At 38.6% G+C, this 288358-nt stretch overlaps 2 protein-coding genes across 2 annotated transcripts; both read left to right on the forward strand.

Moving 5' to 3' along the window:
* Positions 1 to 22523: 22523 nt before the first annotated feature.
* Positions 22524 to 232311, forward strand: LOC134136117 (ubiquitin-conjugating enzyme E2 E2). The gene is made up of 6 exons (XM_062567832.1): positions 22524 to 22829; positions 26490 to 26672; positions 34667 to 34717; positions 192138 to 192270; positions 206788 to 206935; positions 231554 to 232311. The coding sequence occupies exons 2-6, from the start codon at positions 26497 to 26499 to the stop codon at positions 231649 to 231651; spliced, it is 606 nt and encodes a 201-aa protein (XP_062423816.1). The 5' UTR covers positions 22524 to 22829; positions 26490 to 26496; the 3' UTR covers positions 231652 to 232311.
* Positions 232312 to 240350: 8039 nt separating this feature from the next.
* LOC134135933 (uncharacterized) lies at positions 240351 to 269914 on the forward strand. The gene is made up of 6 exons (XM_062567620.1): positions 240351 to 240465; positions 249074 to 249143; positions 250531 to 250642; positions 256365 to 256607; positions 268067 to 268232; positions 269838 to 269914. Exons 1-6 carry the CDS (start codon positions 240351 to 240353, stop codon positions 269912 to 269914), a joined length of 783 nt encoding a protein of 260 aa, XP_062423604.1.
* The last annotated feature ends 18444 nt before the right edge of the window (positions 269915 to 288358 follow it).

Here is a 288358-nt window from a genome sequence, read left to right on the forward strand (position 1 = left end):
TCATCACAGCAGAAAGTTCAAGCTGCTCTACTAATATCTATTAACTGCAACTCATACCAGAGGGGGCAATTCTAGTGCAAAATGAGCAGGCAAGTGTCCGTGTCCTTTTCTTCTCTTTGCAAACATGGCCTTAAGGTGGTACTTGCAGTTTCATCACCAGTATACCTATTTACTAGGAACTGATATGAGATCATAACTACATTTCTTTCAGAATAGCTGCCTGGCTGCAAGGCTTTCAGCAGAGCTGGGAAGATGGTGGCTGGGGGGAGGGAAATACTCTATGAATTATGGAGCTGGTCAAGCACCAGAAAAAGTGATGTGTCAAATAAATGATTTGAGGAAAAACAGCCATAGTCACTGAACAGTGAAGAGTTCTTCACATTAGAGAATATCCATCTAAATTTCAAAGCTGATTCTCATCCAAACATAATTTCCATGCCTTCATGTCTCTTTATGGCAGGCACTGATAATCTTTTCATAAATAGTTTTACACCAAGAATTATTATGTGAGGAAATGTATGAATAACTTTGAATTACAAATAAGTTCAAGAGTTTCAGTCTGCCCATCTATGTACTAGTGAGGAAAAGCAGCTATCTTTGCTGAATGGGTTGTTCAAAACTATTTGCTCAAACCCAACTTACAGAATTAGCAATTTGGTCTGGATTCAAACCAGTCATTAAATGAAAAACCGTTTTCTTAAACTTATCCAACAAAACAGTCAATTTTCATAAAACTTGTATGTTTTTAGTGGGTTTAGATAAAATATGATTTTTGTAAATAGCTCATCAGCACCATAGGTCTGAGCAGTGACATCTGCCTGCATCTGCAGACGGTCTGGATCATTAACTTCGGGAAATGTGAATTGCGCCATGAATCTCAATAGTGTGTTAACAAAGTGCTTTGGGGATCCTGTCAACAGCTCCTCAGGAGAAGAGTATGTATGTGATGAGGAATGTGGCAGGTCCAAGCTAGTGAGGGTAAAGACTGGGAGGCTTCCCTACAACCTTCCCTCTTTCTGTGTGCTTTTCTCCAGGGGAAAAGGCTACTCCTACAGTGAAGAGCCCTGCTATCACTCCCACAGGAGCAGTGAAAGGAACTTCTGATACTGCTGCCACTCTGAGCAAAGAGGGACCTCCTTGCCACTGCTAGTCCAGTTGGGAAGAAGGCTATGGTGTGGATAACGGACATGCTGTGCTGTTCCTAAAGGCCATTTCTTTTTGCAGCAATGCTAACTTAAGTAATTCCTGCCTCGTGTTCCTGTATCCATCCCTCAGTTGTGTTGGTATAAAGGTTTGTCCAGCTGCATGGTCAACAAGATAAGGTCAACAACTGATCAGAATTTAACGTTACCTGGTAAATAAAGTTTGTTTGTAGTCAAGTTCAGAGGGAAAGAGGCAAAATAGCTTTCAGTTACCAGTAGTCCACTTCCTGGCTTCTGGAGTTAGCTGGAAACAAGTGTACACAGCTTCCTCAGTACACATTTAAATGTGCTTCGGGGTGCACTAAGGCGAAGCCATCCTCAGAAGCATGGAGAGGTGCCATTCAGTCCTCCTCTGTCTACCTCCGCAACGCCCTGTGGGGCCTTTTAGCTGCATGGCAATCCAATACGTAGGCTGAGTTTCGCATAATGTGCTTGAATGACTTCCTATTTTTGATCCTCTATTTAGTTATAGGTTTGTTCAACAATCTAAGAAGGTTATTTAAAGTGTATTTTTATTTACACACGAACTGTAAAATATTCAATACCACTATATTTAAATAACTTTCGTAACAAAGTGATAAGGAAATCAAATACGAGGTTGACATCTGTGGAAAAGGGACAATGTTAGAGGTGCATTATAGCAAAAACAGCATTAATGTTTCATATCTTCATTATACCCTGTAAACACTTACACACTTGGTTAAACTTACTCCTATTTAAGTCAAGGAAGCTATTCACACGCATAAATAAAAGCATACATAAAGACATCGTGGATTAGACCTACATTGACACAGAATGTAATAACACATTACAGTTTAATAGATTTACCTGACCAAGGGCTCTAGATGGAAAAACAATATTATCTTCAGAATGATAAACATTCTACTAATTAACTCTAGTTTTAGATTATCCCTAGATATATCTCATAAAGAGGCAGTGAGATTTCCCCAGTCTTTCAGAAATATGAAGAGGCCTCTGTAGCATTTAAAAAAGAGATTATACTGTTTTTTTTTAAAAAAAATGCTGTACAACTAGCAAAGAGACCTGCTAATAATTATGCAAATTATTTGACTCAGTATGAACTTATTTGTTTAATATGTACCATGCTGTTATGCATACAATAAAGCTTAAAATTAAAGTGTTGAAACAATAGCAGAAAAGCAAAAGGCTTAATGATTCTGAATGCTACCATTCACTGATAATATCTATACATGAAAATATATACATATGAAAATATAACTAAGTTTGAGTGCCATCCTGAATAGGTAGTTGAGTTAAAAATATGGTTCACTGGCTCTGTATCAGCTTGACTTTAAATGGTTGTGTCAACACAAAATCTACAAGACTATCATGAATGAAACTACAGCATTTATATATGAAAAAAAGGATCAAGTTTCAGAAATATGCATTATGCCTAAGTGAGCTACCATCCAGTTCTGGTCAATAGAAGTTTGCATGAGGTATTTGGTGCCCTTATAGCCATCAGGAAGATTGTAACAGACACAGCGCAATTCCTTGCCATCTGCTGCTTAGATCACAGATGTGGTCATGGAGATGAGTCAGGATGGGACAGCAGAAGATAGTGATACTGTATAAACCAGTTGTAGGACAGAAAAAGAAACAGCAGATCATAGGAAAAATTCCAGTATAACCTCACTATGCAGAAAATGTTTTGCTACTGTTAGAAAACATGACAAATGAACAGAGTATTTTAAAGACTGCTCAACTGTTTCCTCAAACCATCAAAGCAGGATAGTAAAGACGGCTTTCCTCCAAGCCTCATCTCAGTCACAGGTGGTAGCCATTTCTACACAACACAGTTTCATTCCAGCAGTAACAACAGCATAGGACCCTGCCTGGTCCTTTTCCACAGTCTATAACTATGTTACCAGCTATTGACTTATGTCAGCTCTGAGCTATGTCTTAAGTTTATAGGCAGGAAATAAAAACCAGTCAATGAAAAACAAGCCTTTGCATGGCTCTACTTTTTTCATTTAAGAAATACGCATATTTTTTAAAGAACTAGAATAAAGCATGTCACCGAGGAAAATCTTTCAGCTTGGAATGCAGTTTTCAAGAGAATAGAAGGAGCATTATTGCAAAGCTTCTAGGTCTTCCTGGAAGGAAAGGTACACTACTGAACATAGGGAAGGTGAAAACTTCCAGACTTCCAGATGCACTGGGAATCTACAGTGAGCACCTGGAATTTGAAAGGTACTCCGAACTGCTAGCCAAATTCACATTTTCACGGATTTTTTTGTTGTGAATTGTTGTGTGGGAAAAGCAGCCTCCTCAAATGAAAGTGGTGAGTGGGATACTAAGTCTTACCTACAGCAGATTATGTCAGTGAAGTCCTGGCATCTTTCCAACATTTTTCCATGTTGTCGTAAAACAGACTCTAGTGAGAAGTCGCCCTAAATCATCTCTGCAATTACACGTCATCTTAACAGATGCAAACCAGAACTAAATAAAAGACATTGCACAAGAAGAAACTGTGTTTTTGTCTACAACTTTGATCTGACATAAGGCCCAATGCCTCAGACAGCAGCCATGGTAACACAAATTGCTATCCCTGAGCACTCAAAAATGGTGAGGCAAAAATCACTACTTTGACTTAAAAAAACAGAGATAGGGTGGAGGATGGAGGGAGAAAGGTCTTTTATTGATGGTTTTGAAACTATGGGATTCACTTCTTCAAGCTTTGCTTCATAGTTCATATAAATCAGGTTCTCCCTGCAGTCTCGGAACATCTGGAGCTGATGACTAAGGAAAGCACTAAACTTCACTGAAAATGTTAATACTCAGACTGTCAGCTTGGCTCTGCAGGGCTACCAGCAGAAATCTCCTTTGGGGGCTGCAGGGAACTTGGTTCAGCAGCAGAGCAGCAGGCTTGTCCTCCAGGCAGCACAAGCCGAGAAGTGGAGGGAGACGGAGCTCCTCTTAGCACCTTCTGGCAGGAGCACACACACCGCTGCTTGTGTGATGAGGAATGGTTATGCTATCCTGTGTCCTCTCTTCATGCATTTTGAATCAATAGTTGGTTCTGGCTTAAAAAGCTTCTGTGTTTCTAATATGGCTAAATTGTGTGCCCCATAAAATTTAGCTGGCAGCAACATTTCCTGTATGGTTTACTACCTAAATGGGTATCATCGGCCAAAGGTGACAAGAAGCTAAGGTAGATGAGAGAAAGATGGGCTGGGTAAAGTTTTCCAGTGGTAGATGTGACAGATTTTGATCAGGTTATATCTATAACCACAGTTCTGATGTGTTGTAATCAAATTTGAGTATATTCTCTGTCCTGGTTCTTATAAATGATTCCTATTTTAGTGTAGCATCTGCAGGAAGGGTATGTCCTGAGTTTGTCAACCTCAACTCTCTGATTTGTTCTGCTTTTAAAATGCACCTATCTGATAAAATTGTCGCCCATTTTTCAATTTCTAGTCTTACTTTATAACGTACTTCCCCAATACAGATTTCTTGTGTACTGCAAGTTAAAAATGACATGGCATTTAGTGAGGGTTAAAAAATTGTTTTAAATCTAGTTATTTCAGTCCCTGTGACTCCAGTGGTATGGGCTCTGCCATGCTCATTCCTGTAGGACATGCCTCGTGCCTGGGGAGTTGTTCTCTCCCACACAAGAGATGGAACAAAAGGCAGCAAGTGCGTGCACACTGGTCTCCCACTGGCCTCCTGTATTATTTTTAAATATTCTTTCTAGAGAACATTATTTCTAGAGAATAATTAAATATTCTTTCTATGGAAAAGACATAGCTTCTTTCTACATGTTTCCCTATCTCTCTGTGTCCTGAAATTGGGTCTGAAGTCAGGAGCTATTACGTAGCTGCTGGTTAAGTACGCAGTTCTAGAGAGTGATGAGAAAGTAAGAGCCAACATGCAGCTTTTGGGCAGAGGGGCTTCAGGTGCGTATGAGGAGACCTAAACAAACTGCTGCACTCAGCGCCTTCCACAGGGCAGGCCAATCTCCTTCCCTCCTGCGGTCAGTATAGAAGCACATAGGAGAACGACTCTCTATGCTGACAGAGCAGTCCTTTCCTGTGGGTTTTAGGACAAGGCAATCAGTCCCATTATTATTTTACTGCCATGAGAGAGCTCTCTTCTAATGTATGGTGATAGAGCAATAATCCACAATGTACATTCTTATCATCACTTGTAAGTGAATCATATAAAACTCCTCCATTATCATACACCATAAAAAGATTAAGCCACATGCACATTTTAAAAGGTAATTATTATATTTAAAGAAATGAAACTGTGTTCTGAATGATCTCTACTTTATTTAGCACAAGAGACTGCACCAATTTATTTTTTTCTATTAAAGCAGTTTTTCACAATTCCTTTTTGTTAGAAAATAAAAGCTTAAAGCCAAGCACAGCTGCTGAAAAGCATTAATGAAACCTGTGTCTGCCTAGCAGAATCAAAGCAGTAGGAGAGGTGGTAGATAGCCACAGAAAAGGGCAAAGGAGATAGGAAAAGCTGTAACAAGGGAGGCATGAGATAGTAGGAGATAGCAAAGATTTACAAATGGGTTACTTGCTACCATCCGTTACCATCTCTATCTGCATCTGGGCAAAATGTAGTTCAACAGATTTGCAGTTTTGAAAATGTTAGTGCATTATGATAACATCAAAATTGAACACCAAAACATTTAGACTGAATTACAGCCATATTACATTCGGTAGGGTACACAGGATCTAGTTAAATCTAAATAAACATGCATTTGGAAACGTATTTATAGGGTTGTGTGTTTTCTCAAAGGTGTATGTGTAGCCTGTTATTAATCTTTGGAAATCAACTGTTTCTTACAAACACAAATTAATATACTATTTTTTTTTATATTTCCAAATTAAGTTATGTAATAAAGTGCATATTTTAAATCAAGGTAATGCAAGCTGGCATGTGCTTTCCTTCATGAACCAGATATTTGAATTACTAGATAAGCTCCTAATAGTTTACTCTTTTTGAAAAGAAAACGAAAGTATATAAAAGACCTCTCCCTCCCCATGGCTTTTGAGCAGCTACTTTTCTTGAAGATTAGGAGTCTCTTGGACTCAAGCCCTCACTCCTCTTGTATCCACAAACTACAGTCTGAATTAGTTTTCTCCTTTAACAAAAACTCCTGCTGTGTTGGAGAATCTCTTAATTACTTTTCAAGCTTCTCATGTTATTGTGGAACTCTATGAAAATCTGATTACAGTGCTAATAAAATGAGTGAATAACATTTTTTTTTCTATTTAAGCTGAAGACTTCAAAATACAGAACTCAATGGTCACATTGCAAGATTATACATGAATATAAATATATAAATGGTGCTAAATGAGAACCTTATGTCATAAAAATGTAACTGTGGGAATTATTTAACTCACATCTAATAATCTGAAATATTAAGGACGAAAACTTCACAATTTAGGTATGTGGAATCCTTTGTCAAGGTAATTTATAAGACTGAATTTTCATCCCCTCTGAGAGCTAAGAAAAAATAGCACATATCCCACAAGCTTTACTAAATAAAGGTGGTGAGGGGGTGAATCTTAGGTCAAAGAATATCCAACCTGTTTGACCTTCTCCAGTTGATATTCCCGTTTCAAAGGCAGCCAGTGGCTTCCAGTCTGCCACCAGACATAAAGATTCATTGTCAGAGTAGCTATAGTGAGAACTGCTGTCTTTTTGATAGCAAATGTAGACTTAAAAATCTGCCCAATCAAAATTACGCAGTACAAGGCCTCAAAGGAAAACAGAGCTCTACAGCAGGGAATTGCAAATCTGCTATGGTTTAGCAGATGCTCAAGTAAATCTTTGTCTCTTCTGTCTTACACATCTTTATACTGGGCTAAAACTTTCTGTATGCCATATCTATGATAAAAAATATCCTAAGTCCCCAAACCAGGACTTAAGTAACCTGACTTGAACACTGAGGCTCAGGATAGAAGTGTTTCCTTTTTTAAAGACAGTGATGTGTTTTGGGGAGAGTTGAAGAAAGCTCCTGCTTTCTAATAGGTAAAAGGAGGCCCTATAACAGCCCCAGATGTTGAGAACTTTCCCTATCCCACTGCTGATTGTCTCCTCCATCATTTTCCTCTTAAACCCTGGCCCCTCGTGTCAATTTGGGATGGACATTCCTTCAAAATGTCTTGCATCCTCTGTAATTTACCCTTTGAGCTGAGTACCAGATATATGGCAACACTTACATTACCTCTTGGCAATTAGTGACAAGACCACAGAGGCTTGTTTAAAGAAACTTGCCTTAAAATCACACGTGCCCAGCAATCACACAAAGCCTAAGGACAAGAGGGTCTGCCAGATTTTGGAATCATCAGTGCAGGCAGAAATCTAGAGAGACACGGCTGAATTCTATATTCACTTTGACTTTATTTTTAGAGAAAATAAAAAGTGAAGATATGGTACTCGAGCAGGGATATGGTGCTGGACCTGCACAGTGACTGCCAAACCTGGCTCTTCAGCAGTGCCTGCAGGAATTTAGCAGGAGCTGAAGCCACCGCTTTGTTGGGAGCAGCTGATCAGCTGCATCCTGCCTCTGGGCTGAGTTCCTGGAGGCACTGTTTCGGAAACCAGACACCTGCCTTAAAAAGTGACACTTTGGTGTTACTCAAAATAAAGGAATAAAGGCAAAGCTTACTGCTCACTTCAAGCATCAGGCATGTATATGTTATATGTATATGGTGCTGGCAATCTCACACTGATCTTGTGAGTTTTATGCCAGCATTCAGCCACTGGTCCCCTGGTATTTAGAGATACCTAAATGCATAGGCTGCTATGTGCAAATTATTTCAACTTGGAAGAACAGTAGTTTCCTGTGCTTCCCCATGCAGAGCTGGGCAGCTTTTCAGGGGTATTACACTGAATTCAGCTTCTTGCATTTTTGTGCTGAGCACAAAGCCGTTCTTCAGGATGAGGGCACCAGCCCCCTTCTCGCAGGTGTCCCCACCTGCAAGGCTCAGGTAAAAGGAAGCCGTCTTGTCACACAGTGTGGTGTCATACCCCTCTCTCCTGGCACACGGCATTTGCAGGCACTTTTCATATGGAATCACTGCTGGTGCCACTCTCCAGTCCTCAGCACACAAGCCAAGGCAGCATGGGATTCCCAGTGATCGCTGTTTAGCTCTAAAGGTGAAGTGGAAAACATGTGTAAACGTTCATGTTTTGCTAACATTTAAATCTGTCTGCTAAAGCTGATGTGCCAGAGGTGGAGGGAAAAAGCAAAACAAAGGCTGGTTGCTGTGCTGGCGGTTTGCTCCCGGGAGACTGGTTTGCTGACGTCACCGACACCAGTCCTGGCAGAGCAGCGTGTTCCTCTTCGGGGTTCTCACTGCGGTTCCTATCGGCAACGCGCCGCTCAATGCGCCGCTGAAACAAACGGGAGGCAGAATGCTTTTTTTTTTTTTTTTTTTTTTTTTGGTGCCAAGAACAAAATACTGTCTGCTATTGTAAGTATTGTTATGGGCCAGATCTTCAAATCTTTACCACCGGCAAAGAGTCTTTGTCCCAGAACTTGCAAGTGAATACAGCCCATGTAATAGAAAAAAATAGGATAGGCTTAAGTAAGTAATTCAGGCTTCTGTGTTATAAATGTTCCTCACCTAGGCTGACTTGAGTTCTTTACTTTAAATTGCAATTAATTTATGTAATGCACAAATAGGAGCTCTGATGATCCCAGCATTACTTGTATGGGTGGAATAAAATGAATTCCAAGTGACCAGTCAAGAAGAGAATGGGGGTCTAAATAATGTAGTATCTACAGCCAAAATAATAAGTACCTTGTGGAAAATTGGAAATGACTTCTCTTTTCCTTGTTGCTTTTTCTAATGCTGGTAACTTTTCATCTCCAAAGCATCTTAGAGTTGGAGCAAAATGGTACTTGTAACATTTGTTAGAATTTCAAAGTGCATCTGTCCACAATTCTTTACACTGGTCTTCCATAAAGACTGCGTATTTCTAGCCAAAATCTTCCCTTTTGCATATCACAAAGGGGATGGAGCAGACAATTTAATCTAACCTAATTCTAGGCTAAGTTATTTTCTGATGAGTCTCACAAATAATTTTAAATCATTTCAAAACTGCTGAAATGTGTGATATATGTCCAGACATTTAAAAACCAACAAGGAGAATAATTCAGTAAACAAAAATTTCATTATAATTGATTTGCCTATCTCTGGCTCACAAAATTTTCCCAGTATTGTCTAGATGTGATGATGGTTGCTGTCAGGAATACGAATTACATGGTTTAATATCTATTCTTTGCTGTGAAAAAGTGATTAAAATAGAATTTTAAATGGATTCAGTTTATAAAAAGGTTACAAGTTATACAAAATGTATTTTTACTGTGGAATTATTTTTAAATGTCACAATATGGAATGCAAAGGCATTCTAGAAGGAGTGGAGAGCTACAGAGGAATTCTATTTATTGTTTTCATGTGAAAAAAAATGTGTTTCAGTAGTAGCCTTCTTCGAAAATGAGATTTTTTTTTAATTAATAGTCTGTTTAGCATGTGTGTTCCATTATCAGGAATCACTGCACTTCAGAGACCTCTTAGGGAAAGTAAAGACATGGTGGGGGGTGGTGCAAAGACGTTCAAGGTAGAGGTAGTCACACTGGTTCTGCAACTGGGAGGAGCGCATTCATGTCAGCATGATGCTGTGCACAGTAAGTTCAGCCAAGGAGCATTTTAGCTTCAGGCTCAAATCTCTACATGACTAAGATCTCTAAACCTCTGCCAGGTGATCATTAACCCATCACCCCAGGTGAACATCCTACATAAGGTATAGATAAACCCTAGGAGTAGAGTAGAAAACAGTCTAGAATTAAGTTACACCATAACATGTCCCCACCATATCCACAGTGGCCAGGGCAAGCTGGGTAGCAGGTAAGAATAAAAACTACCTTCCTCTTTCTCAGACCTTTTCTCCTCACATCAGTTCCAAACTCACACCATAAAACAGACAGACTAGACCAGTTTGCAGCCATTTCTACTCTCCTAATTTGTTTTCAAGAGACTTCAGATAAGAAATGGGCAAAAAGCTAAGCCTTAACCTACCTGAAGGAATAATCCCCTTTACAGTACTTTGAATATCTTTAGGCATTATCAGTAATCTAGAAATGTTTTACATTTCCAAAATCTATCATTAATGAGACTTCCACTATTGTACGTCAGAATTCTTCTATACTCTACTGAAGAAGGTTCTCGGGTATTTTAAAAGTATGAACCACAACCACCATGAGCTCTTCAGAGGAAAAAGGAAAACTACCTGGTCATACATGACATATTTTTAGGAGGGGAGGAAAGGAGGGACTTTATCACCACATTATGATATGTCTTAATATATAGAAGGCTGGAATTTCAGCTTCTGCCCTGGATTTCTAGGATCTCTGAGCATTAATGTGACTGTATCTTAGCAGAACTCATGCGTGGAGAGTATTTTTTTGTTCTTATTCGCAACTGCATGGACCTTCTCTCTCATGATTTTATAACATAACATATGCAGTTACGCAGGGAATACTAGAGAGGTAACTAATGTACTTTCTCTTTGAATGTAGGCAGTTCTCTGTGATCAGCAACCTTTCCACCAGTCATCACCCATGGCCCGTAAGTTATAGTTTGTGAACTGAGGGGCTAAGGCACTTAATATTACCACATCTGGAAGGAAAAAGTACACAACAGATTGGATTGGGGGAGGTAAGGGAGTCAAGGGACAAAGTCAAGAAAAAGAAAGTGTACAAAGAAAAAATGGGGAAAAATAAAGTGGCTGGAAAATTAAGGGGAAACAAGGATGAAGAAAAGTAAGACACAGGTACAAAGGGCACATTCAAAGAAAATAGGGGGGAAAAAGAAGAAGGAGAAAGAAAGGCCAGTAATAAAAAAAGTGAAAGGAAAGCAAAGACAAAGGTACAAAATGTGTGAAAAGACAATTGGAGGCTTACTCAAACAGAATTAGAGCCTGAGATGCTCTTAATACTCATCATAGCCTTCTTATCCCTAGTACTACTCTTCTCTGCATGCTGTAAGGGCTTTTTTTGGCTTTAGTTTTGAGGAGTTTAAATACGCAGCTCCATCAGTGTTCTCAAGGTAGTTAGTGAAAGAGAGCTTCATTCCAGATGCCAAAATCTGTCTGCTGCTAAATAAATAAATGGATAAGGCCATAAGCTGACAGACAAGTCAAATTTATAATACATTATCATCTGTTCTCTAGAAGGGTAGAACAGTTTATTCATGCAAAGACACATTTTGCCTTGGCTCTCAACCTTTTAAAGCGACATCATGTGCGAAACGGGCATTATGTGGAGTTCCTGGAACAGTCTGTTGCAGAAAGCCGGCTGTGAGGGCAACCTCTGTCTTCAAAAGCTGAAGAGCAAAGTCTCAGAAGGAAGCACAGAGGAATGAGGGCTGCAGCTTTGTGATCGGGGTCTCTGTGAGGAGTCCTCTGAAGCAGGCAACAGGCAACCCGGTGCTTGTGATTTACTGAGGAACCTGCCCTCCAAGGGTGCTCTCGGTACAGCGATGCTCTGCGGCAGTATGTGGCTTTAGGGCATGAACTGTGACAGACGTGAGGTTTGCATACAGACAGATCTCAAAAACTATTGGGTTGATATGAAAGACTGGCAAGAAAAAGGCCCTTCAACAGAAACAGGCCTCATTTGACACACTGAAACATCTGCTGTGCTCAAAGAGTTGACAGATCTGTACGTGGGACCTGCCAGGCACTTACGCAGCAGGGTAATATCAGGCAAGCAAAATATGTTTGCAGATTGGTTATTGCATCTTTTCAGTAACACTTTTGTCAAAAGTAAATAGTAAATTAAAACTGGTTGGTTGTTAATTAATTCTGTCATTGTCCCTGAGATTCAAGGCCAGATGCTGATCTAAACTGAGACCCTCTGGGATAATGCAGTGGAGCCTGCAGCTAGAATTCTCTGCCGTGAAAAGCAGGGAGCACAGGTCCTAGTCTTGATCCCACCTCAAGGAATGTGGTAGCTAAAGATCTAAAGCGGGTGGTAAGTGGTGGCAAATTAAAGTGGAGGTGTTGAAGCGTTGGCTGTTATGCTCTCAGGAATCCTTATAGAGGTTGCCAGACATCTCCCAGGGGTGGCCACCTCCGAGCAGGGGGAGCCCATGAATCAGCCACCACCGTTTACAGCCTGGCCTATTGAGGTAAACCAACATTGATTCTGGTTTGTGCTAAACTGTAAGATTCAGGAGCTGATTCATGAGCCATTCAGCCACCCTTGCCACATGGTAGATGCCTCTGGAAGACAGGGTTGGGGACATTAATTGTTTCAGCCACTGAATTTTAGATTTTAAACTGTCAAATATGTGTAAATACCTTTACAGGAGTTCCTTGTGGAGAAAAACATAAAACAAACAAACAAACAAAAAGTTACAACTTAGCCTGAAACAGTGATCACTATCTGGAGTTTACTCAGGATCTCTGCCTTCCCATAACATTTTTTAAACTGCATGTAGTGTCATTATCAAGAATACAGCTGTCATCTGAGATCTCAGATGTGTTTCCTTCTATACCTAGAATGAAAAAATGATATCACTATTCACCTTTACAGCTATACTGTGGAAAATAAAAGCTCTGATAGTGTTCACTAGTGTTTTCAAGAATTATTAATATTTTGTGTTTTGATCTAGAGCACTCAGAGTTCTTTAGTGATATCCTTTTCTTTAAAAGCTTTTCACATTCAACATGTGACTATCTATGTTTTGTGAAAAGAAACTGAGGAGAAGCACTCCATTTGTACAGTTACACAAGTCATCTTAGCTCTCTTCACTTTATATCCCCAGTTTTACCAGAAAAGACCATTCTTGCACAGGACACAGGGATGTCGTAGGGTTTTATTATAAATTTAAAACTTAGCCCATTTTTATCAAAGGGCTTATTATGACATTCATGAACTTTCCAATGAGTTTAGATACAGTTTTGAGCAAACTTGCCTATATATCTACTCTGGTGACCAAACTATGTAAAGTACATGAAATCAAATCACCCAAGCTTTGATGCTTCTTAGTCAGTTTTGGTTTGCGTTTGGGGGTTTCAGACCAAAGCGATACTTGAGGGACTGAACTGTTATGAATCAGAATAAAGAAAATGTTTATGTGAAGTCCTCCCTAAAGAAACCACAGAGTTTTGCACAGTTCTCTAATTTGCCTACAAAATCAAATAGTGCTTTAAGCTTTTTTCTCTTCAGAAAAAAAAAGAAAAACTGAATTCTCCTGTCAGATGGCTTACCCTTGTTATGGTTTCAAAAAAGATATCCATTTTAAGGAGTATATTCCCTACAGCACATTCAGGACTGCTTTATTAAAATACATACATGGCAAATAATGTATGGCATCAATAAAAGGTTTTATAGTGGCAATTAGGATTTGATCCAAAGTCCATTAACGTCAATGGGAGTCTTTCCATTGATTTCAAGGGAGTTTGAAGTTGGTGCATACTAAAAAACGTATATCAGTTTTTAGGCCTACCCCAGTCCACATGGGCGAGGGGAAATTTGTGTATGGTTCACATGTCCACCTTACCTTCTGGGCTCTGATCAATGGGATTTTAATTACCAGTAATGACCAGACCATTATATTTAAATTACCAGCCAATTTCTGGTCCATTGTTTCAGGTCTGTGGGCTCAGTAAGCAGACGTAGAGGCAGCTGTGAAACTCACAGCCTCTGTGGCATTTCACCTCTCGGGAGACGTAATATAGGAAACCATTTAGCTAGTCTGCCCCGCACAAGGGGACTCCAGCCTAGTAAAACAGTACAGTCCAAGCTGCAGACACCCAGGAGTGAAAAACTATCATTGAAACTCTTCCAACACCAAATTATATCTTTCATTGTCTCAAAGGAATAATAAATTCTGGCTGGCTGATTGTGGAATATAATAATCGTCTAGCTGAATTAGTGGGCATTCCTGGGAGTGACTGATTTCTGCGTTTTCCAAACAGTATTTTTTCAAGATAATAGTTCTTCTTATCAGCAAAACAGAATTTCTCCATATATAACATGACAACTAAAGCTAACAAATTCAGAAATGGTGGGATTCAGAATTATACTCCTTGTGTTTGTATAGTCAAAATAAAATACTTCTACACAAAAATATACGGATGCTGAAAGCCATTTCCACTGACACAGTGTCAGGGCCCCGAGGGCACTAGTAGCCCTCCCTGTCCCTGCCCACCCTGGCCGGGCAGGCCCCCATTGCAGCCCAGCTCGGGGCCATCCATCCCTGCCTCGCGAGGTTGCAGCAGAGCCAGCTCCCGCGCCTGCCCGACCAGGGCCCACCGATCCCCACCCGAGTTTAATCTGTGGGCACTTAGCCTCAGCCAGCTCTGTCCCTGTCCCCGCAGCAGTGCCCGATGCCTCCCAAACTGGGGCTGCCCCCGGTGCCCGGCTCCCTCGAGGAGGTGGGACGAGCCCCAGTGGCCGGGTCCCGAAGACAGCGGCTGCCAGCACACAGCCCTCGCGGTGCCCTGACACGCAGCACCCCAAGAATCGTTAAGCAATGCTATCTTCATTGAAACTGGCACTTTACCTTTACTAGCAGATCTATTAATCTCATTTGGTTTGATCTAGATACTTGAAAATATCAATACTGCATTAGTATACAGTTTCACAGAGTGTTTGAATCAGTAGTATGCATTTTCATTGATTTATCACCTGTTTTTCAAGGTAATGATGAATTGTGGTGTGTTTTCTGTTTTCAAGTAAGTAACGGCTTTGATCTTGTAAGTAAAAATACAAAATCTTGATGGCATTGAGCAATTTAACACCTATTTCCCCGCCCAATTACAATTCACAAACTAAGAATTCCTCTATTTCACCTGCAGACATTGGCCTAGTCTCTCACACCTGCTCTCATAAAAGCATGAGCATAAGTGTTTTATCTAATAGTTAAGAAATTAGAGCTTTCACCAAGGATACCAGAGACATGGGCACAAGCTACCAATTTTTCTGAAAAGGGACACGTTATCTCAGGTTGCTGCCTTGAAAATAGGCAATGGTGTGGAAAAGGGACAGGGGACTTCCTAATCTCTCTTGCTAATGCTGTTCCATTTTGAATGGGATCATTAAATATTAAAAGAGTGAAAGATCAAAAGACAGAGAATGACTTCTAGCCTCTTTGTTAGGCCACTCACATTTACAGTTCCAGTCCAGCGTAGACATAGATATTTTTTAGCGAGAGGAGCAGCTACAATGAGAGAGAACAAATAAGCCAAGCACCAAATGCTGTAGCAGTTAGGACATGCTTCTCAGAGCTGGAAACTGTGTAGTTTCATCCTTTAAGTCAGTGGAAGGAATTATATTTCCATTTCTCACATCCTCATTGATGCCACCACCAACAGAAGATGGAACGGGCAAGGATCTTCTGCTTATTTAATTCCAGGAGACAGATGTTAGCTAGGAACCACCACCAGAGACAGGCACTTGCATTTGTAGCAGAGATAGTGCTAGTGTCATCTCTCTCCTTGCCACTTCCTGATAACTAAGTTAAATGACTACTTGTCCAAACATTTGTGGATCTTCAGTGTCTAAATATACAGCTCTGCTAATTAATTTCACTTTAAATGTACAGCCCTAAATGAGAATTGTGAATTTCACTAGTTGGTACAGCATCCTCAGTTACAAATTGCAACAGTGATCCTAAATTGCCTTTTTAGCCCCTTCCTTGGCTGTGCCTTGGGTTCCAGTTCAAAAACTGTGCCTAACTTAGGAAGTCAAAACAAGGAGTATTTCAAAGAGAAACTGGACTGGATTCACTTTCTACTTTTCCAAATTAATTGTAAAATGCAACAAGTATCCACTTTGCACACTTAGAAATGGCTATATCCAATGCAGTAAACCTAAGGTTTACTTGGATTAAACACAATAATAGATACAGCTAGGTAGGATTTCAACTAAGTTATAAGGTTAAGCAAAATTCTTTAAAATACACTTCAGTAAGTTGATCTGTCTGATCAGCAGTTTGAATACATTCTTTCATTCATGCCTTGTGTCATCTTTAGCTAAGTTCTCCCTTTTGGAGTCACAGACTCAGCCAAATTCCACAAATACATATGTGAGTGGGATGAGTTATAAAATTTTAAAAAGCCAGGAATTTTTACCTGACTTTAAAAATAGGTGGTTTGATTTTCCCTAATTCCACATACTATATCCATGTGCCCTACAGAAACACTGTGATAGCTTTCCAACCGAATTTGCTGGAGCCAATGCGAAGTAAACGATCCCTCTTTTTATTTTAGGATCACAGTAAAGCAGCCAGGCTTAGACTCAAGCTTGATGATTGGCTCACATCTGTTTAAGCCTCCAGCAACAGAAAAGTATGAGCTACATTTGTGCAGCAGAGACAAGCTGAGTCTAACAACGGCCAATGACCTACTCGCACTGCTCAGGGTTCAGGGCTGAACCGTGGCAGTGATATTCACAGGAAAAGTCTATTTAATTACAAAGTAGGTGTGCATCCCTGTGTGTCCCTTGCAGGTTTTGTTTTAGATGAAGCGTGTGCCTCACCTCTATCCTCCCCACCACCTCCCTGTGACTTTGCACCCTCAGGAGCAGGTCCAGTGTGATTAGGAGCGCCTGCCCCTTCCCTGAAGTTGCTGCCTCCACTGTTTGCCTGCCTCATTATAGGGGAGAGAGGAAGATGAGCACTGGCTGCTCTGCTTCCTGCTCCCTGAGCATCTGCAGGAGGAGCTTAGGGAAGAGCGAACGGGAGTTTGTCAGGCTCTAGCTAGACCTATAGCCAAAAGATGTCATTTATTCCCCGTAACAGTTACTACTGAGGTAGGAAGAGACAGAAGTGCTGTGCTTCTCTCTGGACCTAGCAGCTGCTTATCTGGCCTGATTTGGGTAGTGCGCAACAGATCATAAGCCATCAGGAATAATTTAGGTTTATCAAACTGCAGAAATTCCCCTTTATTCCTTCACAGTACAGCCAGGCCCCTAGTTCAGGATCTTCAGAAAAGAAGTGTAAAACATGACTAGCCTGGCTTACCGCTGCAGGGGACTTCCATTTTCACCAGGGAATCCCCAGGAGAGAACATGCGGGTAATTTCCGCTCTCCACAAGGCAGGCAATCGGCTTCAGACTGACTGCGGTCCCTTGGGTTTCTGAAATATATGTGGTCACTGAGACTGAAAAGACTGAACAACCTTACTGTATGGGGTTTGTTTTGCTATGGTGGATGCGCTGGCCACCTTAAGGAGGCACTCTTGAAGTATGCGTTAATCATGTGTTAACCATAGAGGACATCAGGCCACATCTCCTGGAACCTTAACGTTATTAAAAGACGACATGAGTATCCATAGCTGTCTCTTTCTGTATAAATATGTATCTTTCTATACGGAATCACAAAGACATCCTCTGAATTTTACCCATTTTTATTCAGAAAACCAGGCCCTGATCCAGTGAATTCAGATGTTACAGAACCAAAAGAAAATAACAGGAGTGTGCAGGAGCTGAAGAGAGTGTGGAAATAACACCCAAAATAATTCCGGCTTTCTTTCCTAATTTACCTTCACTTTCTAACATTGTCTCCCACCTATGGTGATGAATTAAGACAGGCAATGCGGGGAATTCTTCCCGTTATGGGTCACTGCATTACAATAGCTTTGGAAATAAAGATTTTTCCCTTTAGCACATACAAGATAAGATTTTTAAAGTAGTGGCTCAGTCTAGTGTTCTATTGTTAGCAACTTCTCTCTAGAAACTATCAGGGAATTATCCTTTGCAATTATCTTAAGCTGGGCTCTAAACCAGCACATAAAAACAAACCTCTATTTCTGACACTAAGCAGTGATTTATTCTCTAACTTAAAGAAAAAGCTAGGCTTTCATTAAGAACACGGAAGCAAGTTATTACTTCCTCCCACCCATCCCTAATATGTTTTATCTTTATTCTTTAGAATAGTGAAGTGTCTGAGAATCATGAGGATCTCTGATGCCACATGGTTATTGTCCCAGTTGTTTCTTCCTGTTCCAGTTGAATGATAGTGGGAACTGTTCTGCTTCTGAGCAAAGGAGAGGAGGACAAGCTGCAGATTCTTCGGTTTTTAGGTGAAAGTAGAATGAAAAAGATCTTAAATTGTTTGCATCGAGTCTTACAGCTCTTTTCATATTTAATGGCTTGAAAAGATTAGGGTGAATGAATTTAATGATTCAGGGGTTTACGCTATTGCAGAGCAAATAAAAAAGTCAGGCTACTAATAACTTGTCTCTGTGCCTACACAATTATTTTACTTAGAATGCCATGAAAATGCTTTAAACAGATTTCTGTCAAGGTACTGTCTAAGTAATAGGCTTACTCAGTGCTCAGGATTCAATCAAGTTTTCCTTGACATAGTAATTTTTTTAAGTGATGAAGATACATGCAATTAACTGAAAAATCTAATGAAATTTCTGCTACAGCTACCTTCCCAAAATCTCTTCGTGCTACTCTGTTCCATACTACATGCTGATAGCTGGAAAACAAAGTGAACAAGAAGAATCCTGGTCTCTGAAATACTCAAATACTGTGTCTTGGTGCTTCGGAGAGCAGGGTTCTGTGAACTGCAGTTTACCTTTGCCAACATACAGACTGGGATTCAGCCAAGTGGCAACAAAATGAAAGCAAGATTGTAGAAAAAAAAGACAAATTAGATATGATGTGAGAATGAACTAACTGAAAACAAGAGAAAGAAAAGTAGTGGGGAGGTGGAAAACAGAATATAGTACAGGCCAGATCCTGTAGACCATCCTTGTGACTTTGTACTGTCACAGCAGTATGAAGAAAGCCAATTGTGGGAAAGGAATCCCTTAGTGGCATAAAGCTCCTGTAGAACTTGTGCTATTCTACCTTCCCACCTCAGTTTCTCAGGATAGAGGACAAGATTGGGAAAGAGAGCGCTATGCCTGGCTACTGGTTGCTCTCAAAACAGCCCAACAGGGTCCAGGAACGACCAGGAATATTGAGGGAAGAAATGGGGTGAGAGGCACAAGCTGGGATAGCCCCTGCTGAGCTGAAAAGTGGAACAAGGTAATTCTTTACATTTTCATCCCTATTCCTCCGCTGATAATAGCTTGGAAGGATAAGATAATGTGGATTAGGATTGGTTTGAAAGAGATGAATAGAACAACAATACTCCATGGACAACTGAGTATTTTCAATCTTTAATACAAAATATTTAACTTTTGAGAGTGAAGTATGCTATGACAAGAGAGCTACTGTTATGCTTTCAGCTGTATCATAATTGAGATACTTCTCAGTCTTTTCTCTACCTGAGAAAACTGATCCCCTCAATTTTTATGCCAAGTATATACAAAGTTGTTATCAGTTAGAACTTGATCACAATGCACTTTTAAAAACTTAAATAGCAATATTAAAAGGACCTGTCCTTTTAAATGTGAGTAGACAATAATTCATAAATAGAAATGCAGAAGAAACCTCAAAGTCTGGAACTTCAACTGATCCAATACGTATTTAAATTAAACATTCTTAAATGGAAACTTGCCTCAAATTTCTCCAACTTCATGGATTTTGATTGACCTACATGTCCTTATAGCAGACATACTGAATGAAGAGGCCTTAACGGCAGTGTCCTCAACTACAGTCATAAAGTGTGACTGTCTGTGCTGGGTGATCTTAACTCTGAGTGTCTCTCTGAGGAAGTTGTAAGCTTTTACGAGGGCAAAGAACTCAAATTGTTCTGGAGGTGCCCAGTATTGTAAATAAGTGTATCGTGTGGCTCAGCACACTAGCGTGGTTGAAATCTACCATTGGAGTATTTCCATTAAGTTTAAAAGCGCCAGGATTTCACCGTATGTGACCCAAACCTACAAGTCTTCAAAAGAATCTTGAATAACAAAGTATTATGCAACCTTTAACACCTGGGGGCTAAACACATTATTTCAGAAGACTGAAAGGATAAAACTGATACTTGAGAGCAGTCGGTTACCCTGACTCTCTTTACCCTGCGCAGGTAGGGCTCATTCAAAACCTTCCCTTTAAAAATCAGAAGGCACCCTTCAGCGTGCATGTTCAGGTAGTGCAATTATTAAGTACAAATACCGTACAAATATTAAGACAGTACAAATTTTCTCCCTAGCTTAGTTGTCCCCAATGTAAGCTACCAGTTAAAGCTCTGGGCCAGAGTTTAGGCACCAAAAGAAAAATCAAGGCCTGGCACCCAATGAGTCAAACCCTTCACTTGGTGCTGGAACACATCCGCACTCCCTTGATTTTTTGGCACCAGGAATTTATGACCCAGATTCTGGGGCATGGTATGGCCCTGTCCTACCCTTCTCTGAATTAGACTATTCACTGAGCTTCTCTCTCGTGGCTTCCAGTGGACTGTAGCAGGAAAGAAGCACTATAACGAAGCTCACGGAACTGTCACTGACGTGAAGTCCTGACAGGGGCCAAAGAGTTTCAATAGATGGGGAACTCTGGTGGGAAAATTCATGCCTCCTCTAAGGCACTCTAAGCAATCAGAGCAACATTAAGGAGCTATGGTGGGAGACTCATTCAGAAATGAATTTCGTAGCTTCCTGGATGGTTTTCAGGAGGTCTGTTTCTGAATGCCTGAAAGAAAGGCATGATTTAAGTGATTTTAGAAAAGGAGACTGTGATGTCAAGAGTGTGCAACACAGCTGGCAGCCTTTCAGCATGATAACAAAGCATCACTTGCAGGAGATTTGCATTCGTTAAAAGATTTTTATGGATCATATTCTGTTAATTACCTAGTTATTAGTCCTTGCAAGGAATCAGTGCATGCCAGCAGATAGAAACCCACCTAGCTGACATTAGGAGCTTTTCTTCATGAGTTCATTAGAAGAAGCAGGAAAAAATATCTTGTAAATGCATATGAAATAGGAAGAATTAGCTGACTGCAGCATTTTTAAGCCTAAGTGAAAATGTGACTGGGATTACTTTAATAATGGAATAGGAAATAAAACAAGTTATTTCAAAACAATTACTTAACAAAGAGAAAGATTAATTTTATGTAGATGGAAACTGTAAAAGTAACTTCTGTTGTGTGGATACAATATGAGGGACCAGTGCCAGTAGTGATTTTTAATCCTTAAACATTGCAGCAATGGTTCAAGTTCTTGATTTTCACATGTTTGGTAGTATGGACTTCATCTACATCATAACCATGAGTCAGAAAAAGTACAGTACTTCACAGCTCAAATAGGGAGAAACTTTTCCTCGTATTGTGGAATAGCATGAGCGTATTTTATTTTTTAATTCCCTTTAGTCATCAGTAAGGGGAAGATACTATGACTTGCCATTACTTCTTTGCCCATGGTTGGTGTACTTCCCTGTTAGCAGGAGGAATGTCTGAGTGGATGTATTTACATTAACTAGCTACGCATCAGTTGCATGTTATGTAAAGATTAAAGAAGTGATGCCGGCATCGCACTGCAAACAGAGCCACCAGTTCAATCGGCCCGATAGCGCTGGTTAACCCCCAGCCCGGCCCGTCAGAGCCCGGCTCCGGGCCGCGTTAACGGGATAAACACCGAACACGTAAGGCTTCCGCGCGGCTGCCCGCCGGCCTCTCCCGCTCCTCGTCGCGCAGCTTGCCACAGCCGCGATGCCCCGCCGCGTGGGAGGAGAGGCTCGCTCACCTGCCCGCGCGCGGCCACGCCACGCTCCGGGACGCGCCGCCCGCCCGGGGCCGCCCGCGCCGCCAGGCTGCGCCGGTGCCCAGCGGCAGCGGCCTGGCGACGGGAGCGGCCGCCGCCCGGCCCGGCCCGGCCCTGCCCGGCCCGGCCCGGCCCGCTCCGCGCCGCCGCCCCGGGGGACAAAGCGGCAGCCGAGGGCCGCCAGGAGCCGGGAAAGTTCATCCCGGTCCAGCCCCGCTCCGCGCTGCCACGCGCTGCCCTCTGCCGAGCCCCACGCGCTCCGCGAGCGCCGGGGGGCGCGGCCACGCGCAGCGCGACGCGGCCGCGCAGCGGGCCCCACGCGAGACGCAGGAATTGCGGGGGGTGGGGGAGCCCCTAAGCCCTCCCCCGCCCCATCCTGTCACTCCTCCTCCTCCTCCCCGCCCGGCTCCGCTCTCCCCGCCCCCCGCCCTTCCCTTTAACGCGCGCTCCCGCCGGCGGCTCCTTCCCGCCCCCCCCTTCCCGCGCGCCCCCGCTCTCCCCCCCGCCCCCCCCCCCCCCGCGCGTGTCACTTCCCCCCACCCCCACCCGGCCGCCGAACGCGCGCCCCCGCCCGCCCCTCCCTCCGCGCGCCGCCAGCGCTGGGGCTTAATTGGCTGCCGGGCGCGCGCGCGCGCGCGTGCTTGGCGCTGCCCGGGCGGCGGCGGCGGCGCGCGCGCGGCAGCGGCAGCGGCTTCACTTCTCTTCGGGCGGCGGGGGCAGGAGCGGCGGCGGCGCTGGGAGGAGAAGGAGCAGCAGCAGCCGCGGCCGCCGCCGCCGCCGAGGAGCGAGGGAAGAGGCGGCGGGATTAAAGGGAGAGGAGCAAGCAGGAAGGCGAGGGGGAGAGCGCGGGCGGGCTCATGACTCAGTGAGCGGCCGCAGCCCCTCGCCAGCCCCTCGCCCGGCCGGACGCGGGGCTCCCGCCTCGGATCGTCCCGCAGCCCGGCGCCGCCACAGACCCGCGCTCGCCCGCAGGTAGCGGCGGCCCCTCCTGCCCCCCCCCCCCACGGGCGCGACCCCCCCCCCTCCCCCACGCAGGTCCCACCCGCCTCCTCCTCCCCCCCCTCCCCGGTGTCCCCCCCCTCCCCCCCCCGCCCTGCCCGCCGCCATTAACCGCCCCCCGGAACAACTCCGCTGCCTGCCCCGTGCGGGCGCCCCGCCCCCCCCCCCCCGGCCCCACGGGGCACCCTGCCCACCCCCACGGGCCACCCCCCCCACGGCCCCGCGGGGCGGGTGTCGCGTTTGGTGCCGCCTCACGCCGTCCTCCAGGACCGCGCAGTTACTGCACATTGTGTCTCCGTGACATGCGCCTCCCCCTCCCCCGCCGGGCCGCGGGGAGACGGGCGAGTTGCGCGTGGGGGCGCGCGTGGGGGTGTGTGGGGGGGCGCCCCGCCGCCGCCGCCGCCGCGGCCCCCGGCCCGGCCGGGCACCGAGCGGGCCCCGCTCCGCTCCCCCTCGCCCCTCGCCCCGCTCCTCCTCTCCCCCCTGCAGTGTTGCGATCCTTTTGCCCTTTACGGTTTCTAATGAAGATGAAGTAAGGCGGCTGCTGCTGCTATTGCTGCCGCTCTTCGCGGACCCTGCAGAAATACTCAATTTGTCTTTGCTTATAGGAAATTAAGACCGCTTTAGAAAGACATCATCACTAGCTCTGCTGCCCTTGGGACCCATCCGCACGCTGCCAGGATCTCTCTTTGCCTGACTGCTGGCTTTCTTTTCCTTTTTTTTTTTTTATTATTATTTTTTCCCCTTTTGAGAAGGGAGGGGAAGGTGCCAGTGGATATATATGACAGAAGCAGGATCTCTTGGACATTCTTCACTTAAAATTTATAGTCATACTTACAGTTGTAGTCTATGTCGATGCTGAATCATCTCATGTTCAGAGGACTTTTAAGTCCCCTTCTACCCGCCACCCCCACCCGCCCAATTTTGTCAGCATGATGGCAGGAGGGTTAAAAACCCTTGTTCGAATGTAGAATAGTATGGCAGTCAAGGGACCTGGACATCATGTTTTTCTTTTACCCTATGTGACAGTTGCAAACAGGCTTACGGCTGTCTAGATTCAAGAAATATCTTGCATTTGTCTGTGTTGATTGCATGGAAATGTTTTCCTACAGTGTCATTCCCCGGCTGATATTTTTTTCCTTTCTTTTATTTGTTCATGTGCTTGTTTCCTAAGTTTGACCATGTCTGAAGTGTGTGGCTTCAGGACTTTTAAAACACACTTTTATGACAGTATTAAACATTCCTTTAACCATGAAAAATTTCTAAAATTGCAGGCATTAGGAGGGAAGGGCATGGAAAGAATTGTCCCTGGATGTCAGAAAGGGGAATAGAGAGAGATGGGGGGGAGAGAGACATGAAGCCGTGAGAGAGAAAGAATAAGAAACTAGCCAGACATCAAATGACAGATTTAAGCGTTTTCCTGCTGTAAATGCTGGCATTACATGTTACAGTAATTATATGCTCTGAGCTACTGTTACAGTGTTTATCTGCTGGATAGTAACCTGAACTTATGAAGTGAATACAGTTGTTTTTGGATAATAGTAATATTTATAGCCAAGATTATTCACAGCAGATGTCTATGTATATAGGTTTCATTAAATATGCTTTTAACTTTCTGGCCAGTAGTACTAAATCATAGGTACATTGTGAAGAGAATTTTTTTTGTTTAAAATTAGATGTACTAATCAGAATTAGAATCTGGAGTAAGTAAAGGCCTTCAGAAACATTATAAAAAAGATCAGATTGTATTTTGGCTGATACAGAAACAAATAAAGCAGGTGCCTAGTTTCCAGTTTGCATTATAGTTATTAAATTCATATTTTGACTTGTAGGAGTGTGGTAGTTTTGTCTTTCACTATCTCTAAGTGTTCTTTTTCTTTTATCTCAACATTTGACAACCAGGATGCAAATATGTAAAGATTTACCTGTGCGAATACTTGAATTATAATAAATATAATGTTGTAGCTATGTTACAGGGAAAACTGTTCTGCTAAGAATGAACAATTTTTATGTTTTTATTTTAGACCATGCATTATTTCAGGTCATACAACAGCCTGTTATGTTTTTGTGTATATGAGTCTATATTTATAAAATATTTTCTATGAAACCAAAATGTAGTGTAAGCTGATTAAGAGTAGCCTTGTTCCACATCCGTCACTTTTTTTTTTAAAAAAAAAAAAAAAAAAAAAAAAACTTTTTAAATATTTTGAATGCATTTCATACTTCCAGTTTTTCTTTTCCTTTCTGTATAGCCTCATAAATTAGGCAAAAAAGATTTAATTTATACTCAAGTCAGTTGGTTTGAGTTGTGTGAATACTGCCTGAAAAGATTGTTTCTTCCATTCCAGAGTGTATACTGTCTGATAGTATGAGATATTGGTAAGGCTTTTACAAGACAGGAGTAAATTTATTTTCTTACATGCAACTCTAATGAGAAAGCTTATGGCCTTTGTAAAAAGTGGCCCTTTTAACATAACCTTTTTGACACTGGTGGGACTTTCCTTTTCCTTTGCTGTCTCTTTCTGTAAATATGTAGAGAGAAATGAACTTATTTTTAATCCGCTAAATGAGTGTGGTTAAATTTGAGCCTGCAATCCTTTTATTCTCTCTTGAAAGAGGATTAAAATATGTTATAATTAAGGTGAATAGTTTTATTCTTAAATGTGATGGTCCCTGTACATGAAATAAAGGTAAAAGGATAAGTGAGTTGAAGTTAACAGCTATTTAAAAATCTTCATATATGAAAGAGTAAATTCTTGATTTGGACTGATTCTATCAGAAAACCACCTAGATGTGTGGAGATTGCGTGGTTGTAAGCAAGTAACATTTGGGCCTATGTGCTGTGAAGGTAGTTCTTTTAAAGTCTCTAGAGGAAGACATATAAAATATTTATATAAATTACAGATTTGGAGTTAAAAGATTTTCTGCTTTTCGTAAAATTTTCTAACGGTCATTGCTACTACATTTGCTAATTTACTAATTTTTCATAAATGCTTGTCTTTTCATTAGAATAGTTAGAGAAGTCATGGCAGCTGTAACAGTGGGTTTGTAATTCTTCATCTGTCAGCATATTATTTCTTCCTTTGTTTTAAGTAATAAAAATGAAGATAGCTAATTAGTATCAGAAGTGTGCAAAAATGCATCAGTTTGACTTATGAAATACACTGAAATGTCTTGTAGCTGGTGTTCTCTGACAGCTTTGTTACCTGATGTCGCTTGAGCAGAATTAATCGGAAGAGAATTTCCGTATATCCTCTACTAATGTGTTTACCATCCTAGATGTGTGCTGCTTTAGTAAATACAAACAGTTCTGTGTTAGTGCTTTTCGAGTCTATGAACATTTCCATTGAGCATGCCAAATAAGATGTGGATTTTGTAATATGAATAGTCACACTATAGAGTTGAAAAGAGCCCATAGATTTATTTCATATGGGATAACAGAGAGTCTTAAGATAGTAATAGCTCTTGGGTTTTAACAAACTGTGTTAGATTTGAACTGGTTGCATAGTGATGACATAGTTATATGTCTTAGTTTTGAGACCCAAATGTTTTGCTTTATTTCCTTAAGGCATATAAAAATACTATCAGGCTGTTTCTTCTGAAAAAGCTTTAACTTTTGTTGTTGTTTTTTAGTGCTGCCATGTCTACAGAGGGGCAGAGAGTTGATGATAGTCCAAGCACTAGTGGAGGCAGCTCTGATGGAGATCAGCGTGAAGGTGCTCAGCAGGAACAAGAAAGGGAACAAGTTCAACCCAAGAAAAAAGAGGGCAAAATATCAAGTAAAACAGCTGCTAAACTGTCAACTAGTGCTAAAAGGTACAATATTCTTTCCGGCTGCTTCTTTTCCTCTCTCTTTTTTTTTCTTTTTTTTTTTTTTTTTTTTTTTCTTCCCAGCTAGCCATAAGATGTGTGTATTGATTTACTATATTCATATTGTTTTACCATAACGTGGTTGTGTCGGTGTAATAGTGTTTGGAGGCTAGTCACAATAATGAGACCTGTGTACTTTTTCCCATTCTTTGACAGATTTGGCTCTCTCTCTCACGGTTTTAATAGTAGCTTGCATGATAAAAGCTGACATTTTTTTATTGCTAGTAAAACTGAGACAGTTTTGCAGCCATATAAAATATATCTCTGTATGTTTATGTATGACCGATGTTGAAACTTGTCAATGTAACTTACAGTTAATTAACCATAAACATCTTGGACAGTTCAGTAACTCAGCATGTTAGGAAACTACTGTAGTGCCCATTGATGTATGTAAAATACTGCATTTCTTTTTGCCAGATCGTAAAGTCAGAAATATTTGAGTGAACAAAAAAAAATATGTTGTTTTCCTTACTTTAAACTGTGGTCTGTTTTGATACCCATTTCCATTTTTTCCCTTCTCTTTTCTCCTGGAGAAAAAAGGTAGATTTGGAGAAAAGTTATTTAAATTATTATATACTATCATGTCAATCTCCAGATAATGATTGTCATACTCAGACTGGACAGATATGGCATATATGTTAGTTGTTGCTCTGTCAGTACAGACAGTGGTATTAATCTAGGCAGCAGAATTTAAATGCTACTATAGTGAATGTAGCTAAAATATACTTCTAAAGAATCTGACCAGAGCCCAGTTCTGCAGAATGTCCTGATGCAGAATTCCTAGATCCTGATTTTTTGCTAATTTAAGTTGGTGTAAACTACAAGAGAAACCACTGGAGTTGTGCAAGTATATTATTATGATAAAGAAGGATTAAGGCCTTATTGCTATAATTTATAACATATGCACTTGGTAGAAGGCCGTAAATACCAGTATAAGTATGCATGCAATCTTGTTATCTTGGCTTAATCCTACCATTTACATATTTTGTTTTTTTTTTTCCTGTCCTGAACTCTCCTCCATCTTTCCAGTGAGATGTTGTCATGCTTTTCTTTTGTCATAGGCAAGCTAAAAGGAAAGTATCTATGTAAATCTCTTTTTTTTTTTCCTTTTTTTTTTCTTTCTTCCCCAGTAAAATATTTTCCCGAGAACCATACCTACTATGACACTATTAGGAGAGTGTCTAGTCATTTCAGTTATGGGATGGCCAGCAGAGTTTGCCAATATTTCCTTTTATGACTAAAAAGAAAAAAAAAAGAAGAAAAAAAAAAACAAACAACTCCTTCAAACCATGAAGTTATTCGCGTAGTTAGTCCTTGTACCTATTATTGTTTCTGGCCTTGTTCTCTTTCCTCTGCTTTCTGATATATATGTACTTTAGTATTAGGAATATAGAACTAGACAGGATTTCTAAGATCATTAAATCCTGTTTTTAACATCTGTAGAAAAAAATACATGTATCTTTGTATGATGTCTAACATAATGATGCCACAATTTTGGCAAGGGCCTGTGGACACTATTCTATTAAAAAATTTATAATAGTATGTCAGAAATTAGTCTATTAATCTTAGTTTTGTATCTTCAAAGCTTAGAGCTTTTATCAACATGCATTTTATAGTGATAAAATTACTTAAATCTTTTAAAGTTTAATCATCTCTGCTTATGGTTCTACTGAAACTAATTATGCCAGTTGCTGACAATATTACATAAAAGCTTTTTATGCATTTTAAAAGTTGAGATGACTGAAATATTACAAGTTTGGTAGATATGTACACTATAAATAATATTTTTGAAAAATGTATTTTTAGGAGCACTGGTTGTCATAGTGTTATTCATAGAAGAATTGCAGTAGTATTTTTTTTATATATATTCCATCTAAACCTAGTGTTCAATAGAACTGGGATGACATTTCTATAAATGTTCATAATTCAACTAGTTTTTTTTTTTTACAATTGATTTTGGTTTTAATGTTTTTTAAAATTTTTAATTAGAAACAGTAATGCCTCAAGAAAAAAAAAATCTGAAATTATAGGATGAAAAGGAGGGGAGTAATACCAACGAAGAAAAATGTAGTGTATTGTTACATGCTGAGGACTGTGTGTCTGTGGAGATATTTTATAGAAAGTTTTTCTATAATGCTTCATGTTCGTTGGAAATGAGATCTGTTGCAGGAATAAGGCCCTTCAATAGGAGTGTTGTTGATCAGGTTAAAAAATGATCATTTTAATTGAAACAAATTGAAATAATTCAGGTTCTCTTAGTGAAAAACCTGAATATACACTTAGCGACTTTTTCCTATGTTAACTTTTGAATTTTATGGGTTTGTATGGCATTACTCTAAAATCCCAATAATCTTCACTTAACAAAGACAAATATTTCACTGTGCAATTGCTTCTAATAACTGTTTCAGTTAAAGGAGTCAACTCTGCTAAAATCAGTAACAATACAGTGTACTATATTTGAGGCTTTGGTCAACATGCCTTAATTTGTGTTTAGAACAGATAACACTAGTAAGTTGATGCAGTACTGAAGCTAAATCTTTCTTTGAGCATTTAGACTGAGGATTAGAATCAAATCTTGATTTGGATACCATGTTTTCACAACTGAAATCCCTTTTCATGCATGTGGAGTAGTGGTCCTAGTATTTTGGGGTTATATTAAGCTGCATAGTAGATATCTTGGATTAGAATTAAAATTTTTACATTTGTTGTTGGAATACCTGTGTTCTGTTTGTTTGTATGTTTATATAGTCAATTAGTAAGATTTACTTTTAAAGAATTTTCATTAATACTAATGATAAGCAAATCAGGATTTAACAGTGCATTTACTTTTGGTTGTGTGAAAGTATATTGCTACTGTATCTTGTTTGTATCATCAGTGGTGTGTATACTACTTCTGCAATTTAATGCTTTGCAAAATGATTTGCTTATGGAGGATATATGAAAACACTTGAAATCGTATGTTAGTAAGTAGGAGTGATTTTTCTTTTAAAATAGATCTTTTTTTCTGTTAGCATTGTTACAGGTGGCATCATGAAGGCAGAATGCCTTCGCATGCAGCTTCTCTGTGCTAATACTTTTAGGACTAGCCGCCTTACAGGTGTAATAGCTTACAGCGTATGTCATACAGTGTACCATCCTTCAATTTTCCTCACCCAGAGGGCATCACCTTAAATAGCAACCTTTCTTACCTAACATGTCAAGATTGAGAAACTCACTGCATATCACAATTACAGTTCAGACATGGAATTGAATTGCTGTCCTTGAAAACAGCAGGCATTTTGTTACTTTTTAAGTAGCAAATCTTAGCATGACCTTTGAATTGAGGGAAGAATAACTATTCTTGGCTAGCATAGGAGCTCAACAAATAAATGTATTGTTTTGCCAGGCTCCTGAAATTGGTAGTTTAAAATCTGTCAACCTTTGTGTCCATTTTGGCTTTTTTTCCTTTTCTTTCCTTTTTTTTTTTTTTTTTTTTTTTTTTTTTTTTTTTGTGTGTGTGTGTGACTTGTATCTGCACTCAATTGTGAATTTTAAAAATCTAGTCTCTTTTTTTTTTTTTATTGAATGGAATAATAACCTAAGGAATAGCAACTAAGCAGTAGATTTGATCTGTTAGAAATTCAGTAATATAAAAATGAGGTATTAAGTATTTTTTTTCCTCAGAGGAGGCTATCATAGCACTATTTTCAAGGAATCGGGGAATGATATTTAGCATGTTGTATATGACAGAAAAAAATATGGATTGTTTTTTCTTTTAAAAAGTCTTGTCATTTATATGTTCATCTAATATTAAAGGGGGAGCATTTATCTTCCTTCGGTATAAATCTAACCATCTTTAGATCTATTTCTTGCTCAGTCACAGTCTATGTAGATTTGAAATATATACCAGTGACTGTTTCTTAGTATTTTATAAAAAACATATTCTTCTGTCTGAATTATTGATTCACCTAACTTGTAGGGGTAAAGAAGCATATATTTTAGAAAAGTAGACGTAGTAAAATTAGCTTATTGTCAAAGAGTACTTTTTTGTTTCTTTTCTTACTATACTGGAAAATCTTCTAACATATTCAGTTCTCCCTTAGCTTTAGGGAACTTTAACTGTTTCATGAAGAAACAATAGACAGTACCCCTAGGCTTGGAGCAGTAGTAAACATGTGCCTGTGCGAATTAATAATGTTTGAAATCCACAGTGTACTTTCGTGCTTCAGAATTTAGGGATAGATTAACCTTTACACTTTTACTAGAAGGCAAGTATGTTTGTTCATTCCCATTAGTAAAATGGAGGGAGGGAGGGAGAGGGAGAGGTCAAATGACTTCCATAAGACTAAACAAAGAGCATCAGACCTGACATTGCAAATTAAATGTCTTGTGTGTACAGCCCAGGGCTTTGATTACTAGAGAATATTTCTCCATTCTCTCTCTCCCCAGTAATATAGTAACATACTAAGCCAACGTATCATTAGGTTAAGTATAAAATAGATACAAAAAATTCTAAATGAGTCCCTTTTGCTCTCTGATGTAACTGAAAGTGGCTGTACTGAGCCTGAAAATCCAAAGAGAGAAATCCAGAAAGGACCCTACAAAACATGTTTTGTTGCCAGAGGGCTTGTATTCTTCTCACGGTGAACCCTCTGTGGTCAATGAAGGAAATGAGGCACATCCTCTCCTGTGCCAGATTCTGAGGGCAGCTCAATGGAGATAGAGAACAAGCTCCACAGCAGTGGAATAACTCGTTCAAACAAAGGCTAACTTGCACATTGGAGGTATCTATTAGTGCAAGGCTCTCTGGATATTATTTGATGATTTAATTGTAACTTTGAATGCTGTGACATGTGAGCAAGCTATTGCATGTCAGCTGCTCTACAGAAACTGTTTCTGGATGTGCTCTCAGCATGAATACAGGTTAAATTAATGCAGCTTACCTCTTAACAAAAAAGGAGTAAGGTGTGTATATATTAGTTTGGGTTGCCACAGAGTAGGAGAATGAACAAGGCCAGCTTACTGAGGCACAATTGATGAGCAATATTATATTAATATGATGTAGATTGTTTGACTAAAAATAATCGTGAATGAAACATCCGTATCTTGGTGCTTGCAAGAGCACTTAGGACTTTTGAACGTAAATACAATGTAACATCTGATTAATTTGTATCACTTAAAGCAGCAAGTTGTTCTGCTTTCCTGTGTACTCAGTCACAGGAAAAGCTAAATCTAGGACCATTTTAATATTCTTGGCATTACAAATTAGAAATTTTAAGTTGAACTAAAACAGAGGCAGAAAATGGAAAAAATGTGTATTTTTTTATTCTGAAAAAGAAAGGGAGAGGGTTAGGATTTAGGAGGAAGAAAGGAGGGGTTTTGATCTAGGACTTAAGCTACATTTGTTGTCAGCCCATTCTTGATGTCTCTCAGGCTCATTGTAATGTAATAAAATATTAAGTGCTGTTGTTATTATATGTAGAGCTTAAAGCAAAAAAGTAATCCCTAACTCCGTAGAATTGTAATGTCGTCATTCTGTAACATCTTAAGAAGTGGAAAAAGCAAACTAACCAATCCATGAAATTGGAGGAGTGGATACTCCATGCTACTTAAGTTTTCTGTGATTTTAATTTGTGATAGTAAAAATTCCAAAATCACAGTATAACTTTGTCATGGACAGAAGATGTATTTTAAGTATCTGCCACACTCCAAAATCTACTGCTTTTAAAAAGATACAAATTTTTAGGCTAGTTTAAATGGAGTAATTTTTTAAAGGACTATAATGTTTGGTATGCTTAGACTTTGCTAATCATATTTTCCCTTTTAAAAAATGTGATGGATTTTTCAGTGCAACTACAATGAGATTTTGCAAATATTGATTAAGCAGCATGAACTTACAATTGTACAAGAAAGAAATAATGTTTATTGGGGCAATTCTTCTTACTAGAGATGTAAATATTTCAATGAATAAAATAAGCAGCTAAACATTGAATTTCTACCTCTCTCTAGGAATCACTAGTATGTGTATATAGGGTTGGAAGAAAAGATAAAGTATCTGAAAGATTTTTTTTTTTCTTTTCAGCCATATCAGTTGGACTAATAAAAGATTATTACCTCTCCTTACAAATTATTTTTCATGTATTTCAGAATAAAAATGATAAAGGAATGGAGTTTCTGGTTTGGGCCCGTTCCTGTTCTAACTTTGGTCCATTTATTCCTACAGCCATAAAATCAACTGATAGTGGCATAAGGAGAATTTTGATAGTGGCTATGAGACTCTTTAGTGGGTAAGATTGTATGTATTGTAACGTTTTTTTTCTGATATACCAGTTTCTGTGCCTGTATCTATAAGCAGAGTGGGTGGCAGTCATTTTTAGCAAGATCTGTGTGTGCATCAGACCAGGTCTGAGCTCTTGGGCTGTGGCTTTAGCATCTGTCCCAGGAATTTGAGCTCTATTATTATGCAGGTTTTCTTTCTTATTGTAGGGAATAAAACGAATAGTAATCTGTTCCCACACATGAAATCTTGTGCAGAAGAGGAGGAGAGGAGAAAATATTGAGGATATATTAAATTGTTTTTCTTTCCTCCCTGCTCCCAAATGTTTTTGCACTGAGGTAGCCTATAATAAAGCCTTGGACACAGTAAGATTTATAGGGAATGTGGCCACAATAGTCCTGCTTATGGCACCATATTCTGGCAAACCTTTGGGATTATTTCATTTGTAAACTCCTCTTCTACATGTTTAAATTTTTTTGAAGGGGGAGATGCTGACTTTTGTGCAGGTGCTTGTATGAAGGAAAAGAGCCTGTATTGCCAGATGTGACAGAGGCCAGGAATTCTGTGACTTGGCACAGGAGCCAAAAATACTTGAACAACTTTGTTATTCTGCCTGGATATCAGGATGCTGGTAACAAATGGAGCATTGCATGGATCTATAATGGACCTGTCCAGTTCAATGTCTTTATCAGTGACCTGGAGGATGTGATAGCATGCAGTCTTGTCATGTTTGCAGATGACAGCGGTTTTGGGGGAACAGTCTGTATGTGCAACGGAAGGGCTACCATTTAGAAGGACCTAGACAGGCTGGAAGAAGGAGTTGACAAGTGCTGCGTAAAATTCAACAAATGCCAAGTCCTGCACTTGGGAAGGAATAACTACTTGTAGCAATAAAGACTGAGGACTGCCTGGCTGCAGAGCAGATCTGCTGAAAAGGATAAGGGGGTCTTGGCAGACAGAAAGCTAAATGTGAGCCAGCAGTGTGCCCTGGCAGCAGTGAAGGCCAACTGCATCCTGAGCTGTATTAACAAGAGCATAGTCAGTAAACAGAGGAAAGCGATTATCTCCCTTTACTTGACACTCATTAGACCACATCTGGAATAACATATCTGGTTCTGGGGCCCTCTGTGCAAGAAAGACCTAAACTGGAGCAAGCCCAGTGGAGGGCCCCTGAGCTGGCCAGGGGGATGGGATGGTTACCCTTAGAGGAAAGGCAGAGGGAGCTGAGCCTGTCTAGCCTGGTGGAAAAGGCTTCAGGGAACATCTAATAGCAGCCCCCCTTCCCCAGTACCTTTGAGGAGGTTATTGAGAAGATGGAGCCAGATGCTTTATCTTGGTGCATGAGGGGGGAGGATGAGAGGCAACAAACATAAATTGAAATGAGAGGTTTTGACTGAATATAAGAAAAAGCCTTTTGCTGTGAGGACAGTCAGGGAGTGGAAGAGGCTGCCCAGAGAGGTAGTGCAGGCTCCGTCCTCGAAGATTTTCCAAACCTGACCGGATAAATCCGTGGGCAACCTGTTGTACAGTTGCATACAACTTTATAGCATCAGCTTTCCATTACAAATGAAAAGAATTATATTTTATTATTGTTGATTGCTGTAGAAATATTTCATAAAGTTCAAGGAAACATACTGTGAAAGAAAGAGTCCTGATGGTTTCTGTTTTTTTTTTTTCTCCTAAGAATTCAGAAAGAACTTGCAGAAATTACATTAGACCCTCCTCCAAACTGTAGGTAAGTTCATATGGATTTTTTTAATTTGGAATATTTATGGAAATTACGTAGAGGACCGGGGTAAATTTTAGCTATTCCTTTGCACTAATTAGTAAGTAATTTTGGAATAAAAGCTGATAGATAGCGTCTTTGCCTATAAACAAAGAATTGTATGATATACTTTTGGTAACAAAAGTAATGGTAAAAAACAGTACTGAAACATATGATGTGTTAATAGATACAGGGTAAAAATCGATTCATCCTTCAACTTGAGGTATTAAATCAATAGCATTTTGTTTGATTCTGTAAAATGTAATCCTGGTAGCAGTTACTGGTATGCTTGATTCCTTTTTCTTGCAAATTGTTAACATGCTGTTAATATAATGGAGAAAGAAAAATGTTAACAGGACAAACTGTTACTAATCTTCTGAGTGTATTTCTGGTGATCAATTATGACAATCAGTGGAAACTTATTGAAATAGAATGTACCATCCTATATCCTTTTGAAATAATTACTTTTGTGCTTGTTTTTTTGTCAGGTGAGTTTTACTTGCAATGTTTTTAAAACTTGCTTTGAAATGAGTAATGACGTAGACCTAGAAAACCTTGCTACCTTGTGGCCGAGGCCTTATACAGTTGTTTTCAGATGGCTGTCCCAGGATTCTGATCTGTCAGTTTGACATATGGTCGGTGTTGGAATTAGGCCAGGGTTGTGCAGCACTGCTTAAAGGAGCCCCTGCAATAGTACCTCTCACAGTGAGAGGTCAGACTAAATGCAGATGAATAGCTTCCATACAGTTCTGCCAACTGATTTCAACTGATGTGGTTAGTAGGATTCATTCTATTAGTGTACTAAAAAGAAAGATTGATAGAAATAGCTGATTGCATGCAGCTTTTATAATGAATCCCAGTACATTTCAGTATCAAATTAGCTAAGCAACTGGTAGTAAAAATGACAGTCAGCTTTATTCTTTTGGTCTCTTGACAAAAGTATGTGTGAGAAAATATTCTAACAAGATTTGATGTGGTTGTGCTGGATCTCAAGATAAGTCAAGTGGCTATGTACTAAAGCACTGTGTAGTGAAGTAGCCTTGCAATAATAGTGTTCAAAGAGTATTTCAGTCAATTAGGATGAACAGTTTCTTTGCTAGATAAAACATTTTAATAGCTAAGCTGTTCTGTCATACTTATGACTGTGTGTGAGTCTTCAATCACATCAAAGCTGTTTCACATGGCAGATCTTTACTTAGGTGTTGATGACTGATGCCTATTAGTGGATTGATTTGCTGAGATGAGTATAAAATTTCAGTGTGTTGTAGGAGAACGCATAAGTCTTTGAACTGAGTGTAAAAGGCTTCGTTTTTAAAAAGCAGTCATTTGTTTTAGTTTTCTGAATCCTTTGCTTTGTAACAAAGGAATTGTTCCACTGTACAAGATACTGTTGTTTGCTTTTCTTGTACTAGCAAGTGTAAAGTGAGCATTGGCTGGCTTAATGGAAAGCCCCTTGGTGACTTGCAATTAAAAAAAGAGTGAACTGGAGTTCTTCTATTTTCTGAACTATTTATTTACACCAATGAAAAAATAGCAATAAAACTGCACCACATGATGCTGTTTTGCAAAATCAAAAAATTACATTTAACTTCCTGTTTTTAGCACGGTTCTTAAGATACAGAATTATTTCATGTTGTGATCTTGATAGATAACCATTAGTAACTTTACTATTAGCAAATATATTTTTATAGTCAATAAGGAATCACTTCATTTAGTTTTATGCTCTGTTGACACAGCCTAAACAGTGTTTTCATTTGAACTTCATCTATTTTCTATTATAGTTAAACATTACAAAATAAATACATCAGCTAGACATGATTCTTCAGCATAATGAAGAAAGCTAACTTGTAATATAGTGTATATACCTATATCTTGCGCAAAAGTATTGATGCTTACTTTTTTGGTTTTAGTGAAATGTAGGTCATCCTTACAAAACATAATATGTTTTGTGTAAAAATAAATCTGATTTCATCAAGGTAAGTTCCTTACAAATATAGGCTACTTGAAATGATTGTAATCTCAGTCCACCTTCACTTTACATTTTCTATTATTTCAATGGGGGGTTGTATATATAAAATGATCACATTCCTATTGCCCAGTCACGATTTAATCTCAAATGTGAATGTCACAAGATGCAGAGGAAAACTGTGTAACTGTTAATACTCAGGAACACTCTCTTAAGTAGTTTTTTACTTTTGATAGGCAGTGTATTTAATAGAGTTGGAACTTGGGTGAAATATTGCAAAAATGTTGCAAGGCTTCTAGTTAGCTACAGCAGGCTGAAGTTCAAGTTTGTCTCATCCAGGGAAAAAAACAAAATGGAACAATATCTGTAGTACGGTAGCATCCCTTAAAGGCATGGTAGGCTGCAGAGTCAATACAAGTTCCAAGGAAGCTGCTGCTTTGACTTCTGCAGCAGCAGTGTTAACATTTACCCCAGTCCTCATCACAAAGAGAATAGGTTATATAATCTTCTTGTTTGTTTGAAAGACAGAAAAAGTCTTGCTGACATCTAATGCTTTGTAGCTATCAGATTATCAGTGTTGCAACTTGAAGCTTTTTTCCAGACTGTGGGAAGTTGTGGATTTCAGAGTTTCTTAACAAAAATAATAAAAAAAACCCTGTCACACTGGGGTGTAAAAGTGGATTTAATATTACAAGAAGCTAAGTTACCTGCTTTCCTAGGTATCATTGTATTTCATATTCTGTAGTTTGCATTCAGAGCAATGGAAAGACTTGTATTGACTTCAGAAACTTTGGATCTTAGGGGAATGTTAAGTGTCAAGAAGCCAATTTAGAAGGTGGATAAGAGATGAGCAGTGTAATTGCAGCTATTTTCAGAGGGATGTGTGTCATAAAAAATCTGTTATATTTCACTTTTAACAAATAATTGGATGTTTGGTATGTGTTCTCCCTTTTACCTTCATGCAGAGCTTCATTTACTATCAAGGCGAGTCATGAATACTGAACAGGTCCCTTTTGTATTTTAAATGTACAACATTGTGCAATCTTAGTATGTCAGGGGACAGTATAGCTAAATTGTAGAGTTACTCCACTTTTTTTTTTCTTCTCCCCTCCTTCATAGTGTTCATTGAAACACTAAAGCTTGATTGCTAGAAATGTTGCTGCACATAGTGTAACTGAATACTGGCTATATATTTTCTCAGGTGTGGTAAAATCTTAACTTTAATGATCCTTTTTTATATATTGCATTGCTGGAAAGTATGGGAATAGTCAGGAATTCTTGTAGATAAAGAATACCTTTTCAGACTTTTCCATGTTTTGGATTATATCTTTTCAAAGACAGTAGATTTCATAGAGTGCATCTCTTGTTGTCAAGTGTTGTATACTATTTCCTTATTTGCTGGCAAGAGAACAACATCTTTGTGGCAACTTATACCAGTTGTTTACATGGGAAAATAATATTTGGAAAGTACTTCATGTATTTTTAGCTGCTTTCAATGTGAACTTAGCAGCTGGAAGCAAGGAGAGCCAGCACAAAGTGAATAGCAGCTCTCTGTGGACACCACTTGGAACAGCTACTCAAAATTTTCCTATTAAGTCACTGTTCTCTCCTATCTTTTTTTTTTTTTTTTTTTTTTGTCTGTGTTCCTTTTTGATGTTCTCTAGCATATTTGTAACCATTCTTCTCTATTCTATGTGTTTACTGCAATTCCTTTTATGTGCATAAATTTTGTTTCTTTCTCCCTGTAGCAATATGGGTGATGCTTAAGGCTGAGAAACATACTTTTAAACTGTTGTGCAGCTTATTGGATAGATTGACGGATTCCTGTTCCAAAATATTTTTAAACCTTGAATGTAGTTTTCTCTTCTGTTAGTTTGGAATCATTATGCTAATTCTTTGCTTCTTCTACCATTTCCAAAATAGATAAGTATAAATGGCTAACACATCTAATCTTAGTATTTTGCTCGTGGAGAGTTATCACACTGAAAATACTCTTAAAGCCCAGTTCTTGGAGTGATGTAGGGAAAGGTCAAATTTGATGGAAAATCCTGCAACTCTCTTTAGGAGAGAGGACAGCATGCCTTATGGATGCCTCTTGCACTGTTAGTTGTTGCGTTAAGTCTAGCATTCCTGTTCAGTAATCTTGTGGCTCTGTTTTTGCTGAAGTGGTGGTGAAGCCATGATCTTCACAACTCTAAGAGGTTATGTAAATTCTATCAATTTAAATCATTTCTCTTGTGGTCACTTGTTTAAGTGTTGCCCAGTACCACTTCAGAGCTGAGGGTGGCTGAGTTCTAGGGAACTGGAGAAGCAAGCACAGCAAGCCTTGGGCTTACCCAAATCTCCTTCCTTTTTTCTCACTCAGGAAACTTGTAAGGAGATCTTCCCTTGTACACATATATGCATGCGCGCACATGAGTAGCTTTTCAATGTGAGTGAAGAGATGTCTTACTGTTCTCTGGGCATATGATTACTACATCTATTTGCCTTTGGGAAGGTTTATAAATAATCCTGGTTACATGTATTTCCTTAAAACATTTGAATAAATTTTTGGATTGAATAAAAAATCTGGAAAGACAAAGCTAATTTAAAAGCAATTCAATTTGGGAGCTGGAAGGATTCTTTTTAAAGCACTTTACTCAATTCACGTTTGCATCTATTTTGGTTGATCAGTTTTAGCTTGCACTGAGAGCTTACTTACCTAATGATTTTGGTAACTTTAAGCACTTGCTCAATAATACTACATCCTCTCAGGTTAATAACCACAGCCCAATTCACTACCTTTATATGCCTGTTGAATTATTTTAAGAGTGGGAAGGAAACCTAACATTCACTTCTGTTTGCAATGTACATGCTACTTCATTGAGGTGCTTCCTTCCTCTGTAACCAAAGAAGAAACCTTAAAGCAGCACAGTCACTGAAGAGTATGTCTTTATTTGCTAGTTCTCTTATTAAACTGCAGGCATAAAGGATGATCTGCATCATACTAATGACTGCCATGTCACTTGGAAGGAATGTAGGAGTATGGCTGCTTCTGTAGGTAATGAAAGATTTCATGCCAGTTCTGCTGATAGTGGTTTCACTGGCATACGAGCTGGGTGCCTGCTTCAAGTGTAGCAGCTCATGTCTTTATTTTGCAGTACCTCGTCAGTGATTCTGATTGGTTTATGTTAGGCATGCAGCTGTTTGTTGCTGTAGGCACATGGTTCTGCGCATGATGCTAATGCATGAGCAAGATGAAAACCAGAATAAGAAATGCTGTCTTTGATAACTTTTCACCACAAATATTTCCAGTCTCCTTGGTATTAAGTCTGGGCTGTCTTCCCATTATATTATATTACCTATAGTTTACCTTCTACTTGTATAGGCTTACTTTGATCTGCTACTTCTGTATAACTTCCTAGTGAAAGTGTGACATAGAAAACTGCATACAACTTCTGCCTAGGCCTCTTAAGAGTTTATTGCAAATACCGTTTTTGATTAATTCTTGCTGTGTGTAGGAGCTGTGATATTAAAGCATAGAATCCTTTTGTTTTGAAATCTATGATCTATCTACATTTATTTGAGGATAAAAGGAGAAATATAAAATCCACTTGTGTGTACATTACAACTGCTTTATTTCTCTAACTTTGATTCTCTTTCTGTTTCAAATGCAGTAAGGAATATATCCCCAAAACATACAAGTTAATGATTACACTGGGATTATATTTTATAATAGCAGCTATACTATTTATATCACTTCAGTTATCTTACTTGATTTTTATAACTGGTTGTTATTTCAGATTTATTACCTTGGAACTTTAAAGTATCTTGAGTGAAAAGTGTCAGATTACTTCTTAATATATAATCTTCTAATTCCTTTAGCTGTGTTTTTTTTTCTTTTTTGTTCTAAGTTTTTTTTTTAAGACAGTGCAGGACTATCATACATGTTTTAATGTCTGAAGCATATAAGATACTAGACATTTTTCAAGAATATGTGTTTATTTTCACTGTAAAAGTGACTCTAGGCCTTTTGATGACATTGTTCACAAAGCCTGTCTTTTAAAATAATTTGCAGATGTTTCTTTCTGTGGGTCTTGCATATGGCAAAATACACTGTGCACTAGACGGCCGTCTGAAACATAGCTGATGTTTCTGTAGTGATACGATATATTTGAAAAAGTGTGTGTGATATGAAAAATCACATGGCAGCTCTGAGCTGGCTATCCTTGCCTTTCATAGGTGTAGGAGAGCAAAGAACCAAACATACTGATTTTGAGTGAAATGAAATTTGAATCTCCACTTGTTTCTGTTTCTGCTTGCTGTAGTGGTGTGACTTTGGAACTGATTAGATGCAGCACTCAAAAGTTTCAGGATATATATTGTAGGCATCTGTGGTTATAAACATTGGTGACTATGACTAGGCAGGTCGGTAGGGATGGTGTGTGTTGGGGGGGGGGGGGGGGAGAGCAGCAGAAACTGCTGTTGGCTGCTTGGCAGAACCAGCAACTTCACTTGCTAATTATGAATTGAGGAACCTGCTGACAGCACTCATTAATGTCTCCCAGCATAGTAATACCTTCATATTATTTCTGCCAGTTCTCCCAGTTTTCAAATGATAACAGCTTCCCTTCCAGAAAGAAAAGAGCAAGTAGTTTTAGGGAAGAATAAGAGTACTTACTTTTGATGAGGACTGCGCTAGTGCGGACATGGAAGAATGGGGGGATGTCACAACTTATCCCATGGAACAGCTGAACTAGGGCTACGAGCAGAGATTTTGCCATAAGAAGGAGTCATGATGATCATACTTTCCTGGAAGAAGGGAAGGGTAGGAAAGTGCCCCACAAAGAGTTTGTGATGGATGTGGAAAAATCCAGGGATCTCTGATATTTGTAGTATGTATAAGGCTGCGGTTTAAACTGCAAGTAAGGGATTATAGCAAGGATAAAAATAAATAAATGCCTTGATATTTTGAGTGTAGGTAATTCTGGACAGAGAAATTTTCTTCCACTAGCTTTATATCTAGGTGCAACTGGTCTTTTGTAAGTCAGTCTCTTAAGAAATATAACAGAGACAGTCCCTAATACTTTCTGGTCCAGAGTTTTTTTTCAGAGTATCATCTGTAGACACTTTTTCTGGCCTATTCTATCTATCTAAAGAAAAACTTTCCCTCCCTATTTGCATGTGGTTTATACCATAGGACTAATGTTATATGTATATTTTTTTAATAATTTCCTCAGAACAGCCCTCATAAAAATAAAACACAAAAACCTAATCTACCCTAATCAAACCCTAGAATAAGTATGCTTAATAAACAGTTATTGCCTGTCAGCAAGGCAAACAAAGCTGTACTGGTGAAACTTTGCATTATTATTAGGACTTTACAAGGAAGTGATTAAATCTGTAGGTTTTAAATTTAATTAGCTATTTGTATGGGGGTATGTTTTTTTTTTTCCCAAAACGTAGACTAGTGATACATACCGAAACTACTTAGGGATCAAATTCTTTGCAGAAATCAAGAGAGCAGAGTTATTTGGAAGTGTGACCATAGAAGGTACTGTGACACTGAACATTCACTGCCATTTCATAATAATCATGTAAGAAACATGCTTCTATTAGCAACTCATTACCCTTTGGTAAATTACTCATTATTGAATAAATGGGGGAAATGGAAGCTACTTTGTCAGTTGGTTAAGACTGACAGCATAACGAAGTAACGAAGTATTTGCTTTTTTTAAATAAATGGTACAATCTCAGAGGTGCTTAATGATGTTGACTTGTGTACACCTACGTCTCATCAGAATCTGAATTCTGAACTTCAGTGTAATATTTGAAAATAATTCCTTTCTAAGAAAACTTCTTTAAAAAATCTGAAAAACTTATGTTGCTTCATGATTAGCATTGTGCATCTTCACTCCTGCCAAAGAAAAAGTACTTTTTTTCCTGTGTTCTTAGGAATCTAAACAATTTTTCTTCTCAGTTTGAATACCTCACTTCTACAGCTTTTTAACAGCTGTTAATTTATGTGCATTTTTTTGTTTGTATTTCTATTGGGTTTTTTTACATGAACGTGACAGTTGAAGGCAATGCTGTAATTTTTCTTTTATTATTGGTATATATGTGCAGGAATGTGCAGAAATTTACAATTAATAGCCTGAATTTAGCGGAATATTTTCCAAAATGTCCTGGAAAAGCTGCTGTTTAAGAATAAAGAGCCATGAACTAATAACAGAGCATGCTTTACAGCATTTTGCAAACCAACTATGAAATTGATCTGGTTGCTGTTTTCTTGGAGTGCAATAAAACTTGTTTATGCTGTAGTTACACATTTGCAGCTTTGTTACAAGCTTTTTGGGGTATCTAATTGGCTGCAGCTTTGAATCATATCATAACACATGCCAAATGTTGCTAATTACAATTAAGATATCTACTTGAAATAATCTTTGTTTTCATTTTCTCTGACAATTTATTTTTTCACTTATTCACATGCCTTTAATTTTTCATTTTAACAGTTCTTCCAGCACTTTAATTTATTTTTGTTTCAAAGCTGTGGAATTGGATTAAACAGTGTTTTTTTTTTTTTTTTTTTCTAAACTCTTCCATGTTGCTTGGAAAGCAGCCAGTTACTATGTATCGGCTTAATAGAAACCATGCCTAGCAGTGCCTCACATATGGCAGCTAGTGTTTGTGTGGTAGTGCATCATGTATTTTAAATATTACCTCTTACACCGTAGTCAAATTTATGCCAGAATCTGAAGTTTCCTCTGATTAACATTAACGAAAATAGCAGAGAGCCAACTGTTTCTGTTTTTAGGGAGAAGTATGTAATTAAATACATAATTTACTGTCTGTTACGCACAAAAGCCATATTTATGTGGCCTCTATTAATTTGAGATGCATACTGTGACTAGAGAAAGCTATAGGTGAATGATAATATGCTTTCTTGATACTTTTAGCCATAAATATTATGGAGACCTAAACTGACTCTGTAGCTAAATACTCGACTAAAATATGAGGTTTTGTGTTTAATTTGGGAGACTGAGCTATGCTTGAAGAATAGGGTATACACAATTACAGCAGTTACTCTTTGAGTAACACTTGACACAAATGACAACTTAAATCTGTCAAGATTTTGGGGTTGCTTTTTTGTATTTAGAGTTCAGTGTTGCCATTTTGGAGCTTTTAAAGGTGTTTCATTATGGATGGTCTGTATTTAGGCTTTTTGGTATGTAATTCAAAGGCAACTGTTGACTATACAGATGCAGAGTTTTTCTTGAAATGATTTAAAGTTAATCATGAATTTCACCATTTTTCTTAACAATTTCTTTATCAGAAAATTACAATGTTGAGTGGAAAAACAGTAAATAATTGCACTCTTTAGAAATGATTGCCTTCTCTTTAGTACAGGCTGTATTCTTTTGTTTGTTTTCAAGATTAGCTAATGTCACCCACTGTTCAGTTTAACTTTCATTTGGGAGATATTGACAGTACTGATCACTGGAAATGTACGTTGTAAATCTATGAAATCCAAACATTTGATTATCCTTCACATCATAAGAAGTTTAAAACTGCAAAAGGAAATCCTTTTCCTTCTATGACGCTACTGCAGTATTTTATGCATCATTCATAATTATATGGGTATTGCATCTATATATGAAGTGACAAAAATTTTTTTTATATATTTTAAGAGTTTTTATTTTAATACGACAAAATGATACAGGTGCTTCATTACACTACTTCGATTAGTGTATTGTCACATTTAAGAATTCCTATGTGTTTATAGCTCTGAGCTATATAGTTTGAACTTTTTTTGAGGTAACTACAGTATGCTTAGAATAACTATATGCTGTCAGCCTTAAGGCCATTTTACCATAGATTTGATTCAGGAAATTTAAAAATGCTATACACTGTCTCTGTTTGGTATCTTTACCATGCTAAATGTATATATTGCCTATAAAATTAGGCATGTTCTTAGGCATGAAGTGGATGGATGGAATGTGAGTAATGCATTTAATTTTCAGAGAAGTTTGAATGAAATATTAGATGTCCATCTACCATGCAGTTTCAGATTTCTTGATACAAATAATTGATTACCAAGCTCATAGCTGTGGCATTTAAACCAGGGTTGCAAACCTGAAAGAAATTCAGATGCAGAAATGGGGCTTGCAGCCAGAGTGTGATCACAGGGTAACTAGTTTAAGAACTACTAATATTAATGCAATGGTAGTTTGTGCAGTAACTGAAAGTAATAATGGATTGCATTTGTTAAATATTCTGTGTTAAACTGTTGGCTAGAGTTAATTGAGTTTGAATTTAGCTTTGGAAACTTGACTAGTGTGAGTTTAATACAAAAATGGCCTGTTCCTGTTTTTGCAGATTCTGTTGTATAGAAAAGAAAGACATTTTTGCCTGGATTTTCTGTTGAAGAGTGTCTGGCCTTCGAGTATTGGACGGGTGTTAGCCATGGTCTGTGCTATATTGATGTGAGATCATTCTTCTGCAGTAGGCACTATGGGAAGCATCCTGGATGGTTCACTGGAGATAATTTGAGATAGGAGCATGCACACTGCTCCTCTCCCATCCATGGAGACCAAGTCTGCTGGCTAATTCAGAAACTCAGCTGTGTCTTCTCACAGCTCTTGCATACAATCTGCCATGTTGCCTGCTGAAAACTATCTTCTGGAGTCATTCTGTGCCTAGGGTACAAAGAGCAGGTTCTCCATCTTGCCTCTCCCTTTCATGAGATACTTGTATACTATCAGCCGTCATCTGTCTCAGAAAATAGCCATCTCTAGGAAAACCAACCAAACAAAACCCCCACATAATTAGCTGTTTGTCTTATTTATTTGTGTTTTGTTACAAATAAAATAAGACCTGTCAGTCTGTAAAACAAAATATTTCTAAAAGAGGGTTTGCTTCACTGCTGTATCTTATTCACAGTAATGTCCTGTCGGTAGCAGCAAGAACAGTAAAACACTTTGACACACAGTGTGCGCATTACAAAAATGAAGTGTCATATCAAAAATGGCTGTAAACATTTTCACAGTCACTTGTCATTGCAAGTTTGAAGGTGGGAAATTTTTAGAGAAGATGACTCAATTTTCTTTCTTTGCCTGCATGCCTGACTGCCTAGAAGGGAGGAAACATCTATTTAATATGGCATTTCAATGGACTGTTTTGGACACAGCTACTGTAACCATGTTTGTCTGAGTGTATTTCTTAACAGCCTGTCAACACAGTGATTAGGCATTAATGCAAGAGGACTATTTTGAATTTTGATCCAGCATTAACTGAATTATAGGTTTTTGCTTTGTAAACCATAGCCTTCAAATAATGAGATCAGGTGATCACAAGTATCATTGGGATGGGAAACAGTCTAGCTGATAGGCATCACATAATCAACTCGAAAATCTCATTTGTGTCTGGAATTACTGTAGTGTAAATCAAATTTAAAATCATGATTCAAGTATAATGACCTCCTGCATTACTAGGCTTCCTGAGAGATATTTAATTAATTATAATATATAATAAAAAAATAAAAATGATATATATGAAGTATATTAATAGTGACTGTTTTGCCATATGTGTGTGGCATACATTTTTAGGTGGCCACAAATACGGCCTTAAAACCCTCAACATGACGGCCTTAGGATGATGCATTTGTAAGACATTCTGCCACAATCTGCTTTGCTTCTTACTGAATACAAATAGCTGAGGGATGACAGCCATCTCAGTTTCAGTAGAAGCTTTATGATTTAGATGATAATGATAATTTTATTCTGCTGCCAGTACAGAGCACTTTGCAGACTGATATCAAGGTTAATTGTCACTTTGAGAAGAAGTGAAGCACAGTCTGCCAACCTGATGCTCTGTTCAGCTGAGAAAGATAATTGCTATTCAAGTAGTATTTAAATGAGCTCAAATGCTGATAAATACACAACCAAAATATTTTTTCTCTCACATTCATTCACTGTACTGGAGAATGAGGTCATCACTGTGCATAAATACCACTAATGGACGCTGTAGTAAAAACATGCTGAGTATTTACAGAGCTACAGGGATTGAGATTCCCCCAGTGTGGGCTGTAGGGAAATACTTCAGACTTGAGTTTCTCTTGCGAACACGTCCTAGTTCTCTTATGTCTGTAGTTGCTTTTTTAGCTGTACTGTTAGCTTTTATAAGACTCCCTTATGCGCTGTGACCCAACCTTCCAGACATATCTCTGAGGTTTAGAATTTGTACTAAGCCTTGCAAGTTATTAGGGTTGTTTTGTGTTCCATGCATCTCACATTTATTCTGAAGATAACTTACATTACTCCAGATTCTGGGAATCCTAAGCAGCCCAGTGGCCAAGAAAATAGTGCAGAAGCATGCAAATATTACTGTAAATTAGTGAAATATTTTTTTCTGGTATCCTTGGTAACTGCACAACTTTTAAAGGGAGCTGTGTCAGCTGTATAAACCTGCGTAGTCCTGTGTCCCCAAGAGCTATTGTGCTATTCTGAATTCTCGGACTGGCTATGCTCAATCTACAAATCCTCTTTAACTTAAGGGTCTTCAGAATTAAGATTTTTACCATGTAGCTGTTTCTCTTTTCAAAATAATTCAATAGGATGTGTGAGCTTTGTTCCACCTGCTACCACCCCCAGAGGATTTTTTTTTTTTTCTGTGCAGTTTAAAATTTAACTGCAATGGTCTTTTAGCCTTGAGAACTGATAATTTATTTTGATGTAGCAGTAACTTTAATTAAATGCTTGTAATGCTGTTCCTTTTCACACTGCTAAACTGACTTTCTTTTCCTTATTCACATGACAACTTCTGTTGATATGCTCAGTGATTTATTTGTTGTTGCTAATATTTCACTGAAGTGAGTTTCGTTTGTTCTTTTGTTTTTTCTGTTTGTCTGTTTGTTTTAGGATGTTAATTTGGTGCTTTTTTGCAGCCAACTTGTAACTGGTATAACTCTACTAGATAAAATACGTTGTGAATATTTTTGAAATTTGCACAAAGCACATTGAGATAGTAGAACAGTTACTTTTAAGGCTTCAGGAAGATAAAGATCAAATAATCTTATATTAGTGTTTTATGTAAAGGAAATATTTTTTTTTTGCCATGACCATGCATGGATTCTCAACTAAAGTTTTTGCATATTTACTTTATAGGAGGACGGTTTATTACTTTCTTGTTAGAGACCACTTTCTTGATAATTTAATTTTGGTATTTGATATCCATTATGCTCCAGTGACTAAGAAACATGAATTCTTAAATGGTTTATTTTCACTCCTAAATGCATTCGTACGTTTTCATAACATTTTTAGATTCTGTATGGTTTTACCTTTCCACATGACTAGTGAAGTTTTAAACAAACAAAATAGAAAATAGCCAACTTGTAAGTATTAGTGCACTAGCATAATCAGCCATACGTGATTTGTTTATTATAGCTCAGCACTAGAACAGTGTTTCAAAGAGAAAACATGCAGAGATGATTAGTAAGTACCATGGTGATATGAGACTGCCCAGCTACAGAAGCGCTTTAGTTAGGTTATTCACATGAGTGCTTAAGTATATGCTTAACGTTTTCTTATCAAAATGGGCACTGGTAATGTCTAACTTCAGTAGCTGTTTATACTGAGATTCTGTAAAGAAACAATGAAAGTTTTGCTTGGATAAATGGATGTGTTGTACAGGTTTAATGAATATGTCTGTTAGTTTGTACAGCTACCAAACACTTCAAGTTTATTTTATGCAGATATGAAAAAGTGAATAGTATCTAGTGTATCTAGAGGATACTTATTTTCAAGTAATAAAATGTTTATCAGACACCAAGCAAAGATGCAGATAAGTAACTTCAGGGTTTATATTGTAGCAATTAAAATAGCTACAAAATGGACATCCTGCCTGACTGCATATTGATTGAAATGAAGAAGTGGAATCAGTAGCAACGCAGTACGATAAGTAATGGAGAGAAGACTCTGTTGCATGACAGTAGTTGTTATTGGTTTTCAGGCTATTTTGCAGAAATTGTTGCAAGCAAGCTTTTAGAAAAAACAAGTCAAGGAACTGAAACATGGCCAGAGGGAAGGGGAGAGAATGTTACTAATAGTTTACCATATGAATCCAAAAATATTTGATTTATAATGCTGTGCTACTGCTTGGTCAATTAAATTTTAAACTTCTCATATTTTACTTTTAGAACTTTTATTATCCTTAAATATCTGGGATAATATTCTGTGGCCTTCTATAGCAAGTTTGAAGATAGCATTGTGCTGTAAGTTCTTGCTTTCATCTCGATTATATTTTGTCACTTGAGAATTCATTATCAAATACAGACTGCTTGTATAATGAATAGGAAGAAGCTAGATTGTCTGCTTATCTTTTGAGAGACAATGTATTAGTTACCATTAGTCTTGTAAATGCCATTCAGTTCTAAAATTTTCACTGAGTTTATAGATTGATTTTGCTGAGTGTTCCATTTACTCTGCAGTAAAATAATTGACTTGCAAGTCTTGCACTATTTTCTTCTAGCTTCTGCTATCCGTTCTTTCATACCTCTTGGTATAGTGACTTGAATCATCAGCTTTATCTAAGTATGCAGGCTGCAGAAGCTGATGAATTTGTTAAATTAGTTTTAATTAAAAAGTGTCCAGATAGATTTTTCACATTCTTTAGTTTGTATCTTATTTAGGGTTATATTAAGCCTATTGATTTTTAACCAGAATCAGTGTAAACCTTGGTTTTGCAACAATGTTCATACAGCTTTTTGACTGGTTTAACTAAAAGTAGTCTTAAATCATGTATTTTGTTCAAACAATGCAAATCTGTATATAGGTAAGCCTTCAGCTAGATGTCCGTTATCCTACTTTCTGCTGACAAGAGAGATATGATCCAGAAACTAAGTAAGTGTACTGGAAAAGTATAAAGTAGCCATAGTGAACATCATTGTCTTAACAAATGTACTGTTTTCAATTATTTTATTTGATGGGAACTTTATTTTACCACAGAAGATGCTTTTTATGGGCAAGGTTAATGGAAATCATCCATCAATGTTTTTTGATGGAATTTGATGTACAATTTTCATTATAACATATTTTTTTCTTGTTGAAATGAGTGAATATTCCAGGATTTTGGAGATGACACATCATTTAAGTGTTTCTTGTTAGACCTGAAGTGTCTCTTGTGTTTCCAGATAGCTGATGGAAACTAAAGTTTGAACATAGAGAACTAGTGGAATGGATGTGCAAATCTTACCCTAATTGAACTGACTGTCAAGTTTGGCCTGATGTTTCGATCTAAGAGTTAGTGAACTTCAGATTTTGCAAAAGTATTTCATTGGAGCAACATGCAACTCTTCTTACTCTTCTGGGTTGTATTTTATTTTTCGACTTCTAAACAATAAAGTTAATAGCTGACTGTTATCTTTAACAGTAAAGTTAAATTCTGTGGAGCACTTTCACTTACTTGCTTCAGTTAAATAAAGTGATGAAGAACTGTTCTTTATTCTGAACAAATTTTTTTCCACACTTAGAAGTTACTGAATTCATCTGCATTTCCTGCATTTTCTTTTGTATGAGAAGCAAAGAGCCAGCCATTTCAATAAGGCTGTCTAAATCCATGCAGCTCAAATTTCTCTTAAACATGTAACCTACTTCATATAGTCAGATTCATCTAACCTCGGGTATAGGAAGTGATTGATCTACAAATAACATCAAAGCGATTAGAGATAGTTGCCAGCTGCATATTACCAGCAGTGGTGTGGATCCTAGTCTGCATGACTGAAGCTTCCTGCCTGCCCTAGCATTCTCTCACCAGCATGCTGGAATGGTAGTAAGCATTCAAAAAATTCTGTATTATTCAAAATTTTCTTTTACACCAGAACAGTAAATACTTCTTTAATCTTTTTTTTCTGCTCCTGAAAGCAGTAACTAAATAGCTCCACCAAAAAAAAAAAAAGTGCAGATGGTATGCTTAAACTTTAAATTCATCATTACGGTTTTCAACCAGGAAAAAAAAAAAAAACTCCAAAAACTCCTTGCTGATAGACATTTAGACATTGAACATGTTATAGGTAAGATGAAAAACTGGGATTGAAAAATAAAATGAAAAAAATCTGGACCTGTGCTGACTCTGTACAGACTCATCTTAGGAATGTGTGGAACACTACTGATTTACTTGGGAGAGACTCAGCTACAAAGAGGTTGGGAGACACTAATTTAGCATATAGACCACATTAGAAAGATTAGTTATGCAATGATTTTTTGTGACAATACTATATGTGCATTTATTTGAAAGACTGTTCTAGAGGAATATAAAAACCATGCAAGTTAGGGTTTAAATTTAGTAAAACATCAAATATTTTTTTAAAAATTTTTTTCTCTTTCAGAATTTGTGTATAACATTACAGTCTTTTAAGGACTATCTTTGAAGGGCTGTAGATTAAGTCTAGATATATTGATCATTCTGGAATAAATAGTTCGGTTTTGCATCACTTTTTTCTTCCTTAAAATTAGTTTAATCAAAAAAAAAAATTTTTTTTGTTCTATGCAGTCTGCTGACTTTCCAAACTACTTGGATTCATTTTTGACAATGCTGGCTTTCCAAACCACTTGGATTAATTTTTGACAATTTGATCCATTCTTTTTGCTGCAAGGACTTAATTCTCTTCATTTTCAAGGTTGGACAGTTAATGCTTCTGACTTTTGATTATTGTGCTCCAATAATTTTATTATTAAAGATGAAATCATATTCTTGAATTGTAGTTTAATGGAGAGCAGCCAAAGTAATCTCAGCATTATTTCAGATGAGCGAAAAAACAGAGAAGGCTCCTGTTGCTGACAGTCCACTTAAACCAAGTATTTTCCTGTGTTAACACTGTGAAGAGCCACAAGATTCCTCATGTAAAAGATAAAATTTCTGAAAAAGCTTTTGAAAATGCCTTTTAAACTGCCATCTAATTTGAAGTAACCAATCCACAGAATAAATTTAATAAAAATACCTTTGTTGCCAGTTTGTTCTTGAATAAACATACCCATTGTAAATAGTCATGTGTTTAAGCAAGAACTCTAGATAGAATGGCTTAGTGAACCTCTTCATCATTAAAAATGCTAGTGACAGCACGTGATGTAGCAGTGGCCTTTTCATTCCACAGAAACTAAGGGAAACTATATTCATAAAGTAATCTGCGTAAAAGTTAAAAGTAGGAGAAAAAATGTGAGTATAGTAACTGAGACTTCACTGGGTACTCTACAAATATGGCAAGAATTCATACCTAGATCAACCACTGAATTGTAATTGGATTTGGACTGTATATTATCTGCAGTAAGATTTGAGGAAAAATACTCCTTGTAATGTTTTTAACTTTAGTAACTCGATTTCCATTCCTTGTGTTGTTTCATGGCTTGTCATAGCCTCTTCAGTTCATTCGCTCTTTCTGTCTCTCTCCCCCCCTCTCTCTGTGTCTCTCCTTCTCTTTCTCCCGTTCCTGGTAAAATGAACAATGCCAGAGTGCATTCTTGGACTGTGAAACTCAATTGTGTGTATTACTGAATTATTAGACCAATCTGTCAAGGTTTTGGCCAGCGTCAACTAGTATTCTCCCAAAAAATTCATGGTTAGGGAGAGGGAAAGCTCAAGGACACTTCCATCAGTTCATGCACTTAAGGCAGTTGCATATTTTGAAGAGTGAGGGAATATGGACACAGGCTGCTCTGTGCCAGTTGGCTTTAGTGCCAGCAGACAGTCCTGGCATGTTTAATTTACTATTGTAGGCACAGTCTTTATGCCTTATACACCACCATGAAAAGAAACTGTGTTAATCTGGGCACCTTTCCATGCTGAGGGTATATATCATATATATGAGGGGATATATATCATTTGTCTGCTAGATTGCTTCCAGGTTTCCCCTTACCTCTAGGTCCTGTTGAAAGAGCAACTTTTATAACTGTGATTGGGCTGTATTCACCTCTGAGTGAGAGCCACCAGGTGACTCTGGGAAATATCTCCGTGAGCTGTGGTTTTGCATAATTGTCTAGACAGGATGTTTTTGGAATGTAACTCTGTCTTCTGACTGCAATGTTGTGTTAGTATATTGGTGTATTTTAATATTGCTATGTAGCAATAATACAGTTACTCATGTCTCCAAAACATAGTAACACTGATGTTAAAAGTGATGCAGATTTCATGGAAATTGCATGTGGATTCAAAAGAACTCTATATGTGGAAAGGGAACACAGTAATTGCCTCCAGCCTTACACTGAGAGATCAGGACTTTGGCATGTGATTCTAGCTGGCTGCCAAGAAATACCACCCATACTCAGTTTTATTATTCAGAGTCATTGCCATTGATGATGATCACTGTTGCTAGCCTTGCAATGTGTAGAGAGTAGTCTAAGGCTGTCAGTTCAGGTATGTGTCTGCAGACTTTGCAAATTATGTTAAATTGTGATATTAAAAATGTTATAATCAAAAGAGTATTTGGATGACACTTTTAGATTTTGCTGGCCAGAAAGCATGTGAGATTTCACTTTGCAGTGGCAGAAAAATATTCTTCTACAAGTTTAACTCTTTAGATGTAAAATGGCTGAGAAAAGCTTCCAGCTTTTCTAAAAGCTGAGAAGTTGTTAACCTGGTCAAAAGTTACTAAAATGTCCATTATAATTCTTTAAATGGCTGCTCAGTGACTTTTTACATGGGAGCATAATTGATGGTGTCAGTTTTAATAAATAATTCAGCAGTTCTTTCTCTTTGATTGTATAGCAGGATTTGTGGATAATAGAGCTCTGAGGACTAAGTGTGACTGATGAAAATGGCTGGCATATTGCTATCTATCTTGTCACTTTTTACCTCATGTAAAAATTGAATTTGAATTATTGACCATCCCATAGCATATTTGTCCTTTCACTGTTTGTGGACTAAAAAAATCTCTCAGCAGGCAATTACTAAATTTTGTGTGCTTGAAATAACTAATACTACCTACATATCTCCAGGCTTGCCCTCAATGAATTTCTTTTTCTAAATGGATAAGCAGTCAGTAAAAAGAAGAGAGTAAGAGTCACTTCTTTAATTCTGAATTTTATTGAGTTTAATTTTATTGTAGTTTGGCAAAAAAAAGGCATTTACTTTTCTAAAAGTCAAAATGTACTTAATCATTTCATGGAATGGAAAAGTTTATTTGACTCTGATAATTATGATGAATGCTTTATAGTGAAATGATATGCTCAATAAATTGAGGCATACAACATTATTCTTCTGTGTGTCTCTGACATAAGGCTATCTACTGTTGGATAAATTTGGCTGATTCTGCCTAGCTACTGTTTTTTCCTTTTCTTTTTTGTCTCAGTTGTAGTTCATTATTCATCAGTTCTGAGTCTCTCTCATTTTATGTTCATCTTCAGTTTTAACGGGAATTCTGAGCACTGAGCTTGATTCCTAGATATATATATGGATGTTTTTCTACAGTGATGCCCAGAAATCAAAGTATTACTAGGTGTTTCTTTATTTGGATGTGTGCAGGGAGAGCAAGAGATTATTTTTGTTCATCCTGTTTCTTCTCTGATTTTCACTGGCAGTTTTGAGCTATCATTTTTTCTCTCAGAGTTCAGTAAGCCTGAATGTGATTGCAGCATGGTAAATATCCTCTGCGTTATCTGCCTTTCTCTTAACCTAAAATATATCAATTAATGATAACATCATCTAATTGTGAGTAGAACAAACAAACAACTTCTTTCCTTTGAGAGATAAAATATTATTACTTCTTGATAATATATTATTACTACTTTTAGAAGCTGATTTGATCAGGGAGTTGCAGTTGGAGCTTAATGTACTTTTAGATATTTCCTCACAGAAGAAAAGAGAAGCTCTATTTGAAACATAAAGTTGGAAGGTTAGCTTCTTCCATTTTCCAAAAGATTGCACATTGAGTGATTTCTTTTTTCTTTTTGGCTCCTCTTGCTATATCAGTTCCATTTATTCCAGAAGCTCTCCCATCAAAATAAAAGTGAACTCACCTTTGCTTCACCATTTATTTAACCATACTGTCTCTCCACAGCTGTATAGATAGCGCTGGGAGCACTCGAATGTAGTCTTGCAGTCTGCACCCCAGCCTTCAACCTAGCTCCTTATCTCACTCCCAGATAATTTGATGCCTGGAGGGCTGGTCATAGGGTCTTTGTGGGCATCGTTAAACTAGCTTCATGCCTGATAATTAACCCACAGCTTCAGGGACAGGGTCTTCAGTGGAACAGGATATAAAACTATCCTCTGGGAGATGAAGTGGGAGACCTTGCATATGGAAATCTCCTTGCTCATGTTCCCTCAGTGTGCCTTCCTGTTATCATGTTATCTGTTACATGATGCATTAACAGAGAAATCTTCAATTGCTAACTTGCTCTTGCAAGACTGTATAAAGCCACAGCATGCTCCTGTTCATTAGCTTGTTCTGAATACATGTGTTACAGAAGACAAGAAAGTTATCACAGAGAGAGTACAGAGATCTTGTAGTCCAAATGGTTTGATATCTCACCATGAGGAGGGCATAGTAGTAGAATATATTGCAAGACTTCTGTTAAGGCCAAAATATTTTGAATTTCAGGATTAGGTTTTGGGTTATATTAGTGAGAAATCTCTTGAGTGAGGCTTCACATTTTGATGGGGGACAGGACAGGAAGGTATTTGGGTAAACAACTGGAGGTCCACAGAGGTAATTTGGAAGGCTAGCACAAATGAGTAGATGGTACTGTTAAGTTGCTTGCTCCAAAATGAAGCTTTTTTTAACTGAACCAAAATGCCAAACATATGCTGGTAACATGAGCGGATAACAAACTGGGTCCTGATTTTTTTTTTTTTTTTAAGAAACAAACCTATCCACACTTACTCAATTGTGTCTACAATGGTGATTTATACTGTTTATATCTTCTGCAGATAGAGTGTGTATAAAATGTAAATATTCTGAATAGAGGTGAGGAAATTGTAGTCAATGCATTTAAAATAAATTCATTTCTAACATGACTATCTGAAAGCTAAAAGAATTTCACCAGATACAGACCTTGATACTATTTTACCTGATTTATTGTTTCATTCACAAACTAGCATTTGTATTATTTGCAGACATCGTAGCATAATGTTGTTTCTAGAAGTAGCTAAACAGCAAATAAGATTGTTTTTGTATGTCAGTAATACATACTCTGTACTATTTTCTGTAAGGATAATGGAATACTGCTCTATGCTTTAAATTGACTTAGCTTCTGAACTCTATTTTAAACCTTCATAGCAATAAGCTTGTACTCTGTAATAAATGCTCAATTCTGTAATGCTAAGCTTACATTTATTAAAGTTCCAGCTTCCAGTAAATATTCCTGTTAGTGAAACCATCTCTTCTAACTTCTCCTTCTTGCCTTCTGAAGAATAGAAATATAGCTTTGATGTTATTCTTGTTTGCCTTTTAATCTCATTTTCAGTGGCAAAAGATTATATAATCACAATGTTGTTTCCACAGTTTTTAGAGAGGAAGCTCAGTGGCTAATTTCAACCAATTTGACAAGAAAGTAGGAGTCTCAAAAATGCTAAATTCCTACAATAAGCCTACACACCATATGGCCCAGAGCCCACGTGTGATCCTTGCAGCTATTGCTTTCGTATGCCAGTGGCCAGGGGGGCAGCATGTTCTCTCTTATCGTCAGAGAATTGCCCAGAAAACAAGAGAGCAGATATACCCCAACAGCTCCTCCAGGGAAATAAGCTCCTCCAGGGAAATGAGCTCAGTGGTAGCACAAAGCTGCTCAGCACACTTCTCAGCCCTCTTTGGCTGTACGCAAGTCCCCGTTTTGGGACGTGTTTGGTATTAAAGGGGAAATAGGCTTTGGCAATACGTCCATCTGTGTGTACTGCAGTGACTTCTGACTTTGTGGCTCTGCAGATAAATGGTTCTAAGTACCTTTTCGTACGCTGTAGCCACAGAGGTAAAAATGCCATTCTGCCACTCTGCAATTCTTCCTCCCTCTTCCCACTAAAATACACCCCACAGAACCAACTTTAATGCTTCTCAGAAAGCTTAAGTGAAAATAGTAGAGGACTTCCCTATATTTGAGCATATGTTCGAAACTGTTTGTTATGAATTAGCTGTCAGGTGTGTGGGATGAATAATCAATTTCCAGATGATTTAACTGTATTGCTTTAGCACAGACCACATTTAATGGTAGACTAGAAAATCCAAGAATTGGTATTACGTTGTAGCAGTTGATGCGTCCTGGAGAAGGAAGAAGAAACAGAAAGGTGTTTGTTTATTAGTAGTAGTATTAGGGGCAACTGCAATTTCAGAATATGCTTCCTAGTTAGCCTATTGTGAGGGGAAACAGTTTCATAGCAGCAACCTACTGGTGTTAAATCAAGGAAGTCCCTGATTCTCTCTCTCTCTCTCTCTCCCCTCTTGTGGGCTGTGTTGATGTGTGAATTTTTAATGTCTTGCTCAGATGATTTGGTTTTGGGGAAATATTCTTAGGAAGTGTGATTTGCACACTTACTTTGCCTATATATTCCATTCCTCCCAAAACATTTTTTTTCCCAATCATTGGCCAATTTCAACCAAAGTCAACAGAGAAAAGAGGCTTCAGATATATTAAATTCATTTGAGGTTCATGAAAATTAGCAGGGTGATAGTGAAGAGACGGTCCACCCTTATGTCTTGTGGGAATATTATCATGCGAATACAACCCTCATTAGACATTAGAGAATCCATGTGAGACCTCAGCCCTAAGATACAAACCTACAAGAATATAGAACCCATAAGTAAGCATTTACTGGCACTGTTTTGCTCATTTCCTGTTTTTACTTGCTGATTTTCAGTTTGTTTGTTTTGTGAGGATGGGGGAGAAATAAAGTAAAGATGATGTTCCGTAAAGATAATAATAATAAAAAAAAGCCTCCACTTCATTTCTGTGTTTCTTTTAAAAGCACAGCAAGTTTTAAAAATGTTTTTGCTGTTCTTTAAAGAACTAAAGCTGGCTAAATCTGCTTTTTCTTTCAAAAGGCAGTGCAAGTATTGCATGTTCCTGTTAAATATAGGTTGCAGTCTTTTCTGTTGCCTTGAAAAATCTTATGCTGTAACCTTACTCTGACAGTTGTAATTGGAATAAAAAACTGCTGCATATCCGTTCTTGAACTAGAGTTAATCCAGCAATAAAGCACCTTTGTGGTTTATTATTCCCCTTTTATTTTAAAATGAAAAAAATATTACTGCAATTGAAGTGCTGTTAAAATGTTAACAAACATGGAGGGGAAAAACCTTGTAAACAGAAAAATGATGGAAAAAGAAATATGATATTGCGTAACTCTATGCTTGTGACTTTTTGTTATAAAAAACAGTAGTTATATCTTTATAAACATACAGGTGTGTTTTGAACTTACCTGTAATGAGTATCTTGTCTTGCAACAAAACTAAGAACTTTTTCTTAGGTAAAATACTGCTTAGTGCTTTGAGATCTTGAATTGACCAAAGCAACATACCACTGTATGTGTATCACATAACATTATTTCAAATCATTTATTCTTCTAAAGGAGCATAGAAGGATGCTGAGTAGAGTTCTTACCAAACTGTTTATACTCAGTCTTCAAGTTTGATGTAGTATTCTTCCCTCCACCCAAATAACAAATTAGACAATCTATTTTCTGAGTTGATCTTACCTACATTTATGATTCTTAGTTGTAGGCATCTTGCAGACTACTGGTTATTTTATTCTGGGCTGGTAGGGGTATCAGTCTAATAGATAGTTAGATAGAAGGGGTAATTGATGTTACTTACACTGCTGAACCAAGTCCGGTACAGTCGAGTAGATTTCATTACAAGTTATTTAAGACTCTAGTACTTCAACTGAGTGCCTAGGAATTTGTCTGTAGATAGAAAAGGGATTTGCCTCCAACTTTTCATGGATCATAAGCCACTAAAGGAATTGCCTTTCTGGCAGTTCTAGGAGAGGAGTTTGCCTCGACCTCTGTTTTATGCTAGATATGATTATTAAATCCTTACTGAATCCTTATTCTTGCAGCTTATGTTCCGTTAGCCACCCTTATCTTGCCCTTTCCCTGCTCCTCACCCCCCCCCAAGCAAGCGTAGTGTAAGTTCCTGCAATAGCACAGTGTGTCTTTGTCTGTGATTTTTCACGCTGTTTTGCAAAGGAACTGTACTGGGTCAGGTGTAACAAAGCCTTCATCAATAGACTAAAGATAGATATTTTGCTGATAGTGCTCAAATCCAAAGGCTAAATGCAGCTTATTGTAAACAGGTAGGAGGCTGCCTTTTAATTTAATGTAAATGGAAAAGAAGCAACCATCTTTGAATACACAAATATCTTCACCATTAGAATGTACTGCTAAAAGGATCGTATGGAAGCAATGTTCTTCTGACTTGGTCAGATTTTGAAGGCCTGTTTTTTTCTGTATGTATATTTCTCAAACTGAGACACTTATATGGCTTCTGGAAAACAAATTAAAGACTTTCTTATTTAGAAACAAGTTTGCATTGATTAGAATGATGTAATGTATTCTCAAGCTCTACATTGTTGCACTAAAATTTGATTTTTTTTTATGTTTCTCCTCCAAAACCTAAAATAAATGAAAATATCTTGTATTAAATAGTTGTATTTTAGCAGAAATTAACACACAAATGTTTGATACTGAAAGTTTATAATGCTTTTTATCCTTTTTGTGTTTATCTATTTTAAGTAGCTTCAATGCTCTGTGAAGACAAAAGCACTGGTGTACATGCCACTGATAATAGACAGTGTGACCGTATCATGTATGCTTCCTTAATAATGTCTGACATTATCAGATTGATTAACTCGGCAGGGGGGCTTAATCAGATTTAACTACTGTTGGCAGCTGTACACTAGCTGAATAGTAATACATCAGGGAATAATACTGAAGTTCTTTTATAAGCTGTATTAAACATGAAACTCAAAAACGTACCATAAAAATTATCATTATTTCTAGTACTAATGCAGTGAAAAATGAAACCCATATATTTTTCACACAGTAATAACCTCAATCTTTTCTGAATCATATTTTTCCAAATTTTCTATTGTCAGAAGCTCTAAATACGGACCTTCCTTAGATTATCCTTTGATGGTTAATGAATGTGTGTATTTTAAACAGCCATCACTTTATCTTAAGACTCAGAGACTAATAAACCATTTAGGACTGAATGACTTAAGCATGCAGAAAATAATGTTTTTAGTTGCAAATTTAAGTATGTGTGTATATGACAAAGTAATGAAAGTTAGGTTTTCTATACTGTCCTTTTCAAGTCTAATGGTGTATTATGACACACTGTTTTCATGTCTTCTCATACACAGTGTTAATTTATAGTATTAGTAAATAAAATGCAGGTCTTAAAGATGTCAATGTAACATTTCATTCATAAATTAATAGATCAGGAGGGACAATTGTAATCATCAAGTGTGACCTTCTGCCTATCTCATGACGTTACGACTTTTCTGTGTTAATTCCTGTTTGAACTAAAGCAGGTCGAGGGATGTGATCCTGCCCCTCTGCACAGCCCTGGGGAGGCCTCATCTGGAGTGCTGTGTCCAGTTCTGGGCTCCCCACTACAAGGGAGACATGGAGCTACTGGGGAGAGTCCAGCGTAGAGCTACAAGGATGATCCGAGGGCTGGAGCATCTGCCCTAGGAGGAACGGCTGCGAGAGCTAGGCCTCTTCAGCCTGGGGAGGAGAAGACTGAGGGGGGATCTTATTAATGTGTATAAGTACCTGAAGGGAGGGTGTCAAGGGGACGGGGACAACCTCTTTTCAGTTGTCCCCTGTGACAGGACAAGAGGCAATGGGCAGAAATTGAAGCACAGGAAGTTCCACCTGACAGTGAGGGGAAATTTCTTCCCTGTGAGAGTGACAGAGCACGGGAACAGGTTTCCCAGAGAGGTGGTGGAGTCTCCTTCTCTGGAGATATTCAAGGCCCACCTGGATGCAACCCTGTCTAACATGCACTAGGTGACCCTGCTTGAGCAGAGGAGTTGGACTAGATGATCTCCAGAGGTCCCTTCCAACCTTACTGATTCTGTGATTCTGTGATGTCTTGTAACAAAGATTGAGTTTTGATTTAGATAGATTAATGAAGGGGACAAACACAGTCCTTGGCTATTTGTCCCAATGATCAATTATCCTTTCAGGTAGATTTCAGCCTGTGTTTGTGTAACTTCTACGTGTGGTACATCTTTCTACTATGGTTAAAACCTCTCTGAAAATTCCTGGCTCTGCCATTGGTGCTAATGCTTTGTGTTTATGTGTTAACTTGCTCTTTGAAAGCAAAATAGTTTAAGTTCCTTGAATCTTCTTGTTACAAAGCAAGCTTTCTAGTTTTTACTCACTCTCATGATTGTTTCTGATTCACAAACACCAGAACAAAACATGATATTCCACTATTAGGAATGCTGATTGCAGACAGAGATATAATATGATGTTTCCAAAGCTATATGATATTCCATTCTTCCACTCAGATTGTATTAGTACATCCAGTCCTCCTTATCACACAAGGTGCTTCTGTTCGGTGGGTTTTCCTGACACATTTATAAGTCCCCCTTCCCAAAACAGATTTTCATGTTGTTGCAGAAGAATGGCCTGCATTTTTGTATCTTCCATGTGAGATACTGTGATTCTCCAGATCATGGTATTTGCCTGTGCTCATCTTACCAAAGAAGTTCAGGTTGATTTGATTCATTGTTTTCCATTTCTTTCATCTCTGCCTAAGCTATAATTCTTATATATATAATTCTTACCAGTGATGATTTGATTGGCTTGAAGTCATGGAGATATATGTTGAATGGCAGAGGACCAAGACCTGATCTCTTTTTACTAGAGTGTTTCAGTTCTTTCTTTTCTGACTGAGCAAAAAGCCCTGCTGTCTTATTTTTTTCATTTCTTGTATCACAAGACTGCTGGAAGAATACTCTTCTGTCTTCCTTTTTTGCCTCATAATGTCCTCCAGATCTCTCAGTCTTAAATAGTTGAAGGCTTGTAAGAGAGATGCTTGACCAGGCTCTGTTTAAAGAATAATTTCCTCATTAGAATCTTTATTTAAATTTTTATGGAAAACTTTTTATAAATAGTCTTCACATTACTAAAATAAATAATTGGAAGACTATTTTAGTCTCAGCAAATTTGTGGTGTCTTAAGTGTTTCTGCTATCTGTCTGAGATAATATATAGGTGCTATATGAATGAACTTTACTGAAAGGGGTTAGCAGTTGCTTAGAAATACTCTTATTTGTGTATTGAGGCCTGGCAAATCATCAAGTTCATAAAAGTTCACATACGTGTATTATCATTGGTGAAACTGGACAAAATCCTTTGTTTTGAGTTGGGAGGGGAAATTATTCAAAGTGTTCATAGATAAGTAATAAGACTGTAACGAAATATGCTAATTATTATAACATAGAAATCTAATTTAGAATTTTTTTCCAAAGTACCAAATTTCTTATTCCAAATGCTAGTGATGGTTACTGAAGTAATGCTGTAACTACTGAAGTAATATTGTTGTTTTGCTGAGTTTGATTATAGAAGTGTATCAGGCAATGACAGCAAAATACTTCACTATATATCATAGAGCAATTTTGTTTATATAATGTAAGCAATCATGAGCAAATTGTTTTGATTTTGTAATTTGACAATTTGAAATTGTCTTTGTAATTATACAGGCTTATATCTCAGAGGCCTGTAAAATAGATAAGCATTGATTATAGCAGAGCTGAAAGAGAATCAATATCAACATACCTTCAGACAACACAAACATATGACCAGTTCAGAAGTATTATGATTTCAATACTATGCAGTAAGAACCATCAAAAGTGCGGATATTTCTCTGTATTTCTACATATTTGAGGGGGAGAGAGGTGGGGAGGGGAGTAAACTGGTGAAAATATGAGGTATAAAGAACGAATGCTTCTGAGAACAAGCAGACATGTAAGCAGAATGTTACTAACATTGCTGTAGATGTTGGCATCTGGCAGACTGTAGTCTCTGACAGTGTGTATTTAAATAGCAGTTGGCTAAGAAGGAAGCAGGTTACTAAAACTTGCATTAAAATGTGTGTTTGAGGGAGGTGTTCACATCCGTCCATGTTTGTCAGTGTAGTACTTCTGGGGCTGCCTTGCAGATCATGAAGGTGTTCTGAAACTGCAATTGGATTAAATCCTTTTGCAGGTTGTTTTCCTTGCATATGACAGGAAAATTATAGATCCATAGCACTTTTATGATAGATAAAATTGTTATCAATCTGATGTTCTTGGAGCCTTATAGAGAATGCTTGTATGTATTTACTGTGAACTAGAAAAAAGTATATTTATAGTTCTCATTCTTTGTTTCATGTCTTAGTTCTCTAGTTTACTCAGGGCCTGATGAAATTAGTTTGTGGGTCTCATTGAGTTCCCAGATAATATGAATACGAGCAGTGATTGAAACAAACCTTTTATAGACATGTATCATACATATATAATCATGTGGTTAGTGCATGTAAATCAGCATTTCCAATTTTGATAGCTAGTGTTTCAACTTGTTCAGGATAGACTTAAATAGTCCTTAATGTTCAGGGTCTCCTCACCGGTATCTTTATCAGTATTTTTATTGGGTCAGACCTGTTTCATTTAGCACAGGAAGCTACCTGGAACAGGTTTGGATAATCCAATGTAGTATCATGGATTCAGTTGTCTTCGGTATGCTGTAGTGTAGAAACAGGAACAGATCCTCTAAAAGGATGCAGAGGATTCACTCACTAGATCGTAACATAACGTGTGGGAATCAAAGATAGATCAGTTGCACTCTCTATTCTTTGGCGGACACCTTGCACCTTGTCGCCATGAGTATCAGTCCATGAAAATGCATTACCAGGAAGGAGAGGGGGGAGAAAATCAAGTCAGTAACAGAACTGTAAATTCAGCAGTTGCTGTGAAAACAACTTCTGTATGTATCAGACCAGCCAAATAACTGACCAGCTAGTTAAAATTACTAAAACATAACCTATTAGTTGTACGAGGTGATTTTAAGGAAATGCCCAGCTAGAGACATTCCTTCCTTACTGCTTAGATTTTCTAAAGGATTTTTGTCTTTGATATCAGTCTCTGAATACAAAGTACCTTATGAATTTGAAGCTTCGCTTGCCTCTAGCAACTGGAAGGAACAAGCTGTCCACAGTATTTTGGAGGCTGTGAGGCTGAATGCTAGGATTAGATTGCTCGCTTCTATTGCGGCCTGCCTGCTGTTGCTTTTAAAGAGGATTTTTGAAGTCTTTCACACTCAGGTTATATGGGTTATCCTGTGTTATCTTTCTTTACAATGAGTCATTGCTACTACTCATGATAAGTAGTATATAGACTATATAGTCTGAGTATATAGACTGAGATTCATATACTTGTTGCCAGTTTGGTTTTGGCATATGACTGAGAAAAAACAGCGTGAAGTAATTTTTTCTTTCATTCTTTTCTTGTCTGAAGCCAGTTAGAATTTTCTTTAGACATCAGAACATTGTCTCACTGGTTTGCAATTGATTATTAAGTTTGTAATTGGGAATTACCTTTTATCTGAGGAAGAGAGGAAGTTATTTTTGCTGCAAAATGTAATTATTTTCCATAAAAACAATTCTTGAGTTAGATGACAGAGTGGTTGGTTATAAACCATTTTTCACTTGTCATAGACAGAAGAGTGGATTTTTACAACCCTGTTGCAGAGGGCTATCAAATTTTGTTCAAGGCAATTGATTTGGGATTCAAAGATAGGGCAAATAAATCCTGGAAATGTAATCTCATGTAAAAGATCATACACTTTCCAGTAGGATGGAGGTCTCAATTTATTTAGTGTCTTAAAAATAGCAGAGCTTTATATCTGATGACAAAGCTTGTAATTGTCAGAGATAGCAACAGTAGTCTGTTGTATAAGATCCAGGGGGAAAATAACTGAATGTGAAAGGACAAAGAATGAGAGCAAACAGCTCTCATCAATAGATGTGTTATAGTGAACTCAGCATGCTGGTAGATGTGTAGAATAGGTCATCAGTCTTCTGAAGAAAGTAGCATTTTCACTCCAATATTTAAGTGAATACCAAAAGAGATGCATTGAAAATCTACTCCTGTTGGAATAGATTTTACATCAAAAGAAAACTGTTTTTTTCCAATTGATATGAGTTATAGCTCTAATAAATTTACTAGAATTCATTTTAGTAATTTGGGTCAGATAGACCATTACAGCAGAATTATTAATCTTAATACTCTTTTATAAATACTTTCAGAATCCATATTAAATTTGCAAAACAATGGAACAGTCATTACTGTGTCAAACACTGTTCCTCAGGTTTGGGCACTGAGTGAAAGTGAAAAAACTTGCTATTGTTCCGGGGCGTTGGGGAGGAGGGAAGAATTAATTTTACTTTAGTAGCATGAAATACTTAAAGCTAAATGGCTAATTTTTACTTAGAATGAAGAAACTGTTAATTGTTTTGTAGAATACTATTGAAAAGCCATTGATATATATGGGACAGCAGAATCAGTTTGGTATCCGTTCACATGTTTATAGACCCTTGGGAGGAATGTCACCACAGATTAGGAGGAGTTTCTCTTGGGGACTAAAATAATTCTGTGTTCTTAAAGCTATATTTAAAATACAATATATAGAGAGAAAATGGCTTGTAACATCAGTCAGATGCACTATGTCCATTAACTTTGTTAAGAGGACATTGGAAATATGTTATCATAAAAAGTGCTAAACTATTCCTCTCTTGGAAAATGTATCATGAAGATTTCAGTGGTGTTTTACCTCAACAAATAATTGATTCCTTCCTTCAACAGATGGGTCATTTAGCTTAATCTATGTGCAAGTAAGTTATGATCTTTTCATTCTATAAAACGATGTATATGAAAGATTGGAACTGTAGCAAAATAACTAGTAGGAAAAATATACGAGTGAGAAGACTTACTTCAAATGCTTGAAAAGGGATGTAACTAGCTAGACTTTGAGGACTTCTGTTTATGTATTTTTATGAAGAGTCTTGGATATCCAGGTGTTCTTATAGAACTGAAAATTGTGTCCCTTCAAGAAGCAAGTGTATTTATGTAATATGTTGGGGCTAAACAAGGATTCAGACATGTCTGCAGGTGTAGGTGATTAATCACCATTTTGATGTTGATTGCGTGAAATTTATACCAATAAAAATATTTTAAGAGATTGAAGTCTGTAGCAGGAAAGGCAATGTTGAATATCTAATATATGCAAAATTGGTTTGTTGGTATATCTGCTTTTTAGTACAAATCCCAACTAACTTCCTTTCAACTCGCCAGAAGTTCTAGATCAGAGTTCTAGGATCAGAATCTTATTTTGATCAATAGTTTATCTTAAAGCAGCACATTTAATTGTGGACAATTCAAAATAGTTAACTATACGTGGATATCTATTACTAGTTCTCTGTTTGTTGGCAGAAATGTTTTTTAAAGAATATTTTGGCTTGCAATTACGTAGCTTTATAGTGCGGTTAACTGTTCTCTTTCAACAATTAAAGTGCTGGTTTTGCATGTTGTCATTTTATATACTGATGAAAATAAACCCAGATTTATATAATAATTTGAAAATGTTAATAAATTGAATTTTTTTGAACAACAAAAAGACATACTAGTGGAAACGGAAAGTAACATTTACAGATGCAGATCAAAGTAGCTCAAAACAATGTTTTGAATAGTTACAGCTTCTAAAAAAAATGTAGGCAAGTTCAGGTAATTTTAGTTAAGCCATGTAAGTACCGGTATTATGTTGTTGGAGGCTTAGAATGTTAAGAACATGTTTTCAGTCACATTGTTACCAGTTTTTTTTTAACTTGAACAATTGGCAGTGTTTTGGGCTGACCAGATGCCTCCTTTGGGGAAAAAAAATCATGTTTATTTGACACAACTTTGTGCCCAGCTTCTTGACAATGAGGAAATCATTTTCTCTGATTTCAGGTTTCTCCATATTTCATACTTTGCCGTAAGTTCTCTTTCTTTCTGGACTACTGTGGCAATTCTGAAAATTGTTACTCTGTTGAATACTGAGGACTGCTTGGGTCTCTCTGTTTCAGTAGACAGATTTCACTAATGAATTCATTAAGAGTGCAGGTAACCTTCCCTTCTATATTTTACTTCCATGTTTAGATGAAAACTGTAAGAGTGGCAGGATAAAATTTTGTGCTGGAGGGGGAGGGGACTGACAGGCGGAGGATGCTTTAGCTGAGGTTAGTGGAGTTGTTAAATTTTGGTCCTGTTTGGTCCTGTTTCAGATGCAATATTGGAGACAAAAGGATGCCGATTATCTGGTACAAATCAACTTTTTGAGTCTCAGCTTTAGAGTGAGGTAACTAAAGCAAGCATTGATCACTCAGTGAAGAGGCTGGACATGGGACTCAGCTAAGAAATGAGATCTCAGAAGAAGTTGGAGACAGACAAAGCATGGTGAAAAGCAAAGAGGAGATAGGACTGTTTTCTTTGCATATGAGTGCTTTTAACTGCATAACAAAATAGAAGGAAAAACTGGCAGCAAAGAAGGGAGAAGGAAAGTAATGTATGTAGATTGAGACTCTGCTTTCTAAACCTTAAAACTATGCAATTAGGAAGTAGTGAAGTGGTGGCAGAGAAACTGTGAAATGGGTGTTTCACTACTTTGCCTAGATCTGTTGTGTACTACTTACATAGTGCTCTAGAAACCCTTTATTTTATAGTGCCCAAAACAGCCCCCCCCACACCTTTTATTTCTCTCTCTCTCTCTCTCCTCTCTCTCTGGAGAGAGGAGTTATAAATGCACAGAGCCCACAAGGATGAAGCTCTGGGAAACTGTGATTAGACTGCTGAAGCATCTGTGAGCCAGTACCTAAGGTCTTATTTTGCTGAAGAGTTTCAGATAGAGCCCATGACTCCAGGAAGCGTGCCAGGCAGGATGAAATTAATACTGTAGGCCAGGGCACACAGTCCCTGTCTGTTGGGGCTCAGCTGCAAGCAAAGAAGCTTTATCAGAACTCCTGGAGCCACATTATTTGTGCTTTTCTCAGAGTATCCTTGGCACTTCAACATTTTTCTCTGCTTGCCAATGCCTACAATAACAGAGGAATGTCAAACTGCACCTGGATCCTTAAGGTAACATTTAACCTCCAGCAAAAGGCCTTGCAGTTCCACTTCTGAGCAGCTTTTTTTCGGCTGTGGTTTAGGCAGTGGTTCATTTTGTTCCACTGAATTACTCCCTTCAAGAAGCTTAAATCTTTCACATTTATTCCAAATAAAGTGTCTGCCATGCTCACCAGCTCATACAAGATTTTACCCCATTTTAATCATACCAGTATGTTTTGAGAATACAAAAATTAACACAGGCAATATAGTTGAAGGCAATGAACTATCTATTTGTCTAGTGATGGCAAGAACACCTTCAGATGGAAGAAATTTCTTCTTACTGTGTTGTGCTCTCATGTGGCATATGCTAAGTACACTAAAATCCACTTTTTCAAAGATAACATGTTAAGTTTGCATGCTGATTTTGCAATTTTTTTGATACTGCTTATCAACTTGAGTTCAAGACAACAAAACAGTAATGACATTCTATTTCATGCAATAAATGTGCTGTTTTAAAAAGCTTAGTTCTTGCAACCAATAATAAGAGACATTCTGTTGAGTATAATGTTATTTTTATCCCTTCTTGTTAGGCTTAGAATCAAGTAGGGGCTTAAGCATCCCTCACCAGATTTTGTCTGAATTATTAGTGCTTCCTAAAATGAAACAAGGTACAGAGGGTAAATGTAGATATTAAAAAAAAACAGGTTAAACTTTGGCTACAGTTACATGATGTGAAAGTTAGTATTGATACACTTTATTTTTAAAAAGTGATGCAGCATGTTTGTACTACAGTCTTTGTTCCTGATCCTGCAACCTATACTCATGTATATTTTTAAAACTATTGGATTGAGAAAAGATTGCCTGAACAATTAAGGGTCACAGAATTAGGACTTTTGAGAGGATCAGTTTAACCGAAGGACTAAAGCTCTTGTTCCCATACTTGGGAAACTGGGCTCAACCATACTTTCAGGGACAATATTGAAAGCGTAATTCTCTGTTTATACTAGCACTTACCTTTTGTTTAATTCAGTAGGAACTGAATCAGACCAATGGAAATGTCACTCTAAAGTACCACATAGTACTACATGTTATTACTGCACAATAAAAATTAAAAAATGAATATAGGCATATAGGCAGACTTTTTCTTTTTTTAACCCCCCGCCCCCCCCCCCCCCCCCAAAAAAAAATAAATAAATAAATAAGGTGTCTGTGTCTGCTCCAGGTGGTGGCTTTCCTTTCCACTCCTTCTGGAGCAGGTAGAGGGATGGCTGCTGTGAAGTAGTGCTCCGTCGTAGCTCCACCACACTTTCTTTTATCTGAAAAGAAGATGGCGTATACACACATAGGGAAAAAAAAAAAAAAGAGTACAGTAGTAGTTCATGTTGTGCGTCTTTCTCCCTGAGCCTACTGCTTTTGCAAGATCAGGATGAAACGCAGCAGCAGTCCATTTAAATGAAGGCCAGGGAGTGGAGGAGTAGTGCAGACCAGCAGAGCCTCTACCAGTGGACCTGGTGTTCCTGGAAGTCTTGAATCATGCTGCAGTCATCTGTTTTCTATCCCTCATTACCCCGTGAAACTAGCTACCTCTTTAAAGTGTTAAATAAATAAATAATTAAATAAAACTATTTAGATAGTTATCTTTCTTCTGAATTTGTTGTAATTTGTTGGCTTATTTCAGTAGCTTTGCATCTCTCAAGATGACTAAGCAGGCCTTCCTAAATTCACCTTTACTTCATCAAGAAGATGTTTTGGATCGGATTGTAACTGCAAAAGAGATGGCCAACCTGATAAGCAATGCATATTTAATTGCTTTAGTTTCTATATGACACTATTCGTCACTCCATGCTGTTGGTTTCTTGCTTAACTAATCTGCTAAGATTTTTCTTTCTTTTCTCAATGCCAATCACGGATGTCAAATAATGTAGCAAAATTTAACTCTGATTTGAATCACATCTCAGATAACAAACAGAAATGACTGCACATGATGTGCTGTATGTTTGCATAATTTCTCTGTACAGGCAACTCCAAAATAACTATTTCTACTTTAGTGATAAATATGCAGTGTTCTGCAGTAAAGTATCTATATAAATGTTGGTTTGTATCTATTCTTCAAGTTCAATTGGAATGAATTTATGGTTTTAAAAAATAATTGGGCTTTTCGCTCCCTAGTTTTTAGCTTTCAAAATTACTGTACAAATTTCACATTGGAAGTTCCTTGGTTTTATCATTTTCCAGTCAAGTCGTTTATTTTTCCTCATACTAACTTGACGTTTTTAATAATGTAAGGCAAGATTGTCTTTTCTGACACACAGTATTTGGTTGGGATTGACTAGCTACATATTCTGCCTACCCTGTTGGAGGAAGAAAATGTTAAGCTGGCTTCTAAGTTTCCAACTCCGCTTATATGATCTTTGTGGTGGAAGGATCTATATCTGTCTGTAGTGCTCTGATGTCTGATTTTTAGCTGCCTGGTAGAAAAATTGGCTAGAGAGGGGAGGAGAAGCAGAGGAGAGGGGGTTGTCATCTAATGCATGTCAGAATAATTTTCAGATCTGTTTTTACGTAGAATAAAGAATATATTGTTCCACTTATGTGGTGCTACTCTGAACAGGTGCACTAGAGAGTCTGTAACACTGCTGAATATCAGTTTTGGGTGGAATTAAAGGTATTTGCTGGAGTAAGGAGCCAAGAGTCAAAAGTTTCCTTTCACTGATGCATCCTGTTGATAATTGCATGCAGGTGTGTACATGTACATCTGTATATATATATCTCAACAGCTCATTTGCTGATGTATTTATTACACATGATTAGTATATACATTAACTATAGTTAATGTATGAGTTATATTTAGCTATTAACTGTAGTTTATTACAAAAGCACCTTTGCCAATTAATTTCCACACTAGTGTTCTCGCTGTTGCAAGTTTCAAGTTTATTTTGTTTGATTCTTTATTACAAAATGTAGTTGTAACCTATATTAAATCAAACAACCTTATTTCTTATCGTTGCCGAGTATTTGTTGAGTTACCTTCTCTGCACAATCATCATTAAAGATGCTATTTGGAGAGTAGATGCCTTTTATTTGCCCTTTGCAAATAAAAACGCAACAATGTGCAGTGGTGTAACTTGAAGATGATGTGTTTTTTCTGGACCTATGATAAGCCATTTGTTCTCTTCCTCCATTTCAACGTGACAGTGTTTGGGTAACAAAAGCAGGCAACCTCTTAGAATATACCTCTAACAGTGCTAGCAGAACAGACTTTAAACATGTCATGCTTCCTAAATACCTAGTTTGTAAGCTCAAGTGATTTAAGGGTGTGGATTTACAGAGTATAGTACTTTAAAAGACAGCTAGAGTGGAAGTAATTGATTTTTCTCCTCTTTTTATCTTTGCTTAAGTGGGTATAACTTCAGAATAGAGCTTGTGATTACTGCTTATAATTTGAAGTGTGTCCTACAAAATTTGCATTTAAAATACTTTAATATTTGTCTATTATTCCATTTATCAGGGAATGGAAAAGATATTCTACTTGCCTGATAGAATGATAGAGATTACTGTGAAGTGGACATCCTCTGACTTCTGACAATAAATCTGCTATAATTTCCCTGCTTTTTTCAGAGGCTTCTTAACAGCTGTTGATTTTTAAAAATCTATGCAAGAAAAGAACACATTACCCTTTCATACTGCATTTTCACAAAATGTGTTCTAGGATTTTCGGATGTTCTTGTGAACAGTTTCATTGACTACTGTAAGGTTGTAGTAGAACATGTAAGATTGTAGGGTGTTTCCTGACCCGTTCCATTGACTCTGTGCTCCCTTGCGATGCCCCCTGGGCAGGGTATGGCCCGCTCCTGCACCGCTTCCCATGTCCCGTGGCACTTCAGAGCACGGTGGGCAGGGATGGGGAGAAGGTGCACTGCAGTGAGTGTGGCAGCAGTCTGCTCTCAGCTAGTCCCCTAAGACCGTGTCTGCTTTGTGCAAATTACTTAAAATAGTTTGAGGGCAAAACTGAGCGACTTGTAATCTGTAATAGATTGCATAGTTTTCCTTTTCTTCTTCTAGGAGTAGAAGTAGAAATCTGCCCAAGAGAGACCCTTTCACCAGGAGTTACGTTAGCTTTAACTTTTAGTTGCAAATGACGCCAAAAGCCAAGAAGTTGAGGAAAAAAAATAGCCTTGAATAGGGTGCTCTGTATTCCTCCAGCCTATGGAGTTTTATACCGTATCTGACCCATGCCTTTAGATGATGATTGCTTGCTGCCTCAGAACTCTGACAAATGACTTGTGGCAGATTTTAGTGCAAGAGGTTAAGGTGTTACCATCCCCAGATGCTCTGCTGGCACTTGCCACCTGGGAGAGGACAGGCCTTTGATTTTAAAAGAAAAAAAGCAGTTTTTTCTTCAAGGTGCCAGGCTGTAAACCTCAAAAGCCAATGTGTAAACATGTACCCTGTTTTCATGTGGGATTGATAATATCTAGGAGAGATAGTGGGCAAAGAGCTGTGGATGAGTTAATCTCAAATCATTTTACTAAATACACTCAAGCTCAATCATTAACCCATATGCAGCTTGACCTTCAGCAGGAATTTACTACTAATCTTTTATTAGATATGGGCTCTTATTTGATAACACTTATGTGTATCAAATGACCTAACTCATTTTCCATTTTTTTTCCTGGTTTTGCCATTTTATATAATTAGTTACTGTACTCTCAGTAAAAGGCCAACTTTTATATTTGCAGAAAAAATGAATGTCAATTAAGAATAGAAAATACAATTAAAGAGACTATTACAAATACCAGAAGGATACCAATCAAAATAGGGAAAAAAAGAGGTAGATAAATTGGACAGTTCCAATTATTTTATTTGCTCTGAAAATTTTGCTGTCAGAGTGGCATTGATTTGTGCTCAGGTACACACATTTTCACAATTTAACTACTCCTAGTTGGCTGCAACGCACCACTGTTCCTTCATCAAAAATGATCAAGTAACCAAATCTGGAAAAGTGCTTAGACAAGGCTAATGTGATCTAGACAAGCTACTACTGTATTTACAAATGACTGTCTCATTTTGCCTCTGCTGAGGAAGCATATCACCTTTCTGCTACTTTCAGTTCTTGTTCCCTTGCTAAGCTTAGTAGGGTGCCTACAGTCAGGCCAACATGTCATCAGGTCATTTGCAGTCATAAAATGTGCTTAGATTTTGTTTATTTATTTACCTAAATCATAATTATTTCAATACGTAAGATCCTCTAGCTAATATTTTTCACCTTTCTCTATGTACACTTGTGTGTATGTGAATGTATTTGTAACCTTATAGAAAAGATAGGCTGTCATGTGCAGAATGTACAGCAAGCAAATACATTAATACTTCAAAGCTTAATTTCAAGGCAGGTTCAGAAACCTGCCTTGGCAGTTTTAAGTTGGAATAGGCAATACTGTTTGTCATGCAAGTTAGCAGTTGTATTATGAAACTAGCTCAAAAGGTTGTATAGAGCTTCCTAACTGTTTCCCCCAATACAGACAGAATGAAAGGATAAACAGAAGTGATTAATGCTTCTTCTGCAGCTTGTTCTCTGTTTTCTGTCAAGTAATTGCTGAGAATGTTGCTGTTGATCACCTTTGCAGCAATGGCATGTAGGTGTACAGAATTAGCCAATTAGGCGGTCTATATTTGTGTAAAGAATGCAACTGGGTGTATAAAATATAATCAGCTGACGTTGTGTGCTGCTTGTCTCTTTACTCTTCTAATAATGAGGTAACATCCATGCTTTCAGTGCAAAGTGAATAAATAATTTAATAAGTCAACAATGAATCCATTATGCAATTACTTACTGTTTGTGTAGAGTCTCAGTTTTTCATAACCCTGTTCACCTACCATGTGCTGTCTACTTCGGTATTAACCCTATATATTCTTCTTTTTATGTCAGTCTCCAGTTTTGAAAGTCGGCTTCATTTTTTCATATTTACCAGATGGAGAAATAAATCTATGCTTTACTGTGTATTTTGAAAAGTCTTCAAGGTTTCAGTTTGTCTAGAGTAATAGCTTGCGTTAAAAAACTTTCATGAAAGTGCTACTCATTTCTAGCATATCCAAATCAGAGATCATGACCCAACAGAAGTGAAATAGTTTTTTATATTTACATTTGGGTTTCTGAGGCTATTTGAAGTGGGTTTCATAATCAGAAGTGTGGTCAGAACAGAAAAAGCTTTTTATATTCTGTCCTACACAATTAAGTTACTGTGTAGAATTATTATAATTTTGTAGGATTGTACACAATTATTAGATTATTATGCTAACTTGCAGAATAGCAACAATAACTATTTTATTTAATTATTGGCATAAGAATAATAAAATTGGAAAAAATAGCAAAAGGATCATTTAGTGGTTCTGTTTCATGCACCGAGAAAGCTGATACCTTACTGCCTATCAGATTTTCTGTTGTGCAGAATTTTATTTTGATTATGTTAAGAGATTTCTATGATGATAAGCCCAGTAATTTGCACTGCTATGAGTAACCAATTTTAGAGTTCCTTATGATTTCTTTGAAATTAATAAAATTCTGACTTGACTATTTGGATTATTTAAGAGGAATCAAAACTTCAAATAACTGATAAAATACAACTTTTAATTATTATTTTAAACTTCATTTGTGTTTCTAGCAATATAGATGCTCAGGGGAGTATGTGCTGTGTTGTTTGTGCATTTAGGTCAAGTTTCTGATTTCTTCTAATGTATTCTGGAAAGACATGAAACAGTTACCTCCCTCCATGTAACGAATAACAGAATAAAGTAGAGTTCTTCAGTTTGAAACAGGGACAGCCAGAGGGCTGATATGGTAGAGTTGTATAAAATCACAAATTTCATAGAGGAGATGATGGTTCCCCATCTTTTTGGATATAAGAATTAAGGAGTGTTGAATGAAATCAGAAGCTACCTCATTTAAGAAGAGCTTCACAGAATACCTATTTAAGCCATGAAAGACCCTTGTGACAGTTGCTGTGGACACTAAAACTTCACATGGATTTAAGGAGAGACTGGAGAGGTGTAGAGGCAAGAACTTTTCTGCATCCCTGATGGGTGTAGAAAGCATGTTTGCCTTAGAAGGTCCCTCGGCTGCAGAATTGGAAGCCTTGAAAGCAGTATGAGGCACGCTGACCTCATGGTGGTACTACTCTGCAGGCAGTCCTTCTGGCTGCTGTCACAAACAAGATCCTGACCTGGGATGTCTGCTCTTATGCTCTTACTTACTGAGAGATGGGAATATATTCAGATTGCTTTCTTTGCTCATATTGACACTGGCGGAAATTCTGTGGGTTGATCAAGAAGAAAGGACACTACTAATTGTAGTAATCCCTGCAATTTGAGAGCCATGTTCCATTTTTCAGTGCATTTGGCAGACTGCTTTTTTGCTAAAGATACTGACTTTTGCGGACGAAATCAAACCCTTAGTTCTGTTTTACCATGTATATTAGCTGTTTTGATTCATGCTTTTGGGGGCAGAAACTTTCAGGAACTTAGCCTATGTGTTTTCCGACATAGCAAACCTTTATTTTTTGTATTCCACAATAGAACGTAATTGGTCATTTAATGTGGAACAAGACTTGGAGATGTGGTTAGAATAGAAGCCCTAGAAAGTGTTTGCTTAATTGAGGCCTAGTTCTGGCATCTTATTTGTATGAATGGGAGCAGAGCCGAATCTTGACAGTCCTCAGGAAGTATCCTATTTATATGCGAGTGACACAACAAATGCTAAAATTGACCAAGAGGTATTATACGTATACGAATACAAGAGCATGTTTAGACTGTCCGTACAGCACTTAATGCTGGAATTTTCCTCCTCTTTGCCATATTTTTAGAGGTTTAAAAACTCCTTTTAAAATTGCGTGTGAACAGTCGCTGTGGCTGAAGCACTTTGAGTCATTAAAATAGAATGATCCTGCGTGTTGTTCAGAGCTCTTCGTATCTGTGGATTAATGGGCCTTCTGTGGTTACCCATAGTGCCAAATTCCAGACATTTGTATGAAAGAAGGATGTCTTTTTAGTTTTGCTCTTCATTATTTTTAAGAAGCAAACTCAGCTTAACTGTCAAGAGAAAGAAGAACCTGTAAGAAAGTTAGCCTAGAAAAATTTGGCAAAAGAAAGGGTAGGACAAATGCAGAAAGTAGCTACTGGCTGAAGTTTATTTTGACCATTTGACTTTCTTTTCCAATTGTTATGATTTATGATCATCAAAAATTGAAAGTTTTAATGAAATATTAGTGGAACAAAGCATAGTTGACAAAATATGTAAAAGCCTAATAGAAATATTAATATCAGTTTGATAGCAGCAATAAAATTTAACATCAAACATACTCTCCAGGATTAGTTTAAAATAATGAATTTGCTGTGAGATATCAGAATACAGTGAGGTACTTGACAGCCTGGATGAGGTACTGATACAATTTGCAAACATTTTCCAGTAATTGCAAAAAATAGCCATTGAGGAAATCCAGCTCCACATTTTTGGTTCCCAAAAAAGTACTATTTGATGCATTTTAGGGAGACCAGCTTTTTTTGGTCATAAAACATTCCAGGTTATTTCACAGTGTTATAATTAGTGATGCATATCCCTTGATTTTATATGAACTGATTATCTGGATTCACTTCTGTAGCATTGTGCCTGGTTTCTAGCACTTATTTTTACTTGTTTTGTTTTTACAGAACACTGAATTTGGTTAGGTTTACAGGATTTGTTACAAAAATGATAGGTAGATGATTTTGCAGTTTTTGAAAGTTGGATTTTTCTTTTGCTCTGTTGCTTTCTTTTGCCTTTCTCCTCTGTCCCATACCCAAAGGCAAAATCTGACTGAAATTAGGGCAGGTGACAGTAATGTTAAATAGAGAAAATTTTCTGAAAGTTTAGAGTTTGCATTCCTCTCCTGCTTTCTACTTCTCAGTCACATTAGATTACATCATCCCCAGAACTCCACCTTCAACATATATAAGTTTTTATCTTCTCCTCTGTTCTGTAAGGCAAGATTTCTACTTCATGTAAAATATTTTTTCCACAGATTGCTTTACATTTATGTTAGGTAGAATTCTGTATTTAAAGAATATCAGCCATCTACTGCCAAATACAGTTTTAACAGTGTATCTTCCCAATTAGTATGGTCTTTTGGTAGTATAATGTTTCCACAGTGAGAGGAAAACATTTATATGTGTGGCAACAGTATGACTTTACCCGGGGAAAGGCCACCAAATATAGGAGATTTCTGAATGAAGAGGAGAGGTCCCTGTCTCAAGTGAGATACACAATATCCCTGTTTTATTTTGCTCAAGAAGCAAACATGGTAATTCAGTGATATAGTCAGAACAATTCTAGGCCAGCCGTGGTAATAGCATTTTAAACTGTTTTGCATTGGATTTAAAAAGACATCCAAACTGAAAGTCAATGAGCAATCGTTACCAGACTCTCCCCTGTTTCATGTAGAGAAATGAGTCCTTCAGCCTGGCCCGTCCTTTTGAGGCTCCTGTTCTCCTTCTGGCCAAAATGTCTTGGCTTGTGCCTGCCCTGCAATGCACAAGGCCTCCTCTGGGTATTTCCTGACCTTCCTTCTTTGCTTGTTTTCACCGTCTTCTGGGTAATCCTATGTCTGCACTTCCTGCGCATTACAGATGTGTCGCCCCTTAACCCACTGAAAGCAGGACATTGGAACAGCTGCTCCCACAACTCTGGATTTAAGTAGTCTAAGGCTGGGACCAGAAGAAGCAGTTTTTCCTTCTCCCACATTTATTTTGTATTCTGTTTCTTGCTACCTTAATTAATTTTCTGTTTGCTGATATTTGTAAGGGGCAAATGCTTATCCCAAGGTGTATGTCACCTTCTTAGTAAGAAAAGAGCCAATCTTCCAACGGAAAGTCCCAATTTTTCCTACTTTTGCCTGTTTATCTTTTTTTCTTTCATCAGTTTATTCCCTGTGTCAACATTTATCACACAAGGTAGCACATCTTCTGTTGCCGTTGCCAGACTCTCTCTCTGAAATGGAACTTTCTCTCAACAAGTGCTTCCTTGAGGACTTGTATAGTCCTTATTGAAGTAGGAATGTTTGTGTTGGAGAAAAATGGCTGCTTATGTAATAGCCCTGGGGAGTGATTTGACTTTGAGGGTTGTAGGTACTCTACTACTAAGCTCAGCTGGCAGATGGCTTGTAAGGCGGATAAAATGAAGAAGAGAAAAATTAAAGAAAACGTACAGGATTAGGGCACTTTTTTATAGCTGTATTGGCCATTCTACTTGGTGGCAGAATTAATGTATCTTGTTAGTCTTCAGTGAAGAAAAATTTTTATTTAAAGATGAGGATAATGAAAGGAGAATTAGCCATTATTATATTATTTGTGATGTATATCAAGGAAAGAAAGAATCAAACAGGTCAACTTTATTCTAACAAACTCAGAATTATTTGATGAGGCTTGAAATTACTAACGTATTCAAGTGTATTGGATAATGTATAGAAAATTGGTGTATTTTCTCCAATCTAGTGCTACTTTTATATTCTGTAAATATGTGTTTTCATAATAATAAGAACCTAGAGAATACTACGTTAAATACAAGTGAGTTTTTTTCAGCTCATTGGTACAAGAAAAGCTTTATCAGTCCTGCTTTTGTTTCACATTTTTCATAGAAGAGGAGTATCATATTAAAAGGTACACATAGCTGAAAAAGGCTATAATTATGTTTAATTTCATAAGAAAATATTTTTACAAATCCTATATTTCATATTTTATGTTCATCCTAATTAGTTCAGGAGAGAAATATTAAGTACTAAATTTGCCACGCTTGCCAAAATACCTGAAGGATTATTTTAAAAGATATTATTAATGGGACTGGATACATTGTGTGTGGTTCCTTAATGATAATTAATTCACTAAGGGGAAAGTCCTAATAAGCAAATGTGAAAACAGAATTTGAGACAAAAAACATTCTGTTTGTTTGCTAAGTCCATCCATTCTTCAGTACATGTTTATTTGATAGATTAGTAATTCCAATCAAACTGTTTTGAGCATCCTATCAAAAATGTTTTATTAGGTATGCCTTGAACCATAGGTGACATTTCATCTTGAAAAACTATACATATACTTCATAAATATTTCCAAGATTAAAGATAAATTTATTAGACCTGATGGTATGATCACAATTCATTTACTTTGCTTGCACTATTTTTTGTTCTTTTTTGCTTTGCACCCAACTATTTCACTGTTATGTCGGCTAGATAATATTGATTTCTTACTGCAACGGTACTTAGAAGCTTTCATGAAAATTAAATGAGTTTATTCACAGCTGCCAATCTCATTTAGCCTATTTTTAGGTGTTTTTCTTTCTTTCTTTTTTTTTTTTTTTTTTTTTTTTTGTTTGTTTTTAAGAAATATCAGATTGTTTTAGCCTGGTAAATCACTGTTACGGACAATGTCTTTCATCCTCAGTTAAAGTATAAATTCATCTTGTTTTTTCTGATTGATTTGTGTTACACAGTTTCAACAATGATGGCAATCCTTTCTGTTGTACTTCTTATTTAACTCAAAATAAGAATATAAGTATATAGCTCATATACTTTTGAAAATCCAAATAACTAAGAAAATAGACCTATTAAATATCTATAGTGTTAGTTATCTATTTACTGAGAAATGTCTACTGTAATTTTTAAAGGCTTTACAAGGGGTAAAAAAAGCTCAGTCAAAGCTGCACTTGGTAGGCTCCAAAATGTAATGTAGAAAAGGCTGTGATTCATTCTGTAGATAGCTGCCAACTTCTACCTACGACAAAGCAGGAAATTTTTCCTGTTGGTTGTTGTAACACTGTTAAATCAGCTAAATGCATCCAGCTCTTAGTCTCAAATAAGGTCATACATGAGCTGTCTTTTAGAACATCTCAATTGTCATATGCTCACTTTCTATGCCCAAATATGCTGTTAACTCTTCTGGTTCTGGCAAAAATAACAAAAGCATGTGAACAGGGATGATTAATCCTCTAATATGCAATGGATGTGGGACAAGTAAGTTGATTAAGATTTCTGTCCTCACTTTTTAATGTTGTGATTGAAAACAAACCCAATTTTTGAGTTGGGCAAAATCTACTTTGATGAAGAAGCTAAAACCTTACAGTGATGATTCCAGAGCTACCAGTTCTGGAGCCAGTATGAGCTTCTGCTCCACCATGATTCCTCTTTGGCAGTGGGCAGCTAAAATACCTTCCAGGCTGCTTTCATACTGAAGTTCAAGCAGACTTGAAATACTAACAGTTTTTTTTGTGGAACACTGGCTTCCCCAATTTTGAATGTCTCTTTTTGATGTATTGTTTTGTAAGTAAAAATTAAATAGTATTCCCTTTTGTACACTTTCTAGGAAAGCTTTACTTTGAGGAGTAATCTGTTGTGTTTTGAAACATTTGAAGCATCTTTTTTTGGCTTGAAAGTTTGTTCCAGACTCCCTTGACTGTGAATATCTTCTTTCACTGTCCTGTGCATTGTCCCAGTTTTGTTAACTATTTTGCTGAAAAAAATGTTCTTTATTTTGCTAGAAGTAGATATGTTGATAGCTATTGTCTGGTCTACTGGGGGCTTTGAGAATAAGTACACTTGGTCTAAGATGTGGCAAATGAAAAGCAGTGGGATCTAGAGGAAAATACGTAGCTATGGATTAATACAGAGAAAAGCAATCTGGAAAAGTACTTATATTTGGGACTCAGTACTCCCTCTTAAATAAGATGAATTGCAATAATCTAGGCATTAAATAACAAATGAGAGGATTATTGCAAATATTGCCTTATGCAAGGATGTGAGTTTAAGTGCAGATAATAATGGGGAAGAGAGAAAGAAAGTTAAAAGGTGAGAGGAGAAGGGATTTGGAGATTCTGCTGCAGGCAGTGCAGTAGAATATTTTATGAAAATATTTTAAAAGATTTCAAAATAATTTTGTACACGTGCAGTAATAATCTGTTGTAAGCAGATAACTACTGCGAGGTTATAGAGTTAGATTCAAGAATAAAAAGTGTATTAAAATATTTACTGTCATTTACATTATGCATTTCTAATTTTTAATTAAAAGTAATTTGTCTTTATTTCAGTTGAAAAAGCTTCAAAATAAAAGCTAATTCATATTAGAACCAGTGTTCAAATGAGTGATCAGTAAGATTTAATGAACTCATCCTCAGTAAGCACAGGCCGTCACCTAACCAAATACAGCATACCTGCTTATGAAGTGAAAGAAAAGTGGAAGATTTAAATGATTAATTATGATTACTAGAATTGGTTGGAATACCAGAATTTAAAAAAAAAGCGGGGGGTGGGAGGAATTTTGTCAGGAAATGGCATTGGCATTCTCGCAGTCAGTTCAACATTATCAGGTTGAGACTTGTTGTATTGCATCTGCAATGAAATCCACAACAAATGCTATACAATTCGTATTACTTATTTTACCACACTACTAGGTAAATTTAATCATGGAGTAGCCCCCTAGGCAACAGCACTTAGGCATTTTACAAGTGAACAATGGAGAGGTAAGTAATATTGGCCAATTGGAGATGAGAGCTGATCAAAATGCGAAATGATCAGTGGAAATGGGCCATGAAGTGAAGACAAATAGTTTGTCTTTAATAAGATGAAGGAGCAGGTGTCAGTGGGAGGAACTTGCAAAGAAAGTTATGTCTTGATTCAAAGAGCTTAGGAAACTGATCCCCACAGGTGCACTCTGAGCAGATGTGAATGCGGTGTTGTGTTATTGAAGAAACAAGAAAGAAATAGGTCAAAGGAGTAGGAGGAATATAAAGACCTGTGAGATGATCAGATCCCAGATGTAAGTCTGCTTGGTGAAGGATGGGAAAATGTGAATCCTGGGGAATGACAAAGAAAGAATTTAGGTACAGTTCAAAATACAAAGAACTAGAAGATCCAAATTAAAAAACATTGCTTTAACAACGCGCTTGCATGATAGCAGACTGAGGGTAATGCAGAGTGAGCATAGCCTTGAAAAGATGAGGGAAGGAGACTGAGCTGGTGGCTAGATATGAGCTGGCAGAGATTTAGAGATGGGGGCAGAGATTTTGATTTAGTCAAATGAATGCAGGGTATCTAAAAGAATGGTAAATTTCCAAGTGGTCTTTGAGAAATGGTAGATGAGTTTGCATGGTGGTGGATTTATCTAGAGATAATGCACAAAGAGTGAATGGAATTAATCAGACAAAAACTTGAAGAATCTGTCCTCCCTGTCCATCCTCCTCCTGGCCATGAAGGGAGGCTTCAATGCATGAGTCCGGGTGGAGAAGCTCTTCCAAAGGATGCAGTGAACGATTGATTAGAGAAGCAGGAAATCAGGAGATGTAGCAGCTTATGTCATAAGTGTGTTGGGCTGCGATCTCATTTTTACATCACTTTGGAAGACTGAAATGGAAAAGGAGATGAAAGTATTAATATTTCAACAGCCAATCAGTCATTGTTGACACTGTTGGAGGCTAGAGGTGATGAAAGGCAGAATGCAAATCAGTGCTGCAGTAGGGGCAGGAAGATTCCTTACTTTAAGACTTTCATCATTTGTACATGTATTATGGTGGAGGACAGTATTCACAGGGAAAAGTAGGCGTGGAAAGGTAAGTTTCTTTCTGTACTATTTAGTGAAAAATGTATGACATTTTATTTTGTAAGAGAAGCAAAGATTAGAAGATAGAGTGATAAAGTGTGTTTGCATGAGAGGGAAGAAGATGTGTGTGCGTGTGTGTACCTAGGTATGTGGAGGAAGGGAGGAGAGTGAAAGGGAGGATATACAGTTCATATTCATCTGTCCCTCTTCCCCATCTCTGTCATCTCAACAACCTTGCCTTTCACCGTAAATTGGTCTGATACAGACGATGGTGAAATACCAGGAAGATTTAAGTGTAATTATCCATGTGCATAAAATAATTGGGAAGGTTGAAGATGATGATTGCATTTGGGAGTATGTTTTACATAGAAGAGAACAGTGAAGTATTTAATTGTTAATTGTCAGGAAAAGCAGCAGCTAAAAGAAACAAGTAGTTCTTTTAAATGGATTTCTTTAGCTTCTTCCTCTTCTTCTTTTCTCCAACTACAATAAAAAATGATGCATACTGAGAGTGTTATCACATATTTCAGTGAAGCGTATATTACAGCAGCGCTCATAGTTTGCAGCCTGAGGGTTGAGCATACTCTTACATAAAGGTTAAGAGGCCACAAACTGTATTTTGACATACGTTCTCTACAATGTTCTGTCTTGCCTTTTTACACAAAATGTAAAAGAATACAAGGTACACCTAAACCCCCCAAAAGGATAGCCCAATAGTGCAGAGCTAACGTAAGTGAAATGGAGAAGCAGGCTGATTTCCTGGTGCTGTCAGAAAAAAGGGTCTTGTTTTTTATCCACAGCTCATTGATGACATAGGTTAGAACAACTCGCTTCTATAGCCTGACTGGGAAAGAGGGAGGCAATGCTTTTTGTTTCCCAGTTTCTTCACTGGCCTTCTGCTAGGTTGGCTGTAGGGGGAAATAAGAAATACTCACTTAGGGATGCACTTGTGGTAACTGAGCTGGATTTTTCTGGGAGGACGGTGCTGCTTGGCAATGCAGCAGGCAGTGGAGCAGCCAGGCTCCCTGCTCCATTTTGCTGCAGCAGAGAGAGACTGTTGAGCAGCTGCATTTGGGACAAGGCAACAATTGCTCACGTGGCTCAACCCAGACTCATTGAATTGTCTAGGACGTAAGAAACCTTTCATGCAAGTAAGTTCTATTTTAGATAGCAAATTTGTATTGCCTCCAGCTGAAGGATTGATTTTAAATTATCAGAAATACTCCAGTGTGTTTGACACTTCACATTTGTTCCTAAATATTTAGGCATAGCAATTTACTGTGAACAATAAAGTTAGCATTCTTCATGCTTACTGTAGATAAACTGCTCGGAAGTTGTGACACAGGGTACTAAGCTTAACAATGCCGACAAACAAAATTGACAGTGTTCTGAGTCATCGGATTCTCAGCTGATGGTATCAGTAGCTCCTGCACTGAGAAACCATGTCATTGTTTAGGACTTTGTTGTTCTAACTAAGACATAGTTACTGGTTTTTTTTTAACCACTGATTCCAAACTTTGTAATTTATTGTAATAAACATAAGCTTAAAATTGAAATATTTCCCTTAGATTTTTTTCTCCTGTATTGCCTCTATAAAGATTTGCTGTATCTAGATTGTGCATGAGAATTTAGTGGCTGATGTATAAAGAAACAATTGAAGCATTTTTATTGTTAAGAAACAAAGAAAAACTCGGCAACATGGACTTTGTCAGATAAATATACTCTAATGAAAGGAAGTAATAAAATGATAGTGCTTTTATCTGGTTTTGATAAACAACTAGATTCTTATTTTTCTCAATGTTGCAAAACATAAATGGCCAGCTTGTACAGCCCTTAACATAGCAACAACTTTAATGAATTGCTAAGGATTTAGAACTTTTAGAAAGAGTTAAAATTATCTTAATCATCTAGGGTCTGTTTTGAGCTTGCGATTTGTGGGTATAAATGACTGAATCTTGATAAGCAGGTTGTTTAATGAAAGAATTTTGAAGGTTAGTTCTTCCTACCTATCGTTCTTGCCAGATTGGAAAAAAACCCTCCAGATTGCAGCAGGATTGTATTATTTTCTCCAAATTACTCAGTTTCCTTAGTAGCACGAAGGCTGTGCTTTGGAATTCTTTTAAGTGTGGATGAAGCATTTCAGTATTGTCAAGTGAATCTAAACTAAGCGTTTGAAGTTTTTTGTAAATTTTACTTTACTGAATTAAAAGGACAGTCTCTTGCCAGGTTCAGAATCCAAGACGGGAGCATATACATTTTAGGATTTCAGATTCTTCTTTCTTATTATTACTCAATGGAAATAACTTCAACAGTTTATACTGATGGTAGAGAAAAGCTATAGAAAACGTAGTGGAAAAAGAGGACCAATAGAGTGAGGTAAAATGTGCTCCTTAAACTGAATCCTCTCTGCAGCTTTTATGATCAGGTCCTGGCTCACTTCCACTGTTATATGGATCCCTTAGGCATGTTTCCTCCAGTATGAATGTATGCAGGTTAATTCAAGCTACATTGAAAAGCTACTTCTGGCATTGCTGCTTCACAGCACAGTGCAGGATATCCAACCTTATCCTTTGGATAAGTTGTCCCATGAAATTATTTAACTGCAATAAATGCAAAGCCAAATATTTCTTGTTCTTTCTTTCTTTTTTCTTTTTTTATTTTTTTACTGCAGAATTTTGGTGCTCTTAACTGGACAGGGAAACCTTATAGGGACATTTAAAAGACTATTTTGAAGGGAATGTGCAGTTACCTTTTCATTTGTTAGTATTAGAGGTGTTTGGTGATATTTCAGAGCAAGAAATCTCACAGAATTTTGCTTCGCTGGCTGTCTGAATTCTAAACAGTTATCATTTTCTAATACCAGCTGCTGTACAGGTAATACTAGTTTCAACCAGCATACCCTAAAGGTACGTTGCCACATTAAGACATAAAATAGGAATTAAAAATCATCATTAGTATAATACAGAATTCCAAATATTTTTCAACTAAACAGCAATGTAGGCAATGCTCTGTGTTGGATTTGTAGGTCCTCACTGTAGACCAAAACAAAGCAAAACAAATTCCATAGCCATGCTTTGCGTTAAGGCTCAGCTGTCTAGACCTTTTCAGGCAAACTGTTTTGCTGAGTGCTCAGGATCTCCCTCAGTTTGGAGAAGAGCTTGATTGTTTCTGTGTCCATCAGCCTTGACCATAGTCCTGATCATAAGTCACAGTAGCATCTATTCATGTCTCTCTTGTCACACCTCTGCTACTTACAGCCATCGTTTCCTTCTGAAGAAATGACATTGTTCTCCTAAAACAGCAGTTACTTCAAAGATACTAAGTTTGGTGACATTTCTGCTTTGACTTTTCTTCAGCTTTTATATATTCAACCCTTCGTGGAATCATAGAATGGTAAGGTTGGAAGGGACCTCTGGAGATCATCTAGTCCAACCCTCAGTGTAGCCCATACAGGGATCGAACCCACTACCTTGGCATTAGCAGCACTACGCTCTGACCAAGTGAGCTAAACCTTCAGTGACTGGAACATCAGTTTCTAATTTAGAATTAATTAATTGTTGCTTTCATTTTTTGAGAATAAAGCAGCAGCAGGTGACAATCTGTACTTCATTATTGCCACTCTGTAATTTAACAAAATTGGATTTGCACCAGAATTGGTGTTTTTTTCAGTGAGCACTTTGTTCTCTTGACACATCTTTACACTTATTTTTTTAGAGATAATACAGAATAGCAGCTATAGTTTTAAACCCATATTTCATGGCAAACTTGTTAAAATGCATGACTGAAATGAACTATGGCTATTTTTCTTCTTTAATCTTCATCTGTGGATTTAGACAGACAAACAAATAGGGGAACACGGGTTGATCTGTTGGTTACTTGCTCTTAACCAGTGGCAAAAGCAAGGCTGTTCAAGGTAATAAAAGGTCACTAAACTAATTATCTCACTTTTGCTAAAATTACCTGTTAGGATGGGAAAAATAATTTGAAGTTTCAGCTGAGGTGCAAGTTTGTTTGCTTGTTTGCTTTTAGAATAACATGTTTTCTGGAAAGACTGTAATGACAAGTATTTCAATTCTTTCTTTACTAGGAGAACAAGTGATTGCTTCTTAATGAATTCAAACATTAATTCCAGTTTCTAAACTAAGTTAATGTAATCTCTCTTGTCTAGATACATGATCTCAGTAGATTAAGACAGTTGTACTTTCTTCTAAATAAACAGTGGAATCACCATCTGGTGATGGTGAATACTTTTGGGGGGACTATCTGAATTCCTGTCAGAATTGTAGGACAGTTATCCAATTTAGCTTTCTTCCAATTATTTGGAATAAAAATTAATCCAGGATCAAACTGTCTCCTTAGCAGCACCTAACAGCAATATCCAGGGAATTGGCTTGGCCATTCACAATATTAGATTCTGTAATTTTGCCTGCTTGACAGTAAGCCTCTCAGTATGTTTCCTACTCTTCAGCAGCTGTTAAACTGGGTTTCAAAGGTCATCATTTTGATTTGTATTTTCTTGAGAGCTCAGTTACTGATAACTTATTTATGGTTTTATGAGCAAATTCATCTTCCTTTTGGCTGATGGGATATGCATGTAGTGAGCCTTCATGGTCTACTTAATCCCAAGGGAATTTACAGAGACTTTTTTTTTTCCTAAAAATGCTTCAGAAGAGTTGTTAGGTTCTTTTTTCACAAAGTGCCACAAATATACATATGTATGTATATTTTTCTTAATGTCTTTAGCCTTCTTCTGTGAGGAGTTTTATATTTTCAGATATATTTTTGATTTTTACTATTCATAGTTGGAGCAACAGCAAGAAAATAGTAGCAAATGTCAGGGCAGTTATACCTGAGTCTGAAGTCTTCACCAGGCATAAAAAAAACAAGGAGCTCTGGGACTGCAGGGATGAAGCAGGAATAGATAGTAGCATGGCAGATGCTCCAGATGTTAAAAAGTCTTGCTGCGTTTGTGCTAGTGGCTGCTAAGGTGCAATAAACTTAATGCAGTTGTGGTACAGTAAATTTAATCTAGTTGTTCTGATACATCCAAATATGAGACTGATAAGAGTAATATTGCTAAAGCCAGTGTACCAGAAATAAACATTTTCTGTCATTAATTGTAGCAGAAGTGGCATGAAAGGGGTACCAAATTGAGGCAAATGTATTTGAGCCTGTTTGCTTACTGTTCAGGAGAAATATTCCCAGAGTACAGATTGGGTGTATGTCCAGTAGGGACCTCCATTTTAGGAATTTAAAATGCTTTCACAAGTATGGATAAATTAATCCTCACAATATCTGGAAAAGTAAACAAATATTTTCCCCATTTAAGTTGTGGGAAAAGCTATTTAGGCAGATGAAATGATTTGTCGCATAAAGAAAAGCTGTATCAGAGCCAGAAACTGAAGCCAGATTTCCTTATGGCACATCGTGCATTATTAAACTTCCCTTCCATGGTTGATATATGTCATTACATGCCATTGTCCACCAGTATTTTCACTCTGGTTATCATGTACTGAAGTTACTAGAATACAGTGTCTTACTGAAGATTACACTTTAATCTACATACTAATGCTAGAGCTAAAGGAATAAAACCACAAAGTGTAGAAGTGAATTATCAACTTCAGATCAGCCACAGAAGTAGGGCACAACGTTCTCTTTGCCAGTGTCTTATTTACTTTTCAAAACAATTGTTTTCATAAACACTTTGTGATGCTTATGTATACAGAATAAAAGAGTACTTTTCAAAGAGTGAATATATTAAAAATTTATTTATTCAGAACTCATGTTTACCTACTTTAATGTATTTGTACAGTGGGAAACCCTTTGTACCTTTTTAATTGTTATTTTCTCTAGCTGTTTAAGTCAATTACTACTGAGCAGTTTAACTCCAGTTGTTTTCATTAAATTTGGAAGAGAAGAATTATGGAACTCAAAGTAAAGCAAGCAGCTTGATTCCCTTAGTGTTATACTCCTCTTTCTTATAATGACAGAAAGATATTCTGATGTCAAGGCTGATTATTTTTTAAATGGTTGTTTAAAAATAAACCCTTAAACAATTTTTCTTTTTAAAGTTTTTGTTTCTAAATGGATGAAAGTTTGTTTATAATAGGCTGATGCTTAACATTTAAAGGTTGTTTACAAAACTCTCACTGCATCTACATAAAAGCGAGGAGCTGTGACAAAGGACTTCTAGCTGATCCGATGCTGGATCGTGTTAGACACTGTTTCATCTTGTATCTTCAGCTTTCAGAAAGAGAGGTACTGTCACAAGACATATCAAACATTCTGACAAGTCTGCAGTATTTCAAGCCAGGATATTATTAAGTTCAGGTATAAAATTTGGGATTAGTTAGCATATTTTATTCCTGGAATTAAGACTTTTTGTTTGGCTACTATTGCTATTAAATTCCCGACGAAGCAATAATTATGGACAAACTATTCCACTGAGATTTATAGTCGTTTTAACATTGACTGTGATAGTTACAGAATCAGCGTATCTACCCTTAAAGAAGTGGAGTGATAGACAGAGAAAAATAAATATAGGTAGGGGTGTTTTAATTTATTTTAATTTTAGTTTGGGATCAAGTCCAAGTTATAAACTTCTAGAAACTGAATAAATAATCTTCTGTCATCGTTAAAGTAAAAGGAAGACACGGATTGTGGAAACATCTTTTCCGTTCAGACATAAAAGATCAGTTCTTCTGGCCATCGTGAAATTTCAACAGCAGCAGCTCAACTGCCTCTTTACTGCTTCTGGACTGGAATTACTCCACTTTGAATTGGCCTCTGACAGATTTTGTTATGCAAATTATCACCTCTTTTGCAGTGTGATCACAATGTATTCCTACTTTGAATTTATCTTAGTAACTTCCAAACCCACAAGGGCCACTAGAATGCCATAGTTAGATGTCTATGATTTTAACTTATTCTGTGGTCCACATGTGAATCATACTACCATGTATCTGTGTGTATCATCCCAAAAATACAGTGATGTTTTTTATTAAGTACATAGCAAATGTATTAACTAGGTGAAAAAAAATGCATAAAGTACTTGGAATGCAAGGCCTAAAAAGGCATATTTCCTAAATATCAATCTGTAATTTCCAGCAGATTTGCACATTTTGGGCATTCTGTTTCTGTAGTGAAATATGCATCTACTCAGTAATAAATTGTCCTGTCTTTTTAGCAGCTGGTTCCTACAGGTGTTTTTAAAAATAAAATCAAATAAATATTTCCTGAATGGATTGTATTGTCATCTTTCTAAATGTGTCTGAATTTAAAGGCCTGAAGTATCTGCTTCTAGAAACTTCTGTCTTACACAACTACAGTAAAATTTTAAAGTAGATTCCATCTTCTTTCTTATATAGATATGTTAGGGTGCAGTTATTTGGAGTACCACTGTGTAAGGGTGAATACACTAATGGCATATCTGGGCCTGCCTGAATTCAGTTTGCATGTTTGTGGCCAGCTAAACCAGAGCTATTTGTTCTGGTCTAAGCCCCCGTGTGCAAAATGCTGTTTGCTCTAGCGTGCATTGGCATGGTCTCAGTGAGGGGTAGATTTTACAGGTGCAAGCTGCCTGCTTCTCTGTCCCCAAAGCTTATTTTATAGTATTTGCAGCTAGTGAATATCGAAGCAGGCAATGTTGAAATTAGGTTTATTAATTAAACTCTGAGAGTATAACTACAAATTACCTAGTCATTGTCACCAATGCTTTTTAAGTATGCTTCTCTAATTATATTTCACTACCTGTGCTGATCAAACAGTATGTTCTGCAAATTGTCGCTTTTAATTATTGATACTAGAGCATAGAATCACTAATATAGTCTGGGATTTCATATGCTCTTGTGACTGTTTTTCATACTTGGGGTCTACTTGTACTTCCATGTGAGAAAGTTACTGTATCAATAATCCGCTCTGATAGTTTTTAGTAATTGTTGGAAAAGAAATGTGTTTATACTCTGATCATTAGAGAGATGTGTTCATATTGCACAAACCATACATGTAAAGTTAAAATATATCCAGAATTGTTGGAATGTCTTTTGCGACCAGTAACTTGAATAATATTTGAACTGATTTTTTAAAATGTTAAAGTTTGCATAAACGTAGGTTTATTCTTTTATATTACTTAATCTATTTTGAAAGCACTTTTTTCAACCATCTTTCATTAATTGTTAAGGACATTTACTGGAATTTTATGCTACCTTGTGTTTTTTTGTATGCAAGACTGAGTGCAGGTTTAGTAAGATACAGCAACAAATGCTATTACAGTTTTTTATGAACCATTAAAATATTTAATGTAATTTTCTAAATATTTTATATTATTTAGAGAATATTTTTACTGTACCATCTTTCATAATAATATGCTATATTTCTACTATACAATACTATATTTTTAGACAGTGTATTGAGAGGCAATTGCTTAAAAGTATACTCAGTGAAATTTAAGTATTAGCACAGAATATTTTTAGAAGGCTAATGTAAAGCCTCCAGCTAGTATGTTTCTTTACTAAAAATATTCAATTATGATCTATCTATCTTTAAAAGTTGTGTGTGAATTTGCAGAAAAAAATGCTGAAAAGTTCTGTTTAACTAAATGGAATAGTTGTGGTCCTAAATACTATGTGTATGTTTCATTAACATCTTTAAAATAGAGAAATTACTTATCAGAACAGTATAATACTTAATCCATACACATTTCAGTTATTTAAAGAAATTTGGCAGCATATTCTGGTATTATTTCGCTCTTAAGATTATTCCTACATGCATATAGTAAGCCTGACTTTAGCAATTGTGAATAGATTTAATGTGCTGTATATGGGCAACAATAGGATAAACATGATTTACTCTAGTAATGAGCATAAACTGACAAATTTAACTCCATAGAACTTGTGTTGTTTTTCATAGAATAGCTAAGGTATGTTCTGCTTTACAAAAAAAATGTTTTTTATTTTTTTAGATGAAAATGCAGAAGGTAAATGCCAGAAACTGTAGTCACTTCCAGACAACTGAAGTAAAAGGTCTCTAATATTATACCTATATTACTTTACTTCACTGTGAATCCTGACATTTTAAACTTGCATGTTCCCAAGTCACTTCCAAAGAGCCATCCTAAGCAAGTATCTTAACAAGTATGCATGCTACTTGTTCCAGTGTCTGGGGAAAATCTTGCAGAGTTGGGAGTGCTTAAGGCTGATAGTTTTAGTTGGTCTTTTATTGATTTTAATCAAATAATACTTAGTACATCATCCTGCTCATCAATTGTCAACATACATTTTATGTCTACATAATACAAAACAGTGTTGAAATTAAAAATTCACACCAATTATTAATTGCAACACATCCTCCGGGCTTTAACAAACATGGTATTTGAGGATTAATAAAAACAATTTTCTAAGAATGATGTGCAGTTCATTTCTATAAGTAACTATGAGTTACAGTACATACATTAGCAGCTCTGGAAAGTGTTAAGAAACGAAGAATTTTTCTCTCTTTTTTTTTTTAAGGATTTATAAAATAGGTTATGGGCCCATTGATCTTACACTCTTCTTGTGACAGTAAATGCGTAGAATAATTGACTTTTTGTCCCATTTATAAAGTATTCAGTCATTATTCTAGTGCATAATTTAATACTTTGTTTAAAGAGCTTTCACAAGAGGAAAAAGTGGCATGATTTGGTTTACTGCATTGACTGTCAGCATTTTACTTGTCTACAGAAGCATATGCCATAGCATTTCAGTACTGTGTGTTCTTCAGCTATGAGAAGAGCTATAATGGGAAGTAGGTCAGTGTTTGAATGTAAAAATCGCTCTTGTTCCTGCATCTTTGTGAATATTTTGAATGTAAGAACTTAGAAAAGAGAAACTTAAGTGTTTTCTTCACTGATTATTCTGTATCTGTTAAGTTTGTTGAGTGTGAAGGTGATAAACTCCGAAGTTTTGTACTTCATGTCTGACACTTTCAATCTCAGTTGATGTATTTACTGTATTTGCAACCTTTTTGTTTCAATAGGCCAAAACATCTATTAACCTGATGCTAAGGTGTATATGTCAAAAGAGATGTCCTGTATCATGGCTTTTAAAAATTATGAGGGAAAGTGTAACATAGTAAAAATCCTGGGAGGTGAGAGGGGCTATGTTCACTGTGGCATCCACTCAGTGTGATCTGAAAATTTCTCGTGTTACTGCAGACTTGGTTCTCCTAGTCTTCAGGTGAATATTTTTCCAGTATATTTCTACCTGAAAAGGTGGATGTTAAGATTTATTGGCTAATACCTCTTTTCCAGCAGAGATGAGAGGCAGGAGCCTCTAAAGGACAAGGTGTGGAATCCAAATATTCTTTAGTACAACATCGGTGTACTAATATCTTTTGCTAAATTTGTGAGTTATGCATAAATAGTTTGGCAGAGAAGCTCAACTGCTGTGCCTGCATTAGGAAAATAAATGATTTCAGGAATAAGTGTGGTGATTCTGTTTGCGTTTGACTTATGCAGATTTTTATCTTCAATAGATCGGCTTTCTGCTGGGCTTTACTGTGATTCAAAATAACTTTCAAATTGGTAAGGCTTATAAACTTGCTGATACAGAGGTTCTTAAAAAGAGTTGTCTTCATTCAGTTGATCTTCAGCAAAATCCAAGCTTTGTAAGGATTTTTTTTCCATGTTTTTTCTTCCTTTAATGAAGCAGTAACTTCTTATTTTGTTACCACAAACATAGTTTCCATTTTGCTGTAAGTTCACTTAGGGACTAGGAAAAGGTTTCAATAGATGACTTTAATATGGAAAACACAAGGCATGATACTTCATTTGGGGGCAATTAATGGAAACAGGTGTCTTGCATGACACACACATCCTTAGGAGAAAAGCAGAGAAGTCATGTTATTACAGATGGGCCATAATGCTACCTTGCCTTGTCTTCTGCCTTGTAGCACCTACTGTGTAGCTGCTGCTAGAAAGTGTGTTCTCCACTTTGCCTTTTTCCTGGACCCATGCAGTGGACCTAGTGGCTCACCAAATTACCATCTCCGTATCTGCTGTCCTTGAGAAGAAAGTAAGTGCAGTGCTACCAAAAAAAGTATGAGTTCCATAGTGTTAGCCAGGCCATAACATCCTGGGAAGAAATGGCCAGCTTATTGTCTCTCTCCTACTCTTGTTATACTCTTGTTATACTGGAGAATTTATGGGACTGCATGGACTCTCTGGTACCACCAGAAACAGCAGAACAGTCCTTTTATTAACAAGCTGACACTGTATGAAAAAAATGTAAGGGAGAAAAAGAGGCTGGATTGTTCAGTACAATAATGTCAGTGCACTGGTGAGTCTTGTAGACCCATCATGGTAAGAAAATGGAATTCCTTTTTCTGGTTTCTGTAGTGAAATCTTACCTGTCAGCTGCTAGGTGGCATACCTCTTTTTCACTCGTCAGTGGAAAAGTCCAGGGTGCAAAGAGAAAGCAGAGGAAGCTGTGCAATAAATTTTAGTAATCTGAAGGTTATAATTAGTCTCCTCTGTCCTCTTTGTCCTCTCTGCCATAAAGTTCAGCGTAGGATGTTGAAGAGTAGAGCAAAAGGTGATGGAAGATTTGTTTGTAATTTTGAGAACTGAAAACATTTTTGGTTACTACAGTAGTACTGCAAATCTGGTAGTTGTCTTATTCTGTGGTACCCCATTCTGAATATATAACCATTTTCTGCATGGGTGGAAGGGGGGAAATTCTAAGTCAGCATTCATGAAGGATTTCATCTTGAAAGGCTTTGTCCTTAAATCCTTTTTTCCATCATTCTACTTGTGTCTTTCTCTGAGCAAATTGATGAATCAGATGATTTTGCTGTAATCCCTCAATAAAAGTTTTATTTCAAGTAATAAATCAAATATTGAAAAAGAAGTTACATAAATTCTTTCTTGCAAAGTATCTGTGTCAAATCAGTACAACTCTTTATCCTGCTTTCCTCTAAGTTCCAAGCACGCCAGGTCAGAAAACCAGATGATAACCCAGTAATTTCAGCATCAAATGGTGGTCTGAAAACTTTCAGAATAACTCAGAAATTCTTAGGATGAAGTATGATATGTTGTTTATTTTTGTTCCTTAACTTGCTGCATTCATACTTGACTCCGCTAATTGCAAAACCTTGTGGAAAATAGATTTCAGTCAGGGCCTGTTGCCCAGCTCTTGAGAAAAACAGGCAAACTACAGTTTCCATGGTTTCAGACACTGCTGTTCATCCTCTGAAGGCTGTCCTACTCTTGGTAGAAGAAATTCAAGTACTGAAAATGTGTGAAAGGCTAAAAGTGAGGGATTGTTGGGGGCTGTTTTTTTCATTTTCATCTTCCGTGTTTACTATAATGACTAGAATTTTTCCAGACTGCCAAAGCTGAAGAAGCATTTTTCCCAGCCCAAGAAAGATTTCTCATAGATGTGTTCTTTCTCAAAGAAAGTTGTCTTTTCTCAAACAAAACTGTCTTTTTTTCTTTCCTCTGGAGAGAAAAAGAAAGTTACTTTGGTTTTCACACTACAAGTGTTTTTTTTTTTTTTTTTTGGTTTTGGAGAAGAGACATTGGTAGGCAGTTGTTCTTTGTCTGTAACTATGATTATTGCAACCAAAATGGCTTAGGTTTTGTTAGCCAAGGGCTTCTGTTTCTAAAGGTGCAGTCGCCTGTTTTAATAAGTCATCCCAGTGCATTGAAGGAAATTGCATTCCTTGAAACCTCCTTGGGACAAGGAAAGGGAAGTTTTTGCCCCTTTGTATTTTTGCCTGCTTATTAGGTATTCTTTGCCTTTCTGCAACACAGAGCCAGTTAAATACTTTTGAGGATAGTCACCTCTAAAATGACTTAATAGAGTTAGTATAGAAAAGCAGCCCTTGCTCACAGCCTAACCTCACTTTTATGGCTTCAAAACTTGTGATATATTAGGAAACCCACTTGTCCTTTGCTTTAGCTCCCACATGTAAAATGAGATAACAGATGAATCAAGCAGTCCCAGCTGGCACTTGGTCCTCCCTGTTGAACCAGTGAGCGTCAGATCTCAGTCGCCCGAACCCTCCTCAGGAGTTGCTGCCCGTGTAGCAGGGCTGCAGGGAGCAACACAAGGCCCGAGGGGAAGGGCGAGCTACAGCCCCGCTCTCGTTATCCAGGGGGAGCTTTCGACGCTCACAGTTATCTGCATCAAATCTGTCCAGGAACCGTAGCTGAAAAACATTATGCTACTCCAGGTTGTATCCTTGATATCTTTGAGAAGATAATAAGTGAAAACAATGAGTGTAAAATCAAAAAGTATGTCATTCCCTCTGCAGCTGGCAGGGAGATGAGAGAAACTACTGAGTAGAGACATCCTGAACTATAGCTGGTAAGAGCAGCTGCAAAAGCAGCCACCCCTAGTAAAAGAAATGAACTCTCAAACTCCTTGCCCCAATAAATCTATACTGAAACAAAAGTAATATTTGGTGCATCACTTAAATCAGTGTTTGAGTGTGTTATTTACATTTCATAAGAGTAGAAGCACTTTGGCTTTTGAAGGCAGGAAAAGTCTACTGTTTTGTTGTTCACAAAATGCCCATCAGAAAGGAGCCTCCTTCCTGGTATTCTTAAACATTACCACACTAAACATAAAAGCAGTAAAGCTGAGGAATATATTTTTTGTTTTGTTTGTTTGTTTTTTCAGTTAGTTTGTCCATCATTTTATTACTTAAAGTTTAATAAATAAAGGAAAATATGTTTTTTTCAGAATTTAGTTTTATGCTTTCTATTAAATTTTAGACTAGTCTGTTATGTGCATAATTGGCATATAAATTATGTAAAAATTAGGTTTTTCTTACAAGAAAAATTCTCAGTGGTCCACAAGTTTGAAAATTTGCTTTGCTCCAGCAGAACCTTAGTATTATTGGAATATATATCTTGAATCCAATTGTCTATTATTTACGTGAAAGGAAATTAATTCCTTTAAGTATCTTACTGTACTATTGCCTTCTCAGTGTGTCACCAAATGTCTTTTCCCCCCAGTTAACTGCTGCTTCCCAGCACCATCCCAGGAGCTGTTAGAAGCAGTGAACAGCTGCCTTCCCCAGTGCCAAGTGCCACTACTTGGATAGTTAGCAAAAGACGCTGATTTATGGAGTGCTGGGTTTCCTCTATCCCGGCAGCGGGATGAGTCACCGTGAGGAGCCTTGTGCTCATTGTCTCCGATGCTGAGCTCATGCTTCCCCTGCCTTCGTGTTTCCCACTGCTAGTACAATGAACCCGTCCCCAGGGAAATCCTTTCCAGGGGGCAACCATACCCTGCCCAGCAGAACTTAAAAGCGCAAAGCAAGTATTTTCTCCTACACTGTTGAATTGTCTGCTCCAATTCCTTTCCTGCTTACAGCACTCTTCACCTCTTCATAGTTCCTGAACCGCCATTCGTTTCCCATCAGTTGCTAACCCTTTTTTTTTTTTTTTTTTTTTTTTTTTTTTTATCATTTACAGAATCATATAAAGTGTTCTGGGGTATATCTGCTCTAATGCAGGAAGGAGAAAATAAACCCACTTTGGAGACTTGGGAATACTTTAGCTAGAAGAACTGAAAATAGAAAACAAACTGAGAAAAAACATCGTGGTGCGTGGGAGGGAGACCCAGAACTAACAAGCAGAAGGGTGGCAAGTCCTGCCTTTCTAAGGACAGGGCTGCTAATTAATTTCAGACAGCAGTTTTCACTTTGAGTTGATAACTGAGCAGTTTTCTGGTTTTGATTATGACTGACTTACTGTATTCGGGGGGGGGGTCTGGGTATAAAGTGGGGGAAAGGGAGCATGTATTCATTGGGAAGTGTTTCGGTGCTCTGACTCTGCCTGGTGAAGTGTTTCCATTCACTTAGCAGAAAAGTAATCATCATTTTTGTTCCTCTTTCACCAATCCCCATCCCAGCACAGAGATCCCGAGACTTTCCCAGGGTAGGTGCTTTCCCCTCATGAGTGCCTGGAGAACAAATGTCATAGCAGGCACCTCCGTGAAGAAGGATGTAAGGCTTAACAGCATAGGAAGTGAGATGTCGTACAAAGTGAAAACATTTTGTCTTGCTGTGTCTGTACCGCACCCACTCTCACTAGACTTTTTAATAATATTCCTCTTCTGAACACTCCCATGCTCAATTAGATGATATTTTGTCCGCGTAAGAAGTATGCTTCTCTGACCTATTTATTTACTTTGTAGAGTGTGAATAATTAATATAAAAATTCACAAATCCTTTTTCCTAGTATCATTTGCATCCACCATGGATAGAAGCAGCGGTGCAAGCCCTCATGTTGGCAGTATAAATGGAGGGGCTTGGGCCTGAACACGACTTACACCCACAGCACTCTGGTACTTCTCACCTCTGTTTCCTTCCTTCTCTGTTTTGAGGTATATCTAGCGGAAGGTATAGTTTAGTTTCAACTCAAGCCTCTCATGCCTATGTGTACGTATATGTTTTAAGGGTTCTAGATGTGTCTGTGATTTTGTGTAAGTTGGACCCTGGCGTTTTGTGCCACATTCAGGAGGGCTGGAGAAGGAGGATAAGCAGTGTGTCTTGCACTCCTTTAGCTCTCTCTATTCACAGTGACAGTTTCTCTAGCATGTTACTGAGAGGGGTATTAACACAGTGACTGACCTATGTGACAGGCCTTTACATCTCCCAGGCTTTAGGACAGCTTGAGGCCAAGGTCCATCGTCATAGTACTGTTGCCGGTAGCAGAATTCTTAAGCATTCTCTGTGCTTTGGTGCGGAGGGGATGTGTACGTTGCATTATTCTGACTCTTCACACAATTCCTTTTGCTTTGACTAAAATCTTTCCCCTGGTATAATTAGAACAATGTTGTGCTCTGACCTGTCATTTGCTTAGTCCTTTAGATATTAGATACAAGCACATATTTTATACATATTAGATAAATTCTGCTATTACCTTGTGCCCCCCCAAAAATCCATAGCGCACCTCTCTCTCCAGAAAACCTGTGTATTTTTCTATATAGCCTTCCAAGAGTAAACACTTCAAAACAATAGAAATGTGGTATTTTAACTATTCTGTATTAGTAAGAAGCAATGATTTCCTATTTAGAACTATTCAGAATTCGTTGAGAGCAGAGTAAGTGGACAACAAGAAACAGAAGTAATTTATTGCTGTTTTTCTGTTGCTAATTAGCCAAGATACATTGTGATACGATTTGTGATAAGATTCTAATTTTCCAGTATTTTGACTGTCTCATTAGCTTAATGTTTAAGTAATAATTTACTTCAAATAACATATTTAATGTTGCAATATGTTTGAAGGAAAAATTTGTTAAATTCTGTGATTATATACTGAAAATTGTCATCATTAAAAGCAGTGACATAAATAGTCAAACCAAGACCTTTCAGGCTGTAAATACAGATATATAAAAGTCGAAAAAGTAAAATTGAAAAGATGAAAAAGTAAATATAGATGTAGGCCCCTTCTAAGTTCTCACAAATCTATAGTTATTAAGTTAGATGGATTTTTCTCTTGTGCTGTCTAACAAGGTGCTTGATACTCATTCTGTTGTCTGACAAGAATTTATTTATGTTAGTTTAGATCTTCATTCTGCAAATCTCTTTTTCAAATACTTACTTGATACTTAAGTTTAGCCTTTCTGGTGGAAAGAGACTACTTATTACAAATAGAGATTTGAAAGACTTACAGCATCAAATTAAAGTGTGTAAACATATTTTATTTTCTTCAAAATTACCTTTAAAAAATAATAACCATTTGCTTTAAAATGTACATAGTCACACAAGTTTCGTATGGGAAATCAGGACTGTTAGGGCACCTCAGATTCTTCCCAGGGAACCCGGAGATGTGTGAAAGCACATCTGGATAAGCCTTTTTCTGCATTTGCCTGTAAAATGCATAAAATGCATGTTTCATAATTGTACTTATTTTGGTATGGCTTACTTAATATTCAGCATTTTTAGTGCTACAAATAGGTGCATCATTTTCTTCACAGTAGAAGTATTTCTGTTGTATCTGTGTAAAACAAACAGTTCAAAGTTATTAAGCTGTTTTAGCTCTTAGCTCCTTTTTTTTTTTCCCTCTTTCCAGCCTTACAGTATTTGGGATTGTGCAGGGCTGGATGGATGCATCTGTGATACAGATAAAGCACATGCACTGTGGTCCCCCTCAGTCACTCCATCAAATCTGTCCTTCTTTGGAGGATAACTCTTGATGTTTAATTCCAAAGGGGGGCATTAATTTGTGAACGTATATCCTATATCATGCTGTACACAATTGCATTTTCTTAATAGAATTCTTCACTCAAAATATTAAATGATTGTTGTTGACATTAGTTATAAATTGAACAGACTATTATTGTTATCAAACAGTAACTTACGGTATTATTGCAAGACTATTGAATAGTTGTCATTTTTTCTCTCCACAAAGCAGTACACTCATACTGTTAATGGTAGAGAGCCGGGGAATTTACATTCTGATTAGATATTGCTGATATAATACTCAGTTCTCTCTCTCTCTCTTTCTCTCTCTCTTTTTTTCTCTCACATACTCTTTCGTATTTGTATGAGGACTATGAGGAACACCACTGATAACAAATACTAGTGAATCTGATTTGGAGAAGCTTTGTACTACAATAGCTGAGGTTCTCAATTCTCAGTCCTCAGACTAGTTGCAGCAAAGTATGTATGAAGTTCTACTAAGGCAATATTGTAGCTTTTTGTACCCATTTTAACATTGCTGTAAATAAAGTGTGAAAGACAAAAGAGTGAAATGGAACCCTAGGCTTGTTTTGATGTATGAGGAACTCAAAGTATTACAAGATAAGAGTCTGTAATACAGAAGACATAATTTTGCTGATTTTCAACTTTTGACATTTCCTGTTTGATCTATGATCCCTGAACTTAAAAAAAAATCTTTTTTAATTGTGTAAAGTAAATTTAATGCTATTATAATGCTCTTAAATAGTGATTCCAGAATTTTTTACTCTTTAGTTAATCATTTCATAAGGGCTTGCTGTATGGAAGGAAGAGATGTGCACAAATTAAATAAACAGCAAACAAGTAGGAGGTGATGGGGAGAAGCAGGGAGATCTGTTAACTGCGATATGACTTTCACATTAGCCTGAAGTTGTGTTTGCAGATACTATTAGCTGAAAACATCAGGCAGCAAGAAGTTGATTCTTTTTTAGTTTAACATTAGTAATGATTTTGTTGTATTTTATTTTAAAAAAATATTTAGTCATTATTCTTTCTCTTTTTTGGCAAGATATATAAGTTAGTGCATGTGTAATGCTTTGAGGATGTTTTGGAGCATAACTACAATAACCAGAAGATCCTCTCAACATTAAAAGCTGGGTGAAAGTAGGACTTTAAAGTAAACTGAAATGGTGGCTTAGAGTCATTCAGTTAATCTATGTCTAGCAAGTATCACTTTACATCCAGTGCATCCTCTTCTCTATGGTAAAAAAAGAACTATGTGCTCATATTCCTTATAACCGTATCCTTGTAAATATTTACTTTATCTTCTGTTTATCACAACTAGCCTAATTTTTTTCCCTTGTGTAGACAGATTCCTCGATAATGTATGTTTTTTATTCATGCTTGATTTAAAGCAAATCTTAAGATTCTTCAAGGTGTGACATTATTATTTTACAGAGTTTTTCAGGAAGCTATATCTAGGTCTTCTGTGCCATGGGCATAACTGGAAATTGTGTATGTCAGGATGTGGATAATTAAATACAAAATAGATCTAGTACTTGCCTTGGGTTGCTTCATACAGGAATCTTGATTTAGCAACCGTATTCATAAAGGCAGAGAAATACGATTCAGGACAGAGTGTAAACAAGGTTGCCAGTATCAGTGTATTGTATTTTAAAGAGTAACTGCACATCTAAGTTTTCTCTTTGTCATTTGAAATTGTTCAACTTAGCAAACTTTTAATACTAATACTGTTTTACTGCAATTTCAGAAAAGAAACTCTGCTTCACTATCACACAGCATCCCTGAATTCTTTGAGATTTTAAGGCAGATGTGATGGATGTGAGGTTGTCAGGGCTAGATGTGTTTCATCTGAGCTGGTACCAGCAGAAACTGATGTCTTTTGGTGAGGGGAAGACTAGAACCTGAAGACTAAGGTATTTTCTTGTGGTACAGACACTCTATTCTGTACCACAAGGAATTTTAAAAAGTTAGGCTTATGAATACAAGCAGTGGGAATTTGATCACTAAAAGTTGGAAAAATGTGGGTTTGAGGAAGTCAGCCCCTCAGCTGAAACTGTGGCACACATCCAAGTTTAAGCAGCATTACCTTCCCGTCTGCGCTGCTGAGGGAGTGCTTTGCAAGTTCATGGACAGAGAGACTAGTCAGCATGTAACCAAAGCTCTTGAAGCATGACCTTGGAGGTGTTGCATTAACAGCTTCTGCTTCCATGTGAAGAGAGGACTTAAAATAAATTGCTGTTCCCTTTCTTTACCCTTTCCTACTCTTTCTCTTCCTTTTTTCCCTCCTTCCTCAAACAACTGCGTGTACCATTTTGGCAAACGCTACCTCTGAAATAACATTGATGACAAGGACCAAAACTGAAGAAAGTGGGAAAAATAGCTGTTTGAAATCTTTGAAGCTTCTGATCTTTGTTTAATTTGCAATAATTACATAAAAATGGTAAGCTGATCAAGTATATGCTGGACTTCAGTAGTTTAGGAGGTTTTTTTTTAGTTGGTGTCTTTCTGCTGAAGTGAAAAGGATTGTGATTCTGCATTGCTCAAGTTCTTGTTTTGTCAAGCAGCTCTCTTTCCAGTATCTAACAGATGGCCAGTTTTGAAATCTTGCCCTGTCTTCCTTGTGTGAGGCATATCATAAGTTCCCAGAGAAACAGGGAAACTAATTCAGAATCAGACAGCGTTCAGAAATGTTCACTCCAGCAAGCTCTTCCTTGAGTCTTTTTTCCCTCCTTTTAATTTAGCTGAAATTTTTATATCTTACTCTTGTCTGTAAATAAATATTTAATGTTAACAAATATTACTGAAGTGATTACAGCTTGTCATTGACATCAGTCCTAGAGAGATTAATGGAATGGCTGATGCAGCTCTCTGGTGGTATAGAGGTGAGGGAGAAAGGTATAGCATATATCAATCAACATTAGTTTAACTGCAAATCCATTTTAGGAGTTTGCAACTTTGATAGATAAAGATAATATTGTTGATGTAATTTATACAGATTTCTCTAAGGCTTGACTTAGTATTATCTAATGTTTTGATTTAAAAAGAATGATGCAGAATGAATCTGGCATACTAACTGGATCACAAGTTGGCAAACTAACAGATGTCAATACAACTGTAAACAAGGAATCATTTCTACTAGCATCTTACTGAAATCAAATCTTTGCTCTATATTGTGTAACACTTTTAATCAATAAGCCAGTAGAAATAAAATTGTTAGGTGCAAAGTTTGGTTCACACAAGAGATTGAGGGAGTGATAAATAATGAACAACATGGGCTATTCTTGCAGAGCAGTCTAGATAACGATAAACTGAGTGCAAGCAAACAAAATGAATTTACATCATGAAATCATTCATCAAGAAACTAGCAAAGGACATCTTCAGAGCTTAAGCTCACAATTCATTCATTTGAAAAGGCTAACATCCTCATTCCAAGTTACTATATAGTCAGTTTATAACTTTGATTCAGAGCTGAGATAGTTTTGGTTGGCATTATTTGAGTTATGATTGGGAGCAGGGTTAAGTTGATGGGGCAAAGGTAGTTAAATGAATAATTATTAAACTTCAAAAATACTTACATCAAGAATACGTTCTATGTGAAAGATAATTGCTACAGTTGAACCTTCTAATATACTTCTTCAGCTAGGTTGTTTGTCATATATTTATCTCTAGAGAAAGAAGGAGTTAGGTTTGTACGATATGAGAGTGTTGGTACATGATCCTGAAAGACAGTTTCAGTTCCAGGTTCTTTTGTACCTTGGCATGTTGCTTAGTCTCTGTGTGTTTTAATTGCTTATATGTAAAATGGGAATAATTAGCTTTCCTATCTTGTAGAGTTGTTGTAAAGACAAATTTCCTGAAGATTTTCATATTCTATGATGCTGTAACAATGGCAGCGATAAAAATACCTTCTCTACCAATAATACTTTATATAAAAATGTTTTCAAGTACTTCACTGTCTGCTTCTTCTAAATATAGCTAATAATTAGACCCTTACAGATTCTGTGCTTTTTGTTTGCCATCTTTAAGAAGCAAGTTAGCCAACAAACAAACCAGCAACTGAAATATTCTATAAGAATACTTAACAGTAGACTTTACTGGTCACTACAATTTGTAAATGTGCAGAAAAATGCCACTGCAATCCAAACGTGTACTCAATAACATTTCAGTTAAAATCACTGAATATGCAATGTAGAAAAGGATTGTGGATCCAGAAGGTAAGGGAGCTGAAAAATCAAATGCAATAGTAGGAACTTAAAATGAGTACGAACTTTTTCCTTTGATTTCTGTTTTCTGTTTTATTGCTGTCTTATAAGGAGGACAGATCTGAAAAGGAGCATTAACATTGCATAATTGAATCACAAAAGTTGTTCGAACGTATTAGAGCCTAATTAGTGTAAGCACGCTCCTCATTGTAAAAAGCTGTGTTCTGTATTTAAACCACATGTACATATTAACTGTATCTGAACTGGTGTGGACTTTGTCAAGGGATAAGTGATGCAGCTGTGTGCTATGTGCCCACATACATTACAGAACTCAGCATGCTGTACTGTAAGTTGAAGCATATTTGTTCCCTGACCCAATTATATCTTGTGTCTTTAGTGTAGAGAAAATGTAATGACTTGTTCGGTTGTAAAATTAAAGTTATTGTAGCATATTTTGTTAAAGAGTTTTTAGCTCTGTTGTTTAACCCTTTTGTAGTACAGTGAGGCACTTCTAAATATTTTAACTGAGTTCCTGGCAGATAAATTTGATGGAATAACATAAGGAACAATTTGATATGCGATACAGAACAGGTCTGAAGCACTGAAACAGCTTATAATTCTGAGTATTTTAAAACTTAAAGGAAAAGGTAAGACATGAGACTAGAATTAACCTCCAATTAACTAATGTTTGCTGAAGTAATATGGTTTAAATATATGCCTCAAGAAGGAATGTATGCTAGTTGATGCAAAACATGCTCATTACTAATGCAGCAGTAAATGCTCTAGACTTGTGTTTCCAAGCACATGAGGCTTAACTCACTAAGGCCTGAAGCTACTCCAGGAACCACATAAGCAAACCCAATGCCCTTCTCCCTCAAGATTCATCAAAGGATGAGTCATCTGTTAAAAACAGAGTAATCATCAGGCTCTTCTGCTTTTCTGCTGACTATTACTATTAGAACAAAGCCTTCAAGCAAAAAAAGAAAAAAAAAGAAAAAGAAAAAGAAAAGGAAGAAAAAAGAACTTGTGGCTTTGATCTCTGGAGAAGGCCCACTGACTCAAGGCTGGTTTATGCTTTAAAGTTCTGCCTTTGTGACTGTTTCAGTCATAAGATGGAAAATATAATGCCACTACCAAGCAAATACTCTTGGTTTTGATGCAGTTAACACTGTTAGAAAGGTCTCTTTCTGATGGTATAATGTATTCCACTCAAGACACTGGTGTAAGTTCCAGTGCAAGAAAACACTTTCCTTTCTTTCCTTAAACCAATAGTTATTCAAGCGTGGATATACTTTATTTCAGATGGCAACATTATTAGAGTGATCAGTAGTGAAATGATTTCATTTTTACATGGAAGTGGACAGATCAAATGACGATACCAAGATAAAGCACATGAGAAGTGAGGATGAAGGTGCTGAGCCAGCAAACTCATGAAATAAACATCACTAAGCAATTAATGAAGCCAGAGTCTAAATGGTTTTAAGGAAAGTTCAACAAAACCTTTTCCTTTGAAAAAGCTTCCTCTCAAAGCAAAGACACTGTTCATAACAGTGGTTCTCCCCTGCCCCACTTTCATATCCTCAAAAAATCCTTTTGTAGAACAGGCAAATCAAAGAATTTCTTAAAATGATCTTGGCATGGTATTTCTGGTCCAAAAAGACAGAAGCGCTAGATGATGTTTTTTGAAGTCCTCGGAGGATTTTGAACACTATTTCACTAAGTCAGATGCTAAAACTAAATAATATCACCAAGTCAAACTATGCCACCAAATCAACACTCCATTATTATGAATGAAGATATTTCACACAACTATTTAAGTTTAGGGCTTAGAAAATACCCCATGATTCTGTGATTGTAGGTAGTTTTTCAAATCCTATAAACAGACCTGTAATCAAGATTAATATTTCTTTTTAATACACTTAGAAAACACTTCAGCACTGTGTTTATTCCATTTACACTTAAATTAGAAACATAGATTTCAAAAATAGGAGCAGGTGAAAGCAATAAGGTGATTACACTTCTGAAAATGGTATTTATTTAGGTAATATACTTGAACTATTGTTTAATGCTCTATTCCTGGTATCTGTATCTGGTATTGTAAGCATTACGAGATTACCCTCACTGTTACAAAAAAAAATTGCAGAAAATGGTAACATACAAGAACATTTCCAATCTGGTTCCTGAATGAATGACAGCCACTGAGTGTGTCTTCAGGTTACCACGTCTTCCTTCCTCAAGCAGCAGTTTTGCCAAGTTGATTCTACTGCCTTCCTCATATTTTCTTTGCTGTAGGAATATAGAATCTGATATGTCATTCATAGTCAAAACTGTCTGCTTCAGGAGAAGATGCAAGATCTTTGAAAGAGGCAAGCATACGATGATTTTCCCTTAATGATGTCTCATACAAATTTCTAACTGAAATTATTGGTTGCATTAACAGTTAACAAAGTCTTTAATGTGATTTCCCTGTTTTATGTGCAATACAGGTTAACATTAAACCCTGCAGCAGTAATGTAAACTGCAAGTATACAGTGATATGAAACTTCACTTACAAGTGAGTCAGCATTGTGTTGGCCTGAAAGTTGTATATATCCCCAAGCAGTAACTTTTTTCCAGGCTTATTATGAACTGAAAATTAAAATAAGATCAGAAATACTTTCTTATTATTCACTGTTCACTGTTGTCACCTTGGTAGCATCATTTATTTCAGTCCTTTAAACACAGTGTGCAGAAGGATGTAAACTGTGTGAATCCACAAGCAGTTTTCATTTTAACCTAACCTAATGATTAGATAAAATAGCTAATCAAGGTTAACCAGACCAGAGTTACTCAGTCAATAGATGCTCTTTGCATCAGAATGGAGGGTAAAGAGTCCGTGAAAACCATTGTAACACTTTTCCTTGTACTTTGAGCCATCCAGAGCCATCACCTGTCTTGCACTTGGGTGGTGTCATTCTGTGAGCTGCCAAGAGGGATCAAAGCCAGCACCCCCATTTGACAGCTCTCTCCAGAGAAAATGTGTTTGTTTTCACTAGCTTTATTTCATATTTACACTTTGGAATGCAAACCAGATACTTTCAAAATATAAGTATTTATTTGATTTAAGGAGTATTTTGCTGAAAATATTGCAAATCTTAAATAAGCTTTCACCAAATGAAATTCTTCCTTTTCTTCTATTCCTGGTAACAAAAGGAGGAAAAAGAGAAAGTGCTTGTCCATCGGTAATACTAAAGCATTACCTGTAATGAGAAAGGACTTCCCAGCATTTATGTATTTTGGAAGAAGAAGGATTAAAAGAAAAATTCACTTATCATGTGTCTATTAAAACACAGTAATACAGGTCTAATTGTTCAATGGAAGACTATTTAATTATGTATGCATATGTCTATCTGCCTGTCTATCTCAATCCAATTTTGTTGGCATTTTCTAGCCTGGGTCTACATTCACAGTCTATTCTTCTGTGGAAATTTGGAAAATATGATATAATTTCTGGGATTTAAAATAGCAAGTTAAAGCATTTTTTTCAACTTGTATCTAAATATCTTAAGGGATGCAAGCTTCTTGATGCCAAAGTCTAACCTAATAGTTTTCCTGAAGCTAAGGGCTTAACAATATTGAATACACACTAAATATTTTGAGAAATAAACACAAGCGTATAGTTTGTCTTTGAATATGTTAATTTTCATAGATGAAGAGATTTGTCTTATTACAGCAACCGAAAGCAATAGTCAAGCTATTCATAATGTCAGGAAGGAGTAAGGATTTGTGAAATTTCTCAGACAGTACAGTGATGAGTGCTGCACCAGAAGATATTGAGAGCTAGCTAGGATTCTGCAAATAAAAAATTATCTTATCCTTCATTAAATAAAATTGGAATATCTTCATGTTTAAGACATTCCTCCTAGATTTAAATAAGCCAACAATTTAAAGTTTAACGTAGGATGAAAAACGTTAGCCTTTATTAAAACTTCAGTCATTGATATTTGAATAGCTGAATAGTTTTTGTATTAAAGAGTTCAACTTAAAGAACTTACTGTAGAGCAGAATACTTCTGCACCATAAGAATATATCTCCTTAAGTAAGCTGGTATTTTCTTGTTAACTGCAGTGGAACTGAACCCTGGAAGTATTTCACTGAGCCACATCATTTTGTTTAGAATAGCAGGGATTCATGTTTGTGTCTGTAACTGTTTTGTCAAAATAGATTTAAATTTTTAATTTCAAAATAGGCCATCATGAGGTGATGTATATGGGCATATCTTCTCTATTTTTATGTGTTGCTACTCAGATATCCGATTAACAGATACAGCGTAAAGAAACATTTCAATATGTATTAGTTAGTAAAGTGATTTATTTACTGTTTCATGGTAATTCACAGGCATATATTTGTCAGCTGTTTCATAGTAATTCATACTGTTCAAAGGCATGCCCACCATCAGAATTTTAAGGAATGCTTTTTAGATTTCAGATGTACATGGAAAAAGATCAAGATTAATTCATAAAAGGCTAGATTCAGTTACTTTAAGGAAAGGAGGCATTAAAACATGTGTGTGACATTTTAATCATGGTCTGCAGTTTATTTAAACCTGCCTAGAAAGAGTTGTATTTGCTTCTTGAAGTTGTTTCTTACATTTAGCCCTCAATATTAAATAGGACAGATCCATTCTTTTTTATAGCAAAAAAAAGCAGAGGTTTATGTTACATTATTTCAGGGAAATACATTTTCTATGTTTACTATTCTTCTGTCCCCAATCAAGGTGTCCTGTATAGAAAAGCAACTTAAGCAGCTGTTGAAGTCCCTGTTCACACCAGTTGAACTTAAGAGTTTTCCTTAAATTGTGTGGATGGGAGGGAATTGCTGCTTATCCCTCTCTACATGCTTGCATAGCCTCTTGCTTATCTTCTGCTGTGCAGTCTACACAGTTAATTCAGAAACTTTTGAAGTTTCAGAAAAAACATTGGGTTAGTATTTTGTCTGTCTGATACTGTCCCTCTACTGTGTTGAATTCAGTGACAGGAGGTCTCCCAAATAAAGACATTATAACGTTTAAGAATCTCTGAAGTGATCTGTGATATTTCTGTAAATATAGATGCTACTACTTTAAAATTCTGAGACTTAAAATCTACAAAAGTGCTTATTCAGTGTGCCACATAAAAGATGAAAATCATTTGGGGGAATTCCAAATGCCCCTGGGATGCATGTTTATGCACCTAAGCTGCAGGCTGTATTTTGAAGTCAGGATACTTCAGGAGGATATTAAACATGTATTTAGTAGTCTAGTTTCAGGCATACAGATTGTGATAATGGAGACCTTGTTCCTAGCTGAATGCTCTTGTGTTTCATGCCAGAGAGCTCAAGCCTAAATCCACATTATCATACCTAATGCTTTTGGTGCTGGAGCAAGCACAGTTCCCTTCCCACAGCACTGGCTCATGCAGTATGGACAAGTTTTGAGAGAGAAGTCTGGAAAGCTTTGAAACTACCCTTTTTTATTTATTTTTTAATGCAAGACTGTGCAGAAAAAGAAGATGAAACATTGTTTCCTCTCCAGGCTGGTTATTGTAAATGCACACTTCATTAATTAACAGAATTATACTTGTGGGGTGAAAACAAAATGTCATATTTAACTTGTCCTTAGATAGATGGTTGCATTATTCTCTGTCTGCACATTGATTTCCTCTCCACCCGCTTGCCCGGGTTGCACAGGGACTTTTCCTAATTGTTCTCCTTTCCGAGATGCAAACAAATGCCAAATGACACTGAGGTGTGAAGCTGTCGCATTGTAACTCTGCATGTAAGTTGGGACGACTGAAGAAGTGTGGGTTAGTTTCTGTATGAATTAATATGAAATGTAGTGACTTTTCTGCTTTTAATGTTTATGTGTCATTATCAGAAGGGTAGGGCAGAGACCTTCACTGTGTATTTTCTCTTTGTGTTTATAGGTAGCCTTTGGCAACATAATTTCATAAAATTTTCAGTGAGGTATAGGTAGTTGGATACTCTGGTGATCCAAAATAGCCAGGCCATGGAGCACAAGGGAGGCCACAGGATATCTCTTGAAATCCATATGCTTTAAGGGCTTGTAAGGATGTCTCAGCTGTTTGTGCTTGTCAGTCCCGTCTTTGCCATAGGAAGAGCTGTGTTTGAGCCAAAACAGTAGAAATAGAGTTAGGGCGAAGATCGTGAGGAAAACAGCAGGAAAGCTGCTGCTGTAGTCCGAAGAGGTCGTAGCGTACTTGTGGCTCAGACAGAGCAGAGGGTCTGTGGGCGCTATCAGCCCAGCACACCTATGATCTGCAGCAGAGGCCTCTCCAAGCTGCTGGTGGTTTATCCCAGAACTGGAGGCAGCAAAAGCACAGCAGTACCTAAACTAAGGTGTCCTAAAAGGCATCGCCTATTAGCTTCAGTGCGGCACCAAGCTGATGTTAGCTGGGCTGCCCCGAAGTCAGAGTTGGGGCAGACCTGGGCTAGGTCAACACGGTGTGCGAGTGGCCCATGCAAATGTTTCTGGCTGGTTTGGTGCTATCTCATGGATCTCTTCACCACACCTCGTTGTCTGGAGCAAACAGGCTTATCTCTCAACTGAACTCTGTGAACATAAATCATTGCTGGCATTTCATTTCCCCTGCCCCTGCTCAAAAGAAAAGAAAAGAAAAGAAAAGAAAGAAAAATGAAGAAGAGTCATTTGCTTACATGGCTTTTCATATCGGAGGTATTAATTTAGCCCAGGGTAAGCGGTGGTGTTCCTGATATTTCCCACCCAACAATCTGAGAGCCCATAAAAGCAGCCACCAGGAAGATGTGGAGGAAAGGGAGTAGCACTGAGCGGAGAGAACAGAGCTGACAGGTTACAGAGATATCGCTGCCTGAGGTCGGGCCATGCATGAGCGAAAGGAAACAAACCTCACCAAGGAGAAGACCGCCTGCCACTTTACATGTTTTGTTATGGATATTTAAATGAAAACGTTAAAAACAGGTATAACGTTTTTCTCTTCTGAAACTCAGAAACTAATAAATTGTTCTGCAGATAAATTACATAAAAGATGCCAGTTTTAGTGAAGATGATGTCATGCTAATTTGAAATAGAAAGAACTAAATATAGTTAGTAGAGAGGTTTGGGGACAGCAGAAGAATACAGGAGCAATGAATAGAACAGCAGTCTCATAAACTTTTTATGTTTATTTTCCATAAAATTGGAGAAGAATTAGGAAGTGCTGTTGCTGGCTATTTTAGAGAAGTTCTTCTTGCCTCTTCTCCCTCCCCCCCCCCCCCCCCCCCCCCCCGCCTTGTGCTTTTGTGTCTGGCTAGAAATTAATTAACACAACTAACATTAGGTGACTGTCTCTGCCTCTCAGAAAAATAAAAAATGAAAACATAAAACAAAGACATCTCTATGACACTGCAGTGAACAATTCTGGCAGCTGAAACTGTGTTTAATCTATAAACAGGTTAGTAATATTTAATACTTCAATTTGTATGCTGAGAGATTTTCCTTTGTTCCTAACAATTCTATATTTAAGATTACCAGAGCTTCAGGCAGAACTGTTTGGGTAGTAAAGTGATAAACTGACACCAGAATACTGAGCAGAAAAAAAAAAAAAAAAAAAAACCTTACGCTAACAGCAGCCAACAGCAGTTAATGGTTTTCAGCTGTTGCAGATCTAATTGATCTTGTTGCTATAACAGAAAGCAGTTCTCTGTGATTCATATGCTTTCTTACTGGAACGTATTCTAGTTCCTTGCTGCTTTTAAGCCTCACTAACTCTGGTTTTTCCCTTTTCTTAAATGCCATTGCTAAGAATACATTCTATTTAAAGCTAATATTTGTCAAACAAAAATTCTGTTAGTTTGCTGAGTCTTAAATTTTCTCTCTCTTGCTCTCAATTAAAAAAAAGCCAAACTACTTAAATTCAGTTGTCCATTTCTTATCTTAATTAATTTGCTTCTTGAAAGTGTCAAACCCAACACTTAATATTCTTGATTTATACATGTTTTGAAGTGAACGCATAAGATTTAAACAATGCTTTAAACATTTGCAGTCCGTTGCACTCTGACACCAAAATCTTTTCTCAGTTCTGCATGTGGAGCTTCCACTGATGTCAAGAGAATCCAGTATGTTTTTTGCAGGACACAGCTTGACTAATAGAATTTAGATAGCTGCCGGTACCATTTGGGTTCTGCATGCAAGTGTTTTTTGCTCCTTTTTTTTTTAAGCATTCTTGAACTTCTGTTGTGTTATTTAAATTCTGGCAGAAGTATTAGTTTGAATTATTTCATCAGAATTTTAGCAGTAGTAATTATATTTGTGGGCGGTTGACAGTGTGATTTTATTTGTAGAGAAAAAGAAATTGGAAGTAATAGGATTAATGTGGAAGTCAATAGAAATTTGAGTTGGTATTTGTAATTCTAACTGATCAAAGAGAGTTTGTTTTCATGTTAAAAATATGAGTACATCTCAAAAGGGAATTTCTAGTAAAAGCTTCAGGAATCTCACTGGAAATGCACGCTCTATATTTTGATGCTGTTCAGATTTCACCCTCACTTTTAGAGCTGCCTCTATTCCCAATCAGATAGACTGCTCTACAAAATGATTTTGCTGCCTGTTTTCTATGAAAAGAATTTTGGCTTACAGCATGCGCTGTAGCAGCTTTGCTTGCTATTTAAATAAAATAGCATATATTAAGAAATTTGCATCATCTTTTCCTTGAAAAAAATAGGAGTTTAAGTGTGGGAATGTCTAATTATACCTCTTATTCATTTCCTTTTGTCCTTGTAAAGGAAAAGGCATCCATTACTGTAATGAGAGATAAAGTAACATTTGCAAGCAAAGAAGAAATAGGGAATTTTTCCGTTCTTTTTTGTTTTTGTTTTTGTTGTTGTTGTTATTCTGTTTTGTTTTGTTTTTTAAAGGTTGACATGGAGCCCCCTGAGAAATTTTACCATATGAGAGTAGATAACCTTGTTCTTTTGTTCACGCATCCCTGCACTATTCTGATTGCCGGGGGCTGTTTTCTAAGTATTCCATTTCATATCCGTTTAACACTTTCTCCGTTCTTCTCTCTGCCTCCGTTTATCAACTCAGAATAGTGTTATATCAAATATATCAGCAGAAGGCATAACAAAGACCTTCAGATAAAATCTCATAACTGTCTCTTTGGAGGAAGAGGCCTCAAAAAAAAAAAAAAAAAGAAAAGAAAAAGGCTATTTAAATACAAATGAGAAGCCTATTTCAGCAAAATGCACGAGTTCAAATTTAGTATTTCCCTAAGTGCTTTCGCTTAGGGGAAGCTTGACACTTTTTAAAGCTTTTGCTGCTTTCAAGAAGCTTGACTCCACATGCTGCCTTCACTGGCAGCAGCCAACATGGTTCTCACAGAGCCAGCCGTCGTCCCACCGGGAGAAGTATGGCAACGTAGAGCTCAGACTAAATCTTGGGCTATAAAAGACTAAGAAAGCTTAATATGTGTAGCTCAACATAGAAAACCTTCTCCGACAATTTAGACAGCCATGTCCATTTTTAACCAAAAGAACAACCACATCTTATCATTCTGGTTAAAGAAAATGACTTCTAATAAAAAGTTTGAAAAGGTACGTCTTTGCCCATGCAAAAAATGAGCAAAGCCTCAGGAAGTGCATTGTCATGAAACAAGTGACTTCTTAACTCACTTCTAACTGTGAAGCAAGTGCAGGCATTAGAAATACCTTTTTCTGAACAGAGTATTTCTGTTTTCAAATTCAAATACTTTGAATGGAACTACTCTCACAAATGGCTGTGAATTCAGCAATCACAGTGTGGGGCAAGGGGAAGAAGAATAAGTAGGGAGAAGTAACAAAAGCTATGTAAGTTATTAATAAAAATGCCCCATTTTCATAAATGTGGACAGCACACGTACCATTAGGAATGGCATATGCACTTCTAAAATCAGACTAGTTTTAGAGTCGCATTTTATGTGGCTGAGGATCATAATATCAGTCACAGCATATCATATGTTAACTTTCAACATTAAATCTTCACTAGTAATGCAGAAGTCTTCTGTTTCTGAGAAGGAAAACTAAAATACTTCATGAAAATTTAAGATAATCAAATACACAAATTTATCTTTAGCTTTTAGAAAGAGACAGCAAGACAGCAATAAAGAAAGGTTTCAGGAGAAATGAAACTTTCTCTAACAAAAAAAATAAAACTTTTCCTGAAAATAACACAACAGCAAATAAAGTTTACACTAGAAACCAAAGCCATCTGGCAAATTAAGTGAAAAATAATTATTAAAGAAAATCTCATGATGTTTGTAGTTTATTTTCATCCATCTGTGCCCAATTATAAAAGAGCTGTCAAAGAAAGCAAGTCAGTAGTGGTTAATTCCAAACTAATCCAGAAAGCCTGAAAACGTCCATCAAATGCATTTCTTACAGTTGCTAATCTCTGCAGGTTTCTGATAAGAGTAGCATTAAACTATGGTGTCATGAATCCTGGCTCTCATGTTAGAAACTAACAGAGATGTACTACCTGTGATCATTTTAGATTAAGGAAATAGCATCTTTCAAAAGCACACTAGTGACAGAATTTACAAAAGGAAAAAAAAGCTCCATTCAGATCCATTTCTGCCATACACTGCCAACATAGTAATTGCAGTTAACAATATCTGGACTTAAGACCATCAAGTGTGACCCGAGTAGATAGTGCTAAAGTGCAAGACTGTACTGCTGGAGAGGCAACGCGCCTCAGCAGCTCCCGTGCTGGGTTAGCGTCGCAGAGCGGTGCTGCCCTCGGGGCTTTGGAGCGCAGCAGTTTAGGTGAGGAGTTTGCGGAAATCAGACGCTTGGCGTTACTCCACACTGCCGTTTCACACCTAGCTTATTGCACAACCACACAACCACCCGTATCGACCTGCTGAGCATCCTGTGATTCACAGACCAGCTGCATGTTGGTCTCTCTGCAGAGAAGAGGCTGCGAACTCTGTTTCAGAGCTTGTGAGCCTCTGAGTGCTTTGTTCTTAGTTTGGGCTCTAAGTTTATTTTCAAGTAAGTTCTAATTGTGGCTGCTGAGCTATTGGGACTTCTCACTACGCTTGCTTTATAATGAACTACATAGTGATAGGGTGATAGACAATCCTAGTCCCATAGTGGATATCCTTCCTTGGGAAAGATTGTATTTTTAGTCTTTCTTTTGAACAAATGAAAAGAGAGCGAGAGAGAGAGATACTTCCAAAAAGCAATTTCGGAGGGCAGGTGCCTAACTTAATTGCCCTCTTAAAGTCCTTAACCTAAAGGAAAGAGAAACCTAGCCTTCGTACACTAAAGTTACCCTTTCCAAAACTCCTCCTGTATGCAATTTAGACCCAACAGTAGATGCACGCTAGAAAAATAAGTGAGCAACAAGCACAGGGGTGGAGGTAGTATTTCCACTAGTGTCCTTTATTTCCAGATGAGGTTTTGAGGTCAGAGAAGTGAGTGACAGTAGGAGTTTTTCCTTTGGTAGCAACATTGACCAAGTCTCCTATTTGTGTGGATTCTTTAGTATCTAGTAAGGCATGAGCTTGCTTTCAAGACATCATTGAATTAGTCTTGTAAAGAATCACTCTTTACCCTGGCTCCTCTCTCACAAAAGATTTAGGGGATTTTTTTTTTTGAGCTATGGTCAGGAAAAAAAGACTAAAAGTATTGGGGGTGGCAGTATTATTCTACACAAAGGCTGAGTTGTTTGCTGCCAGCCTCCTACTGTTGTCTCTGAAGGCCAGGCATTTTATTATTTTTTAAGGTCTTTGTGCAAGTCCTTGCTACTAGGATTCTTCTGAGGAAGACTAGGTTAGAGATTAGCCAGATTTGAGAAGTTTGTATTTGAATTATTTACAGTTGTAAAACTTCAAAACTCAGTGACATCTTGTTTTCTTGAACAGGCTCATCTGAAGCTGATGTGCCCATCCTTTTAAATAACCCTCTTGAATTAACCTCATATACACTTGTTATTGCAAATAACATAAATCAATACTATCAGCCAGCTATATAATCATAACATTTACAGACATCCCAACATCCTTCACATCTAGTACATTAAAATTGTCTGCTTAAACATAGACCATAGTTTGACATGTAATTGTTTTTGGCTGGAGTTCAGGCTTACACAGCTCTTGCAGCTCCTTGGTTGTCTTGGTAGAAGTATTTGTGCAGCCACGCAGTGAACTAGATCAGGGAGCTGAGCCAAGTTACAGAAAAAAAAATGTTTTCATAAGGTTATATTTAATCTAGATCAATTCCCTCTACTGGTGAACTGGAGGCAGCAACAAGAAAACCAGAGAAAAAGGAGAACTTATGCCAGCATAGTATTGAAATGGAGGCATGCCAAGCCGTGTTTTCAGTGTAAACTTCCAGTGTGATATAGAAGATTGCTACCTCTAAATAACAGCATTGAAATGATAATTTAGGAAAACTCTTCGTTATTGTCAGAATAGAGGTTGCCATGTTGACAAATTGATCTAGAATGCAAAATTCATTTTCTAAACATGGGAATTCCAGTTCCTTGGTAATTTGAGGGTGGGGGAGTAAATCTGTTATTATGTTTGGTAAATAACTGGTAACACTATTTTAATATTGTAAATTAGATTCTATTTCAAACAAAAAAACCAGACGTTACTACAAGGGCCTAGATTGTGCCTCAGTTATGTCTCTGTATTTCTGTTTGTTTCAGTGATGCTGATGAAAAAGTAACTTAGGGCACAATTTTGTCTGATATTTTCCAATTTAGTCTTTATATACAAAATATTCATTAATACATACCTTTTAACGTAATCTGCTCTATCACTTTGTATATATATTTTATTTTCAGAATGTATAGGAATTTGTATTGTACATCATATCCACTATTTCTATATATATATGCAAGAGGAAAAGAGAAAATGCTAGTATGGTGGTTTAGAAGTTCCGATATATGATTTCTTTTGCACTTTTTCTCATCTGTGGACAGGGCTTATTTTGAATATTGTGATTATTTGCACCACATATACACAAAATTTATCTTGCCCATGTTATGTATAGCATCTGTATGAAATGTTTCTTATTTTTTGCATAAATACACCTCCAAAAATTAGCAAATGCTAGTATTATATTTACCCACAGAGCCATAAAATTTTCCCTGTCTTGTCTGAAGGTTCATTTTGAAAATGAGGAAATATCTGCAAAATCTTTAAATTTTTCCTTAACATTTTTACACATATGAAAAAGCTAATCTTTGTCAAAAAAAACAACATCTGGAAATAGAAGCAATGCTTGGCATGGGTACTATGTGTCAGCCCATTAGTTTGTTTATATATATATATTTATGCATGTTTGCATATATATATATTATGTATATAATAAACAGTTTTAACTTGTATTTCTATGTCTTTTTAGAGGGAGGGAAAACTAAAACAGATTAGCACTTCCCAAAAAATAAATAGGAAATTGCCTGAGCTGTCACGGTAAAATCAAGCCACAGGCAAACTTGTATCTTGTACAATAACATGATATTCTGGTTGTATGCCTGTTTAATATCTTTTAAGCCACCCTTGGGCAGGACCCCACTGTAAACAAGCTGTCGAGTTTGACTTGGAACATCCTTTTAAAAATAACACTAATAAATAAACATTCTGTCTTCACACATTTTGCTGCCAGGGATTCTCCATTTCTAAACTTATGAGCGCAATGATTTGTAAAGATTTTTCATATCTACATTCTACAATTTCTGTTTTGCATAAATATGAATTCCTCATTTTCCATTTGTTTAATTTTTTACAATTGAAACTTTGATTTTATTTTATAATCATATACTGTCATTTTAATAAAACCTTTTATTGAAATCAATCCTGTCTGTTAAATTCTCTGTGTACCATTGTTATATAAATCAACGATACTAACATTAGGTAATATTAAAAGAGATGTGTGTGTCTCTGAGCTCTCTTGAGCATTTCAGCTCTTAAGAGCTGAAGTAAAAAGCTGCACAGAGGAAGTAACACTGGCTGCACAGAAGCCAGTGAGGTACGTATCACCAAAGTCCTCCTGTGGTAACTTTACCAGTGAATTGTTGATATAAATACATATTCTACCTCTTCTTCTCTCTCTTTGCTACTCTGATTTCCTTGTGGCTGCTCAGTCTTCTTCCTGCTGAGTTTAGTTTGCTCTAACATTTGCTGCCTCGGGACTGAATACGCTAGGTAGGAGCCCTGTGTGCCTGGGGACCTGGCTTGTGGTATCTCCACATTCCTTGCAGGATTGCATGTGAGATTATATGAAGGGGAATCTGCTATAAAGAGGTCAGAAGGAAAGGACTTTTGGAACTGATGTGCACATGGTGACGTAGTCACCCATGAGTTAACCTTACATACCTTGTTTCCCTGAAATGGCAAGTGAAATATCTCAGGTTTTGCTTTTGTGAATGGCCAAATCTCACTCCCACTCACCACAGGTATAAAGCTTATACTGTCATCTGTGTAAACAGAAAGGGGTTTGCTTGGGTGCTTTTAGTCTTGGAAAATTGCATGCATAGCTGAATTCTTAATGCAGTGTTCCACCAGAGCTGACTCTGACTTAAAAATAAACTTTCTGAACAGAATGTCCAAAAAAATCTCTCAGATGAATTTGTGAAAAACTTGAAATTCTGTTGTTGTAGTGTTTGGTAGAAAACATAGTTTGTTAGACTTTGGAAGTGACAGAATTTCAGTCAACATTGTTTGTCACTTAATTTGTTATTGGTTTGGTCATGTTTGCTATAACTTTTGACCTTTGCTTTTCTTTTCTTTTTTTAAATCTTATCTATATTTAGCTTCAGTATACACTTTCATGTTCAGAGCAGATGTATGCTTACATGCCATAAGTTTAACAAGTCTTTCAGTTTTATCGGAAGTTCAGTTTTCAATTTTTTTTTTAGTGCTTTAAGAAATGTATATGCATGACAAACTCGGTCTTTGTTTAAAAAATATAATTCCTAATTCTTATGGTTGTGGGTAAAAACTCAAGGATGTAACCCTAAAGGTGGGTAAAGGTGTTAAATAAATGGAATACTAAACAAATATTACTATTTTGTCATTTTATTTGAGTACTTGGAGATGGCCATGCTGGGTTGTACATTGTTGATGAATTTAAGACTTCTACAAAGTGCATTTTAAAGACCATGAAACAACTAGGTATGCCTCTCTTACAGTAGTATAAATGACACTGCTGTCAAAATCAATGAAAACTGCAGAAGGATTTGGTGAATTCACTATTGCTGTCACTTCGTATAAGTATTACTGGGCCCATAATGCTGTTACTTCATATTGGGTCACAGGAGACTGTGGTAACATGTAAGATGCTCTGCATATGAATGGTACAATGATTACGGAGTACTTTCACTGAAAGACCTTTTAATCCTGTTGCTGAAAGTTCAAAAGAATTTCTTTAACAGTAGCTGGAGATTCTTTAAGGACCACTGTTTCCAAGCTTTTACTGATTCTTATTGAAAGGTATATAAAATCTTTTTTAGAATAGATTATTACTACTGAATACCATGTTGGATGCAAATACTGTCTCAGTGTTGAGTATTACAGTGTTTTTAAAGAACAGTCAGTGTTTTAAAGAACAATTGCATGAAATATGCAACTTTGTGCATTCATCATATATTTGACAGTGGCATTTATGTGACAAACTGTGGAACTATGAGATAAATTTCATTTACAATGCACCTTTGCCTCACTTTCACTCTCCTCACTTTCTCACTCTCCTCACTTTCTCACTCTCCTCACTCTCATCTTGTTTTGGACCCAACAGTATGTGGAAATATAAGCCTATAAAATGAAGAAAAATTGCTGCCCAAGGAATGTACCACATGCCTTTTCCAAAAGATCTAAATGGTTTTGTCAGGTTTTGTCTCGCTGACCGTGCTAAGACCCAATATTTTGTGAGCCATTGAATGCTTTATTCTATAGAGCTGAAAATTCTGTTTCAATCACTAGTGTGTTCTGAGTTATTGATTGTTAAAATTGTAGTACCATGACTTACAGGGAATATATTTTAATAATTTTCACAGGTTATTGAAATATATTCATTATCATTTTATTCTCTTTTTAAGGCTTGTAAAGTTGAACTCATGGTAATAAAATCAACTGACTTTACAGGTAGATATATAAAAAATACTATCAATAAAAAAGTGTGAAAGTCTCTAAAACAGAACTAAAATAGCTTGTCTGCAAATTATGTGGCATAAATACGATAAATGGTGGTGCGTAACAGAAGTCAGTCCCATGGGGTGACCTGCATTAAAGTAAAGCAATATCACTAGACTCATGTTTGGTAAAACCTTAGCCGTACGATCCATGAAGGTGGAGGTAATAATCTGTAGCCACGAGGGTGTATTGTAGCATTTGTGCTAATGTGTATGAATTGTGTACAAATATCTGACAAACCTTATTTTTATTCGAAGCTATGCTATCTTTAGCCTTCTTCACAGCAGCATCAAGCTTAAGTGTTTGTTTTTCTGTTTTCATTGCAAATCACAGGTGTTGGACAATTTTAATGTTTGGATATAAAATTTGACTTCTGTTTGGAAATGTGTTACTTTTTGATGAATCACTGTTTCTTTATTTTGATTGTTTAAACTTTGTTCAGTTTTTGCTCAATTGCTTTATCTCACTTGGTGGAATTTCACACTAATGACAGACTTGTGATGTTGTAAGATGCGTCGATCACGTTTGGCTTGTGGATAATTGGATCAATAGTTTGATTTTCATAATCTGAATTGCTATGTCCACCTCCTTACTTCGAGCTTCTTCATTTTGCAGAGTCCTTAGTTCAGTACTTAGGATATTAACAATCTGTATTAATAAACCATGCAACTTTGAGAGGAGTTGTTAACAGTATAGGAGACTGTATTCCTCAACGGCTACTGATAACTTTGTGATCCATGCTCCACAGATAATTTTGATCCTTCAAGGTTAATAGATGCTTTCATTCGAAGATTTAGGTACATAGGCCTCTGAATTCATACATACCTGTGTAAACAACTGGTTACTTCTGCGTATTTCTCCTTCATTGATTTATTTATTTATATTCCTGGATCCACTAATAGGAATGGGTAGCTTTGTAGTAACTATGTGGCTGCTCCACTCTATAGATTCATAATACAATTATTTTCATTTTTTTTAGGCAGGAATGAAATTCATGTATGTCAAGACAAATGAAAGATACTAGAAAAATTTAAAAAGAAAGAAGCAGAGAATGAATGGCTAGGTTTTGAAGAAGATTATGTCAGATGGAGGCTGAAAGTGGAAAAACTAGCATGGAATATACAAGTGCTGATCAAAACTAAAGCTTGAGGAGGAAGAGAGAAGTAAAAATGAGAGATTTCTCAAATGTGAAGAAGTCTCACAGAATAGCAAAGTTTCCCAAAGCACTTGATAACTCACACTCTGGAAGCAGGAGTGGAAAGAGGGGAATCTGATTACTGAGCTCAAGTTCGAGAGGCAGACACAGGAGTATGAAAAGGACGCATCGCACTCAGGAATACAGGGAAAGAAAGTTGACAGTATAGACTGTAGAGGTGACAAAAGAGTGTAGTAGCTGCAGAGAGGCAAGCAGAATGAAAGCTTTAATTTGGAGACAGCAATCATGAGCCACTCAGAATGGGTGATGATAGAGTTTTACGGACTGAGGAGACAATAGTGCTGCATTAGGTAAGGTGAATTGAATGTAGATGGTGGTGGATGTGGAGAAAAGACGTATAGTGGAGTAGCCATGTAAAGAAGGGAGGAAAATTCAAACCCTTCTTTTTCCCTAGGTTTAAAGGCACAGAAAAGAAAGTATGAAAAGAGAGAAAATAGTGCTTCCTTTTGTGTAGTTCTAGTGATGCTGAGACATCAAAGAAGTTTGTTCCTGTTGCTGTGAAAAAGTGCAGGGTTAATCTTTAACATGGCATCATTTCTTAGTGTAGGAAGAATGGTGTGTCCAGATAGTTCTGCTTCATCAGGTGAGAATGTGAAATCTAGGTTACAGACCTTGTTGTCTTAGTGATTAATATTTTTATTAAAATTATTTGATCTGAAACAGTTTCTCACTGTATTCATTGTTCTGTTCACTTATGCTTTAATGTTAAGGAGAGAACAAATAAATTACTCAGGTCATCATAATGAATTAATTAACTTTTTAATATGTGGTTTTAGATCATTTGGCAAATGGTTTAAATGAGCATCCTTAATTTAATATGCACACTGAATACACAGGTACTGAATAGAATAAATGAAAAATGCTTTAGTAAGAAAACAAAATTTACTTTATGATTTAACACTAATCAACCATTGCTAATGTGGTATAAAATACTACTTAAGGTAGATACTGATTTCCATTATTAAAGTTAATGGTCTTAGTTGCCTCATCTGCCTTATTCCAATATATTAAGCATGCAGAACCCATAATTTAATTATCACCTGTTAATATTGGTTCTAAATTCATTTCTGTGCTTTTGGGCTGAAGCTGCAATGATGAGCCAATTAAAAGCCATTATCTAGCTGCTCAAAGCATCACACTTGTAGTTACGCTCAATAGTACATGATCCTACAGGGACTTTCAAGATGGAATATGCTGCCCTAATGCCTTTAGGGATTAGCTAAACAAAAGGAAAAAATGTAAAGGAAATTTTAAATATTTTCTCTTCTGTGGAATTTTAATTTTCAGACTGTTTCCTTTGCTGTACATCACAGTTTTCCTTGAAGCTAATTTGCATAGCTGTAAAAGTGTAGTGTGTAACTGAATTACAGGACAGACTCAAATGAGACCCTGCATTTTCTTTAAACCCCAGAGGAAGAATTTGATTCAAGAATATACATAAGGTACTAATTGCAAGGATCATGTTAGATAGCTATTATTTGACTGAATGGTGAACTAGGAGAATACTTAACCTCATATTATAACCTCGGAGATTTGGTAATGAAAAAAGCATTTAATTTATGTAGGTGTTCTCAAATCAGCTTGAAACGACAATGGTCACACATTGCATCCGTTCCATTAAATTGTTTATCAACACGGAAGTCTCCTTTCCTCTTATGCTAACAGCTTGTTGCTGACGTGAAATTTCCAGAGCAGGTGCTTCAAGTTAATCTAAATCTGTGCTTTTATAATGGGTGACTGAGAAATGGCTGATATGGACAATACACCATAATATATGTTATATGCATTTCACACAGAAACACATACTTGAATTTTATTTGTCAGTCAATAATACTGCAATATAAACTTTGCAGCTCTTTGTGTGGTATAGGTATATAGAGTGGCAGAATATAGAAACTAGACTGTTCAAACTACTGTGGATACACTGCCTTGAAGAAATACAGCAGATGGACTTAAAGTCAGCGGAGAATTTTTCGCCATCAGAAAACACTCTCTTCTGACCTGAGGCTGACCTAGAACCTCTCTTAGGGGCCTTTTGCCCGTGATATAACGGGGTATACATTTGCATCTCTAATTTGTATTCTTCTGTATTAGGGACTTAAAATTGACTCTCTGAGGACCAATTCCTCAAGTGAATCAAAAGCCATGCCTCAGGGCATTGCAGAGGTGCCCAGGCGTCTTTACTGAAACATTCTATTATTAGCCACTTAAAACTAACAGAAAGAGGGATTACTGCTGAACATACACTAATCATTAAGATTCAGCCAGGTTTTAAATTAGGTTGGAGCCCTTCTTGTGAACAGAAAGCTGCCAAGGAAAAAACTAGTAGCAGCTCAAGTCAGCGAGAATTCCCCGGCTGATATGTGTGTGTGTGTTTGGGTGCTGCTTTGCGTTGCTTTGCTTTGGTTGCTTTCTGTCTGTATTTTTTTCACTATTGTATTATGAGCATGTGGTCTTTTGTCAGTAAAAGCTATTAAGAGCAGAACAGGAACCCTGCTGTGTCTTAAAATTAAAACAGGAAAAAAAAACTTAGGCATGAGGAGGGAGAAAAAAAGAGCATTGATAAGCTATAAATGTAAATTAAGGTTATCAGGATTAAATAATTTTGATCACAAATGGCAAAATAAATACAGCATAGCATTCTTAAAACGTCTTTGAGTTGGTCTGGACAAGTGTAACCTTCTAGTCTGTTTTTCTTAAACAATGAGATGTAAACAAATTCTGTTGTCTGCATGTTCATTAGTCTGTTTTATGAGTTTATTAAAATCAGCAGTTGAGCAGACGTGCTGCTTAGCATTTCTCACCACTTTTTACCCACTCTCCTGCTTGGGGAAAGTCCAGCATATGCTTGAGAAGTTCACATTAATTTGGCCCACATTTAATATCTATCCATTTTGTGCATGTGCAGATGCCCTTGCGCAAAAGTATTTGGAAGAAAATGGGAAGAAGCTGAAGAGCAGAATGAGGATGTACTGAGAGTATTGCATTGAGGCAGAGAGTAATTGTGGAGGATATCTGGCAAAACAGATTGTTGTGAGAACAGGTTTTGGAAGATATAAGATCTCAGGAAGGGACAAGTTTTCATTAGATCCAGTGTTCACTGAATCCCTTGTTTTTCTTGGCATTTTTCAAGTCCAAAGAGGTCTTCTAACTGTAAACTGTAAAATTACCTTGTGATAACTCAGTTTCATCACATTCAAGTTGCCTGAAGAGCCAGAGTAATTTTTTTGATAGGCAAGCAGAATATCATTAGTGTTTTCATCAATCACTATGACAAGTGAATGTATTTTATGTCTGTATTAGTAAGTTGCCAAGACAGTTTGCAGTGGCAAAACTGTAATAATTATGAGGGTGGCACTTGACCCTTGCAATAGCAAGGTAACTCAGAGCAGAGGGTGAACTTCCGCTATTGTCAATTTGCTGTTTAATGCTGTATTGGCAGGCATGTATTCGACATGATCCTATAGTTTCCTTAGTTGAGCTAATCTTATGAAGTTAATTGAATTTTTGTATAATGTATCAGTTATGTCCTCATAATGTAAAAGGAAACCCAGTTATTCAAGATCACCATCACCTACACATCCCTGTATGTCCTATGAAGTTTCACCATATATACAGATTTACATATATAAATATTTGTATTGGACTCTTGATTGTGTATAAAAACTGATTAATCTGATTTTTTTTTTCTTTTTGAGAAACAAACCATAGGTTCAGGAAGTCTTTGAAGACTTGGTCTATCAATAAATAATATGCTATTTAGCTATATTTTCAGTATTTATTTAACACTTGTTTATATATTTAGCACTTTAACGTGTTCACACTATGTTCTGATGAATGAAAACATGTTAGCCTTCCTAAATACGGAGTCAGAGGCTCTGTATATGCAGTTTTATTTTAGGTAAAGTTCCAAATATATCTTCAAAGCATATACTGAAGCTGTCTGAAGCAAATTTGCATTCTGGAAGTACTGACTAGCTTTGACCAAGCAGCTAAAAGGGAGCTTTAGTTTACGGTTAGAATAGGAATCCAAGTGTTGCGTGCTGTATGAAGAATGCAGTTCTCTTCTAACAAAGAAGAATTACTCTTTGAGTAGCGAATAATTTTGTTGAAAATTTGTATCAGTGTAGATACATATTAAGAAATCTAGCTTCTGTGTCATTTATGCATTTTATTCTGTGTGGCCTCAATAATGGAATGATAAGCACTTGCCATATAGTTAAAGAGTTTCCAACAGGCTATTTTGGAAGGAAGTATGTTGTTGTTCAACTAAATTATTTAGTGCTTATCTTTTCCTGTTGTTTTTATGTAAGTGTTGTACAGACAGCACAACAGTTTGAACAACTTACTAGAACTGTGTGTCTTAATGAATTACTTGGGCTGCCATGAATCTTCTTCTTCATGAGGTAGCAGTTCAGTAATGGTCTCTCAATTTGAACAATAACTACATGATGCCTTTTAAACATTGCTATATTAGCTATTTGCATGTTTTAATACTGAAAAGATTCAGTCAACATTATGGAAATGCTTATGTAGAAATATTAATATTACGAGAGTCTGAAGTTTATTTCTCCCTCCAATGTTACAACTTGTTAAATGAGTAAATGACTCTATTTAACATTCGTGTGAAATTATTTCCATTTTGAGATACTGTATTTTATTATGAAGAACATTCATATAGCGGAAATAACAGGAATTCACTAATAACTGTGCTAGTAAGACAAGTAGTATTAATATTAGAAATCAGCATTCCTCAAATTTTAGTTGTATGTAGATTACTTAGCTTAGATTTGTAGAAATATTTTGGATTATGTGAGTGCACCTACTGTAGTCGGTTAAACAAAAGGAGTTTGTTGGCAATTATAACAATGTGGAATTATTGGTTATCATATGTCTTACAAGGAAAGTTTCTTTTTTCTCATGCTTTTGGTTATTTAGAGACTTTATTTAGTAAGAAATAATTAATTAAATACAGAATAAAATACCTACAGGCCTTTTTCTAGCAACTAGCATCCTCCCCTTTACATGGTAAGAAGACTTCTCTTTTACGGTCAAATTTTTTCATGCAATTTTGAACAAGAGTCAAATTAAAAAAGATAAAAAAGCATGTCCACTGGAAGCAGAACACTTCTTACTTCTACTGTTTAAACAGACATTGCTAGTGACACCAAACCTTTAACTGCATGAGCATAATGCTGCAACGGGTACTAGAAGTATGACTAATCAATTGTGCCTAATTAAGATTTGACAAATGGCTATTTTAAAGCATAAATATCATTCAGAATGAATAAAGATTGTTTAAAATAAATTTAATCTTTGTATGAGCTTGTGTCTGCAAATAACTATTTAAAGACATGAGCACTTTCACCTAAGGCAGTAGAAACATTGTACTGTAAGGGACTCCAGATGCCACCAAATCCATCCCTCTGCCGTGACATGCAATATTACGCAGTATTTTTCAAATACTGATTAAGTTCCACCTATAAGATTTTTCCTTCCTCGGTCTCTCCTTTTGGAAGATTGCTGTAGAACTTCACTCCTGTAATGATAATTATAAACCTCCCATTTTTCATTCTTAATTTATTCATGACCAGCTTCTACTCATTTGTTCTACTGCCAGTATTCTCTTTTAGATTTAACAAATCTTTTGCCCCTAGTGCATTTGCTGTGAGCAGTCGTATTTCCTCCTGGCCTTCATTTTTCAGACTAAAAAACCTGAGTTCTTTTAGTCTCCTCCCATAAGACAGGCTTTTATTTGATCTCTGTAATAGTTCTATTCAGCACCTGTTCAAATTTGAATACATCTTTTTTTGAACATGTATAACTGGAATTATACAAAATACTTCAGATGAGGTCTCACTACAGCCTATACAATAGCATGAATACTCCCCCTTCTTTATTAAAATACCATGCCTTGCCCTTTTCATGGTCGGATTCAATTAAGTGGCTCATAGTCATCCTCTGGCTGACTAAAATAGCCTGCTATTTCCAACTAATGAGCTCCCAGTATATATCAGAAATTCTTATTATTAGTCCCATTTGTCCTTTGCACTATTATATTCTACCTAGTCCGGTTACTCCAGTCTTCAGGATCATGCAGTTCCTCCTGCAAGATGTTCAGATCCTCCTCTAGGAAGACTGTGCCTCTTGACTTTCTGTCCTCAACAAACTGCATTAGCGCATTTTTATTTTCATCACAAGGTCATTAACTAAAATATGAAGCGAAATGAGTCCCAAACTATAACCCAGTGTTTTTTGGAAAAGATGGATCACCTCCTTGTGGTAATGACAATAATGCCTCTTAAAAGGCCAAGGAGATCTTTTTTTTTTTTTAATTTAATATATGTCTTCATGAGTCCATTCTTCATGTTACCTCCAAACACAATATTTTATACCTAAATATTTAATACTTCAAACTTAAACCTAGTTTTTCATAAGTTGCAAGGTCACATCTGATACAAAGATGTTCTTCTCAAAGGGCGTAACAATCTGTCCAGACTTTCACCAAACACCACACAGGTTAGATAAATGGGCCTCTGTGGATGCAACATTTGGCAGATTAGATGCCTGTTATCTGTTCTTTCCACCCGCTGACATATTGCTAATTAGGTTTGAGAGTGAGGTGCAATGATTCATCCTAGCCAAACAGTGAATGTCTTTAGTAAATCCTTACTCTACTTCAGTTCTAGTCCACTTGAGAGAGAAAAGAAAAAGGGAGAAAGGGAGAAATGTTTCTGAGCTTGTGCCTGTGGTTCTAAGTTTTTTTCTCTCCTACCCCTTATATCTAAAAGTCCTGAGATTATCATTAAGTTAGTGAGTATAGGGCATTCATGTCAATTAGTAGTAAATGCAGAATAAATTCTGTGGAAATGATAACTATACACTGAAAATGTGAACAAAAAGTACTTGAGATCTTTTTCTGTGTATTTGTGTAAATAAGATGGTGAGATGTCTAGGTTAACTTTATGTAGTACAGATGATGACTGCACAATGAGTTGGAAATATATGTGCACAGAGAACCATAAACCATTTAAAAAGGCTCTGTAATTGCTTGAGTCTTTTGTTGATGTGTTAAATGCATGTTTGTATGGATCTATGTAAGTGCCTCATAGAATTTAACAAGTTGAAGAAATGTGTGACTAAATGAATAACATGCATTCTTCTATAGGAAAAAAAAACGGGGTCTGTTGTGGTGTCTGTAAACTCTGGTATTTATTGATGCAAAGGATAATAATTAGGTAAGTGCCTCTTGGTATGTAAACTCATTGGTTAAGTATTGTCCAAGTATTAGTCTGCCAGACTGTGGTTTTCTGGTGTGGAGAAAAACAGCAATGTTGTTGCTGTCAACAGTGGGTTTGAGCTGCTTGGATCCAGCTGATGCATTTTCTCCATTCAGCCGTGTGCAAGGAGCAGAAAAATGTATCTGGCTTTCTGTGCTTTGATGAAGAGATGGAGAAGAGGACTCCTGAGTTTTTTCCTAGCTGAGCAGCAGTTGCAGAAATCGCAGAGTGCAGAGAGAGAAGGCTCTCCATAGCATGTAACTTTGTATGTTTGGATAGAGAGAGATGCTTCAGAGGGTGAAAGTGGTTCCTCCTAAAATTGTGTTTTCTGTGAGAATTTCAGTCCTGCAATAAAGAGAACCACTGACATCAAAAGATAGAATGACAGATACCCCACGAGGCTATTTAGATTAATTTAAAGAAAGACCTACTACCAGCAGCCACCTTTTAAAGAGACTACTGGAAGTAGGGAACAGGATTGAAAGTCATTGATCAGCTTCTTAGAGCACAAAGGTAAAAGAAGCGGTGCGGGATATTGGGGTTAATTAAAGCAGTCTTAAGACTAGCCATTGCTTCATGGCTCTGCTAGTCATGCAAGAGCTGCTGAGAGACTCCCGAAGTGGAAAGCAGTGGCAGCGGCAAGTGGAGTCTTTGTATCAGGCAGAGAAATAGTCTTTTACTCTTGGAAGAAGCAGATTTCATTAAGCAGATGCATCTACAAAGGAAACCCTCTGAACGCTCATTTAGTAGTTGAAACGTATCTCCAGTGCTAGGTGGTAAATTTTTTGTACTTAATCTCCTGGCACATGTAACATTGAGAAAGCTGTTATCTTGGACTTTGTAGATTTGTGTCAGTGTAACTGCATTAAATGCAATTTATTTGTAAATGAGGATCAAAAATATATCTGGTCATTTAAATTAAAGTTCTAATCTTGAAATCTAGGGCCAGGGGCCTTTGGATGAGGCTTCCAGTGTTGGTGCTGTGCTCTGACATGCTAGGGAGTGCGACCTGTCAAAAATGCTTGATGCAAAAGTTGTTAGAACGGGAAATCTTGTTGGGATTCTGTAATGTCACACCTGACCCAAAGCCTCGGTGGGAGAAGAGAGTTTGGGAAGAGAGGAATGGGGATCTTTGAAAGGCATGTTTTCAGTTTCTCTTAGTTTTCTTTTAAAAAAAATCAAATATTTTCTAAGATATTGTAAAGAAATTGTAAGGAAAAGAAAAAAATGACCGAATATATTCATCAAAGAAGAAGGAGAACGGGTATTATTTCCATTTTTGAAGAGGGAGAAATGCGTCCAGCTGCAGGATAATCCCACGTAGTTTCCGTTTCGCCGGAGTCGGTTCGATTGCTCGCTTTGTGCATCCCGTGGCGCGGTCTGGGGAGACGCTGTGCAGTGACATGTTGCAGGGTGCTGACTCTTGCTTCTTCCCCAGGGCGCAGTCTGGCTTTGTGTAAAGCACCAGTCTCTGACTGGAGCAGGAAGTGGAACCTGGGCCTTGCAGGGCTGCCTACTCCTTGCGGGGGGTCGGAATTTCCTTTCCAGAGGAAGGGGGAAAAAAGAATTCTAGTTCCTGTTCCCTCTCCCCTATTTCTTCCACTAGAAGCTTTATAATTTAAAAGGAATTTCTATTTATTCAGTCTCATTTTCATACAAGGACCTCAGGAGTAAGATACTGTGTAGTTTACAACTGCAGATCCCAGTGAATTTCTCACCACAAATGTATGACAATTTATAGACTCCGTGTCAGAATCTTTATCGCAGTACCATGTTGGTAAGGAGATGAAAAAGATAGTCTTAAATTACAAATACAAAACATAGAAAACATTTAATTAGGCGTTTAACAGAGTAGGTTAATTTTTTGATGGTTAATATTTTGAGCAAGGCTGTGTCTGGAGAGATCAATAGCAAACATCTTAGCAATAATGTATTTTTACACTTAAGGATTCAAAAAACTAGTTGATTGTTACGAGAACTAGTATTCCTAGCGAACACATTAAATTGGCAGAGGATTGAATCTGATGAAATGTAAGAAGCTGCCCCTTAAGAATGTCATTTACAATTATTTGGAAGGAAGCTAAACTAAATAAATAAAATAAAGCCAGGGAAATGGACAGTGTTTTTACAAGTGAAGTCTTCTAGTTCATTTGACAATAGAATTTAAGTAGAATATAATTATCTCTAGATACATAGATACATTACATATTTCACATTGTAATATGAGAGTAACATTAAATTATAAAATTCAGTATTTATTAAAGTTATCAAATATTAAGAATGATTCATTTTTTTCCAAGTATTTTAAGTAGTGTGTTTAATCTGTTCATGCTAAAAAAATGAAACACTGCAGAAATTAGTCCTGGTTAGCAACAGGACTTTAAAGCTGTGTTAGAGCCTGAATTCTGTAAAGTCATCGAAGCATACTTAAATACTTTTAAAAGCTTCAGATTATGCCTCAGTCTGACATGGTCTTCCTTTGTGTGCAGTTATGTGCAACATCTTCTATTTTTTCCTTCCTAAACAAAACCTTATTTTAATGTGCCTGTTCCCGTCTGCCTGTTGGTGTCCACAAACTGTTGGTTAATGAACTAGAAATTTTTAAAATCTTTCTGTTATTAAAAGAACGACAAAGTCAGCAGTGGGAGGGTAGGAAATGGAATGAGAAGTGCAGTTCTTAGGGGTTAATTGCCACTTTGTTCCACTTCTACCAGTTTTCTCCAAGGTCAGACATAGTTTTGTCTCATATTTTCATTGAAAGGCTAAGAAATTTTTCAGGATGTTTGTGTTTAAATGGATAGAGCCTAAAACTCAGAAAGTTAGAAATAAATGCAACCCTGGTGTAACAATACTAATTTCACCTGACTTATTTGGCCTTCGTTGTTTTACAGAGCTCTGTTTGTTACCCACATTATATATGTTACATATGGTCCATCCCATACATGGTTTGCCTCATTGGTTAGTGCAGTAGAGGGTGCTTAAAACAGTGTTTGAAGGACAGTTTGTTTTAGAAAGAGACACCTCAAGTACACCAAGCTCAAGTGTTTAAGCGAAACAGGATTTCCAGTTGCTATTTCATATACCAAAACATCAAATTCACCATTGGTTGGGGTTTATATAATGTTGTATGATTGAAACGTCAACATGTTCAGATAGAAATTAATTTTAAATATTGTTATTGACCTGCCTTACACTAATAGGTGCCCCCAAATTCAGAGCATACCCTGAAACCACCTTTAATTCCCTGAAAGTCACATGTGTTTAGGGGGTTTTCTGATATTACAATCTCAACTCAAATGTCTTGTTTTCTGTTGCTTGGACCAAGCCAAAGTTATTATACAGAATTTTTCTGGTGCTTTGTGGCTGTTATTTCAGTTTCCCTGAAATACCTAACAGTATCTTATACTGTAGGTATTTTAAGTAACACCTCAGTTGTAAAATGTGTTTGATACATAATGAATGTGTATCAGCTCATGGAGATTCAAGTCCGAATTCAGCAAAAATTGTCTTTGTAATTTATCAGAGATCAGAGGTGCTTCTGATTTTGGCTTTAACACAAAGTCAGTCAAGCTACAGTTCTTCAGCTTAAAATGAAATAGTCATATTTGGTCGTCCGCTTCATGGGCCCTCTCTTCCGTCTCCAACCGTGCCCCCTGAAAGACAGGGCCAGGACCCCAGTATGGGCAAATGTGGATGATATATCAGGGTAATGGGAACTAGTAACGGGCTTATACTTGAAAGGATTGTGTTTACAAGCCAGTATTTTAGGTATCTTCATATGCTGCTGTCTCTCAAGTCCTTGTGCATGCTTGGAGCGTGTACTTTATGTGATGGCTGGTGCACAAGTCACAGCTGCAAGCTTTCTCCCAGCGAGACCATAGTTACTCAGGCTTCTTTTACAACAGCAATTCAAGCCCTTGCCTATGAAATTAACTTTTAAAATTACTGCTACTATTGTTATTGCTTATTATTTTGGAGCTGGATCAGTTTGCCATATAGCTGTATCAGCAGTCACCATGCTGCAGTCCCTCTACCTATGCTGGTAGAGGGACTGCAGAAACAGGGGCTGTAGTGGAGAAGGAATATTGCCACTTAAGGTGTAATCAAAGTCTTGTTTTTCCCTAAATACAGAGAGGAGAAGGTATGTGTTTTGAATAGGAGCTTTGTGATTCAAGTATCTGCACGAGAGGGAAAAAATAGTGCACAGTACATGTAGTTATTCTAGGGAATTTGGAACAATCATTGGAGTGGCTTTAGATTTGGCATATTTTTCAATATTTGGAATATTAAAGTGATTTTGTATTTAGTATTTAATATGTGCTTTACTTCTGCGTTTTTGTTGTCTGTATTTGACTAGTGGCAGCGGTTTCTTTAAGAGGGTATGCCACGATGAAAGATGTGGGAGATTTTTTCCAAATATGGAAAAAGCAACAGATCTTGCCTGAGTTTCAAAAGGTTTGGCTGTATTAGATCAAAACACCTTTCCAGAAAGCACTAACTCTCCTCAGAGTTAGTGTTTGTAATAGGCTGGATACCATAAAACATTGCTAATGACCTGTCAAGCCTCTGATCTGTGAATTGTCAATCTGACTCTTGCCCATTCCAGCTTTTCGTAGGCTCTGTGCAAGATGAGTTCAATCTCTGTTTATTTCTGACTTTGCAAAATCCATCTCATATTTCCACTAACCTGAATATTACTCATGGAAAACACAATCCCTTTATATGTGTTTATAGTGTCTAATTCACTGGGGGTTTTATCTTCTGTGGGTCTAGTTGACACCTGTATCAAATACACATGTTTTGAGAAAAGTCCTGGAAAATTACAATCCGAAGATTAGAAACATAAATATTTAATTTTTGAAATAATCTTGGCAACTCATTTGTGACTTTAGAACTTTTATTGTTGGCAACAAATTGCTTCTTCTTATAGAGGTCTTGGGCATAAATGCAATGCACATAAAAAGGTGGTCAGAATCCTTGAGAGTAATTAATCTTACTTCAAATAACATTTATTTTCTATGCTATTAGAGCTTAAATTTCTGTCTTTATGTCACACTTCTTTTTTAAGGATAAAAATGTTACTTAAAAAGAACTTTTAAATTTCAGAAGATTTTGGAAGTTGTTTTCACTCATGCTTCAAACTAATTTTTGAATCTTTGATTTTTTTTATTTCTTTGTTCGTTGTTTTTTTCCCAAATCCCACAAAACAGGGGTTAGTAGTCACATTTCCACTCTTTGTACTTCAGGAAAACAGCTCTAGGAGCAGATAGTGTTGTGATTCTAATCTTGTTGAAAATCATTTGCATAATAAAAGCAAAAATGGTAGTCTATCCACCTCATTCATTTGCTTACAGATTTGGGGTTTTTTTCCTTCAAGTTGGATTTAAAAAAAGAGGTTGAATGAGTTTAATATTCTACTTACTTTCAGTATTTCAGAGATTTTTATATATTAGTAAAAAAGAACTATGTGTTTTGGTGCTGAGGATTTGCGATCATTTTAAAAACTGAGAAAATATTTATGGTTATAAATTCATGAAAAAGTTACATAATTGAAGAGGAGACTGAACATTCCCTAAGTACCTAAACATTTCAAGAAGAGTAAGTTTTCTCTGCATTTCTCAGGCATTAATGCTCTTTTTTTCCAGACTGTCCACAGCATATCCCACACAATTCATTTTTTCAGACATCTGCTGACTTGAAACAGCTAGTAAGATACATTTTTATATCGTTATGTAATACAGAAGCAAATTCTTGCCACATTTGCCAAATATTTGACTACCATGCAATCTAAAATTTAGACTGAAGGAATACATAGGCACTGAGTGTGAAAACTTAGAGATGGCAAAGCCCCCGTGCTTCCAAAAACTGAAAGAGGACTACATGAGTGCAGACAGAGCCTACAATAAAGACTGAATGATATTAATTAGCAAATTGAAGTAACCCTTCTCCACTGAAATATATGAGAAATCTTCTGCATATAACTTTTGTTTGATGATCAGCGTAAGACATCGTACAGAAAAGAAATTCAAATCTGTAGCTTCAATTTTAACTGGAATTCATCACATCCCAGAGAATCCTGTTTAGTGTTAACTAAAAATAAAGCAAGGACCACAGTTTATAGCAAAAGATTACTGTAATCTTTTTATCTGTGTATTTACATACTTAGTGTATAGTGATACAGGTTTTTTCACAGAGCTATAATCATTTATTGCACAAATTTTTTTGAAGTTATATAATATCCGCATACCCCAAAGGTATGCAACTACTTGACCGTCTACCTGCTAATATTTATACACTTAAAAAGAGCAAAATCAAGAGACGGTCATCCTTAGAGAGAATTTTAAAGAATAGAATAGAATTTTGAAAGGAATTAATGAAGACACAAACTTGATGTTTTGATGCAGCACAAACCAGTGCACTTTGAGACCCTTTTGTTGTTGCTGTTAAATGTACATTAACTACAGAAATTATTGGTTGGATGTAGTGTTTTCTAAGGACTTGCACAAGATTCATTTCTAAGAGAGTCCTTTTTCCACAAGACCAAGCATATTTGCTTTCTCTGTTAGTAAATGTAATCACAACATTACTGCTTAGGTGATAATTTGCCGTATGTGTTAAGCAATTATTTTCTATTATTATTTTTCTTACTTCATTTTTAGATTTTTTTCTGTGATTTGTGTGCATACACCTGTACAAATGAGTCTCCAGGAATGAGGAGACTTGAGTTTTCATGCACTTCACAGTCTGAGAAATTTGAGTGCCAAATTTCCAATTTCACCTGACTACAGTTTATTTTCATTCAAGAATCTGTCCATTTCTTTTATCCAAACTGTGAAGACTGCAGCAGTCACCTGAAGATTAGACTAAAGAAGTAAAATAAATCCAGCCCAGATAACTCAGTTGCATCTGAGGAGTAGAAAGCTCTCTTATAAGAGCTATACCTAATAAAAAATTACTTCTATTAGGAAAAACTCTTCTTGAATGACAGCCTCACTGTCTCCACCACCACCACCACCACCACCACCACCCCCAAAAAAAAAAAAAAAAAAAAACTCACACAAACAAAAAAACCCAAAATAAAACAATTTCTTTCAGGATGTGCGTCATTCTGTGCGTTTTGTCATATCTCAGATGAAATCACCCCTTTGATCCCCAGGTTAAATCTCTCTTTTCTGCCGACCTGAGCAAGATTGAGAAATGTACTCAAGCTCTGTGCTTTTGCTATGCCACTTGAATACTGCAGTCTTAAAAAGGATACAATTTTCTTCTCATCTTTGTGTTCTCTTGACTTTAGTAAGTGAAGGAATTTAATGTAGGCTTCGATAGAGCTCTAGTTACTCTAAAACAACCAGCGAGGAAAGCGTCTAACAAGGCTCTAAAATTCCAATATCAGAACCTAATCTAGCCCATTACTTAGGATTTGTCTTTTCAATTTGCTGCCTTTCTTACACTGTCTTTAATTCCTTGGGTGTACTTTGGCTGTGAATCTCACCTTCTATAGCGGGATGTTCATAAGGATTTTTTCTAGCTACCCAGACAGATGAGTTTAAGTAATCTGACATGGATGTTGAAAGGTGTGATAGGGTAGCACACAACTTGTGAGTACGGGAATAGGCAAGAAGAGATATGGGATGTATTTTCCTTTCCTAAACTGCTTAGTTGTGTGACCCTGGAGAAGTCAAAGAGTATAGCATTGGTTTCCTCTGCATAATGGTAAGACAGCTTTCAAAAAGCATGGGATCTTTGCTAACAGAAGCATGGGAAGCATTATTTTATAAAGAATGGCAGAGATCCAGATCTTTGTTGTCCTTGTGGTTCAGCAGTGTACCTAGCACTCTAATTTTATTTGTATGCCAATTTGATTCTGTTTTCTCAAGATATCTTTAAAGATTTAAAAATGCTTGTTGTTATTGTTTCCTATCCATTTTATCCATTGTCTACAGCATACATGGGATAGTTGACTTGATGCAACTCGCATTTGTTTTATTCAAGGGAGAAAGAGATACTATCTTATGTCTGCAGTGGTTACTATATTGATATCACTGTCTTCCAGTGATTGCTCAAATCACAGAGTAATCTGGCTAAGCCCGCAAGTATATTCTAAAGGAAAAGATGAAAGGCTATGGTTATTTCATTATCATTGGATTTTATCACTGTAGGCGTTACTTGTTCACCCACTGTTAAATTGACCCACCGTAAAATTGATAAAAAGACAGTGTGAAATTGCCCTAATGGATGTTCAGTTTGAGGTTTTTATGCTGTGTGGCAACAGTAAATAGAGCTAGTTTAGTATCTAAAAATAATGACTTGTTACTCTTGAGAATCTTTTCAGCAAAGGATACCTATTAAATTTACTTTGGATGTTACACAAAAAAAGTGATAGGGTCAGCCTTATGTGAAGGTTTATTTTATTTTTCAAGTTAAACTATGTTACAGATAGAGAGAATTCCAAATTCTTTTTTACAAATATTCCAGGGTTTTTGCTTTTTCTTTCTTTAAGTCATGAACACTTTACTTTAATCAAGAGATTAATTAGTGTGCTGCAAATGCAGCTTGACATATTAGGCAGCTTAAAGATGGAAATTTAAACTGTCTTCTCTCCCACCACCAGCCAGATGTTAAGATCTTCACCTTTTGATCTTCTGAGCCAGGGTTCAGGGATTTTGAGCTTTCTCCCAAACTGCAACACAGTGTGCTGAGTCTGTAGTAGTAATTTATTGGTGTACTTAGTATGGCTATGTTGTAGCTGACTTTAGACCCTTCTGTTGATACCTTCACCTTTACCTCTTTCAATTTTTAAATAGAAATTAATCTCTTTGGCATGTTGCCTTTTAATTTTAGAAAAAGATATTTTTCCAAAACTGTTGTTTAGGTATCATTATTACAATGTGTAGTATTACTGAAATACTAGAAAGAAAAGTGCCTTAATTTTCTTCCTTGCTGTATTATACCTGTCCATCCCTGTGCACCTTCATCTTTTCACTGTGAAGTGTAACATGCACATTGTTTGACTCTTGGTTCCAGGATAACTTGTATCTAGATTTTATCTGGAGCTCAACTTACACTAGCAACGTACTTAGCACTGCCCTAATACATACATATAAAATGACAACCAGAAGAACTCATTTAGAAAAGCCTATTCCTAGTAGTATGGTTAAGAAACTATAATTGCAGGTAGTTGCAACATATATGTAAAATGAGACACAGAAAGAGCTGTAAGGGTGCCTTGCTGAAGGCACATGATGTGAGGGTACACGCTACACCAGTTAACAGCACTGGAGCTATTAGGGCATACCTGGCTCCCCTGGTATCGGTGTCTACTGATACCTTTCAGTCCCTTTAAGTTGCACAAGTTAAAAAACTTCTTTTTCATGTGTGAAAGCTGAATGGTTTTGAATAAAGGTGTTCTGCAGTCCATGCAGAATTGTCATCTGGAATACCTGACCTCAGGACTGCCCTTCCTCGGTGTGTGTGGCCAAGCATGTGGCTCAGAAGCTACATAAAGTTGAGACTTGGGAATAATAAAAAGGGGATGGGAGGAGGTTGCAAGTTATTCTGATCTCTTACTATTTTTTACTGAAAAAGAATTTGTACATGGCAAAGTAGTATGCTTTGCTATGTGTTAAAGTTACTGCACTTTGCTTTATTTTTGATACCTGTCAAAGCTCCCTTTTTGCAGACTTTCTGTCTGTATTTTTCTTAAGAGACCAGATCTCTTTGAAAATGTGGGAAATACTGTTAAGTGTGCTATAAGGGGACTGAAGGGAAATCCTAAAGCTGTTATGTTTCATAGAAACACTTTCACATATTATTTCTATGAAAGCCTCTGAATCAGTACTGTTTGAAATACTGAAATTGAATCCTAGAAATATAACTCTCCTGGGTACAATATTTTTGTAAACATTAATATATAATAGAAGGAAAAAATGGATCAAATTTGTCTCTGTAAGTAGAAAAATACAATGTTGAGGAGGTTTGTGAATCCATTGAAACCAACTATCTTTTATGGTATGTGATATCAGATTAATACATTTCTGAAAGAAAATGTTTGTCACCCATAGAAAGACATTACTTATATGTATAGATTTTTAATCTTATTCCTCAAGTGTTTAGCCTCCTAAATTGTCGATCGTATTGGTGTGACACCATGGGCACAGTTTAAATTGTATCCTCATTTATTTGTTAAAAATATACAACTGTAAGAAGTTTATTATTTTCAGAATAAATTTCTGCAGAGCATGTTGTTCAGAAATGCAGTGTTCTCTTCGTTTGCAAAACCTCCTTGGCTGTTGCTTGAGAATCATATTCTTTATTACTACACAGCAGAACAATTTTAATTGCTCCCTTGAACATTACAATACTTCCAAGCATGAAAAAATAGCATAACATTTATGAGAGTAAGTCTGTGCTATTTCAGTCACTTTTCCCATTTGACAGTGAAAATCATATGTTTAAAAATAGAAAAGCTGCAGTCATGTAAAAATAATTTTAAAAAGCTACTGCTGACATATTATAGAATGGAAGTAAAGGAATGCCCATGAGGATATGATCTACTTTGTTCTGCAAAAAAGGAAAAATATTAGACAAAATATCTGAATTAGGAAATTATCCAAGAAGCTTTTAAAAGCTATCCCATCAATATCATGGAGTGCATCGATCATGGCAAGTGTCAAACTGTTCAATAGAAAACGTTGAGTGTTATCACCACAACCATCTAAACAAGAATTTAAAAAAAAATGCTTTGTGTGCAGATTAAGAATGTTCAGGACAGATACATTACATACATTAAAAACATTTAGGACAAAAGCATCAAAGAAGAAGGCCTATCTTACCTGGTATTGATCCTTAGAGTACAAGGCATTGTATTTCTCAAATTCCTTCATACTGCAGTGACATGTTTCAGGTGAAATGAGTGCTCTTACTCATGGATGCAGGACTCAGGTGGTACGTATACTGTCGGGCGTACCTGTTGACTTCTCAATCTGAAACACAGAGAGAGGCATTTCTCCAGGAACCACCAGGGAAGTTATCCAGGAAAGGGAGGCACATGTTCTCAATGTCCAAAGAGTCTTACTGCATTCCTTCTTTAAGCAATGGCATGAAATGCCTAAAAACACAAGCTTAAAACAAAATTAACAATTTATGGCATAGTGGTACATGGAGCGCTCCAACTGTAACAGATCTGAGTTGAGATTCGTTGACTGTTCGTTAGGTCCTGCAGGTCTCTGAGTAATTATCACTGTTAATCCTCAGAGTCATCTTTCGTGCATGCATACGTGTCAAGAGGGCCTGTGTTATTAAAAATCAGCCTGCCGTATCTCATGCCCAAATTCTTTCCATTTGTCTGAATTCAGGAGCCTCAAACAGTGAAGAATGAGACTTTTCCTGTTTTTTTATTTACCTTTACCGCTCTCCTCCTTACCGTGGTGAGCACCTCATCAGCCCTCTCCCCACTGGTACCCCATCTACCCGCCAGGTTTTGAATCCCTTTCGTTGCAGGTGCTCTGGCTGATTCCTACATACCTGCTCAGAGCAGTTCTTCTCACCTCGTGTTCGGCTGTGAAGGTGGCTGCTTTCGGGCCGAGGCCCTCGCGCTGGCCGGCTCGCCGTGAACTGACGCAGCCGTGCTGGCTGCTGCGACAGCTCAACGCGCCGCTTTGCGTGTTGGCGTCGCGGGAAGAGAAGGAGCCGCTGTTCGGGGCCGGCTTCGAGGCTCGCCTGGCCGCCGCGTGCTCTACTGCCTCGGTCCAAACGGGGCTCCGCGGCTGCAGGGTGCCGCCGGCAGCGTTCTCCCTCCCGATCTGTGTGGGAGAGCAGCGCTGAATCTGACAGTCAGCAAAGATGTGCACGAGAGATGATGAGTTTACAAGACTCACTAATCTGGCAAGATTTCTAATGGTATCATACTCGGTGCAGGCATATGGAACAATAGTCATTAAATTCAAATCAAAAGAATATTTCGCTAAAATGGCTTTTTACAATGTGCTATGGGCAAGAGCTTCATCTGAGGTAGCCAGCAGAGAGGCCTTTCCCCCAGAGCAGCTAAATAGGACTCTTGATCGTATTTCATCTCCGCTCTCACCTGCTTGCTTACCTCTTCTTTGGCAGCTTTCACAAGGTTATGTGCTGTTTTGAAATAATTCCCTTGCTTAAAGTTTAGGGCCACGCTTGCTTTCTTGATCTGACAAACACGTTCTGCATTCAATAGTCTTCATTGCTTACGTGATAGGTCTCAGAATCGCCTGAGCTGGCCTCAAGTTGCCTAAATATGTTAATACTCAAGTCTCCTCTCTCCCAGTTTACCAAACTGTACAGTTACTTGTGGCATGTGTTCTCAGTCAAAACATGGAAGTAAGCTTGTTACTTTTAGAAGCCAAAATTTGTTTTTGTGAGCCTGTTCTATTGATCCTTTTCTCTCTAGAGCAAAATGGGATCAATATCTTACCATATAACTATTAAATGAAAGGATACAGAAAAATCTTCTGCTATTGTTTTCTGCTTTTGACTTTTTTAGATTCACAGGGTTTAAGACAGAGGACCCTGGGAGCTAGCTTAACCTCAGTTTCACCCCTTACCTTTGCTGCAAGACTGATCGCATGTTTTGCCCTTCAGCACCAGATCGTCTCTTGACTGGAAGGCATCCAAACAGTCCACCACTTCCCTTGGCAATTTATTCCAACAAATTCTCACTTTCACTACTAAAATTTCATGTCTTATTTCCAATTTGAACTAATCTGGCTTCAGCTTTGAGGTCCTTGCTGCACTTTGTTTTGCTAAATAAGATCTCTTTAAAATCCAGTATTCAGCAATTTATATCTCTCTCTCTAAGGCATTTTTCCAGACCTTGACTCATTTTTATGGCTTTTTTTCTTTACGCTTATTTTTTTCAATATCTTTTGAAAATATGAGCACCAGAATACCACACAGTATTCCGACACCATCTATATAGTTAAAGTTTCTTTAATTTTCTGTAAGAATTTTCTGTATTGACTGTGTATCTTTTCTGCTACTGAATAGTCACGCTGTCTTGCTTATCTGGTGTAGCGTTTTGGAACCACTGCTTTACAGTCTCCTGTTTGGAAGACGTGGCCTGCATTCTGTGTCCCCAGGCGTGTTAAGCATGCTAAAATACACTTTGTCTGATTGGGTTTGGTTTATGATATAATCCAGATTGCTCTGAAGTCATTTCAGCACTGGAACAGGTTGCCCAGAGAGGTTATGGAGTCTTCTTCTCTGGAGATATTCAAGGCCCGCCTGGATGCAACCCTGTCTAACATGTTCTAGGTGACCCAGCTGAGCAGAGAGGTTGGACTAGATGATCTCCAGAGGTCCCTTCCAACCTTACCAATACTATGTTTCTGTGATTCTGTGATCCAGATAGATACTCTTTCTCTGTATCTGCATTCGGCACCCCAGAGGTGGAGTCACGTGAGGCAGCTTCAGTGCGGAAGCAGCACTGGCGTCTCAGCAGAAAGCGGCTGTGGAGCATCAAGGTCTGAGCTGTATGGCTCCACTGCACTGTGCTGTGCTGCCAGCACGTAGCAATTTGTGTTAGGCTGTCCTGAGGCTTGGGGGCCGCTCTCACTTTCATTGCTGAATACTGGTTTCTCAAGAAATCTTTATTTAGCTATTGCAGAAGAGATTAAATAGTTTATAAAAATTCTTTCTTGTTTTGTAATCTGCTGTCCTGGAAGTTCTTCAAAAAATTTGTGGCAATTCTTAAAGCAGGTAACTGCATCGAATAGTAATTTGAGTATATTTCACTAGATAATTAAAGTTTGGAAGTTAAAGTAAAGTTTCTGCTACATGCAGAGGATTTTCATGTAAGTTCTGTGGTGTGGTTCTTTGGGCATGTAACTTATATATAGTATGTCGCAGAGGAATAAATAATCTGAAGGCACAGAAATACTAATGGCATGTGGGTGTGGTGGCCAGCAGTTTTACAATTTGAAAAATTGTGAAATAACCTATATTGATAAGTAGGAAAAAAAAGTCAAATATTTCTTCTGTGTTCTGGATTGCAGACCATTGTGTGGTATATATTGAAACTTCTCTAATAGAAGAAGCAATTTATAACTATATATTAATACTGACATTTTGCCATCTTGAGGGGAAGAGGATGTGTTTTGAAGGCAGTCTGGATTAACACAAATACCGATATTTTTTAAAATATTGACTTTGACATTCTTGCAGTAATTAAGATTCAGTGCCAGGATTTTGAGCTGCTTCCTTCTTGCAGTTTCTGCTATATGACACCCATTTATCAAATATAAGTGGCCAAATCAATATAGTGTTTCCGTAGCAGGTAGTAATTGCTTTAGACTTATTACTTATACTAAAAGACTTGGAGTTCCTACCATCATTCTTCACTGGTTGTCCCAAGTTGCCTTTTACTGAAAGGACTGGGTGATCACTTCTTTTTCTTTATACTTATTAAGGATGTGGAATTGCTCTAGAAAAACTGATAAACTGGTGGGTTATTTAAACCTCATGTTTCACAATAGGATACACTGTGGTCTTATACAATAGCTGCAGTCTCCAGTTGTTTATATTCAGTCAATACTATGAACTCTCTTGCAATTAATTTTATGTTGTTGTTCATTAGAAGAAAATTTGTCCTAGCTAGTACTTCCATTCTACTTACCTTTAACAAGCACTGTATATTTTCAGATTAACTGAAAGGTTTATTGGTACTGATATTAGAAAAAGTTAGCTTTTATGGCCAGCAGAACGTGCCTTTTTCTTCTGAGATAATGACTTGTAGACCTTGCTCTTCTATGGTATCCACTGGAAATTTTGTATTTTAAGAGTTTTTATTTAAGCTTCTGGTATCATGTGATAAGTGATACCAGTGATGTTTTCCTTATCTCACAAATCAAGATACTAAAATGGTTTAATTAATAGATGTGGCATTGAGATCCTATTAGGCAGACTAAATATCTCATAGATTAGGAACTCAATTATAGGATGCTGTAAACTGTGGCTATAGCATCTTTCAATACATTGAGTTCAGCTGATGCTTTCACAGCTATTTGGCTAACTTTTTTTAAAAAAAAAAAACTATATACATATTTGCAGGTAATATTATTCATGTCCTCATATACTTTATTTTTCTGCAACAGCACCGATCAAAAGCATGAGAAGGAGTTACCCTGCCAGAGAAGGCAGGACTACAAAAGACTGAAAAGCTGGACTGCTGCTTTACTGACATTTTCCTTATTTCTGTTTCTGCCACCTTACAGAGTGATTTTATCTGAACTGCTGCAGCAACAGAAACAAAATATTACAGGTTTTGTTTGTGTTTTGGTTTGATTTTGGTTTTGGTTCTGTTTTTTTTTTTTTTAAGGAAGTCTTATTCTACTCAACCAAAGTGACATTATGAATTATTAGCTTTCTGTCCAAACTTGTTTAAGAATATTTGCCACAGGGGACATATTGAAATGAAAGTGAAGAACAGAAAAGCATATGAGAAAGATATGGAATATTTATATGGACTAATGGAACATAATATTGTGCCCAAACTGTGTTGTAAGAAAATATATTTTAACCCTGGAGAGGAAAAGTAAAGCTTTAAAATTCCAATCAAATAATAAAATATTTAAATAACATAGCAATGACAGTAACTATTATGGAGGAATGTTTTCATTTTCATTGCTGTTTCAATTGTAACTTACTTCATTTGTGCCAATGCTTTTTTCCTAAGGACCAGAAAGACACATATTAATTTCAAATTGCAACCATCAACTCCCTAGAGCAAGAAGCAGTTCATAGTATCTATGTGCAGCTAACGCAATGGATTTCCAAGTGAAGCTGTAGACACTATCACATAATAAAAAAAAGAGTGATAATAATTCAGATTCATGAACTTTGTGAGCCCCTCCTTATCACAGAAGTATTAAAAATCTTTGAGACTACTTATTCTGGTTATTTAATCCTGCTGCATATTTAGAAAATGTACAAGTATCCATACTGGGAGGCTAGTGCTTCACATCAAAACATGCATGAAAAAGGCACAAGAGGACTGACAACAGGCAAAACAGGTTTTCCATCAACTCGATGCATTTTTTTTTTAATTTTATGAAGCACTGGGCTCCACTGATCTCCTTGAAAAATTGAGATCCGTAAGTTAATTGTGTAAAAATAAATGTCATTTATCTACCATTTTTATGCTGTCATTTCTCATTACATTGAGTATTCCTTTGCTATTTATGTTGTTCCAGCTTTAAAAGTTTACCCATGCAGCTGGAACGTTTGCCAGATTTACCCAACCAGTCAGTCTGTCTCAGTGACAGCCAAAAAAGAGAGAAGGACACCTTGAGATAGTCTAGTGAAATGAAGCTTGAAAAGGCAGGAAAGAGGCCATGTGCATGTGCTGTCACTACTGTTAGCGTTTAAAAGCCATACACCTACCTGTCACCAGATTGGAATGGGAGTGTGACCAAGAAGCAGAAAAAAGTGAGAAAAATATGCTTTGTGCAAATGGAGATACCCTTAAAAAGCAAATGAACGTGATCTGAAGTAGTTTAGCACTGTTTAGTCTTTTGTGATTTACTCCTTGGCAGTTTAATGAAAGTGGCATATTTTGAAAGGTTCTGCCACAAGCTGAGCAATCTCTCTACAAAAACTTTTTTAATAGCATGAGAACACCACAAAAAAATGGGACAGTCTATGAGTATGTCAGTTTTGCCATGTTTTTTCAAAATGTAGGAAAAAAAATCCGATATTCTAAAAATTCAGACCGGTCAGTTTTTATTTATTTAGGAAATAACGTAGTCATCTGATAAACAAATAAGCCATTCATTTACTTACCAGACTCTTCCTATGCAGATTCTCATTTCGTTGTAAGCATGTCTGTGGGATGTTGCAGAAAAGATAGTAATGCTTAAAAAGCTTCCTACTCACCTCCCTGTTTCCTAGTTCAGAGACCTATTGGGGAATGGCTGCCACCTACTTGTTAAAATTTGAGGTGGTAGTAGTTCCTGCTCTCCATCTCTCATGTCTGTGCTGATTCTGCAGTGCCAACAAAGAAAGTGCAGAAATAAGAGTGTAGTTTTGCTACAAAACTCCACAACCTGTCAACTCATTCAGAGAGCGAAACTGTTGAGAACAATTATTGTTCTTTTTACTTAGTCATTTTTCCAACCACAAGTGTATCGTAACAGCTATCTTTTTTACTGGCTAACAGTTGTTTCAGAAAACAGGTTGAGAAATATTTTTGTAGCTTCTTAGACTCATAAATATTTGACTTGTGATAAGTGTTTGTAGCTAAGCAAATCCCCCAAAACTGGTCAACTGGAACCACAGAAAGTCCCATGTCTTAAAATATGGGAAAGAAAAAGGGTCCATTCTTAGGGACCTGAATTTCAATTATGTATCAGGAAGATGAAATCGTAATTGTAACAAATAAGATAGTCTCAATTAAAATAGCAAATGAAGAGTCTGATGTTTCATCAGTTTGTCAAGACGTGTCACTTCTTTGCTAAAGGGAAGAGCTACCGTAATGGGAGCCTTAGAGGCATCTAAGTAACTGTTGTTTATGAGGAATACAATATGGTCATTAGGAACTAGTCACTTTGATGTGCATATCATTATCTTTCCCCTAAGGATGTCACGTGTGGCTGGAGAGGTCCTTTCAAAGGTTGTCAAAGCAATCCTGTAACCTCTTAATTTGTTACTTTCATTGGTTCAATGGGCACATGTAAAATAGCACTTAAAATATCTTTGACGGTCCCTGTAATATAAAAACAACTTCATTTGCCTGAAATCTGCTCTGCAGCGGGCAAGCGAATGGCAGCCATATCCCGAAGGAGGGCTTGGTGCTGCTCGATGAAAAACGGTGAGCAGCGCTCCTGGTTTTGGTGAGATGGTTCTGTTTAGCTCTAGCTGCTGGACAGATGAGATACTAAACCTGTCTGACCGCCCTGTGATAAGCCAGCGTTAGCAAAAGGATATATATGATAGAAATGTTTGGAGCTAAATTTTCAAAGAAGTCAATCAAGTCCACTCAGGAGGATACTGGGGGCGGGGGGGGGGGGATCCTTCTCAACAACACAAGTTTTGGAAACGCTGTGGGGGACTGAGCTGCTGTGTATCAAGTGACTGCAAAGATGTTACCCATCTCTTCAGGTCTGTGTGCTTGCCTGAGCAGGCAAGTGAAACACAGAGCCTAACAGCAACTGCAACTTCCTTAACAGCTGCTTTTATTAAGAAGCTTTGAAAAAACAAGGGGAGGGGAAGCATGGGCACTAAATGGAGGCATCTTAAGTACAGTTACTTTCTTCAGTTCATGTGTATGCATGAGGTTTCTGTTGTGCAGCTGTTTGTTTTGTTCCACGTTGTGGATAGACAATTTCGGAAGCAATACGCTCTGAACTATTATTAATCAGACATTGTAATCATTTCTCTGAAGTAAGCCCTCGTGTCTTAGAAGTCCTGCTTTGTTTAGCCTTGCAAGCTTTTCATGCAGTGTTTTGGCAATGATTTTTTTTTTTTTAATTTCAGTAAGGTTAGGCCTGTGTCATCTTTTCTGTCTTTGTCATTTCTGCATGTGTCATTTTTGAAAATAGAATTTTGTTACTGAAATTATCTTAGCCATCAGTGCCTGAATATCGTTAAAATTTAATCTACACTGAAGAGCCTTGTTGCTTTTGTGGTGTGAAGATTGAGCTGGGTGTGTTCTGTTCGAAACCTGTTGGCTTCATCAGTAGCATTTAGATCATCTAAATCTCACAAAAGAGAGCTTCTTACGGGTCCTGACAAAATGGTATTTTGAAAAAAAAAATCATTTAATAAGGTTCCTTTTTGCAGAAAGTCTTTAATATAACTTTTCAAAACAATACAGATAGTATACGTTTCTGTGCACAATTTTTAAAATGTCTATTAATATTTTTGGAAAAGAGTGTCATAGGAAGTTATATTTTTTCATTTAAGCTTATTTGTGAACATTACTACCTAAAAGTTAAAGCAACATTCATAAAACTTAGTGAGCATCAATAAAGTAACGATGATGTGTTTTACTATCTGGAGCAAGCAGGAAATATGTAGAGAATCTCTGAACAAACTAACTTTGCAAGAGAAGGAATTAATACTGAGCTCTTCATTTTGTATCTATTTAGTCAGATTTATTTTCCCCTTATCTCTAAAGGCAATAACAAACCTGTGCCTGGGACTCCCTTTTTCTTCTTTGGACAGTCATTCCTGTGTTTCCCACTGTAGGAGTCATTTCAGTGGTAGTCATCAGATATTACAGAAATATTTGTGAATTTCTTAAATGTATTTATTTACTGTTTGACATTTCTCATAATTACAGAGAATAATATAACAAAACAGAGTTTCCCAAGGTATTTAATAAAATCCAATCTTCAAAATTATTTACCTCAATCAAGTGCGAATAAAATACAAATTAACATGGTTTCAACTTTAACTGTCAGTAATTTTGACATAACTTCAAGCTTTATGCTGATTTAATACTTTCAAGAGCATAACTGCATTTGGGGAAACACTCAGAATATATCTAGCATAATACCCTATTGGTTAAATATTCAGCCTTGTGTTTGTGTTTTGGTTTCTCCAGCCCTATGTGGTAGACACATAGTCAAGGTTTTGGTGAAGGATCACACACACCTGGGTTCTGACTGATGATTTGAATGCTGGATCATTTAGAGTCCCTGTTATAGTGCAAAGCATTCTTTATGCTAATGTAGGGTTTCTAGGAATTTTTAAAGCAAATGTGATATTGTGCAATATTATAATGAGTAAGTTAATATCTCTAAGTGCCAGATTTGGTCATATTTAAGTCAATATTTGGTATTATTTTCAAAATGATACTTTATTGTTAAAATATGCTTAACAACATAAAAATGAGATTAAAGACTTAAGAGAGTCTAATCATAATCTTTCATTTTAAAATATCAATATTGTTCAGCCCTTGATAGCACAAGTTAATAAACAGCATGCTTCAAAAATAACATTATTATGATTTATCATCATTAAAGAAAGTGAGGTGGTTGTAAAACTAACTAGTGTATGTAGTACACAGATACCATATGTTAGTGAAAATGACATTATTTTCTGGAATAATGTTGAGATTCAGTTTCCTCCAGTTGATACAGATACTGTTCTTCGAATATTACTGTTGCTGTTTTTGATGTCTCAGAAAAAATATAAAAATTAAAATACAGAAATCAGTTTATTTGAAAATAATTTTATATGTATATACTGAAAATACTGAAGCCATACTCAGTTTAATTGTTAACTTTTCAATTATGTAACTTAGGAATTAGAAAAGGTAAAGAAAATAAACATTTCATAACAAATTATAGTACAAATTCCTCAGACGTAAGCAGTGTCAGTAGTTCAGACTAACCACAACTGATTTGGTAACTTGACATTACAAGAAACGAAGAAAAGCACAGTTACAATAATACAGTAGTCAGCTGCTTTTTATTTTTGCAATACCACTAAAATAACCACAAAGGAAACTTAAATAGCTACATTTAAAAGAACTGTAAGCCTGTGCCACAAATGAACGGGAGCACAAGAAGTTTAAATTACTGCTTCTTGTAAGTGACTTTGAAGTATTTAGGAGAAAAAAGTGCAGGATAATCTAGGAGGTACAAATAAATAATTTAATCCCTTAAGGACAGATACTATTGCTTTCAGGCAATAGGATATTTCATTAGTCTGATATTCAGGGTACTTGATGAAAACCGCAGACACCTTCTTCACGCAGCAAAGTGTTTCATGGTAAACTAAAATATGAATGAAATAAAATGAAAAGATAAACTAAGGCTGACTTCATCCAATAAAGTGCCACTCTATAACTTAAATATTGAGTAAATATTCCTTTGCTCAAAAATGCTTCATTCCTGAAAAGCGTGTTTGTTCACATGAGAAATGATAAAAGGAAAGAGATACACATCAGGTGGTTGATGGCAAGCAGCAATCAATGCCCAGACAAACGTGAGCAACGGGCCTCTTACTGCCCGCTACTGTGCGCTTGAATTTCCCCCAAAACAGAACAAGTGCCGCTTTTTGGACACTTCGTTTTCTTTTTTTCTTTTTTTTATCATTTATTGTTCATGCTTGGACCATTTTTAAATAGCGTAATATGAAAGAAAAGGTACAAACTGGAAAAAAATACTATAGAAAATAGACTAAAAGAAACAGAGACAAAATAAAATAAGAGCTGTGAATTGAACACTTGCAAGGTACAATTTTTAATTACCTTATTTCTTTTAGAAAATTATCATTCTGTATTAATATTTTCAGGAGAAAAGGTAGATCAATACATTAAAATTAATTTATGTAGCTACATGAAACATACAATTCTGTTACAACTGAGTGGTTTGAACTTACAAATGTTAATTTAAATTTGCACACAACTGAATTGCGATGATCTAGGGCTTCACTCCTGAAATCTCTGTTTCCATAGCGAAATAAACCAACTTCTTCTTAGTTGCTCTTTAGCTCAGCGGTTCTGTTCGCTCATCTCTGAATCTGGGTGTGTTTGAACCTCGTAAGCTCCAAACAGAACGTGAACGCATTGCCCCATAGCTACTAAGTAGTAACCAGCGAGCTGCTCCCCTTGCCCCCGTACTCCCTCGTGGTACTGCGCTTTTAGGGGCTGACTTTGTGATCTTCTTATTTCCAGTTTTGCACGCATACATCGTTGATACATGTAGTGCTACCAGAGTATACAAAGAAGTATCGACCTGCTGATCTCCAAAAACTTAAACCAAATTGAAAAGGGGCCCCAAACTGTTATGTTCCAAGTGGACATACCTGTTCATTTGCAGCAGGCTTTGGGCCTTCCTAAAATGCGTCGAAAGATGATTAAAAATGCATATATGCTTCACTAATACATTTTATATATTCCAAAAGCTGCAGTAACATGGGTGCTGTGCACCCTCGCAGCTGAAGACATGGGCTGTGCCACACTGAGGCAGGATGCAAGCTTTCCTCACTGTGGTAGTCTGGGTTAGAGGTGGTCCATATCACAGAAGAGTTTGAGATGTTCCTGGCAAGATGCTTTCCGGATAAGATCTGCCCTCGTGGAGGCCTGCTTCGGTGACCACAGATACCTGCTCTGCATCGTGACCGTCGCCGGAGCTCCCCCTTGCAGCCTCCCCCGCAGCTTGCTGTGCACCGTGGGTGCTTCCAGCGTCTTCTTGGCACGTGTTTGTTGGGATAAAACACGGCTGATAAGGCACCAACAATTCTGTTTCTGTTAGTGTTATCCTTTAAATCACGTGGTTATAGCTGTTCTTGCAGTGTTTTTGCAATGATTTAGCAAACTTGTGTTGATCCAACTGAGTATCATCTCTTGTCTAGGAAGAGCGGAGATGATAGACTAATTAGTTTTAAGTGAGATAGATGCATACAAAAAAGCCTGATGGTGGAAATCTAGGGCCTGATATTTGGATTAACACATTGTTAATCTGGTTTCTACTATCTAGACTTAATTTTTGTAACCTTACGTAAATATTGCCATTAACAGAAGTCCCTTAGCCTAAGGCCGTGTTTCATTTAAAACTGCAGGAGCAAAGTAAATGAACCAAAGCACTGGAGAGTTTTCTAAACTGTGAGAAAAGGGAAACGAGATGTCTTAACCTTCCATGGAGGGGAAAACACTGTAATGACAGTCTGACATTACTAGCTGGAAGGATTTGAAGAGATTTCTAAAGATAATCTGTTTAATTCTAAATATTATGATAAAATCCTTGTTGCCTTGGCAGATCCTAAGAAATGGGCTTTATGCAGGCGACCTACTTGGAGCTGGTGGGATAGACTTACTTCTGAGGGGTTTCTTCACAGCCTGAACCCCGGCTATAGCCAGACAGAAAGAAATAACTATTATTTATCCATCTTGAGGGCCACTGGGATGTTAAATGAGGTTTAGTTGTTGTTAAATCAACAATTTGTATTATAATTGCATTAGGTCTAGTATCATTATTCTTAAACTCACAAATAATAATAAACTCACAGTACTGTATTGAAGCAATATAGTATATGCATCTAAAATAATGAAATCAACTAAAGGCTGTATAGGTCATCAAAAACTAAGAAATAATTAAAGCTTCACAATTGTAGTAGCTAATAAGTAAGTTAGTCATATAGTCATGTAGTTTTACAGGAGGTGTAAAAATAGACTATAATTTTTTATAAGGAGAAAAATACATAGTGACACCACCTCACTCTAATATTTTTTTTCATTATACAAGATAAAGAAGACCTACGTGTCCAAAATTAATCTTGTCTTAGGGAAAAAAGTGTTCTTTTACTTGTTAGAACTGTCGAGGAGTTCTTTAAATATTACATTTAGGTTGAGGAGGGCTGAATTTTGTTTTATTTTAATTTTTTTTCACGTAACACATGTAATCCATGGAGTTAATAGTTTAAGTGGATTTGGAGCTGATCTGTCCATGGTTTGTCCAGGATAAATCTTATTGAAATAATCTCATGCCTCCTAATGTAGAGACAGGGAATTGAATACAGGATGTTATATTTGCAAGATTTATGAATAGGAGGTAAAGAGATTTTTGTTTTTATAACAAAAAGTGTTTGTCAGTATTTATTCCTTCACTGACAATATATAATGTTTGGCATTTTGCTTTTGTTTCATTTTACTGCTTAATTTTGATATGAATTGCTTTATTGTAATAAATCAATGTATATAGCAAGACTATGTCCATATTTCAGTTTACAAAGGCTTGAATGCAACATTTGAGTAGCTTTTTATTAGCTGTGCTGAGCTACATCACTTTTCTCTAAGTTTTATCTTTGACATGAGTATTATTTTGGAAGTACAGAACTAAGCTCACTAATAATTTATTGTCTAACTCCTATTTCACTTCCACACCAGTAATGTCATTACAAGCTGTATGCAAATAAATAGTGCTTTCTGCTTCTGAAGATAGTTAATAATGATCTAGCACCAAATAAACTGGGAGACCATCAGCATGGAAAGGAATCTGATTTTGTATGTTGGCTGGGGGCAGTGAAGACTGGCAACATGAAACAATCTTTGAGAATGTTGAAAATAGTTGCTGAATGGTCTGAAAATTGGCAGCGTTAAATGGAAATAAGGAACTTTACATAGGGACAAGTTAATTAGCATTTCTAGTTTGTGACTGTTTATGTGAACCAGGAAAATTTTGATCTAGTTCTTAAGTATATGTTTCAGCTTAGTACACCACTTTCAAATTTGTACTGCCTTACTTATGATGGCAGAGGGGTTTTTTTTTTTGGTTACAAGTCCCTAAAAAAACTCAGATTATCATACTTTTTTTTCCTTTAATCAGACTATTTTAGGCTATGATTTTAATTTGCAGTTTTCAGTGAAAATGCACCACATTTAATCCTGAACTAGCTAAAATGAAAGTCTAGTTTATTACCTGTAGTCATAAAAGAAGGAGAATGAATAACATTTTGAAATTAAAAAACAAGATCTATAAATTCAAACAATCTGTATTTTCTGAGATTTTAAGGCAAGACATCCTGAGTCACCATTTCAATTGTATGTTTAAGTGATTTGGAATACTTTATAAAAATTCCTTTACTTATTTAATACCTAGGAGAAGCTGTGCTGAGTTGATTGCTGGATGTTATTAAAATCTTTATCATTTTGTTCTTTATATATTCTCTTGACTTTAACTAACTGAAATTTCAACCTGTATAATGAATATTCAGTGACTCCAGCCAGAGAATCTTTTGAACGTAGTGAGCTAGATATTTTATTTCACTTTTGTTTTTTTGGAATTTATTTTCCACAGTTTATTAATGTCTATTTCACATTATTGGATACTGCAGGATCTGAAGTATCCCACAGTTCTGATTGCCTTTATTTATGAGGCTGCATTTTGTTTAAATAATAACACGATTGAAGGGTAGGATAATGCAGCAAATGATAAGATAGTCTTTACACTAGAGAAAACTCAGTCGGATGCAAGGAAGAGACCCAACTATCATGTATAAATACTTTCAAGGTAACAGTATGGATGAAGGAAGGAATTATTCACTGTCTAGGAAGATACCTAGACAAAGAACAACGGCCTGGAGCTATAGCCTGCGATTGGCATCCGCTGCCCGTGGGAAATCCCTGCTGAAGTCAGCCAGAGGAACTTTTGGTTGGTGCAATCACTGGAACCAGTTGTTCCCAGTCTGCTGATCCTATCAGTTTTGCAGAGAAATCTTAGCTCATTTATTTGAGACCGAAGTTTTGCCCAATTTAAATAGAACCGGCTAAATGGGTATCTAATGTCTTTCTCCCACACTTTTTATGGCCCACTGCCTTTCACTTGATTAGCCCTGGTGGTCTCTGTTTTTTTCTTAATCTTTCTATATTCATTCTTAACTATCAGGCTACTTTAATCTAGCCCAGTTATCTCAGGGCTATAAGAGACATAGTGGAGTTTTCAATAGCAGGATGAAAACTATTCCTCACCTGTAGGAAAATGGCAAAGTGAAATCAGAGTAAAGCAAATTAATCTTCACCTCAGCTCTGCAGGCCATTCAGTTTCTTAGTTAGTATTGCAATTTTTATAAATAAAAGATCTACTGGGGAGAATTGTTGACAGGACTAGTCCATGTCCCAGTGTGGAGCTCCACAGCAACAGTAACAGGAGCATATTGAACCACCTCTCGGGCTCTGCAGACCAGTGAAATAAATGAGAGCGTGTTGATGAAGGCAAGTTGCAGGGCACTGCCTGCGCTTTCAGCCTGGGGCGGGAATGCCCATCTGCTTCCCGCTCCACTCCTGGCAGCTGCTGGGAAAAAGGGGAAGACCAAGGCAGGTATTTGGAGGAGAAAAGGAAGAGGAATGAAATCTCTGGGTAAAGGGGTATGAGATGTATGGAGAGCTGCTCTGGTACGCACCCTGCAGAAATCAAATTCAGTCAAAATAGATAAAACTCATTTTTGAATGAAAGATGCAGTAGTATCTTTCGGGCACCATATGGCACTGCTGACTCTGGCCGAGAAAGGAGCTTGCCACCTGTTGGATTACCAAGACCTTCTGAAGGGGCTGGATACTTCCTGCAGGTCTGCCCTCCTTTGCTAAAATCAGCTATATTTACTCAACGAGATACGGAGATCACAGCTTTAACATTTTGGAGAATATATTATTTTGCAGGGGTGCAGAAACATAAAGCAAGTTCATGCAGGGAAAGTATGCCTACACAAAAATGTTATGAGATTTGCAGATGGATCTCCAGAACACTAAAAATTTAGTGGGAGAGACAATACACACTACAGAGTTGTACTTCCATGTGTTGTTTTATATTACTTTTTGCTACATAAATACACTGTAATCAGTTGAATGGCATATGGTGAATAAAGGTAAGAGACAGTTCCTCTTGCCATCTGCTGCTCCAGAGATCATTGCCAGCATATTCTAACTCCCTTTCTGCAAGATTTTTATACAGTTTCATATCTCAGTCATTTAGTTTCTTAAGGGATTAAGTTGTAATTTATACATCTGTAGGTTGTTTTTTAATAAAAATCTGGTTTAAAGATTTATAGAATGATTGGGTTAGAAAGCTACAAGTTGCTTTTCTTTTATCTTTTATTAATACAGTATCATCTTATTAAATTCTTCAGTGCATTCAGATATTTCATGTCTTCTAAATTTCACCTCTGAAACATTATCCTCAATTTTGTGTTGCAAATGTGAGAACACTAGTATGAGCAGAACCACAGTTATCTGTTCAACTACTCTTCTCGGAAACAAAATAAGTAAGCCAAATTAGTAAATTTGACCAAAAAAAATCAGAGCAGCTGCTTTCAATTTAAAGCTCAGATTCTCATTACATCATGTGCCTTCGTAATAATTAATTGATTAGATTATTCGTAAGTGCTTTTGAATGCCATTCAATGTCTTTTAAGGCTATTAGGTAACAAAAGAGAAAATAAATCTTGAGTTAAAGAAATAGGGTTGAGATTTTCAAAGTGTTATGGATGTTTTAGCCTTTTGCTAGTCAGATCTGAGGATTTCAAATACTTCTTAATGTTTTCTGCTTTAAAGGAAGTGTTTTACACTTGTCCTCATGGCTTTACCTTAAATTTTCTGCACTCTTGCAGTGATGACTTGAGTTCTAGTCCCTGTGGTGCTCTTCATCAGCCTATGTATTAGGCTGTATTAGAGGGAATACTTTATTTTCATAAGACATCTGGAGGACTGCACAATTTTTGGTTTTCCCTTTGCTAAGCCACATATATTATGAAAACGTGTATTTCCATCGAGACAAACAGACATTTTGGTGGTGATCAGGGATTTGAAGCTAATTCTTTTCTTAGCTCTAATTGGCCTGTTCTTCTACTCTTACTGTAGCGGGATGGGACTTACATGGCAGCTTTTATGGGACTGAAATGATTCTTTCCTAACTTTTGAAGTCAGAAGGACAATGCTTTCAGGATAGAATTATCTAGCTGCATCTGTGATGTTAAAGTGAGGAAAAAGTTATCCAGCATTATTTCCTACGTTTTGATCCACTACAGTGATGAGGGATTTTCTAAAAAAAGAAGTAAGAGCACTGTAACAAAAAGAGGTAGAAAAGAAAATGTTTCTTGCAATAGTTATGTTAAGGGACAAACGTCCTGCCTTTTTAACCAAACTGTGCTTTCCAAAATGAAAAGGAAATCTTTAGTAGCTTCTCCCTAGAGGATGCATTTTCAATGATTTTTTTTTCAGTTGAAAAGTTGTTATTTGATCCTGTGACAGTTTTGCCCAAGAAGGGATATGTGACAGGATTTACCTTTGCTACATGGCAGCACATGTGACACCAGTACAGCTCAGTGCATTGTCTGAACCCCAAAACTACAACCAGATGTGAAGCACTGCACGCCAGGTGGTGGTCATCATCTGAGAATATGTAAAATTAAGACACACTTTGACAGTTTTACCATTTTAGTAGTGTTCTTACCATTTGTCACATAGTACCACCTCAGGACAAAACACAGTCATCTCCACTACTGTTATTAACAGAAAATGCTCCAAAAATACAGCTTAATGCAATACCTAATAAAAGAAGGACATTCGCTTTTTCTCTCTCTTCCCTCTTCACCTTTTCCCCCTTTCCCTCAACCTTTAATGTTTCTTTCCTTAACTTTACAAGGTTTTGAATAGGCCCATAAGGAGAAGAAATATGCTTTAAGGAGAGATGCACATAGGTCTCCAGAGCACAACAGGAGTATAAAATCTGTCTCAAAGGCTTAATTAGGTTTGCAATTAATTAATATTTGCAAGCCACTTTGAGAATCTGGGTGCAAATTATTATTATTATTTTCATGATGTCGCTGTTCAGACACATGAATAGGAAGTAGAAACAAAAGGATAACCAGCACATTCATGATGGGCTTCCACTGCCACATTAAGATCATTAGTAATTGCTTCTTTCTTTACATCATTTTTATCCAACATTAGTTTTCTTACTTCAGTGAAGGGAAGAGTACAAGAGCTCAGAATTTATGAAGTCTCAGCAGCTAACGAGACAGAAAATACAATAAAAAGAGAGAAGTGGGGGGAAAAACATTTCCAATGGTTTTGAATATCAGGTTGGGAACAGAGAAGAGTAATTTGTAAGACTAGTGTGTAATTTCATAATTTTTTTTATTATTATTATTTGTTTACACCTAGTAAAATCTCAAGTGCTGTCCCCACACAACTTCCTAATTTTGTAAAACAATTTTGTTTTAATACATATGGGTATAGAGACTTTAGATTGTCCCCAACTGATTTTCACTGTCTGATAATAATACATTGGACAAAATAGCATTGCAGTTTGTGTGGGAGTTAATGCTTTTGAAAACAGCTAATACACTTAACTACAGTGTATTAACAGTGGGCGTTGTGCTTATTTTTATTGCAAGCTTTAGCACTGTGCAATTTTCCTGCAACATGTTAACAATAATCCACTTCATGCTGGCACTTAAATATTTATTGAGCATTATAGTAAAAAGTTATGGGGAAAAATATATATATATAAAAAAACAAATTACATCTTGGTGTGGCATTCTGTCCATAAAAGAAAACAGTGATGAGGAGGTTCAGTGCAGTTGTTCTTAAGATTAATAAGTACTATTCCAAAATAAGGATTAAATACATGCAGAATGTATGTATTTATACTTTATAAAGAAAAGAATACTCGGAGAAAGAAATAAAGTCCACAGATTCATGCCAAAAATTTCATTGCAATCTCTGCTTGGCACTGAGCTGAGCATTGTGGAGAAAGCAATAAAAAATCATGTGGAGGCAGAAGAGAGCATGGCGAGCCTTAAGGCACTGGCGTGGGCTGAGTAGCATGGGCTGCACGGTGCCGCCCGGGGGCCCCTGCCCCATCCCGGGCGCCCCCCTGGCTGGGGACCCCGGGGCACGCGGCCCTTCCCCATCCCAGAGCCCCTGAGGGCAGTGGCACCCTGGCAGCAGAGACCTGTGAGCCACCTTTAAGGGGGCAACGGGGAAGCAACATTAGAAGCCGAATGGCCTGCAGAAGAGCTAACCACGAGGGAGCCCCCGAAGGGCTTGTTTCATGGAGAGCCCAGACGCATGGGCCAGCGCTCTGGAAAATAAGGGCCTGTGTCACTACCTCGGAGGGGAATCCCAGCCAGCTCCCATGGCAGGTACATCCAACCAAAGGGTGGGACACCAGGTTACATTTTAACTGCACATTTGGTAACACAGGCCCGTAAAGGAGAACATCATACAGCCATCTGCCATAATTTGAGCTTTTGAAACAACTAAATTCCCCAGGAAAGCCATAGGAATTTATCTGTAAACCTGATTGATTATCAGTGCTTCTGCTGATGCAATTATTCTGACCATCAGGCCTTCTTTCTGGTGTCCTTGTGCTGGAAGGCAGAGCTGTAAGACATGTCTCTGTGCCTCTGCAAGCTCTTACGTACAGATTTCTTTCTTTTTTTTTTTTTTTTTTTCTTTTTTTTTTTCTTGAGGTAACCTGGCATTGTCTATATGGCATCTTCAGGCATTATCATTACGCAGGACTCTGCAAAATGTTTTCATCTTACACAGTTAATATGATTTTTACAGGGAGTGCCAGCAGTTGCGGTATGCACCTAGGCTGTTTTATTCTTCCGTGCACTGTAAAGAGATTTGGAGCTTTCCTCTAACATTTCCTCTGGAAGGTGATCAAATAACCATGCAACTTTTTGTTTTTGTTTGAGTAAAGCAGGAAACCTGGCTTACACTGATCACTCATTTTTTACTTGTGTAATAGAAAAAACTCCTCCTTATAATAATAGAAGTTTTGACTCACAAATCTTCCCTTCATGCTTCATTTAGTTTTATTCAAATGAAGATGCCTACACAAGTGAGACCCTGTTAAGTCTCTGTGCCCCTTACTTTTCAGGGATCCTTGAAAGATTTATAGCAGATGTTTACAGTTCAACATTGGCATTGTCCTTCATTAGGTTTCATTTACTGATTTATATGCATCAGTAGTCTCTTTGATTCGTGACAAAAATAAAAAACATCGGAGAGCAGAAAAACAAAAGCCTGTCTTTTTACCAGACTTCCCTAAAGAAAACCCCACAAAAGATGATCCTCAGAGAGATAACTGCACAAACCAAATGCTGTCTTTACATTGCTTCCTCTTGCATTCTACCTATTCCTTCAGTATGCCAAGATAGCTCCCATGTTAAATAACTTTTTGAAAAAAGCAGTACTTAGCTTTTAAGAAAAAAAATAGGAGAACGACTGTGGTGCGGTCCCTGATCACCGCGTGCGCAAGCGTGGAACGATTCATGCAGTTTGCAGTCCAGCCTCTGCGTTTCTCACTTTGAAATCAGGGCCCAAGTCTTTGGTCTCATGTGACCATTCCTTAAGACAGCACTGTGCAATAGCTGTTTAAAGAATCTCTTGAACACGTTTGACATATTTAAACATACATTTGATCTCATCTGCCTTCAAAGAGCACTGAAGTAACCCAATAGTTGTAATCAAACATTTTTTTCTGAGTGATTGATTATCTATATGTTTTAAGTGCAACATTCACTTAATCTCATCTTTCTCCTAGTCCAAACTGAAGCTTACACTTGAAAGGTATGGAAATGTACACTGTTTACCCAGTAATCATCTTCTGCTGTCACCATTTCAAGTCACCTCCCAGACAAAAGAAGCATTAGCTGCTGAACCACCTCTTGGCTCCATAATTAACACCGCATTGACTTCTCTTCCCTCATTCCCTCTGTTAGTAAGTTCTCAGTACAGCCGCAATGCCCAGCCTCGTTAAATCACACACATGTAACAGCACAATTTCTGTCCTCCCTCAAACTGCTACTCAGCTTTCTGTGTAACTGGGTATATCCCTGTAGCACAGGACAAGAGAAATCCAGCTTTTAAGCACATAACTATGGCTTCTCAAAAAAGCAAGCAAATCCTGCTTTTTCTGCACAGAAACTGGTAATATGTCCATCCTTGTTCCATATTCCCAACTGTCTTGAAAACATAAGGACTAGCTTAAGAGACTGCAGAAAAAATGCTTTATTCCAGTTCTGACTTCATCAAAACTGAAGCGAAGGCCTTCTGCATGGATGACGATGCCTAGGAAATATGACCCAAGAGTTTTGTTATATATAATTTATCTTAGGGATATTATAATTTATTTTAGCTACAGAGAGATCATTTGCATCATCTTCTTAATAGTTGTCACAGATCATGTTCTGTGGTTTCTCTTTATAGCTTCTAGAAGAATTATAATTTTATCTTTTATAAAGCTGTGATATTAGAGAAGTGAAACTAAAAATTTATGCAAAAATGGTTAGTAATGGTTAGTAATCACAGTTCATATTATTCATACTCATGCTATCATTGATGCTGATAAGAAAGCGGAAGCCTTTTGTTCAGACCCTCAATGCTTAGAACAATGCAATCATGTATTTTATTTTATTTTAAACTTCATAAATTATCTATTTTCTGAAACTGCAAATGATCCATTTCTAAACATAAGCACTCTATTTTATAATCTCTAGATCTTATTTTAATGTGAACAGTCCCATTCATTGGCTGCAAGCATATAACTAAAGATTTTAAATTTTAGCAATATTTTCTCTGCTTAATACTTAGAAAGCTGTTCAGTTATATTCAGTTATTTAGTAAATAGAGAACTAATTGAAAGTCATTGTTAAGCAGCATGTCCCTGGACTTTAAAAAGAAGTGTGAAATATCCCAAAAGACTGTCACATACTGAGGGAATAATAATAGGAGTATAATGATAATATACTTTTAAAAGACTTTTCCCAAAAAGAGACTACTGTAAACAACCTTTTTTGTTAATTATGTCTTTTACACTAACCAGTCTTGAATAAAATACAGATGTCATTGCGAGGGGAAGGGATGGGAATTCAGGTGAACGCCTTACGGACCAGCAGTTCCTGCATACTATCTGTGACCTTCGTCTTCCTTGTAGTATTGGCATAATTCAAGCAGAAGGGGGTCGGTGTCCCTTTCCTCACTCCCACCCCTGTTTTCCCCTGGTGTAGTGGGGTGGGAGCATTCTTCTGGGAAGTGAAAAGTAGGTTTGAAAAAATGTCAGGCTAAGGAAGGAATTAAACCAGGGCTCCCATGTCCTTTACAGTCTAACACTACAACAGTATTTAAATAGAATTGTGGTTTGGTTTTGCAAACAAGCAGCTAAGCACCTGAAGGAGCTTGGGTGGATTTGAGGCTATGAAACCCTGTCTGACACAGGCACTGCCTTGCAGGCCATAAAAAGATACCTACGGTGCAAAAGGGGAGGAATTCAGGGCACACCCTTCTCTTCAGTGTTTCTCTTGGCTAGTTTCAACAGCTCCCCGCTCAGCTGCACTGCCTGCTCCAAATTCCTTTCTGAGGCATCTCATTCTCCCACGGGCAGGCACCTAACCCAGTCCTGGGCAGCCCAGTGCGGATGCCAGGCGCTTGAGATGAAAAGTAATGATCCTCAGTCTTGCTGGGCCCAGAGCCCTTTGCATGATTAGCACCGAGCACGTGCTAATCTCCTTTGGCTGCAGGAAACATCCCCATTTGCTCAACGATAAACTGGCCGCAAGCTGTGCACAGCATTGCGTGTATTACAAGAAGAAAAACAGGCGAGAGAGAAGTTAGCCCATCTGTTAAAAAAGTTCATTTAGAGAATAATATGGACTTCGTAAATGTGTAATGCGATGGTAAATATATAAACAAAGTTAGCGTATGCATGCCTTAGAAAGGATGTGATACGTAGATTCCAGTCAGTGAGCTCTGATTAATGTAGAAGGATTTTAGAGACTACTTCTTTGCAAACACACCCATGAGAGAGAGGGGAAAAAAAAAGAGGAAAGATAACATTTTGATTGCTGTGCAAGTCTTGATTTTCCTTTATAGACTTTAAAACTGAGCACCAAAGGCGCAATATTCGTAAGAAGTGCTTCACTGGCAGGCGTAACAGAAGCAGTTGTGATTGAAACAGCACATGATTTTACAGCTTGTTTTTATTATTTTCATTACAGCATAAATTATGGATTGTTATAATTGATTTTTTTGCCTAATTTACATTACAAAGTGATATCACTTTAGTTATACAGTCACCATAAAGTAGTTCACTTACTCTGATGCACAGGTCCCCTACTCTTGTGTATTTGTTCACCTATAGCGAAGGGAACGGCTGTGCTGTACAGGTATCACTGCAGCCCTAGAGTCATATGCTCACCAAACCTTTTCCAAGTAGAAATGCCTTGGCACACAAGTGATGCACACCTGAGTAAAATCACTGAACAGGAAAAAACTTCAGGTGTGAACCAGGCTAGACTGCCAGGCTTAAAAATGATGCCAGTAACCTTCGTCGAAAGTACTGAGGCCTCATTGCAAATTTTGAATAACTTTAATGCACCAATATATGCTCCCTGTGGTACAGATAATCTACTGTCCCAGATCTACTTCTCTTGATATTATACATGGATTCACACTGTCTTTAGGCTTGGATGAGACAGGAAGCATAAATTGGACCACAAGTGAGATCAGCCGTTGGGCTGCTTCCACTTGTTTTGGTAGCTTTCCCGAAATAACCTGCAGCTATTCCCTTCTGCTAGGTGTTCCTGCACAAAATGCTCTTTTGTACTACCAAGGGCCTGGCTCTGTACCCGTGAAGTTTGGGGAATGTAATCTTCTGGCATTCACTGTTTTAGCTCTTGCATAAACCTCTTTTTATATCTATATTATTACTGAGAAAATCAAACACGTTTCTCTCTTCCAGCTTAACAGTGTACCAGAGAACCAAATAAATACACAGGCTGAGTCTCCTTAGATTCCTATCTTTCAGTTATTACTGTATTCAATGAGTTTGTGGTTTTCTGTACTGATAGTCAGATGAAAAGACTGCTGTCATTACTGGTAATTTACAGTTTCTGTGTCACATCTCCTTTTAGACATTAAACATGGTCTGTTAGCTCTACGATTACTTAAAACTTTTTAGGCTACAAGTTCAAAAAAGAGGAGCTGTTTTCCTTTAAACTCCTTTCTTTGCCTCCTAGCCTCTGGTGCTACCTCCTACCCTGCCTGGTAAAGGCGTTAGACCTAATTCAGATTGATGGAGGCATTCTAAAAACTAATCTTATAGTCATGCCTTCTGTCTTTTAAAAAAGTAAAAATTACAACATTTCTTAGATGTGAGTCTCAGTCATCTCTTAGGCTGCATAAAGTGAATGCAAGTTCCACAGGCAAAAATAGAAAAGATTTCATTAGCAGACCGGCATCTTCAGACATCTCTTTGCAGAAAGCTGAACTGATAGTGTGGTGTTTTGTTCACATAGACTAGCACTTCCTTTGAAAATACACTTAATGCAATAATTATTTTTTTTCGGTTCAAAGATTTTTAATCTTGCTATGAATTTAGCAATAAATGGCATACTGAATAATAAAAGGTGCTACAAAGTCTTAATCTGTTTTTTTGTTAGAAATCCATTCAAATACTTACATTGGTAGCGTTCAAAAAAATTGAATATTTTTAAGAACAAGATTATTTTTATATTAGGAGAATGAATTCTGACTCATCAGAAGTGTTTACAAACACTACTAGCTAAACAAAATCATTTTAAATGCGTGGTTTATTGATAGTTTAAATAGCAGTACAGGGCTTTGGGAGGATTTGGTTGGTGGTTTTTTACAACTAAGAAAGATAAGCAGAGGAATGAGTGTTCTTATAAAATAGGCGAAGTATAGATGGTGTATTATCTTCTTAGTGTTTACATCAGCCCTTTTCTAATACCTGTCATTTGGAGGGGCTTTTTATGAGAGGGGAAGGGGGTCTTTTGGTCTGTTTTTTCCTTTAGTTTCCTGTGTTTTAAGGCATAGCCTGGTCTTCAAGATGCCATTAATTCCCAGGAAGTTGCTCGTTGTCCATCAGGTCATCAGTCTGATTTGTAGAAAGAGCTGCGTGACAAGAGCCACTCAGGGGTTATTAAAAGCTCCTTGCCGCCGCCAAACGCGCGAGCCAGGAATCTGGAGCAAGGAAGGGAAAGGCGAGCGGGGTGTTTGGTCACTGCTCCCCGCTCCCGGGCCGCTGGGGTGCGGCAGGGCAGCGTCTCCAGCATCGCGGGAAAGCTGATGTCCACCACTTGGTCGCCAGGCTGCCAAAACCGTCGGCACCGGAGCAGCATCTATTTAGGGGTGATGGGAGCTACAGAGCAAGCGTGATGTATGGAAGCTTTGCTGAAGTCTGCCCAAACTCATCTCTGTCGCATGCCTCGGATCTCTGAGCAGCGAGACGGATCGGTAGGTGAGGTCGGAGAGGAGCGCCCGCGTTGTGAGCGGAGCCAGCTCCTTTCCTCCCAGTTAACAGGCAGCCTGCGTGGCTATTCAGCAGTAACACACAATGTTATTTATTTTACTTTATGGAAGCGGCCGTTCGTTAAACTGTTAGAAACAATAAATTGGCAAATGCTTATTATGCCTTCATGCAAAGACCAAACCACGTTTCACTTGACTAATATTTTTAAGAACTCTTAACATAATAAAAATAAAATTAGTGTAGGGACAGTCCTTAAAACATGAGCCTCAACTCACTCAAGAGCACTGATTTATAATGGAATAGGGAAGGAGAGGGATGGAAAACATTGTTCAGATTCGTGTTTAATCAGAAGGAGTGCTTTTAATTAGCCAGAGAAGAAGATTGTGAATATTTCTGTTCAAGTAAGTGTTACTGCTCAGAAAAATACTTTCATCATAAGAAAACGATCAGCTCACTTGGCATAAATGAAGAGCTCATTATTTGGTGTCTTTTAACATATGATGTCTTTTAACGTTGCATAGTCTAAGTCATAACAAGGAAGATGAGGCACCTGATAACTTGAAGCTTTTTTCTTTCTATCTGTTTTTTTTTAAAGCTTGGGTAATAATTGAAGTATAATTAGAGAACTTTCTTAAGATCTGGATCTACTTAATTGATTTAAGCATAAGTACATAGAAGATTCATTTCAGCTGTTGGTGTTTTTCCAGCCACACGAAGAAACTGCTCTTATTCTTTTAATTATAAGCTGATCATAAGAGAATAATAGAAATTAATCAACACAAGACTCAGTGTAAATGTGGTACTGACATTGTTAAAAATTAGCATTTAAAATATTACTGAATTATGGTTTGACTTTTACTCTACTTTCTCTAGCATTTCTGCTACAGGATGTTTTATAATTCTGAGAAGAATTTGCAGGTGATGTCACTAAAGATCTATTTTGAGTTCTCACCAGAGACTAAGAAATAGTAAACATTTTTATGTAGGACCAAAACATGTATTATGAAAAGTGAATTTTCAGGAAAAGTAAGTCTTTCTAAAATAAAGTGTGGGATTATATTTAAGTTTTTAGTATTTGTATGGAAATCAATACTGTGTCAAAGGCCCATAGAAGGGAAAAACGCTAGGAATACTGTAATTGTAGTAGTGGGAATCACTTGGAAGGATTTTCTGAATGTTACTCTTACAGTGTTACTTTTCCAAATTTCTCTGAGCAAATTATTTTCTTTTTTAATAAATTTGTTCAGGCATATGATCCTTTTTACTTTATTAATCTGGTTTCAAGAAGATGTTTTTTCCCCATGTGGTAAACTTTAAAACCCACTTTAAAATAGTGGGTTTTCCTATACTTTCCGCTAAGTAAAAATGCACCTTACCAAAAGGGACTGAAGTGCTGCACCTGAGATGCTGCTGTCAGAGTCCAGCACATGTGTGTGCCGTGTCGCTTACCTCCATTTTACCCCAGGCCAAACTGTCTTGAATAGCCTTGCATTTACTGCGTTAGGACACACAGGACCTGTTAGCCTTCTGCCTGCGTGAAGACTGGCTCCCCCACGAAAGATATAAAAAGATCCTATGGCTGTTGGATATAAGACTGAGGAAGTGGTTTCGTGATTGATTTAAGCCTATTTAAGTCCCTGGTGTCACTGAAAGAGGTTGTCCCTCCCTCTGCTTTATCCTTCAGCTATTCATCGCCGTCCCTCTCTGTGTCAGCACTAGCTTGTCAGTTCAGGGAGCTGCTTCAGCTGGAAAAAAAAATCTTTTTTTTGGTCAGATTAATTTTCAGTCCAGCTGCACAGCTGCCCAAGCACTGATGCCAGCACAAACAAGGGAGCTGGAAACATGATCACGGACAGCGCAGAGGGCAGGATTGCTGCTCTCAGTAGCAGTAAATAAGGTTAAGTTGCTCATGAAACTGCAGGCTACACATGAGTCTGAGATTAAATCAAGATTATAGATTTATTTTTTCAAATCCTTGAACTTGTCAGTAATGCTAAGTGAATAGAAATGGTTGAAATATGCCATTCTTTTTTTATTAAAAATAGTTTTTCTGTAAACCACATAGTTTTTGCTGGAGATACATATATATGTGTGTGTGTGTGTGTGTGTTTCCCCAATGATAATAGTGCTTTTTTTTCCCTGAAGGTATTTTAACTTAGTTTCAGGGAGAGATTTCTGTTTCTCATCTTTAAATATTTTCTCACGTGATTTTCCCCCTCCATCCCGAAAAAGCATTTTACAACTGGAGAAATGAGACATGGTGGAATTAGTTGACTTTTCTGCTCTTCATGCTGACCCAGGAGTTGGTGACAAGCAGGGTCCCTTGAATTGCAATCTGGACCTGTCTGTGTACAGCCAGGGACTGCAAAGCCAGACCATGTGCTTTGCACATGTTAGCCCCAACCGTTGTATTACTGAACTTCAGCTGATGTCCAGCTTTTTCCAGAAAAGTATCATGTAAACTTGTTGCGATGAACTGGGCACGGGTCTCACCACTGCTTTGGTTCTTGCAGCACTGTTCCTCCGTTCAGAGCTGACCCTGGGAATTTGCTACGCAGCAGCATTGCTGTGCTCTGAACACAGTGCTGTTCAGCTTCCCTTGGCTGGGAGAACTATGGTCCTCATTAGAAGAATTAATAATTTGAGAGGAGATCTCAAATTTCTGTTACACTTAGCAAGGAGAAGAACAAAATTAACTTGTTTAATGTCCAGACTTTCATTAATTATATAATTAATCTCCTGGCACTTCAAAAGTGCTTATTATGGATGTACATGTAAGGTCCAGATGGCTCTGTGACCTTTTTCTGGGAGTAGAGAGGCTTTCTGCCTTTATTTTTGATCCTCTCATCTATCTGTTCTGGGTAGCTTGTGAGATGCAAGGTGCAGTTTACTGGAAGCGAGAAGGACTGTCAGAGAGTATTGCAATTACAAAAGATTAAAGGGAAAATGGAGCAACTGGGGAGATTAAGAGAGTTAGTCAGGCAGAACTTGCGTCTGTTGAGCCTGTGAAGAAAAAATAAAGAATTTTCCTTTTTACTGTTAAAGTTACCTCCTGTTTCTTTCATTCTTTCTTCTTTTGGTTTCTCTGAGGTTAAAGTAGACTTGAGTTTTATAAGCCTTTAACTGTCTAATAGCTGCTTTGCAGTGAACACTGGGCAAAGACTCCCTCCTATGGACAAAATGAGTTCTCCATATGTTTGGAGCACTGTTGACAATCCCTTGAGTATGTGGCATGTGGGAAGGACTGTCTCCTGGGATTAACGTGAACATTATTAACAGAGATACAGAGAAGTAGGGAGCATGGGTAATCTTAGAATTGTTTCTTGGACTAATAGAGGCCTACATTACATGCACAAAAATTATATATATTAATTATATATATATAATTATAATTAAAAAATTATATATATTAAAAAATATATATTTACATGCATCCAACAGATGTGCATAGTGATGCTAACTGTCCTCATGCAATTGGAGAGGCCATTATAGATCTAATGTTATCCTGAATTACACCCCTTTAATTCCATTTGAATCCATGGGCTGTAAGAGGTGTATAACTCAACACTAGAATTTATTTGACCTTTCCAGTATTGGAATAGTTTAACAGAGAGTCATACAGAATCAGGATGTTACGCCTTTTAAACACAAATTGCTGTGGTCTATAACAAAGTCCTTTAACTTTCTAAGACATTGTAACAATTGTTTTATTTTACACTATACCACAGCTGGACAATGAGAATATATGGGTATTTCTCTGAAGTGTTACAAAGCTTCTGCAGAATTCAAAACTGCCCAAGTGTCCTTCTGGGCAGGCTTTGTAACACGTACCTGACTTACTGGGCTTCAGTGCTCTCAAAAAGAGTTTCCTTCGTTGGGTACCTCCATTTGCAGAGTCTGACTTTGAAGATCAGAATAAAATATACTTATTTGGGTTGGTAATATAGCAGTTATTAAAGAGCTTTCTTGAATCATAACCAAACAGTCTAATTTTTGGAACTCCTGGGCAACCACACCTTTCCCTCAAAGGTATTTGTGAGGACTTCACATAAAAAAATACCTGAAGTAGTTACTCAAAACCCAGGCATCTCAAATGAAAGATCAGTTTGACAGTTTTGTCCCTTGTTTGTTAACTACAGCTTGTATATTTGTCAGCATTCATTGAAAATTGGATTTTTTTGGAAGCATATTTTGGAAATCTGAAACATTTGCTTTGCAGTTTAGAAAGCAGCTGAGAATCCTGTAACATAAGAATGTACATTCTGTCTATCCTTGAGGTGTGTTCCACTTTCTGCGAGGGAATTTTCCACACCAGCATTTGATGTTACCGGTTGGGATATAATAAAGTGTCATACAACTGTTCCAGTTCAACTAGATTGGATCCATGTAATGGTATTAATATTTTTGCTCATCATTTCTCAAGGAGAATACATCAAGATCATATTTTGCTTTACTGCAGAAACTCATTGAATTACATGATGCTTCGGTTTATTCCTGGAATTTTTAGCATGATAAATTTTGAGATTCAAAATAAGTATGATATGTGTACTGTTGAGATAAAATGCTTAACAGAGGAGGTTTCAGTCAGAAGTAATTCAAATATGCTTGTGATTTGTTCTGTCATTTGTTTAACTTCTATTAAACTGCTAGAACCTTGAAATTATCATTTATTTTCTTATTGCCTTTTCCATTCTGCGAACTCTTCTCCCCTTTCAGCTGCTCTTTCTAAGGGCACATAGACTTGCATAGCTCTCCTGTTTACCTCTTAGTCTTCTTACTGGCATCAGTTGTGATGGCATGTTCTAAGAGGAGAAATTGTTGAGCTCTGAGGCATGTGGGGTGCTTGTGCGTTCAACTAGACAAACTGCAAGATAAGCATATTGTGAAGAGCTCAATTTTCATTGAAATCAGAACAAAGCTCCTTTCGATTTTGATGGAAGCAGATTTGGAAAAAATGTAGATGTTTTTAATCTCTAAGGGGAAAATCTTAATCCCAAAATATGTTCCAGGCACCAAAGGAAATTATATAACAAGAATAAAGTTCTACCTATCCCTTGCATAATCAGACCTTGTAAAAGAAATTCTGCACCTATTCTTTTATCACCATAACCATAACATCACCATATCTCTTTCATATCCCAGCCTGTAATACAAGAGGAAGAGCTGAGAAGTTCTGCATTCTTGGTATCTTTCCCCTTTTCATGCCTTTACCTTTCCCTCAGATGCAGGCTGTGCATCTTGGGAAGAGTTAATCGGTGCCATAATCTCTTAAGCATAAGGTTAGAATAAGCCTTTCTCCACATGGATTGTATTTTATATGCTTTGTACTGTCATTGAGGGTGAGGAAAAAAGTTGAATTCAAGTGATCAACTGACAAAAACTTCTAGGTTTCTTATATTAGATGTTTCGTTATTTACTTCTAATGTTAGGCAACTGATAAACAGTTTATAAGCACACAAATCAGCTTGTATCAGTACTGAAAAAAAGTCTTCAAGCCCTTTCTGGAACTTGTATTTCAGAGAATGAATTTCCAAACAGCATGAAGGAAGTTCAGTGTTTGACTTCTGGCACAGCAATTATCTATTTCATGCTATTGCATGAAAATGGCAAGACTTGGAATATATTTCAATGTAAGAGGAAGCTCTCAAATTTTGGCATTGGTGCCCTTTGTCAATTTGAAGGAAAAATCAGAAAGCTTAGTTATATGTAATATAATTGGAAGACTTTCCACAAGAGGATAACTGTTTAAAAATAGAGCATATTTGGGAAGTCAAGTACTTGGCAGTGTTGCTTTCACAGAGTTAGGCCTGTGACACATACATACAAAAATCAGGAAACTGCTAAGTCAGCATTAAACAACTCTAACATCTGTATTTCCTGATTTGATATGGCTATGTGGATTTGTGACAAACTTACTATATTTCAAGTGTAAGTATTTTGTTCTCTAAAGGCCAAATGTTTAAAATATATTGCATTCCAAATCAAAATTGCATTTCCTTTTGCCAGCTGGAAATGTACTTTGACTTTGTATGTTGGTGAAGGGAAGTAGTGGTGAGCTGCATTTTTTGGTTTCGTTTTGGGTTTCTGTTTGGGGTTTTTTTTTTTTTTTTTTTTGGCACATTACCATAGTTAAGAACAAGTTAAGTAAAGAAGAAATGACTGAGTCATTTCTTGCTCCACAAAATAAGTAAATACAGGGAGATCATATTTGTCAACTCCCCTGTGTATATGACAAATAGTAAATTTGCAAAAAAAGTCAGCAAATACATACTTTCAACAAGGAGGTAATTCTAGCTGCAGATGCATTGGTCATAAGTTTGCTTGTCAGCAAGCAGAAACCATTGAAGAGGCAGTGTGAAATCTTAAATAAAAAGCAGGTGCATCTTCTCTTACAGCCTTTTATTTTTACTTAAAACAGCTGGTCAGTGGCCAGGTACTGATCTCTTTAGAGTTGGTGCTAATGTAGGTCATGCTGTAGGTTATGGAGTAGGATCGTGCTGATATTTATTTAAAAAAAACAGTCAGGAGACATAAAACTAACTTTCCTCACAATGGATCTGTGGTTGCAAGGTCTGTTTTGAAGATGTGATGCATACTGGAAGTACAGTACTGTTGCACTAATTTTTGAAACAATATATGCAACAAGCTATCCCTCCATAGCAACAAGCCTGACATTTGCTTGACTGTCAATGTGTTTGCATGACAGTCTGATGTAGAATAGGAGGCAGTATGACTGATTTTTTCAAATTCCCAGTTTTGATGGGAAAGAGGTTCCAGAGTTTTAAACTTTAAAATGACCATTTTAAAAGAGTTTTCTTCAAGATGCATATTTTTAAGAAAAATTTCTAAAAATAGTGTGGCAAAGGAATTCTTTAATTCAGAGATGGAACAAAAAAGACTCATTAATGTCGGTTTAATGTTCAAACTCACATTAATGAAGGGGAGTAAATTCTGTCTGCAGTCGAGCCCAATCATGCAATCCATATGTAGATCTTGCCAACATACATACTTAGCTATGAATGAATGAACATGATACTGCAAAATCTCTTGCAGCCTAGTGAAAAAACAGCTTATTTCCTATGCATACACCTTCTGTCAGAAGTTATTTTTGATGAATGTGGATGTAAAAAATATGCTATTGGGACAAAGTCAACCTTTACCGTCTGCTTAGACACAGCAGTCTCTTTAGACGCTTCTATGCAAAGACAATGCTATATTACCACTTTTCGTGGTGTTAGTTCAACAGCAAATGATTATGGGAGCTGAAAGAAGCCTCCAGCCCATAAACAAGGTCTCAAGGGATCATTTCCTCATAGCTTTTTAATAAGACTATGTAACTTCCCGATGATTCTTTAGCAGTCCAGCCTCACTATACTTCAGCCCTACCATGCCCAGAGCTGCAGAATAGTTTATGATAATAACGTTTGGGGCCACCATGTTCAGCTAGATGAGGAAAGTAGACCAGGATCAACATTACACCATTGTGGCATATCAGTTGTTTAAATGAGGCCATCTCCCCTTGACTTTGATAGATTCCATAGCAATGACGATCATGGTAAATGTGCTTGGTTCTGTGAGAACCAGGATAAACGGTGCCAAGTATGTGCAGAGCTAATGGATCGATACACAATCCATTTTTCAACAATTTATGAGATCGGAGAAAACATTTCTTTTGCTCTCTGCAGATTGACAAACTGCAGATCCTAGGACTTTGATAAGATATAAATCAGACACTTGAGTGACTTTTGAGCATGTATGTCTTTTTCCTCGTTTTGTAATGAAACCTTTTCATTCTTAAAATTTGAATAGTGTTTTGGGATGCAGAGGTTTTATCTGCCGCATTTCCTTCCTTTCCATTCTGTTGCCTTCACTGAAAAGAAGCCTTTTATAAAATATTCTCTAAGGTGAGATTGTGTTTTGCCTTGAACCTGTGAGAAATTATCTTATTCTTGTTTTGTGGTAGTTTATGTGTGTTTCTTTACATCAGATCATGTTCTGATAACGTTGGTCTTAATGCCAATACAGAGTTTTATGTAATTATTTCTATGCTTGTATTTACACTTTTATGCCAGTGTGATCTTATACAATTTACTTTTATGATTTTAAAAAATATTTCCGTAGTATTTTTTTCTAATAAATTTAGTGAGCCAAATTTAATTTTGAAGTAAGCTGATAAAACTTCACTGAAGCCAGCGAATTACATCATGACAATTTTGGCCCATTCCTTTGATTTAAGAGAGGGGTTTTATGCGTGCATGTGCTAGAAGTTCTTCCCCCCCCCCCAATTCTGCTATAAGCATCTGCAGTTGGTGCTGATAAACTTTTGAAAGAGTATATATTCTAACAAGAACATGTTGGGGGACATAAGTGGGGTTTATTCTAGTGAAGGATGAAATCTTGGAAGTGTGTATATCCCTACAATCTGATGTGCTATGATTGCCTAGTTTATTTTTGAATATAGAGAGACTGTGTACGTAATAGATACTACTCAATTTAAATGAGAAGGATGGAAGATGTAAAACATAAATAAAGAATTCAGACTTCTTCCAGTTGAGACTTTCCAATTATTTTATACTGTGTACTACAGCTACCAATGAAACTTGACATACAACCGTTTCCTGTTAGTGAGAGCGTGTTCTAGCTCCTGGATGCACCCAGTCTACTGGGCTTCATCATTTCAGGTTATATTTTCCCTGTAGCAGGTTAAATTCATTCAGAACTCCCTTAACTGTCCTTTTGAAAGACAGCCGCAGCAACATTTTGGTGTTTTCAGTCTTTCTAGTCTTTAGCCACTGTGTAGACTACAGAAAACATATAACCTCCTCTTTGCTGACTGAACCTCCTGGCCATACCTTGATGTAGCAGAAGAACTGTAAGTTTAAACACAATTTCTCTCTTTTACTATTCAAAAGAGCTTTTCCCTTAATTTATGTGGTCTTACTCTTAATTCATGTTTTACACTGCGATAGGTACTGAAGAAAAGGTGTTTGTTTTAACTGTGTGGGTGTTTTACATTCAGTTTCTTACCCTGGTTGCATTCATGTGGTTGTAGCAGACAGGTGTGACCCTGTGATAATGGATATAGTCTGAGCTCTGTTTTTAAGAGAATTTATTCTGTGCATCAGTTTTCATATCCATAGTATAGGAACAAAAAACCACAGAGCTGCAGAATCTTTGTATGAAAGATGTTACATTATTCACTAAAGGAAATTTGCCAGTTAAGGCATGTTACAAATGGCTGCACTCAAAATAGTGTTTATTCTATCCACTGACGGATTTTGCTCATCCAGTTTCAACAGATTCCTTTGAATCAGTGAGGCTGGCTGCACAATGCCTGAAGTAGTCTGCTCAGCAGAGGTACCGCAGTCTGTGTCCTTATCTTCTTCTCCCTGTAGGACATATTGCAATGGGGTTGAACCTACTTTTCTATTAAGAAAGATTCAGTTGCACCAGTCAGCCCGTTGCACCCCAAGGTACTGCGATGAAGAGATACGTCCCTTCACCCCGCTCGCTAAATGAGATTTGCCCCTGTCGCGTGGTGCCGGGTGCTCAGCACAGGACAGCTGGCTTCTGAGCTGCTGCTGCTGCATGGTCAAAAACTTGTCTGTAACGTTTCCGCTGGAGTGATCCCAAGCCTCGTGTGCTCTGCTTTTTGTGGGTACTAACCTCATACTCAATGCCTGCGACCCGCCTTCCTGAAAATCCAAACCAAAAATCTTAAGACTTGTTCCAGCATATTCCATCCTTGGATAATTGACTTTATTCTTTGCCCAACAAAATAAAATAGGCCTTTTTTTGTTGGTGTCTCTTGATAGTGTATTGGCTGAAAAATAAGGCCATAGTGAAAAGTAAGGCTATAGAATAATAATATATTTCAGTTCCTGGAACGAAACTTCACTGCGTCGTCCAGAACAACAAACGGCAGAATATAAACCTGGGTGCTGAAAACCTTGTGTCCTTGAGTAGCTTTATGCACATAAACTGTTGTTGTTCACATCCCTATGTATTTTTGGTAGTAGGCCGTAACATTTTGTAAGACCTGAAGATAATTAGTGTCTCCTCTTTGTAGTACTGTGAATAGTTTCATTGGCTTCTCCCAGTAGAAAGCATTTACAGCAATGTGTTATTAAGTTTTAAATACTGCAGTGCAATGACTGCAAGCCCTGGTATGTGTGAATACAGAGAGGCAACTTTGTAATATTTAGTCTACAACACCCAGAGTCCAGATTTTCCCGTCAGCAAGGCGGGGAAGCCCGCAGCAGCGTAGGACTGGGCACTGCTCGTGATGTTGCTCGTTTTCTTCGGCATGTCGGTGTGGGAAATGCAACTGAGTGAACGAGGAACTCTGTAAGAATGGGCTGGCGAAGCGCTCGGCGATCTGCTCGGCCAGGAAGAGGCTTCCCGCCCCCGGTCTCTAGTCAGGAATTTCTGGTTCTGGTTCAGTCTCTAATAGGAAGTTCTGGCACAAAATACTTTAAAGAGGCAAAATCTTTTGTTTGAAATGATAAAAAAGTACTTTGGATATATATATATATTTTTTTTTTTTTTTTTGATGTTTATTTTGGGCTCGGTGTTGGCTAGCACAGCAGAAACTGTCCTGAGATATAATACCGATGGATATGTAAAGACATTTTCTAAAATTTGGAAGTAGTTTTAAGCCACAGAGTAATGAGTTACTAGAGAAGGGTAAGGCATGTTTCCCTGCTCCCTCAGCACGGAGCAGCAGTCACCAGGCCAGTTCTCCTCCCGGTGTGACTGCTGCAGTAATAAGCTACAGTGTCACCTGAAGCCCCGAACACCTTGAATTTTACTTGATTCATTAGAAGTATATTAAACTGAGAAATGTATTTTGGTATTGAAATGCACACTAGATAGCTATAACAAGTATGCCAGTGCCATATGTAGTGAATAACTGTGACGTTTTATAGCCCACAAATGAAAAATACTTGTGGCTATTGTATGGAAACAGATGAAAGGGGTGAAAAAAGTAATAGATTTCTTGTCCAGGAGAGAAGTCAATACTAAACGTAAAATTAATATTGTAGAGAAATACTAATTTGCCTAAATTTATAACCATAAGTTGAAATTATATTTGTGGCAGTGCCACCCAGCTGGCACTAAATCTGCCCTGTCATTTGCTGGAAATATGTGAAAGTTCTGACATAAAATTATTGATACATGAAAATGCATGGGCTTCTGAATATTAAAATATTTCAGGTGTATTTTACAAAACCCGCCAAGTATAAGAAGGTTATTTTCTGCATGTTTTCACTGATGGGGACGTAAACGATTTCTGTCAGTTTTATGAAGTTAAAGCACAAGCAATTAAAATAAGGCGGCAAGATCGAGACGATCGTAGCGGCTGTTGGTTTTGACCCGTGTTGCTCATAGGAGCTCATGCTCAAAAATAAAGTTATTTTCTAGCCCCCTGTTAGTTGCATTGCGGCTGCTGGTTTGTTGGCCGCAGAAGCCCCTGGACGCGGGCCGGCGGACCCTGAAGACACGCTGCGTGTCGTTCCCGCGTGCAAACAGGGCGGCCTGGCTGTGTGCTTAAATGAAGTATCACCCCGGAGTTCGAGGAGAGAGCTGGCCCCTCACCTTATTCCCACAGCCGTGCTTTTGGGGGAGGAAAATCTACTTGGCCTGACAGTTTGCCAGAGCTTCAGTTTCTGCTGATTTTCAACCAAAAAGCCTATTTCTTTTCCCAAGATTTTTCCATGAGGAAGCAACTGAGAAACAGGGGTGGTTTTCAGGAAGCCTGTGTTGTTTTTAGGCGTTTTTTCTATTTGTGTGTTTTTTCACCACGGACGTTGTAGAAAGCCGGAGCACTGGATTGACATTCCCTTAGAAGTTAAAAGAATACACACTAAAATAAATAAAAGAAAATTAGCCTTGAAACCAGACTAATTGCCTTTATTTTTGGCTTACAAATCCATTTGCTAATGGTGCTCAGTTTAAATTTTTACCTCTGTAGAGAAAAGATTCACACAGAATTGTTGAGATTTTTTTTTTAAGACTAGTAAGATTTTAGTCCTAAACTCACCAATGTCCCTATCACAGGTAAAATAAGATCAGTTGAAAAGAAGTGCAAAAGCACACTTAAAAATAGAAATATTCTTTGAATAGTGAATATTGACTTGTGAGGTAGCATATGCCGGAAATATAACGAATGCAGCTGTGTCCAACAGGTTGATAGACTTCCCAAATTACCACGCTCGCGCTGAAATGACATTTCAGTTCTCACATGTTTAAATTGAAGCTCATCCAGTCCTGGGCAGACCTTTGCTACAGGGCAGGTGGCAGGAAAACTGCTCCACGGGGGCATGGCGCTTTTCACAGCTTAGGTGCCTTCGCGGCGATGGGACCGGTCGGGCCCGGATGCTTGGAGACGTGAACGTCTAAAACGCGGGTTACGAACGCGCGTAAAAGAAACGTTTCGCCCGGGCGCTTCGCGATGGCGTTTCACTGCGTTGGCTGAGTAATGAAGAGCCCTCTCCAAACGCGCCTGACAGCCGCGCGTAGGAAGTTCCCGTTTTAATATTAAAAAAAGGCAGGGAAGAAATGTTTAACTGAAACTGCCCTTCACGCTGCCAGCAGACTTCTTGGGAACCAACGGGGAATGTAAGGGAGGCCGCGGTACGGCAGGTGCTCGCTCCAGGCCTGTCTTGCCTCGGCAGGCGCCCGAGGTGTCGCTTCAAGAGCCCGTACTGAGCAGAGGGACACCGAGTACGGCCGAAATGAGGCACTGGGGAGGCTCTGCAGGTTTCTTCTTGCCTCCGCTCTCTGGCCTAAGCGCCCAGGACGCTGTGTATCCCACAGCTACATGAGTTTCAGTTGTCTTCAGTGGGAGCTTAGGCTTTTGGGGTTTGAGGATCTGGGGGCGTTTTGGTGATCTGAGGATACAGTTTTAGAACAGGTTTCCCAACGTGGTGAGCTGAACACAATTTAAAGTAGGTCAACGTGTATTTGCATACAGAATTGCACATGCAAGACTTTTTTTCCTTTTTGGCAAGACTTACTAAAAACAGGAGATTTGAAAATTATAAAAGCACAACAGCATGCACATTTTATGTGCTTACCAGTGGCTCCTAAGTGCCCCTGGTTGTGCGTTTCTCCGTGCGGAAGGCAGTGGGAGTTCTGTCACCGACATCCCCAGCTGCGGGATCAACTTGAGTGCACTGAATTTGTTTTAACCTCCACGTACTATGAAAGTTACCTGTCATTCGCATTTTTTCTGCTTTGTGCTGGAGTACATCTAGTTTGGTTAGCAACAGATTGCCTTAAAGTAACACGTAAATCACACGGTCTGTTTAGGAAAAATGAGGAAAAGGTTAAGTGTGACGTTGCCCGTAAGGGAAACAGGGCTTCATACATCAGTTTTAAAGACTGCAGAGTTGACTGCTCGGCTGTGTGCATTGTACCTGAAGGTAATTCCAGACCCCTTACGGGCCTGGTGGTGTCTCTGTTAGGTAACAGCTTCTCCTGGCAGGAGTTCAGATCCGCAGGAAATGTTCCTGTGCTGGCATTTGCGCTGTCGTATTTGTAACATTTCACAGGGACATTTGTAGCCTGCTTGAGTGCTTTTGTGCGGGTGGACGTGTGCTCTCCTCAGGCTCTAGCTTCAGCCCTGCGTGTCCTATACATTCAGCTGTAAGTAAAGCATGTACGTACATACGTTGAGGGAACTGCGCTAACTTGATAGTGGTGCCTGGGAGAGAAAGAAACCCCTTCATGCAAAGATGGTTGTAGGCCTTGGAGTTACAGCTAAATGCACTGGCCATATTAAGTAAAACTCCTGGAAGTGCTTACATGTCTATATGGCTTTGTAATAGCTTTTCTTTGTTCATCTTTTCTTTTTCTCCCCCCTTTCTTTCCGTTTTGTGTTAGAATATATATTGTTATATGTGAGTTTCTGTCTAGAAGAAGATAAAAAGCAAAATAATAAAAGAGATGAATCCCCTTTTGGGCTGCTCATATGATTAGTTCAGTTGCTTTCAATGTGTCTACTTGAACAAGTGAACAAGTGAAATAAAAACAAATTTAATTCCAACCCCTTTTACTAACTGTCAGGGAAGAGAATTCATTGACCCTAATATCTCAGCTGAGTGCTACATGCCATCTATAAATGATACACATTTTTTAGTCATTAAGTCACATTAAGCAGTTCTAAGTTTTGCCCTCAGCATAAGTGGTCTCTTGCAACTGCATTTGTCTCTTCAGAATGCAGAGTACATGAAAGGAAAATTGTGTTTTACCCTATTATCTAAGAAATTGCAAAGCTATGAAAAACAGATTACTATTAATAAACAAAATTTTATTCAAAAGACTATGCATACAGTTGTGAGAAAACAGCTGCTCTCCCTTCCAGAATATACAATTGGCAAGTGTGTCAATTTTTAAAAAATTATTTTGAAGGCATCAGAAACAGTAAAAGTTCTGCAAGTGTGACAAGAATAGGTAAGTACACTCTGTTCTGATTCAGTATGAGACAGAGGAGCACTTTTTCCTCTTTATATATAAAGTGGAGTATTTAAATGTTTCTTGGCTAGATTTCCACCAAATTATCACAAAAAATAATAAACATCACTGATTTTGATCGTATCTAAGTTATTTAAAGAGTAATACTGCCACCACATCGTCCCTCTGCCATTAGAAAAAAGGCAGGACATCTGCTGTTAAAATTATTACACTTAAGTGTTTCTGAAAGTATCTGATTGACCAATACAGAGATTAATACAGATAGATTTCTGTTTAAACTGTAAATAACTTGAAGGACAGGCAGCTGTACTGCATGTTTTCCCACATCATTCTCAGTGCCTCCTGGTAGCACATGCAACCAAAGAGAATTTCTTCCTCCATCCAAGCAGAATTGGCAAGAAGGGTGCTATTAGCAATGATATTCTTATTATAACAGACATTTTTCCACTAAGAAAAGTTTTTTTAAAAAAACTATTCATTAGACATAGACCACTGAAGAGCCTTGAAGCACTAAGAATTTGGTCAGAAGCCATCCTGGCTAGCTGTGAACCAGAGACCATAAGAAGAACATTTCTGTAGCTCATACCTATCAAGTCTAGTCATACTAACCCTCCGGTGAATACCACAAACAGGGGGAAACACCTACCCTTTATGTATAAATCCCGGTAGTTTGCTAGTGATTAATCCTTTTCCTTTATTTCCCTGCATTATGCTCTTGTTCTTCTCCATTCTGCCTCCTCTTCAGTCTCCCATTACATTGTACATATGCATTTTTAAATTTGTATTTTTAATTTACTTTTTAAATCTTTCTGAATTAATGTAAGTGCAGACTTTAAGTTGGAGGCAATCTGAGTGTAACAGAACATGGTTATATCCCATAATGTGATTGCAATATATTGCAAGTAATCATTTATATAAATGCAAGCATGTTATTTTGAATCAGGACTACTGTAATTGGAATCATCTGCCGTTTGCTTTGAATACACAAAAATTAAACGAGCATGATTAGGATAATAAAGATAAGTAATAACACATGATAAAGATAAGTAATATAACTCTAATGTTTGTGGGTTAAGCTACATGTTATTTTCACATTATGAATTTCAGAATGACTAGTGTAATGTTCTGTGGTTCTTCTTGTAGCGTCAGCTCTGACTCAGAGTGGTCATTTGTCACTTAATGCAGTGAATAGACATGAACAGTAATATTACAAGTGAATAAACAATGATGAGAGAAGGTACCCTGGGCAGCTGAACCAGGGAGATGCGCTGGGTCTGAAAATGGGAAAGAAAACAAAGTAAACCTAACATTTATCATGCAAAAAATACCTGTGTGAATAAGGATTCTAAATTACTGTTACCAAGGATATTATAATGGCAGCTTCTACTATGTTGTTGTTGTATCTTAATGTAGAGAACATACACTGCAGTTATATAAAAACACATCTTCTAAATATCAAGTTTGATTCACATAGAATATTGATAATTAAATATAAGTCCTCTTTTGTGGTAGTGTAGGGTATTACAGATTATTGATTAAGATGTTGGTTCTTACTTACTAATTAGAAATGTCAATTCTTTCTTAGACAATATATCAGTTTTAGAATAGATCATATGTGAGGCCTAAAGCGATTAAAGTGTTGTTTAAAACTTTAAGGCAGATTTTAGAGTGTTCTTAATTCTCCCAGACTCTAGTCCTAAGGTGAAGGATGCTTTTACAACAGTTATCTGTCTTTGATTACGCAAAGTTCCCTTTACTTAGAAGAGAGGAAGCAAGCTTGCTCCTTCTTCAACGCAGACTTTCAGTATGACTTTCAAATGACAAACAAACCTTCTTCTTTTCTTGAAGCCATTTTGCTGTCATCGTTCCCAGAGCTACTTTCCATCCTAATGCTTTTGAATAAAATAAGGAATGAAAATCAGCCGTTACTCGGCCCGATCTTCTAATCAGAGGTCCTGATCTTGGAAGCCTGGTGAAGATTTGTATAATGAGGAGAATGTAGCCTCAGTTGCCCTGAATCAGCTCACCTTTATTGAAAAACAAGTTAGAAAGCCTCTGTTCTTATAGTCAAGACAGTGGCATAGTCAGAATTTCTGGGGCTGCAGGCAGCTTTGACAAGGTCACTTTGTGACTGCATAGTCTGATTTTGCAAGAATTTGTCCCCAGCCTCAGATACACTGAGCTTACTGACAGTACCAAGCTCTGTCCTGTGTAAGCCTGCTTTTGGCCTCAAAGCCTCTCTCCAAAGATGCTATGAGAAAATTTCCAGGCTGAAAAAAATGTGAGACTTCTGCATATCATCTTTTCTGTTTACACTGTCATGGATCCAAATAAGTCCTGCATGCCAAGAGACGAGGTTCTCGAAACATCTTGAATATATTCTAGTAAAGGAAGATGGTCCCCAGGCTCGGGTCACAGCCTCTCTTAAAACCCTCTCCGAGATTCTGCCAGATCTCTGTATCTTTAATTCAATTAGACCAGGATTATAAATTCATCCATTCACACAGACATGGCAAAGAAAATTGCCAGTATTTATTTTTTCTAAAAATCAGCATGTGGCTTGCAAGGGGGGTGATCTATCTCAGTAGAAAGTTGAGACATTTTAAGATTTCTTTCGCTTTGGTCCTATGGCTAGTCTCCATATTTGAAGTAAGAGAGTAATTTCAAATGGAGAACAAATGTGAAAATGTGTCAGTTTGCCAACAGTTTCCAAATACATTTTCTTTTGTTTACCAGTGATCTGGAGAAATAAGACAGCCTCTTAACTAAATTGACTAAATAAAAGGAATCTGCTTTTGAAGTATGTGGATTTCAGAATCAAATTTCCTTCTTCTGTGCCTGTTGGCTTTATAGGCTTGTTTACTTGGAAGGAAATGACTTGTTTTATAATGTGTTTAACATCATGTTAGTTAATCTATGCCATAATATAGAGTTGTCTCCTCGTATAAGAAGGCATTAAACATGTAAGCATGTGTGAATTTCTTATTGAAATTAGGGAAGTCTCTATTCAAGCTTGTTCCTCTGTTTGCAGGCTGGACAGAGCAGGAGAATAGTTGGTAACAATTGTTGGCTGTCCTGTGTGCTTGAGAACTCCCAGTAAAGCAAAACTTCTTTAATTCTTTCTCTTCTCATTGCTTTCCTTAATTAATATTTTGGGAGAGTTTTAAGGAAATCTCAGAATAATGTGCAAATAAATCCGGCCACTTTAGAAACAAGCTATGAAATTATTCTTGTTTCATAAGGTTTCGAAATTTCCAGGCTTCTCTTTGGCAACTGCCCATAGACAGGATGTTGAAGATGACAGTCGTGAGCAAATCAAACCTCTTTATAGGCAGTTTGATAAATCATTTCCAAAAAAGCAAAAGTTCATGGACTAGTGGTTACCTAGAACCATCTTTCTGAAGAACAGAGAATGCACAGACATTGACAAACATTACTGCCTTGCTTATAGTATTCATAATAATGAGTATGTGTGTGTACATATATTGTAAATCATCCTATATAAATAATTCTCAGTTACTGAAATGGCTGAGTACTCCGTAATATCCTTACACTAATATTCCTTAAAGTAAGATTCTGTAGAGGTCTTTTTTTTATAAGACTTAAAAAATTTCTTACATGTCCATCTTGCATATTTCTCATATTTGATGGTGTGTTGCTAAGGGGTTAATTTAATGGCCAATAATAATACAAAAAATTCTATATGTTAAAATAAGAGTAGTCAAATCTTTTGGAATTCAAATGGATTGGAGCTGGCAGAAATAATAATTTCCCCCCAAAGCATAGTTATATTCTGGTTGCATATATTAAACAAAGTGTAGAATCATCTTTTGTGCTGAAGTTGAACACCAAAGTTAATGGACTCATTAGTCTGAATTTATATGCCCCAGGTTTTCTGGACTCTACTAAACGAGGTCTTTACAAAAAGATTCCCCTATTGGCCTGCATAGAGAAGGATGAATATTAGCTTAGTCACAATAAATGGGCAGTTATTAAATATCTCTTTTTTATGCTTGTGTTTTAGGAATAGCTGACAATTCTATTCTAATGCCTGAAAATCCGTTGTCATTTATACTGCATACAAAATATAATCTATATGAGAAAATCAAGAACAGTGGCAGTTGAACAGTCACTGAGTTTACGAAGTTTTACAGTAGTTAGCAAAGTCAGTTCACATTCCATGTTCCATCACAATGAATGGAAAAAAGAGTGAAAGTCTCAGTTTTTATTCCACTGGTACTTGATACTGTAATAGTAGGCAAGATATAACTGTTATAGATAGGCCTCAAAAAGTGACTTGATGTGCTGCTTCTTTAAAGTTCATTTTGTAAATATTGTTGTAAAATACATATTCATGATATTCATGAATATATGAAATATATTATATGAAATACATATAATATATGTATTATATTATATATATTCCTGATATAATTATTCCTGATATAATATTCCTGATATAATTATTATTTTTAAAATAATGCAAACCTGAGGATGTGCTGTATTTTTAGTGACACTGGTACCTTGTTTTCCCTGTCTCATCTACTTGCTCTTGACCTCCATTGTAAGCAGAGGACACATTACCCTTGTAGTGAGCCAGTATGCAGGGTTATGTGTTAATGCACCCACCTTAAACAATCTCAAGTCTCCCACCTCAGAGGCTGAAAACCTGAGTCAACTCTTGACCTGAGGTCTTCCAACTGTCTTAGCAGTGAATTCCTGAATTAAGTACTTCTTCATCAGAAAGCAAAGGAGACATTAGTTACATCTCAGCTGATCCATCCATTGCTAATGCATTGTGCATAATTTTTTCAAACCATTTATAATGATGAGTGGGAATTTGGACATCTTTATATAAATGATCAGATCGGCATATCAAATGGATTTCAATTCCAAGACTTTCAATATATTGCATGCATGAATTAGAAGTCTTTCTAGTCTTTTTGATCTGGTCTGCTTTAGACCTGTCTACCTTTCTCTCTGCCTCTAAGGTTTCCACAGAAACTAAAAAGGCAATTCTATTTTAAAGAATGCTTTCTTCCTTACTAGAGCTCTTAAATCTTTCAGCTGCTGTGGGGTTTCTGTGCTATCTGTCCGCACTCAGTGACCTCATCCTTTTAAATTAGAGTTTAAAAATATAATACCTGACAGTGTTATATCACCTTTTTGTGTTGTTTTTTAACTTAGAGAAGATTGAACATTAGATTGAAGCTGTTGTGAATAAGTGGAAATGTCATGAAATTAAAAAGTAGTTACATTTTGATAAATGAGTTGTAATATAGAGAAGGGAAAAGATTCAAGGAGAGACGAGTTAAGAGTTGCAAAGAAATAGAATCACTGGGTGAGCTGCAAGGTTGGAGTGCATATTAAGAGGTCTCAGGAGTATCTATGAATTTATTTGTAGTCTTTTTCATTCCTAGCTTGCTAAAATATGGCTACAAATCATGCTTGAAAAAATTTACATAAAGGCAAATCAGACAGATAAATATTTTGTCTTATTTAAACTGTTCAGTCTGTTTCTGGTGGTGTGAAAAAGATGTAACTACAGCTGATGGTGTTACTTTTCAAAGAAAAAGATGTGGCAAAAGGGAATTAGGTCCTCAGATATGAGGCAAAGCATTGTTTCCAAAGTTGAACAAGGAAAGCCTTCTATGAAGGGTTTTATGTAGTTTTGTTCAGCTGAACGAAGTGGAGAATACTTAACAAAATTGCCATTTCTAAATCTCATTGTGAATACTCAGCATGCTGTGATCATACACTGTGTAATGGTGTTTGCAGTGAATAAATTGCTGTATATACTATAATATAAATAACTTTTATGCATTAAGAAATGATTCTCTTCGTGATGGTTTCTATCTCAGGGACACTCTGAAGACAGACAGACTTTAGAGGATAGAAATCTCAAAGTACTCTCTGAATAATACTAGTCTACCTAAGTGCTAGAATACTTCTAATAATTTTTGGTTGTGTTAGTTAGAAGTGAATAATAAAGTCAACTAAGTGACATTCACTTTGTTCTGTTTTATTTTTATTGTGGCCAAAACTCATGAATTTTAAACACAACCCAGCTTCAGCAGGTGAGAACCTGTACTTCAGATTCCCTTAATTTCTAGGGGCAAAGATAATCTCAAAGGAAAAAAAGAGAAGTTGCCTTGTACAAACTTTGGGCACGCTGACCTAGAATACAGCGGGTCTGCTGCAATAGTAGGAAGCCACAGAATATAAACTGCATATTGACTTTGGTGGTAGGTACCTTGGAGAAACACCTTGCTAAAACTAGAGAAAACTAACAGTGAAACAGTGCAGTATTGCACTGAGTTCAATTACTCTTAATAAGTATCACAAGGAGTAGTTAGCTGTAAGCAGTCATACACTGCTGTTCCCTTGATCGTTCATTGGGATCATTTGTCCTATGTATCTTTCCCATTGCATTTACCACAAACAGGTTGGTCCCAAAGTGTAGACGAAAATGGTGACCAGCATCCATAAATAATGTTTGATAAAAGCAGGATGTAACCGCTTTGAAGGAATCTTGAATATCATTTAGAAAAACATCCTGATACCTTTATTCTCTAACAGCTTGCCTAAAGGTACTTTTTTAAAGTTTCTTAAGGAAAGATGGTCGCAGTCACAAAAGTAATCCTGAACTGGAAGAAAGTCTGATCAAAATTTTTCAGTTGAATTCTGTAATGAAAGCTAAGTAGTATGAGGGATTTGCTGGACGTTTCTATTTCTGCCAAAGACTTTCTGAGTGACGGATTTCTTGGGCCTAGAATTTGATGCTGAAAAAGCTTCAGCTTTGGTCTAGATGGAAACTAGTAAGAACCATCAGCATCTTCAGCATCTTCCAGTATTTTTAATTATATTTTTTGGACCATGCAGATGAAGGAAGTGAGATGAAGATAAATTAAAAAAAAAAAAAAAAAAAAAGCAAAAAAGACTTTAGGAGTTTTCAGAAGATTTTCAGGAAGAAAGGATGTGAAAAGGTTATACATTCCAAAGGGATGAATTTGGGTAGGGGTTTGTTTCTTGCTGAAGATTTAAGTCATCAATATTATAGCCAAACTACAGCACTTCTGTCTAATTCTGAAGTGGTGTATTTCTTTAAGTGTTCTTTGATTCTACTGCTCAGAGACTAGCCTGATAATTTTATTCATAGCAGAGGTGTTATTAACCATACAACTGTGCCCATTGCCCCAGGCAGTCTCAGTGCTTGCTGCTATCTCTTTGTTTTTGTTTTGTAGAAATCTATTCCTTTGGCTGCTGTGGCAACTGTTTATTACATACATTTATAAAAGTACCTACTGATATCACTGTAGCATCTGGGTAAGCAGCTGTGACTCCCTTTCCCTTCTCCACCCCACTGCTGCTGCAGCACCCGCTCTGCTTGCTCTTCATTTTCTATGTCTCAGAAGAAGGGCAACACAGAAGGAAAGAAAGAAAATGAGTAACTGCTGTACTGAATTAAAATCCCCCTGCACCACTTTCTATCCCCTCCTCCTTTCTAGAGAAAGATTAAAAAACTGCAGAACGCGCTGATGCCTGTTGATGAGAGGAAACAAAGGGCACATTAGAGGGAAGGAGAGCTGCACGTACCCAAGGGGACGACAGGTCCACTGTGAAGAAAGACCAATGAATCACCACCATGCAGAGAGAGAGAGAGACCACCCTCAAGCAAGAAAGAGAAAACAGGGGTTTTAGGAAGAAGGATTGTCAGTTACAAGGGAAGAGAAGGGAGTGAAAGCTCTAAATATAGTGGGTCAAATGGGTTTCCAAAACGGAGAGAGGAGAGGACTGGCAGAAGAGCAGAAGCAGCAGCACAGATGGCCATGAGCTCGGTGACCAGTGTTGCTGACACTGCCTGTGTCTGTCCTAAACCGAGGTACAACGGTTACCACGGAGGGGAAAGTGGAGGGTGGGAACTCCGCTGCTCCTGGAGGCATGGTGCCAGTACCTCCCAATGGTACTGTCTGTGCGTTTTGCTGAATACGACAGGCGTTGGTGTACCAGAGTCAGGGGCATCTGGCGATGCCAGCTTCAGCGTAGCCCTTACTGGCTGACTTCTTCCCAGACTGAGATTATCTAGCAGCCACTTGGGCAGCACAGCTCCACTGCTGGTTGCATGGCAAAGCCCAGGCATGGGGACAGCACTGAGCTCCTCCTCAGTGGCGTATCACTTGAGACACGCTGGTGGTACAAACCAAAGCCACACTCCTGCTCAGGACCAGTTTCAGTATTAGCAACATGTTCAAAACAGAGCAGGGATATGTGTTGGGTTTATTTTAATGAGGCTTCATGTGAGTCTCTCAGGAGATGTATCTCACTGAAGGCTGAATCTGCAGTCTTCTGTTTTGTCACATCCATCCTGTTCCCTCACCAGCTGTGCTCTTAAATTATTTTGCCAATCCTCTGATACTTTTGTATCCACTTTGCCCTCTGGGCAAGTGGCTTCCCAGAAGCATTGACTAAGGGCAGCTAGAGGCAGGATCTGCTCCAGCGAACTGTTAGATGTGCAAGAAACAGAGAATTGCAAGAAGCTGTGTTGTATGTCATATAAGTGGAGATAATTCTGCGATGAGCTTCTCTCCTCGGAGGGAAACCTCTTAAATCATGAAGTCAAGGCTCCTTGTAATAAAAGGAAAGCAAGAGGAAGAGACTTCAGTCTATCCCTCTTCCTTCTGCTTTAATATATTACTGTAGCTAGTTCGGAGGGTCTGCATCGTCTTTGAACTGCACCTAGTGCAAGGGACCCCCAGGCCTGATACGCATTTTTGTGCTTCAGTGCAATTCAGATTGGATAAAACAATAATGAAAATGAGTGACATGGACAAAGTGAGTATAATATCCTGTTTCCACTTTATTCTGCCCTGTTGCAGAGGCGAAGGATAAAAATAAACTTAAACTTACCTGGTCCAGGAGAATCTTTCCATTTCTTTTGGAGTCCTGAGAAATAGGAAAGCCTTCAAAGCATCTTGCTTTCCTGTTTTATTTGGCCTGATTGTTTCCCTCCGAAGGCTGTTAGCTTGTCAGAACTAGACAGCAATGCAAGTTATCTCACTTCTTTTTATGCTCCAGGGTTACCTTTCCCTTTCGTTAAGGAGTGTAGTTACACTTTAAAATTGGATTCTGGCAAGAAATGCAAAGGAAGACATTAACTTGTCCTCATTTTCCACATCACCAGAAACACAGTATGAGATGCTACCTCCAGTTAAAAACGTGGGGAAGCATGTGATCCCTCATCAAGAAATATAAACTAGAATAGAAAATGATAACATTACTTTGATCAATTTATTCCATATGACTAATTGATAAAATGTGGAATATCTTTATTTCTTTGGCCTTTTGTATTTTTACTTTTTTGAGTTAAGATCTGGAAATTGAATACATTTCTGTAAAAACCACAGCTCTGATGAAACTGAAAATCAGCAGTGCTTTCATTACTTCTCTAGATAGGGTTTTATCATTATGTCTCATAGGTGCTGTAGTTTTCATATAACTATCCTATTAATTTACTGATACATCATTTTAAATTGAATATTGTAGTATGTTCAAAGTGCAGTCAAAGCTTGGTGTTTATAAAGATTGTACTGGACAAGCAGCTTTTAGCAGCACTACTTTCAAGTGACTGCCTGCCTAAAACATATTGAAGGAATAGAAAATACTCAATACGTTAAGCATATTTAAAGGAAAATGGATTCAATTATAGTAGCTTTTAAAGTATCTTGCTACTAACTGTAACTGATGTGTGTACATTTCACCTGCAACTATATGTGTTGGAAGCAGTGACAGAATTGAGGTATATTAGGAGAGACAAAGGAGATTAAATACAAAGGGGACTGTTTTATGTGTATTGACTTCTTCCTTAGTTTCATATATCCACACTGATGTCATTCTAAAAAAGGATGAGTAAGATTGGCTTGATGTCCACCCACCCCCAGCTCTTTCAGTGAGCAAAGCCTCTCCAGCGGGTAAAACGTACAGTATTCTGGGGAGTATATCATCAGTTTATGGGAATAATGACAGAAGAGAGCTATCTCTTGACGAGCTATTGATAACTTCAAGTCTCATGAGCCTTTATTCTCAGCTGCACCTCCCCAGTCCTATGTTACAATTCCCACCTGGAAGATACGCTGGAAATGTTTGGAGTGCCACCTCCAGAATAACACCGCGTTCTTCTCATTGGGCTCAGTCGCTAGGGGTTAGGAATCAGGCTCATATTTGGAGCTGCTGATCTGCGAGCAGATCTGTCCTTATCCCAACCACCTTATCTTTATAATTCAGCCATTTCCACCTGGAGATGCTAGAGCCATCATTATTTCTCCCCTGAAGCTGACTGATTTAGCACTAGGTTAGTGGCAAGCGGCACATACATACTCTGGCTCTGGGTCAGTTCAGTTCAAGACAGATTTAGTCTGCCCTTTGCCGAGCAGGTGCACATCTGAATCTATCCTTCCAAAGATAACATAATTTCAAGCACTGAGATGTTTAGTTTACTTTCTTTGAGATCTGTGATTTAGTTACCAGTAACATTAATAGAGCTGGAATATAAATCACACTGAATGTAAAACATTTGGGCTTCAGTGTGCCGGCCAGATATCCATGTAGGGAGATGGGCAATTAAATCCTCTTGCATTATAAACCTTATGGAATAAGGCTCTGGCTGAGGACTTGCACATATGGGAATTTTCTCTGGTAAAGCCTGAAAAGTTGTCATTCTTGTTGCCAAAAATGTGAATAAATAAAAGGCTTAACAATTAGGAGAGAAGGAAAACAAGGAAATACACCTGTCAAACTTTTTGTATTATTAATGTGCACGTGAAAAAATGCTATGCTTGTGCATGCTGTTGCCCTTAGTACCAGCTGTTGACTGTGCACATGAATCAGTATTTTGCATCGGCTGAACAGCCTTGCTGCCAGCAAGCACTTTAACAGGCAAACATCTATAACAGCAGTCTTCCCACACTCCATACAATTCAAGCTATTCTTTAAATTAATAATACTACTTAATAAAGCTTCATCTCTCATTTGCAAAGAAAACCTTCAATTAATGTTAATCAGTATCCGCAGAATGTGATCAGGCTGGGCTTGTAGCTGGACGTGCCGAAACAGTTCAACTGGCAGATGGAGCATTTTCCAACTATTTTAATTAATGACTGCTCATTTCAAGTGTTAATGCAATTAAACAAATAGACAAAACAAATAAAAATAATACAAGTTACGAAAGTGTCACTGTCAGAGACAGTTTTAGCATCTGATCAAAAAAGTGGGCCTCCCTCAAACCCATGTAGGGCCCAACCACCCCCTGTTGGCTAAATGAACACTAGTACAAACAGAATTTTCTTTTGTTACTTGCTGTTTCCAAACATTTCTCTGGGATTGACATTTATATCACTTCCATTTTAACCTTGCTGGCATCAACTATGTCATTGATTCTCCAAGTCCTAGAGCATTTTCCTGCAGAAAAAGGGAAAGGATTTCCTTCACATATTACAGGGGTTTTTTTTCTGCAAGATTTAGACTGACCTTGCTTCTTGCCTTTTCTATTTGAACTAATTGCCTGATTTTTTAGGGCTTCACTTTCTGTGAACTTTGCATACCATGGCAGTGGTGTAGTCCCACATTCGTTTTGGCTTATAAAGAGTTCAATTAGTCCCTTAATGCCTAGTTCAGGCACAATTAAACCTTCCCTGTTGACTTGGGGTTGGTCTTTCTAAAGGCAGAGAAGGTGTTTTAATTATTCATTCTCTGGTTTGTTTCTTACAGCAGTCTCAGCTGTGCTTTATTATTCAAAGGTTAATGCAAACTGAGAACTGGGTAAATTAAATTTGTTTGGCAGCTAGCAACCTGATGTATTGCAGACACTGTGAAATATGGATGGATGAATAGATGGCAGCACTTTCACTATTGTGATACTTAAAAAGAGTGATTTTATCTTTAAAACAATTGCCAGTTTTGTTACTGAGGCTGATACAAAATGAATGTTCCATAATATTATATTCTCTGTAACCCATTTTTTGTTAAGAAAGCACGTAGTTTAGAAAGCCAAGAAACATTAACAGCTATTACAGAAAATTGATGTAGGTACCATGACTAATGAACTACACTGCACAGTACTAAGTCGCTCAGTTGTATGCGGGGAATCATGCAGTCAGAAGTTTTAATGAAGGGAGCCCAAGGAATTTCACGTGAAAGAGGGTTTTATTAACTTTCAGTGAACAAAACGAGTAGTTGAGCAGTGAACATGACACGATGTCGTATAATAATTGTATGCCTTGGGTATGTTGTGAGGCATGGAGCATAGCCAAGAGCTTTCATCTGTTCTACACACAGGGTTATTTCACAAACCCCTGTGTACTGTGGAAATCTTTATTGCAAACATAACCAGAATTGTTTCACAAGAAATGCCTTAAGAAAATACTGCGTCATTTATTTGAAAAATCTACCAACGCCGCCTTCCTGTGAAAAATATTAGCAGGATATCTAGAAGTCACCATCCTAATTGATCCTAATTAAAATTCGGGTCCTGTATCAGTGACTTGTATCAGTAGGCTGTGAACCAAAAAGAAATCTGTGGTTTCCTTTAGAGGCCACACTGTGTGAAATATATCTTTCCCTGGACAAGCATTATGTTTTCTGAAAAAAAGGCCATTTTGGCTTATAGAAGAGTAATGCCTGAAAACTTTATTAGTTTTTAATTTACTTTCTCCAGGAATTAACTATGCAGGTGAGAGAATTTCTTTTTGTGCAAACAAGACTATATTGTGCATATTTTACGTGCTGTTTCAGTGCTGTGTCCTTAAATGGGAAGTTTGGATTCACGTAATCCTACAGTTTAACCTGCTTTCTATTTATAGGCATTTTAAGACAGTGTAACAATTGCAGAGTAAAGCAGCCTTCTGTGCTAGTGACTGGAGTCCTTAGGATAGTGACTTAGAAAGTACAGCTACAAGGTCATTTGTACAGTGCTAAGTCTTTAGTACATCATGTGCTGTATGGTAATGTGTGCAGTTATACTGGTACTGACTGATGAGGTAGGTGGATGAGGAGGTGGGTGAAAATAGGGTGGTTTGTAAGGCAAGGCAGTGATGAGATATCTCAGGGAAGTCTCTGTATCCTTGTACTGTAAATACTGCACATCTGCCCCCTAAAATATTTGAGATATGACAATTAGGACTTTTTTCTGTATTTATTTGAATAATTCATAAATCAGTGATTTTAACACTTCTTTATGAACTGAATGTATCAGTTCACTGTCTGAGCTAAGGACACCAGCTACATATGTTATCCCAGGCTAACTTAATAAACATACATAATTTTACCTTCTAGTGTTGTTGCGCTACAATTAGTAGAGTATAACTGACGGATGGATATTTTCATGTGTTATGTTATTATGTGTTATGATTGTTATGTTATATTTTTGTTCTCTATTTTAGTGCTGGACCCAAAGGAGACAACATTTATGAATGGAGGTCAACTATACTGGGGCCTCCAGGGTCTGTGTATGAAGGTGGAGTTTTCTTCCTTGACATTACCTTTTCACCGGACTATCCTTTTAAACCACCTAAGGTTAGTAGGAGGATATTAAAAGTCTGTTAGACCTCCTCTCCTTGTGATATTTTTTAATGTGTATGTTGGTATACAACTGTAGGTTGAAATGTAAAACTCTGAGGTAAATAATGAACATTTATAGTGAATATTTTGATGGAAGGAATTTAAATAACTGCATAAAATCTTCCTGCATATCTCCAGTACACTGGGACAGATATGGATTTATTTAACAAATGGTTACACAACTTCAAGCACTTACTTATTTGATTTGGGTTTGTTTCTAATATGAAAGCATTTATATTTGTGTTGCACACTTTTTAAGCAGCTGACAATACTTATTCTTTTCTGTTGACCCCTATCATTCACCAAGGGTCTATGGCAGTCTGACAAAATGCACGCCTTTTGCACCATCCAATATAAATTATTTCTGCAGATGAAAAATACTCTGCTGTTCATGAAGTTATAATTGATTGCTTTACATTAGTTTTCTTGAAGAATGATGAAATATGGCAGCAAAGACAAGAAATTGAACTGAAAGACAATAATTTGTAGAATTCCTTATGGTTTCCTTTTTTAAGACTGTCAATAATGGCAGTAACTGCAAATGTAGAAATGTACCAAAGAACTACGCCAATAACATAAATTTGGGAGATCACCAATAAGGGGTAGTGAATGTCACACAGGAGAAATCTAGTGATTTTGAGGATGGATGAAACAGAAGTGATGTGAAATGCAGAAGTGTGAAATGTCATCAATAATCAGTAGCAATAAATTCTGAAAGAGGTGACCAAAAGGAGCTGTATTGCTTGATCACGGATTATTATAAACTGTCAGTCTAGTTCATCTATGACAAAGATAAATACAGCCATAAGGTGCATCATCTGGTATTTCCTGTAAGGAAATGTAAGGAATTATCAGTGTCATATACAAGACACTTAAAGCACTTTATAAAAAACACTGAGTGCAATTCTTGACACTCATGGTCAATAACACTTAGAGAAACTGGAAAATTTATCCAGCCGGGCAATTAATAGAACTGGATAACTTGATAGGTCTGTCTTATGAAACAAAGCGAGGAGGTTACTTGTTCCCCTTACGAATGGGTAGGGTGAGGTTCTAGGAGAGCTTTCCAGGAGAAGTTATGGAGGAAAAAATTTACGTTCTTTTTGACACACTTGTGGAAGGGTTAATATACCATGTTTGCCTATGACAGAAGGGTGTTGTGTTAAAAGAGAGATTAGCTGATTCCTAATTACTGTGAGTAGAGCACTGAAAGAGAAGCATTTATAAACAGAATTTTAATGCCACGATAATAATTTTTATAGTAGTTAACATTGTTTATATTATCAGAAAAATGGAAAAAGAAAATAACACAAAAAAGAGATGTGAATTAAAAACATTTGCCTTTCTATATACTGGACTTCCCCAACCAGTGACCTGAAGATGGGACAAAACTGCATACTCTAGCAGTGTTAGAGATGTCTAACTTTTTTCCATTTGTGATGTTCCAGTTTAGGGAAGCTGTGAAGTCATGACAGGCATTATGGAGGTTTGTACACCTCGCTGACTGGAAATTATCTGATTTAGATAGCTGTAATTGCACAGCGAGATACCAATTTTGACTTCATAAGCTCTAGCTTCTAGTTCAGTTATTTGAAGCTTTGAGTATGCTGAGATCCAGCAATGCTCTGTTCCCTGGCCTTGTTCAAACCTCCCTCCCAACCCACTCCATTTTGTCCCTCTCGCTTGCTGTGTGGATTTCCATCTTGACAAGTCCCTTTCATTTGCCTCTTGCTTGGCTTAGTCTGTTTGTAGCAGTTGCAATGCGAGAGTTACACTCCGTCCCACAGCAAATTAAAGAGAGAATTGCTTAGTGGATGTTGGCATATCCACAGAATGGATTTATTGGTTATAAAATACAGCTTAAAGTTCCCTCAAAAATCTGAACATAACATGTAAAGGACTAGATATAAAGTACAAGTCTGAGGGACATCTTTTGTCCTTCTCTCCATTATAAGTGTTGAGTTTTGAGGTAATACATGCAGTAGGCACCCTTGTAAAGTAGAAGGTGAAGGTCCAGTTTGCTTTTTCACCACATGGTAAAGGCTTCTGCAATCCACGCTCAGTTGTGTTTTGTGACTGTATTATTCCGAGACATGAGCAGTACAGCTGGGCTTTGCTTACTGAAGAAATACTGAGCAAAGAAGAGGTTCTTATCCTGCTTTGCAATAGATCTTTTGTCTGCCTTTATCTTGATTCCAACTGCCATTGTAGGAAATATGTGCATATAAATCATAAAAAAATGTATTGCTTGATAAAGAACAAGCGAGTTGCTGATGCCTTATTGTATTGCTACAAGGCTAGTATTTATGACGAAGGAAATTCTTATCTGTAAAAAAATAAGGAGCACATGTGCACAGGGGACTAGTGTCAGATTTAACTAATATTTCACTAACATACTTTGTACATATTGTAAGTAACCCATATCTTCAGACCTGCTATAGGAACGCCTAAACTGTTGCTATTTCATTACATATATCTTCCAGACCCTATGAAATTGATTCATAGCTAAAATACTTTGGGAAGTTCCTTGAATAAAGCAATGTGGGAATATGACTTGTTGTCATAAGGTAACTGCTGCCAGTCAATATTGTTGGGAAATGATAGTTAAATATGTTCTCCAGACACTTCTTTCTAGCATAAGAAATGTGCTGAGTAGGTAGAGCATAACATATGGAATCACCATAGAGTGTTATCTGTGTCACTGGGTGTTGACATCTCTTCCACTTCACCACAAGATTTGTGATATTTGGTGCTGTTCTTAAAATCATAGTTCTTTGGGTCATGGGAATAAATAATCTTAGATTTTTTTCTAAGTATATCTCCACTTCTCATGGCTGTATCATCTTAAAAAACCTGGAGATAAAAATACAAAACTGTGGAATGTGGAACTGAGAAAGACTTAAAACGTATTCCAGAATGCTGGCAAGGTAACATCCATGTCAGTACATAACAGAAAAAGTCCTAACCCACATTTCTTGCTATGGTTGAATTCATATATTCCTCCTGAGATTTCTATGGGCCACTTTTATCCCACTTTTACTATGAAGTAAGGAAACATTTAAATGAGTCCTGTCAAAATTGATCTTCCAAAGACGTGACCACAAAGATCTGGGAAGAAGCAGAAACTGCATTTCCCAGATGTAATTACTTGACCCAGCGTAAGGTTCCAGAGGCAAATGCCCATGTCGCATAACACAGTTATTGTTGCAGGGCCTAATCCAAAGCCTATTAAAATCAGCAGAAAGATTTCCACGGTCCATTTTCCTTATCTATTCTCAGATGCTGTGTGTTCTGTTGTTGTATATGTGTAGGTTGCACTTGCATGTTGGCAAAGGAAATATAATTCTTCAGTAAAGAAAAATAGATTGAATGTGAACTCTGGATAATGTAAAGTGTCTTTCTTTTTATTATTATAAATTAAATATGTTTATGGTGTAGCCGTTGTTTGGTTTATATTATACAAAGATTTGAATATTTTCTAAAGGATCCCAATTCCTTCTCTAAACCCTGCTGATACTTATTCTGATGATTGTGGCACCCTTCTGCATATTGGAAAATACTAATTTAAAAAATCTGAAAGCACATTTGGACAAAAAGCAAAGAATTATGGGCCTAGGGTTTGAGGGTTTTAACAAATTTGGAAATTCATTTTCATTTGTTGTTCTTGATAGTTAACTTGCTTTATCACTTAAAAGAAGACGAATCAGTCATCCATTCAGTTTTTATTTAAAAAGAGAAAAAACGTCTATCCAAAACTTTGATTTAAGCTATTTAACTATTCCTTCATTTATACCTTCAACATCATAGCCTCTTAAGATTTTAGAATTTTGTCTCTGTTCTTCACAACCTCTAGTTGCTCTACATGGTCCGTTTTATGTTTCTAGTTTTGTACATCCAAACATCTCTGCCACCAAGTCTCCCTTCTAGTCCGCACCAGCTAGTCATTCCCCTACAGACCAGTAGTTCTCTTTCTGTCCATCTTTACCTGCCAATGTCTCTCTGGAGTCATAAGCATAATGTCAAATTAAGCTCTTTTTCAACAAAATAACTATGGTAAGTCATGGTATGGTTTGCTGTCATGATATTCATTTTTTTTCTCTTTGAAGTCAGTCTATTTCAGTCTTTCAACTTTGTCTCATGCCTTGAAACTGGACTCCAGACTTTTTGAGCCAGAGGTCCCTGACCCTTTCAGCTCTGCTTTCCTTTTACATCTATGGCATTTTGCCTCACCCACAACTGCAGCAGACTCGGGCAGAAGAGAAGGTTGTTTTCCTAAAAGAAGTTTCCCTACTTGTGACTGATGTAGTTTGAACAGAAGTGACAAAGGGCCATCCCAAACTATCTCCAGTTTATCTGTATAACCAGATAACAAGATTTTTAGAACAGCTCATCTGAGAACTGAGAAATTAGCTTTGGCTTTCTGGGAGGCTCTAATCAATTAAAAACATTTCCTAGCTTCCACTGCAAAGAAACTTCTGCAACGCTGCGAAAATTAGCTGAGCACCCAGTTGACTGAGTCAGCAAGAAATCAAGCAGCCTACAGTACCTTGATTTTCTTTCCAGCTATATCTTCTAATATTTAAAGCATCATGTTGGTTTTCTGAGATGCCAAGCAAGAGGAAGGTATGCCACAGACAAAGCAAGCCATAGTATATGCACATGATCTCACCTTCTGCCAAAAGCAAATGCTGATGAGACTTCGATTTTGGCTCACAGACTCAGGACACATTTTATAAGGTGAGGTTTTGCTTCAGCACAAGAATATATTATGTCCCTTGTAGTGCAGTGTGTTAGGAACAGAGAAAGTTGTGGCCTGTTTGAGCAGCCACTTAAAGAAATGAGTGAAAATACTTAGATGGCCTGCCAAGGAAATAACCTTGTATTTCTCCAGTGCCTTAATGACCCCTCAACCTTTTTTAGAAAAACCTTCGAGATTTCTTTTTCCTGCTAGCAATCTTCCTTTCATGCTTGATGGATTCAGACAGTTCCCCCTTTGGCTTTAACAAAGGAAAGCTCTCCCTCCTGCTCTCTTTTTCTCGGGTATTGAATGGGATATACCGCTGTACATGCATGGTAGATGTCTCTTGCATGTATGTGTGTGTCTGTCTGTGGGTGTGTGTATGCATGTACATAGATACAGATAGGATGTATCTCATCTTTCAGTCAGCTTATTTTTATTTTTGGTCCACCTCAGAAACTGGTTCAGCCATTGTGAAAATTAACCCTGCAACGTTGTGTATGTGGCAGCAGTCAAAGGCAGGAGGTTAATTTCATTTGCCTCCATACTGTCCCTCCAGAACAAGAAGTCTTTACAAATCAGGAAATCGTATCACCGTCTTTCGCACAGTTGTTTCTAAAAAAATGAATACTCTTCAAGAGAACACTCTCTCCAGGAGTTGTCACTATGGTGGTATCTGCATTTTCAGCAAGAATAATCTTTATTAATAACTTCTACTCAGATATTTGACTGTGTTCAGTCTATTACAGTGTCAATTCAATTTAGCTGTAGCTGATACAATATGGATATATCTATCATTATCCTAGTACTCTGCTAGCTTTATTTTTGAATTTGAGTGATTTATAAAATCTCTTAATCCCAACTCTACAATTAATCTTTCTAGGGACTCTAATCTCAGATGACTGAAAAATTGTTCACAGGACTTGAAAGCTGCAATATGCTAAATCACCTCTAAATCAAAATTAGAATAACAGAAAACTCCATTTCCTCCTTGTAAATCTCATATGTCTATTGACTGACTGAAAAATTATTCTCAGTGTTTGAAAGCTTAGCTGTGTTAAATCAACCGCTAGTCTGCTAGGAGAGTCTTCTTCCTTTGTAAATGTCATGCACAGTATCTATACAATCTGGTCTTGATGGCAATATTAAACATCTCTTCAATGCTTTATATGTAATTGCCATATAACACTAATCTGGATGCACAAAATACCATTATGTGGAATACTTCTCCTGTAGTACAAGTTTTGTACCGTTTTGTTAAAGTCAGCCTCATGTATGATAGGCAGTTCCTTTTATTCCAGGCTTTTACTCTAGTTTTTCATATGTTTTTTATATATGACTGGCTGTTAAGGACATTTTTCCGTATCTGCAGTGTAATAGAAAAACTGTGCTGAGAAATTACCTAAGGGCACATGAGAAAAAATAAACATTCCCTGGTATTACTAACCTAAGAAGCTCAAAAGACACAACCTCTCCTCTTCTACTTGTCCCCTCAAATTTTATTTTTAGAGTACCGATGTTTTTTTGTTAAAAATCACATTTTTAATATATTTCTCCTGCTTATTTTAAATTGCCTGTGTCACTATTAACACAATTTACATGTCAACCTCTCAATCTCAAAATAACCTTAAGTGCAGCCTATCTGATCATCACTCTTTGCTGTCTCAGCAGCCCTGGGGTAGGCAGGGCATCTTCCCTTGCCCTCTCCGAGATATCGCTGTCCTCTGACTTGCCTTCAGATATGATAGTCTGCTGTCACTGTTACCCCTTACATGCGGTTGCCTCATCATACTTCTCTCATAGCCTCTGTCACATCCCATTAGTTCTCGCCGTGCCACTCGCAGCTTTGCTTGGCTACCTCCCACCCTCCCCGCTCTCCTTCTTCTCCTCTACCGCCGTCTACCACATTGCCGTGCGCCGTGCCCCCACGCGCTCTCCCTCCTTGCCTAGCCTGGCTATTTACAGATTCTTGCTGCCAGCGGCCTGGGATCCTTCATCCGTGACATCAAGGGGAGGTGGCAGGCTTTCGGAGCCAGCGAAGACTTCGGACAATTGGAGGTGGCTATCAGACGCGTGGGGGCTTCTGCAAGGCACAGATGAACATCCTAGTGCTGGTAGGACAGTGTTGGAGGTAGCAGCCTTCATCCTGCTCTTCCCCAGCAGCTGTTTGCTGGGAATTAAACCTGTTATGGGCAGTGCCCACACGCACCCTGCCTGCTACGGATCTCTATCCGGTCCATAGATTTTATGTGTTGAGATAATATGTGAAATACTGTATGGTGATGTACAGCATGGAGCTCAGTGCAGATTGGACCTAGGTGACTCCTCAAGAAACTTTGGCCTCTTTCAAAATAACAGAATCACAGAGATTGTATGGAGGACAAGTGGAGGACAGAGATGCAAGCAGAAATACATAAAGCTGAGGAAAAGATCAAGAACTGTGTTTTGTTACCGACAAATGTAGAAGTCACATCTGATAGGAGAGATTTCCTTTGAATTCACGTATTTGATACTTCTTCCAGTGATTGCCAAATCAAATTGCCAATTTTTCCAATGAATGGCCTTCTTTTTCACTTTGTTTTTAATATACAAATTTGTATCACTGGTTTGTATTTACTTCTTTAGTCTTAATGAAAATGAGCCTATCCAGCTGCACCCTTCCTGTTTTCCCTCCCCAAAACTTGGAAGGCTGCATCATTTCTTCCTATATCCTATAAATACCCAGTATGTTAAGTGCCTTGAAAGCCAGCATCCTACAGGGGTGGGATGGCCAGCATCCTACAGAGGATATCTTCTACCTCACAGCAGTGGTTTGCATGCTACCTGTCAAATTTACTTTCAAAAGAGAACATGTAATTTCTGTTGGATACTCAGCATTTTTAGAAACTGCATTAATTCCATCATATTCCGGTCACTTTTTCCTGCTGCATAAAATCCATATCTGATCTAAAAATGCATCATATATTAATGTTCTTTTTTATCCTTTTTATACACAAATGTACACCTACATTTATACAGATGTGAGAGAAAGAATTTTATATATATTATTACTGCAAACCACAAAAAGGTGTCCTGATTCTGAGCAGAACCAAGTCTATTACAGTTCTCAGGTGAATCAGCCTAGAAGTCCCCATGTAATGAGCCCTTAAATATCGTAAGGCTGTTAAATTGGGGGAGGAAAAAAAAAAGTTTTCTTAGAATAAAATTTAGAAATGTAACTGCCTGCTGCAGCCCGCCTGCATGCCATGCCCTCTGCTAGCGCCGTGCCCAGCGTCCCTTCCCGGCACTTCAGCCTTGCTTCCCCGAGCATGCCCAGAAGCCCCCTTCTTACAGAAGCCACAGAAGTAGGAACAAAAGTAAAAAGCCAACTACTATTCGTCATGTTGTGGTTTATGATTTGTTATGTAAAATAGAAATGTTGTTATGGGATAGGTGTACTCACGTTTAGGTAAGAACAGCTGTATTTCTTTAAATCACAAATGAAGGAGCACTTTGGAAAACTTAAAAAAGAGAATACGTATTGGAAGATGCAGCCTACATGTTTTAAGCTTGGAAAAGGGGAGGATTTGTTTTGTAAAAGTTAAATGACAAGCACATCTTTAAAAATTTTACTCTCTGTGAAATGACTTTGTTCCTGACTTTCCACATGGAATTACTAAATGTAAGAATGATTGTGTTGGTTAAATTAAAACAGTTTTATAAAAAATTTATATCGACTTTATCAGAGAAAGCTTTTGATGTTTCTGAGGATCTTGCAATATTGTTTCTATTCTGAACCTCCCTAATACGGACACTGTTCCACTACCTTTCTTCTCTCCTGCTCTTCTGCTTTTTTTGGAAAACTTGGTACAGTTAAGAGAATTTTTTTTTTACTTGCCCTGTCAGGTACCTCTTATTAGCAAAAGCCTTCTCTACTTTTTCTGCTGTCAAATCTGTGTGTATATTTACAAGTGTATTTATATAAAGTACATATTCAGCACTGTTCTGTTTATTTAAATTTATATTTCTTTTTCTTGCATCAGTCTGTTCAATGAGGTGGTGTAAGTTCAGTTTCATATTTACCATTAATATATTGAAAGATAACTCAAAGTGGATACTCTTGCATTTTGGATGATATTAAAGTTTAACTCACATGAACGCTATTATAAGCCTTTTAAGTTGTTATTACTTCTGACAGCTGTGCTTCACATAGTCCCTGTTGTTACAGAAACCCCAGGATGATTGCATTATCAGATTTTTCTGTAGGTCAACTAAACGTAGTTACAAGTTATCATTTCCTGCTAATGCAGATGAGGTATATTTTCCTTTGATATCACAAATTCTAACTACTCTTTACCTACTAAAATTAGGTGTGACCAGGTTTTATATGAACTGGCTGAAGTTCATTTCTTGGCATCTATTTAACCAGTTCAGTTTAATGATGAGCATCATATGGTCGGTCATTCATTATGCAATTTATGTAATAATCTGTTAAGTATCTCAGTGATTGTGCTTGTATGTGCTACAGTTTTGTGTTAGAAAACAGAGATGGATCTCCTTGTCTTAGAAATGCAGCTTCAGTGCTGGGTACGTTACATGCAGTAAAAAAATTAAGGATGCTGATGAATATAAAGGTTGTTGCATGAACTTTGTGTCACTCACAGCTATAGACAGTTTTCATTTAGATTGTTTTATAGTAGTTTTTCTTATATTACTAAAGCGTATAGGCCTGATCTTGTTTTTATTACTTTTCTATTCAAGCAGACAAATCTATTGCTCATAAAGTCTGAAAAACTGAGATGGGAACTACTTACTCCCTTCTGAGCTCCATGAACATCATTATAAAGGGCATCATATTTTTTAATATATATATAACCTTTTCTGTGTGCAGTACAACTTCTTCCATTTCAGGTAGTGCCACCACAGTTTTATTAAAACAGAACTCTTGGGGAATATTTGAGAAATGGGGAATCTAAGGAGAGACTGCAGGACTGCGCCCTTGTAAGAAATGTGGGAGCTTGGAAGGATCTCTGCAAAGCTGCAGAAATGAAAGCCCTGGGATCTCAGTCCTGCTTCAAGCGTCGGCCCTGCAAAAGAGTTTGGTTTCTGTTTATTGCCTTGCTGACTGCATGAATCTTTCATCCCTCTCTGCACAGTTGCCCAGTTTCAGTGGGAGGAATGAAGACAAGGTGGGGGCTGGACCCAAACAGGCTGAAGAATGCAGTTCCTGCAGCGGGCTGTAACCCTTTGTGTGCTAACAGGAGAACTGGAGAATCGTTTCTTCCTCCCGATGCCGTTTTGAAGGGAATGGTGGCGGATGTGCCGCGAGCTGGATTCTGGGGGGTCTGAAAGTGCACGAGCCGTGTGTGTCTGTGGGAGCAGCCCCTTGGGAACTGCGGTGCCTTCACATGCCTGAACCTCACGGTAGAGGTTCACATGCCTAGCTGCTAATGCCACGATGGATTTAGACCTACTGCTGAAATGCTACGTTCAAATCAGAGATAATGAGTGACTTTCGAACTAAGTCATGCTGGAAAACTGATGTTCGTAATGACTATCTCAGATCCAAGTGCAATTTATCTTGCCTACAGTCACTTGCCTATGATCACTCAACTGAAATCCATCTTAATTTGCCCTTCTTGGGTTATAAAAACAGCCTTTTCTCTGTCCTAAAGCTTATTCAATGAACTGCCACTCATAGCTTTTCTCTCTAATCATTTTCTCTCTCCTTTTAAATAAATAGCCTCATTCTCTTCTCAGAGACTTTATAAAGTTTTTGTATTTGTTTACAGTACTCAGAAGGGTTAGCATTCAATGACCCTGAATAGATAAACAGGTGAATTTGCTATTATTTATTTCCAAAATTGATAGAATTTAAATTCCTTATCATTATCTTTCAAAAGCTTCTTTATTGTACATTTATGGTTTTCAGAAGATAGTCCTATTTTTCCCTATTTCCTGTAATTCACATTTTTTTGACCTGCACTTGTATTCAGCAAAAATGAGATACTCTTTTAAAACCACAGAATCAAAGAGAGTAAATCCATAGAGGACACTTATGGTTGAAAAAAAGATAAATAACTCCTCTACCATTCATTTTTCTGAGTATAACTTCTAATGTACGCCTACGCAACCCTTGAGCCTCTGCATGGGACTGTTTAGATGTTTTCATCAGGCAATGAAAGGAATTAGACTGTCTCCCTTGTAGGAATCATTTAAGTTGCATCAAAGATAAAAATATAACCATATATAAAAATATAACCATATGACCATATTAAAGGAAGTGTGATTCCTCTGGAATGGAAGTATCACTTGATTTCTCTCTACATATGTGGCAGAGAGGACAGTTTGAAAATGCGTTTCTCCTTCTGTGTTGCCTTCCCATGCCACCCTTTCCTTTCTCCAGCACAGAGGGCGTGGAGGAGGGAAAGATGTGCAATCAGTATAGCCTAGTGATCCTATTTTTGCATAATCACTCATACGTTTGTTACTAATTCTATGTGAAACTGATCGTATTTGGGGGCAGGCGAGTGTCCCAGGGCCTGAATGCAGAAGGTGAAGGAAGATAGCAGTTTCCATATAGCTGCCTCAGCTATAAAGCAGGTGTAGTGGCTAGGTGCCTCGCTTCTTCGCACGCTGACTCCGGCATCTCAGATGCTACGCTGGCCCCCAAGCCAGCCTGCCGTGACACCTCAGTGGGGAGGGGAGTAGTAAACAGACTGCCCCAGAGCACGGCAGTTTTTTGAGCTGCTTCTGGCTCTTCCACTTGTGTTTGTCTCCTCAAGGTCCTCTCTTCGCCTGGGGAACCTGAGCCTGCTGTCATCAGCCAGGAAGTTCTGTGGCATCTGCTGGCAAAACTGTTGTCCGTCCCCAATCCCCAGTGTATTAAGGCTGTCATTAATACAGCTTCTTCAGAAATTCTGGAAGCTGTAATTTTTTGTTAAAATGCCTCTGTATTGAGACAGGCATTTTTAAGTGCACTGGCCTGTATGGTGAGTGGGTGACATAATTGTCAGTGATAAGCACCAAACCTTGTCTTGTGAGTGGGTGCCTTCCTCAGTGTCATGGGTTTAAGATGCTTTCATAGTAAATGAAACGTATGTTTCAGGTCTAAGTATTTTCTAAAAATAGCCTTCCAGCCTCAGACAGACAAAATACTACCTTTGTTCATCCACCAAATGGAAGCCTAAGATGACAAAGGAGTGTTGAACAATTTATAAAAAATATGAAGTACCTTCATTCATCCCAGCGGCTCTCTGCAGCCAATCGAACTCCTATAGTCCCTACATCAATGCTTAAAAGGAGCTAAGTGAAGGGAATATGCAGCTCTGTGTCTGTCCTCTAAGTTGACAGTAAAACAATTACAAGTTAAAATCCAGACTCAAACTGATGGTGTTCTCATAAGTAGGTTAGAAACTTTGACCGATACCTTAAACCAGGTTAGAGGGTATAAAGTAATCCATGCAGTGGACTCCGTGTTGTTTCCTTTGGGCTCAGAGAGACACTATATTTCGGACTACTCAGTGTTTTCAGATACCGCTGGAATTGTAATTCACAAATTTGTAATTGGTATAGGAAAGCACCCTTGTTCAGGAAAAATAATTAAGTAAAAGCTATATTCCAATTATGCAGTGAAAAGTAACTGTATAATACTTAAAATTAAACAGGTGCTAAGATGTTTACCTGAGTCATGAGACATCTTGCTATAAAGTATTTTGTAATTCAGTTATGTCTCAAGTATTAATAGCACCTGAAAGTTAATCTATCTGAGGACTTAATGAAGGCTGACCTACAATTTACAAGGTGCTCCTCCACACCAATTCCCTTTGTGGGCACTCTTTACATGCAGTTTCTATAAGACAGTTCACTACTTCTGTGTATTTATAACCTTCCTCATTCACAATAACTTCCCTTTGAAGGTGAATATTTAATTTTATCACTGAATACTACTTTCTTGATCTTCCAAAAGATGTCTCTCACCGCACTTGCTGAAGGTACTTGGAGTTCTAATGAGAAAAAGTAGATCTTCTCGCTATAGTGATTGGATGACTTGAGATCATCATGCCAAAAATATTTTAGATTCTTATAAAAGTATTAGAAGTAAAGCACTTTCAGACTGGAAAAGAACGATTGAAACCACAATTGTAGAAAAAAAGGAAAAAACCTACAAATATGTAGGGTGTGGATCAGCAAACCATTCAATTAGCCTATTGATTGACAATACCTTTACACACAGATATATTTAAAAGCTGGCAAAACTGCAGTTTTGGAGTCTTTGTTACATAACTCATTGATCATGACACTAGGGCTATAGAAGTGATTTCTCAGATCTATATGGAAAACTACTTAGGAAAAAAATATTTTTTATTGAATATAGTGTTTTAATACCAGAAACCCTACCTAGAAAGCTACCTTTTCTTTCCATTATTTTGTCAAAGCTGCTTTAAAGATTTAATCAAAAGAGGCAGAAGTGCTTAGTATGTTAAAGATTTGGTTTTTTGTAATTGAAGTAAAACAGGCAGTATGTTACTTCACTTGTATCTTCTGTTCTGCTTACTGATAAATAGCCCAGTCTCAATCTCTGAAATCACTGTGACTTTTGTTACTGAATAAATTTAGAATAGGATCATGCTTATCATCAGTTTCCATTATTATCTTGAAGTAGATTTGTTGATGTGTTCAGGTAAGGAGAGGTGCATAAGCACTCCCAGTTATTACGACCAATAATGTTAGCTTCTCCATTTCTGGAGAAGAAGATGCTTGCTTAAGACCAGCGTTGTGCTTGCCTGCTGCTGTCGCCTGCCGAAGCAGCCTGTCTCTTGACAGGAAGTTATTGTTGCTGATGAGATAGACCACTGAAATTATACATCTTCAATTTAGATATTATGAACATCACGAAAAACATCTGTTTTGACTTATTATTTGAATAGAACTGATGAAGAAATCAACTCTTGGTGGAGATCCCAAGATGGAGTTTCTTTATACTGTCCCTTCCTATCCCACTATTTATTCTGAATGACAATGTCAACTTTTGTAGCTGAAATTCTTTTAAAATAAAAGGCCTATATTTTTGACTTGAAGAAGAAACACACCATTCTAGGCTAAATGAAGTAAAATGGTCTCCTCCTCAGTTTTGTTATGTATGGGATCACCTGCGAGAGAATATGTGATGCTGAATGGATACAAAAATCCCAAAAGTAAAACACAAAAACGATAAGATGTTTCTAAGAAAGTCTAACAATGCAACTGCAAATGCAAGAAAAGTATCTCCTATGAGCTGCCTTCCTCAAAGATATTTCATTTTATTTTTTCTGGTTGCTAATGTGATGCCTGCCTACATTTTTTTTTCCCAGCTCAATTTACTGGCTCAAATGTTGAACAATGAGGACAGTATCTTCTCCTTCCTCCCTTTAAAGTCTGAAGTCATCAACGCTGTCCAAATGAGTGGATGGAAAAGCTTTTTTGGTCTCATACAAAAATCATGAGGTTGGAAAAACTGAGGCAGCAGGAAGCTTGGGAAACATGTCCCGCTTTTATCTCATGCAAACCAGTTCCTCTGCTGGCCACAAACTGAAGAGGCAGAGTTTATACTTTAATGAATATTCCTATCTTGCTCCATCTTTAACTGAAAGTAGCAGAATATTGCCATTTCAGCTAGGAAAGCAAAGTGTTCTTTCATGTAATTTTTAATTGCCTTATAGTCATATAATTATTGGTTTCAACATCTTTGTACTTAGACACACTATCTTTTCTAGGTAACATTTCGGACAAGAATCTATCACTGTAATATTAACAGCCAAGGCGTCATCTGCCTGGACATTTTAAAAGACAACTGGAGTCCAGCATTAACCATTTCTAAAGTTCTCCTCTCCATCTGCTCCCTTCTCACAGACTGCAACCCGGGTAAGATGAACAACTTTTGCATTTGCATTCATTCCTGCTTTATACTCTGTCGGCTATTAGGACCTGTCTGGTGCACTGTTTTACTACTGTTAAGAGAAAAAGACAAAAATGTAGGTTTTAAATTTCATTCCATTAAATGGATGCATTGTGTAGAAAGACAGCACAATTTTAGGAGTTCAAGTGTGTTTTTAATACCCGAGAAAAAAAAAATCTGTTAATTTAACAAGTTAAATCAGTAGGGAATACCTTGTAGTAGGCATTAATTTGGATATAACAACCAGGATATTAGTATCAAGAAATATTAATGAGTTAATAAATATTGAAAAGGAAAGGTTTCATTTAAATATACTGGTAATATGCTCTCTTGAAAGAATGTTAATAGTACTGACAATGATAGATGTCTAACACAGACTCTACAAATAATGAAAATTAATTTAAATTAAGTTTATTCAATATCTTGGACAGCCAGTATGAGTATTCAAAGCAAGCTGTCATTCTTATTAACTAGCATAGCACTTAACCTCTTCCCTCAGCTCTTATGGATTTGTTTTCTGTTACTGACCACTAGATTTGTAATTTCCTCTTTCTCTTACCGTATTTACCAATGAATTATTCTGAGTATAGCCATGGAAAATCATGGTATATAGAAATCATGAAAGAATTATTAAATACAAATTAGATGATTGGCTTCCAAGTCATGCTGCTGGTTTGATTTGGTTATTCTGCACCTTGCATTTCTTTTTTTTTTTAGTTTGCTGTGTGATTTTTAAACATTTAGTTTTCCTATTTTAAATTTTTCTCCCCAACCAGAGGGCTAAAAAATAAAGGGCAGAATGTGAGATTCTTGTGTAACCAGTGACTGAGTCCAAAGTGATAATGGAGGACTAAATTATTGCAAAGCTCAGAGTAAGGTGAAAGTGGACCCAAATGCAACTATCTTTTTTTTTTCTTTCATGTGGGTTTGTTACAGCATATGGCATTAAAAACCTCGCTGTTCTGACTAAGAGCTGGAGCTGCAGAGGAGACCTAGCTTACCATTTCAGGCATGGTTATTGCAGGTGTATTGGATACTTTCTACATACCGTGCAAAAAGATTGACTTTGGGGAGTGTGTACCCCCAAAAAGTACCTACGTGATGTCAGGCAGATTGGGGACAAAAATCTAAAGAAAAGAAATGAATGTTTGCTCAGCTGTCTTAGAGAACTGGTGAAAAGCTACAGGAATACTGTTGTAAAATTGGTAGTTTCCAAATAGCAAAAATGACTGTTTCAGAACTTAACAGGAAAACTGTGTTGGGAGTCAGAAATTGGAAATACATATCCATTCACTTATATTCACCTGTCTTTAAACAGATACAGCTTGAAATTTGGCCAGTCTCAAGTAGTGATTTGAAATTTAGAAGTTTACTACTTCTGCCTCCTCAGTCTTCTCTAAGACCCTGTTAAACAACAGCACGTAAGAGGAACACTGAAAACAGTTACTCACAAAATATTATCAAATGCAACAAGTAAACGTACTAAAAATGGGAAGTTATTTTTCTCTTTAGCTTCTTCAAGGTAGTAACTGTAAGCATTGTCAGGACTGCAACTAAAACTAAAAAGTTTTATGATGTGTCATTTGCAATGTAAACATTCCCTTTGCATACAGAGTAGCTGTGGATGTTGTTACTGTTTCATGTTAAAATCTTCCTATGAATTTTGGAGGTATGCATGCAATTTCTTATTTTGTATTGTGAGCTCCCCTCGTTTGAGGGGCTGATGGCAGGTAGATGTGAACTGCTGAGTTAGTTTTGCCTTCCGGTTAGATTGCTTGTCTTTCGCTAGATATTTGCTTTCATTAACTTTCAGTTTTAGTGATGTACAGTAGAAGGCTTGCATAAATGTAGGGGTTCTTATTTTTCAGTGTGTTGCCCAACACCCTAGAGCCTCTTCTTTTCTGATCTTGTTGCACTGCTTGTCCCTTTTATTTTTGATAAAATTTTATCATTACCGAAGTATTGGATGGGATGTTCCTTGATGTCTGGATTGAACATGCTGCTTTAAATTGGCCCCTCCTTCTCACAGCGGGCAAAACACTTACAAATATCTTGGCGCTTCTAATGTATAGGCACGCACACCCCCATATAAGTGTATGTATACACACACCAAGACATACATATATGTATTTTACTCGCTGTCAGCTGGTAAAAATGTTCTAACCCCTCTGTCCCCTCCTCACGTAATGAGGCTGCCTCTTTTTAAGGGCAGAAACCCAACAGGGGTCTCGATTTGATAAGCAACTTGGGGCTCTTTGTTCACCGTTCAGCAGGCAGAAGCGGATCAGGTCAAATGGAAAGGCAACGCTGAAGCCCCCACAAACATAAACACTTGCGATGGGGGAAGTTTCCCACCCCTGGCCTCTCTGCAGGGAAGAAATCAAGCATCAGTTACCCGGTAGTCTCACATTTATGCAAATCTTCATTAGAACAACAAATCGTGCTAAGAAAGGCAGCTAATTAACCCGCAGCCGTCCGCGGTGATTAAAGGGAGCGGGAGCCCAGCTGCAGCTCCGCTGGCAAGCGCCGCTGTTCCTCGCAAGCAGGCTGAGCAAATGAAAAGCGGTATTTGCTCCTGCCGCTCCTGCCGCTCCTGCCGTCCGCCCGCTGGTCTACAACAAGCGGAGAAGAGAGGCTCCTTCCCGCCTGGGTGTGTGTCGCCGCTCTTTGTTCCCCATCACTCAAGGCAGCAGCCAGTTTGTCCTTTTTTTAAAAAAAAACAACTCGTGCAATCCTTTGCTCGTAAGCTGTCTCAGACCCTTCAGTCCTGATTATTATTAATTGTCTCCATTTTGCTTGGCAGTGTCAGACAGTAAACTGTGTTAATGAATGTCTGAATTTTGTAACAGCTGGCTGACTTTTTTAGGAGGGAGAAGGGGTGATGTAGGATTTGTGTATGAGTGAACATGTGTGAATTATCTGTGAATGTGAGAGAGCCAACTGGAATGGCATCAGAGAGATGTAGCAGATGATGGGATATGCTAGCATTCAGGCTGGAGATTAGTGTTTTTCTTTAAGGTGGTACTCTGGGGGCATGCCATACATCTCCTTCCACAAAGCAGGCCCCCAATTTTGTAAATATTTTGGCATATGCCAGTAACCCCAGGAAATCTGATAGCTATCTTCATCTGCATAAAACTGAGCATGTGAGCAAGTGTTTGTAGGCTATGTGTTCGAGTACCGAGACTAAACTTACTTTCCAACATTAGCTGTTAGAGCTTGCCTGCATGGGTAGCTATTCCAGATTAAATCCATGTGTGGACACTCCCTTCTTTGATAATGGATTTAGTAAGGAAAAACTGTCTTGCTCTGGAGTAAAAGTTGACTGTACATTAGGTACTCAAGAGTAGCTCTGAGAGGGTAAATTCCCACACTATCTTAATCCAAAATAGCTTTGAAGTATAAATGGCTCTGCTAGTTTTGTATTTTTACAGAGATTGAAATGTGAAAAAAAAAAACAATTATTTGTATTTCTAGACAGCTCATCATGATAGTCTGGGTTAAAACATTTACTGCTCTAGTTTGCTTATTCCCACCTCAGCCCACCAAGGTTTCTCAGATCCTGGGGAAATCCTCCTTTGCAAATGCTTTAGAGAAAACAAATTGAAACAACAAGAAGATTGCACTGGAGCTTTTTCTTTGCATGTCCTCCTTTCTCACACATTCAAAATTTGGACTTTGTTGGGCTGATATCACTGGTGTCTTAACAATCTAATGTAGAATTATGTCTCTTAATAACACATGGCGAAGCCTTGACTGGGACATCAGAACAAAACCTGTTAAATCTCACTCACACTCTTCACTTTTTGTGCAGCTGTTTGCCTCTAGTTGCTTACTGTTTTTTCCATGTGCAAGTTCTAAAATCAGTAAGAATTTTACCTCTCAATCATACTATTGGCATTCTCTACCAAGAAAACTGAGTCCACTGTGCAGACCTTGCTCTTGCCCCGTTGTCTGTGTGACAGACTGTGTCCGTTTGGGGAGCTCCTGGGATTTCACTGGGGCAGCAGTATGCAGCACCTTGAAAGTCAGGATTTGTACAGTGATGCTGGACCTGGGCTAAGAAGGGACATCTGGATACCGTAAGCAACCACAGCATTTTTTTTCTTCCACAAGTGTGTCCAGTTACACTGAACATTTGTCTGGCAGCTGTAGTAAAGGTAACTACTGAGGAGCTCTTTGAGAACCTCACTTGCTGTGGTGTTTAGAAACCTCTCCCTAATTTCTGACCTGAACTGACTCATGGGAATTTTATACCCATTTGTTTTTAAGAAAGTCTTTTCTTTTTAAGAAAGTTTAAATGGCCGTTTTCCTCTTATTCACTTCTGATACATTAATGAAGAACCATCCTGTTTCCTCTTGGTCTTTTCTTTGCTGCACACTAACCAGGGTTATGTATGTAAGCCTCCTTCTTGTGTTTTTGATCATCCTTGCAGGTTGCCCCTTTTCTGCCCCTGCATCTTGCTGAAGTCATCGTTCCTGAGTGTGACTGATTTGTGGGAAGTTTATTAATGCATGGTGCACAGCTAGACAGACTAACCTGCTCATGATCACCATCATCTGGGTTGAAATATTTACTGTTCCCAGTTGGATGTTCCTGTCTCACTCTCAGCCCTGCCAAAAGTTATTTCTTTCTGAGCCCTGTCATTTTCACTGTTTGTCTGACTGCCTTCTAACCCAATTCCATGAAAAGGTCTAGGTTTAAAAGAAAAAAAAAAAAAAAAGAAAGAAAGAAAGGTAACATATAGGAAAGGGACATTCACCTCTGGGAAAAGGAATGAGCAAACAATTGACAGCAATATCCACTTTAACCTGCGTCAGCGCTAGCCAGGTGAGTTGGTATTACTCTGCTCCTAGATACTTCAGTGGTGCATCATATAAGCAGTGTAAAGCTGCTTATCTCTTATTGTCTTTTAAACACACCAGAAAGTGTGAGCTAGTTTGTTCAGTATTACATTTAAATTTTGTGGTGAATGTAGTTTACAATTGAAGCATATATGCCCTCATCAGTAAGTGTGTTTGCAAGAGTGAATGAGTTGGACAGATACCACTAAGTTACAGTGTGGGTCCCATTAGAGTTAATAGGATTTATAGCTGCTCAGCGCTTCTGAAAAGTAGACTGCTTCTGCTGCTTATGTTAAGAAACTTTACCATGCATCTTAGGGTATTCAAATGTAACATACCTCAGTTAGAAATATATATGTTGTTTTTTTACAAGCACTGCCATGAATCATGACTTTACTACATAGTTTTGTAGTTGTTAACCCACATTAAGTAATATGGCTGTACACTTACTGACTTAGGTTTACCTAAACAGGGATGAACAAAGTCAAACAACATCCTAAGATTATAGAGATCTTTACTTGCCAAACTATGGGACACAGGAGACATACCTTCGTGCTTTCTTTATATGAGTCATCTTTATGTTTTGCTTTTTTCCTTTCCATAAATTTCATTGTTCTCATTGCAGAGTAGGTGGTGTTGGCAATTGTGGATGAGATACTGTTGTTGCTTTTCGGTTACAGCAACAGGTTATCCAGGTGGTTTTGCAGGATTCAGGTTTGCCTAAATATTTTCTGCCAGAAAACATAAACACCCTTATCTGCAGCTGCATGAGGGTGCTGGCATTTAGAAGACTTTAAAGATGGGACACAGCTATTACAATATTCTTCATTTTTTCTGAGATTATAAGATCGTTGTATTATCATCCTTTGCAGAGAAGGATTCAGCCGTGTACCTTAATGCATATCTTTAATCCTCAATGGGATCTGAAACAGCACTTTGGAGAGTGACTTTTCAACATGAGCATAAAAGCCCTAAAAGCCTGAAGGGTATTTGTCCTGCTACAAGACTTCTGGAATTGCTGCTATGTGTTTATAGGACCTTTGCAAAACAGAAGTCAGTGGGGAGTTGTAAGTCAGATAACGTGCAAGGAAAGGCATTGAATCAGCCTGCTTGCTCTGTTTCTCAGCCCTCCTCCCCTTTCAGCCAGCAGCACGCACTTTCCTGGTGATGCAGCCTCTCCGTGGTTTTCCTCCTTGCTATGGCCAGAGGGAACTTGGCGTGGTGCCGCAATGCCACTGCACCATCCCGCAGCAGGTTTGCTTTTAACAGCCTTCCCCAAAGCTCAGCGCGGAATTTCTCCAGCCCCAGCCCATATCAGCATGCCTTAAGGGAGTCCCCAGGCTACAAGGAAAAGCACAGCATGGATAGGTTTGATGTTTGGAAAGTCCTGACTGCCCATGCATTTTGAATTTGCACTAGTGTTTTGGAAATTTAGAGCTTCCTCTAAATGCTTGTTGCTAGTAATTTCTTAATCATTGCCATCACTAAGATATTTACAGTGGTAGATCTAGATAGGCTGGTTAAAGAAGTCACTCGCCAGCTGCCAGAGGCGACTGCCACCTGCGCCGTCCCTGGGACGGATCTCATGCAAACCTCAGGCATGAAGTAGATTAATTCGAGCCCTCCCTGGAAAACCTGTCCGCGGTGAGTTTAAGCCGCCAGGTGTTGACTTGACGCCCACTGGCACATTCCATCCTGATCGCCACTGCTTCCGGGGCGATGGTCTCTGCTACAGGGGCATTAGCGTCCAAAATTGCCAGGGCCGTTTACAAAGCAAGCATGTGTTAACACTTTATATTCCTCGTAGCTCTGCTCTTTCAGCTGATTTGCTCCAACCATACCTGTAACTGTTTGAATATACTAATAGGCGTCCACTTTCTCAATAGGTCTATTTTCAGTATTGCTGAAAGATCTGAAAGTGCTAGCCTGTCCAGAAAAAGTTTAACAATAAATCTAAGGTAGCTTAATAAAGGAAAATGTAACATAGCTGTAAAAATAAAATCTGTTCCATGCTGGAACATTTGGCTTTTAGTAAGGATTTGGCTGACTTGTGGTCACAATTCTGCTGTTTGCCTGCCGTGTTCCAACTTTAAAATAGCTATCAAGGCCTGAGTAATGAAGAACAGGTCCGCGTCCCTTGCCGCTGAGCACGCTGGATGAGTCTTTTTTCCTCCCTCTGTTCTTCTATGTATTTAGATCTAACAGGAAGCAAGTACGATGTTTCTCCTCATCTGGTGCTTCTCCATAGCCAAGGCTGCTTTCTGTCAGTGCCAGTGCATGTCAGATGCTCCTTCTGCAATTTTTTAGACTTCCCAATTAGCATTCCTTCTTTTCCCCTCTCCCCCAGTTGTGAAGTGAATTTAGAAACTCTGGATGACAGCGAGTTCAAGGAATGAGCCACTTCTCATTTTCCTCATTCCTGTAATTTTTTTTCCTTAAAGCCATAATCTGCACAGTTTGCTCCTATTAAAAACCCTTGCTACAGAATCAAATCTGATTTTTTTCCTTCCCATTTAGCTGTTTATTAGCTTCATTCAGTTTATCAAAAAGAACTTTTAATCTTTCCTGTGCCTAAATATATTTTGTACTGTTTTATAATGAAATTACATTTCTTTTTAAAACGTACAGAAAACAGGAAAAATATAAATGCTTCTTCAGAAATAATCCAGCATGTTTTGAGTAGATATGTCAAATGTAATAAATATGCTGGAAAATGACTGATGCAGTTATGTATTGGCAAAACAATATTTAATTTGTTCCATTTTATTAGGCTGGCTAACCACTGATACTTGGCTTTTTCTCTAGCACCCATAGGCTACCACTTGCATCATCACAGCATAGTACTAGCACACATAAAACAAAATAATCTAATTTTGCCATGTATCCTTTTTGTAAGCAGCAGAGGGTCATGTGAACAGTGGAATTGCTCTGTTGTCTGGGATTATTTGTATTCTTTAGCTTGGAGCTATTTTTCCCTTTCCTTCAGAGTTTGTATGCTATGTTCTGTTAGGAATGGGGATGGTTTCTAGTCCGTTTCAGCACAGTGGGAAAAACTCTTTTTGCATACTGAGCAGGGGAAAATTCTGTGCCTTGTCACTCAAACATGGTGACGAATAAAAGGCAGTAAGTAAAAGTTAAAACAGGAGTCGATTCGTGCAGTACTGTTTTTGCTTTGTGCTAAGTTACAACGTAATCTGCTCTCTGTTCCTTTTAAAATCTCTCACTTGAGATGTCCTCAGATGAGATTAGCTAGCTCTTGAGAAAAATCCCAGTAGGTTTTTTTCTTAATAAATATGAAAAGTAGTGTGCTATATCACCCTGCGAAGTTGTTGCCACTGGACCAGGAGCAGTGTGGACGGGTGCATGTGGCTGATTGATTGTTTTACATAAAGGCCATGATAAAAAGTTGTCCTAAAGGAGCATGAAAGGAAAATGCAACACAAAACCGATCATCTGTGTTCTGCCCTCTGCAACTGCCGAATGACAGCACCAAAGACAGGATTGCCTTGGGAAAAACCCATCAGCACCAATTTCATTCACGTGAGCAAAGCTCTCACATCAATTGTCACAACATACTTTTTGCCAGAAAGTACCTGTTTATTTTTAAATACTTTATATTCCCCTGCGAGTCCTGCAGAAACTGCTATGTATTTTGACTGATTGAATCATATGTCCTAGAGTTCATATTTACAGATCTTTGATTGCCTGGATACACTGCTGCAATATACTAAAGGCACTTACACACCTACAGATGCAGGTAGAGACAACCAGCAGGGTTTTCAATACTTCCCATGGGATTTAGGCATTTGAAAGTCCTGCTAAGAGTCTCTCTGCACTGTCAGGCAACTACAAAATTTTTATATATCTGGTCGTGTATATCTGCAGAAGCATATAGCTGTATCTTCAGATATACACCTACCATTTATCACACTATCTTCAGAAATACATGTATCACAGAGTTCAGTTCGGTGGCTGGGATTCATAAATATGAAGTTAAAGGTGTAAATGCAAACAATGCAGCATCACATTATGAAAATTATACATACATAAATACTGAAAGGGAATTAATTTGCCTAGCCATAAAGAGCCGATAAAAAAATTCTAAGTTTTTGTTCTTCCCAATTGACTAAGTCCCCTCAACATGAGCCAATGATTGTGGGGATTATTATAACAGCAGGAAAAGCATTTGTGAACTGTCATCCCTTCAGTAATTCTCAAGGAACTATGTCTTGGAATATCTCCTAATTATGTGTTCAGGGGGAGGAGGCTAGGATCAAGATTACTATTTATCTTGGCTTAAAGCTTTGCTCTTTTCAGTCACACACCGGCAACGCGTTATGGGCAGAAGAGCGTTGTTTGTGAGCACTGATGCATTTCATATATGTAGATGTATATTATTTGAAATTCACAAGCTGTCATGAAAAAGATTAATATAACTGTAAGAAATAAGATTATTTGGAAATATTTATTTTAAAACCACAATAATATGGTTTCATACGTCTAACACATCTGTTTAAGTAATTTTTTCTCTGAAAAGTGTCTGGAGTTACATAAGAATATTGGTGGGTGGTATATAATTTAAAAAGTAAATGGCACAGATTACTTTATAAAAAATAAAATGTGTATGCTGGATTTCGTGATACATAAGGCACAGTGTAGTCATTTGATATAGCTGTGGATGTCAGTCGCACACGCACTTACCCTTTCCCTTTTCTATCTATCATCTGATGTATTTTAAACATTACAAACAGTAATCATTAAAAATATTGAGGATTATAGACAGTCTCAAGCAGAAGAACTGTTATATGCCATTTTGTCAGGTAGGTTGCCTGTAACTGTTCGTTGCTTCATGGTTCAGTGAAGGGTATAAAATTCCCTCAAAGCACGTTACTCATGCAGTAATAGTTGAGAGGAAATTCCTTCCTAACCACAGCTAATGATCAGATTATGTGTTGAAGCATGAGCAGTAATAGCCTTTGCAATGATAACTTAGCTGGTGCCATGACTAGTGGGTCTTTTAATCCTTTTTTAATTTTCCTAAACTAATTGCCTTATAATATTCTTACACTATATTCTTCTATGTGTGTAATTAGTTGGTGTATGAAGCATTTACTTCCTCTTAACTTTTTCCAAATGTATTGATTTTCTGCTTGTATTCCTCTTTTACTATGGAAAAGATGAGCAAGACTACTTAATTTTTAATAATCTTCTTTATAAAATTGCCTGTCACATCTTATTTTATCTTTTCTTTCAGAGGAAATAAGCTTAGATTTTAATCGTTCCTTAAATGGAATGATTTTTGGTTTGACAATGGTGCTAATAACCTTTTGTACTTTTCAATATGTTTTTTGCACCTATTTTGTATTTATTTAAGATTAGGTGAGGAAAATTGAACTTGAGACATAATAATACCTACCAACAGTTTATTAAATGGCATTTGGTTAAATGAATGATCTACGAAAAACCAAATCAGTAAAGAGACTTTGTACATCAGTGACAAGAAATAAATGTAAAGGGATTTAATTGGCAATAGTAACATAAAAGATTCTTTTCAGTATCCTTAACCAATCCTAAATATTAGTATACCCTAAAAGTGGCATCTAGAATATAGAAAATTCAGACTTTCTAAAAATGGAAGCCTCACTGAAAAAAAATACACATCTTACTTTTTGAAGATTTTCCTACATAGAGTTTTTTGAAAGGTTTGTGAGAAATACACATTCAAGGTCTTTAAAAATTCATGCACCTCTGTTCAAGAAATACCTGTTTTCACGAGGTCTGCTTTAACCATAGTTAAGTTAAAAGTACCTGAGAAAGAGTTTCATTGAAAAATGCTACGAATATTAAAGGTTACAATTCATTCTGCTTCCAATAAGCATATGTAATAAACAGTAAATCTTTGGGAGAACTCAGACCAAAATAAGACATCAATTTGAAATGTTTTACTACGTAAAATAATAGAATAAAGAAATTAGTTATCTTATATTTAAATTAAAATCCTAGCTTCATTTGAGTAAGTTCCAAAATATAACTTCTGCTTTCAAAGTTCACTCCAGTCACTTACAGTCGTTACTTGTACTTTGTTTCCTGCAGGTTTTGTCTAGCCAATACAGACACTTCCTTAATTACAATGGAGTGTTTTGAATGAAGTCAATACAACACATTTGGGCTTAACCAGTTCTATTTCTACGGCTCAGAAATGCTTTCTTTTCCTTACTGGATATATTTTCTCACTAATAGAACTATATATATTTAAGAAGAAAAATAATTAAAACTAGAAAGTAAGTAACATTAGCTATCAAAGTCTATTCCTACACTTAATTCTCTAATCTCATAATAATATAATCTAATATTCAGTATTCTCAGTACAGATAGCTCAAGTCTCAGCTGGTATCTCTCCAGTTAATGACTTTACCCCAGATTTTTCATGTAGATTTTGTTCTATGTTGCTAAGTGTTTTTTTTCCCTCTATAACAAGGACAAAGCTTGAAATTTTTTATTGTATGTTTCTATTTGAGTGTGAACCAAATTTAGGACCCTGATTAGTACAAGTCTTTTTAAGGATGCATCTTCCTCTTCTTAAAATACAGTTATTCTTGTTCACTGTAGAAATCACACTGTTCCCAATTCTTTAAGTTCCTGAAAGGATACTGTCTTGCTACATTTGGCTTTCTAGCAGATTCACAACAATAAAGAGTCAGTTTTGAAAAACATCATCACCAACACAAAATTTATAATCCTTGGTATAAATACTCTAGCTATTAAATCATTAAATATCTCACTTTCTTGAATTCATATTCCTGAATGGTTCAGAATCTGCTTTCAGCGATGATTTACGCTACTGCAAGACAAGTCTTTTTATTTTGCATGGCTAATTATTCAGCAGGGGAGGAGGAAATGACTGTTTGTTTTTCACAGTTTTGCAGAGCCATCATCAGCAACCTATAAAACAAATTATAGACAGTATATGCTTCAAAATCCCTATTTCCACAGAAAATCAAGTTCAGGTACATAAACTGGAGGATCAGACAGTTACTTAAACAGCAAAGTGTACAGTGTAACTGAACAAATTTAGGGATGGGCTATACAGTAAGATTTTACATTCATGTGGGATAGAAAAATAGAACTCTGCTTAGTAAATTGTTGGTAGAATATTCCATCTGCACAAGGCATAAAAAAGGCACTGCTATGGAATGGACCATTTTGCAACTTTAAGATGAATTAGATTTTGGAAAATTCTCCAGGACTGGAAAGCTCATCACTTGGGTGTTATAGTATCAGTTAGATAAGGTGGCATAAGAGTAGAAGATAACACGGTATTATGTTAGCAGAAGCCTGCATGACCTTCCCTATCTTTTCCACCTCTGCTTTCTATGTTTTTTTTCTGCAGGTTAAGCTTAGGACTTTTTAGGCCAGTGCCTGAAATCCCTTGATAAGTTGAGTATCAGTTAGTCAGACATGAAAACAGAGCCAATATTATCCATCATACAGGAAAGAGGATTTCCGAGGAAAGTTATCTAACCTGTTACTAACTATGAAATTATCACGTTAAATATCATAAATTCAATCCTTATCCAGGTTTGCCGTGTAACTTCATTGCAAGTAATCTGGGCACTAAACCTACCTACATGATGAATGCTAATTATTTTGTTTAACCTGTTTTTCCTTCTAGTCCTATTAGATCTTGTTCTAAATTAAGCCTAATTATATTCATATTCTGAAGTTAATTTAGAAGTGCATAGTCCATTTGCTTACTGAAATGAGGCTATTTTCTCACTCAGCAGCTGATTCTGCAATCATTCTCAGAGCTAGCACAGCCCTACTCTTTTTTTACAATAGTCCATGTCTCGTTGTGTGCCTTGACTTCAGCAAGGATTTTGATGCTGTTTCCCATAACATCCTCCTAGATCCCCTAGATCCCCTGTGACAGGACAAGAGGCAATGGGCAGAAACTGAAGCACAGGAAGTTCCGCCTGAATGTGAGGAGGAATTTCTTCTCTGTGAAAGTGACAGAGCACTGGACCAGGTTGCCCAGAGAGGTTGCGGAGTCTCCTTCTCTGGAGATCTTCAAGGCCTGCCTGGATGCAACCCTGTCTACCATGCTGTAGGTGACCCAGCTGAGCAGGGGGGTTGGATTAGATGATCTCCAGAGGTCCCTTCCAACCTTACTGATTCTGTGATTCCTCAGTGATCGGCCTTCACAACCGTTGTAGTTATTGGCACTTGCACATCTTCAGGATGGCATTCCAGCTTTCATCCTTTCTTGAGCCACTGCGCATTGGTACAAGGCCTTGGATGCTTCTTTTGCTGGGATAGTGTTGCTAAAAATTGTGCAATATTCAATGGATCAGAGTCCACCGTGCCAGAAACCTATCAAGTTTTGCACCTACTGGTGAGACTTATCCCACAGATCCCTGTCCCATGTGCTGCTGATGTGACACATTAAGATATGTAGTAATGTGAGGCAAACCAAGGATTTCAGGCCCTGGCCTAAGTATGAAAGTCCTGTTGACCTTTAGTAGAGATACAGTTCTTCACCTCCCTTTTGTAAGTAAAAGCAAATTTTAGTCTTTTGAAATTCTGTATGAAATTCCTAATAACAGTTTTGAATCTAAATGAGTTGAATTAATAACACGATTTAGTAGGACAAGAAGGAGAAAATCAGATTAAACTAAAATAAGCAGCATTCATAGAATATGTAGGCTTTTCTAGTTATTCCATGGATTAATTTCAGTAGAGGAACAAAGGGAGAGATTCAAGAGCAGGATTCAGATGACTCCTGCATCTGAGCTAAAATGACTCCAGTATGCCAAAGTTCAAGATTTTGATTTTACTCACATTGAAACACTTTGAAAAGTGATAATGCCTTTAACACTAGTTTTCCTCTCAATTTCTAAATGCCACTAAAGACTGGATTACACAGTGCTGCATAAAACTTCCTCCCTCCCTGTTCCCTGGGAATCCACGTAATGACTGGATCCTATGGGACCACCCATTTTTCATGCAGAGTAATCTACATTTGGTACTTGTGATTATAGGACATCTAACATTATACAAAGCATGGCCACAGGGAATGCATTTATTCCTAGTTGCTTTGGGATTAGAGTATTCATTTGGGGATTGTAAGATCCGTAAGTCACTCCTTTGCCAGGAGATATAATCAGTGAGGGCAACAGAAGAAAAAACATCCAAAAGAAAACCAATTCTTTTTTTTTTTTTTTTTTTTTTTTTTAAGACGGGAGATTTTAAACACACTGGTATTCCTGTGGAATATCTGTTCCTTCCTTAGTAAATCTAGAGACAAAAGCATGCAGAGTGTTTTTCTGAAAAAATAATTGCAAAGCTGTGGCTATATGCCAGTTATATGATGAATCTTAGCATTTTTGTTGGTTGAGAACATTTTGAGATCAGAGTGCTGTGATTCCCTGGTTATCTAGTCATAGTGATCTTCCGTAAGGTAAATGTATATTGTTATAGCTTACTCTCCACAAATTTTATCAAACCATGTGCCATGTAATATCTTCCATATCAAGTTCTTAGTTATCTCTAACACTTCTGTAATTTTAAATTTTATAATTTGTTTCTCAATTGAGTTCATTATTATGAAGCACAATTTTTTTGCTAATGTGTCAGTGCTTTTAATTTTGAGATGCAGCAAAGCAAAGAGTGTTATTTCAGAACTTTAATTGTTCCAGCATGCTGGCACTTCTAATAGGTGCATGTTCTGCCTTAATTAAAGACAACTCTTCAAGATCTCTGCACTGCACCTCGTTGATCCATAGTTGCATCAGCTAACTCCCAGTCAACTACTGAGGTTTACAGAAACCCTGCTAAAAACTGAAGATCAAAAAAAAAAACCCTTACTGTTTAAGCAAGAATGATTTCCCTTGGCAAGATATAGAGATGAATCACTGCCAACACTTTCCTTTAACAGCCATGTTAATAAAATTGGGCCAGATAATACTCCTTATTTCTGAAACATCTTTTTCTGAGGCAGCATCATATTTCACACAGATCTGTGGTAGGTAGCCTGACAGCAATCAAATGCAAGTCTATAGAGAGGGATGAAATTCTCCTTCCATGTATTCAAAATGTTTTAGTAAATGGATGTTTTTTAAATTGGTTTGCAGAGCTCATTTGCTTTTGAAGAGAGGTAGCATTTTCCTCCAGACATCAGTGTGGACATTAGAATCAAGTCTCATAAACTTTAATATCTGTGTAACATCTTCTCCAGCCTTTATATGAACTAATAGAAGTCAGATGCATTTCTAGTCATTCTATAGAGCTCAAAATTTAGAGTCGATCAGTCTCCTTACAATATATGGAAATACCCATATTTACCAGAGTATCCCAGTGCCTCACACTTTTTGGCATATTTGTTCTCAGACTAAACTACATGATAGAGAATCATTAGTCCAGTTTTACAGATGGGAAACTAAAGCACCACAGTAAGAGCACGTAGTTTTCTTTGGGTCATCATGGCTACTTTCAACAAGTGAAGTCCATGACGTTTTGAACTGCGAAGTCCACTCTGGATGATCACATCTTGTAAGCAGTGTGGCATGACTGCTCCCTGCTCACATGCCCAGGCACCCAGCCTGGCTGCATCCTGGCTGGACAACAGTTCAACAGACCTGAGATTTATTTCAGAAAGAATGATCAGATCCAGCAATTTTCTCCTCTTCTCTTTCTCCTCCTGCATCCACTCTGATTTCTACCAGACAAAAAGCCCCTAGCTGTGTAGCTAGAGAAGTAGCCAAAGACAGGACGATTGAAGGACCAGGGCTGTGGGATGTACTGGTGAATAAAACATAAATAGATTAATAGGAAGCAAAATAGTAGGTCTCCTTTGGCCCTCAGTTAGCATAGTGACCACTAGGTCAGCTTTCCTCTTAGGGACAAACACTTTTTGCAAACCTAGGCTCTAAGGATACAGAGCCTTCAAGCTACAGTATTCAATGCAGTTTCACTTAGTTCTCTAAATACCAAGGCGCCAGGAAGGTATTCAGTGTAAATATTCAGATATGTTTCCAAAGACAGTGTCTCAAGTGGTTATACATTTGCCCTGTATTTCTTGTTATTTTCCTTTTTGTTGGTAATAACCCTTGAAGGTCACAGAGTTGCCCATTTCATCAAAGCTCTGTCAGCCATAGTAGCCAGCCTAATGACACGCGTAAGCTCTCAGGCAATTTCAGCAGGCATATTTTGATATTTTAGCACACTGACATAGCGTATGTATTTATTCACATTCTTGTACTGAGCATTAAGATGTGCATAACCAAATCTGCAGAACTAGTTCCTGAAACGAGAAGCAGAGTTCATTTTGCTCTAATGTGACTTGTGCTATAAATTGCAGTTGCTAACATGGAAATTAAGTTCATTGACTTCTCTCCCAGTAAACATTCAGCCTTTCTAGAGTACACTTATTTGTGCTATAACGATTGCTCCTTTCTTTAATGAAACAGTTCATTTTATTTGTTCTACTTCTTTCATAAACTATTTCTTGGTCGCTGTATCTTTTTTTTTGTACACTTTTCAAAGCCTTATAGACGGATCTTTGCGTTATATACGGTTAGTGGTGGCTGCGATCCTATGAAAGTAAGAAGTGAATTGCAGTTGAGCTCGGAGGGTGTGCGAAGCGGTTCGGGGCGCTGCTCCCGCTCTTTGTTCTCACTTAAATCATTCCGGTGGCGCCGTCCCGGAGCTCGCGCCGGTCAGACTTCCAACCGCGAGGCCCGTTTTATTGCGGCACAAACAGGGATTAGTGCTGTGTTGTACTCATTTTCACTCGTGCCCAGATTTTGAACACTCTTTCCGAAGGTGAAAGGTTAGCGGAGTAATTCGGCGTGCCGCTCCACCTGTCTCCAAGGAATTACTGCGTCCCTGCATCATTATTAACGATAGCAAGAGAGAGCAACGCTGCTGCCGTTAAGATCGCTGACGGATACTCTGGTGCATTTCACATACCTCATTTTCCACAAGAAGGCTCACAGTATCCTTGACATGGGCTTCTAGGAGTTCATTAAGTTTCAAACAGGTGACAAGTGGCAAACTATGGAAACTTCCTTAGGCAAAGTGATGCTATAAATAAAGTTACTCACAAACAATTCATCTTCTCCTAAGCTCCTGGAGCATTGAATTGTTTTATTACATATTCAGTATAGAATGTCTCACGCTGCTTTTGTATTCAGTTTTTACTGGCTGGTCTTTTTATAACACTCGCCTTGATGCCACTGAAAACAACGTAAAAGAATATAATTGGAGACAAAATATGTATATTTTTAAATTAAGTTGAAAGATATTTTTGGCATGCATCGAGCTGTCAGCATTTGCTATTAAAAAAACTTGTGTTTAAGTGAATTATTAGTTTCCTTTTTTCCTCAATCTTAATTTTTTTTAGTATGGCTTTGGGGACTTATTTCTTAGAGGTTGATATGTTAAAAAAAACTAAAATTGGATTCAGAAAACTTGGCTTTTACTGCAAGTGAATATGGAAATATAGGCCGTTCTACACTGCTATTTGCACAGAAGTCACTAAACAAAATGTAGTTATTGAAAATACTAATTTGTTTGGGTTTTTTTTAACTTACTCTGGTAACCAAATCCTGCCTATGCCACTGTATAAGGGTGATTCCAAGGCAGCTATCCTATACACTTGGACTTTTACTTAAAAATAAGCACTCCCAATTTTTTATTCAAAAGCAATACAGAAGAATATTTGGAAGGAGAGGCAGCCTAAAAAACCCATTAGTATTCCATAAAATTGCAACTCTAACTGAAGTTCAAATAGCTAAAAAATTGCTTTTTTTGATTTGTCTACTACATTTCACACAACCTCTCCAAAGAAAGGAAAGCAGATTTAATTTTTGGTGACTAAGAAACAGGTAATTACACAGAGACTTTTACTGGGAAGCCTCCAGGATAAGACCTTCAACTTGCATCTAACCTTTGGAAATTCTTGCAGTTTAATTTTGCTTCCTCAGCTGCTGGCCAGCTCTTCCAAATTCCCCTTGATACAGAACTGAAGCTAAACCCGAACCAAAAAAAAAAAGTATATTGTAAATATTTGGCTAAAGGAACCGTGAGACTTTTATAGGGCTGTGTTTTTAGTTTTTAAAGTTCTCCAGAAATGTTTCTGAGAACCCATTTGTGATCGTGTAATAACTGGCCCCATCAGCTGTTTTCTGTTAAAACTGTAAAATACTGCAATAGAAATATTATATTACTTTATAAATGCTCATAAATATATGTATGTAAAATACATGCAAACTCCCCTAATGTAGATTTTAAGCCAAAATGTGTGTCTCTTTAACCATGTTGGCACTAGCAGTTGGGATTTCATTCCATATCATGTGGCTGATAGAGGAGGCACATTGAAATCGAGCTGTTAAACACACTATCTCCATTTTTTATTTCACTGGAGTATGTTTGCTATATTTTTTAAAGAGCATTGAAAAGCCCAAGAGATGAATTCTACTCTGAAATTGCTATTTGCTGACATAGAAATAGCTGTAAAAATACAAGCGGAGAAAAATACAGTATAGTAATACATTTTCATTTATTTGGAGAGAAAGTAGTTTTAAAGAATTATAGCCTGTCTTCTGAATGATAAAGCAGTATAACTAGCATTAAACACAGCTGAAATTTTGTAATGACCAAACCTCAACTCATCCAAATCCCCAATAGCATTAACTCCCTGGAATTGGGCTGTAAATTTGATTAGCCTTACAACAGATACGAGACACAAATGTTATTCCTTATATAGTCATATTAAGTGACTGCAAAAGAAAATGACAACTCATTGTAGAATAGCCTTTTTAAGCTTTTTTTTAACCAATCTTTTTAAGCTAGACAGGAACTCCAACTAGACCAGCTTTCAAAACTACATGTAAATATAGTGTAATTTTATGAGTACTGATATAACATGAGGATTACATGTCCTTCTAAAGGCATGAGGTGAGGGAGGATTGAACAGCTACACTTTTCCTACAAAGGGTACAACAGCTTTTCTTCATATTTTAGTTCTCCTGATCAGCACCTCACTGAATCTTAGCTTTTATCCATGCTTATTTTATTTTTTACTTTTTTATTATTATTATTATTCTCTTGCACTTTCTTTTGATGTAAAATTTGATTCTTTACCTCCTGGTCTCCTCCAGTTTCGCATGGAACTAGTCCAAGTACTGGGCAACAGATTTTCTTTAAACAAGCTACACATTATGGAGGCCTCTTACAGCTGATTTCTAGGTCTGAGAGTTAAGCACTGGAAGGAACAGTAAATTACGAGATCTTAAAGTTTTCAAAGTCGAACAGAGTTGCACAACTTTGGTTAGCTGATAATATGCAGCTCAACGTCTAGTGCACCCATCGAGGTAGGCTGCGGAGGGCTTTGGCACTGTTGAGCGCAGAGTAGGAGAGGTCAGGATTTTCCAGGCTTCTTGAGTTACTGGAGGCCTGAGGCCGGGTCTGTGTCCGGCCCCGTGACAGAGGAAGATTTGTGTGTTGGCAGTGTCATATCACAACAGCTCACACGACAGGCGTCTTGAACCTGGTGATGTAAGAGGTCCCAAAGCACTGTTAGGACTATGAGATACATGGCTCCTCTAACTGAGACACTGAATTGTTACCCTGCTCCTGGTCAGCGAGTCAGAAATCAGAGCAAGCCACTGCATCTGTCCTGGGGCGTCCAGAAGCTGGAGGGAAACAGCAGCTCAGACGCACAAGTTACATGTCCTGCACAGGAGAGTGCTAGGCAGGAGCCAAAAGAACGAATCTCCTACTCAGTGGAGGAGATTAACTGCTCTGATGGTCTAAATTATCTGCCGAAGCAGTCACTGCTGTCTGCAGCGCATACTGCGCTTGCTTGCGTATGGTCTTGCTTTTCGGGACGAGTGATCCAGCGCAGAGGAGAGAGCTACCAAGTTAGGTAATAACAAGTCACCCTGCATGCGAGTAGGAAGAAAGCAGGAACTCTGTCTGAGCCCTTCTGGCAGTCCCACAGTATGGTCCATGTTCAGTGTTTGCAGGATTGGGATCCTACTTACCTTTCCTCATGGCTGGTGTGTATTTATCACTGTAAAAGTCTGTGTTTCAGGGAATGGCATTGCCTGGACTTGTATGCACAGATGTTCTCCGTAACAGTGTTTTACTCTGATTTTCCCTTGGCTTTTGTGCATTTGAAATATAGTTTAGTTTTGCTGTTATTGTTATTAATTCATTGTGGTTTTTAGTTTCATTTATTTCATTAAGTTATTCTGATAATACATTTTTGGCATAGCTTTATATTCTGATCCCTTGCTTTTCATTGCTGTTTGGACACAATCCCATTTGGAGTGAATTTCTAAAATGAACTGTGATTCACTGATGAATCACACTACTGCTGAAAAAATAGAAGAAAAAGTAAGAGTGATTTATTAGTTATGGAAACAAATTTCTAACATTAAGAATAAAACCACAGGTATATACAAATGGAAAATAAGAAACAGTTTTACAGTAATGAGAAATGGAAACATGGGAAAAGCACAGTTATGGATTTTGAGCTTCAGTGATCCCTTTTTATTTTTTAATTAGGTATTTTATGCAGCAGTTGTTTTATAAATACTTATTTGTCCCTTCTAATGGAGATTTCACAATATTCATTTTACTGTGCAGCCCAGCTGAGAATTGGGTTGTGCTCAGCCACTTGCTACTTTGTATAGGGGAGGAAATGGAAACTATTTATTTTTCCTCTTCTTTGGCATTTTGTAGACTTTGAGGCTAAGGTCAAGGCTCATGCCATATCTCTAGCATGTTGGGAATTAAATCGTTGTTTAATCAGGATGCTTCAATTTATCTGATAATCCCCATGTTATGGTCTCTACCATGGAACTACATGGAGCTGGTGACTCAAGATAAAGTTTTGAGGGAGCTGGTGACTCAAGATAAAGTTTTGAGAGATCTGTCTCCTCGTGCCTGCAGTCCTGCTCCCTCCTCCAACACAGGCAACGTGGCCTCTGCCTGAAAGTGCCTAACTTTATGCAGATGCAAAAAGAGACAATTTGTATTCTGGAGTTCACATGCTTTCCTTCCATCTCTAGTGCAAAGGCAGCATGCTGGATGGAACTGGCCAGTGTATGACTAGTTGGATCACTCTAATCAAAAATTCATGAAAATTAGGGGCATCAGAACCCCAGACTGCTAAATAACTTCCATGAGGTAACATTGCAGCTTCATAGAAAAATAAGGATTAATACTGAGATCTCTGGGGCCTCAGCTTGATGCTTCTCTACTGTGTCCCCTCTCCCAGCTCAAGACAGCCCCCATGGCTTCCCTTGCACTGGGGGCAAGTCTGTCATCCCTTGGGCCTCAGTGTCTCATCACTTGTAGCAAGCACTTCCCAACCCCTCAAACGCCTCTGTAGCTCAGACCAGCTCGGCTGCCCCTCACAGCTTTGGCAGTAGAGCCCCTGGACTTGGTACAAGCCCCCTCTTTTAAGTTGCCTAGTACAAAGGTTTGCAAGGATTTGCTTCCATAGAAGCAACATGAAGGCAAATTCTGCTTTGCAAAATGTTTCCTCCTCACCAGCCGTTCTGACTTTCCAACCAAAGCAGTTGTGCCTCCTGATGGTTTTATGGCCTCACAGGAACTGCTAAAATAAACTAGCTCTTCAAATGCCTGTTGAAGATTTCTTATTAAAGTCCTCATATATTACTGAATATAAGGCGGACACAACTCAAAACCCTCTGGCAGAGATGGGAAATAGCTGGGCCTCTTTGGCAAGAACCATTTTTCTTCTCCTTCAGAGCTTTGCCAAAATGTGGTTTTGTTCTTTATTTAATATTGTTGTAATTAACTAAATTTATAGACAAATTGCCAAATTATAAAGAACAATGTTATTACTGAGAGCAACTTCTAGCAATGTGCATACTGGCTGTGAGCACAGCTGGTGCTGCGTGCAGTATGGCAGGGAAGTATTTCTCCGTGCTCCAGAACTCCTCCTTTGCCCAGACAGATGCTGATGGAGGGGGCTCTAATTTCAGGGAAGTACCCTGAGATGACAGCCAAATCCTAGATCACTCTGTTGGTGGGAATCACCTACAACAAAAGCTATACAGGCATTAAACCTCTTGCAGGCATCTCTGCTCTTTCCCAGCTGCCAGACAAAACACTGCAAAGACAAAGGCCTGATACTAAGTATTTCTCTGTGTCTTCACATCATATCACTAAGCCTTGAATTTAGACAGGATTTTAAAGAGCCATACACAGTCCTGCTTTGGAAACAGACTTATCTCTCCTTGGACTGCCTTATTCTCTTTCTTCCTTCCTCCCTTCGCATGTACGCGCAGTAGGAAACAGCAGTCTTCAGCAGTACGGAAGACATCATGAACCTATCGATCTGGGAATGCTTTCTGCACAATTCCCTATGTTACTTGACATCAACTGATTTCCTCATTTTCTAGTCAAGAACTCCTTTCATCGATTTCTCCCCCGCTCCCCAAAAGAAAGCAGACACCTTCCCATGCTGGGAGGAGGTGAGAGAAAGAGCCTGCCCAGGCCTTTGAAAGATACATCCATCCTGCACATGAAATTTTTTCAGATTTGAAATGGGTAAACCTTTACTATGGTAAATTGCTTTTCACTGCACTGACATAAGGTTTTATAAAGCAATAGCACTTGAAACACAGACTAAAACTCATTAAACTCTTGCCATGTTCCAGATGATAATGCCGTCATACTCTTGCAACTAGTCACAGACAGATTCTTTGGAGGCCAAAAGACACCTTCCTGCCAGCATCAAAACCAAAATCTTTATCAAATTTTGCTCTACTGCTTCCTTTCATGTCCCAGCCTCCGGTCTCCATCTCTCCGCAGATCTGTAAAAGTGTTTTTCACGCAGTGCTGTCACTCCCAAGGGAGTACGGGAACTGGAGGCAGTGTTCTTGGGCTCTTCCTTAAGCTACAGTCCACTATGCCCGGGTTTCTCTGAGGCTACTCTGACAAATTTTGCATAGAGAAATTTTGCCTTTTATCCAAGTTACAAATTCCCCTACAGTTCTTCCCAAACTTTATTCCAGTCATGAAGAACAACTTTGCCCTCAAATATCAGTAAACTGTTAGCTTACTGTTTGTGCAAGACAAAATCCTTCCAGTAATCTCGTATGTATTTCTTCTCCTTGGCTGAGAAGATAAAGGTGATACTCCTCTATTCAGGAATTTTTTAAATGGATCTTATATTAGATATAGCTCTTTGACACTCTTGCATGTAAAAATAGTAAAGTCCATGCCTCAGTGACCTCCTCTGGATATATTAAGATGTTGAAGTTAAGCATATGCAGTAAGTGTTTGCACTTAACTATGGGGAGCCTATGGGGTCTTAGTACATCACAGTGATAACTCACCTTACTAAGTCAGAGGGTTCAGATTTAGGATCCTAAAACCACAGGATCTTGAAAAGGTCTTAGATATAAAGCAAAAGATTTTTTCACTAGAAATGATTCACTAACATTGACTAATGTTGGCAGTAAGCCAATGAATCGATTTTTGGCTGAACAAATGCATTTATCCTATCATAAACTCTAACCATCAAACAAATACAAAAGCCTAGAGCCATTCTGCTTTGCAGAAGACCTGACATCTAACCCAGGGGGTCTCAGTGGCTAATAGTGGTGTGGAATCACAACACTGACATTACAACTATGCTGTGGAAGTTTGATATTCATATTATTCAATAGCATCATCTTGAGTCAACTACAAAACTAATTATTAACCGGCTTTAGTAAGGAGTTGTGTTCATCTTTCATCTAGCCTTTGACAGAGAAAAAAAATAGTATCAGTGCTATTGAACTTGCATGGTATGTGATACAAGCTCAGGAAATTTCGTGTTGCAGAAGAAATATCAAGAATATGGGCCAACCAAAAAGGGAAACATCTATACATTTTGTCTGTTTTAAACTGAGAAGATATTATTGTCTGAAAGAGAAAAGTGCTGATTATATTCAGTCCTTTCTGGAAAAATCTTTTTTTGGTTTGTTTTTCTTAGGAGGCTGACTGTTTTGGTTTAATTGTTTAAGAAGTAATTTGTAGATCCAAATTAATGTTAAAATTTCTTTTTCATGTTATTTCTTCTGTTTTGGAAGTGCAGAAATACCATGACAAAACCAAATTATACAGTATTCTGTCCATACTCATACACATTCTGGCTCAGAAAAGCCCTATAAGTCAAATACCAATTATAAAAGCTTGTAATTAACTTCTGTTGCTTTGAAAATTGTATTTACTGCCCTAATTCCTGGTCTTTCTTTATAGTTTAAAACTAAAAGTATTTGTAAAACCCATTTAACCTGATACTAGGATTAGAGGCCGTCCTCTTTTTAGGTGGTAGTAGCATAGATACTTGTGGACATCGAATACCATAAGTAAATGTTTATTCCTATCACCTGTAGGTCTTTATGCCACTTTTAGCTATTTTAGAATAAAATTACTGGAACATTTGTGTTAAAACTGTGGGGCAGAATCTAAAAAAAGAAATTGCGTTAGTTATAAATTTACTAGAATTTTACAGTAATTGCCAAGCCAGCTCCTCCCCATCTTCTATTTTATTTCTTTCTGTGTGCATGCTTGCTTGCAGAACACGAATAACATATATAGGCACTTTATTCTTACAGATAAACCTAACAGAACTTCATCAACTTGAATCTGCAAACAGTTTTTTGATCCTTCCAAGGCTGATGAGTATTTCATGGTTTGTGTTTCCTTTGCAGCTGACCCCCTGGTTGGAAGTATTGCCACTCAGTATATGACTAACAGAGCAGAGCATGACAGAATGGCCAGACAGTGGACCAAGCGATACGCTACATAGGAACCTCCTCTAGAATATGCTGGACCTGTGCAAGCACATTCACTAAGTGCATCAATAGCCCTTCCCTTCATTCTTATTTTTTATTAAATTTTGAACCATTTTGTGACAAAAGGTTGTCCTTACTTTCTTTTTGATTTTATTTTTATTTTTATTTGTTTTGGGTTTTTTGTTCTGTTAACTTGAAAGCTGTTTCCCTCAAATGTAGACAGGGAATTTTGGTTATCAGTGCAAAGAATGTTGGATCTGTAATAGTATAGAGCTTTGTCACAAAGCTTTGTATTAATGTGTGTTTTTTTTCTTTTATGTGGTTTTGGGAAAACAAACATTCAGAATTATATCTCGTTTCTACTTAAATGTAGTGCTTAGGGTTATTTTTTTGTACTGAAGTCTTTAATGGTGGGTGCATGCTACTGGGAACAAGTTTTGTATAAAAGCTTAAAATCAAGAATCACTGTGCATTACTAAGACTGTGTTTATCACTAGCCTTCTGTTTCCCACACAAAAGGCTATTGCGTTGAACAAATTAATATGTATTTTGATTTACTTAAAAAAAAAAGTGCTTGTAAATTTCTTAGGGACCTGCCACTTTTGACTGTGGATCAGTTGATGTACACTTGTATTATTAAAGCACTCAATAAAACACTGTGGCTGATAAATGCACCTTTTTTTGCAAGACAGTGCTTTTGCGTTTGTACAGTAGAGACTACATCGTCTCTACGTCTGTGTGCTGTTGTCCTCACATAATACAACTGCAGGTTAAGCAGCTATTTTTAGACCTGAACTATTCGTTTCTTCTCAACAATACATTTCTTAACACAGAATTCTTCAATGTGTACATCTTTCATATACAAACATCTTCTAAATGTTAAGGCCATTCTCTCAAATACTGGTGCTAAGATATTCTGAAGACTCTTTCTGCATCTTTTATAGCTTCACTACATCCATCTTGTTATATTTAAAATAGTTGGCTGTAAGAATATCCTTACAATGAAAGAAGAATATGGGGTGATGATTTTACTCAGCAGGTCTCGTTTTGCCTTTCTCCATCATCTTTAATGGTAAAAGCAACTGTTACTTAAAAAAAATAAATGGAAGTTTTTGATGGAAAATTGAGCCCATTGCACCAATCATTCCCAGCACGTTCAATGGCAAGGGTATTTCTATTCAGATTTGACCTTCAGGCTAATTTTAGATACGCAGCCATAGAAGGAAAACTTCTACTTGGCTAAGGAAATGTGTGGGTGTTGTGATTTGGAAAATATATACTGTGATGCTGATATCTAAATGTTCTTTGTGTTGCAAAGGCATACTGGAAAATCTCTTTCTCATATAATTAAATGTTACAGATGCTGCATACAGTGGTTGCCTACCCTCCCCCTTTCTCCATGTTCTCTTATGCTTAGCAAGTGAAAAATTCAAAAAGTTACACTAAAAGAGGCAGCATAAAGATACAGGGAGACCTCATCCAGCCCAACTCCAACTGTCTTGAAAACTAAAAAAAGTTAATGATGTGATCTCCTAGGTCCCCTACACCAACCATTATGCTACTCTGCTCTTCTAGGCTGCTTTTTTTCCCCCCTCAGCCATTTGCTAATAATGGAACTCAACTATAGGTGAGTTGTCCTCTGTGAGAAGAGAAGCTGCACAGTGGCTTTGTCATAGACATACGACAAAACCGCTGCTCTAAGAACCCTGAGGATTTCAAAAAAAAAATCTCTGTTTTGATCAAAGCAGATGGAGAGTCTTCTGGTGCCTGCAGAAGCCAACTGTTTACAAGTCTGGCCATATAACATTTTGAGGCCAACAGATCCCAAATACTGATGAGAAAGAACAATAATAGTATTGAAAGAAACAACCCAACAACTCTTCCCACCCTTCCCCCAAAACCCACCCTCCACTGATCCAGAACACTTTCTCAAGGACAACTACTACAGATGTTTCCCTCAGAAGTTGCTTCCACCACACAACCTCCCACAAAGTACTCCCACAGTTGAAGGGAACCTGCCTGATGAAAAAAATACAACAAAGGAGCAAAAAGATTAAAAAGAAAACCATATCTTGCCCAGCAGCATAACTGCATTACTTCCCTTATACCATCTGCTAAAGAGATTCATACCATGAAGGATCTGTATCCCTTGAGACAACAATTGTTGCCCGGTTTCAGATATTTCTCTTGAAATACTATAAGTGCCTGACATTCTGCAGCCTTTATTTACACTCAGCTGAACAGAATACATTAATTTCCCAGTTAGAGTTCCCTGAAACATAGGTGAATATTTTAAATCTGTTTAAAAAGAAAGTCTTTAATTCCTACTATCATCTACTCTTTTTTTTCTTTTTTTGGCCAAATAAACCAAAAAGCAATAGAAACAGACAAGCCTACTGTATCAGTAATGAAGACATAACTGAAAGACAGCTGAAGTGTCTTAGAGGGGGAAGCACGAAATTCTTAATAAATGTCTGTTCTCAGGCCATCAGCTTTAGCTTGCCTTCCTTACTGATCAAAGCTGTGCAGCTTGAATCTACCAGTGAGTTGCCCTCTGTATGAAGCAGAACAGTGGCTTGGCCACAGATAATTTAAACTGCTACCTTAAGAACCAAGGGGATCTCAAAGAAATAATCAGAAAGGATCAACCCATGTTGATTAAAGCAGATGCAGAGTCCTCTGCTGTCTGCAGATGCCAACTGTTTGCAAGTCTGGCCATAAAACATTCTCCTCTGTTTGCAAATCTGCTCTATTTGCCTCACAAGTAGTTCTTTTTCTTCATCTGCTAAATGTGGGAAGTCTGAAGCATTATTTGAAACCTGCTGTTGTCACTGAGGAGGAAAAATGAGCAGTTCCCAACAGAATTCAGTCTTCCAGTAATGTTCTCTCTGACCAATAATATATTGGGTAGTCTCTTTATTCATTTACATCTAGAAAATAATTTGCATTATACAGTCTTGTCTTTCCTCTTCAAGATGATTCCTGCTTCCTCTTTGATGCTGAACCATCTTCTTGCTAACTTACAGGTAGTGAAGTCCACATGCTGCCCTTCAGCAACTGGGTATGAAGGTCATTGTGATGACCCTGTCACACATCATAGTAAATCGTCTATTCGGTAGCATATAGTTGTCCTAAAACTGCATATAAAGGCATTGATCAGCCTTGATCAAATCTCAGTGTTCTATCAGGGGCCCCAAACTGTTTTTGTTCCATAAAGACATCTACAGCATTTCTAACTGCAACAGCAGTATCAAGTAAACAAGTATTTAGTTTCCAGTAACCCCTGCTAAATGTCACTGTCCCGTACCCTTTGAGTTCAACTCAGACCAGGCAGAAGTCAGAGAAGTCTCCAGGGTGTACTTATTCATTCAGTAATCACCAAGGTGGCTTTCATATCCCCCATCCTACTGACCAACTGATTCTTTCTCCAGAAAATTACAGAACAACATGCCTTAAACTAAGCACCCAAAATCATCCTGTAACACAGCATTTCCAGACATTGCTTCATGAGTGAATTTTAGGCAGCTCATAACCCTTTTGGTTAGCATGCACTGTGGATCATTGTAGCCAAACAGTTAAAAATCCATTAAAAAATAGTTGCTGAGCTATTCCTGCTGTAAGACAGAAATAATTCCTATTGAAAATTTTTCTTCAGCTTTTCATACTGTGCACAACAGATAGGCATACAGTGATAGACATCTCATCTCCAAACAACAGGCAACAGCTCATAGCCCTTCTTCCCTGCTACCCTGTGCAAGGATACCATGTAAGTATAAAACATCAGAGGTGTCTGGCCCCACAGTCCCCAGAACTGGGCCTCTCTTACAGGCCCTCCCAACCTTTAAAATGCTACGCCTGCAAGTTAGCTCTCTGGGATACCAGCTACTTCCTAACAGTGCTCCTCCAAAACCTGAGAATGCCAATGGCCCCGTGCTCTGGGCGCAGTGCATGATGCAGTTGCTATTTCAGTGTGAGGGGCCAGACCCAGGGTAGCATGCTCCCTGGCTGCCTGGCTGGCTTATCGCTGTCTTTAATCCCTTTGAGTTACTCCTCTTTCTCACTCATCCTTTCCTTTGCACTGGGCTGCTTTCCTCTTGGACTGATTCATTGCTCTCAGATGAAAGGCCACCCAAGATACTGATCCCAGCTCAGATAGCTCTTCCTGAACTTGCCTGAGCGTAATAATTTCTTCCTCCTCGAAAGAATATGCCTAGGATGTGTCCTCAGGCTCCTCTCTGCTCTCCCTTGCCTGAGGCACTGCCTACTACAGGAGCCAGAGTTATGAAGATGCCTTGTGATGATTTCAGATGGTGCAGCAACTCCCAGTTACTCCAATCCCAGCATTATCCTTTTCTGCTTTCCAATTCTGACGAATTTCTCTTTTCTCTGAAGTCAGACATTTTGCAGCAGTCCCAATGCACTTTCCTGGTTTTCTTTTTTTATGTGGGCGCATTAAAACAAGGATTCAAAGTAAAAAATCTGCCGTCTTCTGACTGTCCAGCCTTGATAGCCATGATTCCTGCAGAGCCAGTTGTGCCTGCTGATTTGCTTTCCTCAGTTTCTCTTTCTTCTGTTCTCCTTTACATTTTCTTTCATTTCTACTCCTGTTTTTTCTTCCACAGTATCAATATTTAATCTTGAAACTTCCTTTTCCCCCCCTTCCATCACCTCAGTCATGACTGTATTCTTCTCCCCACCACCACCACCACCATGCTAAAGAGACAATTCCACTGGACCTTCTAGAGCTGCTTGAAATCCCTAGTTTTCTAGGTCTCAGACACTAAAAAAAAAAAAAAAAAAAGAGAGAGAGCTTTGTGCGAATTAACTACTTCCTCATTGTGCCGTTCCTGGCAGGGCCTATATACTAAATCACTTCTCCCACACATGTCATTAGCGCTAATGAAATCTTTGCTGTCCTGCCTTCTTAGCATGAGATCCATATGCAAGTGCGTTTCCTCAGTTCAAGTGATCTGCAGAATTGGCGCACAGCTGCTTGGGTCTCAACAGCAACCTGACTCAGGTCACAACTGGAATATATTTGGGAACTACCATTTACCAGTAAGAGCTTTATGATACCCTTAAATCCATCATTCTGCACCCTAATTCAATCATGAGCTTTAATAGGGAGCTACAGCACTTTAGGATAATGAAAAGGGCAAAGGAAAACATCCTTTTCATGTCTTCTTTAATTGTGAAAAAGTAGACACAGGTTAAAGGAAAGCTGAAATAAAGGCAAGGCTACTAAGCCATCCAGTTCCTTGCCGATCTTAAATTAGAAAAATTGCACTTCACCATCAAGTAAAAGCTCTGTTTGAGTTCTTAGGTTGTGCAGAACTGAATCCAAAAAACCATTGTCACATATCCCACCAGTAAAAACATCACTGGTAGGACATTCAGCTCACTCGCTTCCTGGAGAGGCATTTTAGGGAAAGGCTTCCCCTAAAGCCCGCTGAAGAGCTTCCTGACAGCCTCATCTCGCCCACCTCTGCCTGCTGCACAGGAGCCCGCCCTGGGGAAACACTGGGCGGAAACAAGCCCCTCGGGTCGCTCCTTATTGTCACTGCTCCTCAAATACACTCACTCACGGCAGGCAGTGGTGGCTGCAGAACCAGTGCCAGGGGCTGCCTTTGTGCGGCGGGGGACCTCGGGGTTGAGAAAGACAAAGGGCCACACGTCCGTGGTGCCTGTGAAATGCCTCTTGTCTCCCCAGTTGACTCATAGCCCTTGTAAGCCCCTGAATGGAGCCTCTTAAGGGGAACGGAGCTCCTACCATGCAGATTTCAATGCGGCCCCTCTCCTTGCTCCGCTTGGCATAAACAGGGCAGAGAAAGTGCCTTTGCCCACGGCGCTTCTGCAACGCCTTGCTTGCAGCAAAGCGTAGCCATGTGCTTATCCGTACACCGACTGGTCCCATCTTTATTTCTCAGCGATATCTCAATTGTAAGAGGCTTTTGCTAGCAATCATCATCGAGAACTTGCAAAATTATTCCTTCCCTCTTCCTTCGGACCACGTGTGCTCTGGCTGCGCTGCACTTCGTCCCTGCTCTTTCTCGGCTGCTCCCCAGTCCTCAAATCCGCTTCTTCACTCCGGCTCCAGCGCCGCAAACCCCCTTGCTGGGTCTGCCGGCAGCACCAAACCGCAAAGTCCCCGCTGCCTCGGTCTCCTAGGAGCGGACAGCCGTTTCCCCGCCGGCGCACGGACATCTCACCGAAGACGGGCAAGCCTGCCCCGGCACCTGCGATTACAACCGCTTCGCAAAAGGAGGAAGTGAAAACACACTACGCGCTCACTCATGTGCAAGAACGGTTAATGCCTTTGGCATTCGGTAATCGCACGGACACAAGCGTTACCTGCAGATCTTGGAGTTCACAGCAGTATCGTTTGTTTGCTTTTAGGAGGACTCCTAAAATGCAAAATGCTTTGTATTAAGTGTCCTAAGTGCTACTTACCTAATAAACAGGATTGCAACTTAAAAAAAATTAAAAAAAGATCTGTGTGCAGTGGGAATTTTATCACCTTTTTACACAGGAAAATAATTCTGTGAATTAAAACGTCTCTACCACTTCCTGTTCTGCTTCATTATTTATTGTTCACCCACTGCCTTTTGCTACGGCTGTTAAAGAAGATGTTCCTGAAGTGTACTTACAGTTTAAATCCTCATTGCAAAGCAGCAAAATGTACTTTATCATCTCAAAGTAATCTAATCAGAAAGGCTCATGGAAATATTTATATACATATATTTTTATGGTAATTTAGTAATTGATAAGCTTAAAGAAATAATCTTTCTCTTCTATTGCATATTATACACCAGAGACCTTGAAATACTGTATTCGATATTGTGTAAGTTTGCCATTTTATCTATTTAAAATAAATATGGAGTTGATTAACTTTACACAAAAGTTTTCTAGTGTAAGAAGAAGACTGCTACTTGTGCAGTGTATTACTACGTGGACTGACTTGTCTAAAAAAATGTAATCCTATCTGTAACCTTTTTCTCTGAATTTCTTTAAAATATTGAGAAATGTCTGCAAAAAAAAAATGACAGTAGCCACTTGAGTCCAGCTAATGTTCTGGATAAAACTGTGAGGCATAACAACTATGCTGAAGTTTTAAATAGTGGCACTGAAACTCTGGAGGCACAAGAGCAAGAGATGCAGTCAAACCCCGAGAGGAAATGAAAAAACCCATTAATTACAGAAATAAACATTGCACTCACAGGCTACACATTTCCTCCCGCAGCATCTATATATCCTGCAGCATCCCCCGTAGGTCAAAAACGTACTCTGCTAGCTGCGGCGTACGGAAGAGGTTTAGCAAAGCAGACTAAGATTCACCAGATCTGCCAGCCTCAAACAGTCCTCACTCAAGGGCAGGCTGGCGGATGGGCAGGGAAACACGTAACCCCAGGAAGTACCCAAGCGGCAGGTAAGCTGTCTTCTCGGTGCTTTCCCAGGCGTCCTCTGCCGGCTGCCAGCCCCACGGCTCTGCAGAGCGCTGCCTGCACGCGAGTCCTCCTTGACGGCTCGCTGCTCGGCCGCTCTCCGGCGTTCAGGTGCAGCAGGTGCGCAGGAAACTGCGGACACAGGGGCTGCAGCCGGCTGCACGCTGACGACAGTCAAGGGAAAAGACAGCTACAGTTCCCTTGCTCCAGAAGACAGTAATAAGGCCAGGAGAGGATCCCATCCAGGCAGAGCCAAAGAACCCAGCCAGGAGGGAGTAACCCTGGTCTTAATTATTTATACATAGCCAGAAATTCCCCAGTTTAGTCGAGCCTCTGGAAAAACAGTGTCATCTCTGGTGTATTCAAATTTAATGCAGAACCAAAAGGACTTTTCCAGAATTTGGAAACCACATGCAGTCTCTGTAGAGACAAAATTGCTAATACGTAACACTTTCCTGTATGACCTCTTCCTGCAAGGGCTGGACTACCACTGCTCTGCCCCAGCGGCACTACTTAATGCTCGCTTCACATCCTGGGCAACTGCTAGCCCTGAGAAACAACATTAGGAACATATTTGTGGGGGCTTTTTTGGTATTAAGAGATATTTTGCCTTTTTCAAAAGACGTGACATGCCCTGTCTCCTTAGGTTCTTCCTTGCATTTCCTCTTCCCATGTGTCCCGCTTCTCGCAGCAGTGAGCAAGGAGGAAGCCTGCAGTGAAGGACCAGTCATCCCCTCAAGCTCAGAAGTCCTCACTGCGCGCAGTGGTGATCTAGAGGAGATTTTCTGGCAAGGCATGAAGAAATGAAATCTTAGTACCAAGAAAAACACAGAGAAACAGGATGTTTCTTTCCTCAAGAGCCTGCCAGGCAAGTGTGTAACGACTGCACAGCAGCATGAGCTGAGACAACGTGCTCCACTTTTACCCAGGCAGCGGGGTCTGATTCGCGAAGGGCATGCTCCATCTTTTCTTAGATGATAGCAAGCCAAAGGATGCAAAAGTGGCCCTTAGGTGCAGGCTGCAGCCTGGGGCGTGCAGACCCCTGCCAGGGCCTTTTGTAAAGGCAAACAGCAACAGGCTCTGGCATGTAGCACTGAAAAAGAGAAGGGGAGAAGTCAACGGAAGCTGCTTTTGTAAATCTAACATGCCTGAACTTGTGCAAATGGGTGGATCCAAGGTCAAAATGTCACCTTACTGTCATAAATAAATACCACAAAGCGTAAAGACACTTCATCCTGTATAGCGCAGCACTGCGCCTTGACAGGGCAGGGATGACCTGCTGCCCCAAGGGATTTGGCAACAACCCGGAAGCCTACTGGCTCACCGAGCTCCATCAGGAGAGCCGAAAGAAAAAAGGCAAGCCAAAAGCCAAAAGCCAAAAAAAAAGTAGGTTGCGTATTACTCCTCCTCTCCTGGCTCTTGAATTAGTGCCTTTGTAATGTTGCCACCTCACTCTGGTCATCCTTATGTTGAGAAGGGAGGAAAAAAATCTTTTCAGATTTTCAAAAGAAAAGTATATATATTTGTATAGTCATTGTCTATCACAGAAGTCAATAATTCTCCAGAAGAGTGGTAAGCAGTAGCTCATGGTAGCAATTTCTTCCTTATTGCATGCAGCAGCCCTCATACTGCTCCACCATACATGAACATGAAGGACTGTCCCCAAAGGCCCAGGTAAAAATCTCAACACACCTGACAAGCGGCTACATTCATGCGCTGTGAATTATGCACTGTGCCTAGATCAGTGTGACTGCTCTTGATCCATAAACCTAAGCATATGAAGATTTCATTTCAATATGAAGACCTTCTATATGATAGATTTTTGCACGGAGGAATATTTCAGCGGTATCTTGTGTAAATCTTAATAGAAAGTTCAGCAGAAAAAAACGGTTAATAAGTATCATTTGGGCATCTCGGTTTAGCTCAGTTGGTTAGCGCGTGGTGCTGCTAATGCCAAGGTCGTGGGTTCAATCCCCGTATGGGCTATGCTGACAGTTGGACTAGATGATCTCCAGAGGTCCCTTCCAACCTTACCATTCTATGATTACCTCTATGATTCTATGATCGTCATTACAGTATTATCTGTATCATCAATCCTCCAAATATTTATACATGTAATTCTGTTTCTTGTGTGTATATGAGATCTCATTAATGAATCTACTGTAGTTTGCCAAACCACATTTTCTCCCAGATATTGTTTTTCCTTTGTTCATATTTGTTTTTAAAGCAGTTTGCCTGTTAAAGTGCCTTCGCTCAGTAAGGGTCTGCTTTATTTTCATAGAGTTAGTTCTTATAAATAGTCCTCCTCAGATTTGCCACTCAACTGTTGCAGCGTTGGAAAACTGAATATAAAACAGAGTATAAACCTAAATGAAATTGCCTTACAGGAATTGATTTTTATTGTCTCAGCTGATAGAAGTGCAGAATGTTAAAAGCATACTGAAAAGTAAGCTCAATTAAGTGTTAGTAATCTGAGGTATCATTAGTAACATAAGCAAAGAAACATTTTGATTCACTACACGTTATTTTCAGTTTGGCACTATTGCTCAGAGTAGCTGCAGTCTGCCAGGAGGGAGAAATCTTATAGCTGAGCAGGAGGGAGCCGAGTAGTTTTTCAGCTGCTTGTTCTTAAGTGTTGATTGCCATCCTGCTCAGGCGTGGAGGTGGGAGGGTGAGGGGAAATGGGAATGTGGTTGGATACATCCTGTGCTAATTGGGTCATTAACAAGGTGCTACCCGCAAGGTGGGTGCTGTAGGCCCCAGGTCAGCTTTCTGGGCTTAAATGTGTGTCTCCTCTTTCTGAGCTGGCTTCCTTTGAACAAGGTATTCTGGATGTGTGTTTAGGTGATGATGTTGGTGGTGATTATAAGCCTGTGAATTGGGGGGGGAGGCTGAAGGAAGGATGTCTTCTGCCACTCTGCAGGTGCTGCAACTGCTTGAGCTGAAGCAGAATTGGTGGAGAAGACCTCTTCTTATGAAGAGCCTGGAGTTGTGTATGCAGTTAAGATCACAGGTTTGGCTGTTCTGCTGCCTCTGTGTGTGCCCTGGGTTTCCTCGCACAGCTCCTGCCTGCAGCCGGTGCCTCCCTGGTGTTGCTCTTCTACTTGTTTCCATTGCAGGACTCTTCTGCAACCTTGTTGATGCTTCTGGCTGCTATTTCTTTTTTCTGCCAGGTTTCCTGTTTTCCCCCCACACTTTTATTTATTGTTTCATTCCCCCCATCCAGCTCTACTAGGAGCTGGGTTTATTGCTCACTCTCAGCTTTGCTTTGTGTTTGCCTGGGATGCAAGTTATTTAGTGTGCCAGTGCTTCTAATCCCTCATGTGGTGGAGGGGAAAGGAAAGGAAGGCTTTTATATATTATATATATATAAATATATATATAGTATTAACTTTTTTGCAAGATAATAGCTGTTTTGCCCCAGCAACTGAGGTCCTGGGAGGTGTGTGAATTGTTATATGACAAACTATAAAAGTGTAGGATGTACTTTCTGCTTCAGGTGAAAGCTGGTGGTAAATGGGAGGGATTTATATGCAGCTAAGGTACATCCCCAAAGAGTGAGATGCCTGTAAAGTAGTGCAGCTTTTTAATCTGAATTAAAAGCTAAGATTAACATCTTCAGATGATGGTGGCCTTGAATCAACTCTAGTGGTTGTGTAAATCATGTGCTGACTCAACCTTTCACGCTTAATTACTGTGAATACACTAGGGCTTTACTGTCAATCATGAAACAACTTTATTTTTTGACCTTTCATATATGTCATACTTGATTTCGTTTTGGATTCCAATAAGAAAAATAAGTGGTTTGATGTTTTGGCTCTTGTTGTGGTTGTGGGGTATACATGTTTTTGTTACTTTTTTTTGTTTTGCCTTTGGATAAGGCTAAAGAAAAAAAATGAATTCATTTGGTTAATACTAGAAAAGGCATCTTCTTGATGAACTTCTAGCATCCAGTGAAAGCTTTCAGGCCAAGCAGTGAAAGTTTTCAAAGTGAAACAAGTGATAATATAGTATTAATGAACAGTGTTGTACAATTTCAGTGGGTGATGCTGGATACTGGTACTGATGGTTGTTTACAGTGCAGAAATACCTGCATGTGATATTTCTGTCTTGGAGAAAGTGATTAATTACCATTCTCTATCTCTCCATATACCATACTATATATCCAAAGTGAGTTGGGCATTGCTCTGAAGTATTGATTGCTTGATGAAGTTTTGCTGCTTCCAAAACTCATAGGGATTAGCTGAAGTTAATTTAAAATATTAATCTTTGGGAGTTTAATAGTCCTCCTCCTAAAGTCAAAGGAAGTTTTGAGCCTTAACCAGGGGAAGAGAATGGACTGATTTTATAGATCTTGGGTTTCCAGAATAATATTAGCTAGCTCAGCTCAAACTTGGCCTTTTCACAACTGACCTCTTGAATGTTACTATTAAATGAGTTGTGGAGAGAACTATGAAGTGGCCATAATAAGCAATGAGGCCTCATTTGCCTCACACAAAAAATAGCCTCATTTGGACTATGTAGAGTGTGTTGGTCAATCCTTAGTGCAAATAAAGAGATGACCTGAGAGGTTGAGAGAGTGAACTGTCCACATCTTCCAAAAAACTTTGCATCAGAGTATGTTTTGATTTGCAACTGGCTCAGTGGGAAATCTGCTAGAGCCAAGATCTCATCTTCTGTTTCCCAGTCCCTTAGACATGACACCGATTTCCTTTTCAGAAGGCTTACTTCTGTCTGCTCAGCATGGGCACCTCCTTCACTCTATGTTAAACAATAAATTTCTTTCAGTTTAATTAAAACACTGCTGTCTGCTATGATGCCATTGAATATATCTTTAATTATAGTGCCAGTTCACAGGTCCCTAGCCCTGTAGGCACAGTGGTCAGACTGAATTCATAAATGGGGGGGAAAAAAATGATGAGAACAAATCCTTAGGGTATTTCCATCACTCATGAAATGTGTGAGAACAGAGAAAACAATGCAAAGGTGATAAATTCTGAAAAAGGAGAAAGATCAGCAATCTTGCAGAACGACGCTCTGCTCCAGCCTTTCCTTCAGTGTGACAGGAACTTCTCCATCCGTCATTGTGCCCTGAGTGCTGCGGGACAGCTCTGCTCTGGCCCCTTTATTAAAGTTTCCCCCTTCCTCTGCCCCCCCCCCTTTTTAATGCCACTCTGTACAATACCCTGGCTTTAACTATGCAAGGAATCTCTTTGCTCTTTTATCCTTCTCACAGGATTACTTGGTCTCTTGCTCTGTGCCACACAAGATACCCGCTGGTTTCCTCTCTCTCTGCTGATCGTTTGCTGTTCCTCCTGTTCTTGGAATATTGGACAGACTTGGTTGGCATGAAGCTGACGTAGCGGGGGGCCTAAGTTCGTGTCTTCTGGCGGAGCACACCACTTCCTCTGCTCACTTCCCCTCCTTTACCACACTGTCATAGGTTGTAATATATGATAATACACGTGAGGCGGCATTTCTATTTATAGGTACAGACGGCTATATATGAAGAGTGGAAAATACGTTGCTGCATAATGTATGCAGAAAAACTCATAGATGAACACTTATCCTTGTATTTAGGAATGTTTGTGTCGTGAAATACTTGTAAACTAAGCCAAAGGTATCCTGTGGGAAATCTCAGTTGTCTTCATGCTGTACGGAGTTTTTCTTGCCATTTATTTATTTATTTATTTTTATTAGATTCTGGCAACTCAATGTCTATGTTGTCTTGGAATTTCCTTAAAATTGATCTAAATATCCTCCTCTTCACAAACCTGACTTAGTCCTTGACAACCTGCCCTCAAAGAGGGGCTGCTGGAATTACCGTATGCGATAACTGCTGCAAGGAGGAGTAGCCAGCACTGCCCGCGCCTTCGCAGAAACATGGCACTCCCGTCGGGATCTCTGCTGCGAGCGGCTTGCTCGCTTCCACGCAAAGCTTGGTCTGGGGTCCTCTGGGCCCAGCCTTGGGTTAGCAAAGGCTCAAATGCATGCGGCAGCTTCGGGGTACGGGTTGACAACGCTGCTTAGCTGATCTGATGGCTTCTGGGTGTTCAGCGGGAGCAATTCCTCTCGCCTCCAGTCGGGCATTTCCATGCTGGTAAGGAGCCTTGCTGAGCTGACTCAATTTACCGAGCGTGCAGAAACCAGTTGTGTGTGGAGGGAGAAGGGTCAGGCTGGGCCCGGCATAATTCAGCCGAGCTGGGACTAATCAGCATAGCTGGAGGGAGTAGGACGGCCTCTCTTAGCAGTAATGAGCTGCCAGACTTCTGAATTTTACTCTGAACTGCTCATCTCCTTCTACCCCTTTCTTTAGCCTGTCTCTGGTGTTCCTCTGGCCTTGTGATGAGTCACTTCAGCATGCTAAATTGGTGGAAAACGGATGATTTTTTTTTTTTGGGGGGGGGGGGGGGTGTTGGGGGTGTGTGTGCCTGGCTTGCCTTCTGAAGTGGCTCAGTGTAGGGTTAGATGAGGACTAGAGCAGGCGTAGGGAAGGAGCCAGCAAATGTGCAACCAGGGGTGGGAAGGAGGGTGGGAGCAGACAGCAATTAAATTGGTTTAAGCTGTTGTTGGTTTGTGGCAACCTGAGCCAATTTTAGGGGTGGCTTAAGCACAAGTGTAAGGATATAGTTAAGTGCTCTAGCAAATGAAAGCATTTTCCTTAGTTAATTCTAAATTTGAGCACTGGAGTAGCTGGGGGTTTTTTGGGTTTTTTTTTTTTTTTTAAAACATTCATATGAAGCACTAAAATGTTATGTGTATTTATAGTCAAGGAGGCAGCTCCTTAAAGAAAGGATTGTATCCCATTATTTGCTAGTCACTCCTGCAGCTGAAGGAGCAATGCCTGTTGTTAAAAGAGGCTTCTGCTGAAAGCCTTTGATTGTCTCCCTGTTCGGAGCAGGACCAGGAAGGAGACTCCATCTTCAGAGCCGGGAAAGGAAACAGGTTTTTCTCTTACAAATGCGTATCAGTTGTATTTTATGGCAGTCACTTTGTTCAGTTTGTTGCTTTATGTGTTCCTATTTGCCCCAGAAAGGAGAAACTGTTTCCAAAGTATATCGGGTGGCTGGTGTCTGTCAGCACTCTGTAGAGCCTGGGTCACCTTCTCTGTGGTAGAGTTGCTGGGCTGCGTATGCAGGGCGATGCTCGAAAATATGGCACTTCGCCGCAGCTCTGCTTTGCTGTAATCTCTGAAGCCCCGCATCAAGGTTGCCTCTTATCTCTCCTGCCAGTGTGGATTCATCTCTGGACAGATCTGCACATGAATGGCTGCAGATCGAATAAGGGGGGGGGGGGGGGGGGATAAGAGCTTCCTTTGTGCCCGTAACTACCAGAGGTGCCATCAAGGAACATGCCAAGACCTTAATGAAATAGTGCCGGGTACATTTTCCCTCTCACTGGGGCAAGCCAAAGAGGATGGAAGCACGATGGCTTGTGTTGTTTCATCCAGGTTTCTATCCAAATAACAGCCATTCTCTGTGCTGCAAAACCAGTGGAAATGGCCTCAGCAGACTGCCAGGCCATTTTGTACAGGAATCTGCTGGCCCACAAAAGCAGCTAAACAAAATTACAAAGCACCAAAACCGAACATTAATAAAGGAAGCAGCAGTATTCAAGGCACTTCATTGAGGGCCTCATTCAAAAACAAAATCCCAAAATATCAGTGGGAAGACGTTGCTGCTTTCAGTGTGCTTTGTACCAGGCCATAGGCCTGAATGTCGCCATGTGTGATGGAAACTATGCAGATAACTTTGGAGCTGCATGCAGCAGCAATGCACAGAAAAACCTGGAGTATTTGGGCCTTTTTTTAACAGGAACACAAGCAGTCCTCTCTCTCTGCTCCCAAATATGTCATACATCTCCCCTTTCTGGTACCTTATAACTGCTCATGTTGAGCTGTAATGAAAGGCAGAAGAGAGAGACAGATAACTAGTGCAGTTGCATGAGATTTCACCCTGCAGCTTGTTATATAGCTATTCTGCACACTGTGATGGGTTGACACTGTGGGGATTTTTGGGTCTGGAGTTGCTCTTCACCCTGTCTTCCCCATGGCAGCTGCAGATAGGCTATTGATTTTCCTCCTTGTTAATTAGAAAAATTTTGAAGAAAAAAAAAAGGGGGGGCTCACTTCCTATCCATTCTTCTTAGTTCTTTAATTTACAAATAGCTTTATTTTGGGCTTTTCCTGTTTCCTGCCTCCTTTATGAGTTACCGTTCAATGACTCTGCTACTTATTTAGTAGTAATATGTGACTCAAAGTGTCTGGAGTTTTGCTTTGGGAAGCATTAAGATGGGAATTAAAGGGGAGAGAGGAGGATCCTATTTCTACCTGGGATTTGCTCTGCAGTAATTTGACTGATCTACAATAGATTCTGTTGTTCAAGGTGGGGGAAGGAAATGTGTACTATTTCAGTCTTTTTTGCTATTTACATTTGAAAATGAAAATAAGTATATCTGTCTAGGGAATATATACAACTCCCTTTACTTCAGCCTCAATCTTTAATTACCTTTGCAACCCTGCTGTGCAGCAATAAAATGCTATTATCTGCATTTCATTTCTTCTCCTTAGATAAGGAAGGCAGGCAAGCAAGGCTAAGGACTGGTGGAAGCCAGACCCTAGGCAAGAGGTTTATGATCTTGATGCAGCAGATGGAGGCTTGGTGGCAAAGCAAACTGCAGCAAATTTGCATGCTGAGTGGAGAATTTTCTACTTAGCCAGCAAAAAATGTGAGACTGAGGGGCCTGTCTTGTACTCAGCATTTCACTGCCTGAATCAAAGACACATGGAAGGGCTCCTGTCCTCTTTGGATCCAGAATTTGTGTTTATTTCATAAGGATTCCTATCCTTTATCCAGTCACCCAAATAAACAACTTAGGCTCATTGCAAAGGACCACCACACAGGTAGAGAAATGATTGAAATACAGAGCGGGGTTGCGGTGTATAAGACAGACACTGAGCAGCTTGGCATGGTGAACACTGAGTGGCAGAGTAAATTTTAATGTTTAAACAACAGCTAAACCCAATTGTGATAACAGTTAAAGTCAAAACAAAGCAAAAAAAAAAAAAAAATCCCTGAAAGTTACTTTTGATTTTTCAGCTCCTCTAGTGTTGGCAGCTGAGCAAATATGTTGTGCTTAGGGTCCTAAACACTGGCTCTTCATAGCACTTCAAGTCCACCACCTATGCTGGTGACTTCCCACTCAGCCAGTGTTGTTTTCTTTGGTATTCCCCCCCCCCCCCCCCCAGCAAAGTTTTGGGTGGTTTTTCTATTCTTCTCCAATTTCCCTTCATGTAAGGACCTTTATGGGGTGGGGGGGTTGGGGAAATTCTTCCTGTTAATGCAAATTGAGGAAGAGATTTGAATGAATTGTTTCTTTTGATGCTGCAGTAGGCTATGTATGTGCAAGGATGAAACTCCATAACCTGATGTAGTAGGGTTTTTCTACAATATGAAAGAAGAGCAGTTGTACACATTTCAGATTTGTTTGAAGTCTTTTTTTTTCTGAGGGGGTCACTTCTTTATTAAGCCATGAATCACAAAGTGTTGGGAGTAAGCAGAATGTGCACTTTGACTCTTCATGGGCAAAACATTTATCTCGTTGCTACATGCTTTCAGCAAGATTCCCTTTATTTCTAAATATCCAGTATGCTATTAAATGCAGAGCACAAAGCGGAGTGGGAATGTGTTATTTATGAGAAAGCTGTCAAGCTATTTACTGCTGTAATATTGATGAGGCTCCTCGGTCAGGTCACGTTAGAGTAGCGTGATAGGAAATGAAAACTCTCCTACAGCTCTGAAGCCACAGCGTGGGGAACTTGATTTTTAAATTGCCAAGTACCTGTCCAGAGGAAAATAAAAGGATATTGCCAGGAAGCAGGTGTTGCATGCAGTTTTCAAACTGTGTATCAGATTTGTAACTTGCTGTTGAGGTCACCAGCCTTATTAGTAGGTCATAAGGAGCTGTGTGCTTTTGATTTCCCCTTATCAAAAAGGATTTGGGTTTATTGCAGAAGTTCTGACCGTGCGGTGGTGCTCGCTGCCTTATTGCACCTACTGCGAAAGGTCAGTCAGTTCTGGCTCAGACAAATGCTTTCTAGCCAGAGTCCTCCTGACAATAAACTATAAATGTTTTGTCTATAACAAGGTGATGAGAGCTTGGTATTGCACAGTTTTCCCATGCCACTGGAAATCTTTTTGTTTCAGCCTGGCAACAATTATAAACAAAGCCCCATGGGTTTGGGACTTTCTCCTAGTGTTTTCAGGGAAATGCATTGGTCCTCTCACTGAAGAGATACAGTCCGTTACTCTGAGCTTCTAAGAAAAAGTGGCTGGGGAGTTAAAATGGAAATCTCCCTACACCACTAAGAGAAGTATGTTCCCCCAGGGAGTGATGCTGTGGGGTGGGTGCCCCTGTTGAAGGGTGCTGAGGGGAGCTGTGGAAATAGGGACGCTCTGGTGCTCCCTTTGGAGAGGAGAGCTTGGAGCTCCACGAAGAGGATTTAGTCATAACCCTCGGCATTTCTGGCTGACCGACTTTTCATTAATTTTACTTGGCAGGGACGGGGAGGAGAAATCTTCTGTTCCAAGATTGTGAGTTTGCTTGTATATCCAAAATGGAAGACTGCAAATAGAGACTCATTAACTGACCTAGCACTGGAGCTTTGTTGAACACTGTCACCAGAGCATCCAGTAGCTCCATCGTCTAATAAATAGATATTTGAATTGTGTGAGAATGAGAAAGCCCAGCTGTTGAGATCCTGGAGCCTTCTTTCCCAGCACAAAGTGATTACACTGGACTGTTTTAAAAGAAGTCTCCAAGAGGTTTGTGGAGAGAGTGGAAAGTATACAAAATTACCACCAGAGGAGATGGCGTAGTGGAATCAGAGTGCCATAATGATGATTTCATTGTGCAACAGGTTTAAAATACTATAACAAAGCTATTACTATGTGAGGGTGTGCAAGGGTAAATGCTTTGCTAACACTGAAAGGCTGCACACATGAAATTCTGACTATTCCAAAGAGATGAGCAAATCTGGGCATTGATCTTGTATGTGGAGAAGAGCTGAAGAACTGTTATACTGGAACCTGTTCCCTGTGAATGGGATGTAGTAGACCAGCATGAGAGAATCCTCTGCATAACTCTTTGAGAAGGGTGTAATGACATAGCAAGAAAAACTGCCTCTGAGGGCTACCCAGAACCTAATCTATCACTCTGTTGTGAAGTGGGGAGCGAAGATATGCAATGTTACAACAGACCTGAGAGACCCCAAACAAACAGCTAACTATAGGGCTCTTTATACAAAACAAAAGGAAGAGACTAAGCACCCTGAGATCTCTTCGCATGTGGAAAGTGTGTAACGATAGTAAGAGAAGCAAAGGCTCCTTATCTGTCCCTAAACTTGATAGGCACTTCTGTTTTTTGACCTGAAAGTTTCTGGTATCCCTGCAGATCTGTTGAAACCGGCACACTGTGCAGTCATGAAAACAACTTTGTGAGGAGGGAAGCAAGCTTGATGGTCACTGATGATAGAAGATCTTGGAAACATCAAACAGAGCTCACAGTAACTTCAGGCCAGTAAATGCAGACTGAAATTCTTTTCCTTCTTCCATTTGCCCCATGCTCGTTGCCCTAACCTGTGGCCTACAAGGGGAGGGGAAGATTTAATGCTTCCTTCTGCTTACTTTCAACCCTATGAATATTGAGGTTTTTGCTGCACACTAGTAGGCTATCAAGAGAGGGCTTCACTATCCTTGCTCCTATCCATCCCTTAATACTTAATGGGCATTTCTAGGAGGTATGGCTTTGAGTCCTTTCTGAGTTAGAAGGGAGTTGAGCCCAAGTCTCCCTACATCTTCAATCAGTGCCTTAAATAAAAGGCTACCATCTGAAAGGTTCAAAGAATGCATGTATGTTCTTTAGGAGATAATCTGGGGCTGTGAATCTCCAACAATCAGAAGTGAACCTTCCTGCATACCTTCTCCAGTATTAAAGTCTGGGAGCAGAGAAGGAGTCTGGAGACATGTCTGTTATTTTCTATTGAATCATTCTGGCAGCTCTGTGCTGTACTAACATGAGCCTCAGGAGGGCTGGGTTTTTTGAGGGTACTTCAGATCACATTTTTGAAGTGTGGTCTTGAACTGTATATTTGCAGTTACAGACTGCTGCTGAAAGAGGTGCCCCTCAACCGTGGTTTCTGATTCATCTCTCTCTGCCTCAGATATAGCTGTTGTACAGCTATAGGCGAACTGGCACAACTTGTTAACCTGATGACAAGGGACTTATGGGGTGTGGGTGGAAAGGGCAGATGGGTTAGTTTTCTGAGAGATTAAACAGAGTGGACTTGACACTGAACAGTGTTGGTTGCAGGATCACAAAATCCAAAATAAAAGAAATGGTGAGGGCATGTCATTGAAGACAAACAAGGTTAGAGAGGAATTTGGGACTGACCCTTCCAGCAGTAGCCTATGGTTATGTTGGATTAGAAGCAGCATCAAATACCACCCTTAGCAGTACACTTTACCTCTAGTTTCAGGCAATTCCAAAGACGCATCATAAAGTACTGTACCTAGAAGCACAGTCTGATCATTGCCATGTAGTGTCTGACCCCGTGAACCACAAATTATCCCATGCATGATGAAAAGTGCCTTCAATTCATCTTGAAAGTAGTGAAGTATTTTCAAGATCTGGCCTTGATAAACTGGAAGATTTTTGCTGCATCTTAAGTGCATGAATTCAATGAACAGGATGTTGGTGAGCATATTTTATATATTTCCAACAATTCCTTCTGTGTGCTTGTGGAGAACGATTATTTTCCTCTGTCTACTTAAATTTCATTTCTCTTTCTGTTTCTAGCTTCAACAAAATGATACAAATTTTTCTTACCCTTCACACTTTTTTCAAAAGGTAGAAAATAAATTCTCCTGTTCTTCATAAATGCTTTGATTCTCTCCTCCTTCCAGCTCATTCAGTTCTGAGTGGAATGGCATATGTTGTCAGATACATAGCAAAAGAAGTACATAACCCAGAACCTAATAAAATAACAAATCTAGTGTGCTCTCCTGGTCTGCAATCCTTCAACAAGCTCCCTTCATTAAACATAAAGCCATGTGCTTCCTAAAACAGATCACATCCCTGGTTCCACAATGTGGAATGCGTTGCTCTCACTGTATTTCATGCGGCTTTCTAATTTATAGCAACATAGCTTTTATTCTTACAAGGATTCTTAAAGTACTAAATATATATATATATATATATATATCTTTCAGAGACCTGTAAACTACATAAAAAGAGGTATTTCACCACTCCCACTGCTGTGTCTGGAGGCGAGCAGCACTACTTGCATCTAACCTTGTTCACCTCATCTTTATTCCTGGTACAGGAATTCCTGCAACAACTCAGATAGGCTTAACTTCTTCAGGCATTTTGGCTGTCCAGGTGAAACCCCCAAGTAAGTCAGTTGGCTCCAATGGAGTTGTTCTGCATTTACACTGGGGTACCCCAGAGCAAGTTTTAACCACAGACTCGCTGTAAGCATCCATTGCCTGCACCGTGTTTCTGTGGCATGAGTGGTGATGGAGCACCCAGGAGCACTGACAAGTCACAGAAATGCCCTGTTTGTATTCTGTCAGCTCTTCTATGTTCTGGTATTTCTGTTTCACTACTGTTCTAAAGGAAAGGCTAACAAAGTCAGCCTCTAGCTGGTATTTGCTTGGGCTACCTAACAGCACTGGTGAGTAGAGGACTCTGATGAAGGTTCTCCATATTTGATTAAGGAATGAAGTGTCACTGGGAGGGAGAGAAAGCTGAATGTCTTTGCAGAAAGATTTCATACCTTGCCATGTTGCATCTTGACATTTTTAACAATAAAAACCCAGCTCTTTAGAGTGTGGTGGGCTATACCTACTGAAATTGCTGTTTTCATTTTAAGGTGAAAACACCATATAAATCCACACATGTAATTTGAGAGGAGGGGGGAATGGAAGGTAAAATGTGTTCCACTTCATTAGAAATACTGCTTTTCATTTACAAGCACGTGAGAACAGTTTTTCATTCGCTGAACTGTATCTGTTTTTCTGTGCACAACTGTTAAATATATCTCAGTGGGCCAAAATTTCTGCTGAATTAAATAATCATAGTTACATTGATTTAAATGATGTCTTGCTCTTACACAAATAGAACATTTGCCCTGCTATTATAAAATCGCTGAAGTGTTTATTAATCTATTAAATTTTTGAGTTTTTTTAAAAAGCCTGTAACCCTCTTAGTTTATAACTAACTACAAAGCTGAAAAGTTAAAGGTGATTCAGAGAATCAGTCTGCATAACTGCTGACAGTAATTTTACTGAAGTCAGTGCTATTACCTCAGACTTTCAGTACTGTATCTGGCATCCAAATTTGTTTCAGTAAGTCTAAATTTCTTTTATCTAGACTTAGTTTCACCTCAGTGACACATCTTCACCTTGCAGCTTGGCTTTCCTGAAATACTTTGGGTTGAGAACAGTGTAATTTTAGTTTCCATTTAAAATGAATTAAAGATCCAGTTATGCTAATTTAATTTTAAAAGCTTTATCTCCAATCTTCTGGGAGAAAGGTTACTGCACAAAGCTTACAACAGACTTAAAGCAGGAGTCCTTTGGCTTTGAAATGCATCCCAAAGTGACACCCACCCCTGTCCCCTGGCATGCAGCTGGCAGGCTGAGCTCAGAGATTTTGGGCAGTTTGGGGGTTTGACCAGTGGCCTGACCAGGAGGAGCTCTAAGCTGCTGCCAAGCTTTGGCTGGGGACTGGCGTTCACCAGACAAACAGCCAGTTTTGACTCATGTCTGTGGAGGGCAAGGGGTGGATGGGAGATATGTTCCGATGTAATTCAGCAGCCCACAGAGTTTTAGTCACATTTAGGCAATTGCAGGGCTTTTCAGCTTGGCTGTGAAGAGGTTAAATCTCAGTCCTGCCCTTATGAGGATTTAAGAAGCTTCATAGAGAAGAAGAAATTACTTTGGAACAGGGTGGAGCTGAAATCAGGAAGAGCATGTTCAATCACAAGTTTATATTATTTAGGCTTTAGAAATTATCCACTGCAAATATTAGGCCAAGCCAGCAAAGAGAAGGGGCATGCTGAAATAATGTTAGCAGATAACACATGCTGTCTGTGACCAGCAAGGCTAACCACCCTTCCACTCATTTCTGTCTCACATGGGGAAAACTTTCTTGCACTGATCCAGAGCTCAGCAACTGGTTGTGAAAGCAGCTCCCCAACTTTCCTTGAGTCCCCCCCCCAACACACCTTCCTCATATCTAGCCTTTGCCTAATATTACATGAAAGCTGCTCAAATAGTAGTGGAGTTGCTTCTCACTTGCTCTAGCAGAGTATGGAAAAATACAGGTCACAGAAGACAAATGGAATTAAGTGTGTGTTATCATGGAAGCTATACAACTATCTCTATGCTGCTACTGAAGTAAGAAAAAGGGTGATGAATAGGCCCAGCTGCTGGTTTGCATACCAGGGAACTGCTGGCCCCTTGCAGGGTCCCAGAGGAGTCAGCAGAGACCTCTTTGGGCAGAGTGTGCAGATGAGATTGCTAAATTAGAGCTATAGCATGAAACCTGGAGCGGGAATAAAACTTCTCAGGGTTCAGGTGTCTTCTGTACTTGGCCCAGGAGAGAGAGGGTGAGGGGAGCAAAGTCCTCACTGTGCCAGGAGTAAGAATGAGTTAAAGTAACATTTGCTCTCAGTGTCTGTGGAAAACCCTCCCTGAACTTTTGCTCACTGTGATCTCAGTAATCATAAAAGGGCTCAAGTTTTCTCATGTGGCATTTGGTGTCCCCATAGCACGCTTGCCAGGAAAGTACTCGTCGGCTTTTGGACGTGAGCTGTAAGCCAGACTCAGCTGCTCAGGGCAGCTCACGCTCGTGGCTATCTGCAGCAGCTCATTAAATGCCTCCTAACAAGTTAAGCTGCATACGAATAGAGAAGGCGATTTTAAGTGATGTACCAGCTAGGATACTGATAGCATGTTTCCTGCCCCCCTCCGTGCCAGGATGTTAACAAGCCAGTGATCAGCAAGCACATCAGGGAAATGAGCTTACAGAAAGGACTGGAAAAATGAGTTGTGGGCTTGCTCTGTTCACAGAACTCTTCCCTTGTAACTATATGTGTTAGAAGAGTGGAAAAAAAAAGGCAGCAAGAGTTGGCAAATGTGTTCTTGCTGAGAACATTGCACTGAAAATACTTCTTAAAAACAGGCTGTCTCTTACCCTTCTCTCTTTGGATGTTGATTGGGGTAAATTTTGGAGTTGGGTTTTTTTAATAATACAAACATAAGTTAGAAGATGTTGAAGTAAGCTGAAGACTTTAAAATGGGAAGTCCCTTCTCTTGACTTTTCTTTTTCCTTCTTAATTCTGTTAATTTTTTTAAAGAGACTTGAAAGAGGGGAAAAAAAAAATCTTTGTACAGACCTGTAACTCTCAGGCAGAAAAGGTTTAGCATCCTCTTTAAAAGACTGACATCACTTCAGTACATTGTTTTGTTTACACTAGCCTACTTTGGCCTCTGTTACGATAGCTAACCCCTTGTTGTAGTAACATGCCCCAAGACTCTACGGTTTAAGACAATGTGCTAGCGTTTGAACAAGAGGGGTCTTGGGAGCACCTTCTGCTGAATATTGATCACTAAATGCTCTACGCTGAGGTAAAAATCTATCCTCCTGGGGGTACAGGAAGGTTTGGGGTGGACACAGTATAAATATCTTAGGAAAAGATTCCCCTCCTTTTGAAAGGAAAAGGAAATGAGGAGTTTGCAGTAAGCAAGGAGTGTTCTGGGGAGAATAGGAAGCTTTACAGGACAAGTTCTACCTCATCAGTCTAGTATCAATACCACTGAGGCTGCTGCCTCAGGGAACATCCCCACTCTATCCTTGACAAAGCTGTTTAATGTACCTAGTATTCTGTTTAGCTGACTGAAGACTGAGGGGTAGGATTTGATTTTCATACATTGGTTCTTTGGTGGGCTGTAGCTTTGCTTGGATCTGGAGATGGCATAGAATCATGCCCCCAGCACAGTTTTAGCGAGGGAGACATAAGTTGCTTGAGATCTTCTATGACTTGTATTATTTACATTACTAAAGGTGTTGTTAAGCATTATTCCCGTTGTTCACTCAAAATCTCTGCCTAATGCAGATGGCCACCAACACTCTGTAAATACTGGCCTGTGCACAGCTGAAACTTAAGGCAGCATAGAAAAGCGAATATTCAAGATGCCTCATGTAAATCTGGACTTCCTCAGAAACGATTGAAATCAGAGGCTGAAGCTGAAGAAGAAAGAAGTCATTTGAATTACCTGAAAGAGCTGGTTCTCCTTGCTCTTATTCTTTCTTTAGCCCTGCTGAAGTCAGTGTCACGTTGTAACAGCCAGAGCTTGAGAATGAGCGTGGCTCTGCTTTGTTCAAGATTAAAAGGATTAAGCAGTTTGGACAAGCCAAAGTGGGACACCAGAAGTCCAGAAGATGAGGAGCAGATTCAGCACAAAGTGAGTCAAGTTCCTTCATAATTTTGCTGACTCAAGACAGTAAGGGATTCAGGCATATGGGAGCTTTCATTTTCTTGCATTTCTTTTGGAATTAACTAATTCCAAAAGAAACAAATTCATTTTGGAATGATCAAATCAGTATTTAACCACTTTTTCCACTCCTGGTGCTGATGGGCTTTTGGCTTCTTGGGTATTAGGGTTTTTTGATATTTGTTGTTGATGGTTTGGGGTGTTTTTCTTTTTTTACATTTGTGCACAAACAAGCTAACCACTAAAGCAAACTCCAGCACAGCATGCCCGGAAGTGGTTTGAATATGCTGAAGATCAAAGGGAGATGCTGCCCAGTGTGTTTGATGTACACTTGTTTTAAATTCAAGGTTAAAGAAACAGTGAAAGCAAGGATGTACAGAGTGGCCCCTATTGAGAATACATCTGGGAGGTGAAGGGAGACATTTCTCCCTAGAACCCAATAAAACTATGCACATATGCTTCTCCCTGTTGTTAATCCCTTTTGCTGATGGGATGTGGAGGAGATTTTATGCAGTGGTGCAAAATGGAAATCTATTGCAGGAGGAAAGAGTGCTGCAATCCCAGAGGGACTCTTATGTTCAAAACAAAATACAACAATGGAGTTAATTAGCATTGCATGGTTCACAAAATCCCCTCGAGGGGATCTTTCTCTGTTCTAAATCATCACTTCTATGTGAGATGGAAAAGCTCCCACTGAGCAGGCCCCTTCCACAAACTTTTAATAGATATTACCACGGTTTTTCATCATTTGCCATTGGCTTTGAGAAAGGTAACAGCTGAGCCAGGGCTATTCAGCTGCATTAACCAGCTGCATGTTAATACAGAAATACTCTCCTGCTCCTCCCTTCTGCCTCCACCCCCCCCCCCCACACACACACACACTGGCCAACAAATTAACTCTTTCCTGTCATACTTTCTTCTGCTGCTGTGACAAAAGATACACAAGCATAACCATGATCAGTAGTTTTTCATAGTAGTGGTGCTTAACAAAGCTAGACAATTAAGCAAGAGAGGACCTCGATGTGGTTATTTAAATGAAACTGATGTATAGATGAAGATCCCCAAATAAGATCAAGGACCAAAACTGTACTCACCCAGTCGAAGGGGCAGTGCCTACTCCAAAGGCCTTACCACTGAAGAACACCAGGAAGGAAGGCAGGAGGCCAAGAGGAAGCAACTTGCCCAACAAACCCCACAGAAATCAAACCCACATCTCAAGACTCCCACACCTGCTATAACTCTCAGAGCCTGTTGGCACAAGAGTTTCAGCAAGCCTGGCTATACTCTCACTAAAATACCCTGCACCCACACAATGTAATTTCTTGTGCATATTAACCAGGGAGACAATCTGTGCTCTGCTCACTAATAGCATATAGTCAATGAGGATTAGCACTTCTCTGCTGGTTTGATTGGCCCCCAGTTGCCCTCCCACTCTGTTTTGTTTCATGCCAAAACTGATCAGTACCTACACATCCTCCACCAATTTGCAATCATGTTGGCCAGATGGCCAAGCCTCTGTGCGAGTGTGGGCTTGCTGTCAGGTTCAATTCTCGTAACTACAAACTACTGGAATTGGCAGCAATGCTCTGCTGTGAATATACCTGCGCTGCAGCACTGGCCCCAACCTGCTGCACCTCTCTGTTGCTGATCCTGGATCTCCTTGTCTCCTGAGGAAAGTAAAGAGTCAGGAAGCCCTGAAGAGATATTGCAATATGGCAATCATTGCAGAAAGCCACAGCTGAAGAAATGTTCGAGTAGGAACATATTAGGACACCTTGTGGCTCTCAGTTTTGAGGGGAAAGTGCTTTGTAAAGGATCAAGTCAGGCTCTGGCAGTGTTTGTACTACCTGCCAAGATCTGATGAGGAAGGGAGGATTTTGTCATGGCTCACCCCTGTTAAACTATGTTTTATTATGATGGCTCCAAGTCAGTTGAGACTGGTAAAGACCGTGGGGCTGACAGGATCTCTGACAGGGAAGAGATCTTGCAGGTGAGCAGATCTAAGTGTAGGCTCCCTCTAAGCCAGGGCAGAGCTAGGGGGTAGTCCTCTTCCTCTTTCCATTTCAACACTGGATGTTTTTTACTGCTGTCTAACTTAGCTTAATGTATTTTTTAATATTCTCCCTTCATCAGACCAGCATCCCAGGGAGTGAGGCCTCAACTTTCCATGGTTGCTAGGCCTCAAGAGCAACCCTGCTTGGAAGCAAGGATCCCTTCACAACCCAAGAGGGAAAGCCACACTGAGAAGGCAGGATGTTCGGTGGCACAAGCATGCAGGCTGCCGGTCTGAGGCAAAAGACGTCAGTACGAAGTAACTGTCCTTCCTTGCATTTTATTAGCATTTGAATTTAAATGGTGGTGAAGGGAAGTGATCAGTTCTAAAATAAGCTATAATCTAACACAAACCATCTTCCTCTAGCTGTGGCTAAACACAGCCCTCTCCCCGCCCCTCCTTCCTGAGTCTCACCTGGCACACCACAGCGGCACACCACTATCTTCCCCTTTCACACGCGAAAGCTGGCAGCCAACCCAGGGCAAGAGGAAATGGTTAAGCACATCACTGATCTGAAAGTTTTTGAGCCCAGCCACTCCTGCCTTCACCTGCTTTTCTTCATTTGCTTCCTTTTTGCCCATTATGCTAATCCCCCTACTTCTCCCATTGCACTCAGTGGCAACTTTAAACTTCACGTTTTTTGTCAATCACGGCCTTACCGCCCTTGGCACACCTGATTGAAAAGTACCACCATCTAGTGGTGACATAGCTCTTGACTGCTGGGTGCCATTTACGTTTTTTGGTCTACTGTGGCCAATATACTGTTGTGAGATAACAACCTTGTAGCACTCGTAGCATAGCACTGATGACATAATGTTTTATGACTTTGTGGACATACTCATAGCTCTTTATAGTATGTCCACAAGCATTTTATTATAGCACGTGAGGAGAGGTTTCACAGGACTCTATCTAGGCATTCTCTGGCCCAGCGCCTAGTCATTTGAACAGTAAACTCCTTTTAGGACTCATGTGAATGTGCATAGAGATAGCAAGACGAGAGACAGAGGATATAATTAACCACTAAAATTTCTCACAATCATTGCAAAATGCCAGCAGATTTTGTTCATCTCTACCGAGAATGTAAGTGGAATTTAAACACAAACCGGTCTCTGTTCTTGCTCTAGCAGCCTTATTCTCAGAAGTTGCAGGCAGAGGCGGTTTCCTCAGTCTCTGTGTGTGCCCTTTTCTTCTTAAGTCTTCTCTGGGAATTAGCTGTTTTTGATGCTGCTGATGCTGTCCTAGTGTAGACCAGCAAAGCCATCTGAAAATGAGATGTGTTGTAGAAATTAAGCTGAATTTCAAGGAGGGATGTGTGAAATTGGCTAAAATCTTAAGGAACTGACTGCATAGAAAAGACTTGCTGAGTCACTTACATGGAAAATACGTGTTGTGTGGTAGGGTGTAATTGTAATGTACTGCAGTTATTCTACAATAACTCTGTATGCAGGCGCCTTTCTGCCATGATTGCAATGCATTTTCCCAGTTCACTATAAACCGAATTCAGAATGTCCATATGGGGAGTTATTTTACAACTGCTCTTTCTGTTGACTTAATTTCTGTGGAAGGAAGTCTGGAGAAACCTGCAGTGTAGGCAAGCCCTGAAGTGACGCCTTCACTTCTGGAGCTGCTGCATTATAGAATAAGCCCGAGATGAATAGTGAAAAGAAATGTGACTAGAAAGACCTTCAGTAAGAGCTGCTAGGAATCTGCATAAGGCAATTTTATGAAATGGACCGAGATGCTAAAAAATTCAGGTGCCTAAACACCTTAAATCATTTCCAGAGGAAAGGTGAAGCCCTATTGTTTGAAATTCTTAAAACTGGCAACACACTGGGAAATTCCCTGTAGAAACAGGCCTGCATTGACTAGTCTTCCAGTGGCATTTCTCGTCTTCAACTTCTATGATTTATGTGCTTATAAATTCCTTTGTGTTATGTACCCACCAGGAAAACTTGCCTATGGCTGGTCTCCAGAACACCATTGTGGAGTTGGTTGAGCTAGGTTGCTCTTTCTTGCTTCGCATTGTCTTTGCCCAAATTTCGATCCAAAAGCAGATATGGGCTAGATGGAGCCATGTCAGATCAGACAGCCACTTTTTCCTGTAGTGACAGACATTCCTAGTTCAGTTCTGCCATGTGATGATTGAGAATTAAAATGCCTTGTCATGGCCAATCAATATCAGGGTCTCTTAGTTTCCTAGGCCCTGGACCACGTTCTTGGCTTCAGTTTTGGTCCATTTTATTTAAAGTAATTGTACTAAGACAAACAGTTAGCCTGGGGAAAACTGATCTGAATTCAGAATCAGTCCCATATCAGTAGAGCTGTTTTGGAATATTTACTTCACATCATTTTTTAGAAGACGATTTATTTCAAAATAGCCCTTAAGCAAACTGTCTATTAATGCAACTCTGTTTCATGTAAACATGCCCAAAGCTTTTCTTTGCCATGTATACAGCAGCATATTTGCATATCAGAAGATTTCACATTGCTTCTCAAGTTACTGTACATGCCTAAATACTTCCAATTGCCACAATAACATTTTGGAAAAAAAGCTTTTACAAATGCTTCGCCAGGCAAATCAGATTTTTCACAGAAGCAGAACAACAATTCCTTTCTCTTAGAAAGATGTTTCAATGAAAGGAGAGTCAGTACAGTACTTAGTTACAATACTGGCGTGTCAGATGTTTATTGAGTCAGCAAAGGAGATATAAAAAGAGCTGGCAGGGCTCTGCAAATCACTTTGATTTTTTTGTAGTGACTCTACTACAGTAAACAGTAAATAATGTAAATAGCAAAGGTGTTCTCATTCACAGAAATGAAATAGGAAGTCAAATTCCTTTTTTTTCATCAAGATAAGAAATCCTTTGAAACCCTCTGATGCCATTTCTTATTCCATCAGTATTGCATTAACTTGATATGTTACTGTTAAACAGCCACGCTTAAATACATCAAATGGATTAATGATGGCACTTTATCAGGTGTAGTTTCTGTTTCTGTAAGACATCTCTAGACATATAGAAACTACTTAAGAGGAGAAAGGAAGTTTCTTTACTGATTCAGGGAACTGTGTGTAAGTGGCTGACTGAGACCTCCTGCACATCCTGATTAGTCCCAAACTGGTCATGGCTATGACAGGGCAGATAAGGTAAGTGGGCTTTGAAAATTGCTCTGACATGACTTAGTGGAGCTTTGTGGTGCTCTCAGCTGTACTGCAAAGCAACCAGATGCAACTCTTCCCTGTCCCAGAGACGTATCAAAGCTAGTTGCAATACTGCCAGCCATATACCAACCATGGGGGAGGTATGAACTTGGTGAGCAGTCTCGTACTGTCTTTGCTTATCCGCTATCGCTGTATGTAAATCTACAGGCCTAAGGAAAAGGAAGAAAACAAATCGCCCATAAGGGAGAGTAGTTTCATCATTGATAAAGCAAAGCACTGAAAGCAGTGAGTCACTGGGCACCATTTACAGAGCAGTAAATAAATGCTGTGTAGTCATTTATTACTTACCTCTTTTAGTTTCAAAAGTAAGAGTGAAAACTCTTCCCTGTGCCAGTTGCACTCCTGTTTCTTTCTCCCGTAAGCGTTCAGGAGCTCCTCTCTCCCTGTTCAGTTCTTCCTCCCCAGACAGGCAGTCGCCCTTTCCCTTCCTACCATTCTGGGCTTGCATGATTGCTGGCTTGAATATATGGCTCTGCACAAATAACCTTCAGCTCGTGGGCCACAGCCTGCCTCCCCCTGCTCTCCAGGAACATCACTAAATCACTGGCGTGAAGCCTGGCTCCGATTGTGTCATCTTGCTCTCGCGTCACCCATGGCTGGGGGCACAGTGAGGTCGGACTTTTTGGTGAAACCGAAAAGGTTTTTCCAAAAGGAAAACTGGACCAAAGAAAAGGAGAGCCTTCCTCCACTAGCCGGGTTTTCAGTGCTCTGCGTTCGTGAGCAGGACAGTTAGCAATTTCCTCCCCCTTCAGCTGCTGCTGACACATGGCTGGTTGCTTTCCAGCCTCCTCTGTGCACATTGTTCTGCGAGTGTTTGTCTTAGCAGAGTGCAAAGCCAGCCGCACCTTGCAATTAATAAATATGTGTCAACACTCAGTGCAAGCCTGATTATTATCATTACCCCAGAATTAGAGGGCTGGCACAGTCATTGAGCAGCCTGAGGGCCTGATCCTGCCAGGTGCTCAACACACTTCATTTCTATTGGCAGCAATGAGAGGGAAGGCCAGGAGGGAATTACAAGATTGAGCCATTCGAAGGGTGATTCTTTATTTAATCTCAAATTCTGAAAGAGATTATTCCTATCAAGAGAGAGGAGCAAAGTAAAATTAATAGCTAGGGGCTATCTCCTCGACTGGTATAAAATAATGCAGCTCAGTTAACAGTAATGAATCATTTCTGATTTACATCAGCTGAGAATCTGGCCCTGGGTTGATAAACGTGAAATAGAGATTATAACAGGAAATTAATAATAGTAAAAGCTAACCTAAAAGCTGAACATGTACACAGGGATTCCTCTATAGGTTATAGTGCAGCTGCTCAGGGCCTGAGTTGAATTTCTAACCCATCTTGACACTGGTGGGTTCAGAGAACTCACCATGTTATGCTTGGAGCTGTGGCCCTCCTGAAACCAGGGTCACACAAACATCTGCAGTGAAGATTTGAATTCCTGAGTCTGGTAATGATTTGCACCAAGACCTCTTTTCACTTGAAGTGTTGCAACATTTCCTTAGCACCCTGTGCACTGCTAGAAAAGTAAAGAAACCTTGGGGCTAGATCTTCAAAGGTGGCGAGGTTCTTGAAAGTGCAGGGAGGGCATATTTTAAAAATCTCTCTCCAGGTTAAGTCCTCAGCGCTCCTTGATTTCAACAAGAGTTAGGCATTGTTTCTGCGCTGATACTTAGTAGGATTTATAAAAATGCCTAACTGGTCTTTAGGTATCTCAGTACCTTCAGAAATCCTGCCACTTGGGCAAGAAGGGAATTGGACCTTGCAGCAGGATTCAACTGGATCCTAAGAAATACACTGTTCTTGTTAAAGTTGATGCATCACAAGGGTAGAGAATTGAGCTAGAAGGATGGAGATGAATAGGTCCTTGACATAGATTTGTGGCCTGAATGGTGTTTCCACAAGAGTGTGGGAAAAGGCACTCACTGCCAGTTAATCTTTTCCATCTCTGGTGGACTGAGCACCACTTAGAGCAAGAGAAGAGCTGCAATGGGTGCTGGGGAGTGGACTTAAACAGAGTGCTATCCAAGAAATTGTCAAGGATTCTGAAACAGCTGAAGGAGACCAGCTGCTGAAACTCAGTACAGCCTTACGCCTAGGGACAACTAGCTGAGTAAAATAAAAATGGAAATTCCTCCAATACCCATCACTAATGGAGCAATTGTTGCCCCAGCCCTCTGTGTCCCTTTCTAGTCTTATTGAAGACACAGCTGTAAGACCGAGGCCCGTTGCTAAGAGATAAAACACAAGACTAGTAAACCATGTTCGTTAGTGAATGTGAAAGTGAAGCACATTCAGATTCAGCAAGCAGCACTGAAGAGTCATATTGTGGTTGGAAAAGGCCCTGAGCCTAAAGCAGAACCTGGAATCCAAAGCTGTAGGCATCTCCTCCGAGGTCATGGTCAAGACCAGTAAAAGTGGATCCCAACTGGAATCAGACATGCTCCATCTTGACTGAGGACTCTCTCATCATGGTAGCACTGCAGTCCTTATTCAAATGATTTCTGCAGTCCATACCTGTCTAAGGAGCACAGAGAAACACCATATCTCTCTTTCAGCTGTGAGCTTGACTTCTTTGCCTACATTTAGATCTCCAGCTTGTCTGACATAGCTTTAGAAGTGACAAGCCACAAGTGTGACTCACTATAGCTAAATAATACCATCATCCAGGGCCTCCACGTTTATCATCTTTCTTGATTACTGTGGAAATCAGCTCCTGTACTTAGAAATTGCTGATTTGCCGCCTCACAAGCTTAAACATGTGTATTAACCTCCCTGATCCCTTCTGTGTAATAATATCAAGAAATGGCTTTTCCTGGCTAACTTTAACAGTCAAAACTGCAATTGTGGTCCAGGGCTACTTTAAGGCATGAACCCACAGGTCCCAGATCCTACAACATTCTTTGACAAGGTTCCTGAGGTCCATCAGCCAATCCAGAGGGCATGAAATACTCTATATAGTTTCCCTTTTTAGATGATCAAAACCCACATCCTCTGTGAAAGGTTTACAAGACTTTCCCGCACTTTTGTAACAATTGTTTGCATTTCCAAACACACAGCAGCCAAAGTCCAAACCATGTATGTATTGGTTGTGTCAGATCTCCTGAGCAAGGTAGCAGATAGGTGACTTGCTGGACTCACTCAGTGCTCTGCATGTGTGTGGTTGTTCACTCATGGCCACCATCTGCTCAGGGCAGCAGAGTGAGCCTTGGACCAGGGACTGACACGGTTTGTTGCATAGCAGCAGTTAATCACCATCATCTACATTTTCAGAGTGGCAGGCTGAAACTGCTGAAAAAAACAGCCTTGCTATTTCCTTTAAAATTTCTCCCTTAAAGATCTCTTTATAATGCTCTCCCAAAGAGTATCACAGTCCAAACTCGTTTATGGTTTAGCTGCTACAGCCCCTTACAGCCTCTCTCTGGCACTTTCTATTTTCTTTTAAACTTCTTAAACCTAAAGGCACCTTTTCTTCTTCTTTTTTTTTTCCTTTTGTTTTCTGTTCATACTTTACCTAGCAGAGTTGTACTCTGTAGCAGCGTAGGACTGGTGCATAAGCTCTGTGGTAATGCAAACAGCATCATGATTTTTTAATAAAATGAGAGTGCTTTTTTTTCATTCTGTGGTAAGGCAGCGAGAGAAGCCACAGATATCAGTTCCTCAGTGTCTCTGTGATAAGTTGCTTGTGACTGCAGTTAGCTGATTTTTTTAATCTCTGCCCTTTAATGAGAAGAAGTATGTTTCAAAATTACGTTGGCATGCCCGAAATTCCTCACGATGCCTTCTTGCTTCTGGAATACCTGGATTTCACTGAGTAATCAGGAACCTTTGAAAAATGGGGATTGGAGGGACTATCTTGCAGACAGTCCAGAAGGTAGATGCCTGCCTCCATCTCAGAGTTGCTCTTCAGGACTTTCCCCTCTCCCTTTGCCTGACTTGGAAGGTCTGTTTTGCACTGGATCACAAAGCCAGTGGCTTTAAGACCTTGTTTGTGTGTTATAACTATAGGAGCTCATTAAATGAACAGATTAAAGCCCAAATCCTCAAAGGTATTTAGGCACCTACATTTATTTAAGCCTTTTTGATCCCAGTGGGGTTTGGCACCTATGTGTTTTTAAGGAGCTAGGTTTTGTGTCCTGTTTGGGGAGGAGGAAGGGAGGGCAAGGAACAGGATGCATTTTTCTGCACAATGTGTTTAAAAAGACTGAATACTGGGAATGAATGATGTTAGGCTCTGGGTCACAGAGCTGAGAATTATAGAAATAAAAATAAATGATGGAGAGAAATTTTATGTTTTTAAAAGAACCTGCATTTTCCTTCCAACTTTTCAAAACATATTGGGGCAAACCACACACTCTCCAACACTCAGATGCCTTTCTTTTTTCTTTTTCTTTTTTTTTTTTTTTTTTTGGTCTGAATTGTCCCTTTCTCTTACTGCTGGTCTGTCACTGATCATCATCCCCTTCAGGCAAGGGCTGTGCTCTGCTCCATGTCCAGAAAGTGTTTGGCAGAGCCTGGGCAATAAGAGCGTGCCTTTCAAGGCAGGCCAGGCACTATAAGGTTTTACGCTGCCCAGAAGTCCCACACAATAGGAAGAGCACAGTGTGTGGATTTTGAGGTATTTGTTATTGTTGGTCTGGTGTGCTGGTAAGCTGGTCTCCTCTTCTTTTCCTAAGGATTGCTCTGGAATAATCCAGCCTCAGTATGATAGGTTATGATGAATATCTGAACTGCAGTGGGAATGTCATAGCTGTGCCTGGGCATGAGTCTTACCCTAGAGTTAATTTCTTCATGTCTGAACCAGGCTACTTCCTGGATATCATCATAAGTTAGAAAAATGCTTATGTTGTCAGGAAGACAGAGGCAAAAGAGCTGAGCAGCAGCTGCTGGTGGTTTGTCCCTAGAAGCTCTTCACTGTAGTGCAGAGTGCTGGTGGCCCTGTCTCTGTTGAAGAGGACTGGATTATAGCCTAGTGTGGGATTGCACTAGAAGGCCTCCTTTCACCTGTATGTCTGAGGCATGTACAGCTGCACAGCCTCAACATGCAGCCAGGCTGATAAAGTTTTCAGAGGGTGCATATTATATGTGTCTGGCAGACATAAATGTGTGCTTATACTTAGCTTTTATGAAAACAAATGAACAAAACCACCTAGTGCAGCAGCCTCTGTGTGTGTGTGATGGCAAATTCTATAAGTAGAAAAAACAATTCCTAATTCCCTATAGTCTCCTACTACCTCTGCCAGGTGCTGACCAATTGATAACAGCCTCCCCTTTCCCAATGAGAAAGATTAGTACCCACCAAGCCCATCAAATTGGAGCTTGAGGAAGCACTGATTAAGACATGAGCAACAAAGGTCTACTTCCAAGACACTGATATTCGGGGTGCCGGTGGGCTGTCTGCCTGCCAACCCCTCAGCATGAGCCACGTTCCCAGGACCTCCGGAGACACTGGGAGAATTTCCTCCTCAGTTATTTTCAGGCGACATCTGTGTCTCTCACCAGCCATCGATGCCACGAGGCATGGTGCCAAAAAATCAGCAGCTTGGCAGCTTCTCTACATGGACTCAAGAAATATATTCTGGATTATCTGTACCATCTGCCTCTCACAGGTGTTCATCTGGAAGGAGAGGGGGAGGAGAAGGGCACCTGAGGGCACCAGAATTGAAGGAGAAGTATCTTATAGGGCAACACACATTGTAGCAGCTGGTGGTGGTGGAGGAGGAAAGCGAAAGAACAGGTCCTAATTCTCTGAGTACTTATCCTCTGGTTTGCTGGGGGGATTCAGGATAGGGGAGGTTCAGGGTAAGGACCCACAGCATTATGTGTTGGGAGAGGCAATTTTCAGGCTAAGTTTGGAAGGAAACTATATGGTGCATGCCTTATTTGTGTGTAAGTGGACATTTGGAGTAAGCATCTGCAGGCCGTGGGCTTGGTATTACATAAGCTATGGCAAAATGCTGTTATCTCTCAGCAGGCACCACAAAGGTCTCATCCTTCTCTACTTATTCATGGTTAGTCATTAATATTTTCCTGAAAGTGGTACTATAGTAATTCTCACAGAACTACAAAGCCACTTTTATAAAGGAAGATCTTATTTGTGAGGAGATGACAGCAAAGGCAGTGAATGATTTGCTCTCCCCTGTGCTGCAGAAACACTATTTCCTGCCCCTCCCATGGAAAGAATTTGCTGTGCCGGTCCCGGAGCCAGCTGCACACCTACGGAAACCACGGGCCATGACAACATGTGAGTTTGTGACAGCAGCACCCCCACCTGCCTCTGGTCTCACCTTCAGGGACAGTCATTGGCCAGGAGAAGGTAGAGCTATTATAATTACTGGGCTCCCCTTACCACCAGTGAATCAGGGTGACAGGCATGCATTACACTGTTTATTAGCTTATCCCTAGAAAGTAGTTTGTCTCTGCACCTAAGCAGGAAATCCAAACCAGGAAGGTATTTCTGCTGTTTTGAGGCAACCTCAGTCCAGGGCTAGGCAGGTCCAGCCCACATCTTGCCTGGTAGGTGCTCCTGCTGTAATCATGCCTATAGGTCTTGGAGAAGTCATGAAGTTGCTGAAGAATGCCACCACTCTCCTTTCTCCACTCTCTACATAAACATCACACTGAAGTCTTCTCTAAGGCCTGCAGAAGGTGCTGGGCCAACTGTGCTGCCAACAGTAGCACATCCACCACCACCACCTCCCCCGCCATTGCCTTCAGAAGCAGTCAGGGGAGTGGACGAACTTTGCAGCTACTTTGCAAGAAATAAAACTGGGCAAGTCATGAACATGCTGCATGGGGCAGCAGAGGGAGAGAAGTAAAATAAAACCACTTCAGCTCCCCATCTGCAAGCCGTTGCTACACAAGAATGCAGTGCAGAGGTAGTGTGAGGAAAGAGATTATTGTTTCATGTGGTTTCCAGATAACCACCGATAACAAACATGATTGCAGCTGACCTTATGATACCATATTACTACTTATATTTTCTTTAAAAGTGCAGAAAACTGTATCACCTAACCCTATTGAGACTGGTGGTGGAGAATCAAGCTCATAGCACACAAGGGAGGTAAAAGGGACGAAGACTAGAGTACTGCCTTTCAGCCACAGCTCTCCTCTTGTCTTCATGTCATGTCTATCATCCTCTAGAGCATACTATCTATGCTATTTCACTGTAAAATATGCCCCTTCATCATTGTCCTCACAGTTTTTAAATTAATCCCTCAGCCTGAAACACTGGGCTCTGCTTTGCCTCTTCTGTGGAGCTACATAAAATATTTGCAAAACTCATGTTGCTACACAGACTCTAGGGAGATGTATAATACAGCAACTGGCCACCTTTTTGGTGTTTCCCTATCACAACGCTTCAGTCCTAATTGCAGGTTACAGCTTTTCCATTAGTGACATCATTGCAAATAGACCAGTCTTGATCAAAGCAATTTTAATTTGATACTCACAGTAATGAAAATATGCAATAAGCAGAAAGCAAGCTTCGGTCTTTCCAACTAGACCAGGAAAATCCTGACTGAGCTCAGGGAGGCTCACAGTGTACTCTTGGTATTTTAAATATCCACATTGTATAAGGCTCCAGAGAGTTCTTGTTTTATTCAATGTATTAAATTACATCAGTCTTTATGTCCTAGTGTGGACTTTTCATTTTTATCACTACATTTTTGTCTCAAGCACAGAATTAAAATACCCCAGATGTTAATGGCTGTTTATTGAAAATGTACTAAGTGGGGAAACTGAGACTCAGAAATCAAATTGCCAACATTTAGAGATAGGAGATGGCAAAAGATATTATCAGTTATCCATGAGTACTGTTTATATGTCTTATAATAATGTGTATAAAGTTATATAAAGGCAATCATGTCTTGGGTTACCTTGTCATCTTTAACGCTAACTTTTTGTGTCACTTGTTTTGGAGGTGAAGGGCAGAGAACAAGCATCATCTTAGTTCTAGTGAAAAGTACAAAACTGACAGCCTTGAAAACAAGTACTTAAAACATCAATGTGTCAAACAGAGGAGCGACAGAAATACCTACCCAAGGTCTGCTGCAAGGAGCTGCACAAGACTTCTTGCCTATGAGTAGAGAGAGCTACTGAAATGCTCCTCTGATCCTGACTGCTTCAGATGCTGGAGAGGGTCTGAGGACAACATAGGAGAGCTCTTCTTGGTTGTAACATGAGTCATGTAAGCCATTGCGAGCATCATAAGACCATATAAGCTACAGTCCTGGTTGGCTTCCCAAAGGTTGGTACTTGTGCCATTAGGTATTTTATGGTAAGTGTGACTGAAATTTAGGAAGACCTGTAAGTTCAATCACTACAGGGCTGAATTTTGCAGTAGCTTCATGGATACTTGTTTAAAATGAGCTTTGCCCTGTACTATGTTTGCAAATGTATCAGACAATAAATTGCATAGCTGCTGTGCTGCCTCCCCAAAGTTCCAGGGTCACCGTGTGATATACAGACTGGTTGGACTGATTTTATTCCTAGCGAGAAAAAGAAGAGAGAAAAAGAAAATGTTGTCACAAGGCTTGATTAATAACTAATTTGAGGATTGGAATATAATTACTGAAGATTTTGTAGAAAACAAGTCTTCTCAAGAAAATTGAATTTATTGCATCATTTTTTTTAGCAGCCAACATGTTTGACATAGTATTTCATGCCATTCTGTTTAAAAATTAGCACTGTACAGTTTCTCTGTTGTATGGCTTACAATGGAATGGGAAACACACTACTAAATTTTTAAAAAGTATTAGTCACTGTATGTTGTGGTGCTGGGGGGCTTCATGCATCAGCATTAGCATTGAAAGCATTCTACATTCCAAATGAATGCTCTGAAAATGAATATAAAATCACTGCTAATAAAATTTGCAGATGATATAATGATGAGGACAGAGCACTCGTACAAACTGACTAGGATCTTAGCAATCCAGGATCATTCAAACAAAATGTGTTTCTATGCAATGAAATGTAAAGTAATTCATTTAGCAACGTGGAATCAGGCCAAAGCTACAGACTTCATCCTGTTAGAGAATGACTCTGAAAAAGATTATAGCAGAAAAGCAATTCAACATGGACTCTAAAGGTGATCCTATGATAAAAAAATGACCAGTCTTACCCTTGGATTTTTAAATTGATCATTAGTGAGTAGGACTAAAGAAGTGATTTTCCTGGATTGACCATTGTGGCAAGTGATGGTGGAATACATCATCTGTTGTTGGTGTGCACATGTTTAAAGGATATTTGAAACAGGAAAGAGCCTCCAAAGGGAGAAAAATCTTTGCAGTAAGAGATGTAAGAGCTTAGTGTTTCAGCTTATCAAAAAAAGTATTGAGGGAACTGGCTTGCAGCACATAAGTACCTTTTTCATAAAGAGAAAATAGAAGGTTTCTGCAATGTAGTGGAGAAAAACAATAAGGACTAATGGCTGGAAACTAAGGCCAGACAAATTCAAATTAGAAAATTAAGGACTTCTTTTTATAGTGAAGGTGATCAACCCCTGGAACACATTACTAAAGGAAGGAGTCGTTCTCAGTTTCATGACATCTTCGCATCAGGCTGTGCCTTAGCCAAATGCAAATTATTAGCCTCATTACAGACATAACTGCATGGAATTTAATGGCCTGTGATGCACAAGAGGCTACACCAGATGATCTAATGATCCCTTTTCACCTTAACCTCTGTGCACCAATGAATAAAAGGAATGAATTCTCGTACTGCACAGAGGTATTGCCAACTGGGAAAGGATGAATTGGTGCTTTTGGCATCCAGAAAAGAGTGGAGGATGCTTCTAACAACCAGAAGCTTGATCTGAAATTTTAGTAATAACATTAGAGGGAAATAAATTAATTTATATTTTGTGACATTTCCCATGGCTAAATCCTTTCCTACCAGCAATCTCAGAAAACAGAAAGTTTCCTTATTTCCTTCTCTCTTGATATCTGCTGTGAAGACATCCCACAAGCAAGTCTTCTGTAGATGTCCGGTATTATCATCAATCGTAAATGGTTAATACTAAGCCCAGTTCAAAGTCCTTTAAAATTAGCAACTGTCACCTCTGAATTCTTCCAGTGGAAGTTTATCAGGTTCATTGACATTCACGTAACTGTTTGTTAGGCAGTTTTATGGCACCTGCACCCAGTGAGTAGCGTACTTCTCAGCTACACTTAGCTACACTTAGTTCTGCATGCACACCTATCTGCGTTGCTTCAAACTCTACACTACACATTTTTCTTTGTAAATCAGCCAGAAGTTCTTTTATTTTTTAAATGACACCTACGATTCTATTATCCACTTCTGGAGCAAATAATATTTTGCTAAGCTTTAGGTTATTCTGGAGTGAGAGAGTCTTTTCCATAGCTAGAGGAGTAATGCCTTCCATCATAAAGTTCAATTTCACAATATTAACCAAATAATTTTGTTTTTAAACACCAATTCAGATGAAGACTTCCCTATTCCCCCCAAAACAGGGACAATATTGTACAAGATACGAAAGAAATTCATCACTACGGTTTTAAATTAGTTCCTATAACAAAAATATCCTTTTCCAGGATGATAATTTTTTCTCCCATACCTGCCTTCTTGCTTCATCAAATGTAGCTTAGTACTATCTACTTCATCAAACCTTGAAATTTAGCCTTTAGGTACTCTAGAAGAAAGTGTGTTTAAGCAAAATAAAGAACTTGGGTGTAAAAGACCAGCTCTAATTCTGTTTATTTCCCTAGGAACTATTGATCAAATTTTCTCAATTTTGGTAAGATTTTTTTTTTGAGTTAAGTAATAATGACACTGAATATTGTACATTTGATGAGTTAGAAAAATAGAATGAAGTCTCTATTTTGCAGCCATTATCTTCTATTACCTGGCTGTTTTTATTATTATAATGTTCTTGCCTATAGCTGATGTGTGAAAAGGAAGCATCTACTATTCTACATACATTACTTCAGCATAATACTGGTCCATACTTAACTCTCCTAGCTATCACAGTAATATAATAAACAATAATATTTGATGTACTCTACAGGTAGAAAAATGTGTAACAGTGATAAATGTTGTTTAGAGCGTGGTGCTCATAATGCTAAGGTTGTGGGTTCAATCCCTGTATGGGCCACTCGTTCGACGGCTGGACTAGATGATCTCCAGAGGCCTCTTCCAACCTTACCAGTTCTATGATACTCTATTCTGTGGTATTAGGCTCAAGAAGGGATTTACCTTCCAGCAGGCTAACTGGGTGAAAAGACATGAGAACAGGATGGTAACAGGTAGATCTAGGGATTTGGAGACTTCATTATGTACTAAGGTCTCCAGATAATAACAATATATTTATTTAACTTGTTTATGAGACTACACACTTATATAAATGCATGCATAAATACATACATATATATATTTAATACATAAGGAACTTTTCCCCATTCAGAATGCAAGACACTGTTTATTTTATTCTGTGATCAAGAAAGCCCTGTTGGCTTATCCATAATAAAAGAGTCTGAAATTTTACCAAGTTCTGGCCCGTTCTAGACCAGTACACTGGTCTACCAAAAGTACACTTTTCTTCTCCATATTTTTTTTTTTTTTTTTTTTTTTAGACCTACAGAAATGCATCACAGAGGCATTAACTCCTACTGGGGCTATTTTTTCAACTGGCAATGACAAGCTGTCACTAGAGAGCAGATACTTTGGGAAAAAAAAAAATAACCTAGCAGAAAGGACAGAGAGTCCAGGAACTGGGAAACTCATCTTGAATTAGAAAACATGCAACAAATTGCCTGTCCTGCTGCTGATACCTCTTCGCCTTGAGACCACCCAGGGAATTTCTCTTCAGTGTCTCTGGTCCCTCTCCAGTAGTTCTGTACCACGCAGACATGTTGTGAGTCTCTTAGATCTGCTTGTAATGAGGAACCATATCGAGAGAGAGCTGAGTTAGATATGAGAGACAGCAGGATAATATCTGCCTTTATTAGGGGACAGATACTGCCTTGAAAAGCCAGGACATGGATCCCTGCTGTTAGGATATGAACACAAGGATTATTAAATGAATGGGTGTCATAACAGAAATAATAACACTGACCTCTAGTTTTCATCAGTCTTAATGTTGTTCCCTCATTATAACAAACTATTTACCCTTTGGCCTCATTTTATGCACATGGGAATCAGATTATTGCCTCATAAAACAAAGGAGCAGTGAGATTATCACTTAAGTAATGGCCCCAAACATACTGTTAGCACAGTGTCATGGACTGTTGCTATACAGCAGAGCAGTGTAACTCCTTTCATTAGGGCACAGTCCCAGCAAGACAGGCAGTGGAGCAGGTAGAAATGTCACGGAGCGAGCGAGCGCAGCTTCCCGTTCACCCTCGGAGCAGTCAATCCCCCGAATGTTATCCCTGGAACTCGTTAAACCTCAGAAAGCTCGTAGCCATTTACAAGTGATAGCTGCTGCCTCCGTGCCAAATTGCTTTATCAGTTTTTGATAGCTGATTCCTCCTCCCCCCCCCCCCCCCCCCCCCCCGCCCGGGTATTTGCTGATAAAATGTTTGCACACTGTTACATGGGGAAATACAGAGCACCAAGGAGCGGGAGGGAAGGAAAAGAAAAAGAAAAAAGGAGCCTTGATAATTTAAGAGCTGGCATTTCAGAACTAGAATGCCAAGCTTTTTAGAGCTCATTGAGGTTTAACCCTGGGGCTCTTACTCCCTCTTGCTTTTTCTTAATGTTTAAAGCAGGCAGAATGGTCCTGTGTTAAGGGTGTGTAGTCAGATACCTCTACTGGGGATTCTTGTGACCAGTTGAAAGCACACAGCTGTGACTGAAGTCTAGGGAGACAAGGATCTGTGGATATAATGCTGGCATTGTCTACACTTTCATTTCTCCTGTTGGCTGGCCCCTCTCCTCCTCTGCATTCATTGTTGCTATTACATTTATCTTGGGAGAGAGGCTATTGTAGGCTGCATATTTATTAATCATTCTCACCTGCTTCTCTTTCTATTCTTTGCTCTGGTTCTTTTCAGTACAGGGAGACAGAAATGCAGTAGCATATGATAGCAGAGGTAGTTACTTACACAGCACTTTTTTATCCACAGATCTCACAGTGCTCTATAAAGGTAAGTGCTAATATTACAATTATCATCCCTGTTTGTCAAATCAGAGAAGTGCGGTTAAGAGATAAACCCAAGGGCACAGAGCAAGCAGGTGATACGAGGTGGAAGGGACTCCACAGCTTCCATCCAGCATGTGCTTCTTAATATGAGCATCTTGGTAGAAAGGCCTCTCTTGTCCTTAATCAGAGACATTTTTCATCAGCAGGAAGGCATTCTTTCTGATAGTAATGTTCTCTGAGAGCAGCAGAACTTCTTACGTTAGTGGACAAGCCATCGCAGTGCAATATTATCTGTGCCGTAGCAACAGCCAGACTTTGCAAAACTCTGTCCCAACAGCTGCTGCCTATACAGTCTACTGGGGTGGATTGGTAAGCAGGCTGCAAAGAGTGATGGTGGAGGATGTCAGGAAATGAATATATCCATCAGGAGATTTAGAAGAGGTGACTAAATCCAAGTTCCTTAGCAATTACCTCTAAATGGCCTCCTGCCCAGAGCTGGGGTCTGACTGCCCTGGGTAGGCAGAATTTCCCCTGATTTCACAGACACAGAAGCAAAATTTTGATTTTCCTGAAAGTAGTGGTGTCTGCATAACATCACACTACTGATTTTTATATCTCAATTTCAACTTTGTTTGTCTTCTGAGAACAGTTATAAAAATAAAATCCAGATTTTTTTTTTTTTTTTTTAAGTACTGATGGGGATTGGAGTCTGGATTTCTCAGGGATTAGGTAATGGGAGAGAGAGAATCTTTGGCTTTAAGTCACCCATTCAACTGCAGGCGGGTCAGATGTGTGTTAGAATTTATATTGTCCACTATCCCATGTACTGGGAAGTTGGTGGTCTTACACTGGTGCATAGCTCAAAAGGATCATTTTACTAGCAATGTGAAGAGGATTTATTTGCAGAATGGCTGAGGAGTACATGAGCAAGGAAAATTAAGTAGACCCAAAGCCTTTGAGCTGAGCCAGGATTTCAGAACACTGGAGAATGCTATGGGTAATGCTGACCATGCTGTACATATCTTGCAGGTAATGGACCTAAGGTAAAAACCTTCAGTGCAATCAGTCTAGCACCTTCTCAAAGATGGCATCATCACCTTTAAAGATGACTCAAAGCAGTAGTATCGTTTTCCTTTGATAATTAAAAGTTCGAGTAGAATCAAGATTTAAGTTACCTTTTTTTGGCTTATACCAGCATGTGAACTTCATACAATTTTGTATATTATTATCTCCACTGAAGATGTTCTGTGGTTTCTCTTTTTCCCTCCTGATATGAGTACAATATCAATAACCCAGCACTTGCAGCCACTGCCAGGGCCTTGGACACTTGTGAGGGGAATTGTGAATTGAAAGTGGATTTGAAAAGGAAAAAAATCTCTGCCTTAATGGTACCATTGTAACTGATTACATTTGGTAATGGACTTGCAAATGAAGTTTAAACATTAATCTAAGAGCTCAATTAAGTAAGGTGTTACAGTGCAGCAGAGGTTTCTTCCATTCCCCAAGCAAGTTAAAAAAAACTTGGAAATTAAGACAAAATCAGCTTCTCCTCTTCCTTGTCTTTTGAGGAGTTTAGTGGAGGTTGTTACTGAATTAATGAAATATTATTGATTCACATATCCTTTCTAATAAGTGAAATCGATGGGGATATCAGTTTTGTTTCCTACAGCAGTGTCATACTGCAACTAGAGATGCCATTGAATCTCCAAAATCTCTAAGCAAATCAGACCTCCCTGGAGGTCACCTGCTCACTGGAGACACATTAGCAAGCCATCTGACTTTTTTGAAGTCACTAAGATTTCACTTTGCACTAGGAGTTATACGGTATGTTGCCCAATGTGATCAAGTTACTGGGCCCCATAGTGTTTGCTCACAAAAGTTCAAATTCAAAGCAGCACTTAACTGCATGTTTAAATGGGAATTAAGCACATTATTAAAGTTAAGTGTGTGCTTAAGTACTGTTCTAAATAGAAACACTTTCCTGAATCCTGAATAGTGGCAAAGAGTAATTCCTTCCACTGCTAGTGTTACAGGGTAGAAGGCTATAACCTACATCATGCAGGAGGTCAGACTGGATGGTTGGCTATAGTATAGAGATCCTTTTTGGACCTCCAGTCTGTGCGCAGGACACATCGTTGATCAAAGACCAACTTTCCAACTGGACTACATCCAGCACAAGCTAACTGTGTTTAGAATTATAAGAAGGAGATATAGACAGTCTGGGGTAATTAAACACAGGGGAGATTTTTTCCGTTCACAAGCCCCAGCCATCGGTGTTTTGGATAACCTGTTCTATTAAAAAGCTATCTTGCTACAATGCATTTTTACAGTTCTTTTTTCTGCCCATTCTATTAAGGTTGCTCTGAAATTATTCCACTGAGTATTGCCAGCAGCTTTGAGGCTGTTAGCACACGGTATTAAGTAGAAATGAATAAAGACTTGGCTAAAGTGACACATGGTAACTCACTTAAAAAAGCACTGTCAAGGCATTTTATACACCTCTCCTTTTACTCTCCATTGTTTCTAATATTTCTCTGAGATGCTTGAACATATTTGATTCTTCCTACTACCATTTGGTCCCTTACACTGTGCAGATAGAGTTTGTCTTCAGTGGCAGTGCAGATAAGCCTGGCTCTCTCCTTTTAACACCTCAGCCTGTGTAGTCTGCTGTTGTGTTGGAACATCTTTGTTGTGCATTAGCAGTAGAGATGTACCATGACTTGCTCTTGTGTACTCATACGATGAAGGAAACACCTGAAATGCAGATTTGGTAAGCCCTATAAAATAACGATTGTGAGACTTTTGAATATAAATTCTTGGCAAATAATACATAATATTTGCACTCAGGCATTAAAATGTCTTCACATTAAGCAAAGAAAGGAGATTCTGAGTTCATAGAAGAATGCAGCTGTCCACTTTCCAGGGAAAGAGCAGGCTTCCCACAAAAAAGCTATGTCAGTAACATACGTTATCCCCAGATGCACCTGGTGATGCCTTACAATAAAACACATTATTCAACTACTGCAGTGAGGACAACCTGAGCAGGACAACCATTCTGCTGCTGCGACCATTTGTCAGCAGGATGACAGCACTGACTGTCACAGATATGCAAGCCTCACGGTTTCAGCCAGGCTCATGAAGAGGGGTGAGCACTGAGCAACTTGGTGTAGCCTCCCAAACCATCTCCTTCAGATGTGGGCTGACAGTCTCAGCTGCACAACTTTGTGTGTGCTATAAGTCTTTCTTGGGTAGTGCTTTGAAGCAGGAGATTGCTTGCCTTTCCCCCCCCACCACCACCCTCTTGCACTCTGTTGCTTTTGCAGCACATCCATCACAGCTCTTCCCTCTCTCTCTCTCCCTGTCATTTGGCTGCCTTCAGAAGTGAGGAGTGCAGAGCCAAGCAACTACAGTACTGATTCAGTTCTCTCAGAGGTAGCACCAGCACTCTTCCAGCTTTAATTACACACAAACTTTGTTTAGAAATGTGGGGGCTTTTTCTAAGCCCTCAGGTCAGATTCTGATCTATGCTGGCATCAGTTAAGAAGATCTCAACAAGAGCTAGTGAAACCTGGTTTAAAATATAGCCTTAATTCCTTTCCAAGTCTCCAGTCTAACAGAGTGTAGATGCCACTACAGAACAGTTACCTGTCAGCAGCCAAACCAAAACTGTGCTGGAAGTAGTTGCTAGAACCAGGTATTAAAAATCTACTTCAGCAGTCTGGAGGCTGTCTCCTCTCCCATCATCCGCTCTCCTCTTTCTCCTCTTCCCCTCACCTGGAACTGGAACCTGGAACTATCCAGACAGTTGTTGGTGACAGCACCTATCTCTGTGAGAAAAACATCAAAATCCAGCCCATGCATATCCCAGGGAAGAAAACTGGAATTTCCTGAATTCAGCAGCAGCAAGCCTCCAGGGCAACCTAGATTCCCCTATGTCTGTGGGTACCATTCCCATCACACTTTACAGATTCACTGAGACGATGGTTATCTACCACCATTACTTCATCCCTCTTTAAGGAGAAATGCAACACCTGTTTAGCAGCACTGTGCAACACCCCTTGACAGTGTATGGCAAAAATGGGAAGTAGAAATTAGATTTCTTTTTTCCAAAGATCATTGGCACTCCTTTACCACCAAATCCACCCAATGTGTTGTATGATACAGCCCCAAGAGTCTCTTGCTTGAAGAACAGCTTACTCTGAATGTCATTTTTGACAGTTTTTTCCAGATTTGACAATTTCCTTGGTGTGAGAATCCCTCCTTCCATTCTCATGAACCTATGGGTAAGTATTGCTCAGTCTTTGCTTTCCTCCGGTCTGTTTTCCACAGGAGGAACTCCTAAGGTCTTCTAAGCAAAGACTTCTCTGGAAGTTTTTTGCCAAGAATTCAGTCCTACTAAGATGGTATTTAAGGGAAGTTTTTGCTTGAAGCTCTTTTGCAGACTTTATCCTACAGCTGCACTTTGACATGCTCTTTTAATCTGACCTGTAATAGGTAAGAGATTATATAAAAAGAGAACTTGTGTTTCCCTAAGGCTTTGGGTTCTCAAAATACCAGTCCTCATCTTCAACTGATGCAAATCTGTATACTCCCATCAACTTCGATATACTTGAAGTGATTTGGCCCCACCAGGGTCTTTATGTTTCCTTTGAACTACCCTCCTGTTGACTATTTCCCTCAGAACTAGAGCTTACACTCCTGCCTGCATTATGGGGGCCTAACAAATAGCCACGTGTGAGATGGGGGGTTGCACCCATCCCTCTGCAAGCTTTTGGCCTATGGTAAAAGTGAGGTAGGATGACTGAAGAGTTGGATATCTCAAGTGAGGTATTACAAAGCAGCTGATGCAAGGCACCTTGTTAGTGGGACTAAATGTGTTTGAGTCCTTTCCTATTTTTGTGGTGCTTTTGAGACAACATTTCTGAGATTTTTTTCCATGTACTTGATTTAGGCCTTATTTACCGAGTTGCATTTTGTCTCCATACCTTTATTGTTTATGTGTGTGTGCGTACGTATTTATATACATATATATATAATAGGCATATTCCTCTGGTTGTCTGCTTTTCAGGTTGAAGACAAAAAAAGTCGACAGTTTTATAATTCTCTGCTAACATTCACAGACCCTTCCAGCCTCCAAACGAAAACTGTTCTCTCTTTTGTGTAAGATCAGGCTATAGGGCCTGCTGCCTTGAAATGGTGCCTCATAACAGTGAGTATTGAAATTGGACATTGCATTAGACTGCGAAATTGCAGCCAATAATCATAGTGCAAAGCATATCTCTGACATAGGCATAAACATTGCTCATTAAATGTTATGGGAGAGGAATCTAAAAATCTTGCTTGGTCTCTCATTGAAGTAGTAAACATACATAGCCAAAGCACCTGCTACAAACAGCTCTGTAAATCTTTCTATAAGATATGACATCCAGCACTGAAGAATTAACTTGTCATCTTGTTTATCTATGTTTTGGGGAAAGAAAGAGATTCCTGGGGCACTGAGTCTAAACTTTTCCTGTGGTGCTCAGCCATAGGAGCCTCGGCATTCTATCTGAGACCTCAGTAATTCCTCATAAAGCTGGAAATCACAGCTGCTTCCACAAGTCAACACTTGATATAAAACATGATGCCTTCATCCTTTCACACGCAGATCTCCTGCTGAAGTCAATGAGAATTTGGTATCTATATCAACAGTCACTTTGGCCCTTCAAAACAAAGAAAATGCATGCAGTTTTCGATTCCATTACCAGCAGGGACTTGCTTCTATAGGAGATGTCCCTGAAACAAAATATATAAATCACACTAGTGCTTTTGTTGGTTACATCAGTACAAAATCTGTGTGCAGACAAGGCCAATGGTTTAGAATTCAAAATATTCCCATTGGATGGTATTAGTTAGCTGGAAATAAATTAGTATATTCAAAACTCTAGTCCAGACAAGATAAGCTGTACTTCAGCACCACTAAGCTAATGAAATTAAAGACTTACAGGCGTGGCTAGCTTCAGTTCAGCATACATCTCTGTGAAAGAGGGCAGACAGTCATGTGTTGCTCTGCCTGTGCTCCAAGCCAGCCAGATGTAAGGCAGCCAAGAAGTCTTATTTAAGCACGTGTGTTGGATCCAATGTGTCATATGTACTCTTGATTAGTTTTCCATCTCCAGTCTTCATGTATCTTCTCATCCATACATGGATTAATTAAGCATCATATGCCCTTTTGCAATCAGGAAGTAATATCAGCATTTTCCTGCAGCTACAGAAACACCTTCTCATTGATATGGTCTTGTATGTAAGCACCTTTTACTACAGCTGGACTGGAAAACTGAGGAAGGGAATAAACTTACTAGAAATATATCTTAGATTTTCTTACTGGGAGCTAAGGACTTGCATTTAAAATAATTAAGGTAAAAATACATACCTCACATAGTGCTCCTATATCTACACTGATCACATAAAAATGACCAGCTAGTATGATATGCTAAGATTCTATTACAGCTTCAATACTCAGCACTTTTGAAAATCAGACCACTTGATTTAGGTAGTTAATCAGGCACATTTGAAATGGTTTGCCTTAATTGGTTCCCCAAAGTTACACAGATTATTAGAAAAATAACTAAAGAAGCATTTTTATTCAGGAGGCAAAACATAATGCAGTGTTAAACTATTAAGCACAATTTGCATGAAACGTGGTATGCACACTCAACTGCCTCTGTTTGAACTTTACAGCCTTCCTATATAATATACTGGCAGTAATTTCCCCTTTGTAATACTCTGTAGGCTTCTCTTGCTTTGGGGAATATTAGGTGAATTCTTTTCTAGAGAAAATGACAACTGCAAATGAATGGTAAGATTGTATAGCTGAGTGGATAAAATATTTTAAATTACAGCACTATGAATAAGACACCACTGTAAAGGTTACAAATCATTTTTCATTTTAAGGTCAGTGTTGATGATTCCACTAACATTTTTAGATGGGTTTAAGAACCAAGTTCATTCTGTTTAAACGTGGCACAGATCTGTATAAAGCTTTGTGTGCATACAGTGAACTCTGTTCCTATTCCATGTCAAGGGAAGATACGATCCTCTGTCCAGGAGAGCTCCTTCGGATACCCTTTAATTTGACTCTAAATATCATGAACCCATTCTAGATTCTTTCTCCTCAAGCTGAAATGGTAGGCCTTTTCTTCTTTCTCTCTAATCATAGGCTCAACTTGCAGTAATAAAGAGGTTCACAAGCTTGCAGATGGGAGAATGACATTTAACTTAATGATGATTTACATCTTAAGCAAGGTGGCTGGATTTCAAATTTGGGAATTTTCATGGAATTCCTGTGGGAGAATTATGCAAGCATTTAGGAGCCTGTAAAATCTCAAATGTATCACTACAGTATTAGATCAGCCTTCTAAAGAGCTATTTGTCTGCACTAGGAAAAATATCAATTTTAAAGGCTGGCTGATTGGCAGTGCTGCACCAGTAGGCTATACACCGGTGTAGACAGGATTTGGTCTTATTACTCTGTTATGAAAATCTGCTCTTGCTGCTGTTGTGAAACCAGTACAAGTTTTCCTTGTGGCTTAGTTCCATAAAAGCTGATGTTAGTTTTGTCATGACAAATGCAATCTGAAAGCTGTGATTTCCTCTGCATCCTTAGGGAGAAATGACTTCAGGAAGGTACTTTGACAGGTTGGGAATTTTTCCCAGATTCTGCCCTCAGTTGACTTCTCCAAGGTAAGAGTGGAAAAAAAAGTGAGTGAAAATTTCTCTTCATGTTGCCCCCCATGTCAGAGAAGAATTTTTCAAGGAAGTGTCTTAACTTCTTGAATCTTCACATTAACTACAGCTGAACTTTGCATGAGGCCTAGATGTTGGGCAGAAATTTTGTGTGCTTTGAGCCAAACTCTGTCCTTTCAGCTCCATGTAATGCCTCAGACTTGGATATCCTTCTCCTGAATTCACACTGATGTAATGAAAGAAGAGAGCTCGGTTCTTTGGTCTTGTGATTTTATGATGATACGGGTTAAATATAACTGATCTTTATTTTGTTTACACAGAGACATGGTGGGATAGCTCACATGACTGGAATGCTGTCATGGATGGCTATGTGCTTTTTAGGAGAGACAGGCCAGGAAGGCGAGGTGGTGGAGTTGCTCTTTATGTGAGAGAGCAACTGGAATGCATCGAGCTTTGCCTGGGGGGGGGGGGGAAGGAGGAGGAGGCAGTTGAGAGCTTATGGGTAAAGATCAAATGGCAGGCTAACATGGGGGACACTGTTGTGGGTGTCTACTACAGTCCACCTAACCAGGAAGAGAAAGTTGGTGAGGCCTTCTATAGACAGCTGGAAGTAGCCTCACAATCACAGGCCTTGGTTCTCATGGGGGACTTCAACCACCCTGACATCTGCTGGAAGGACTACACAGCAAGGCACAAACAGTCCAGGAGGCTCCTGCAATGCACTGATGATAACTTCTTGTCACAAATGGTGGAGGAGCCTACGAGGAAGGGTGTCCTGCTGGACCTTGTCCTTACCAACAGGGAGGGACTGGTTACAGACGTGAAGGCTGGGGATAGCCTTGGCTGCAGTGACCATGAGATGGTGGAGTTCAGGATCCTGCAGGAAAGAAGTAAGGCAACAAGCAGGATTGCAACCCTGGACTTCAGGAGAGTGGACTTCAGGCTCTTCAGAGACCTAATTGTTGGAATCTCATGGGTTAAGGCCCTAGAAGGAAGCGGAGTCCAGGAGAACTGGCTTGTATTCAAGCATCACTTCCTCCAAGCTCAAGAGTGGTGCATCCCTATGAGTAAGAAGTGCAGCAAAAGGGGCAGGAGACCTGGATGGGTGAGCAAGGAGCTCTTGGCCAAATTCAGACAGAAGAAGAAAATACACAGAATGTGGAAGAGAGGACAGGCTACTTGGGAGAATTGTAGGAATGTAGTCAGAGTATGTAGAGATGCTGCAAGGAAGGCTAAGGCCCAGTTGGAATTGAGTCTGGCAAGGGATGTTAAGGACAATAGGAAGGGCTTCTTCACATACATCAGCAGCAAGAGGAGGACTAGAGAAAATGTGGGCCCACTACTGAATGGGGCGGGGGCCCTGGTGACAAGGGATACAGAGAAGGCAGAATTACTGAATGCTGCCTTTGTTTCAGCCCTCACTGCTAAGGGCAGCCCTCAGGAATCCTGCAGCCTGGACATGAGGGAGAAAGTCTGGAGAAGGGAAGACTTTCCTTTGGTTGAGGAGGATAGGATTAGAGACCTTCTGGGCAGGCTAGACATCCATAAATCCATGGGCCCGGATGGGATGCACCCACGGGCACTGAGGGAGCTGGCAGATGTTGTTGCCAAGCTGCTCTCCATCATATTTGAAAAGTCCTGGAGAACTGGAGAGTTGCCTGAGGACTGGAAGAAAGCCAATGTCACTCCAGTCTTCAAAAAGGGCAAGAAGGAGGACCCAGGCAACTATAGGCCGGTCAGCCTCACCTCCATCCCTGGAAAGGTGACGGAACAGCTCATTCTGGATGCCATTTCCAGACATATGGAGGAAAAGAAGGTGGTCAGGAGAAGCTACCATGGATTCATCAAGGGGAAATCCTGCTTAACCAATCTGATAGCCTTCTAGGATGGAATGACTGGCTCGGTAGATGAGGGGAGAGCATTGGACATTGTGTACCTTGACTTCAGCAAGGATTTTGACACTGTGTCCCATGGCATCCTCATAGATAAGCTCAGAAAGTGTGGGTTAGATGAGCGGACAGTGAGGTGGATTGAGAGCTGGCTGAAAGGCAGAGCTCAGAGAGTTGTCATCAGTGGCATGAAGTCTAGTTGGAGGCCTGTGGCTAGTGGTGTCCCCCAGGGCTCAGTACTGGGTCCCATCCTGTTCAACTTTTTCATCAATGACCTGGATGAGGGAATAGAGTGCCTCCTCAGCAAGTTTGCTGATGATACCAAGCTGGGAGGAGTGGCTGACACACCCGAGGGCTGTGCTGCCATTCGGAGAGACCTGGAGAGGCTGGAGAGTTGGGCAGAGAGGAATCTCATGAGGTTCAACAAGGGCAAGTGCAGAGTCCTGCACCCAGGCAGAAATCACCCTAGGCACCAGTACAAGCTGGGGGCTGACCTTCTGGAGAGCAGCTCTGCAGAGAAGGACCTGGGAGTGCTGGTGGATGACAAGTTGACCATGAGCCACCAATGTGCCCTTGTGGCCAAGAAGATCAATGGTCTCCTGGGGTGCATTAGGAAGAGTGTTGCCAGCAGGTCAAGGGAGGTGATCCTGGCTCTCTACTCAGCCCTGGGGAGGCCTCATCTCGAGTACTGTGTCCAGTTCTGGGCTCCCCACTACAAGAGAGACATGGAGCTACTGGAGACAGTCCAGCGTAGGGCTATGAGGATGATCAGAGGGCTGGAGCATCTTCCCTATGAGGAACGGCTGCGAGAGCTGGGCCTCTTCAGCCTGGGGAAGAAAAGACTGAGGGGGGATCTTATCAATGTGTATAATACCTGAAGGGAGGGTGTCAAGGGGACAGGGACAAACTCTTTTCAGTTGTCCCCTGTGACAGGACAAGAGGCAATGGGCAGAAATTGAAGCACGGGAAGTTCCGCCTGAATGTGAGGAGGAATTTCTTCACTGTGAGAGTGACGGAGCACTGGCACAGGTTGCCCAGAGAGGTTACGGAGTCTCCTTCTCTGGAGATATTCAAGGCCCGACTGGATGCAACCCTGTCTACCATGCTGTAGGGGACCCTGCTGAGCGGGGAGGTTGGACTAGATGATCTCCAGAGGTCCCTTCCAACCTTACTGATTCTATGATTCTGTAATTTGGAAACAAAAACTTTTCCTCTGGCATGGTACTAATCCCTCGATGAGGTCTTCTTGTGCATATACAGCTAAATTCAGTATTCACATAAGCGGATATAACCTTATTTACCTCAGCTGAATTGTTGAGCCTACACCAATAACGAACTCCCCCCAGTCTTTCAGAACAAGGGAGTTATTTATCGTTCGAAGTATCTTATTCATTGCTGTTAGCACCGTAAATATGTATTAAGATTCACCTGCTCCATTGCTTTTGGAGTGGCAGCTGGATTGTCACTAAACTCCACTTGCAAATCTCTGAGTAGGTACTGGTTCATGGCAAGTTGATTTATGCCATTGCCAACGCTCCTCCATTTAATTCTCTGCCCTAATCCTTCTCTTAACCTCCATATGCAGCCTCAAATAAACCCTGCCCTCCCTCCCCTTCTCACTTCCTGTGGGGAATCTGGGAAAGCACAAATAGGCACCACAGCCGGAGTGATTATTTTGCAGCGTTGCTAAACAATCCCCCTGTTATCGCTGGGAGTTTTAGGCCAGGCCTTGGAGGGGAGCCAGGAGGGGGTGAGCAGAGGGTCTGCCTTCAGGCCCGCTCCCCTCACAGCACTGGGATTGCCTTGCACCAGCGCAGGGAGCCTCCCGCAGAAGAAGCAGGCAAGGCTACCCACAGCCCCGGCAGCTGCCCATCCCCACACTACCACGGGGCTGGCCTAGGGCCGTGCGGGCAAGGTGGCGCAGGGCCGCGCTTGCATCCCTCCGCCAGCGCGCTGCGAGCTCCCCCTCCCGTCCCACAGTGTGGCCTCCATGAGCATCACCCACATCACCTGCGTGCAGCACATGTGGGCTGCAGAGCCACCGCCATGTTAGGGGGCAAGATGAGCTGCCTTGGGAGGGGCGGGGTGCAGTCGCAGGGCAGGAGCCGGACCCAGGGACAGCCAAACCCCTCTGGGTCAGACCCAGGGGCGCTGTTGCATTGCAGGGATGGAGCCAAGCTGTAGGATACCTTGCACGGAGCCTGCAGTGGGCCTGGCTGCTGCTGGGGAAACAGCTGACGCCCCAGGCACTGCTGGCCCACTCACCTGGTGCTCAGGAGCCCCCAGCTCTGACTGGACCCCATCACGCATCCTGACCCAGCCACCTAACCACCTGGTGCTGCAGGGAGCCTTCCTCTGGTGGGGCTGCCCACTGAGGCTCCAGGCTTTGGTATGGATGCTGGGTCACCTGCATCCTCCTCTCATAGCAACCTGCCAGCTATCTGGCATGACTTTGAAGGCCCTACAATGGGTGTAATTTCAAATGTCCTATGATGGGCATGACTTTGAAGGTCTTAAAATTGGTGTGACTTTGAACACCCGAAGATGGACATGACTTCACAGGTCCTACAGCTGGTGTTGCCCTTGAAAGTCCTATGGTTAGCATGCCTTCGAAGGCCCTACAGTTCGCATTGCCTTTGGAGACTCTACTGATGAGCCTGAGTGACAATGACACAATCAGACCTGGAGCAAAGGTGGCTTTGGCCTCTGAGAAATGGCCAAGCAGCGATGGGTGAGGTTCAGCAGTCCCAGTGTCATGACGGAGGGAGCACCACCTACACTGTTTTGCTCCGGCTTTTCTAGGCTTGGCCCCCCATAGCTTTGTGTCGCAGACTCGCAGCTGGGATAGTGTATGCCTGACAAGACAGCATGTGCGCCTACCTCGCTGTGCTCACGCAAACACTTAGCAGAAGCAGGAAGTGGGCTGAGGTGGTTTAGCCACATGACTGGAGATTATTCACTGAAGGGAAGAAAAGTCTGGAGAGGTGTGGGACACTGCCAAGAAAGGTCATGATTTTAGTGAAAGGAGTGAATTTTAAAAAATAGCAGCCAATTGACATAGTGGGAGTTTTGGCTGAGTAAAAGCTTTGAAATTTGGCCCATTTGCATATACCATTTTATGCATTTTAGAGGACATAGTCTATCGTTCAAAAGCTAGCATGTCACAAAGCAAAGCAGCTTTATATTGTACACTAGAGCCTTCATGGTCTAGGATGATAAAATTGTCTGGCACTGTACAATGGTAGCCTTTGCCAGGACATCACTAACTTTAAACAATTGCATCTTTAAGAAGGAAATAAATGCTAAAATTACAAGAAAATCCCTTGTTCCTTTGCTATCTCTGTATCTTCTCTTGTAATGGTTTAACACAACGCTTGGGATCTAGTAAGGGGAAAGCAGAATTTTTCGGATACTGTAAGGCTGCCCCTGAGGCACAGAGGAAAAGTGAATACAGAATAGTGTTGAAAGAGGGCACCACATGCATTGTAGTCAGAAGAATTTGCTCAGGCTCTCCTTGTCTATGTTTTATAGATGTAGTGTGTATTCATACAGCCAGAAGATGAGCAGATGACCGTACAGTATACTGCAGGCATGAGGAATGAGGAGGACAGATCTGAAGTGCATTTGCTGTGGGTGCTGCTTACACAAGGTCTTGGGAACCTTCTAAGGAGGGGTGAGGTTTTCTAAGTGAAAGCTCTGCTGTGAAATGATCACCAGTCAGCGCTG

Source organism: Rhea pennata, chromosome 2, assembly GCF_028389875.1.
Source record: "Rhea pennata isolate bPtePen1 chromosome 2, bPtePen1.pri, whole genome shotgun sequence".
In the NCBI taxonomy this organism is placed as follows: domain Eukaryota; kingdom Metazoa; phylum Chordata; class Aves; order Rheiformes; family Rheidae; genus Rhea; species Rhea pennata.

Excerpts from the sequence above, each read along its gene's own strand:
- LOC134135933 (XM_062567620.1), top strand. The coding sequence starts at position 240,351 with ATGACCTGCTGCCCCAAGGGATTTGGCAACAACCCGGAAGCCTACTGG. Across the intron at positions 240,466-249,073 it reads AGCCAAAAGCCAAAAAAAAA|GATTTGGGTTTATTGCAGAA; the intron begins GTAGGTTGCGTA and ends CTTATCAAAAAG. Across the intron at positions 249,144-250,530 it reads TATTGCACCTACTGCGAAAG|ATCTGTTGAAACCGGCACAC; the intron begins GTCAGTCAGTTC and ends GTATCCCTGCAG.
- LOC134136117 (XM_062567832.1), top strand. The coding sequence starts at position 26,497 with ATGTCTACAGAGGGGCAGAGAGTTGATGATAGTCCAAGCACTAGTGGA. Across the intron at positions 26,673-34,666 it reads CTGTCAACTAGTGCTAAAAG|AATTCAGAAAGAACTTGCAG; the intron begins GTACAATATTCT and ends TTTTCTCCTAAG. Across the intron at positions 206,936-231,553 it reads TCTCACAGACTGCAACCCGG|CTGACCCCCTGGTTGGAAGT; the intron begins GTAAGATGAACA and ends TTTCCTTTGCAG.